The sequence below is a fragment of the Arvicola amphibius genome, chromosome X (genome assembly GCF_903992535.2).
Source record: "Arvicola amphibius chromosome X, mArvAmp1.2, whole genome shotgun sequence".
NCBI classification, from domain to species: domain Eukaryota; kingdom Metazoa; phylum Chordata; class Mammalia; order Rodentia; family Cricetidae; genus Arvicola; species Arvicola amphibius.
In genome coordinates this window covers 91608552-91896909 of record NC_052065.1, presented here as the reverse complement: position 1 = coordinate 91896909, position 288358 = coordinate 91608552, and the positions used below count along the sequence as shown (strand labels likewise).

Below are 288358 nucleotides of genomic sequence, written 5' to 3'. Positions count from 1 at the left end.
AGTCTCAGGAAGCAAACAACTCAAAAGCTTCAGGAAGTCCTTGAAACTGACTAGATGTAATAGGATCCCTTTCTTCCCAGCAGCTTCCTAGAAGAGGAAGAGACCAGCTAAACTGTCTGAAAGAGCATAAGCTGGCTTTGCTGCCTGGAAAAGATACTCTCTAGCCTAGTGAGTTGCCTGCAGATTGGTTCCTGCTGCCACAAGCCATCCCCCATCTTTTGAGACATTCAACCAAGGCAGAGTTCTCTACCTAAAGGGAAAGTCTGGGCGGAGTGAGACAGGGCAATTCCTATATGGCTACCTTTCCCCAGGCACTTTGGGAGTAGCGTGCCTCCATGCTACGTCAGTGGTTGCATGGCTCCTACAATGAACTGAGATATGTGAGCAATGTCAAGTCCTTTACGCATAATGAAATTCTGTGTGAGGAGTCTAAGGGAGAAATCCAAATGAGGCTGTCTTCCCTTATGTGGTAAGAAATCACATGTCTGTCTGATGAGTGGGATCCACAGCGTGATTATAGAGACACCACAAAATAAAGGTAAGGGTTTAGAGCAAATTTTGTGGTCTGAGAGGAACATGTAAGAAATGAGTTCCAACAGGCTAACAAGAGGTTGTGTGGTTGCTGCTATGTATAGTAAACAAATGTAGAAAATGCTGAGATGGCTCCTCAGTGGAAATTTGTTTCAGTAAGAGGGGATGCAATAGAGATGCTGTCTTGCCGTTGTCAGGATACAAGGAAGAGTGTGCACTAGGAGTGAAGGGACAACAGCCCATTCGAGCACATGGCTCTGGCAGGTCTTGCCCTTCTCCATTCCTAAAGCTAGCCACAAAGGTCTATTCCCTTATTTGGCCAATTTCTCTTCCCCAGGCTGACTACCAAGGTCCAACTATCAAAGTATTGAAGTCTAGCAATCAGAAGCCCCCCTTGGCTCACCTAATTAACATGCCAAATAAAAATTAAACACCTCCTTCTAACATGGGGTTTCCCCCTTTACATTCTGTCTCCTCTCTATCCAGAGGCAGCCCTTTGTCCTCCCCCATGCTCCAGGAAAAATACCCTAGCCCCCCCTTTTCCTTGTTCCTTTCCCCTTCTCCCTAGTCCCCTATCTCCTTTACCACCACATCCTAGCCCATTCTAACACAGACTTCCCCTTCTCTTAAAAATTACACCTGCGTAGGGAGCAGGGCCCATTTTATCCTGCCCAGCTAGCTTACATCCAAAATAATCATACAGAAACTATATTCATTTAAACACTGTCTGGCCCATTAGCTTTAACTTCTTATTGGCTAATTCTTACATCTTAATTTAACCCATTTTTCATTAATCTGTGTATTGCCACATAGCTGTGGCTTACCAGCAAGATTCTAACCTGTGTCTGTACCAGGCAGAAGATCCATGGCATTCTGCCACTCTGCCCTTCTTCCCAGCATTCAGTTCTGTCTACTCCATCTACCTAAGTTCTACCCTATCAAAAGGCCAAGGCAGTTTCTTTATTCAACCAATGAAAGCAACACATAAACAGAAGGATGTCCTTCTATACCATTTCCCCCTTTTTGTTTAAACAAAAAAAGAAAGGCTTTTAACACAGTAAAATTACATAAAATAGTTATCAAGCAAGAATTATGGTTATAATATTTATACCTATTTTACTTTTATAACAAAGGAAAACTATAACTATTATTTTTAACTTCATAAAAGACTTTAGAAGGATATAACATTACCTAAGTAAACAGGAAGTGCATTGTAAGCAACTTCCAAAACTCTAGAAATGATAGAGACATCGTGCTGCCTGTACAGTCACCCAAAGTTCTTCTGTACCATTGGGGCATCTTTAGCCTACAGGCCCATAGTATCCAGCGACTTTTTCATGAAGCAGGAAATTTTAAAGACAGTTTAGTCACTTTTTTGTATTCTGTAGAATGTCTCGCAGACTCTCTGTAACAGCAGGAGCAGGTTGCTTGTCATCCCAGCTGCTGAGCTAGCTTAACCCCCAAAATAATCACACAGAAACTGTATTTATTTAAACACTGTCAGGCCCATTATTTCTAACTTTTTATTGGCTACCTCTCACATCTTGATTTAACTCATTTTTAATAATCTGTGTTTACCACGAGGTCATGGCTTACCAGGAAATTTTTCATGTCTGACCTGGCATCTCCATGGTGGCTCTCTCTCTCTCTCTGCCCTTCTTCCAAGCATTCAGAGTTCTGTCTACTTTGCCTACCTAAGTGCTGCCCTATCAAAAGGCCAAGGCAGTTTCTTTATTCAACCAATGAAAGCAACACATAGACAAACAAAACCCTTATACCACACCTGTGCCGTGTGGTGGTGGCGCATGCCTTTAATCCCAGCACTCAGGAGGCAGAGTCAGGGAGATCTCTGAGTTTGAGGCCAGCCTGGTCTACAAGAGCTAGTTCCAGGACAGGCTCCAAAGCTAGAGAAACCCTGTCTTGAAAAAACAAAAATTACACCTGCAAGGTGATTTGCTGCTATTTTTCTGCCTGAGTCAGAAAGTGGCCACTTTAACTTTTCTTTCCACTTAATAAAGAATCTCTCTGTAAAAACAGGCGTTTGGGTGTGGTTTGTGCCTAATCCATGATCCAGGAGGGAGTCCCTGCTGTGCCGGGGGTCCCCTTCAAACATGTGTGTTAAAGAGTCCTTCTTTAGATCCCAAAATTTGGAATCCATAGGAAGTATTGGATAGTAAAGAGGGAAGAAACAAGACAAGAGTGACAATTAAAAAGCTACAGACAAGCAGGGTGGTGGTGGCGCACGCCTTTAATCCCAGCACTTAGGAAGCAGAGGCAGGCAGATCTCTGTGAGTTTGAGGCCAGCCTGGTCTACAAGAGCTAGTTCCAGGACAGGCATCAAAAGCTACAGAGAAACCCTGTCTCGAAAATCCCCCCCCCCAAAAGGCTACAGACAATCCCATTTGAGAACATGCATCCAAAGGTTGAGGAAGAGAGCAATTTAGGAGGGGCCTTGAGATTGGAATGGAGCTTTAGTGGCTTTGGTGAGTCTCATGGTAGGACATAATCACTGTAAAGTAAGACAAGCTTTAACAGACACAAATGACTTAGACCAGGGGGTGACCTAGATCTGTAAGGTGCTGAAACAAACACAACTTCTGGGGAAATAAAAGACCAGCAATAGGGTCAGGTCAGTCTGTGTCACTTGGAGACAAATGTACATAGATTTCTATCCAGCAGGAGTCCCTAGGGAAAAAACTGATAAGACCAAATTCAGTGTGGGTGAGCCTTTGAAAGGCCTTATGGCCTGATCAAGTAATTCACCACACAGGTGGGCATAAAAAAACGGGTGATCTCTACTGCACCTACACTATGGAGAACATAGGTCTTCAGGGACAGTAACCTCCCCAGCCACTTCCCTACTGGAGTGGCTAGGGCACCTGCAGGTGAGGCTCATTCAGGTTTACTGAAGAACTCTGTCTTAGTTAGGGTTTCTATTGCTGTGAAGAAACACCACGACCACAGCAACTTTTATAAAGGAAAACATCTAATTGGGTGGCTTACAGTTTCAGAGGTTTAGTTCATTATCGTCACAGCAGGACATGGTGGCACGTAAGCAGACATGGTGCTAGAGAAGGAGCTGAGAGTCCTACATCTTGCAGGCAACAGGAAGTGAACTGAAACACTGGGCATGACTTGAGCATATGAGACCTCAAAGCCCACCTCCACAGGGACACAGTGATTCCAACAAGGTCATACCTACTCCAAAAGAGTCACATCTTTTAATAGTGCCATGCTCTGTGGCACTTATGGGCACCAATTACATTCAAACTACCATAGGGTCCATGCTGAATTGTGAATTTATTGTTCTTCTATTGATGTTAAAAATATTTAGGCTTGACATAGGCAGTAGGATCTCAAGGCCAGTCTGGTCTACAGAGCAAGTTCCAGGACAGCCAGGGCGGTTACACAGAGAAACCCTGTCTTGAAAAACCAAAACAAAGGGGTGGGTAAAGGAATTAAGCTTGATCAAGGATGGGCAAATTACCTCTCCTGAGTAAATTGTGTACATTTCTCTCCTGGTCCCAGAAATTTTTCACCAAGTGTAGACACGGCCAAGGAGGTGGGCAACTCTTACCCCACTGGCCTTAGTTCAGACTGAGAAGCAAAAACCAGTCCTACCAAGTTTATCAGAGCTAAGGAAAATGCAGAGACCTTATGAGAAGTGTCCCATGATGAGGAAGCCAGATAATTGACACAATGAATAAAATTCATGTTGTATTAGACCTTGCGCTCTCTATTATATAGATATAGACACTATAGTGTCTTCTCGGTTGTTATTACGGCAAGTTTTATGTGAACTTGACACGAACTAAAGTCATCTGAGAGGACAATCCAGCTGAGAAAATGTCTCCAATAAGAAAGACCACGCTCTAAACAAGCCTGAGGGCATTTTCTTAATTTGTAACTGATGGGGGAAGGTTCAACCCATTGTGGGTGGTGCCATCCCTGTGCTACTGGTCCTGGGTTCAGCAAGCAAGGGGAAAAGCAGCACCCCTCCATGGCCTTTGCATCAGCTCCTGCCTCTAGGTTCCTGCCCTGTTTGAGCTCCTATCCTGACTCCCTTCAATGAAAAGTGAAATACTAGCAAAGTAGCCCCTTTCCTCCCCAAACTGCTTTCAGATACGGCATTACGGCATCACATCACAGCAACAGTAACCCTAAGACAGCTGTGACTGCAGTCACCTGACCATCACTTGCTTAGAACAGATCACAATGGGCTTTCCGAGAGCTCCACAGAGGTTATCTTCATAACCTCGCTATTCATTGTGGCATGGTAGTTCAGGGCTTTATGATGCTGCCCTGCTCATCCTCTAAAAAATGTTAGATCCAGACAGCATAATGGTACAAACTCGTCAGTATTTTTGCAGAATTGGACATCCCATTTGAGACACCTAAGAATGTTCCCAAAAGAGAAAGAACACTCAGTTCGCAAGGGGTACAAGGGCCAGGCACAGCTATTGGCTGCACTCCAGAACTAGATGGTAAGACTCTATTACTAAAGACAGCATATTGCTGTGGAACAATCCTTTTCTATACTGTGAATATGCATCACTCTCACTGGTTAATAAAGAGTTAACTGGCCAATATCTAGGCAGGAAAAGGTTAGGCAGGACTTGCAGACAAAAAGAGAGCTCAGGGGAAAAGAGCAGAATTGCAAGTCAGATGCAAAGAGAAACAAGATGAAAATGCCATGCTGAAAAAAGGCACTGCCACGTGGTAGAGCACAGATAAGAAATACAAGCCTATGTGGCTGAGAGCAGGCTGGTGGGATGGAAAAGCCTTCAACAGCATACAGTTTGCTTGTAGGACTTAGAGACATAAAGCTAGAACTAGGCTCCAAGTATCCCCTCACTACAGGCTAGCTCTTATAGTGCCTAAGGTTGCCTGGGAGAATTAAGGCCCAAAGTCCTACCAGTGATTAGCCATGCTTCATGATGGAAGAGCCAGGCAAGATGTGGTAGCTAGTGCAACAGTGGCACAAAAAGTTATAACTAGCACTGGCTTTCTGGTTGGACTTACACCTACTCCACCGAGGGAAATTCACATATGGGACTGGAAACTTAAGACAGAAGCCTGGGGCCCTAGAAGCCATAGGCCCCAGTGGAGAAACAATTGCTATTGCTTTGGTAAATAATTATGATCTAATGACTGAGGGGCTTCCCAACATTTGCATCTCTAACCATTAGTTATTACCGCTGTCAGTGTCTAGTTGGGATAGCATTCTGCTTGCTGTTTTCCTCTTCTGACATTTCCTCACTAGTGTTCTGCAGCAGAAAACAAAATGAAATGCCACCGAGACTATGACCAGCCAAGCTCTGGAAATGGAAGGATAAATAAGAGAACACAGGAATGCAATACCCTACTAGAATTAGAGGAGGCTAGTCAGACTTCTAAGTCACCCAACCAAGGCTCAGAGATAATTGCAGAAGAGGGTCAAAAAGAATTTAAGAGGAAGGGAGTAGAGTAGCAATTTCCTCTGAGATAAAACATTCCATCCTGCAGTGAAGCTGCTTAAGACTTGGGATATTCTAAAAAGAGGCTCATTAAGATTCAGAAAGTAAACAACTCAAAAGCTACAGGAAGTCCCTGGAATTGACTAGATGTACTTTGCTCCCTCCTTCTGGGTGCTTCTATAAACAGTAAGAGCTGCTAAGAAAAATTCTCAGAGCAGCCAAGCTGTCTGAAGAGGCTCAGACCAACTGAGCAGCCCAGAAAAGACACTCTCCTACCCACTGAGCTGCCAGCAAGTTGTGCAGTGCGTTCCAGATTTGCCACTTTTGTAAGCTGTCCTTCATGCTAGGGTGGGCTTTGGCGATTCAGCTGTCTTTGAGTCATTATTGTTCTTATAAGTATATAAGTAACCCATATTCCTATGCAAAACCCCAATAAGACCACGTTGCAGCTCAGAGATATCCTTAACTTTGATCTGCCTTTGCTTTCCTATCTGCAGTGAGCAGACATTTATTCGTGTCTTCCCAGGAATAATGTCATACAACAGTACTCCATCCAAAAGCTGGCTTTCTGCAAACTCTGAATAAGTAAGAAACTCCTTTTATTTTCCTCAATGTTTTGCACCACTCAAATGTATTAGATCATTGTTTGATTTTGTAATATGTTATTCAATTAAAGCAGCAATTCAAAGTGACCTTGAATTGCTCACCTGACCCTTTCCCCTCTAGTTCCAACCAAATTCTTTTTTTTTTTTTTTGTTTTTTTCAAGACAGGGTTTCTCTGTGGCTTTGGTGCCTGTCCTGTAAATAGCTCTTGTAGACCAAGCTGGCCTCAAACTCACAGAGATCTGCTTTCCTTTCCCTCCCAAGTCCTGGGATTAAAGGCATGTGCCACCACTGCCCAGCTCCAAACAAAATTCTTACTCCACCTCCTCCTCCCTCACTTTCCCCATTTTTCTCATGTATACCCCATGTTCCATTTCCAAGTCCATACTATTGTCTGCTGAGAAACTATCACTACAAGACAAGGTTAGTGTAAGACACATATATCGCAGAGCCTTCTCATTCTGCTCTTTTTCAAGGTTCCCAGCCCCTTTACAAAGGGAAATCACTGCAATACATCTTAACTCATAAACTGAGAACAAACAGGTATAAACTTTCTATCCCTTTAAGTTTCTCAATGTCTGGAAACATGTGAAATGATTCTTTACTCTCACAATATGAACAAAGTTGTTTAACTTTATGTAAAACAACACTTTCTGGCTGGGCGGTAGTGGCACACTCCTTTAATCCCAGCACTCGGGAGGCAGAGGCAGGCGGATCTCTGAGTTCAAGGCCAGCCTGGTCTACAAGAGCTAGTTCCAGGACAGGCTCTAGAAACTACAGGGAAACCCTGACTCGAAAAAACAAAAAAAAAAACACTTTCTGCTCCTTTTTTTCATACATGCATGTTAATGAGGTTATGTCAAAATTAATGAGCAATGTGTTAAAAAATAAATGCAAAATTAAGCCGGTTGTGGTGGCGCACGCCGGTAGGATTTGCTGAAGGAGGCAGAGGCAGGAGGATCACGAGTTCGAGGTCAGCCTGAGCTACACATTTTTGCCGGGCGGTGGTGGCGCACGCCTTTAATCCCAGCACTCGGGAGGCAGAGGCAGGTGGATCTCTGTGAGTTCGAGACCAGCCTGGTCTACAAGAGCTAGTTCCAGGACAGGCTCCAAAGCCACAGAGAAACCCTGTCTCGAAAAACCAAAAAAAAAAAAAATTAAGATAGCTACAGGTTGGTTCTCAAGAGGTCCAGGAAGAGATCGATATTATCCTGTGCTGCTTCAGATGCTATTCTAGGTTTATAAAAGGCTGGTCAGCTAGAATTTCTTTCTGGAGTACCAAAGGCACCAAGAGAGCACACACAGTATTCTTCCCGGTGCCATAAATCACAGCAGACACCTCCACACCCTCATTGCTCAGAAGTACCCCAAGGACTCAAAGGCCTGCAGAGCCTTCCAAATATACCAAATAGCTTAACAGAACCAGAAATGGCTGAGCAGGACTCTGAAAGACAAAGCTAGGAACCAAATGGCAATTGCTAACAATGACTCAAAAAGACTACATGCAGCTCAAAGTCTTACTGGATTCAGGCTATCCTACAAGCCATGCTCTTAGATAAGCAAACTCAAAGCACTGAATTAATCGTGAGAATCCCCAGACCAATGGAAAGGCAAACACGGAGGTGAGCTGACTGGGGAAAGCTTACCAAGAGTCGGGTTTCCTCAAGAATCTGGAACAAAATCCAAATTCTCATCTCCTTCACAAAGCAGAATGTGGGAAGACAGGAAAGGTCCTAGAGATAAAGCGACTCCAGCAACTGTAAGGGATGCCTCAATCTTTCCTCTCCACCTGGGTCAGCATGCTGACAAAATAAGCCTTTTCTCCTAGCCATGACTTGCCAAGTTGTCAGCAGACTTGTTAGTGTTGTCCTCTTTAATCGTTGCTGCCACATAAGCCATGGCTATCCCAGTTAGCAACTGCAACTCCACTGCTATCAGCAGCAAGAGCTGCAGCCTGAGGGAATTCTTTCAAAGCTACAAAGGGAAACCATCTAAATCTCAAAAAAAAAAAAAAACCCACAAAGAAACAAAACTCAAGATTCAAAGGCTGAAGTAGACTTCGGCTCCCCAGAGAGGCTGAATAACAAGCAGCTCACCTAGTTCAACTCCTCAGTCTCCCAAGAAGTTCTTGTGCTACTCACTCCTCGCCCCTCCTTAAAAACCCTTCTCCACCAGGGATCCTCCCTACAACTTCCTGTCAGCGGTGGTCACAGCCTTCTGGCTGAAGGTGAATTTTACTTAATCAAACACATCTTTGCATTATTAAACAAATGGTACAGAGCATAAACAAAAGTAATACACCTTAATATTCTACAACAGTTAGGGTAACAGTCCCTCATAAACCAGCATTGGGCACTCAACCTCACCAGACCAATTAAAGAGATATTCACAGTAGAAAGCAGAAAAAAAGATTTGATTAGTATAGTTACACCGGGAAGGGGAACAAAGCGGTACAGTGACCCTCTGTCCCTAGTCCATCTTTGGGATGCTGACACGACACTTTCTGCTCTTAAATGATTGTAGAACTTTTTTCCTCACAGTAAAGCTAGTCAACTACTGGGAAACAAGTAATCCATATAATTCCACTTGCAAAAGGCTTCATAAATAATTTGGGGTTTCCAGTATTTTACAATCAGTCAACTTCGCCATAAAAGCAGCTATGTAATTGAATAGTTGTTTTCCAATAACATTTTATTTATAAAACTAGGCAACTAGTTGGATTTGTTTGGTTCACTGGCTATAAAAAGTCAACAACTTTAGATAGAACTGATTTTTATATAGCCATAAAAAAATCTCGAGCTTGGCAGTAGTGGCACACACCTTTAATCCTGGTACTCACGGAGGCAGAGGCAGGCAGATCTCTGTGAGTTCGAGGCCAGCCTGATCTACAGAGCAAGTTACAGAACTGATGGAGGACTCTCATTGGTTAATAAGAAACTGCCTTGGCTTTTTGATAGGGCAGGATTTAGATAGGTGGAGTAGACAGAACAGGATGCTGGAAAGGAGAGAAGTTAGTCAGATGCCTCAAACAGTCGCCATGACTCTCCTCTCTGAGATGGATACAGGCTAGAATCTTCCCAGTAAGCCACCCCTCGTGGTGCTACACAGATTACTAAAATTGGGTTAATCAAGATGTGAGAATTAGACAATAAGAGGCTGGAACTAATGGGCCAGGCAGTGTTTAAATGAATACAGTTTGTGTGTTGTTATTTCGGGGCATAAGCTAGCCAGGCGGCTGGGAGCAGGGCAGTGGGAATGCGGCCCACTGCTCATCACTACACAGAACAGCAGCCAAAACTACACAGAGAAACCCTGTTGAAAAACCAAAAAGGAAAAAGAAAAAAACAGTGATCCTTCCAACATTTGAATATCTAGTTGAACATGTATAATATAGAAGCCATATTTGTTCAAATTTTGAGCTCCATAAATAGTATCACTAATCAACAATTACTACCCAAGTGAATATGAAATAAAATTGGAAAAGGGTGGGGATGAGGTGGTAGGGGGCTCACAATGATGGAGGAGTGTCTATGTGTTACTTTCATTATTAATAAAGATACTGCCTGGCCCGTGGTAAAGCTAGCCAGGTGGCGGGACACAGCCCCGCCGTTTCCTTCTACAGATTGGCGCTCCAACGTGGTGACTAAATCCACTTAAAAACCTGAGAGGGCTTTAAATAAAGGAGAGAGAGAGTTTAACACAGCTTTTTGCTGTTTGCTAGGACGTGCTGTAGAGAGATTTCCTGTTTCGGCAATAGTGGCAGAGAAAAAGCTGAGTCATTTTAAAACGCGGCTTCCTGGTGCTGTGCTGCCAGTGCAAACTCTGGCTATAAAGCATTTCAGTGGCTTTTATGGGCCTGGATATTTGTGTTCCCGCTTGGGATCAGAAGGAAAATGCTCTGAGACCATGCCAATGGCTCCCTGCTCCCTGCCTGCACCTGAGCAGATGGCGGAATCAGGCTTAGGCGAGCGGGAGAGCATGGCAGATTTCTGCCGCCATACAGAGAGATGTTTTCAGACTGCGCAGTGCTCTGCGTGTCTGATTTGGCTGTAACTTGGATGAAAAGGGTTTCTGTGCTGCACGCTCAGTCTCAGAATTAAACTGCTGAGTGCGGCTCCAATGTGGACTTCTGTGTGCCTGGAACTGTGTGCGGCTCAGGGGCACCAAATGACTGAGGCAGGAGCGGCTCTGGCTCTGCTTCGCCATGCTGAACTGTGCTGATCTCAGGCAGGATCTATTGTAATTACCATGATAACAGCGCAGTTAAGGTTTAGACTTGGCTGGAAACAGGCGGTACCGTATTACCTCTAGATGGCGCAACTTAAGTTTTTAAGAAGTGCTTAACATTTTAAGAAGTGCTCCTGGATAATAAAGAATTACAGATTCACAATAGGACAGATTCAGACAAAAAAGACTTTTAAATGGGTCACAATGTTGGATGACTGTACATAGGCTTGAGAGAGAAAAAAATAAATATATAAAAAATAAAGTTAATGCCTTAAAAAAGGGGTAAATTCTTTAAAGAGACAGAATAAAGTAAGTTATAGAGTAAAAATAAGCCATGTAAAAATGAAAAATTCACAGAGAGTCTGGATTATGTATTTTATTGTGTTTTCTTTAAAATTTTTGACTGTAAAGGAGCTAACTAAATACAGAGAGACATTTCATTATATGGGCTGCCAGGCTAGACCAGAATGGACATCTTAATGGTATGACTTCAGAATTTGGATCTAAGAACATGATGCTTTGGAAAAGAGGGTCTTCTTTTGTTTTCACAGAGGATGACACCCTGTGGATTGCTTCTATCCCAATATGGTATGATAGACCACGCCCTCCTGAAAGGTTGCTGTGAACACCCTCAAAAAATTACTTTGCTCAACTGCCGACTGAGAGGAACCTAGCAGACAGGTTATACCATGAAAGACCTAAATAACAGCGCCCCCACTCAGCAGGAAGCAGTTTGGAGAGAAATAACTGCACCCATTTTCCCGAATATTGTTTATAAATGTTCTTTTACATTTAAAGGGGGATATGATATAGATATGAATAATTTGCATTGGTATGGATTTTGAGGTCAATTTGTTATATGTATATGTATTTCTGATCTTGATTAAGGTATTGTAATTGTGTAGTTCATTTAAAAATGTAATGTATAATTAGGAAATATAGGTTGTTAATGGATAATCATTGATAATAGTTAAGCTTGTAGTCATGTTATTAGATTTTCTAGATATGTAGAGATATATTTCAGTTAGATAGATATTCTTCATATCTCTCAAAGACTGCAGAATATAGCATTTAATGTTTTAATAACTTAGGGTTTTTCATGACAATGAGACACGTCTGCTCCTGGCAGCACCAATCTACTTCGAGAGGAAGATGGGCATCGAAGAGGCTCCTTATGGAGTTTGATAGCCATTTGGGCAAGAAACTGCTCTTGCCTGGACTGTTGCATAAACTGGACATAAAGAACCCGCAGAGAGAGGACTGCTGAACTTGCCTAAAGGTGAGATGTTCCTTTTGGGTTCCTGATTCATGAAAGAGTCTGCGAGACATTCTGCAGGACACAGCAGAAAGTGACTGAACTGTCTTTGGAATTTCCTGCTTCATGGAAAAGTCTGCTGGATACTATGGGCCTGTAGGCCAAAGATGGATGCCCCAACGGTACAGAGGAACTTTGGGTGACTGTCCAGGCAGCGAGTTGTCTCTCATTTCTAGAGTTTGAAAGCTGCATATTTCTTGTTTACTTAGGTATTATTATATCCTTCTGGAGTCTTTGATGGAGTTGAAGAATAAGGTAATTATAGTTTTCCTTAGTTATGATAAAAGATAAAATAGATATAAATATTGTAACTGTAATTCTTGCTTGATAACTCTTGTTACATGTAATTTTATTATGTTAAAGTTAAAGCCTTTCTTTTTTTGTTTAAACAGAAAAAGGGGAAATGATGGAGGAGTGTCTATGTGTTACTTTCATTATTAATAAAGATACTGCCTTGGCCCTTTAAGAGACAGAAAATTAGGTAGGCGGAATAGACAGAACAGAATTGTGGGAAAAAGGAAGCAGAGTTGGGGAGACGCTTCAGGCAGTCTCCATATGCAGTCTCCATGCTTCTCCTCTCCGAGATGGACGCAGGTTAAGATCTCTCCTGGTAAGCCACACCTCGTGGTGCTACACAGATTACTAAATATGGGTTAAAGGAAGATGTGAGAATTAGCCAATAAGAGGCTGAAACTATGGGCCAGGCAGTGTTTTAAAAGAATACAGTTTCCGTGTAATTATTTTGGGTAAAGCTAGCCGGGTGGCGGGACACAGCCCCGCCGTTTCCTTCTACATCACAGGAGTTACTATCACATAATAGAAAAAAGAGCAAAATGTAAACAGAAGTTTCTGTACCACCCAGTTCCAAGTCATTTGGTTCCAAAGAAACACAGAGACTTATATTACTTATAAACTGTCTGGCTTATTAGTTCAGGTTTACTATGAACTAGCTCTTACAACTTAAATTAACCCATAATTCTCATCTATGTTTAGCCATGTGGCTTGGTACCTTTTCTCAGTAAGGCATTCTCATCTTGCTTCTCTCTGCATCTGGGTGGCAACTGACTCTCTGCCTTTCCTCTTCCCAGAATTCTCCTAGTCTGGTGACCCCGCCTATACTTCCTGCCTGGTTACTGGTCAATCAGCGTTTTATTAAACTAATATGAGTGACAAATCTTTACAGGGTACAAGAGCATTATCCCAATATTGGCTGCTGAATGCTTTTACCCATGTCTATAGTGGAAGGGGGAGGCAAAGGGAAATGAAAATGTGTTAGTGCAATAGAAAAAGGTTAGGTTAAAACTGCCAGATGCCTAAGCAGCAACATGGGAAGTTCATAGATGAGGTAAATGAGCCTTGGGGCAGCACATACATGAATATAAATGGGCTAATTGAAGTTGTAAGAGCCGGCTGGAGACAAGCCTAAGCTATAGGCTAAGCATTTATAATTAATAATAAGTCTCTGTGTGGTTATTAGGGAGCAACTGCCAGGACACAGAGAAACTGTCTACATAAACCACTGCCACCAGCTAGAGGCCAAGTGTTTGGATGTAAAAGCTCACAGAGCACATTTCATATTCACACTGCAACAGAGCCTAGCTTGGTAATTGTGAAGAACAAGGCATTACTGAATGTTATTTCAACAAGTTCACACTGTAGCCTACATTCAGATACACAAACACTCAATCCAAATACACACTCATTCCAAATACACAAACAATCCAAATACTTGCACAGAGGTAAGTAAATGTACAAGAAACACACAGATTCACATCCTTAATTGTTTTCTTTTTTTAACTATTACACACCTTTGAAAACACGGCACACACAGTCATCAAGAAGACAGGACAAAATGAGGCTAAAGGTGGAGAGAAGAAAGCAGGGTTTGAAGAGGCAGACGTTAGAACCTCACAGGCAAATGTAGTCTTTCGCGGACAACAGGCCTCTGCTCCCCATAGAAAGCAGCCATAACGAAAATACGAAGGCTTCCCTTTATACTTCTCTCCACTTCAATTACTCACCTTCTCTTCAGACAATGAGCTTGAGGTAGCAGCAGGTCCCATACCTTTTCTTCAGAGTATTCATTCTGAAAAATCAAGACCACCACTGTAAACCAAAACAGAGATGATGACATACTGGCTCTGTACAACCCATTTTTGGTGCCTCTGGTAAAAGAAAAATTCTAAGACTAGAGATTCAAACACTGTAGTCTAAGTTTAGAAACCAAGATGCAAAGTCAGGCATGGTAGTATATGCCTTTAATCCCTGTGCCCAGAGGCAGGCAGATATCTCTGTGTTTGAGGCCAGCCTGATATACAAAGTGAGACCCTATCCCAAGAAACGAGGGAGGAAGGGAGGGAGGGAGAGGAGAAACAGGGAGGGGAAGAAGGGAGAAGGGCATAGGTCTCAGTTTCATTTCTAGCTAGTGGTAAGATTCTTTACCTTTTAGAATTATATTCTTATTTTCATAATGGCTGAGGCAATGTCAGACCAAGTTTCATTTTTACCATTTTAAGAACAATGGCATAGTCTGTTTAGTCAGGGTTCTCCAAAGAAACAACTGATATGCCACTAGAAGTCAAGGCCCAGATTTAGGGTGGGTCTTCTCTCCAAGTGACCCAATCAGAAAAATCTGTCACAGATGAAGGTTCCCTCATGGTCCTGACTTTCTTTCTCATGTTCTCCCTCCTTCTGCTCCTCGTCAGGACCTTGGGAACTCAGTCCGGTGCTCCAATGTGGGGCTCTGTCTCTAGCTCCATCCATCGCCAGATGGACAGAGCCACATATTGGTGCACCGAACTGAGTGCCCAAGGTCCGAATGAGGAGCAGAAGGAGGGAAAACATGAGCAAGGAAGTCTGGACTGCGAGGAGTGCTCCCACCCACTAAGGTGGTGGGGCTGATCTATTCAGAGCTTACCAAACCCAGCTGGACTGGGACTGAAAAAGCATGAGATAAAACCGATCTCCCTGAACATGACGGACAATGAGGGCTGCTGAGAAGCCAAGGACAATGACACGGGATTTGGACCCTACTACAATACTGGCTTTGGGGGGGGGGGCTGGCCTGTTTGGATGCTCACCTTCCTAGACCTGGATCGAGGTGGGAGGAACTTGGACTTCCCACAGGGCAGGGAACCCTTACTGCTCTCTGGACAGGAGAGGGAGGGGAAGTGGAGGAGGGAGGGGGGTAAATGGGAGGCGGGGAGGAAGCAGAAATTTTTAATAAAAAGAAAAAAGAAAAAAATCCGAAAAATCTGTCACAGGTGTGTCCAGTTCCTTGGGTTTTAGCTGATTCCAAATGTAGTCTAGTTGACAAGCAAAATAAGCCACCAAAGAGTCCTAGCTACACACTGCTTTCATAGTAGCTTCTAAAACTCAATTTTCTTTGCAATACAACTTGGTACCTTCTACTATGCTTGGTAATATACTTATTGTTTTCTATCATCTTTCCCAGCTAAATTGAACTATTGGGTCCAACTTTCAGCTCCTGTCATAAGCCTTCCAGTTCTACACACCAAAAGGTGGTGTCTTTTTTCGAAGCAAGGCCAGCTAGTCCACTGGTCCAAGGATGATTAGTAATACATGACACGTAGTCACTGTAGCTTGATCATGGTACTGCCACAAAAAAAAGGCAAAACCACCTCAGTCTGAATCAGAGTTGTCCAACAAAATGCTCCTAACCAGCTGTGTCTCAGTTGGTCTCCAAATCTGTGAGAACAAGCGCTCACCATGCATTCAGAGATGCCGTGGGCTTTGTTAGGCGGCACCATGGCAAGAGCCAACTGATAGTCCTGCCTGAATATAAATGCCCAGAGACCATTTAGAACAGCAGGCACTCATTTAATATTTATTGACTAAACTCAATGACTAGCTTTACAAAAGCTATTCTTTACAAAAGAATGCAGTAACTGGGTCACACTTCTAAAACAAATTAAAATCTTTGATGAGGTTCACCATTATTTTGTTTAAAGCTCCCCAGGTGAGTTTTATATACTGTCAAGGGAGAGAACTGCTAGTCTGGATTTTGTGGGGTTTGCTATGGGAAAGTGTATCAATAAAGCATATAGGTTTTAGAATCCAGCAGATATATTCAAATCCAACTGTTCCATTTACTAAAATGCGTATGTGACAACCATGTTATGAATTAGTATATCTAGGCCTCAAATTCATCATTTAAGTACAGATAACAGTACTTTGCTTGTATGGTTACTACAAAGACTAAATGAGATAATGCATAATGGGTTAAGCATGGTATGTGGCACACAGGAAAGGTTCAAAAATCTTAACCTATAGCTTATTTTTAGGAGTGTATTGCACTTACATGAAATGTGTCTTTGAATTCTTTCAAGTAATAACACCTTGAGTAAATTAAACACTCTCAAGACTCCAGGAATACATGTATAAAATAATAGCCAGGCAAAGTGGCACATGTCTAATCCCAGGATTTGTAGGCGTGGGCAGGTGGATCTCTGTGAGTTAAAGGCCAGCCTGGACTACAGAGTGAGTGCCAGGACAGCCAGGACTACACAGAGAAATCTTGTCCCTAAAAGAAACAATATCTGCATATTTAGTTATAAAAATTAAATAAAATGGCACTCAAACACATAGCATGTGGACAGGTGTCACATAAATGATAAACTTTAGAGAAAAGGGTATGGTGTTTATTATAACTTTGACGAAGAGAGACTACATTTCATTAAAATTTACACATAACAATTTCATTCTTAAGAATGGGATGCTTCCAGCACAGTGTTTTTGCTGTACATCTTCAAGTCCTTTTCCAGCCTCCAGGTCTAATTAATTTCTCCTTGAGACAGGATCAATCCTCAAATTACTGAAAAAACAGTACATGCCTACTGGAGAAATACATCATCCCTCTCTTTCAAAGAAACCTAAATTATGTCCCTTATTTCAGTTATCCTGTGGCTCTTAATTCTTTAGCTCTTTCTGAGATCCTGGCATACAAATTGAAAGGCTTACTCAACATCTCCATTTAGAGATGTTTATACTTCCTTTAGTTGCTATTCATTTCTTTCTTAGCATTTTTTAGTGATCTTTTTATAATAAACAAGGAATCCCAACAGTCCTTGGAATGAGTACTCCATTCTTAAATTTTTTTAAAAAATATTTCATGTGCATTAAGTGTCTTACCTGCATGTAATGTCTGTGCATGCAAGCCTGGTGCCTGTGGGGGTTCAGAACAGGACATCAGATATCCTGGAACTGGATTCACAGACAGCTGGAAGTTGCCCTGTAGGGACTGGGAAATAAACCCAGGGAGCTGTTAGTTCCCTTAGCTACTTCTTGGCCACCTCTTCAGCATATCACCCGTTTCTTTTTTTTGGGGGGGGGGAGTTCAAGACAAGGTTTTTCTGTGTAGCCTTGGCTAGCCTGGAACTCAGGGGTTTGTCTGCCTCTTTCTCCCGAGTGCTGGGATTAAAGGCATGTTTCACTATTGCCCAGCTCCATCCTTAAACTTTGAGTCTTAACTGAAAATACTAGAGACAGAGGTTCTGCTTCCCAAATGCCTGAAGCTCACCAGCTCCCGCCAACCCCTCCCCCACCCGAGACAGGGTTTCTCTGTGTAGCCCTGGCTGTCCTGGAACTCACCCTGTCGACCAGGCTAGCTCAGAGATCTGCCTGCCTCTGCCTCCTGAGTGGGTCCCTGGTTTCTGAAGGCCTTGTTTTCCAAGCATTAGCAATCTGAATTTGAACAACTCCACTATTCTTCCACACATTCTTACTTTGGCTTGCATTATCAAAATCAATTTCTGTGACCTACAATGAAATAATTGTGATGCAAAATGTATACCACAGATTGAATTAAAGTCAAGAGACATCTGGGAATTATGTAGGAAGCATTTATAGCCATAGCTAGTTACTAATCTACACCAGAATAAAGGCTGTGGAATGATCAAAATTCTAGGATAAGAAATATGTATTTCATCAGATCTCAAGGAGAGTAAATGAAATCTTTGTGAAAAATATTAAAAGGTCCAAAAATAAAAGTTACACTATACTGCCTTCTCTGAGCAATTAAATTATAAAATGGTAAAATGTCATATATAAATTTCCACAGGAACAAGATATGAGGACAAGAGCCGGGCGGTGGTGGCGCACGCCTTTAATCCCAGCACTCAGGAGGCAGAGGCAGGCGGATCTCTGTGAGTTCGAGGCCAGCCTGGTCTACAAGAGCTAGTTCCAGGGCAGGCTCTAAAAAAAGCTGTAGAGAAACCCTGTCTCTAAAAAACAAAAACAAACAAACAAACAAACAAAAAAAATGATATGAGGACAACTGGAGCACAGAGTAGGACTAGTATAGTATCCATACACAAACTGACAAATATAAAAAATGACAGGCCTACCTCTCTCTTAGATATACGAAAGTATAGAATACTGATGTGAAAATTGGATAATCACAAGAAAAATACAAGAAAATATTTTAACAGCTGGCAATATGGTTTTTGATGGGGTTTTTTTTGGTTTGGGGTGTGTGTGTGTGTGTGTGTGTGTGTGTGTGTGTGTGTGTGTGTGTGTGTATTTTAGACAGGGTCTTACTATGTAGCCCTGGATAGCCTGCAACTCACCATAAAGTTGGCCTCCAACTCACAGAAATCCACCTGCCTCATGTGTCCTGAATGCTAGGATTAAAAGCATGTGCCACCACATCTGCCAACACCTGGCAATTTGGATAGGCCAGTTCTCAGCATGCCTAGATCCTTTCTGCTAAGATGGTTCATACAGATACACACATTCAGTTAACTGTGAAAATGAAAAGCACCTCCAGACATTCCCAAGTGCCCTCTAGAGAAGTAGTTTATCAGGTGTTGGTGGCACACGCCTTTAATCCCAGCACTCGGGTAGCAGAGGCAGGGGGATCTCTGTGAGTGCCAGACCAGCCTGGTCTACAAGGGAAGTAGTTTTTCTTTAGGTTAAAAAAGTTATAGGCCATCACATTTACAAACACGGTAACAGAATATGCTAAATAAACCAGTAGTCACTCAAATACTGAAGTACATTTACAAGAATGCATCCTAGGTCTCTGGGCCATCCAGTCTATGTGTTCTGGTGCTTCAGGCAGTGTCAGGGGTGGGCTCACTCTCCTGGTATGGGTTTTAGGCTGGACCAGTCATAGTCCGGCTGCTCCTTCAATCTCTAACACAACTGGAGGGGAAAATGTCTATGTAATGAAGCCTAACAATATTCTGTCATACTCATAGATTGGTGCTTGGCCAATTATCATCAGAGAGGCTTCATCCAACAGCTGATGGAAACAGATGCAGACTCAGCCAAACATTAGGCAGAGCTCAGGGAATTCTGCAGAAGAGGGGAGGAAAAGATTGCAGGAGCCAGAGGGGTCAAGGACTCCACAAGAAAACCCACAGGATCAACTCATCTGGGCTCACAGAGACTGAACCAACAACCAGGGAGCTTGCATAGGACTGACCTAGGCCGTCTGTACATATGTTACCACTGTGTAGCTTGGTCTTCTTGAGGGACTCCTAACAGTGAGAACAGGGACTGTCTCCTACTTTTTACTGGCTTTTGGGAACCTATTCCTCATACTTGGTCACCTTGCTCATCCTTAATACAAGGGGAGGAGCTTTGTCTTACTGCAACTTGATATGCCATGTTTTGTTGATATCCACGAGAGACCTGAATAGAAATGGAGGAGTAGTGGCTGGGGGGGGGGGTTAAGTCTTGCTGGGGGGAAGGGACTGAGAGGAGAGGAGGGAGGGTAAACTGCAGCTAGGATGTAAAATAAAAACACATCCTGTACAGAAAGTTAATCCAAGGAACTCAAGGGAGGCTTAACATTTAAGGATCTGTCAACCTACAATAGGACACTGACTCCTTATCTGGAAAACTGGCAACTAAACAGAGTTCAACACAATCCTCTTCCCTAGAGGAAGTGTATTAGGCTGATCAAATTGGGGACAGATACTTTTACAAAGCAATTCTAACCTACAAATGCTGAGAGAATTATAGAATTGGAAAATTATTACTTGGAAACCCTTCATAAAAGGACTGAATTAGTTATTGGATGAGTAGTAAAGCCATTAGGCAAAGTGATAATGGAAAACGCGAGGAAGTGCTCACACCCCAGAACCCCAATCCACTCGTCATTGTACTAAAAGTCAAACAACTGGGCATTATATAAATGAAAGGTCTTAGTCTCAACTATTCTTTTTAAAATAATAATATAGAACCTGAATCTAAAGGCTATTCCCAGTATATGTGAAATTCAAAACCTGACTGACGGGGAAGCCATTAGCCAAACCAAGAACATTGGAAAGTGTCTATGGTACAAATTCCAGACTTCTTCAACAAGCCAATAGCAAGGGATTAAAAGGGATAAGGCACTGTTTGCTATTAGCGTTTAAAAAATTTAAAACAAGGGAGGTGGACAAATGGCTCAGTGGTTAAAGAACACTGACTGTTCTTGCAGAGGACCAAGTTTGATTATCAGCACACACATGGTGGCTCACCAACCACCCATAACTCCAGTTCCGTTCCAGGGGATGTGAAACTCTATGCTGCTCCAACAGGCACATGGTACATGCAGGCAAAACATTCATAAATAAAATTAAAAGAATATAATTTAAAAAAGACTTAAAATGAGTAAGATGGGCAAGAAATAAGAGGCAGGGATGTTAATTAAAACTTGTGTATGTATGAAAATGCCTGATGGAAACCTGAAGTTTTATATAAGAATTAAAAAGTGAAAAAACAAGTCAAAGTAATTGTCCATAATCACTAACACCACATTAAATGATTAAATGCCCATCATAAATTCCTACAGCAGGGCAGGAATACACAGGGTGTATTATTCTGCCTTGGTTTATATTTAGAATTGTCCAAAATACAATGTTAGTATTTTCTATTAAAAAAATAGAAAAGATATAACCTAATATGAAAAATTGACTGTGGCTAGATCCCGATTCCAATCAACCGCAAAGGTAAAGGCATGTTTAGAAGCTGTGGCGATGGCTCAGTGAGAAACATACTTGCCTCACAAAACACCAGGATCTGAATCTAGATCCATCATTTGCCTAAAAGCCAGGCACTGTGGCATTTATCTGTAACCCCAGCGGTGAGGGAGTAGATGAGCAGATGCTTGCGTTTCACTAGCCAGCCAATCTAGTAGAAACAGAATGATCTGGGTTCGGGGAGACTGTCTTAAAAACGACAGGTGGAAACCCAATCTCTGCATGGACACATAGGAACACATACATACACTACATACAATAAATATAACAGTATTGACTGAGTACTGGTGTAATAAAAGTGGAAAAGTGAAAAGGCAGTTGAATAAAAAAAAAGTCCACATTAACTATTGTTTTTCAAAAGCCCCCAAAGAAATAAAAAATTAAAGTCTTTACTTGATAAAGGGTAACTCGCAGAAACCATATCAAACACAATACTTCATGATGAAGTGTTAGAAATATTCTCAGTTAAGGAAGTAAATAAGGATTATGATAGTTCTACAATTTTACAATGGATATCCTGTTGAATGTATTAAGAAAAGTATTTTCTTAAAGAGGATAATGGAATACTATACAACCTTTAACAAATGACCAGTTGTTATGTGTAGCTGCCTGTTCACTCCAGGCTGCCCAGACCTGAAATAATCACACAGAAACTGTATTAATTAAATCACTACTTGGCCTATTAGCTCTAGCTTCTTATTGGCTAGCTCTTTCATCTTAATTTAACCCATTTCTAGTAATCTGTGTATAGCCATGTGGCTGTGGCTTACAAGCAAGGTTCCGTCAGTCTCTCTCTCTCTCTGGTGGGGCAACTTGGCTTCTGACTCCACCCTTTCTCCTGGCATTCAGTTTAGTTTTCCCCACCTAGCTCTGTTCTGCCTTGCTATAGGCCCAAAGCAATTTCTTTATTCATTAACCAATAAAAGCAACACATAAACAGAAGAACTTCCCACATCAAGTTGTAGTGGTGCATGCCATTAATTCAAAGCTAACCTGCTCTAGGTTGTGGGTTCCAGCCAGCCAGGGCTACATACGAAGAAGACCCTGTCTCAAAAAAAAGACATGATCTCTACATTGTATGAAATTCTCAAAGAACTAATAAATAAAAATGTATTTTAAAAAATAACATGATCTCAGACTGGAGAGCACTGAATGTTCTTCCAGAGAACCTAGGTGTTGGGGGCTGCAGATCCCTGGCCCCTTGTCTTTCTTTGCCTGCTGGAGTGAATGGAGTAAACAACTTGTTTTCCTGCGCCTGCAGCTGCTCTGAGCACGAGACCTCATGAGTTCCTGATGGCAGGGGAGTAAATTCTGGTGGGTTTTACACATGAAAATCCCAAGAGCTGGGGCATGGCTATCAGTTAAGGATCCGTATATAAGCTTCCCTGGAGCACAATAAAGTTGGCATTCTTGTTTCAAGGATGACCCGTGTCCCTCTGTCTGTGTGTAGGTGTTTAAATCTTCAGCCCTTTTCCTAGCTGGTGAACCGTTCCGTAGTGCAGGCACTACACCTGGGTTCAATTCCCAGCACCTACATGGCAGCTCACAACTGTCTGTAACGCCAAGATCTGACACCCTCACACATACACATATGCAGGCAAAATACCAGTGCACATAAAATAAAATTAAAAATAACATATCTATATATGGAAGTGGGAATACGATAACTATATATTCAATTTCTAGTTATAAAGTGATATCACTTTATATATTAGTTGTGCTTATATGTTTACATGTATTTTATATGCCTGTTGAGTGTGTACATATATTCATAAACACTAATGTACAAACTGGACATGATTTCTGGATTGTAATTATAATGAATAGATACCTTTACATACTTAAGAAACAGACAAAGCAACGGCTGGTGAACTATGCCCATAATCCCAGCACTTGGGAGGCAGAGATAAAAGGATCAAGAAATCAAGACTAGACGGGGTTAACAAAACCATGTCTCAAAAACACAGGGCCATCGAGACGGCTGCATGTTTTCTGTCGTTTTAGATTACATTTTCCCCTCTCCTCCCTTCAAGGCCTCCCATGTACTTGCCCTTGCTCTCCTTTAAATTCATGGCCTCTTTTTACATTAACTGTTATGTGTGTGCAAGTACACACACACGTATGAAGATGGACAGACATCCCTAAATATAACCTATTCAGTCTTTATAATGAATAATCCTCAGTAACCAGGCTAGAAGGAGAGTTGTCCTCTGACCACTGCAGGCAAACTGCAGTGCGCACACCACACACACATTTCTTTTAAATTCATGTACAAAAATATACGGAGAAAATGGATCGTGTTACTCACCTAATCCCTTAACTAGGAACATTTCTAACTGTCCCTACAACAAAGCCCAAATCCCTCACCACCTAACCCTCTCTAGCCCTCTACAACACTGCTTAAAATGCTCTACTCCTATGAGACACCTTTTGATCCCTCAAGTCCACTATACAGCCAGCTTCAGGTCTGTGTACATGTTTATTTCTATGACCTGGAACACTTCTGCCCACCCATGAGCCACCTCCATCTATCACAAGTCAGCCTTCAATCCTCTCCTCCGTCAATTTTTTTAACGAACTTTGTTTTATTAGCATATGATAGATTGCATTGTATTTTCACACACGTGTATCATTGAACTTTGGTCAGTTATCACTTCTTCGGGGACACCTAGCACTCTAAATAGTCAGTTCCCCTTGTTATAAGCATCTATAGAAACATTTTTACTCTGTGGCCCTGATACAGTCAGGGTCTGCATTGATGTCTGAGTCTCCTGTTGCCACTGGGGGGACCTCAGATGCCCAGGATCTGGGCCCATACGTGGGGTCATGTGGGGGTTTAAGGGCCATGGTGGGAACTAAGTGACCTGCACCACCAACCAGGGGCATGGTGACAACTGGGCCCAAGATGCGGTCAAGGATCATGTTTGCGTCCATGGTCCAACAACAACTGGGGTCTTGTATTGATGTCCATGGCCCATGGTGCCACTAAGGGCCACACAGACATCAGGGGCCTGAGCTGGCACCTATAGCTAGGTTAGTGTCCAAGGGTTGAGCCTCTGCTGTGGACATGCAGATGTGAGTAGCCTGCACTGCCACCCAGAGCCACAGTGTTGTCCAGACCTAGGCTGCTACCAGGTACCATGTCTAGATCCGAGGACCTGCCACAGCCATGGTCTGTATTGTCTGTGTTGATGTCGAGGGCTCCTGTTACCACTGAAAGCAGTGAGGGAAAGAGAGACCTCCGCCTCCCCCACACCTTGCTGTCTGTGGTGGGTGGGAGCTGGCCCTAAGTTCATGAGAATGGGAGAATTGGCACTGCCCCCTCCACCGGCAACAGCACTCAAGAAAGCAGGCCCTGAAGCTCACCTGGCAGCACAATAGAGCTGACCCTGCTGGCGGGGGCACAGGTGAGCTGACCTGGGGGCATGAGAGGAGGACTACACTCCCACCCCAGTGAGGAAAAAAATGTCCTCTCTCCCTTCACCCCATGGTACCTGTAGCAGGTGAGAGAGCTGGACCCAGGGTCACAAGAGTAGAAGGGCCAGTCCCGCCCCTCACCAGCTGCAGCGCGCAGGAGGGGCAGGCATAGTACCTTACCTGGACAGCACACTAGAACTGACTATTGACAGGTGTGCAGTTGAGCCGGCCCTGTGGGCAGGAGAGCTGACCCTGCCCCCTCCCTCGTATGCCATAGGGTGGCAAAGGTAAGGGAAATATGCTCCCCATCCCTTGCCACCTGCGACAGGCATGAGAACAGGTGTTGGCCCTGCCCCTCACCAACTGCAGCAATTGGGAGAGCAGGTCCTATTCCTCACCTGGGCAAAACAGAGCTGGCCCTGGTGGAGTGCAGGTGCGTTGGACCCAAGGGCAGAAAGCAGGAAAACTGGCCCTGCTTCTTGCTGTTTGCTACACTAGGTGAGCTAGCCTAGGCAGTGCTGGATAGAGTTTATCCTAGTGGGCTGATCAACCCAGCTACCACCCAGGCCCAGAACCAGGGCTAAGAGTTGGCCCGGCCCGGCCCAGCCCAGCATCCACCTCATCTATGAACTGCTGGAGCAGGTGAAGGGTCCAGACCTGCAGATCCAAAGCTTCAGGATCTCCAGGACACAGGATATCCAAGAGTTCCAGAGAGGGCTCAGTATCCACAGTGCAGCAGAAGCTAGAGGCCTCAAACCAGACCAACAACTCATTGCGATGAACGCTTACAACTAAAGATGTATGGACTGAAGGGCAAACTGTGTGACTCACTGGGCCACATTACAGCTTTCACGCTGAGATTTTTGTTTTGTTTTGTTTGTTCCATTTTGGTTTTGGTTTTTGTTTGGGTTTCACTTGTAAATTTTGTTTTGGAGGGAGGTTGCAAGGGCAGAGGGGACGGGAGGTGAGTGGGATCAGAATGCATGATTCAAAATCCACAAAAAAATCAATAAAGTTTTTTTAAAAGAAACATGTTTTATCACTCTTAATGTAGTTTGCAATTTTCTATTTATAGTAGTCTTCAAGCTTACAACTGGTCCTACGAACTTTTAAACTCCATAAAATCAGAAAGCTTCTCAGTCTTGTTACTGACATCTAGTAAGAGCTCAGCAAACATTTGTTGGAATTAAAAAAAAAAAAAACCTTTTCCTTCATTAGCCAGGGTGGACCTTGCCTTTGACACTGACTCCATTTTTGCTGCCGTTCTAACCCATCGTCACTGTGAGCAACTGATCTAACGTGCTAAGCTTACTCTCCCAACTTCAACCATCTCTAACCACGGGCCACTTCACCCGTCAGTCCTTGAGGTTTGCCTTGGCAGCAACTGGGTATTGGGGTTGCTTTCAATGTCAACTTGCCACAAATTAGAATCACCTCCGCAGGAAGTGTCACCTGAAGAAGTGTCCTGATGGCCTTAATTGACGTGGGAGGCAATTCCTGGTAGCAGCCTAGATGAAAAGGGTATGGCAGGCGGAAGATGACCCGTCTTCCCCTCTCTTGCCAAGTTAATTTACCCTATTACTGCTGATTCCTTCCCTGGTAAGAGATCCAGAATTTCAAGGTGTGCCAATTAGTTTTCTATCAACTTGACAGAAGCTAGAGTCACCTGAAAAAAAGGAAGCTTAACTGAGAAAATGCCTCCATGAGATCAGGCTGTAGGCAGGTTTGTGGGAATTTTTTTCTGACTGATGGTTGATGTGGGAGAGCTCAGCTCATGGCCCTGGTTACTATACGAAAGCAGGCTGAGCAAGCCATGGGGAGCAAGCCAGTAAGCAGTACTCCTCCATGACCTGGGCATCAGCTCCTGTCTTAGGGATCCTGCCTTGTTTGAGCCCCTGCCCTGACTTCCTTCAATGATAAACTCTGATATGGAAGTTTAAGCAAAATAAACCCTTTCCTACCATGCTGCTTTTGGTCGTGGTATTTTATCACAGCACTAGCGAGCTTAACTGAGACTCCAGGCTTCTGTCATAGACTAAGGACCAGTAGATCTCTAGAAACCTTCCAGGTTTGTGTGTGTGTGTGTGTGTGTGTGTGTGTGTGTGTGTGTGCGCGCCTGGTGGACAGAGGACTACCAGGTTGTCAATACCCTCAATGAGAGAAAGCTACCCCAGGACAACTCCAACTTCTCAGACACACAGCCTCAAGGTCAGGGCAACTACCAGGTTCTCAGCCTCTTGGGTGATGCAGCCATTGTTGCTATTTTAACATAAGCTGACTTAAGAAATTCATAAATGTATATATTCATACTCATCCCACTGGTTCTGTTCCTCTAAAGAACCCTGACTAATAAACACACTGTCCTTACCATCTTCAAGGAGAGAGAGGGGTTGGTCTGATTTTTCTTACTATTTAGCCTTGGCTGGTCAAGAACTCAAGTCTCCTGCCTCAGCCTCCTGAGCGCCGGGATTATAGGCATTCTGTCACACAGCACTGGTTTGTTCTCCCTTTCTGTGAATGTTCAGTGCTGAGGCTGAACCTAGAGCACCACAAATGCTAAACACGGGCTGTACCACTGAGCCATATCCTCAGGCACATTTACCACTGCTTTCTGCTTTTCTCAGACAGGCTCCTCTATGTAGCTCCGGCTGTCCTGGGACTTTCTATGTAGAACAGGAGAGGCTGGCCTGGAACTTAGAGATCCTCCTGCCTCTGCCTCCTAAGTCCTGGGATTAAAGGTGTGCTCCCCATACCTGCCCTTATATTTATCCTTTTCAGTCTAGCACCTATGGTCTAATTACTCTGGGGGACTCGACCTGTATGTATCTCTGCCGTTCCTCACAAAACCCATATGAAATATATACCCCTCCTTGCCCCCTCTATCAAATAAGGAATAGGAGTATTCTGAGAGAAGATTTCATTGGATAGTCATCACCCTCCTGCCTTGGCCTCCTTAGTGTTAGGAGTACTGGCAAGGGAAAGCATTGTGAAGTAACTAAAGTACAGGGAGAGAGTGGGAAACAGGGTGTGATGAGGGAGGGAAGGAAGGAAAGGAAAGAAGGCAATTGCAAATGCAAAGCCTTGGAGGCCAATGGAGCAATCCAAATGAGTTGATGGTGGACCTGAACACTGTAACTCAAAATGAAGTCCCACTTACCTCCAGCGTATGACTTCACACGATTGATTCAGTGGGCGTTGGATGAGGGCAGCACAGCATGATATGCCTAAAAGAAACCAAAAAGAAATCAGCTTACTCTATCATGTTTAATACCCTTGGATACATCTAATTAGACATTTTATAGTTCTGTATAAATACATACACATAGGTATATGTGTGTATTTGCAATAGCCCTTATGGTGGGCTCCACATCTGCACATTCAGCTATTGAGAATTGAAAATTATAAAAACATTTAATTGAAGAAGTATAAACATTTCCTTGTTATTATCACCTAAACAACGCAGTGTAACAATCATTTATACATCCTTTATATCAGTGCTTCTCAACCTGTGGGTTTCAACCCCTTACAAAGGGGTTGCCTGTGAGATATCCTGTATATCAGATATTATATTATGGTTCATAACAGTAGCAAAATTACAATTATGAAGTAGCAATGAAAATAATTTTATGGCTAGGCGTCACTAAAACATTAATTGTATTAAAGGATCACAGCATTAAGAAGGTTGAGAATCACTGTTTTATACTATACTACATACAACTAATCTAGAGATGATTTAAGTATATTTCAAGGCTGGGTATAGTAGCACATATCTTTAAACCTCAGTACTTTGGAGGCAGAGGCAGGCAGATCTCTGTGAGTTTGAGGCCAGTCTGTTCTACACAGTGAGCTCCAGGGTAGCCAAAGACCTTGCTTCAAAAAAAGTATATAATAAAAAAAAAAAGAAAAAAGAAAAAAAGGCTATAGAAACCAAAAAAGAAAGTACATTGTGGGCATGTGTATAGATTATAACCATAAGTTACATTTTATAAGAGACTCAAATAGGCAAGGAGTTTTGTATCCATGGGGGTTTCTGAACGGCATTACCCAAGACACAGAATCTTAAGCTAAATCAGTGTCAACTGATTGTGGAGGCCACAAAATTTTGGTGACAAATACAAGGTTTCTAGATTTACAATGACCAAAATTTAATTCAAAGTTAAATGCTTAATGAATCCAAGGTGCTTCTGGCAATGTTCTCCACCATGCAATTCCACATAGCCTTGGCTCTAAACACGCATGTGCACTTGGACTGAGCATGCTGTCACAAGCAGTAGCAAAGTGTAGACTGCTAGGTATTGGGGACTGGAGTGCTTTACACAATAGTTTAATTAAAAAGATTTTAATATCCAATAATTCATATTCAATACATTCTTCAGTATGTATTGAATACTTTTCCTTTGTATTGTTTTAGGATGTTCCATTTTTAAACTGTTATCTGAGTTGCTGACTTAAATTTCAAAAACAAAATCAATTTTGGGCTTAGGACTAGGACAGAATTTCCAAGAATTTCTGGAAAAGCCCTAAATATATTTGTTGCTTTGAACTAGTTATACAATGCAGAGATCTCAGCACTGCCAATCATAAAATTAAAGTCATCATTCGTCTATGAAAACTATAGATGTTCTATAGCTTGCAATATCATGATTTAGTTCTGTGTATAAAAATAAAGCACATCTGCTTAGTATGCTGATTTCCTTTTGTCTTTAATAGAAAATTATATGTATACCAAAGAATTCTCATAGAATAAATTTCTTTATGATTATCCAGAAATTTTTTGTATTGTATACCTATCTATAAAATTATATACCTGGGGTATCACCAAATTTCATTGGGCAAAAAAAGTGTCAAAAGTGGGAAAAGCATTTTTGGGTTTTAAGTTTTAAGATTTACTTGTTTTATGCGTATGAATGTTTTACTTAGATGTATGTCCGTGCACCACGAGCACATGCAGAACCTGCAGAGGGCAGAAGAGTTGTGAACTACCATGTGGGTGCTGGGAATCAAACCTGGGTCCTCTGCAACAACAGCAAGTGCTCTTAACTGCTGCGTCCCCTCCCATCCTACAAAAAGAAAATGTAGTAAGATCCGATATAAAGGACTTGAGTTTACAAGTTTTTTTTTTTTTTTTTGGTTTTTCGAGACAGGGTTTCTCTGTAGCTTTGAAGCCTATCCTGGAACTAGCTCTTGTAGACCAGGCTGGTCTCGAACTCACAGAGATCCGCCTGCCTCTGCCTCCCGAGTGCTGGGATTAAAGGCGTGCGCCACCACCGTATTTTTTTGTACAAATGAAGATTCTTGGAATCAATTCTCCTAGTATATAAAAGTGCATTCTATGCATACATGCATGTCCATAGATATGCTGCTGTTTATTGAAGACTTCCTATGTGCTAGGCGTTTAGTATAGTCTTATTTACACTTCTAATCACTCCGTGAATGCTCACCCAATTATATAAGTGTCCAAAACGATGCGCGGGAACATTAAGGAGACTGCTTAGGTTCACACTCAGTTACTTCGTGGTAAGGGCGCGGTCAGAGCCCAAGTTCGTGGGTCTCCTAACCATTTATCCAATAGTTTCAACGTTGGCTTCACACTCCCCACACGACCTACACACTGTGTACTTCACCTTGCTCGGCAAGCAACTGACCGATATGCTCCAATACTGACATCCCAGACGAATTAGGGGAAGGACAGTATCTGCTGAAATGGTGTACAGTCAAATTCTGTACTTGAAGTCCTGGGGTGGCTGTAATTTTAAACAGCGGTGCGTGAGAGAAAAATGCCAGAACTCAGGTGGAGGGGTTTTCTTAATTAAGGGAAAGGAAACATAAAAAGGGGGAAGGGGGGAGACCAGCCTCTGGGGACAGGTGCAAAGAAAAAGAGACAGGGGGAGGGGGAAGAGGGAGAAGAGATGAGAGGGGAGAGGGGGAAGAGATGGGAGGTGGGCAGAGCCCTTTTAAAGGGAACGTAGTGAATGTGCACAAGAGGTGCCCTTAGGGGCTGAAGGTGAGAATGCATCCTGTCAGAACCCCCAGGGCAGGCCAGTACAGGTGCCTGAATACTAACAGAGGCTTCCTCTGGTGAGACCACTCTGGGTGGGGGGCCTCATCCCTTTTCACAGTCTTCTCATTCGGAGAGCACCCTGTCCTCAGAGCACACCTACCCTCAAAGCCTTATCAAGTGAAGGACAGTCCCAAATAAAGACTGGATAGCGGGTTTGGGCCCCCACACTTCCATGTCGTCTCTCACAAAATCAAGAGAGACTACAAGAGCAAATATAGTAACACATTTGGCTCTGTCCCTCGCTCTTCTCTCTAAAGTACAGCCAAGGAACTATGAATAGCCACTGCATGAACTCTAAGCATATACGCAAACTGCAGGCATTTGGAGGGGAATAGGAAGTTCCCCCAGATTTACTACAGGTCCCTGTGACGCTTCTGCCCAACTGAGGAAAGAAAGGAAGACAAACAAAAATGTGGGTAAGAACCATGCCTTCCAGCAGGTAGCAAAAAGCCGCACAGATGAGTTACACAGACTTGGGTAGCGTGGGCCCCAACGCCTTCGGCTTTAAATCGGCCTGCTGGGTGGTTCCCGCCCCCGCACGCACGCACGCACGCACGCACGCACGCACGCACGCACGCACGCACGCACGCACGCACGCACGCACGTGGAGCCCCTGCACCTGGATCGCTTGCACTCAGGCAGGCCGGCTTGCAAACATACTGCACGGTGCAAGCAGGCTAGCAAGCACACGCCACGTGCAAAAATGTAAATCCCCTCAAAGACACGCCCACAGAAACTCCACTATAATATCACACACCCCCTGCACAGCCTTCTGCGGTAGATAGCACCAAGGTAACCAGGCGCACAATCCCAACTCTGCAGTTGGGTAAAACATACTTTAGCTTCTCCCCCACCCCCAGGCACCACTTTACACGCACAAGCTCCGTGACAGGGCAAAGAGTCCCTCCATCTTGTACTGTTGGTAAGGCCTTTTCAGGCTTAATGGGACTTTGATTTCCTTAGTGGAGAATTGCGTGGGAAATCGCCAACTTCATTCTAGGACCCAAGGCCAAGAGACTCCAACTAACATTTCTTAGCTTGTTAAACTACTTACTTGTACAAACCTCCCGCTGCAGCTGGTAACAGGATATGCGTTTTGCCTTTAAAGGCCTCTTGCTCTGAGTGCTGGGAGCTACACTTAAATCAGGAATACCTGGGTTTAGTCCCAGCTGGTTGGAATGAAGATTTTTTTTTAAAGTGAGTGGTGGTGGGCTCCCCTTAACAGCGCCTCGCCACAAACACGCTCTTTTGTACCCCTCACACGCTTATATCCCCCATGCCTATGGAGAACCTTTTTTCCTCGCTACCAACAGCAAACTTTTGAGGCTGACCAGACCGACTAGCCCTCCTGCTCCAGGGTCAGTGAGGTCCTGCCTGTGCACGCCAAGCGCATGGAACGGGCCCCCATGGGACTTCTGCCGGGACAGCTGAGTCCCAGGGTTAGTGAGGTGGCACCTCCCCCGTGCAGCCACCCTAGGGACTTAGGGTCGCTAGCCCTTAGGTCTTAAGGGAACTTACTCTATCTTCTGCTCCCTTGAATCCAGGAAAACCGGACCGGCGTTTTTTCAACCTCTCGGGAGAGAGCTCTCACAGGGCTTGCAAAGCCGGTCTCCTCTTTCACTTCCTGCCGGCAGCAAAGGGATTCAGCGAGGGAGTCACGGGCTCAGGGGCGGGGAAGGGAAAGGACTTGGGGAGGAGGCAGTCCAGAGGGAGGTGCCTGGATAGAAAGTTGAGAAGGCCCAGCTGTACCTGGGGAAATTTTGATACAAAAAAAAAAAAAAAAACTATCTGGAAATCCTCCTAATCAACCAGGATTCCAGAAGCAATTGACCTAAGCCATAACCATGTTCTCAGTGTTGGGCCTTAAACTTGATTACCCCATATTACGGGTAGCTACGGCTAAGACCCTTGTGAGCAGTTGGCAAGGCAGGAATCTGCTGAGCTGAGCACAGGACCTTCCTGTTCTATAGAGGCCTTGCTGATCTTCATGGCACATGATTACTGCATGGATTAAATGAGCCACCACATCTCAAAGTGCTTAGCACGGGTCAGGCACATTCTGAGAAAACCATCAGCGAGAGGTCTTGTGATTAGCAAAGTGCTTGTTCTTGATAATTTACCTACCTAGATTATGAGTTGCATGAGGGCTGGGGCTGTTTCTTATATTGTTGCTGAGCTCCAGCGCCTGACACATAGAAACTACCAATACATGATTTATTGAATAGATGAATGAATGAATGAATGACGTGAACAATAACTTAAACTAGTGGCTAGACCAAGACTCTCACCTCTGCCATGTAAGAAATGTCAAAGTTCGCTGGGCGGTGGTGGAGGCAGAGGCAGATGGATCTCTGAGTTCGAGGCCAGCCTGGTGGTCTACAAGAGCTAGTTCCAGGACAGGCTCCAAAGCTACAGAGAGACCCTGTCCTGTCTCAAAAACAAAAAAAAAGAAAAGAAATGTCAGGGGTAAGTAGTACACAGGACAGGTAGGTTGCCCTACCAAATGACCTAGAAAGTGGAAATTTTGGCAATTTCTTATACAGATATGGAAATCTGTCAAACAGCTGATGTGAAATTTAAAATAGAATTATGCTAGTCCAGTATGTATACCTTGTACAGTTAGTAAGTAAAGAAGGGTGGGAGGAAATCTCAAAAGTAACCATGGTTCGAATAGCCATGATGGTGCATAGCTGTAATCCGAGCACTCTGAAAGTCTGAGGCCAGCAGGCCTAGACTTCTAAACTAGCTTGGGCAACGCAGCAAGACTGTCTCAAAACAAACAAGCAAGCAATGTGCAGGAGCTGGAGAGATGGCCTTTAAGAGCACTGACTGCTCTTCCAGAGGACCCAGGTTCAATTCCCAGCAGCCACATGGTAGTTCACAACTGTAACTATAGTTCCAGAGGACCTGACACACTCACAGAGACATACGTGTAGGCAAAACACCAATGCACATAAAAGAAAAAGAAAAAAACATGTCCAAATATGTGGGGAAAATGGGCAGGACTGTTCTACATGAAATAAAATGTGTGGAAGTGTGGAGGCCCAAAAATATGAGCCTATTCCCACATTGAGTCAGAGAGTTGGAACTTACCTCCAGTTCCTTCAGGGTTACAGCACTTCGACCTCAGACAAAAGTCCCACAGAGAATTCTGAGCGCTCAAGTGTAGTGAGGAGCTGCGGGCAGACCTGCTTTTCATCCTGCCTGGCTCCCGCACGGCTAGCTTTACACCCGAAATAACACACAAATTGTATTCATTTAAACACTGCTTGGCCCATTAGTTCCAGCCTCTTATTGTCTAATTCTTACATCTTGATTAACCCACTTCTAATAATCTGTGTAGCACCACGAAGTGGTGGCTTACCGGGAAAGATTCAGTATGTCTGACTTGGTGGCTAGCTTCATGGCGACTGTCTCAGAGAGGAGAGGCATGGTGATTGCCTGAGGCATCTGCCTCACTGCCTTCTTCCCAGCATTCTGTTCTGTCTACTCCACCTACCTAAATCCTGCCCTATCAAAAAGCCAAGGCAGTTTCTTTATTAACCAATGAGAGTCCTCCATCACTCAAGGTTATTGCCAACAGGTGTGCCTAATAACCAGACACCGTGCTCCAGGAATAGAGAAGTAGAACTGTTCCTACCTCAAACAAAAGTCTAAGGATCCAGATAAGTTCCAATTCCCTTAAGGAGATAACTTGGGATTCCATCCAGGGAGTGGTTTGCCTACAGAATGTTTTGGTCTAGGGTGTAAGTGTGACTTGTTTTGTTCTAGCAACAGAATGTTTAACTAGGAATGTAGCCTGTGACCTTCAATTGGTATGTTCATTTTCTTGTCTCATGTTAATGTAGTCTTTTGTCTTACTCTGACCTTTTGGGGTCAGGTGTATTTTAAGCAATTGGGAATTAAATGCCGGCAAATTTCAGAACTCACAGAAATTCCCTCCCAATACTATCCTATATACTATCCTATATGTTTCTCCATTTTATTATTTTCATTCACATCTTCATATTCTTTACTATATTTTCTAAATCCCTACACCCTCTACCCTGGCAAGAGGTATTTTTATCAAAACTGGTCCCTGACATGGAAGATTATTACCCTAAAAAAGAATCTTAGGGTGTTCATAAAGTAACAGTAATACCATCTACCTCTATGTTGAATTAATACTATTCTTGATAACTGTACCCTAATAGCCAGCATTCTTGGTGGTAATGCTGGTTAAACTTATCTAATTATATTTACTAGATTTTAATTAATGGAAATCCATATGCTAAGAAGAGACATTGCAGTTATCTGTATAAAGCCAGACAAGAACAGGGCCATTACCATATGAGTGGCCTGCACTGTCACCTGAAACCATTGTGTCATCCCAGCCTGGGCTGCTGCCTAGGGCCATGTCTGAATCCATGGCCCAGGAGCAGCCAGTGTCTGAACTGATGTCCATGACTCCAGTTACCACTGAAAGCTGTGCAGATGCCAGGGGTCTGGACAACCACCTGAGATCATGTTGGTGTCTCAGGGCCTTATTGCTGCCAGGACCATACTGGTCTGGGTGGTCTGATGTAGGTGGGTCTTCTGTTTTGTGTTGATTTCATTGGTTAATAAAGAAACTGCCTTGGCCCTTAGATAGGTCAGAACATGGGTAGGCGGGGAAGACAGAACAGAATGCTGGGAAGAAGGGAAGTGGATCAGTTGCCATGATTCTCCGACCCAAGACAGACACCATGGAGCCAGCCACCAGGTCAGACATGCTGAATCTTTCCCGGTAATCCACCACCTCGTGGTGCTACACAGATTATTAGAAATGGGTTAATCAAGATGTGAAAGTTAGCCAGTAAGAGGCTAGAGATAATGGGCCAGGCAGTGTTTAAAAGTATACAATTTGTGTGTTGTTATTTTGGGGCATAAGCTAGCCAGGTGGCCGGGATCCGGGTGGGACAAAAAGCAGGCCTGCTTGTCTCATCACTACAGTGGTCTGTGATGACACAGGGCCATGGTGACATCCAGGACCCGAGCTGATGTTAATGATCATGTCTGGATCCATGTTCCTACTGCAGCTAGGGTCTTTGATGATGTCCATGTCCTGTGTTACCACAGGGTGTCATAGGAACCATGTATGTTGAGTGCTGAGCCAACTGAAATGGATTAATTAAAAATGCTGCGGATCCCAGAGTAGCTGCAGTGGCAGAAACGCTGTAGGTCCCCAAGCACAGCAGGCATCAGGCCATATGGCGGCAGGCAGGGGGCAGCGGGTCCCAAGAGCAGACAGTCCTAGGCAGGGATGGTGTACAAGACCACGCCTCAGGCCTCCGAAGGCGGCTGGTCCCAGGAAGGGAGCCACGTGTCAGAGGCAGGCGAGAGACAGAGACATGGATAGGCGTGCCATGCAAAGTGAGGTTGGATATTTATTTAGTGGATTATGGAGGGGGAAAGGAGAAGGGGAGAAGAGCAGAGAGAGAAAGAGAGAAAGAGAGAGAGAGAGAGAGAGAGAGAGAGAGAGAGAGAGAGGAGAGACAGAAGCTGCCTCTCCGAGAGGGAGATAGAAAGGAAAAGACTCAGGCTGCAAACAGAAAGGAAGATCTGCCTGCCTCAGTGGACTGGGGAGGGGGGAGTGGGCAGGGCTTATCTCTTAAAGAGACAGGACAGACCATTACACCAACCCTACTCCTCAGCTGCCCCTGCCCCTGCCCCTTCATGGACACTGAAGCAGGAGAGCTGGCCACACCCCCCATGGGAGAGATGGTCCCAGCACTCCAGAGAGATGGCCGCACCCCTCACCATGGGCATGGGAGAGCTGGCTCTGATGACACAGACTTAGGAGAGCTAGTTCTGCCCCTCAATTGAGGACAGCAGTTTCAGTGGCCCAGACCAACCAGCTCAGTTACCACCCAGACTCACATCCTGGGCCTTGGGTGGCTCACCCTAGCATCTACCCCATCTGTGACCTGCTGGAGTATGTGAGGGGACTGGTCCTGTGCAACAATAACCCCAGGAATTTCATGACTCGGGGTAACAGCAGGATATCTGAGAGGAGTTTTGAAGAGGGTCTAGTGATGATGTGTCAGAGGACTTAAACAAGGCAAATGAGTCATTGAAATGAACATTTTGCAGGTGGGAATGATTGGACAAAAGGGTATCGTGCACTACAGCTCCCAATGCCAGTAGGATGTGAAATTACCTGCCGTGAGTGAGAAGGAAACATGGAACACACAACAAACCCACTTAGGAGTTTGTTGGGGGTGGTGTATGGGCCTGGTGAGGTTGGTGTGCAGAAAGAGAGAGAGAGAGAGAGAGAGAGAGAGAGAGAGAGAGAGAGAGAGAGAGAGAGAGCTGAAGATGGCACATCCAGCTATTAAGGGCTGCCTAGCACATGTTCACAGGGGATGACATGGTTATGTCGATATGCAGATGATGAAGCTCACACATGACTACAGGGGCTCACATAGCTGCATCATATGTAGGTGATGTAACCATGCCACACGTGGGTCACACCTGAGGGCTTGTCCACACGTGTGGCCCTGAAATCTGAAAGTGTCAGCCATGTTGTGTGGCTGAATCACAACATTCCACCCTTTTGTTTATTATAAAAATTTGGGTCATTTGGGGTCTTTAATGGGTGGGAATGGGACAAAAATTTAGGGAGTTTGGGGTCTTTAATGGGTTGGAATGGGACATCATAAGGTCTCTCAAGACTGCTTTTTGCTGATTTTGTGGACATTGGAGAGTTGAGATGCTTGACCACGTCCAGGGGTGGCTGAGTACTTTTGTGTTTTTTTTCCGGGCTCTGTGGAACTGGCTGGATGGCAGCTTGGACCTCACAAAATGATGGAAAATCAGAAAATTATCTCTGGAAAAAATTTAGATCTTGGTGATTAAGGGAGGAGAGTCCCAAGATGAAAGAGAGAAGGGAGTTCTTTTGCGGGGGGTGGAGGAGGGAATTTCCCAGGTGTTTCCGAGACCTGGAATGATAAGGAAAGAATTAAATGATACTTATTCTGGGTGAGCCTGATTCGTTTAGATAGGTCCAATTGGCTCCCTGAAGCTTATGAAAAAATGTTTGAAAAGAAATAAAATTTAGGCATATTAAAATCTTACAATTAAATGTTATAGTGTTGGAATAGATGATGGGGAGAAGGGAGGAAAAGAAGGGGGAATTATTAGACCCTTAATGTTTTACTGAAGCAAATCTTAAGGCACTTGTTCTCTTTAGCATCATGGTATTACCTTAATATCCAGGAGACACTGCTGCAGTCAGTGATAAACCTGTTATGTTAAAGTCTGTTTTGGAGTCTGGGCCTTTGAATGTCCCCAAACTCATTATTGTTTCTTATCACCTGGGCTTTTGACAATCCTTGTACCTCCAGCTCTGTTTAATGATGGTCCCTAATAACAGCTGAGTGGTTAACTGGAAATTCAAGTATGACGTTGGAGATACAGAGAAGTTGGTAAAGCAGATAGGAGAAAGAGGAAGAGGGCGAATATATGGAGTTTTTGGCACAGGAGAGTTGAGTATGGTGATGAAACTTTTATTTTTCTGAAACTGGAGAAAAAGTGGCCAATCTTGGTGTCCTCTGGAACTTGAGGGAGCAGGGCCTTGTTTGAGTTCCCGTATAGGAGGGAGTATCTTCAGCTGGAAGAGTAAAAGGTTTAAGGTGAGACAGGCAGATCCAATGAGAGCTTGGCAGCTGTGGGAGTTTTACCCAGTCAAGGTGAAGCTCCTGTGAAATGTTTTTTTAAAAAAAGTGTTCTGCCTGCATGTATGCTTGCAGGCCAGAAGAGAGCACAGATCTCATTACAGATGGTTGTGAGCCACCATGTGGTTGCTGGGAATTGAATTGGGTAAGGTCCAGCTTCTTTGACAGGTATGCTACAGGTGCATACGAAAGTCCCAGATGATGTCCTAGAACCCCAAGGGCATATCCCTCCTTCTCTGTTATATAGAGGGAGAAAGGACAAGTTAAATCTAGGAGATGAAGGGCTAGGACCTGAATAAGGGCTTGTTGGAGTCTCTGAAAGGGTTTATTAACAGGATGGAGAAGGTGCAGAGAGCTGAGAGCTACCTCATATATAAGTGGTGGGTGAGGAGAGAAAAAGAGGGGATCCAGGAACGCAGGAAGCCAGCTATTCCTAGGAACGATAAAACCTCTTCTTTTGTAGAAGGAACTGCAAAGGACTAAATTAGCTTTTTCCTGTCTAGGGTAATAGCTTTTGGGTTGGGGTAATAGTTAATCCCAATAAATGACATGAGAGGCAGACAGTTGGATTTTAGAAGGTGAAACTCTATAGCCCTTTTTGGAAAGGAAATTTAAAGAAACAGAGATATCAGTTTTGCTGATTTTTAAGGATAGAGTGCAATGTAAAATGTCATCCATATATTGTATGAGTTTAGACTTAGTGAGAGTAGATCAGAAGCTAAAGCCTGACCAAATAGGTGTGGCTGTCTCAGAATCCCTGGGGAAGGGCAGCCCAGGTGAGCTGTGTGGAGAGGTAAGTGTCAGGGTTAGTCCAGGTGAAGGCAAAGATATTTTGAGATTGCGAGATGAGAGGAATAGAGAAAAAAACATCCTTAAGATCTAGAACTAAGAAGTGGGAGGTTCCTGGAGGGATAGTGGAAAGAAGTGTGTAAGGGTTAGGCACTACAGGATAAAGAGGGGCCACTGTGGAGTTAATGAGCCGGAGGTCTTGAAACAGGTAATAGGTTCCATTAGGTTTTTTAACAGCAAGTATAGGAGTGTTAAAGGGAGAAGAGGTGGGGCGAAGTAGCTTTTTTTTTTCTTAGAAGGTCAGAGATAATAGGCTTAAGTTCCCTAAGGCTCTGGAGAGAGGGGGGTACTGAGCTTGGGTAATGTACTTAGTGGTATCTTATAAACTGGATAACAATGGGGGGATGGTGTTTAGCAACTGAGGGGTTTTGAGTGTCCCAGACTTGGGGGTCTATCTGAGAGGCTGGTAGAGGAAAAGATACATTGGAGCTGGGAGGTTGGGAGATTAGAAGGAGGAAGAGAGGAGCTGCTGGTGAATCTGAGGTAAGGTGAATGGAAGGAGCAAACAAGATGGAAGCTCCCACTTTTGCTAAAAGAATCTCTTCCCATAAGAGGTACCAGGCAGGTTGGCATGACTAAAAATGAACAAGTGAGATAAATACCCCTAAAACACAGTTAAGTGGTAGGATCTGCTGAGGTAGATAAGGCTGTTCCCCTACTCCGACAATAGGGAAACTAGAAGGAGAGGTAGGCCCCCAGAATTCCCTCAGTCCCAAGTATGTGGCTCCGGTGTCAAAGAGAAAGGAGATGGGCCATCCTGATATGGTTATGTTTACCTGTGGCTCCCTGTTACAGATGACAGTTGTGGTCAGGTCAAAGGAACCCAGGCAGCTTCACTTGTCCATGGCAAGAACTAGAAGGTCAACTTGAGAATTTTCTAGGTTTGATGTCTATATGCCACGATGTGCACGAGGACAATAGACTGTCCGATGTCCTTCCCTATGGCATTTTGGACAAGGTTTCGTGGGACCAAGATGAGGATTAGGACATGTTCAGGCCCAATGACCAGTTCTACCACATTTGAAACATGAGCCTTGTGGTTCTTGAGCCCTGGGGCAGGCAAGGGAGCAACATGGACAGCACAGATTGGGTGGTCTGTCACCTCTGCCGGTTGGAGGGTCATGGCTAGCATGTGACAGTGGTAGTTGAGGGCTTTGTCATTTCTCGCATGGTACACCTTAAAAGCCAACTCTAAGACTTCAGCCTATGGAGTCAAGGGGCCTTTCTCCAAACATCTAAGTTTAGCCTTAATGTCAGAGTAGCACTGAGAAAAAAATGTGTCATGAGTAACTGTCTGCCTTCAGTGGTTTCTGGATCTAAGTTAGTATATTGTAACAGGGCTTTAGTGAGACATTCCAAAAATGCAGAAGGATTTTCCTTCGGATCTTGGATGACCTCTGAGAGCTTATTATAGTTTATTGCCTTGAGGATAGCTTTACAAAGACCTGCCAGAAGGCAAGTCAAAAACTTGTCCATAGCTAAAATTACACCTGGGGTGTTATAATCCCAGTGTGGTTCCTGCTCAAGGACCACCTCTGCCCCTGGGGGGTGTGTTGCATGTGTTTGCTGAACCTCATCTGCATGTAGTCTGGTCTGCTCCCAAACTTGCCTACTTCAGGAAGTAGGATATTAGATAGGATCATATAGATATCATGAAAGGTGAGATTATGAGGAGTGGCAGTAGCTGCCCAATGAGGTTGAAAAGGCGGGGGTTCATTAGCTGGGTCCAGAGTGGAAGTGGAGTGTTCTTCCAGCTCAGATGGCATAGCCAGGAACATCTGAGCAGGCGAACAACTTGCAAGGACAGAGAGAGGGCTTAGTCTTAGAGCTTAGATAGTAAAAGGCTTGGATATAAGGAAACTCCTTCCATTTGCCTGTGTGCTGACAGTAGTTAGAAAGCTCCTGTAGAATATTGAGATCAAAGGTACCATTAGGTGGCCACTTTAAACTGTTATCTAAATTGTAACAAAGCCATTTTTTGAACAAAGATGGAAAAGTGTGGGAATCTGTAAGTAGGGTATTAAGGCCTGGGGTTTTAGGGCCTCTAAAAGGCATCCCAGTGGGGAGGCTGGATTGATGGTCTTAGATGACTTGCTACCCAGAGCTGAAACCTTGAAAACCTGCAGAAACAGTGACACCACAAGGCTTATAGGGAGATGTCTCCCCTCTATAGGCGGGGTGTGAAACGGTGGCGAACAAAGCAGGGTTTGTAGATAAGCATCCTCTATCTACAGGCCGGGTGTTAAAGCCAGACTGGCTCCAGTCTAGGTGACTGGGAAGCCAGAGAGGCTAGAGACCTAGCGGTCTCTCACAGCAGGAACCACTGACAAGTGGTCCAAAAGAAAAAGAAAAAGAAAAAGAAAAAGAAAAAGAAAAAGAAAAAGAAAAAGAAAAATCTGAGGCGGGCAGGCAACCCTGGGTTATCTAATGACGTTTTTGGCTATGGGAAGCAATCCAGAGATGAAGGTCAGCAAAGAGCTCAACTGTAGCCGTGAAGGCCATGGTTGGAGGCTGTATCCCCATTTCTAGGAACACCAGAAGATTTCTGGGAGCTCAACGGTCAATTCTTTGGATTCAGAGAAATGGTTAAGCTGACCCGAATGGGGAAACTCACCAATTGAAGCTGGTGGTGTGATTAGAGGTCACGCTCAGGCAGATGGAACACATGGTTGTTGTGGAAAAACCCCAGGAGAACTTCACAAGTCTCATGGCACCAGTGAAATTACCTGGCATGAGTGAGAAGGAAATGCAGAACACGCAACAAACCCACTTAGGAGTTTATTGGGGGTTGTACAGGCTTGGTGAGGTCAGTGTTCATAGAGAGAGAGAGAGAGAGAGAGAGAGAGAGAGAGAGAGAGACAGAGAGAGAGAGACAGAGAGAGAGAGAGAGAGAGAGAGAGAGAGAGAGAGAGAGAGAGAGAGAGAGCTGAAGATGGCACGTCCAGCTTTTAAGGGCTACCTAATGCATGCACACAGGAGGATGAGGTGGTTATGTTATACGCAGATGACGGAGCTCACACATGCACACAAGGGCTCATGTAGCTGTGTAATATGTAGGTGATACAACCAAGCTGCATGTGGGTCACGCATGAGGGCTTGTCCATACATGCGTAGCACTGGAACCTGGAAGTCTCAGCTACATTGTGGTTGAATCATAACAGGATGAATGAAGAGGTGATGGAAAGGCAGAGGATTGAGGTAGGGTTTTTTGTTTGTTTTGTTTTTAATTAATCTGGGGGAATTCATTTGGGGGGATGCTTCAGGGTGAGGGTGGATATGGAGGGACTGGGAGGTGAGCAGGATTGGGTGCAGGATGTGAAATTCCCAAAGAATCAAGAACAAATTATGTTATTTTTAAAAGGCCAATTTTAGTGATACATATCTGTAATATCAACACTTGGGGAGAATGATTCAGGAGACTCAGGACTTTGAGCTAAGCCTGGCCTAGATAGTAATATATTACCCAATAAGTAAAATTTATCCATGGGCAGGTAAGATGGCTTAATGGGTAAAGATTCCTATCACCAAGTCTAAGGACCTGACTTCAGTCCCTGGGACTTACATGGTGGAAGGAGAGAACAGACTCCTGCAATTTATTCTCTGAGAGCCACATGTGCTCCATGGCACATGTAGACCAGACACACACACACACACACACACACACACACACACACACACACACACACTATGATAAAAAATTTTGTTTTAAAAAATATTCATGCATAAGCTGGAGAGACTCCTCAGTTAAGAGTATTTGTTGCTCCTCCAGAGGAACAGAGTTCAGTTTCCAATACCCATGTCAGACAGTTCACAATAGCCTGTAACTCTCTAACTCCAGTTCTGGGGCATCTGACACTCCCTTCTGTCCACCACAAGTATCTTTGCACTCATCACACACACACACACACACACACACACACACAGAGAGAGAGAGAGAGAGAGAGAGAGAGAGAGAGAGAGAGAGAGAGAGAGAGAGAGAGAGAGGTGGGGGAGGGAGGGAGGGAGGGAGGGAGGGAAGGAGAGAGGGAGAGAGAGAATAGATAAATATTAAAATATTATTCATGCAATACAATTTATACTTGAAAACTTAAGAACCAGAGGACAGAACATTTGGCCCCTGTGATTCTCTGGCCTTGGTACTGAATCTTTCAGGATTCACTTTTGGTATATTTGGATATTGTTTTAGTTCTCAGTCCATTCCTACCTGCTGTTCTATAGGGATGGGCAATAACAAAAGAGCAGGGGTGAAGATCAACAGAAGGGAAGGGGAGCAAAAATTCCTCATCAGACTCTGATTTTACATCCTTTTGCTTCCTGTGGCTCCCACCTTTATCTCAGGAAAATTAAACCTTTATCAAAGAAAGGCTTTACTCCACCATTCTGGAGTCCTTGCACTATCCAAGTAGGCTCTACAGGCAAATTTGGCCCACAGCCAGTCTGAATCTTAGAAGAATACCTATAATTCTCTTCCCAGAGCACAGTAGAATAGGAGTCTGAGGGAGACTGCTTCAAGACCATATTGCATTTGCCTCCTTATGTCTCCATAGGAAAGCTGTCATCATCAGTTGGTTTCTCTTTGCTTCCAATCATGTGGGTTCTGATGAGACCCAGGGCTTTCTAATCATTTTCTTCAGAATAGATCCTAGAATAGAAAGCCACCCCATAGTGTAAGCAGACTTGACTTCTAAGTAATGGAACATTCTCCAACATACACGAAAGTCCTCAGGCCTTTTGTGGGGGAGAGCATTCTTCCTGGTATTTGGGATAAGGACTACCAGAAACTATACTTTTTAACTGCTGTTTCTTTTCACCAAATCTGAAAAGTCTTCCATTGTATCTTTACCACTGCATCTGTCAGGCCTTGAACTTAGCCTTGCCTTGTGTGTATTTGACAGCTACTTGCTATAAATTTCACATTTCTGGTACATTATAGCATCTTCTTTTATTTCTGAAGAAGCTGAGCTGAACAAACACATGTAAATTATAATGGGCTGTTTCCTGCCAGCTTACTTTGCACGGAAAGTTCCATTTTCTGGGCTTTCTAATCTCACTGGAAAAGTAGCAGATCCCCACTGCAGTGTGATAGGAGGTCAGCTTCACAGACAGCAGAGATTGCATCTATATCCCATCATTTAAAAAAATCCTTTTTGTTCCAAAATGTGTCTACTATAAGCCCCTCAGCACATTACCAGCTGATTGATTGATTGACTGATTATTTACTGTTTTCTTTTTTGCAGGCTGATTTCAAGATCCCTATGTATCTTAAACTCCTGATTCTCCTGCCTCCACCTCCCAAGTACTGAGATGACAGGCATATGCCACCACATCTGGCTTCAGCTGACCCTTTAAAATCTGAAAATTCAGCCGGGCTGTGGTGGCGCACATCTTTTCCCAGCACTCAGGAAGCAGAGGTAGGCACATCTCTGAGTTTGAGGCCAACCTGGTCTACAAGAGCTAGTTCCAGGACTGGCTCCAAAGCTACAGAGAAACCCTGTCTTGAAAAAAACCAAATAAATAGACAGACAGACAGACAGACAGACAGATAAACAAATAAATAAATAAAATCTGAAATTTTCCCTCCTCACCTTGTCAGCCCTGAACTATTTAATGAATTATCTCTAGAGGGTCCTTGTTAATATTTCCCTGGTTTCTGAGAAGAAAGAACATAGTTTACAAGAGCATTAGTTACTTTTTTTCTGTTGTGATAAAAGCAACTGAGGAAAGGGCTTCTTCTGACTCACAGCTTAGAGGTATAGTCAGTCTACTACAGCAAGAAGTCATGTCAGCATAATTTGGAGGCAGTTGGTCCCATTGCATCCACAATGAGAAAGCAGAAAGATAAAAGCTGTCCTACTCTGAGACCGCAGCATACTACAGAATGGTGCTGCCCAGATTTTTGTTGATCTTTCCCACTTCTACTGATCCCATCTAGGAACTTCCATGGTGCAGGAGAATTGTCTGTATTCTGTGAATCATGTTTTAAATAAACACTGATTGGCCAGGCAGGAAGTATAGGTGGGTCAACCAGATAGGAAGTAGAGGTGGGGCAGTGAGAAGAGGAGTATTCTGGGAAGCAGGAAGCTCCCTCAGCAGTTCTGCCCAGACCACCAAAGAAGCACGATGTGAATCTTTCCAGCTGAGAAAGGTACCAAGCCATGTGGCTAGCATAGATAAGAACAATGGGTTAATATAAGTGACAAGAGCTAATAAGTAGCCTGAGCTAATGGGCCAATCAGTTTTATAATTTATGGAGGTCTCTGTGTGATTTTCTCTGGGACTAAACTGCTAGGGGACCGGGCAGGACAAAAAACCCAACAAGCAGGCCCCTCATGTTATACTTCTATAGATATATCCAGATGTTTATGAGTCTAGATCCCATTAATTTGATGGTATTAATACATACAGTAGGGATATAAGTTGCTGACAGTCTTCCATTAGCACATTATTGGTGAGTAATTTATCAATCCTTCTAATTGTTTCCTGAATTTAAAGAGCCCAGTTTTCAATAACAATGTTAAGGAAACCTCATGGGAGTGTTGGGGCAGAAGTCAGGGCCTGATAAAGATTGCATATGTGGTGGTGCTAAAGTTACCAAAAACAAACCTTGAAATAGACAGGGCAGCCTTCTTGTCAGTTTGCTGATAGGGTTGTATTCTAATTTTATTTAACAACATTTTCTGAGAATCTACTATGCACAACTCTGTATAATACATCTTGGTAAGAGCTTCTACTCTCATCTATGTGTGTCTAAGAAATATTTCCTTTCTCAATTACCAATAATTCATAAAATTCAGAGATTTAAAACAATAAGGAGTAATTATTGAATTACACACTCTATTATAAATATTAGCAATAGCATTCATCTTAGTATCTCCCCCACAGTAATGAAAAGAGTGCTAGGAACCTAATGGAGAGTAAATTCTTAAGCATAATTTCTCTATTGATTCCTTAGAAATGCCACATCATGCACCCCATTTCCACCTACCTCCCAGTCCCTCCATATATGCCCTTCACTCCTGCAACCTTCCTCCTCACAAAAGAAAAACTTTACAAATTAAAATCAAACCAAAACAAACAAAACCCACTTTTTCTTTCTTGCCCTCCCCATTCATCTCGGTGGCATTGGGACCTAAGTTGCATTGTGCAGCATGCACTCCTGTCCCATCAGCTTTGCTAGCCAGTGTGCACTGCAATGAGACCGTGGTCTGGTTCAAGGCCTCTGGCACACCATCACCACCGGACCGTCCCCGAAACTCCCCAAGTTATGAAGGTCCTGTGGGTCCAGCTCCTCAGGCAGAGTCTCTCCACATGCTCCAGGAGGTCATAGATGGGGTAGATGTTAGGGTGGGCCAACCCGAGCCCCTGAATGTGGACCTGGGTGACAGTTGAGCTCATCAGAACCTGCTTTGGGGCCAGCCCCTCAGGTGATGGGTGGAGCCAGGTCTCCTAGGCCCACATCAGCAGGGCCAGTTCTCCCTTGCTTGTAGTGAGGGGTGGGGCCATCTCTTCAAAGTGCAAGGGGCCAGCTCTCTGGTGCCCAGGTCATTGTGGCCAGCTCCTCCATGAGAGCCAGAGCCAGCTCTCTTGCTGTAATGTCCAGAGAGGGACAGGGCCAGCTTTCTCAAGGCCAGCAAAGGGCAGGGCTTGCTTGGCCTGGCCCTCAGATGTCATCATGCATGGTTTTGATGCCCCCTGTACTAACATGGGCCACAGACATGGCCCAGCTGCAGTAGGACCATGAACCCGGACATGGCTCCAGGTAGCAGTTCAGGCCCAGGTATCACCACGACCCCTGTGGCTGCTCAAGTTACCCAGATCAGTAGGGCCCCGGGTGCAGCATGGCTCTCAAACACTACCATAGTCTCAGGTGGCTGACCAGACTCCAGGCATCTGTAGGGCCCTTGGTAGTAACAGAAGCCATGGACATCAACTCAGACCCTAGCTGTTATAGGGCCATGGACCCAGAGATACCACTCGGTAGTAGCTCAGACCTGGGCAACACCATGGCGGCAGGTGGCAGCACAGACCACACAGATCAACATGGTCCCAGTGGCAGCATAGCCCTTGGACACCAACATGGCCCCATGTGGCAGCCCAGACTCTGAGCATCCACATGGCCTTCTGTGGTAACAGGAGCCACGGCCATCAAGACAGACCCTGATTGCAGTAAGGCCACACACCCAGACATGGGCTTCATCTGCAGTTCTGACCCAAGCATCACCATGGTACCGGGTAGCAGAGCAGGCCATTCTGTATGTATCTGTATGGGCCTAGGCTGCAACATGACTCTCAACACCAACATGGTTTCGGGTGGCAACCCAGACCCTGGGCATTGGCATGGCCCTTGGTGGAAACAGGAGCCATGTACATCAACACTGACCCTGCTGCAGCAGGGCCATGGAGTAGATGTTTCTTTTTCTTTTTTTGTTTTTCAAAACGTTTCTCTGTGGCTTTGAAGCCTGTCCTGGAACTAGCTCTTGTAGACCAGGCTGGCCTTGAACTCACAGAGATCCGCCTGCCTCTGCCTCCCAAGTGCTGGGATTAAAGGTCTGCACCACCACCGCCCGGCCTGTAAATGTTTCTTAAATGACCAGACCAAACAAGTCACAGTGTATATTCGTATGTTGTGCCCAGCAGTTTTAAGAAGACCACTTTGATCCTCTGTGCAAGGAATTTCGTAGAGAAAGAGCCATTCTCATTAGCTACCATGCCATATATGTTGTTATGTATGGTTCAGCTTCATTGACACTCTGTTTCTGTTCCTAGGTGGGAGACATGAAAGACCCTTTCTTTTTCTGCTACCACACTGAATGAAGCTGACCTTTCCAAAAATCAATCTCTCTCTCTCTCTTTCTCTCTCACGCACACACGTGCTCGCACACACACATGTTATCCAAACCCTAGTTGTAGACAACAACAGCTTCATATTTGGTAGTCATTCAGGCTACTAACAAGCCATTAAACCCATACTATTTCAAGTTCTTGTCTCCTTTGTGTATTAATTTTTTTGCCTTTGAGCTATGCATCCCTGGTCTGACCATTTTCTTCAAGCTATTTCTCTACTTCCCTAGACTGGTTCACTCCATGGTACATGGCCCTTTCGTATCCGTGCAATAGCATCTCTGAATAGGATATGTCGAATCCAGGCCCAAGGAGCCTTTTAACTCTCTCAGGTCCTCCTCCAGGCCAGATGTTTAACAGTAAGTCAGTCATCTTACTTAATTGTGATCATCTTCTGGTCTTACCTAATGGATTCTAGCAGCAGGAGGTTAATTGTTCTTTAATTCTTGCCTTCTGCTGCAATATCTGAAGCTAGATGAATCATGTTTGTGATTCATGAATCATGGACCTTAGATCTTTATTTCTTTAGATGTTTTGACTATAGTCTTCTCCTAAAACCAAAGTCTTCATAATTGGACCTCAAATTTAAAACCTCATAGATCTTTACTTACTGAGATCTCTACCAATTACATGATTATTAGTGCACACACACAACACACACACACACACACACACACACATACACACACACCTCCCTGAGCCACATACCTAGTTCTGGGAACTCATGACCATCTTTTGTTTAGTCTTTTCCCCAATAAACTGCAATGAGAGACATCCAACAACTCATGAATACATATATATTTATTTAATTCATAATATAGCATTTTGGATGGGTTGGGATCTTTAGAGAGGGGTGAGACTGTGTAATCCACAGATGCTCATGTTTCTGTTACTAGGAGAGACACTATTCGTCCAGAGCTCCCAGTACAAACAAGCCTGGGGTAAAGCATTTGATAAAAAATAGTCCAACAATAGTCTAATAAATATTCTAGCCAATAACAATAACACAGCATATTTCTGAAGCTGGCAGACCACACCATAAAAGGCAGTTTTGCCTGACCTGATGGCAATAAGTCTGACCAACTTGTAATGCACAGCCAAATACAGCCCAGTGGCTCTCAGGCTGGAATTGGCTTCAGGAGCTACAAATAATTGTGGGAGTGGTTTATGTCTACCTGCCTCACATTCTCCATTCCTTGAAAGAAAGGAGTTTCAGCATCTGAGCTTACTTAAAAGTCCATCCATGAATTGATCCATCCAGGTAGTCATATACAAATATGTAAACCATGGAAGCTGAGAGGATTCACCTAGAATGCTTGAGCTGAAAAGCATGTAAAAGTGATTTTTGTTGCAATATGAACTTCACTGCATCCAAAGACACACAATGGAATTACATAATAACACAGCCAGATGCAGTTACTCTTACAAGTAGCAAGAACATCAATGTGGCATTAAAATTTCTTCTGTATTCTCAAAACAAGCTTAGCTTTATTTTGTGCTTTCTTCAACAAGACAATAGAAAAAGTGGAAACAAGCATAAATTGCAGACAGAAAATAATTCTCTAGGAGAAAAAGTTCTGAATAGTTAGATCAAGTAAAGCAACAATGACCACGTTTATGGAATCACATTTCCTTATGATGTTAAATGTAGGTCATGTTCTGTTTGTGCAACTGGCTTTAGCTAGAGGTAGCCTCTGGTCCCTGCCATTGCCAGTATTTTATGAAAGTCCTTAAGTTTACTGAAGTAAATATCTGGGACCCATCATAGCCCTCTGAGTGATTCGTCACCACGTTGTTTCTTGGAAGGCATTTCAATTACGTGCCTCAGAAGTTGGGATTTCAGAGTCAGGCTTCATTGCTTACCACAAACCCTATTTAATTTCCCAGTTTATATTTCAGTAGCCTATTTCAGTAGGCTTAACTCTGCCTGTAATGAAAACTTAAATCTACCTTCAAAGAACAATACGGTTCATTGAAGTTCATGAAAACATGAAATGCTATTGGGAAAATGGTACCACATGCTCCAAAGACAATTCTCCATGATAACTGCCAATTTGGAACAATGTTCATTTGTACATTTACAAACTAATATCAATACAAACTAAAGAAGTAACCAACTTGCCCAAGAATAACAAATACCACTAACGTACATTACAGTCAAACAGAGCAATTTTGATTATTCATTTGTTCATTCACACATTCTTTCAACAAACATTAGTCAGGCAACTACTTTGTTCCAGACACTGTGCTGGGTCTTAAAATTACAGGAACAACAAAAGCCACGGTCTTTACCCTCAAGCTATTCCCACTCTAGCCGGGAAGAGAATTATTATACATTAAACTTTTGTGTGAATCAGAATAACCTGAGACGTTTGTCACAAATCTAAGTATTTTTTTATGTTCCCAGATAATGTAATTAAATATATCAGGAGTAAGGGCCAAGCCAAGCATCAATTGTTTCAAGGAACAAATCACAGAGGGTGGTTCTAAAATGGGTCTTCTGAGGATGGCCTTCTGAAAATGACATTCTGAGAAATAGTATCATACAATGTGATTATTGCTGAGAGGGTGTGCTCAGTGTGCCAGGGGAGTGCCCCAGAGGGCCACATATGCCAGTTTGGGAGGACACTAGTTAGCTGAGGGAAAGGTAGTCCCAGGCTGCAGTCTAAAGTAGAATGGGGAATAAAGCTTTGTTCCTAGAACTAAAACTTAAAAGGGCACAAAAACCAAATGACTAGTGTTGGGTATGTTGGTGGCGCACATAGAGGATGCCAGGTGCCGTGCTAGGCAACTGATACACACTACCTTTATAAACCTTCGCACCAGCCTTATAAAATAGAATCATTTTACAGAAGAGGAAACAGGCTCAGACAAGTGCTTTCCTGAGGTCACACTGCTAGTTAACTGGCAGAGAAGCTAGGACTATCTCAATCTCAAGTCTGAGAGCCTTCTAATACCATGAGCTTGTTACCAGCACTGCTGAGCTGTACCGAGGTTGCCCATTCCCTGATGAGCCATAAAGTACATATGATATTTAAAGTCAAAGAAACTGACTTTGCCACTTGACTTGTAAATCTGAGCCTTCCTTTTGTCTGGCCACTGATCTTGCTTTTCATGGTAGATAGCAAACACTCCATAAGTGTTATTAGGTGAGCTTTACAGTGGTATGTTGTCTCGTATGCATAAGAGTGAGTCATTTGGCAGCAAGGACTGAATTTTAGTAATATGTGCACTCTTGCAGTTGTAGTGTGGCATCTAACAGTTCATTGAACAAATTAATAAGAATCTGCCATGTTGGTAGAAAGAGGGGCAAACATTTGACACTGCATCGAGGCTACACACAATCCAGGTAATGGCTACTACTGTCACTTTACGGTCACACAGCCGTAATCACTTTACGACTACCAAGGAGTGGACTTTGCTCCTGGGAGAAGACTCTATTTCTCTGGCATTTCCAATCTCTGCAAAATAATTGATGAAATCACAGGCCATGAAGCTCAATTTCCTTTAACTAGTCTGGTGAAAAGTAGGATGGGATTTGTGCTATTTGTCATGAAGGGGATGCTGAGCGAGTGAATAACGTAAACAAAATCACAAAAGAATGAGTATTGATCCTATCAAGGAAAATAGCATTTCAGGAGTGCTCCATCTGAAAATGCATTTGTATTCATAGAGCTGTTGAACCTGTAACACTATTCTTACTGACCAAGTAAGGCGAGTTCTGAAGAAACCCCATTAAGGAACTCTATTTTTTTTAGCTTAAGTCTAATAACTATGTATTTGAGAGTAACAAAACTATATTTCTTTGAAATATTCTATGACAATTTTTAATAATTCAAATAGATCTCTCTTAAATAATATTAATGAAATTATGCTACATGGCACACTTCTACTGGAGTCAATTTTCAATGCAGCATTCGCATCTCTTATATCATCTTGTCCACAGATCTCTCCTAATCTAACCAAGAGCTCTTCTCACTTCCTGTGTTGTGATCGCATGTGTTTGTACGTGTGACAAGAGGGGAGAAAGGAAGGCTACAAAGGGAGGAAGAGAACAATGTCAGTCTACTGTGATGTTTCATCTCGGGAATAAGAAAGGACAGTATAATTTATTTTCCTTCTCAATATGTTTCTCACTTAAACGAGCAAATGAAGATTTATTGTATATATGTAATAGATAAAATGAACTATGTCATTTTGCTCATAAAATGAATTCAGTCATTTTATATATTATATATACACATGTATGGTATTCTCATAACACCTCGATTGTTAGTTTATTAGCATATACTATGCAATAATTAGACACTGTGCAAATTCTACCTGGTCAAACTAGCCACTGCTAGAAAGGCTAATTCCTTCCAGTATCATTTATACTCCCAGATCCCCAGGAAATTTTCATTCTCCAATGATGACAGAGATAGTCTCTAAAATTCTTCCCCAGCGGCATGAACCCAGACTATTCAGATAATTTGTTCTGAGTAACTCAATACATAAATTCAAACATAAGCTTTAATGCACAAAAATTAAATCTACAATATCTAGTTATTTAGGACGGGTGCTTCCAATGAACTTTATTTTGTATCTCATATGGAACACTAATGGAGGCTTAAGAGGGGAAGAGTGCAGAACTGGAGAGCCAGTGAATTACATGCTCTCTTGACACTTAATGGCAAGCTTTCATCCCGGACACATAGGGGGATTCTTGAGGCCTGCAGTTGCATTCCTGCCGCTCAGGATAATCAATAAAATCTGGGGCAGGCAAGCCAGACAGGATCATTAGGGATTTGTTCCAGATTGTGAACGTTGGACAAACTGGAAGAATGAAGGTCACATCGAAAGTGTGGAGATGGAGAGAGTTAGCCGGGTCATAGAAAGACAGCATGTTGTTGTCATAATCCAAGAGGACACCGAGGCGCTTCAGCTGTGGGGGCACATCCACCAGCATTTCCTTGTTGTTATGCCGCACCACGAAGTTACTATTGCACCGCGAGAAGACCCAGGAGGAGGCATTCTTGCCAATCCACTCATTCTTCGGGGCTGATTTGTAGGCAATACCAATTGCATACCTGAGACCATGGGGGAAGACAGAAAAATACTTAGGAATGATATGAGTTGTGACAGCTGTTCTTTAGGACTTATGAGTGACTGTGTGCTTGTTCGTTTAAAAAATTACATTTGCATACATAATGATAACATCACTGGAGCTTGCAAAGCCAGCAATTACAGTGATACATCATTTCCTGTCGCCTAGCTCACTATATTTCCCATGATTTTATCTTTTTAAAGCCAGCCAAATTTTCTAGGACTGGTTCCTATTGCATACATCTTAACTTTGACTTATTGGTATTTTAGTTGTGCTGTGGAAATGAATCTCCTGGGAACCTAACGGCAGAGAAGATGGGGGGAGGAAAGAAAAAAATATCCACTCACCATGTTGAAGAACCCATGACCACCTCCCAGTAGTGGCAGCCACTGTCAATGAATATATTTCCTGCTGCCCCATAACACCCCGTTCCACTAAATCTCTCCGGGGTATGGCTTTTCTTCAGAGAGCTTTCGTCCTTCTCCATCTGCAACCCATCATTGGAGATCTTCAACTTCTTGTGAGTCATTTTGGGATCTAGTTTAAAGGGTTGGCCTGAAAAAGGTAGAGGAAAGGGGGGGGGTATGATAAAGCATTTAAGAACTGTGCCTTTTCCCTCTGGGATCATCATTAACAGAGGAGCCTCAATATGATGTTGATCCTCGGGTGAGGGCAAGTCAGCTGCAGTTTGGATTATCTTAAGGAAGCAGGCAAGATGACACAATTTGACTATAAGTTCCCCTCCCCTTGCCAAAATAGCCTTCATGCAGGCATTATTTTCCCTCTCTGTGAAAAATGATCGTCTCTCGTATCAGCCTTTTGCTGGAAGCCATATTCCAAGCACATGGGAGCTAGTAAAGTGTTCCCATCATGCATTATGAAATTAAAAGGGACCACGCAAAGTCTCACATCCTCAAATATGGTTGGCGCTTTAGTTATTTCAGTGAGTGGGTTGGGATTTGGGTAGATTTTAAAGAGTGTTGCAAAGGTTGAGGTAGGAAAGTCTCTGTGTTAATGAGGCAATTGCTCAGAAAAGGAAAGAAACCGAGAAGAGCTCAGTAACAGGAGATGATGGTTTTCTTGAAATTGGGGTGTGCATAGAATCTGGCAACTTTGCTACAGTGGCTGCTCCATCCTCGATGAGATGAGAGATCGCATGTGCTTCACTGCAGCAAGTCACAACCATACGACAAAAACACTGTCCCGGGGCCCAGGTCCTGGGTGCGGCAAGAGCGTTAGTATACAATAGGCTTCTGTGGCAGACACCACGTACTAACACAGAGCCACTTTCTTATATCTTTCTCTCTTACTCAGTCTTCCTGCTACTAAGGATAGCTAATAAGAAGGAAGCTGAAGTCAAACAGATTGGAAGAAATGTCCAGTTAAGCTTCTGTTTTCTTGATTAAAAGATTACCAACTTTCTCTTCTTCTTCCTGTCTTAAGGGAAACAGGGCATCAGCAGCTGCACTGGCTACCTGGTGACCTTGTGGATAAACAAAGACATAAAGAAGGAGCTCCAGCCTTCCACGAGATCTCAGAGCTGCTATACTAGCCATGAACAGGCTGCCTTCAAACTTCTTGCAATATAGACAGGCAGTTAAAAAACAGACAGACAAACAAACAAAAATCACTGTTCACTTAAGCTACTGCAAAATGCCTGTTAAACTCCATCAGTTGTGATCAAGAGCATTCCTAACAGATACGGCTTCTCTGTGGTACAGCTTTGTAGACCATCATAAATAGTACTCTTTAAGATGGGAGACAGAGGTGGAAGGGAGATACAAACCCTTCCCTAACTTCTTTCCAAGCCACACACGATTCTCTATATCTTAGTCCACAAACACCTGTGGGCGCCAGCAAATCGCATACACAAAGTACACCAGTGAAGCTCCCCCACCCAGTGGCACTGTTCTCACACATTACTATGGGAGTCTCTCAGGCTAATTGTCCTCCCTGGCCCAGAGAGGAAAATGAGTCTTTCCTTCTAGAATCTCTACAACGTACTGTTCGTTTTCAGTCTGGTGGGTTCGCTGTTCCGGCTGCCCGCTTGATTTATGGCTTTCACAATAAAGATGTAGCGTGTCCCACTCTGGAGGCCATGCACTGTGTAATGGTTCTGTTTAATGTTGGGCACAATCATCCAGCTATCCACTGAATTATACAGGCCTGTGAAGTGGGAGGAAAATGAAGGCATCAATCAATAGGTAAAAAACCTAGGATTAAAGCAACAACAACAAAAAACATTGAGAATCAATCATAACCCACCGATGTGAATTCATTTTGTTTCTTCTGAGCCTTGAAAGATATAATGAGATGAACCAGTACTTATGATTCCATTATTTATTTATTTGCCACACACTTAGACTTGTGCCAGGCTTCTGTCATCTAGCAACCACTGACCAAAGCTAATTTATATAATTTTTTTTTTTGCCAAAGAACACAAGAATGGGCACTATTCCAAATGGTAGAATCCTCACAGTTATGGGCCTTCTGGATCTTTATTAATAAAGTCTGTTTCTGTGCAAACTCAGCCCGGCCTTGCAGGAACAGAAAAGTTCCTGTACAGAGCTCAGCAACATGAAAGCTCTGAGCAGAAAGGACACCTAGGCATGACTTTCCTTCATTTCACAGGGCAAACAAGGATGGAAGGAAAGTGACTCGCCTGTGGTCATAGATGGTGCTCAAAGTAGAACCCTGTGGTCTTTTTCTCCTACACCAGTGATCTGTGCACTGTATCACTGGGTGTGGTGGGGAGGGGGTTGGCGAATGGCCAAATATAGCCTTTGTCCCTGTACAATAGTGAGATTTTCAGAGCTATACTACTCTGCTTTCCCAACTCATCTGCACCCGTCCTTTCCAAAAATTTCTGGACTCCAAAAGAAGTCAAGATGACATGACAAACCAGGGCATAATCTGCTTGCTCTGATAGGACAGGCTTTTAGCTCTTCATGGCTTGATTCCCGTATTCTTCTGGGGTCATGTGGTCCACAATTACATTACTGTCCCAAAGATTTTTTTCTTTCCAAGCATGGAAAAGGGTCTCAAGAATGCTTTTGCTTTTGAAAATAATATTTAGGTTACAAATATTAACTTAAACAGGAGGGAAATATATGTGATTAAAAGCAAGCATTTGGCTAGCTTTCAGGAAAATGAATCTATTCTGTTGATTATTATTTTTTCTTTCTCTCCACTGTTATGTTTCTCAATTGGTATACCATTTTAAAACACAATTCTATTTGAAAATGGAGACGAAAGGACAAGGAAAATGAAGACAAAATTTAGTCATTATAATATGCCTCTAATGAAGGACTTAGTGAGATTAGAAATTAGATATCGTGTTATGACTACTTTACAAGGGATCTGATCAGGAGACTTAAAATTAATTTGAGGTTAGGTAGAAAAGGCCTAAATTAGAACTAGAAAGCAAGACATAAACTGGGCACAGTGGTATACCTGTAATCCCAGCGCCTCAGAAGTAAAGGCAGGAAGATCAATGAGCTAACGGGCAGCCTCAGCTATAGAACAATTTCTAAGCTCAGCCAAGGCCATCTCAAAACATCAAATAAAAACCAAACAGACAAACAAACATCATAATAGGAAACAAAAAGATATACTAGAGAAATAGCCCGACTTGGTTGAGATAGTAAATGACTTATTGAAAAAGGAGAAGGGTTAGAACAAAGCTGTGGCCTAACTGTTATCATTGGACAGTATGAGCAACAAACCACACAACTTTTATCACAAAGAGGATACTACAGGGTCTCCCAAAAGTTTTTTAAAAAGCAGCTACAAGTATTTTTTCACAGTGAAGTACCATGTAGCTATTTTTTAAAAAGAGCAAGGAGGATGGTCTCTACAAGCTGACGGAGAATTATTTCCAGGAAATACAGCCAACTGAAAAACCCTAATTATAAAAGACCATATATATAATATATAGTATTTTCAAGGGAAATAGAAATAATAAATCATATTACATTTTCTTGGATTTACAAAAACAATAACCACAGTAAGTATAACCTAGAAAATAACAAATTTGGCCACTTACAAAGGTAAAAGGGATACCAGAGAAAAGGACAATTCTCTGAGTATACTTTTTAAGCATATTTTCTCTTTTAAGGAACTTTTCATTAAAACTAAATCAATAAATTTTAATTTCAAATTTGAAAAATACATATCAATTCATAAGGTTAAAATTAAATCAATAAAAAAATAGGAAACATGAGATCAAAGGCAAACTGAAACAAGTTAAACCCACTGCATCTTAAAGGAATAATGACCATAAAAAATTACAGTTGAGGGGAGAACTGTTCAAGTGCTCCTCCAGGCAGCTACATCCTCAGCCCCCCGAGCAAATCAATTCTAAAAATATGATAGACACATGACAGGACTGAGCAAGTACACACTGATGCTGTTGAGACCCAAGAGTCTCACCGTGGAGAAAAGAGCATGCAGCATAGGGAATGAGAGAAAGCAAGAAGGAGCTTGTGGTGATGAATGAGAATGGAGCGAACTTGATGTGGCTGCAGGATGTCCGACAATGTCCCCCTCGTTCAAACTTTCCCTCCAGGAGAAGGCAGGAGGTTCATGAGACCCAGGAGGTAAACAAAGCCATCACACCTCTGGGAAAATGACACTTGGAAGATTCTCTAAGGCCCCTCCCCCAGTTTTCCAGAAGGAGTAAACAACTGCTGGGGGAGGAGACTTGGAGCAGCCAAGGTAAGGAGGAGAAACCACTGAACCCCTTGCAAACTGCTGCTGAGAGCTCCAGGGCTGCAAATTTCCTAAACCATGACCCATGTGGCAGTGGGATTTTTGGTGATAAAGTTGCTTTTTTGAGCTATCCCTGCTTTTTCAAGTAACTTTTTACCCATATTCTTATAAGCTATTCCAATAATAACACAGTGGTGCAGCAAGTTGGATTTTTGTCTATTTTGAGTTCCCTTTCTGGGATAGGTAGAGCTCTCTCTCTCTCTCTCTCTCTCTCTCTCTCTCTCTCTCTCTCTCTCTCTCTCTCTCTCTCTCTGTGTGTGTGTGTGTGTGTGTGTGTGTGTGTGTGTGTGTGTGTGTGTGTTCAGCAAAAGCCTCTCACACAACACTGTGTGACTTCTAAAATATTTACAGTTAGCCCTCTTTATCTGTGGGTTTTGCAATCAAGGATTGGATCAACTACAGATTTTTGGGGGGAGGGAGGTTTAAGATAGAGTTTCTCTGTGTAGCCTCTCCTAAAACTCACTCTATAGACCAGGCTGGCCTTGAACTCACAGAGACCTGCTCTGCCTCCCGAGTGCTGGGATTAAAGGTGTGCACCACCACGACCCAGCAGATTTTTAAGGTGTTTTTTTTTTTTTTAAAAAAAAAAAAAAAAAAAGATGAGAAACCCTGTCTCGAAAAACCAAAAAAAGAAAAAAGAAAAAAAAAAAAAGATTTATTTTTATTTTATGAGTGTTGTGTGTGTGTGTGTGTGTGTGTGTGTGTGTGTGTGTGTGCGTGCATCAAGTGTATGCAGTACCCACAGAGACTAGAAGAGAGTGTAAATCCCCTGGAACTGGAGTTACAGACAGTTGTGAGCTTCCATGTGAGTGCTGGAAAATTATGCTAGGTCCTCAGTAGAAACAGCTAGTACTCTTCATCCCTGGGCTGTCTTTCCAGCCCCAACAAACTATAGATTTAAAGATTGGAGACAGGACATTACCATGTAGCCCAGGCTAGCTTGAAATCCCCTATATAGAAATAGACTGTCCTCAAATTCATGATTTCTCAACCTCAGGTATAGCTTCCCTGCATATGCCAAGATGATTGAGGCTAAACACAGTTTTCTAAAGTATATCTGCATAGAATATGTATAGTCTTTTTTCATACTATTCCCTAAACAATAGAATAACTGTTTATAGAATTTATACTTTATGAAGCAATATAGTCTACAAATGATTTAAAGTATATAGGAAGATGGTTATAGATTGTATGCAAACACTACACTATTTTATGTAGGAATTTGAGTCTTGAAAGATTCTGGGATCCTCAACAGGTCATGTAAACCAATCCCACCTGGATACTAACAGGCAATTATTCATACTTCCACATATATATACAGATGTGCACATATGTAGATTATATACATATGTATATGTGGCAGTTTTAATGAGAATGCTTTCCATACACTCAGATGCTTGGATACTCGATCTCTAGTTGGTAGGACTGTGTGGATAGGTTTAGGAGGTGTGACTGGAAGAAATATGTCCCTGAGGTTTTTAAAAGCCATATGCCATTCATAGTTCAGTCTTTCTGCTTCCTGTTTCGGTTCAAGATGTGAGTTATCAGCCTGATGCTCCTGCTGCTATACCCTAACTATGCCTTCATAGGCTCTAGATCGATGACATCATAGACATCTAAGCCACTGGAACCATAAACCCAAAGAAACTCTTCTGGAAGTTGCCTTTGTCATGGTCCTTTATCACAGCAACAGAAGAGTGACAATTTAGTATATGACGTGAGCGTGTGTGTGTGTGTGTGTGTGTGTGTGTGTGTGTGTGTGTGTGTATTACTAAGGTTTTACTTTCTAATATAATTGTCTTACTAAAAGTAACCAGGGCTCCTGGAAAAATAGCTGACTTGAAGGTCTGGACAGCATAAAGTTAAAAAGAGTCATCAGTATTTTTTGTTAGGCCAGAAAGCAAAACAAAATGCTCACAAAAGGAATAGAAGAATATCACACAAACCCTGGGGTTGCCTTGAAGGGCTCTCACTGGCTAAATCCGGGACATTTACATAAGAAAAATGAAGGTACTAAGGAATTCTAAATTATTGATGAAAATGCATCCACAAGTCTCCGCTGATGAATAAATAAAAAAGATGAAACAGAGAGGCTCTTGCTACACAGAAGAATATTGAGTGACAATTTGTGAGTGTGGGACAGAGTGTGCAGCGAGAAGCCAGTCATTTCACAATCATCATATGAAGACTGTATAGGTATCAGTTGATGCCTAGCTGGGGGTAAGAGTGGGCTGAGATGGGTTTGATGAAGAAGCAGGATTTTTTGGGGGGGGGTTAAAGCATCACCATACAGATTGCTTACTGGTAGCATAAAAAACAGAAATACATAATTTTAATGAGTCAGGTAACATAATGGTCAGATAATCAAAATTAGTACCAAGAATGTAATGTAAATGGGCATTGCGTGTATCCAGATATGATATCCTATACTGTTATTATTATATTCTATCATCTACACATTATTCCAGCAAGGAACACATGGCCTGAATATAACTGTGAGGAAGTATCAGATAAATCCAAATTAAGAAACATGTGAGAAGAGACAGACGTGCTATGTAGCCTAGGTGGTCTTGAGCTATAATCCTCCACCTGGAATTACTGATGTGTACTACCACACCTAGAAAATGGGCACTGTTTTAAACAGCAAGGATTATTAAAGACAAAGAAGGACTGAGGAAGCCTGCCAGGCTAAAGAAAGTCCAATATACAATAATTAAATGTAATGTTAAATCCTAGATTATCAAAGTCAATGCTGGGCTTTTTATAGATTAGAATGAATATTATTAAATTAATTATCAAACCTGGAATGCAAATGGAGAGTTATATAAAAGTATTATGTGGTTGTTAAATTTTTTTTTTGAGACAGAATCTCACCATGTATTCCTGGCTAGCCTTGAACTCACAGAGATCCACATACCTCTGATATGAAGTTTCTTAAAGTTGACAGATGTATAAAGGGTTAGGCAACTATGGAGAAGAGGGGTCAGAAATAATGTAAGAGCCAGAAGATAGGGAACAGGGCTGTGACTTGCCATCTTCCTTGCAAGCAAAACTCAGTGAGTGCAACAAGAACTCAGCAGGTGTGGATGCCTGCAGCGAGTCTGCATAAGAATGGGCCTGTCAGAGCTCCTGACTCTTTGTAACAGCGGATCTAGGGGAATTCCCGCCTTCTTCTGGCTTCAGGAACAGCAGGAATGGAGCACACGCATAGGTTCAGGCTAACACTCATATGCACAAAATAAACATAAATAAATAACAAATCCAAAAACAAAACAACAAAAGGATGGGCCTATCACCAGTCAGACGTGTGTGGAGGAAAGGTTCAGGAAGTTATCAGCCTTCGCTGGTAAACTATTTGATACTGACCGATTCAGGGAGAGAGGTCATCACTGCCTTAAGGTATATACCCGCTAATGCCCCCACAGGGTTTAGATGAACAATTCCAATCTAATGGTCAGACAGACGTCTCTTGTTAAACGAAATGGATCGCAAAACAAAACCAAAAGTTAGGATTCTGGGAAAGGCCCTCACCAGGATGAAGGGAGTGGACAGAGATGTGAACTAAATTAGAGGGTGTGAGTAAGAGCAATCGCAATACTCTGCTTACGTGTATGAAATTGTCAAATACAAAAACTATCAAGTGGAAAGAGCATTTCCTTTTGGGAAATGTACATTGAAGAATTTAGGGGGTGAAAAGAAGTGATAGATGCAAATTTACTCTCAAATGGTTAGGGAAATACAGAGATAGTGGGAACAGATGAGGGTAAAATAGCAACAGCATGCCAATACGGGTAAGCAGTACAGGGTGTTCTTTGTGTTAGTATTGCAATTTTTTAATTTTGAAATGATTCCTATTTTGTTTGTGTGCACACACATATGGTATGTGTGCGTGCACGCGCATGTGCATCTGTGTGTGTGTGTGTGTGTGTGTGTGTGTGTGTGTGTGTGTGTATGAGTGTGTGTGTAGGCCAGAAAGGCCAGAAGACAAGCCTGGGTGTCAAGCCTCATGCACTGTCTTTTTTTCTGAGACAGCCTCTCACTGCCTTGGAACTAATCCAGGAGGCTAGGCTGTCTGGCCAGCAAGCCTCAGGGATCTACCCATTTCTACCTCCCTAGCACCGCCATTGCATCTGTGCTACCAGGCTGAGATGTGTTTACAAAGGGGCCGGGAACTGAACTCAGCTGGTCACACGTTACCCCCTGCACTGTCTCCCTCGCTACCATTCCTGAGTTTATGAAGCTAAATATACGATTTTGTGGTTTTCAGTAAGACTTGGTGTGATGGGACCTACAAGTAAATTATGGTAATGAAAGCACAGCCCTTATTTACAGGGAAATGCCAAAATAGGAAAATTTTAGCAACAGGACATGCGTACATGTGTGGTGGAGACGGCTGAATCAGTGGAAAGATAAAGAAATGAAGTTCTAGCTTTGTGGCGATGTGCTCCAGACCGCCTGACCAGACAGAGGTTATGTCCAACTGTCTTTGTAATACAAAAATCACTGAACTGGAACGATAACAGAGTAACCAGGAAGACAAACACCTGTTGGAATTCCCGTTCACCTGAAACCTTATTGTCTGTGATCATGTAAATCTTAGAAGAGGTCGTAGGAGAGCTCAAAACAAAGGGGAAAAGTTAAGAAGGAGGGAGAGCTACCTCTTTTGACATAACTACTCTGGGAGTCTGAGGTAAGAGAATTGCTATAAGCCCCAGGTTAACCAGGGTTCCTGCCTCAAAAAAAAGGAAGGGGAGAGGAGAAGAGAAAGGGGGCAGCAAGGAAGCAAGCAAGTGAGCAAGGAAGAGATTTCTAGATAATGACAATGTGAAAAATGTCTCAAGAGAAAGTAGCTCTCAGCACTAGTGTTCACTCAACAGGGGCAGGCCTGACTGACTGATAGGACTGGAGTGCTGAGTCTTCATTAATAGTTCTTTCGAGTAAAATGGTTGCCCATTGCCTTTAATCCCAGTACCTAGGGGGCAGAGAAAAGGGAATCTCTGAGTTCAAGATCAGCCTTGTCTACACAGTGAGTTCCAGGCCAGCTAGGGCTACAAAGAGAGGACTCATGTAAGAAAATTACTCATTGCCATTTGAATTTTTGCTGCAAAGGTCTTGTGCCTATCCTACTGAACTTTTCTGCCAATGTATGAAAGCACAGATGTCAGGCTGAGAGGAAAATCAAATGTACTGAAAAGTAGAAAACAGATCTAAGAGGATCTGGGCATGATGGGATACAGAGTCAAGGGTAACAAGACAAGATGTAATAGGCATAAATTCAAAGGTGTTGAGTTTGAGTTGAGTGGAGATAGAAATTATCATACATAGGACTCTCGTTAAGTTTATGCTTGGGAACATTCAGTAGTTAATGTGGCTACCAAAAAGGTACAGAACAAGAGGGAACCGACTTATGCAGAAGAAACATACCCCATTGACTGGGGCCACACCTGCGTTGGTAGAGTGTTTGTCCAGTATGAAGAAAAGCCCTAGATTCCTTCTCCAGCTCTACATAAAACCAGATGTGATAGTAAATTCCTATAATCCTAGCACTCAGGCAGTGGTGACAGAAGAGTCAGAAGTTCAAAGTCACTCTCTGCTACACAGTAAATTCAAGGACAGCCTGAACTACAAGAGACCCTGTCTCAGAGGAGAAAAAAAAAGACATAATTCATCTACCCTTTGGGGAAGTCAAACCACGTTTGGAGTACTTATGTTCACTTTGGACACAAAGCACATTTGAAAAGCACTTTAACCGACAGAAGATCACCCATCAAAAGAATGCTTTGCTGAGAAAGGGTCTGAAAAGCACATTGTACTAGGAACATCAAAAGAACCAAAGATGCTGAGTCATAAAAACGTAACGTTAGTAGTTACATATGAGTTACTCCCAGTGCCTGAAGAACTGTTATGTACAAGATGGAATAAGTTTCTTAATGAGGCACAAAATGATTAATTAAGGAACATCAAGCTTGAAGTCTGGCAGTCCCAGGTTCCGATCTTGTCCCCATCGTTTTGGAGTTCTGTGTCCTTGGGAAACTCACTTAACCTGAGAAGCAATATCTTCACATATAAAATTGGAATAAATATAATCTCTTTTAGAATAGCATTTGAGGGCTAAATGAGAGCGTGAGAATGGCAAAGCAGAATGCACACATAGCTTTACTTCTGTCCTTATTATTTACCAAGAGAAACGGGCCTCTTCCAAAAAAGTACTGGAAATAATGTACAGCTGCTCAAAAATCAAATGGACTGTTTTCATGAAAATGAGCAAGCCCCTACTAGCAACATTCAAGCAGAGACATCTACTTGTCTGGTAGAAGGAAAGATTAGAATTCTAAGATGCTCCATTTACAAAGGACTCTGGCTTTGAAACCAGAGGTGACAGTTTTTAGGCTTGTCATTTCTCAGACCTGTTATCCGTTTCTGGGAGATAATTGTTCTTCTCCTATCAGGATGGGAAAGGACAGTTCCTGTCTTTGACACGGGCTTCCAGAACTTACAGAGTGAACTGGAAGAGAAGACTTATAGTAAGGTCTTAGAGCCTGTGACTTCATGATCTGAAGAGATGCCCAGGAACATATGGCTACTGAACCAAGTGCCTTAGACTGGAGCCTCATGAGGCAAGTATTTTTTAATGTTTTATTCCCAAAAATCCCCTTATCTCTCCTCCCTACTTCTGTCACAAAACAGAATTCTGCCCATGAATTGTCGCCAAATAAGAAAAGAAAGCCCATAAGGAGGGTTTATGTGAAGGAAGAGTCTATTCATGTTGGTCTGTGAAGAAGAACATAAACGCAAAGTGCAAAGTCAAAGAAAATATTAATGTGCAGCTTTGCAAATGCAACTGCTTGGATTCAGCTTTGATTCTGCTTTGTTTCCTGTTGTGGGATGTTTGTACACTATGTGAAGATATATTGTTGCGACTGGCTTAGTAAAGAGCTGAACCTGGCAAGAGGTAGAGGCAGGACTTCTGGGCAGAGAGAGAAAGGAGGAAGAGATAAAAAAAAGGCATGGGAGACTCCAGGAGAAGTGGAGAGGAAACAGAAGGTGCAAGATGGAAGTGAGGTAATGCCACATGATAAAATGCGGATTAATAAAATATGGGCTAATTTAAGTTGTAAAAGCTAGTTGCAAACAAGTAAGCTAAAGGCCAAGCTTTCACAATTAATAACAAGTCTCCATGCCATTATTTGGGAGTTGTCTGGCAGGACAGAAAAAGACTCATTACAGTTTCCATTTGCTTCCTCTCCTCCCAGCCTCCTCCCTCCAGTGAACTGAGGGGACCTTTCTGCTCAATGCCTACTAAGTGTCAATCAGTTACGTTCCTGCTGTGCCTGGTCTAGCTCTAGTTCAGCAGACGGCGAAACCATGTTAACAGGTGGGCTGAAGAGCAGCCTCTGGGGCATCTTTAACTATGATCCACGGATACTGTCTGTTGTTTGCTTTTTTTGACACAGGTCTTGACATTGCAATTCTGCTACCTTAACCTCCTTCACGTTGGGATTATCAGCATGAACCACTGATCTGGCTCTGTCATGTTTTTATATTTACTGGAATTATTTGTGGAAGTAGTAAAGAGAAGAATGACAGGGGCATAAAACTGATCTACATGTTCATAGACACAAATAGGTACATTAAAGGAAGTAATGGTCTTTGAACATAATTTGATCATGATAATGAAATGGAAGGAGATGCAGAGAGAGAGAGAGAGGGGGGGGGTTCACACATGTGGAATGGGGTGACTTACAGGAACAAATATTGAACAGCACTTTGGATCAATGGAGTGGTATGGATTTAGAAAAGGCTAAGGATTACATAAACCATTATGACTGATCACAGTGACTACCCAGCAAGAAAATACACAACCGGCTTATCAGCCACCAGTAATGTTTTACAATACCCTGGAGAGCTTACACTGTCTATGAAAGTCTATACTAAACAACCTCACATGTCTTGCAAACACTTGCCTCGTGGCGCACCGGCCAGTCTTGAGCAGCTTACTGCTTCCTTACATTTCCTTATCTCTGGCCACAGGCCCCAACTACACCATGACTTACTGATGAAGTTAGCCTGGCCAGTGAATATGGTGTACTGAAGCTCATAGGAGCTGATGCTGAACTCATCGTCCGAGATCCAGTGGACTGTAATGGTGTCATGGGAGGCGGTACAAAGTTCTTCTCGGATAGATGGTGGGTTTGGGGCTGAAAAAAAACATAAAGAAACTGGTAAGGAAATACCTTGTCTCTTCAGAAGAGGTAGGAATTTTTGTTATTGTATTATTTTTTCCAGTCTTCGGAATTAAGCCCATGCTAGACAAGCACATTACTACTGAGCAACACCCTCAGCTCTGGAGAAAGTGTCTTAATAAACAAACTTTGACAAGAATCATGCTGACTGAAGCTTTGTACTGAGACCTCAAGGCCTCCCCAACCACTCTGGGCAACTATGTAAGACTATAATTGCGATGACTTCCCCACCTTTCTAGAATGCCAGGAAAAGCACGTATGTAGATAGCAAAGCAAAATAGTTTTTTCTTGTTACTTGGATTTCAACCTATTTTTATTTCAAAATAATCTTTTCTGAGACATTTGACAGTATTTAAATGCTAATTATTAAGAATTTCCCAGTGTAAAAATGGGCATTACCATATAGATTTGGTATGAGAAATAATGATACAAAATTAATATGTAGTGTCTGGAATAAAATAGATAACATGTAATAGCCGCATTGACATAGTAACGATATAGCTACAAACAAGGTTATTGTGTGTAGATTTTTCTCAAGAAATGACCGTTGAGTAATCCTGAAAGTAGCCAGCATTCTGAACAAGCTGGTTTCATCCTTTACTTTCTTTGTATTCTTCATGGGTAGTCTTTAGTCTTTATTCCAATCAGCTTAACAAATGTAGGCTGTCACTTCTGACACCAATTTGGTCCATGAAAAATTTGTCTGGAAGACTAATACTGAGCCATAACAGCTCAGGGAAGTAATATGATACTTAATAAGAAACAAATTTGACAAATTTGTTTTGATAAAACTCTTCTTTCTGCTGCTACCTAGGACTGAACCATATGAAATACTGGTCAAGATCTTTGCCAATGAGTCACAGCCCCCCCCCAAGACACCCGCTTTTCTTTTATGTAACATGAACCAAAAAATTTTATTTCTATAAAGGTACATGTGGGCTAAAACTATACCACCCTGAACATACCTGATCTTTTCTGAAAAGATGCATGTGTTATGTAAGGTTTATGTAAAAATTCTCATAGTAAATCTTTTCCTTTTCAGATTATTTTAGACTAAAAGGGTACAGAAAGACAATTAAATAAAATGGAAGGAAAGCACAGTACATTCACACCTGTTAAGTAGTCTAGCCCCTCCAATAGTTTCTTTTCTCTAGAAAAATCTAAAGCAAAGTTTTCAAAAGCATCATTAAAATTGATGTCTGGAATCAGAACTTGAGAAGATGCAGTTGCCATAGCGACCCTGAAAAGAAAAAAAAATACATCAATATACATCAAAATAGGCTTGGAACCTTCATCTAATGTTTGATTTCTGGTTTAACGAGGTAAAAATAAATCACTTGTAAGTGAAAATACCACATTTCTGCCTTTCCAATGGAAACAGTTTCAATTTTAATCGTAAGGAATCAATTAAGAGTTAAACCATATTTATACACATATGTTCACCCCTCAAACACACTCCTCCATTCTGTCTTAATTTTGAGAAATAAATACAGGATTTTTTCCCCTCTGCATCATTTTCCATCTGGCAGACAGCATCAAAGTATTCCTCTGCTGGCTTGCTAAGAGAAGTTTAAGATTGTTTTTCTACATCTTTTTCATGTTAACTTACAGACCAACATGCTGGATTAATGCCTTCCCACTAATACTATTCATTATTTTATCTTTTACAATATTTATATTTCATTATATTATTATGATGTCATAATACTGTGATAATTTTATGCCCCAAACTATCACCTTCTTTCTCACTTGTTTGTTTGTTTATTTATGATAGGGTTTCATGTATCCCAGGATAGTCTTGAACTTGCTACACAGCTAAGAATAACCTTGGACTCCTGATTCTCCTGCTTCTATCTTCTGAGGGTTGGGAAGATGGGTATGTGCCACCATGTTCAATTTAGGACGTGCTGGGGTTCAACCCATGACTTTGTGGTGCCAGGCAAACACTCTGCCAACTGAGTTAAATCCTTGGGCTCATCTCCCCAACTACTTTTAAGAAACCCAGCAATAAGGATCCGATTTTGTACTATTATATATTCTTCTATATTTCCTAAAACAATGTTAGATACATAGTGAATAAAATACATGCTGAACGAGTGACTGAATGACTTACAATGACAATATGATGCTACCGTTTATGGAATGCTTACTATAGAGAGTATATATATTCAAATTATTTATATACTAAGTGCATAAAAATGAAAATTTACATAAATTATCTAATTTTCTCCCTACCACAGTTATGTAGTAGATGTTATTTCCATTTTGTAAGTGAGGAAGCATGCACATTTAAAAGCTAAGTAAGCTGCCAAAATCACACACAATAGTAAAAGTCAAAATTTAATTGAACCCATATCCATTTGATTCTAAACACTGTTTCCATAAGCATTTATTTATTGCTAATTTTATGTGTACATTTTATGTATGTCAGCAATTCTTATGATCTGATGATTAATCAGACTTATCTGAAGGAACTTTTACAAAAATCGTCAGGTTTCAGTTCTGGATCAGATCTTCTGAGTCAGAGGAACTGAAGGTCCTTGTGCATACAAATGGCAAGATAGAAGGAAACAGTCATTATCTTGGAAACACTATGCAGATTCTAGTAGACAGAAGAGGCATGGTGTAGAGGAAAATCAGAACAGAAATTTTTATGCTGAGCCATTTGTAAGGACATGAGGAATTGAGCAAATATATATACTCTGCTGCATATCTACAAACAATACCTCTTGACTATTTCTGAGAATGTAGATGTTTCTGGAATACACTGCCTAACAGTATTAATAAATGAGAGATTAACAATACAAAGACAACTATCCCCAGAAGAAGCTACGTTTTGTTTTATTGTTCTGTATGTGTGTATTTTGTTGTTGGTGGTGGTGTTTTGTTTGTTTTGTTCTGGTTTTTTTTTTTTTTTGAGACAGGGTTTCTCTGTGGATCATCCCTGGCTGTCCTGGAACTAGCTCTGTAGCCCAGGCTGTTCTTGAACCCACAGAGAGCTGCCTGCCTCTGCCTTCCAAGTGCTGGAATTAAAGGCATGCGCCACCACCATGCCTGGCTGGAAGTTACTTTTAAGCCATGACTACGCTGTGAATACTTAACAAAGACTAACTATGTTCCCTCTTGATTAAAGGGTAGAGAATGAGGCAAGATCGTGTAAGGCGTTATATGCTTTGTTTTCAGCTTAAACTTTTAACCTAAGAATAATAGGAGCCACTGGAGCAATTTAGATAGAGGAGTGATATGCATACATCTATGGCTTTTTTCAGAGCTGTGGCCCGAACCCAGGGCCTTGTGCTTGCTAGGTATACACTCTACCACTGAGCTAAATCCCCAGCCCCTACATTTCGTTTCTTTTAAAATTGTTTTTATTGAGTTATATATTTTTCTCTGCTCCCCTCCCTTCCTCCCCTTCTTCAGGCCTTTAATCCCAGCACTTAGGAGGCAGAGGTAGGCGGATCTCTGTGAATTTGAGGCCACCCTGCATTTATGCTTTAAGAACAGTTTTAAAGCTGTAGCGGAGGGAAGTCAATGGGATCTTAAAGTCCCCTAGGAATAAGCAGTAAGTGAAGTATTAATGAGGCAGAATAACAGGGCAGGAAAATTAAGGGGGTGTCTGCTATAAGCCTTCAACTGTTATGGAATCTCACAATAACTTAGCCTATTCACAATAAAAGGCACGTCTTAAGACCCTTGTGTAGCCTGCACAACCCCTGTTTTTGCCTTATCAGGTTGCAATCTTACCCAAGACTCCCACAGAGCCATTCCATTATTTCACTTATCGAAAAGGAGCAAGGGACAGAGGAGAGGTGTTTCTTTTGAAAGACCTCAAGCTATATAATTTCAAAAGACTCTAACATTTTATATTCAGGCACTGCTAAGGCATTCAAGGGGGATGCTTTCTTGAGAAGCCCAAACTCATGCTCTTGGCTGTGCTGTATCCTTTTGCCGAGCACCTTTCTTTCTATTTACACTCAGGTTCAAATCGGTGTGAACGGTCTTCCTCATACACTCCAATTCTGCTCCCAGCTGACTTAGCCCGAGATTCCTTGTCATCACTAGGGTGGCGGTCTCTGAAAAGAACCCCTCAGGCTGCTGCAGGGGACAGTGTAGTGCTGTGTCTCCTGCCAGAGACCACTGTCTGTGACAGGCACAAGAGTGGAAACAGAACTGAAAGGGGATTAGAGAATTTATTTACTAAGCAGTCAAACATTCCTGGCTTCAGTCCTCTAATACTGCACACAGAAACACACACACACACACACACACACACACACACACACACACACACACACCTGCCTGAAAAATTGATTCAAAAACCATGAAAACATGGGACCAGTGTGACGGCCAATGGGTAAAGGTGTCTGTCACCAAGCCTGACTACCTGAGTTTGATCTCCAGAACTCTCATTGTGAAAGGAGAGAATCGACTTTCATAAGTTGTTTTCTGATCTCACACATGTGGATTCACACACATACCCACAAAGAGAGAGACATCAATAAATGAATGGATAATAAATAGATACATACATTAATTAATTAAAAAAATAAACCAACAACACCATGAAAACAAGCCAGATGTGGTGGTGAATACCTGTAATCCCAGCACTCAAGAGGATTTCTAGGATTTGAGGCCAGACTGGACTAGAAAGGGAGTTCTAGGTCAGCCAGGACTACACAAAAATAACAGCAGCAATAATAACAATGCCCTATGGAAACAAACAGCCAAGAAGACTTTACAGGGCAAGCACAAAGCAGGGCATGTTGGCACACACCTGGAATCCCAGAACTCAAGAAGTTGAGGCAGCGAGATCATGAGTCCCAGGCCGGGCTACATGGCAAGATCCTGCCACAGAAAATCCAAATATATGAGAAACTGAAGAAATGTAAATTAAGATGGGACAGCACTTAGATTACAAGCAAGATAATACAGGAACTTTTATGTCTATACTAAACAATGCCTACATGAAGCAAGATGAAAAGACGGAAAATTGGGGGGCATGAGAAAAATGGGGCCTCTCACCCAGAAATCTGAAGCCTCTTTCCAGAAATGAAGAAAGAATTTTAGCACAATTAACAACTGCTTAACTTTCTCCCTTTATAAAAAAACGGAAAATTGGGGGACATGAGAAAAACGGGGCCTCTCACCCAGAAATCTGAAGCCTCTTGCCAGAAATGAAGAAAGAATTTTGGCACAATTAACAACTGCTTAACTTTCTCCCTTCTCAGCTGTAAAGCTGTATTTTTCTCGAATCTCACCAGAAACCCCATTTAGAGAGAAAAGGCATGTACTAAGCCCCTTGTAAGACCACAGTATCTTCTGGCTTTACCCATCAGGTTAGAACTCAGTACAAGGCATCTCCAGAGTCACCGTATACTCTCAGTTCTCAAAAGAGGGAGGCAAAAGGTGCTAAGGTTTCTTAGCTAGCAACCTTTTAAGCTGTAACTTGAGGGCCAACACAAGGGTATATACGGTTAATGCCAAGGCCGTTAATTGTGCGCCTCCCTTGTGGATCCCAAAGCCACAACTTCGGTATGCCTCATTTTCTATGGCTCTTTCTTGAAGAGCCCACACTTATACCCTGTGCATGTCTTATTTTCTGTGACTCCCGTGAGGAGTTCATATCCATACATGGGTATTTCATTCTCTGTAACTCTTAGGGGATGTCTTTGTTCGTGCTCTTAGGTGTGTCTTTGTTTCCATGGCTACCTCTTTCTCCTAAAGAGTGCTTAATGAAATTTCCAACTCTGCTTCAGCATTCTGGCTGGTTTTGAAATTCTTTTCTACACCAAATCCATGAATCCCACTTTGGTCTGGATCGAGGTCTCTGACAGGTTAGAACTCCACAGGCTGCTGAGGATAACAGTGTGGAGCTGTATCTCAGTGCTGATGCGCATATCTTATTGAAACGGAAATAGATAATGTCGGAGGGTAACACTGCATATCAAAACAGTTTATAATGAAATATTTGTTGACACTAGTTCTACTTCATATATATTTTTAAAAGATTTAGTCATCTATTTGTGTGTGTGTGCACATGTGTGCACAAGTGTATGAGACTATGTATACAGGCAGAAACCAGAAGAGGGTGTTGAGTCCTCATCTGTCACTATCCACTTATTCCTGTGAGACTCTTCCCAAACCTAGAGCCCACGTTTTTCATGGATACTGGAAGCCAGACAATTCCAGCAATCTTCCTGGATCTGTACCCCTCAAAGTTGGGGTTACAGGCATGGGTAGGCAGGGAAGTTATCTTGTGTGGGTAGTGGGATCTTTTTTTAAAATGATTTATTTAGTATATATAGTGTTCTGACTGCATATATTCCTGCAGGCCAGAAGAGGGCACCAGACCTCTTTATAGATGGCTGTGAGCCACCATGTGGTTGCTGGGAATTGAACTCAGGACCTCTGGAAGAGCAGCCAGTGCTCTTAAACTCTGAGCCATCTCTCTAGCCCAGATGATGGGCTCTCCAGCCCGGGTGGTGGGATCTTAACTCTAGTTTTCATGAATACATAGAAAGCGCTCTTAACTTTTGAACCATCTCATTGGTCCCCTTAATAAAATTCCTACAAAGCACATAACTGAGATTCATGTAATGATAACCACAAATGCACTCAACATGCCACATATAACTTAATTCTCTAACATCAGAGACTATATTAAGTATTGTAATATATATATGTGTGTGTGTGTGTGTGTGTGTGTGTGTGTGCATGTACATGAAATAACATAAGCCATCCAAAAATAGTTTTTAATGATATGAGAGAAAGTTTGTGCTATCTTATTTCAAGCAGCAGCTCTAATGGAATATATACAGTATTATTTTACATTTGTGAAGTGTGTGTGTGTGTTACAATACTATATTCCTAAATGTTAGTGGTGGCTGGAAGGCTAGGAATATGTTACAAGTGACAATATGGGATGTTGGATCTTTCTGTGGTGTGTGTTTCGGTGTTTATACATTAGCATCTCATTGCAATCTCTCAAAGCCTTGATCATTATATAAGATAATACAGAAAATGTTGGAGAGGTATATATCTCCCAGCTAATATTTCATTTTATGTGGTTAGAGTATATTAATACAATACAATGAATAAGAATAGGGATGAATTTCAGATTCCGTGAGAGACCAGAGAAAAGGATATTTATATTGTGAGGATGATTCTCAAATGGCATCACAGAGATAGCCATCTATTCCATACATTTAAGCCCATGAAAAGATTTACATAGAGATTTGGGTATCATCAACATAGCATTTGATCATAATTAAATGGTAATTGAAACCTTAAAAGCTAGTGGATTTGTAAGGGAAACTGTGTGCCGGGAGAAGAGACTTTCATAATATTGAATCAGCAAGAACAGTAGCGTTAAGGAAATAGATCAAGGAAAAGTTGCTCTCAATGTCAAAAAAGAAAGGAAAAGAAAAAGAAAGAAAAGCAGATAGGTAGTGGGAATTTTTATGAGAGACAAAACAGAGGGATTGCAGGTAAACACGGTCAGTAGGGACACATGCTACTGAGATACCAATAAGATGAAAGGGAACGATGAAACAAAGGAGCATCTCTTATATTTAGCAACAAGGTCTTCTTTTGGTGACCTTGAAACAAACACTTTCAATAATGTTAAGATGGGAGAAAACATTTCAGAGGCCTGCAGAGGAAGGACAGTTAAATATAGTGATTGGAACACATATTTCATCTCTGCTTTCCTAAAGTCCCACTGGAAGGAAAAAGAATTAAAAATGGTCTAAACCCACAAAGACAAAGAGAATCAAACAAATAGATGCCAGCAACTAGGAGATTGTCAACAAATGTTTGGAACTAGAAAGGGACAGATGTGCAGTAACCAGCAACAGACCAGAGAAAGCTGGATTAGGACGCCAACAGCAGCAAGCTGACTTAGTGACACAGAGACGGAAGTTTGCATGAAGAATAGCAAGAGCCACGGATCTACTCAGCATGCCCTTTTCGCAGCCTGGCAGGAGATGTGAGGTTTACTTTGGCAGAGTTTTGACGTTTAAGAAGCGGGGGGGGGGGGGGTTGTGGGATTTCTCAGTCTTATTCCCTGCTTGGCCCCTAGAATGCTGACAGCAGGGTCTATAAGCCCGCCCCACCCCATATACCCTGCCCACTAAAAGCAGGAGGGTGCAGGATTCATTCCAAGGGAAAACAGATCCAAAAGAAACACCTACAGTTACTGACAGCTGAGATCCAACAATAAAACGCTCGCACTCTGTTTTATAATCCTACAGCAAAGTTCACCAAGCAACAAATTGCCCCCGCCCCCTCATAGCTTTCCAACATCTTTCAGAACTGAAACTTAAAAGGGAAGTCAAAAGTTTACCAGGTATTCAGGGAAGTACTGAAAGTAATACGACGGCCCTAGCAGAAGCCTGAAACAATGAATCCCGAAGAATTATCCTTCGCACTGAGTTGTTTTTTTTTTAATGTGTTAGCCTGGGGTATCTAGTTGGGGTGTTAATCCCCTATTATAGGGTACCTTCACTTAAACTTTTTCTATCACTATATATATATATATATATATATATATATATATATATATATATATATATATATATATATTCTTCTGTAGGTTTCCATATGGTATTTTCTTATAGTAGATAGCAATCAATAGAGAGACCCACACACAGTCAACATGCAAAGAATAAGAGACTACATAGTGCTCATCCCATTTAGGACGCCTGTAGCATGTTCCTCTCCTCCAGGCTCATGGATCTTCAAGGAAAAGGAGCATACAAATCTTAGGAGTCAGAGGTATTGAAGGAGTTCAAAGGGGCTGTTTTCCATGGAGTTCCACCCGCAGCTGAGGAGCTATTTGCATTTGATAGCATTTGATAGAGAGGCGGTGTCAGTTTCTTTAATGGTGTAACCCCTAATCTGTCAACCGCATTACAGGGCACGACTCACATCTAAGAGTAGCTGAGTAATACAAACTGTACATGACGGGTTAACAAAAAGAAAGAATGTGAAATTGGGTAGCTAAAGAGGTGGAGGTGAATATGAGAAAAGTTGGGGTAAGAGGGTAATATGCTCAAAATACAATGAATTAATAGAATGTTTTTAAAAGGAAGATCTCTTGTAAATAAAAGTTCAAATGCCGAAAGTTCAATTTTAATAGAATGATGAACAGAAGATTAGGAAAGAATTAATAAATCCATGCCTATATTGTTAGCACTGAGGAGGCTGAGACAGGAGTATTGTTCAGAGTTTGATGACAGTGTACATGACAGAGTAAGTTCCATGTAAAAACAGCTAAAATTGAGACCTTGTCTCAAAGAGACAAAAAATTGTATCCTTGCTCATGTCTGGAATTGTTTCTCCTGCTTATTTCCTGTAACAGTTTTAATGTTTCAGGTCTCACATTAAGATATTTGATCTATTTGGAGCTAATAATTGTGCAGGGTGAGAGGTGGGGGGTCTAGCTTCATTCTTATACAAGTGAATGCTCATTTTTTTCCAATCACCGATTGTTGAAGGGACTACTTTCTCCCCTCCAATATGTATTCTTGGTATCTGTGTAAAAACAAATCAGGTGGCGATAGCTGTGTGAGTTCACATGCAGGTTTCCTATTCTAATTTTATCAACGTAGGTTTCTGTCTTTGAGTCAGGGATAATTTTAATTAGCTATTCTAGTTACTATGACTGTGTAGTACAACTTGACCAGTCACTAAAGAAATAATGTGAATGAAGGATAAATGTGACCTCATGAAATTAAAAACATTATCTAGCAAGGGAAATAGTTGATTGAGTGATGAGACAGCCAACAGAATAGGAAAAAAACCTTTGCTAGCTTTATATCTGTCAGAGGATTAATACCTAGACTATACAAAGAACACATCAAACAGCAATACATCAAACAATGCAATCAATAAATATGTTAATGACATGAATAGATCTCAAAAGATAAAATGTGGGGGCTTGGGTGATAGCTCAGTTGGTCAAGTGATTACTGTGGATGCATGAGGACCTGAGTTCAATCCTCAGAAACCATGTGAAAAATAGCACAATATGGTAGGTTATACTTATAATTTCAGTGTTGGGAAGGCAGATTCGTAGATACTTAGGGCTCATTGTCCAGCTAGCCTATTTGGTGAATTCTAGGCCAGTGAGAGAACATATCTCAAAAGACAAAATGGATGAAGACTGAGTAATGGCACCTAAGGTTGTCCCCTGCTCACCACACGCACACACATACAAATGTGCATGGGAAAACACATGTGCACCTCCATACACACATGCATGCATGCATACACACAGATCAAACCCCAAAATTATTAGCTCCAAATAGATCAACAATCATGAAAAAATGTTCAGCTTCAGTAACCATCAGAGAATGCAAATAAAATAAAACCTGCATTGTGATTACATCTTATCCAAGTCAGAGTGATAATCATTTAAAAAACAATAAATTCTGGCCAGGATATATATACTGCTGCTAGTGGGAATGTAAACTAGTTATGAAAATGAGTATGAAGGTTGTTCAAGAATGATAAATAGATCTACCATATGACCCAGCTACAACATTCCTGGGTATTTACCCCAAAGGCTCCAGGTCAACATATCACAGAGTTTCTTGTACATCAGTGTTTCATAATAGTCTAGTTATGGAACCAACCTAGGTGCCCAACAATAGGATTACGAAGAAAAATATGATATGTATGCACATGTGTGTATGTATGTATTATATATGTATGTATTGTGTATGTAATTATGTATTTGGGGGGCCAAAAAGAAGAATGAAGTTACTTTGTTGTTGGAAAATGAATTCAACTACAGATGTTCACATTAAGCAAATGAAACCAGTCTCAAAATGCATCATAGGCTTTTCTCTCATTTGTAGTTTCTAGATTTATATACAAGATTCATAAAATCAGGTACAAGATGAAAATAGGAGTGAAACTTTCAAGAACAAAAGAGACCAACAGAAGAGAACACTGAGAAAATGGAGGTATTAGGGCTCATGTGTGCGGTAGGAACTCCTTCAGCCAGTAGCCTTTAAGATACCAGTCCACTTGGGTGTGGCCTCTTATACTATAAATGCCAATGTAAAGCTCATGCTTGCATTCTCTCCCCCACCCACTCCCCGCTTCTGGATTTGGTTTCTGTTCCCTATTCATGCAGAGGATTGTGATCTGAGTCTATCCCTAAATAAATAACCCTTTATTACACTCAATTCTAGTATGAGATTATTTTTATAACTTCCATCTTCATCTGGCACCCAACATGGTCAACTACATCCACATAAAACCTGAGAGATCTTGGAAAGTAATTCTAGTCATAAAAGAACAGAGTTGAGCATAGTTTCTTGGTAGCAGCATTTTCTCAGGTGGGCTCTGTTTGCTAGAGGCAAGCGCATCTCATTTAAGAGAGGCTTCCTGACTCAGCTTTAGCTGCAAAAACCTTGCAGTTCTTTTAAGAGGCTCCACCACTGAACACTTAAATCATGTTTATAAATAGCCAATAGCATGCTTCTTGGTAGTGGCAGGAACTTGAAACTCTATGGAGTTGTGGCAATAAACATGGCTCCTTCCAGTACCTCCACCATGAAGCTAGACTCTCAGAAAGCTAAGGAATGAGGTGGATCCGATCATCAAAGCCATGGCTTTAATCCTGGCCATATCACTTAGCAAATTAAAGACTCATGTGGTCAGAAAAAGAGAGATATACAGTAAAGATCAATTCAGATGAAAAAACTTCTAAATGGTTTAGAGTATGTTTAAAAAAATATACATAGGCTTGGGAGAGAAAAAAGAAGGACAGAGTACTTAAAAAAAGAAAGAGAATAGTTGGATATGGTAGCACACACCTTTAATATCAGTACTTGTGAGGCAGAGGTGGGTGGATCTCTGTGAGTGCAAGGACAACCTGGTCTACAGAGTGACTTCCAGGACAGCCAAACATACACAGAGAAACCCTGTCTCAAAAAACCAAAAATTAAAAATAAAAATAAAAGAAATAGAGTTTAAAATAAAGCCATGTAAAGATGGAAACTACACAGAGAATCTGGATACTGTATGTTATGTTGTCTTTGAATTGTTTGACAGCTGAGGAAGGAGCAACAGCTGCTAAAAGACATTTGATTATAAATGCTGCTGGATTAATACAACCTATATGTTTTGGATAATAGGAGAGTGCTGTTTCTGGCAATATGATTTTGCTATATTTTACATTCTAACTACGTACAAGGTGTCATATTTTTGTAAACAAGATTTAACATTTTATGACAATAAGGACTGAGGAAATAGAAAGCAGTTGTCTTCAAAGAGAAGGGAAATACAATGACAACTACGGGGAATATGAGGTAGAAGAAAATTGGGCTTTTTTGAAATTTTGTTTTTAGGCTATGGAGACATGAGTGGGCCTAAAAGTGGATGTGAAACCAACAACTGTGTGGAAAATTGAAGCTATAAAAAAACAAGGATCCACATAGCCAAATCACAAATGAGGAGACAAGTCTTTTATTAGAACCAGAAGGAAGGTGGAGGTAAGGAATATGCACATAACTATGTCTAGAAATTTGATACGAGAAGGTAAACATTATCATTTTATACTTACCATTATCTATGTAATTTGGCAAGCATGTGCAGAAACATAGCAGTGTTGAAATTTAGGGTGAGTACAATAAGATTTGAAATAGCATTATGGAGCTGGATTGAAAAGGAAGCTGACCACAGCAGCACAGAGTCAGTACGGCACGCTCAGTAGTGTGGTGCATACTTGGTTGTGTGATTTTTCTCTACCAAAATTCAGAAAGTCAAATACAGGCATGGGAAAAGGTGGGCTGATTCAGGTTTGGGGCTTTGTCAGGCTGGACGATGGGAAGGAGAATTGGGAAAAGAGAGAGAGTGGCTGAAGTGATAAGCCACAAAGCCCAAATAAGCTTAGAACAAAGTAGAGACAAGAGGTCACTCATAGAAGATAGGAAAGTGTATGTATGAGTCAAGACTTAGGTGTCTCAATAAAGTTGAATTTAAAAAGAGGTTGTGGTTAGAAAATGTGATACTTTAGTTTATGAATGTGTGATTCTGAGTGATGAGGGTGAGATGTGGTTCAGGACACGACGGGATGAAGTGAATCCAAGTTGGGAGTCTCTGGGGAAGGTATCAGAGAAGGTGGATGACTAGGTGGTTAGAGCATTACATGGGTTGGTTGTCTGAGTGAACGGACCAAGATTGATGGCACTACCAATAGGAGGAAGATGGTGATTTTAATAGCCAGTTTTCAGTGAATGAGAGGGAAGTATGTAAAGGAGATCGCATCTGGCCTAATGGTCTACTGTAACCCTTGAAGGATTGGTGGCTGTACTGGACAATGATTTCCTTTAGGAGCACGGACTCTGGGACAATACATAGACTATTAATGATCTAAGAGTTCTCTGACACTCTGGAGCAATGTTCATGACATTAATTTTCAAAGGACCAAATGATTAAACAAAGGCCCAAGAATTACTGTTCTAAGGAATCTGTACAAGAAAAACCAAAATGCAAACATTAAAAACTGTATATACACCTATGCACATACAGACAACAATAAATGAACTCAGTGGTTTGGAAAAAAAGAGAATATATGAAGTAGGGAAGGAAAACAGGGTGGGGGCTAGGAAAGGAATTGGAGTCAAGGAAGTAGGAGCGAATTTGACTTATGTTTTTAAAAGTACATATGCTTAGGAAAGGCACATTCTATCAATGCAATCAGAGTTTCTCTTCCATACACCATAACTATAACAGATTGCTCAAGACCTAGCAGGAAGCTTAAGGCAGTAGGTATCCCTATACTTGGCTGTGTATTAAAAGAGCTGGTGGGGGGCTGGAGAGATCGCTCAGTGGTTAAGAGTACTGACTGTTCTTCCAGAGGACCCGGGTTCAATTCCCAGCACCCACATGGCAGCTCACAACTGTCTGAAGATACAGTTGTAGGGGATCTGACACCTCCACACCAATGCACATAAAATAAAGTTAAATAAACCATAAAAATATTTTTTTAAAAAAAGAGCTGGCAGGCAGCAAAGACAGAGGAAGGGGTCCAGATATCTGCAGGATAATTTATCACTGAGGCTCAATAATTTACCTAGCTGTTAAAAATCTTCAGGTGGCAGCTACTGTACAATGGCTGAAGAGAATTAAGTAACTCTAAGCCAGCCCCTTTTCACAAGAGCAGGCGTTTCAAAAGAATATAAGGAGCATATATACCTTTCAGCGATATTTCTTGCAGATTGCAGAAACCGTGCTTGGTCATTTTCCTTCAGGATATGCTCAGCTTGGTTGATGAGGACTGTTGACCGCTCAAGACACTGGCGGCAATTAGCAACCTGCTGTGCCAATTTTCTCAGTTTCATAACCTTAAAAGATTGGGAAGGGAAAAGAGGAGATACAACATACTGTGCTTAATTAAGAGCAATAAAATAACATGAAGGAGGTCTGCCCCAGTGATTCTAAAAGTAAGGGTTATTACTATCTTATGGCCCCTGTATCAACTGTTCACCTTCTCATCCTGGCTGCTAATTCTCTTGCCCAATCTATAACTTGATTACTTACTTCGCACCTAGGCATTTCTCCGTTGTCTACCTCCTCTTCGTATTAACAGCATTGTTCTGATTGTAAAAGCAATGCATGCTAATTTTTAAAAAATTAAATACAAATATAGAAAGAAATTCTACCACCTAGAGATCACCATTGTTACATTTTATTTTGGTAATATAGTTCTGCATACATTTAATAAAACTCCCTCATTTTTATTTTTGAGAAGCTGTATTTGCAAGCATATATTTCTCTAAGTATCTTTACACCTACTACAATGTATTCTTGGAAACTTCAGTTTATGTTAGCTGGAACTACCCAGCATGGCACAAAGTATTGGTCATCAAATGAGGTACTTTCAACTTTTCCCATTGTACCCACAGCATGGGCTTTCAATCACTATCATTTACCAGCAGGCTAACAAGTCTAAAAACATACAGAGGCTGCATGGAGACTCTCATCTGACCTCTTTAACCCTTACTCTTCAGTTTCCTGCTTAGGAATCTGCAGTTCTTGGACTCTTTTCTCTCCCTTCATCTGTTATATCTAATAAATTAAATGATGCTGTTTTCTCTCTAGCAATTATTATGCTTTTCCTTTACATATGTTCTATCACTAGTCTGCTTTACATCTTCTAGAACTCATACCAGAAATCATTGCATGTCTGCAAATTTGATTTCTTGGCATCAATATCATCATGTTTTGATCTACGATGCACATCTCTACCATATCAGATTGAATCCTCCCTATAGAGTCACAATAGTTTCCCAACACCTTTGTAAGGCCCAAGCAGCCAAGATGGCAGTCACATTTCTTCTGTAATCCCAACCCATGTTTCTACCATTATTTCTTTTTTTAATTATCTTAAAATAAGGGGTTGGAAAGATGGCTTAGTGGTTAAGAACAATGATGACTTTTCCAGAAGACCTGGGTTCTATTCTCAACACCCACATGCTGGCCTACAACTGACCTTAGAGATCAGTGACCCAAGAGATCCAGTGACCTCTTTTGGCCTCCAAGGACACTGCATGCACATAATACATAGACATACATCCAGGCAAAACACCCGTATACACAAAATAAATGTTAAAAATCTAGTTGAAAACATGCTACAGCAAAATGCCTCAATCTTAAGAAAATGATCATCTGTGTGTGTGTGTGTGTGCACATATAACCAACATCCAGGCCAAGGTAGAGAATGTTTGCAGCACCCAGAGCTGCCATCACTTTTTATCAGACTCAGTAAACACTTCTTGGTGTCTCTCCCAATGACCTCATTTCTTCTTGATTTTCTGATTCAATTTCAAACTGCCATCGTCAGGAATGAGCTGAAGTTTTATGAAAGGTCAGGTGCACTTTGGCATCCCTGAAGCACTGGGGTTTACCTTTGTCTCTTTGATTTTGACAGCAATCATTTGCTTCCTCTGCTGGATGATCTCTACCAACTCATCACATTCTTCCATAAGTTTTGCCTCATGCATAGCCGTATTCACCTGCCACGAAAGGCCAAAGTATTAGAAAGGAATCGTTGCTTTGGTCTCCTGCTGGATCTAAAAGGATTGGACTGATATCTAAACATGCCCAACTTCTTCCAGACCTCCCTCAATAAGATCCACTCCAAGAAGAAGGGTAGAGATGATAACATTAACGATGCAAGGGTATTGAAGCACCACAGTTAGGAAGCTCTCCAGGCCTCTGGTAGGTCATGATGGTTAATGGAAGGCTGGGCAGAAGGACAGATGAGATGAGGGCATGTCATTCCCACTGTGCAAATCCCTTTACCCAATCACCTGTCCTCCTGCTGTTCTTTCAAAAAGAAGGATATAAGATGCGTGTGTTTCAAGGGAAGAAGATCCTCTTCCACAGGCACAATAATATTAAGATTACAATGCAACAACGTATTTCTACTGGCTTAAAATGCTTCCCATTTTCCTCGTTCCCTTCTGATTTTAAATATGAGAATGTGCAGATCTATTTTCACACGAAACATATGAATGTGTAGATACTTTTTCACATAGCTGTCATAATGTTTTACTCATATTTCTTGGCTTAGAGAAAAAATTCTATCCAATATCTAAATACTTTTCCTATTTTGAGATACTGTCTACATCAAAATAGCTCTACCGCAAAGTCAAGACGGAGTTGGATCAACAGCCACTATTCATTGTCTTTCTGTGGACAGCTCTCTTCTTCTCTTCCTCTCTATTACTATTGATAATGGATGGAATGAAGTCCAGACGCGGTGCTAAAATGGATGTAGGAGATCATGGGACTCCCCAGATATAATGGGGAAAGAAGAAACAAGTATCTGACTGCTTTGAAGCAATATATATGCCAAACACTACACAGAAAAATAATTCACGTATTAAATTATAATTATAGCTTTTTAATGCAGAAGCTGTTCTTTTCTTTCACTTCACAAATGCAGAAACAAAGGCTTTGAGTGTTTTACTAAATTGGTCCAGATCGCAATGCTAATTAAGTGGCAAAACCCTATTTCAAATTGAGCTCTTTGAAATGAATGCCTGAGCTGGTTGAGAAGGAACATCGGCAGGGGCTGGCAAGCAAGTTTCAGTTTCATTTCTGCTGTACACAGAGCAGTGACACAGAGAAGTACAATTATCCCAAGAGTCTATTCAAGGACCACTTGAGCAGAGCTCTAGAAAGCTGAGAAATAGACAATGATTTCCTTGAGAGCACCAAAACCCAAGGAGTTAGATTGCTGTATTAGCTGGGGAGGAGGGGCTGTTCTGTCAGTCACTTGCTCTCTTCAAAAGATTTTTATACATATTTCAAATTGAGTAAAATATCCCTCCCTGGACCCTGCTATCTCCTCTGTCCATCATCCCTGCTGGATATTTTTAGATGGTTTTATTCATTATTTTAGAATGCCATATAGTGTATTTTGACCATATTCACCCTCAACTACTTCCCCTAACTCCTCCCAGATCCACTCCTACCCTCTTTAGCTTCCTGTCTTCTTTTCAAAACTTAAAAAAAAAAGGAAAATAACCCACAAAGTCCAATTTGGACTGCCCACATAATACTAGGTTGGGACCATCCACTGGAGTGTAGTCAACCTACCAGGGACCACAGCTTTAAAAAAAACACAACTGATTCTTCTTTCCGAGAAGTCTCCAACTGAACAGGGTTCTTTGGTTCTTGCTGGATAGTGCTATATTTCTTTTTTTAAAGGTTTTTAAATTTTATGTGCATGAGTGTTTTATCTTCATGTGTGTGTATGTACCATGTATGTTCCTGATACTTTGGTTTATGATAATCATTATCCCCTTTTCACTACCCATCTTCATTCTGACACCCATTTTTCTTCAATCATTTCAGATTTCTTATTGTTCCTTTAGAATGCCATGAATTTGTATTCCTTATACTTTTTCCTGAGATTATCCTTTTATTTGACAAGGCATATCCTCATTTATTGAATAAACTTACATTTATCTTCCAAGGACAAACTCAGTAATCATCCCTTCTGTAACTTTTTCTCATTGGTAACTGCACAATCAGTTACATTCCCACCTATATTTACATATATTTTCCATATAATTCAGTAATTCTGCTTACTATTTCATATCACTGCAATTGTATTAGAGTGTCTTCGCCAGTTAATTGTAAAGCCTGGAGGCAGAGACTGTGTTTTGTCTATCTCCAGAATAGAGAATGGTATATAGTACACACTATGTCAGTATCTGTTGGAGTGAATGGAATGGTAATTGCCCTCAAAGCATCTTCTACTGCTTGTGTGATAGGTCCAGTTGCTTCTCTGTTCTATATATGATATCTAAAGATTAACTTTTCATTTTCCCTCCATGACTACTCTCCACTTTTGATTGACTATCTTTTATCAATAATGTTATTACAGTTGCTTGGGTTTAGTAACTTTTTTGAAAAAAGTTTTGTATTTTAATTTTGATATTATTATATAATCACATAATTTCCCCCTTCCCTTTCTTCCCTCCTACCTCTCTACCTCTTCCATATACCCATCCTTACTCACCTTCAAATTCATGGCTTCTTTCTTCACTAATTGTTGTTACATGCATATATATATATATATATATATATGATTCTAACTATATATGTATAATACTACCTGTATGTAACTTTTCAAGGTTCACAATTTAGAATTAGATAACCAACCAGTGTGTACTTCCCTGGGGAAGATTATTTCTCCCAATTTTAGCATTCCTTAGCTGCCTTTGTGTAGTGTTGAGGCCTCATGGTCTTTCCCCCATCCACCTTGGCATGTATATTGTTGTCCTTGCTCAGTTCATGTCTAGGAAGTCATGTTGGTGAGACATTATGGGTGCGGCATCTGAGATCACTAAAGAACAGCAAACTTGTCCCTCATAGCCCCATGTAAAATTTTCAACAGTCACAAAGCCCTATTGTCATTTCAATCCTCCTAAAGTTTCTCTAGTATAAAATGAGAATTTGAGTCAAGTTGCAAATACATTGAGTCCTTTATTACCCTTTGCACACTTTTGAAAAAGCCTCTTTAACTAAGCTCTCTGCTCTCAAAGTCGTTGTTATTGCCTGCAGCCCCATAACTCTTCCTTTGCCTTCTTCATCAAACATTTATTAAGCACCTTTTGTGGAATGCATTCTGCTAAGGCCCTGTCTTCAAACAATTAGCAATCTAGATGAGGAAGAATGGGGTATAAGCATGTGTTGATGCATGAGCGAGCGCGCGCGCATGCGCGCGCGCAAGGGAAAGAGAGAGAGAGAGAGAGAGAGAGAGAGAGAGAGAGAGAGAGAGAGAGAGAGAGAGAGAGAGCAAAGTAGCATAAGATAAATGTCAACTGAGCCATGCCAACTCTAAACACAGAAACTGAAAGAAAACACCACGCTCTTAGCGAGCAAGTGGAAAAGATCCCAGAATGAGATGGGATGTGTTAGACATTTAAAAGTTCAAAAGGAAACCAAGCAATAAGGCTTAAATGAGATACCATGTCAAGAACTTTATTCTATATGCAATATGATATTCTTTAAAATATTCTTTTTTAAGAGTTATTTTTTATTTTTATGTATGCATATGTGCCTGTGCCTATATGTACATGCTAGTGAAATACCCACAGAGGCCAGAGAGAAAAGAAAGAGTTGAAGTCACAGTGGTTGTAAGCTGTCTGACATGAATGTTTAAGGACTAAACTCTAGTCTTCTGAAAGAGCAGTAATCTCTACTAACCACTGAGTCATCTCTCCACCAAATATTCATGAGGAGAAGAAAAGTAGGATGATGGATGTCTTCAGTTAACTTTTTTTTTAATAAAGAGGAAGTATCATTTTGGCACACCAACATGGGCCAACTACATTCACCTAAAACCTGAGAAAGCTTAGAAAGGAATTATAGACACAAAAGAACAGAGTTAAGCACGGCTTCTTGGTAGCTGGCATTTTTTTCAGATGGACTCTGTTTGCTGGCAACAAGCAGGAGTGCCGAGGCTCCTTTAAGAAAAGGCTTACTGACTCAGCATAAGAAATGGTGGCTTCCTGGTTCAGGCAGCACAAATTCAGGCTCTTTTAGGAGGCCAAGCACTTGAACGGGGTTTGCGGGCAGCATGCTGAAAATTACTTGGTGGCAGCATGGGCCAACTGGCTCCCACCCAGTAGTTTCAGAAACAGTGAACAGACCTCTGTCATGTTGGTTTGGGTGGGGCCAAAAGGCAAATCAGCCTTAGTCTTTACCATGCTGCTTAGCATTTTAAGGAGCAGTACTGGTCAGAAAAGGATTACAGATATGCAATAAAGAAAAATTCAGATGGAAAAGACCTCTAAATGGGTCACAGTGTTGAATAAATATATGTAGGCTTGGGAGAGAGAAGAAATAGTTATAAAACCAAGTAAATGGTTTGAAAAAAGTAAAGACTTTAAAGAGACAGAGTACAGACAGTCATAGATTAAAGTAGTAAAGAAACATAAGCCAAGTAAATATGGGATATACACAGAGAATCTGAATTATATTTATTACTGTGTTTTATTTGAATTTTTTGACTGTGATTGAGCTAAGTACAGAGAGACATTTTATTGTACAGGCTGCTAAGCTAAACCAACATATATATTTTAAAGGTATCTTGGGTCTAAGGATATGTTGCTTTGGAAAAGAGGTTCTGATTTTGTTTCCACAGAAGATGAGAACCTGTGGATTCCTTCTAGGCTAATGTGGTTTGATGGACCAAGATCCCCTGAAAGGTCTCTGTAAACCCCTAAAATTACTTTGCCCAACAAAAAGCAGGAAGCATTTTGGAGAAAACTATGCCCAAACCCCCAAATATTGTTTATAAAGAGATGAATACTTTGCAATGGTATAGATCTTGGTCTATTGACACAAATTTAAGCTCAATTTTGATATATATATATATGTGTGTGTGTGTGTGTGTGTGTGTGAGAGAGAGAGAGAGAGAGAGAGAGTGTATACTCTTGATTAAGGTATTGTGTATGTGCACCTCATTTAAATGTAATGTATAATTAAGAAAGATAAGTTAATAGATAATCATTTATAGTAGTCAAGCTTCCTGTCATGTTATTTAGGTTTTCTAGATATATAGAAATATATTTCAGTTAGACAGGTATTCTTCAAATCTTTCAGAATATGGCATTTAAAATGTTTTAAAAACATAACTTTTTATGGGTTAAGAAATGGGTTAATTTAAGATATAAGAGCTAGCCAACAAGAAGTGTGAGCTAATAGGCCAAGCAGTATTGTAATAATACAGTTTCTGTGTGATTACTTCAGTTCTGGGTGGCCAGGAATAAACAAGCAGCCTCTACCAACAACCATTAGTTCAGTTGGTCTAATAACAAACTTAAGGATGACTTAGGAAGTTATTGGATGTGAACAGAACATATGTATCAAAGATTAGAAACCATTCCATGATGGTTAATATTCATTGTTAACATGATTGGGTTTAAACTCATCCCTAGTGCAGACAGTACCTCACTATGGTATGGGGCCTTAGATTGAATAAGAAAGAGAAAGTGATCTGACCAGCATTCATCTTTCTGTGCCTCTTGACTGCTCACCCGATGTGGCCATCTGGTTCACATTCCTGCCGCCATTTCTTCTCTGCCACATAGACTATGTCCTTAAACTATCAACCAAAATGAATCCTTCTTTACTTCAATTGCTTTGTCAGGTATTTGGTCACAGTAACAAGACAAGTAACTACTACACTTTCCTTGCTCAAAACTCTCCAATTAACCAACAAGTTCCTTGAGGAGAGATTTTCCACTTTGTGCCTTCCAAAGTACTTGGAACAATGCCGTGTAAAAAATGAACACTTACAGAATATTTGTTGATAGAATTGGCCGAGTGAAATATAAAACAACAAGGAGGCCAAACTTCAGAAAATATTCCATAGTAAATGTATTTTGTTGAAAAAAATTAGGTTGAAGTGTAGAAGCTAGGATGGGAAGGGACTTGGAGCCATTACATCAGGGGAGATTTAAAAAAAAAAAAACAAGAACAACTAGTAGAGCAGAAAGTTGGCTGAAGAGGCAACATTCCAAATCAAAGCTAAAGCAATGACATTAAAATGTTTCCATGTCAAGAAGCAGCCCAGAAGAGCAATGTCTTGAAATGTTTTCTGAACAGGAAAAACTCCAGGGAAAATCTGTCTTCATGATGCGAATAAAACAACTCAAATTACTTGGAAAGCATTTGAAAGCCCAATGTTTTGCTTGCAGTTTTATCTGAATATGCAGCAAGGTTATTTCAGCTATATAGGAACCCTTAGTTGAAAATAACTCAGATTATCTCATTAAATGTCTTTGGTAGATTGGTTAGTATGTTGAAGACTCCAGCTCTTTGAACTTTGCTATTTGTTTTGAGTAAGTGGGCTTGGGTAAGGAATTTTATATAAAGTTTATGCTAGATTTTATGTATAAAAATTCATCTCCCTTAGAAGCCACAGAGACAGCTGAGCTGAGCTAGTGGCAGCTCACAGACTCTGGACTGACAGCTTGGAAACCTGCAAGGGACTGAACTAGACCATCTGCATGTGGATGACAGTTATGTAGCTTGGCCTGTTTGTGGGGCCCCTACCACTGTGTTCAGGACCTGTCCCTGATGCATGAGCTGGCTTTTTGGAAACCTATTCCCCATGCTGGATTGCCTCACCCAGCCTTGATGCAGGAGGAGGAGCTTGGTCTTGCCTCAACTTGATATGCCATGCTTTGTTGATTCCCATGGGAGACCTGCTTCTTTCTGAATGGAGGGGGTGTAGATGGGGGTGTGTGGACAGGAGGTGGAGGAGGGAACAGAAAAGAGAGGAGGGAGGGGAAACTGTGGTTAGTATGTCAAATAACTGAAAAAAAAATTAATAAGAGAAGAAAAAATATGAGACAATTTATTATCATGGAAAGAAAAAATAAGACTAGTGAGCTCAGAGACAAGGACAGAAGCAAGGCCATGCTCATTCTTCATAGAGGAATTTAAGGATTTTTTATTTCTTCATGCTTTAATTTGTCCTTAAACTCATAAATTATTCATAAATTATTTAGGAACAAATGACATTTGTAGTAAATGAACAAAAAAGATGTAGGTATGTTGATAGATATTTGATAGATTGATTTTTCCAAAGATCTGCTAGTTTCACATACTAAATTGTCTTTAATGATCTTGAGAGCATGAAAAGAAATAAAAATATCAATTTGCTTAATTTGAAAAAATCCACCTTAAAGATATCATTGGGGCAATTCTGCCAACCTATTTGTGTGAATCCACCTACTCCAAGAAGACTCTGAGGGGCAGTTTGTGATATTTAAAACAAAGGGTTCCCAACTCACTCTTTCAGAGACTAAGCACTAGGTATACAGGCCATCCTGGCAAGTTCCCAGGCCTTCTTCTTGGTTCTATGCTGTTTTACTTTCCTCTCAATTGCAGCAAGAACTTGGACTTGCATGTTTTTACCAGCTGTACACCACTCATCCTTTTTGAGTAGTGAGGATTAAAACTAAGACCCCATACATGCTAAGCAAACCCTCTACTGCTGAAAATTCCCCAGCTCCGAGACTGATTGTAAAGTGAGGTCTCATCTTGTCAAATGCCCACCCTTCTCTAGTGCAAATTCACAAATTCCTTTGCTGAGAGGATTTTGACTGGGGGAGAGCACTGCAAAGAAACAAATATATGGGGGTGGTTACAAATGTCATGCGTTACAAAGACCCTTTTTAGTGTAAATAGTTATTTTGGCAAGTACTTAAACTCTATATTGGAATGGAGGTGGGCTAGAACCCTAGCTCCTTTCAGAGATGTTGCTCCTTTCCTTACCGCTACTACAGCACACCTGACAAAAGCAACTTAAGGAAAAGCTTGCTTTGCTCACGGCCGAAGGGTACATCATGGCAGGCGAATCCTAGAAGGTAGCGTTTGAGACAGCTACTTGCGTTTCATCCACAGTCAGATGCAAAGGATGGTATGTGTTTAGCTGCCTTTCGCCTTTGCACTCACTCTAAGACTCCACACAGATGCCTTCCACAGTTCAAGGGGATCTTCCCACCATAATGAACTCACTCTAGATCATTCCTCCCAGGCATGCCCAGAGATTTGTCTCCTCGCTGTTCTAAACCCTCTCAACTACAATCAATAAACCATCACAAATGCATTTGACAATTTTAGGGGGGAATCCCTCATATGCTCATTCTCCAAGTGTTTGTTTTATTCCCGTGTTTAAAGTTCATCAGCCTTCTCTCTGTCTTGGTGAGAAATGTCCTCACCCACGCCCTCCCCTCCACTGCCATATTATCTATCAGTCCTATAGAGAGTTGTGCAGGAGTTCAGAAGGTACTGAGATTTCTTGTTCAGCTGGAACAATCCCTATGTATTGGTAAATTATCCCACATACCCAGACTCAAGTGAACCATTTTTTATGTCCGTGTTCTCCGCTTGACAAGTTAGTGCCAACCAAGAAGTCATCTACTTAAACAGATCATCATCTTCCTCCTGGAAATTTCTAAAATTCCAGCATTAAAGATCATTTGGAGAACTTTGTGTTTCAGCAAACTATGAGTGCCTGCCATTTACAAGGAGTGGAATGTAATGATGAAAAACATGACTTCTGCCTTTGAGGAACTCAATGTTTAGTAGAAAGAATGAAGTGTGAAGACAACTAATTCTAATTTAAAGAACACTCAGTATAACGGAGTACAACAAAGCCCTAATGAGAACATACCAGGAAGCATCGGATTCTGCCAGTGGAAAAAGATCATCAAGGACGGTTATGATAGGTTTCCTATCTCTGATCTGGCTTAGGCGAATAAGCAATAGTTGGACTTGAACAAGTGGGGCTAAAGAGAGAGGAGTCCAGGCAAAGAATGGTGTGAATAGAGTAAGCAAAACATTAGGAGGAGCAGTAGAGAATGCGCTCATGGAGCAGACCGGATTGTAGATGCAATGAAGTAAGGCTGGAAGTAGCGATGCAGGGGTTGGAAGACAGTCCTGTGGGTACACTGCTTGTTGCCCAGCATGAGGACCGGAGTTCAGATCGCTAACGTGCCTGCAAAAAGTCAGGTGTAGTGACAAGCACCTGTAACCCCACTGCAGTGGGGGAAAGGACAGAGATCCTGGAGCTCACTGACCAGCATAAAGTCTAGCCAAACAGCAAGTTTCAGGTTCAGCAATGACACCATGATCTCAAAAAGAAGGTGTCAAGGGATTGAATGTGCATTTGAATGTTTTCTTCTGGCCTCCACAAGCACATACAGGCACATGCTCCTGCACACATGTGTACACACACACACACACACACACACACACACACTATTTAACAAGGAGATTTCAAATCAGGCAAAGTGACTTTGCACCTATACTTAATGCTCAAGAGGCAGGAGGTTTCTGAGATCAACGCCACCGTGAAGTACAAAGCAAGACAGTGTTTTATTAAAGAAAAGAAAGAAACGGAGCTGGGGTAATGACTCTGTGGGCACAGTGCTTGCCATGCGAACATGAGTGCTCCAACTAAGATTTCTAGAACACGCATAAATAAAACATGCATGGCAGTGTGCACCTTCACTGCCAGTGTTGAAGAACAACAAGAAAGAAGATGGTGCCTAGAACTTACAGGCCTGCTTGTCCTCCTGAATTGCTACGTTCCAGATTCAGGGAGACACCCTGTCTTAGAAAATAAGGCAGGGAGGAGTAGAAGGAATCATTCGATAGTAGCCTCTTACCTCCACACCTGTACACACATGCACATGTACACACACATGCTTATACACACAAAAAAGAAAAGCCATGAAGGTTGCAGATATACTTTGCAAAGATGTGCTGCTATTTTGACTCAGGACCTTGGTGCTATAACAACACCCGAAGTATTATAAACAGTACAGAGGGGAGAGAAAGCAGGCACGGGAAGTGGGAAAGAAGGCCACAATCTCCGCACCTCCTGCTTTCCCATTACTGTTCTGTCCCACCTTCTCAAACTCCATAACATCAGAGCGAAGAGTCGAGTTGGAAGTCATTCAGTATGCAGTTGCTTTCTGGACGAGAGAGATGAGAAGGAAAAGTGAGAGGTAAATTGGACAGCTGATGAATTACCAAGAAGCTATTAAGAACAGATTTGCCATCTTACAAAGCTGCAAAAAAAATCATTGCTTTTTACAATGATGCTTTCAAGAAAATGCAATGTTTATGAAGCAGACATAGTACTGACGGTGGCAGCATCAAAGCCAAGGTGTTAAGCCAGATCATGCTTTAAGCATATACACAAAGAGGCCCCATCATCAGCACCGGCACCTCCAGCAGACAGCTGCTAGGTTCAAATGAATACAGGGAAAGAAAGAAATCTTTTATGTTGTTTTCAAACCACCACCACATTTCAAAGACACGACTGAAGCTTTAAATAAAAATAACTAAAGGAAGCAGGACTTTCTCCAATATGTCTGCTTTGTTCCTTTAGATTTGGAGGAGGGTGGCCACCTCAAGAACTAAGGAATATATAAGACTATTAATATGATTTTTAGCTCCATGTACTTGGGTGACTACCACCTAGGAAGGGAAGCCAAGGGTTACTTGGGCAGAGTTAAGCAATTAACAGTCTCAGCTCCTAAGCTGTTTTCTCTGGTAAGGCAGGGGCATGAGAGATTAGGACGTGGATGGGGCATGGCTGTTGGAGCCAGACAAGTTGGCAAAGGAAGCTATGCCATGTCTAGTGGTATAAGAATGCTAATGAGTTGGACACCAGTCAGATATTGACTAAGAGACACATTTCCTGTCGGCTTGTGGGATAGGTACACAGTCCTTAACACTTTCTGCTGCTTATCACTCTCTAACTGCTTCGTGTATCTTTAGGTTCTTTACTTCTCCCACTGGCCCTCTGCAGAAGGCATGAGCAGTCATTACTCTTTCTGAAGAAGAAATTAGGAAACACAGAGGCTGTACAACTTGCATAAGGTCATATAGCTAGAGTCAAAACCAGGGTTTTAAACTAGGCAGTCTGTTCCTGTCTATGATTTTAATCACTGTATGTGGGGGAGGGGGTGGGAGGGAGGGAGGGAGGGAAAGAGAGACAGACAGACAAGCAGGCAGGCAGGAGACAGGCAGAGGAAACAGGCTTCTCTTCCTCTTAGTAATTCCTCTCAAGACAACCACATTCTCTAAAATTATTGTTTTGGAATGCTTTGTGTATGTGTTTTCTTAGTTTTGTGGGAAAATACAACAAACACATATGTAGAAACGTGAACGATGTACACATGCATATTTTTTCGTATGTGTCCCATGCTTATTTTACCCTTGTCTAGCTAGCAAAAATCTCGACAGTACAGGGATGGGACAGTTTGCTCCGCATATCTGTCATAAGAATGGCCTTTCTAACATAATTGCACATGGCAATTCTGCACTGGTTTTGGAGAGCTTTTTCCTCCAGGGATCAGACCATCAAATCTTTGTGGCCTTCAGGTTTTCTAGTGTCTCCCTCAATATACCATTTTTATACCAGGCAATTGCTTAGGACATGAAAGAAAAAAGCAGGAAAGGTACAATTTAGGTTTGGCATCTAGCATTTTATGTACACAGTTAAAATTTCTATGTGAAATGACAGAGAGACCTACTTTTTTAAAAAAGGAATACCTTCAGAACCATGGGCAGAATAGCTATGAAATAGGTTGGCAAAACCCCATAGATTTCGACTTCATTGCTTACTAGAGTATGAGCCCTGGAAAGAGGATGGAATCATCCAAAATTGTACTAGTAAAAAAAAATGACAGAACCGGCCTAGAGCTAGGTCTTTGAACTCCTTACCTGGTTGGCGTTCCTTCCCCTCTACTACCTGTCTAGTACACAGCAATTGGCCATAAACCAGTTAGGAGACACCAAAGTCTCTAGCTCATACATCTATGCATTTACCGTACAAATAGGAACATTTATGGAAGTGTGCACACACAACTTACATGAACTATTATAGTAGACCCAAACTGGAAACAACTGAAATATCCCTCGCTAAGAGCAAGGATAAGCAAACAGTGGAATATTCACACAACAGAATACCCTCCCAACTATATCAAATCATAGAAAAAAGCTATTGATACAAGTTGAATGGATCACAGAAACATCATGATGAGTGACACAGAAAATCATAATATTTTGAATACTGTATGATTCCATTTACAAAACATTACAGAAACTACAAAATTATAATGATGAACAGACCAGTGATTGTAAGGAAGGGAGATGTGACTACACTACAAATTGGTAGCACATGGTGTTGACGAAATGACTCAATGGTTAAGAGGATTCATTGGCTGCTCTCGCAAAAGAGCTGAGTTTGGTTCCTAGCACCCACACCCGCTGATTCTTAACAATTTGTAATGTCAGATCCAGAGATTCCAACACTCTCTTTGGACCTCTGTGAGCATCAGACATGCAGGTAGTGCACAGACATACATGCAAACAAAACAACAAACACATAAATAAATAAACACATCTACTTTTTTAAAAGAGGCAGCACAAGTGAGTTTGGAGTGGAGACGATGAAGCAATACTGACCTAATTATGGTGGTGATTATAAGTATATAGATGACAAAATAAACATGCACCCCCAAAATAAAAATGCAAACCAAGGAAGAAAACTCTCTAGAGTCCCCATAAGGATTTTGGCAGATCTGTGGAGGCAACATTTCTGTAGTTTTCTGAAATTCTAACAATTACATATATCTGATAAAATAGTTGGGTCCAATATAGTCTCAGTCTCTTTTTATATCTCTGCCTCCCCCCACAAATCATCCTGTACCCCACTTAATAAGAATATTGGGTTTTTAATTTTATGTCCCCCTCCAAGCTGAATGCAAGCTCCTAAAGATGAGGGCATTGCTTCATTCACTACTGTACCCACAACATGTGCTTAACATATTGTAGGTGAGCTATCAATACCAGTTGAAAGGCTGGGCGGTGGTGACACACGCCTTTAATCCCAGCACTCAGGAGGCAGAGGCAGAGGCAGGCAGATCTCTGAATCTGTTAAAAAAGAATCAATGAATATGGGTGTGCTTGCCCTAAAATCAAGGTATAATGAAAAAGTCTATACAGCTAACTTTCCACATCCATAAGTTCTGTACCTGTGGATTTAATCAACCTCATATTTATAATATCAGAGCCATGCTTTGTTCAAGGGCATGGGAGGCCTGGCCCTTTATGAATGAATACGAAGGAGGAGTAGAACAGAGGGTGGTAGATGGGAAGAGGGGACCAGACGGAGAGGAGGGAGGGTAAACTGCGCTTGGGATGTAAAATAAATGAAAAAAAGTTATTCAAATAAAATAAAAGAATGGACTGAAAAAGGGAAAATATCTGAACAAATTTGATTCTGGATTGAGTATGTAAAGATATTTGATCTTATTCCCAAGCAACAACTATTTATGCAGCATCCACACTGTGCTATTCTAAGTAATCTACAAATATTTAAAGTATAAGGAAGGCTATATTTAGATTGTATGAAAATACTAAACCATGCTATGCCAAGGACTTGAGCATCTGCAAAGTTTGGTATCTGAGCCAATCCTCCATGGATACCGAGGGAGAACTACGCTGCATTCTATTTCTTCTTCATTACGAGACAAATAGTTCTTCCATTTCTTTTTACACAATTGCTCAAATCTGTTTTCTTTCATCTGTTTTTTCATCCCAAACAATAGTTTACCGAAATATGAAAAATTGGAGAAATTTCTGAATAACTACATAGGTCCTAGGAGACCATATATTTTAAAATATTTCCTTTCTTTATGTTGAAAGAAATTACCTGGGTATTGGCTAATCCTGCTGGGGCATTAAAAGTTGTACTTCTACGAGCTAGCCACCAGAGGGAACTATTTACTTATCATTTCTCCACATAACCAGTACCTGATGGGAGCAGATGCAGAGCCCCACAGCCAAACAATAGGCAAAGAAAGAGATCAGGTTGGAGATCTCCATCGGGTCCCTCTCCTCGGAGCTCGGAGAACCCCGCCGAAGATGGGAAGGAGAAATTGTGGGAGCCAGAGGGGTCTAAAAGGACAAGGGACCAAGGTCACAAGTAATCAACTAAGCAGGGCTCACAGGGTCTGTTTTTGTGAAGCGGCAGTCTTGGCGTCTTCGTGGGTCTATGCTAGATCCTCTGCGTGTATCTTATGGGTGTTAGCTTGGGGTTTTTGTGGTACTCCTAACAGTGAGAGTAGGGGCTGCCTCTGACTCTCTTGCCTGCTCTCTTCCTCCTGCTGGGCTGTCTAACCTGGCCCTCAGGTAAGGGTTTGTGCCTGGGGTGGTATCTCATGTTATGTTCAATCGATGTCACTGGGAGACCTGCTCTTTTCTGAGGGGAAATGGGGCGAGGAAGTGGAGCTGGAGGAGAGGGGAGGGGAGTGGGGGCTGGGAAAAGTGAAGGGAAGGGAAGCTACGGTCAGGATGTGTTGTATGAGAGAAGGAATTATAAACGTTTTAAAGCAATATAGGATAGCTTACTCTTAGAGCTTTGTCTGGTGGGAAGAAAAATGAGTACACAGAAGAGCTGAGCTGAAGTATGCTCAGGGTGCTCCTAGGCACAGAGAAGGAAGGCATCTAAACTAGGAAGATGCACTGGGCGTGGGGAATGGCTTCCTGCAGGGAGAAATACACTTGAGCAGAGCCTTATGAGACAAAATGTCAGCCAGAAGAAAAGAAAAACCGTTTACCTCCTGTGGGGACAAGTTCTATGCCCTTTAAGTGCCTGGCCAAAGGTAAATATATGCTTAAGTAGTGTGAAATTGGTGAACAAAACACAAAGCGCAGATGCTAAAAGAACAAACTAGAAACATAAATTAGGGAAACAAAGTCCCTGTAATGATAGGGCTTAGAAGTGATTCTTTGAGAACTAGTGGATTTCAGCTGAGAAAAACCAAAGTTTTTGTTTCAGGTTCAGAACAGGCAGATGATCAGTAGGGGGAAAAAACCGAGCAGAAAAATGAAATTAGCTAAAGCAGAGAGTACATTCTCCCAAGCTCCATGGGTCAGTCAGGTCAGGAGTAAAGAGAGAAGATAGAGAAATACCAGAACAGAGCCCCAAGGACAAGACCCTGAGGAGTCATGTTTGAGCACATCACGGCGACAGGAAGTCTCAGAATAGTCTCTACGTCTGTGACAAAAGACAAACATGCCTTGAGGATATATCTGCAAAGGTCTTAACTGCTTCATATGGCAGGAACACTAGTGCACTTGATGGTGAAGGGTTAGGAAAAAGAGAGAATCAGATCTAGATTACTATATCAGCGATGTCTGTCCATATACACATGCATACATATGTGCACATCGTCCAGAACGTGTTTTAAGTACAAATTTCTAAGGGCAATGTAAAGAAGGGTTCCCTGTAACTCACTGGGTGACAAACTAAAAAACAAAATTCAATTAAAATTGGAAATGGATTTTTAAAAACGTATTGCTAGGAAAGTCTCCTTAACAAGAAGTGGCCTCAGTTTCTTCTCCTCTATAGGGGACAATACTTATACCTAGTCTCAGAGGGTTCGTATATGCTTATGAAATGATGTAACTTAACCATCTTGTACATTTTCTACTGTGTCTCCTTTTCTTTGTCTTGTCTTACCACCGCGCCAAGGATGATGACAGCTGTGGCCCCTACTGCTGTAGAATTTACAGCATCTGCGGAAACAGGCGAGGACTGTTTTATCGTCTGAATCACTTTTATTCAGTTGAAAAATACAATCTGCTTTGCTTCCTGGAACATACTGGGCCATCATGATTTGTTTTTCCCTGAGATTCCTTAGGTCCCTTCTCTTATCTTACTCTTCCTTCTGTATCTACACCTCTCGATCTCATTCTCAAATCAGTGACCTCCAAACTCTAGGACAGGGTTAGCTCTGCCTCTAAAAGTAAGACAGACTCTCTCCCTAATGCCACACTATCATACTTCCTATCACCATTCAGAACAGAAGGTCAATGCCAAAAGGGACTGACTCTCTCCCTACTAGGAACCACACCATCACCTACTTACTGTCATCATTCAGAGCAAAAGGGCTCTGCCAGGAGGGAGGTCAATGACTTATTTCTGACAGAACACCAATTACATTTCATATGGTTAGCTAGAAAGGAATTTGGCTGGCCCAAACTTGTTTTTCTGCTCTGGGCTACCCCATAATTAACACAATCCCCAGGCTCTGAGGCCAAAAGATATTAGCTGGAGTCTAGAAGAAATAGGTGTCAAAGAAGGAAAGGTATCTAATGTATTCTCTTACTTACAAAAAAATTGTAACACTGTAATTGCATTCAGCTTTAGTCTCCTCTATAGTGCTCCTGGAAGGAGAGGATTCCATCTGTTCTGTGCTCTGAGCCTCAAGCAGAGTACATCTCTATATACAGGAGGCTCATTAAAATACTTGGTAACACATCAATGAATGTATACCTTCCCCCATTCAATCTCCATTCTATGTAGCATAGCAGGGAATCTACTTATTAGCTTGCCTGGCATTGGGGTAGGAAGAAAGATTGATTATCAAAATCACAGCAACTCTGGTACCATAAAAGTGTCAATGGAGTCACAGGGTAACATAGGCTTACCCAGGGATCCCAAGGAGTGTTGCCTTGTTGTGTCCATATATATGAATCTGCGTGTATAATGCCCATATTACATACCTCTCTCAACCATCAGTAGGGCAAGGCAAGTCAACCTGTGTTTCCAACCCCAATAGTTGCTAAACGAAAGCCTACCTTATAGAGCTGCTTTCCTACACATCTTTGCCTTAGTGACATCCTTGACCTTATACATCTATATCTATGTAGTGGCAGCGTGGGGAGAATAACGGTGCTGGAGAATCATCATGGAGATATTTCATGTCTGTATTTATCTTCCCAATACTCATGAGGTATATGGAGCAGGTACTAATGTCTGCATTTTATGGATGATATAACCAAGATCCAGAGGGGTAAGGTGAACTATCAAAATCACGTGAGCTAGCAAGTGTTGATTCCAGCACAAGCTGGGCTGCATAACTCTGAAGCAGATATGTATGCTATGTATGTTCCCTTTCTTTCTTTTTTCTTTATCTATCTCTCTCCCTTCCTTCCTTCCTTCCTTCCTTCCTTCCTTCCTTCCTTCCTTCCTTCCTTCCTTCCTTCCTTCCTTCCTTTCTTTCTTTCTTTCTTTCTTTCTTTCTTTCTTTCTTTCTTGAGACAAGGCACCATGTAGTCCAGTGGGAGCTCAAATTCATTGTGTTACTAAGGATTATCCTAAACTTCTGATCTTCTTGCCTCTACCTCCCAAGTACCAGGATCTTATTCAGTGCTAGACATTAAACCCGAGAATTCATGTGCACTAGGCAGGCAATTCTAGCAACGGAGCTACATCCCTGGCTCACCCACGTATCATTGGAGTCATCAAAGTCGTCCTGCCCCTTTCATCATGTTCTTTGTAGCTAAAACTATTATTTGGGAAAACTGCCCCTCTTCCTTTTGAGGGTTTTTCATGTGATTTTTCTCTCTGTTTTATTAGCACTTTTTTTCTAGCCCAGGAGGCAGCAGAGTCAAGTGGAATGAGTTCTGTATTTGAAGTCAAGTGGGCTTCTCTGGATTCTGGTTCTGAAATTTACAAGACCGGTGACCTTGAATAAGTCACTTATCTCTGGGCTTCTGTTTCTGACCTGGAAAACAGAAATAACACTAACTATCTCAAAAGCACTTGTGAAAAGCAAATGAACTAATAGAGATAGGGATCTCACAGTACCTAGTACACAGTAGGAGTTAAATAAATATGGATTTCTTTCTCCGTTTCTCTCACACTCCAACTTGCTCTGCTGGGTTGAAAACAGACAACACTTCTTTTGCCCAAAGCCGAAATTCAGGCTTTGATTCATGATCCTGTCTTACTGTAGTACAGGGCGGCTCACACTTCAGCTTTTGGTTTATCACTTAAAATGGTTGCTCTCATGATCTTTTAAAAATGTGTATGACACATGTTTGTCCATGTTCATATGTGTGTATGCATTCTTGTATGTGTAGAGACATACATGAGGGAGTGTGTTTGTTTGTGTGTGTGTGTGTGTGTGTGTGTGTGCGTGCACACGGATGCGTGCACATGTTAAGTTCTGAAGCTCATACTGGGTGCCTTTCTCGGTTGCTCTCCACGCTTTTTCTTTCTACTGAGACAAGGTCTCTCATTGAACCAAGAGTTTGCCAGTTCTGGTTACTCTAGCTCGCTAGTTTGTCCCAAGGATCCTCTAACTTTGCCTCCTGAGAGCTGTGATTAAAGTTGACTACCATGACTTCTCCCCTTTTATGTGGGTTCTAAACTCGATCCTTCACATTTGTCAGCAAACACTTTAGCCAGTGAACTATCTCTCAGATCGCCACAATCTTTTGGGAGTCATTTGCCATACACCGGGAGCCCATATCTGGTGTATACACATGTGGGGGGAGGTGCGTGCACATACACACACTCATGTGCTTGAAAATGAGCAAGTGTTTTTAAATAATTTACAAGTTTGTTATTATACAGACATTACTTCCATGCTATAAAGCCAGATAAATCAGTCTCCTTCCACTTATAAAGCTAGAGCCAGAAAGACTGGGTTGCCCTCATTTGGGTAGGGAGCCAACTTATGCACATACTCTGACTTGAATAAATGATGAGACTTCATGTCCGTGATTTCTCACCAAGTTCAGATCTCGTGGCCTCAGAGCTGGATTCCAAATCGACTTTTCAGCGAAGGATGGAGCTAAGCCTATCTAGTTTCCCACGGGCCAGTTTAAGACAGTCAGTGCGGTTTATCTTGTACCTAGCTATTTCTCTGTTGTGAAATTCTCCTCAGTGCAGAGTGTCAGACAATGTGCAAAAAGGAAGGTACAATGGGCATAGGAGAAAACTGGGCTAGTAGGAGCAGTGAGAAAGGTGGCGGTGATATAGGACTTGGATTAAAAAAAAAAAAAACGTAAGCTCTGTGGTGTTTGACTGACAAGAGAGTGAGGAAAGCTTTAAAGTGCTTTCCTTACATATTTTGACAGTTTTTAACTCGTTGCAGTGAAAATATTATTGCCACCTTAAATAGTTTCGGTGTGAAATTATCTAAGCGTATTTAAAGCTAGGCAGCATGATGAAACCCCAATGTGTACATTCTTTAGCTTCCGAAGCCATCAACATTTCTCTTGTTCGGTCTGTTCTGTTCCCTCTCTGCTGCAGTATTTCAAAGCAAAAACTATTTCATCCCCCACTACTTCCGTTTACATTTCAAAAAGATGTTTTACTACATAATTATTGACACGATTTCTCAATACCAGAATCTAATGCCTGTTCCATGTTTTAACTTCACTAGTTATATAAAGAAGTACATTTGAAGTTGATTTATTTGAATCTGGTACTTTGTGAAGAAGAATTTGATATTGGTTTTTCAAAGGCCACACATATTTGAATAATCGCCATGTTTTATAGTGAAAAAATAGAAGGCTTCATTTTTAGTACACACCCTTCCCATTATTCTTTTTTAAAAAAAAAATGAGCTGGGCATGGTGGATTGTGCCCTTCATCCCAGCACTTGGGAGGCAATGGCAGAAGGATCAGGAGTTCGGGCTAGCCTTGGCTAAAAGTGAGCTCCAGAAGAGCCTGGGCTGCATGAATCTCTGTCTGGAAATACTAACTGAAACTGAGGCATGGCGGTGTGCACTGGTAATCCTAGCATTCAGTTGGCTGAAGCAGGATGATTTTGAATTAGAAACTAACCTGGGCTACCCAGCCAGATAAAAGACAGTTGTAACTACACAGGCTAGAAATGCTGGAGTCTGCTGCAGGAGAGAGAGTCATGGTGGTAGCACTTATCCTGTCTTTAGTAAAAATGCAGGCCCTTGTAAAATGGTATTTCATTCATTCACACAGCATTGTGAATTTCAGGTCATTGAAAACAAGTTGTGAAGTAAACATGGGACAGAAGACCAGAACGTCTCAGGGTAGAACAGAAAGGGAGATACTTGGAGAACTCAGGGGTGACAAGAATTAGGGAAGACAGTCTAACATGAGGACATTCAACGGTTCAATCCAAACTATTTCTTATTTCGCTGATTTCTTTCTGTATTGAAGCAGCTCAAGTCTGGAAAACTCATCTGTCTTATTTATAATAGGATGCTAGCCCTATGGGATAACATACTTGTCAGTATATACCTTCAAGCGAGTGGTAGTGCTACCCTAGTTTCAACTTTAGCTGGTATCCGATATCTATTATTCTACTAGAGAGTTGATCAAAAGGGCTCTTTTGGTATAAATGACTGAACTTGATCTCACCCTGCAATTGCCTGGTACAGGAAAACATGAAAGAAAGCACCACCTGCACTTGCTGGTATATTTTTGGTATGAGAGGATGAATTGCCTCAATAATCTGAGGTTGTTGACAACACAATTCAATAATTCTAAATTGAAAGTTAGTCATATCGGAAATAAATATCTTAAAAACAGGAAAAAGCCTGCGGCTGTAACTAAGTGAGAGAACATTTGTCTAGGATTCAAGAGGCTCAGGGTTCCATCCCCAGCCTACAAAACAGTAGAAAAAGGATAAAGAGAAATGATAAGGGGAGAGATAGGGCTTCAGTATAAAATAATTGAGTAAAAAATTATTAAGAGGATTGCGGAGATGGCTCAAGAGATAAGAGCGCCTGCTGCATAAGTATGCAGACCTGAGTTTGGAGCCCCAGCACCCATATACAAGCTAGGCTGGGCAATGTACAGCTGTAGCCCCAGCATGGGAAGGCAGGGCAGAGACAGTTGGTTCCCCAGAGCCCAGTGGCCAGCCAGTCTAACTGAGCAATGGCAGGCTCCAGATTCACAATGCGACTTTGACTCAAAGGGATAGAGCAAAGAGAGACAGAGCAGGACACCTGTGTCCCCCTCTGATCTCCAGCCCCACATACATACACTTGCATGTAGACAAGTAAGGAATTTATAGCCTATTGTCTAGGTTTTCATTCTGCAAAAGAGGAATTTAAAAAAAAAGCACAGAAAGATAAATCTTCAAATCCTTAACTACTTGTAAATGAAGAAATAGGCTCTTAAATAACTCTAAAAACATCGAAATTGAAATTGTTAATTCTATAGAAAATAACAAAAGAGCACAGTCTTATTTTAAATTTTATGTTTGTGGATGTTTTGCCTGCACCTGTATTTGTGCACCATGTCTGTTTGGGGCCTGAAGAGGTCAGAAGAAGACATCAAATCCTCTGAAACTGGAGTTACAGGTGGTTGTTGGCTGCCAGGTAAGTGCTGGGAACTGAACCGGATCCGGAAAAGTAGCTGGTGCTCTTAAACACTGAGCCATCACTCTAGCCCCAAGGGTACAGTCTTAACACCAAAGATCTATTGCATACTGTTCTATTTGGATTCAAGGGATTATAAAATGATAACTAAATTAACAATTCAACTCAAAAAAATTAGAAATGGAAATAAAAGTAAATGAATATAGGAAATTCACTTTTAGAGAGGTGACGTTAATGAAATCACTACAGATAATTATAATCATAATTAAAATTAAAAATGGTTCCTCGAAAGGGAAAATAAAACAGGAATCCCGGCACTCCAGAGACAGAGGCATGAAAATCTCTTTGAGTTCAAGGCCAGCCTGGTCTACAAAGAGAATTCTAGGATAGTCATTGCTACATAGTGAGAGCTTGTCTCAAAAATACATGCATACATACATAACTACATACACGAGATGCACTAGTAACAATGGAAAGGGAGAGGGGCCCATAGCTATAGACAATAGATAGTGGGCTGGGAAAGATACAATTGGCCATAATTTATAGCAACTTACTTATTTTTATACTATAAAATTTCCACTATGGTGGGTTTTAAGCCCCAGTGTGTAGCCACTAAGCCCCAATTGCGAAGGAACAACCTAGAACTGGCAAACCAGTTCCAACACATTCCTGGATAAATACTAATATAATTACAAGGGAATATTACATATAAATTTATGACCTATAGTTGAAAAATTATTTAAATACTCCATAATTTTACCAAAGAATAAGTGAAAAATATTGAGACTAATAACTTCACTCAAGATTGAAAAGTTACTTAAAGATCTTTTTTTTAAAAAAAGGCTTCATGTCCAGATGGTTGTAGGGCTGAGTTCTATAGACTCTTGAAAAAATAGATTAGTTCCATATCATTGAATTCATTTAAAACCACAGAGAAAGATATAAAGATCTCAAATGCATCTGGCAAATCTAGTATAATATCACAATACCCAAAGCCAAAAAAGATAATCAGAAATAATAAGACTATAGGTTTATTTCACTTCTAAATATATTAAAAACCCTAAACACATCTAAAGATTAATGTTAATGTGGCAACAAAGGAATAAAATATCATTTTAGAAATAAAAGAATGACTTAACATTAGAATATTTGTCAACATATGGAATTATAGTAACACATTCTAAAATTTAAAAGAATTCAGTAGCCAAATAAAAACTCTAAAGTTAAAAAAATAATAGTTGCTTAAAGATGCTCAAAACAAATAGCCAACATCATACTAGATGGTGACATGCTAAGGCCCTTTCCAGTAAACCCACAGACAAAGTGAGAAAGTCTGACCTCACAGCTCTTGATGTTTGGTTGAGGCAAAAGAAAATGAAGTAAATAGTGTATTTTTGTAAAGATGATAAAAGCATCTTGGATAATCCTTGAGACTACTTTACTATAGATCTAAAATTATCAGTATAGTAAGAAAACACACAAAATCGAAAGCTTTTCTCCACATGCTTTTTAAAAGTGAAAATGGAAAAGTAACACATTCCCAACAGGTCTATAAAACACCTAGGATTCGATTTAACAAAAGGGTACAGTGCTCCTTGGGAAAAAATATTAACGAGACGATTTCAAAAATAAAAACTAAAAAATAGGACATGTATTATCATCAGGTTTCTTGATAAAATATCACATCATAAAATTTATTTCTTCTAAAAATTAATATGTAATTTAATAAGATAATAATTACAACTTAATCTGAATGTGTTTTAGAAATGGATAAAAGTATTTTAAAATTCATATGAAAAAACAAGTATTTAAACCAATAAGAAAACAATGGAAAACAGATACCAGATGTTAAACATGTTTTGTTTTGCTCTGGTTTGTTTGTGACAAGTTTTCCCTATATAGGCCTGACTGGCCTGAATTATATAGCCTAGACTGGTGTTACAGTCATGATGCTCCTGCCTCAGTCTCTTTGGGTGTTATAGTCATGGTGCTCCTGCCTCGGCCTCCCAAGTACAAAGATTACAGGATGTGTGGCACCATGCCCTGTCCAATTGTTAAAGCCACTATAAATCAAAATAATAAAGCATTGAGAGGGGAGTAGAAAATTAAATCAGTGAAACAGAAAACAGTCTAGACAGAATTAAGTTCATATGAAGACTTGATATATGGCTAAGAGCATATCCATTTAATAAGAAAAGGACTTTTTCTATTTTAGCCAATGGCCTTTATGCAGTAACTATCTCTGGAAGTAAATTCAAGACCTCATATATCCCAAAATAAAGTAAAATCTTAATTTAAAATGTGGCAAGAAAGTTTATGGAAGGGCTTAGTATGTAGCTCAGATGGTAGAGGGCTTGTGTAGCTTGCTGGAGGCCATGGGTTCTAGCCCTAGCACCGTATGTATATACTGGGTGTAGCAGCACGCCTGCAATCCTAGCACTTGGGAGACCAAAGTTAAGGGCATCCTTAACTGCATACCCGTCCCAACTACATGAGGACCCTATCTCATATAGAGGGAAGGGGGAGGAGAGAGAGAGAGAGAGAGAGAGAGAGAGAGAGAGAGAGAGAGAGAGAGAGAGAAAAATTAAGTTAGTTGTGGAGAAAATTCCACAAGCTCCTAAATGCTTCTCTCCTAACCAGCGGCCTCCCTTTGGAAAACATTATTCACTCCTATTGTTTTTGGCACATGTGACCTATGAAGAGACTAACTCCCCTTCAAGTTTAATTTCGTGCCCAGCTATAAGCACAGCAATCCTGTCCTCAAATCTCAAGTTCCATCACCTCCGTGCTCACCTGCAGCGAAATCATCATAGCACTTCTACTTCGGAGAGAAAAAAGAAATTTCATCACAGCCCCCAACAAGCATACTTCTTCAACCACTCTACCTTCCTTCTGTCTTACAGAGAAAGAGAAGGGGTGTGTCTTTCTCTAGAAATCCTACCCTCACTTTCTCCTCTTTTGGTATCCTCATTCATTCAATTAATGCTCTTCCCTGTTCCTGCCATTCAATCTCTCTCTCTCTCTCTCTCTCTCTCTCTCTCTCTCTCTCTCTCTCTCTCTCTCTCTCTCCCTCTCTCCCTCTCTCCCCATCTCCCTCTCCCTCTCCCTCCCCCTCTCTGACAATTAGTTAACTTCCACTGGCATTTGAAGACACTTGTTTTTCATATCATTACAAAAACTGAAAACCCACGTACTTCTAGAAATGCTGTCTTCCCGCAGCTTCCATGACACCAGTCTTAGTTTTCTTCCTGATATTCCAACTCCCACACACATCATAAACACCAGTATTCTTAGAACGCTAGCACTATTGCAGACTTGATTTTTGGTGTTTTTATAGTTGGGAATTTTGCCTTGTTTTGGTATGGGTGGTTGGTTTTACTTTTCATTTCTCCTGTGTTAAGGATTGATCTAAGGTTTTCACATACTAGGCAAACAATCCATGACAGAACTACACCTTTTTTTTTTACTTTATTTTGAGACAATGTATCACTAAATTACCCAGGTTGACCTCATGCTTTCAATCCCCCCCCCCCCAACAGTCTGGTAAGTGGCTGGGATTGCAAGTGCATGTCACCATGGCCAGCCTGATCTCATTTATTTCTAAGGCAATTGTCACTATATGCTAGTTCCTTGTCTATTTTTATTGAGGTTTAAATTACATCACATACAATCAATACATTTAAGTCAACAATCCAATGGCTTTGGGTAAGTTTAAAGAATTATGCAACTATTAGCACAATCCAATTTTTAAAAATATTTTTAAAAATTAGGTGTATGTGTGCACGCCTGTGCATGCAGACACTCATGGAAGTCAGAAGAGGGCACTGGATGCCTTGGAGTTGGGGTTACAGGTAATTCTGATACCTGCAACATGATTGCTGGGAATTGAACTCTGGTCCTCTGCAAGAGCAGCAAGTGCTCTTAACTACTGAGCCGTCTGCAGCCCAGCAAATCCAATTTGAGAACAATTCTATTACATTGAAAAAGATCCTTATTTTGCCTTATCTATATTTCCATCCCAAATCTCTCCTAAAATTTGGACTCTTACAGTTAATTACTTACTGGAATTTTTGTTTATCTAAAAATGGGCACTATAAACTGTGTTTCCAAAGTTGAAGTCACCTCCTTCCCATAATATCTAAATCTTCCCTAATGTCCTTAAATGTAACGAATGAGGAGCCACGTGATTAACTCCTCGAAACACTGGCATTCATTGTTCTGAACTGTCTCTTTTCTCTTGTCTGTACATCCAATGAGTCATCACATTCCATACACTTCAATTACCAAGTATAGCTCCAATTCATTCCTTTCTCTGTCCTTTCTAATTATTACCTCACTAAATCTAACAAAACATCTTTGTTAAATTATTCTACCCATTCAAGAAATGTGTACTGAGGGTATCATGTGCCAAGCAGTGTAACACAGCATTCCCCAACTTGTCTGCTCCAGCTTTTATCTCCATGGTACATCCTTCCACAACCCAATACTGTAGTGATATTTCATTTGTGTTTTAATAAATAGAGCTTGTCTGAAGATCAGAACACAAAATAGCCACACTAGTCCACCATACAGGCCAGGCAGTGGTGGCACACACCTTTTAATCCTAGCAGCCACACTAGTTAGCCATAGAGGCAGAGGTGGTGCATACCTTTAATCCCAGCACTAGAGACGAATATAAGGTGGGAGGAGACAGGAACTTGCTCTCTTTCAGTCTGAAGATTTCATAGAGGTAAGAGCTCTCTAGTGGCTTGGCTGCTTGACTTTTCTGATCTTCAGGTTGAACCCCACTATCTTTCTCTGTTTTGTTATTATTTGTGCTACACAATACCAGGATTGAATTCATGGTCTTATGCATGTGAAGCAAGCACTCCATCACTGAGATGTATCCCTATTCCTCCTGCAGAATTCCTAATCAGGTAGTAACACAGAATAACTTAGCCCCCTTCCCCTCACATTAGTTCCATGCTTTAAATAGCTTCATGCTAAACAATAGTTGGCTTCTCGCCGACCTTTGGGGAAATTCCAAACTTCTTAATATGATTTTACAATCCTTTGTGACCAGGTTCCTCCATACACCTCTAGTCTCATCTTTTATTGCTCTCCTTGAGCAAGTCCCTTATCTCATCTGATATTTCTCATATGAAAACTAAGGATAATAAAAGTGCCCATCTCAGAGGTATTTGAGAGGATTAAATGAAATAATACATGGAAAGCACTTAGCACACTACCTAGTGCATATTAAATATTAATACGTGTTATCTACTGGTGATAGGAATAAGAATGTTAGCCTTTCTCCATCCTGCTCTGGCATGCACTCCTGTTTTTAGCGCTCACTGTTGTTTTATATTGTAGGCTCTGCTAACTAGCCTATAAAATCTTTAAAGATGAGCACCACGACTTAAGGTACCAGTTACAATCCCCAATAGTACTTAGCACAATGCAAAACACACAGTGGAGCTTAATGAATGTTTTTTTGATAAAAGTTCATAGAGGGGAAACGTGGTTGAAGTGTTACTGACTCACTGGAAGAGAACTTGATTCCTTTAAATACAAAGGACAAAGTGGTGGCTCAGTCTTGTTATTCCAGCACTTGCAAGGCTAAGGCAGGAGGATTTCTGGGACATTGAGGCCAGCCAGAGATACATTGGGAGCTCCAGGCTAACCTGGATTATGTAGCGAGACCCTGTCTTAAAAAAATAAAAGATCATAAAATTATCAACACCCCCCAGATCCATCCCCCGAGAGCATCATTTGTCTATACCTTCCAGCCTAATGTGTCACTAGGTTAGCATGGAACTTGGCAATACTCATTGTAAGTCAGTGGGCTCTTTTCGGGTGGTTTGCTGCCAATATCCTCTTTTTGACAGAAATGAAGTGTGAACGCATGCAGGTACTTAATTCTATTCTCTGGCAAATAGACAGTATGCAATTTGCTTACTCATCTGTGAAATCAGATGTTTGCTTCTAAAATATCAGCATCAAATCTAGGCTTTCAAAAACAAGGTAAATTCCATCCCATTAGAAAGCCAATCGAATCCTGATTTGGGTTGGAGCTCTTGGCTGGTGACCAAGCAGCAATCAGAAACCCAGAAGAGCCCCCAAAGGGTTTAAAGACGCAGGGCTCTTCAGTTGCTAGAATACCCCACCCTCAGGAACTTGGCAAGAACTTTGTAGTATGTTCAGTAGAAAGTAAATGAACGCCTTGCTTTGTTTCCTCTCCCTTTACACATTTCTTCTCTATATCTACCATTGTTAGCCTTCCCTGCCTAGTCCTGTCACTTCATGTCCTGAGACAGTCATTGTCCTTGGACCTGAGATTTTACTCCTAAGACATCTTTGGATGCTCAGATGTCTCATGCCAAAGTGTGATTACTTATACACCAATTGCATTTGAAGAGCAAAGGGTGGAACAGTGTGGTTCTATGCAACATGGACTCCAATTGGTACAATGAAATCTTCGAGCTAAAATTTTACAGGCTTATGATTATTGCAAAATCATTTGGGGCCTTTGATTTTATGGAGGAGATGGTGAAATTGGCTTGGTATGTGGAAAAGAATGAGGGATTGTGGTGGGGGGCAAGCTCCACACAGGAGAGAAAATATAGTTTAGAAGAAACGAAATACCAAGTTCTCTGCTGTTGTTGTCATTTTTCCTCTTATATGGAGAAGACCCCAAGGAATTGAAACAATGAATTGAAAGAACCCTTTACAGGGAAAAAAATTTACAGAGGTCAAAGCAATACCCATGACCCAGTTTAAACATAAACATCTCAGTGGCCAATTGCCTTCTTTCCACATATATCTTCTTTACCCAAAGCCCTTGTCCCTCTAAAAGCACAAAGGTGAACATGCAGTCATCTGTAAAGTAAGCAGGAGCAGCACCATGCAAAGGTACTGAGACACATGCCCTTAGAGAGATGGCCACAACAGGGACAGCATGCCCAAATACTGTTCACCTGCCATGTGGGCTGAGATGTAGGAATGCCTTTCTGTGCTGAAGAGGTAAGTAGCTAACGTCCTGAGTGTCCATGCACTTTTCAGTTCTCATTCCAGCAAAGAACAAGAGTTCGCCACTGATGCACACACCAAGTGCATTCCCTTTTGCAGAGGAGATCTAACGAAATGCTTTCACTGTGACGGTGTGTTCTCAGAGACTGTTTTCAATGTAGGAAGAACTCTTCTGCCAAACTCTTTGAAATTGTTTAGAAAACTTGTATCTCAAAGACACTCCTTTTACCTTGCGCTGTCACAATGACCAGCCTTTAGAAGAAGGTCATTTTCAGCAAGGAAGCCCAGGTCCTGTAGTAAACTGACTGACTATAGGTGGGACAGTACTAATACCTAGAGCTGACTACAGTATTTTCAGTACACACATGGCCCCAATAGCAGTTTGATCATGAGGCCTCCTTCATTCTCCCTCTCTTTCCTTTCTCAAGACAGGCTCTTAGGATACGGGGGGCCTACCATGGGCTGCCAAAGATTGGTCAAGAAAGGCAAGACTATGTATGTGCATGGGAGACTGAGGCTAAGGAATGCCAAGTCCCTAAACAGACAATCTATTCTTCTAGGGATTCAGAGACTTAGTGAAGAAAAAAGTGGGCTTTTCAGGGCTCTCTCCTTCTACGACTCAGTGACCAGGGAACAAACAACTCTCTAAGCTGCACGGGACAGTGCAGTGAGCCGAAGCTTTGGAGCCGGAGATTTAGAACTGCATCTTGGCTTACTGTGCATGTGACCTTGAGTAAGGCATCTCATTCCTCTGACCCTTGGGCTCATTGTTGAAAAAGAGGATATCACCTACTCTATTACAAGGTTCTCTCAAACACTGAGAACGCAAACAAGAATTCCTCTAGCACAATGCCAAGAATAAATTATTCAAATATGATTCTCCTCTCAGTCCCTGCTAAGCATACCATGAAGCTAGACTTCTCTTGAAAGAAATTTAAAAATCTTGAAAGAGATTTAAAAAAAAAAAAAAGGATGTCTCAACAACTGTGCGTGAATGATAGTTGTTTTCATTTTAGGCCAAAGTAATTTTTCCCTTTAGGTTAAGATGATATAAGAAGAGATAGAGGTATTCAAGGGTACAGACAGGTTGGCTAGGTCTTTAGCTGAATTGCTAGTGTTGTAACAGAAAATGGCTAATCAGGGCAAACTACAAAGAGTTAAGCAAACAGGAAGGGTCTTCTAGTCATTTAGTGAGCAGTGGTATTTTGTTACTGAGTAATGGGAAATAAAGAGGACAGTAAACAAATTGGAAATGGGGCCACAATATGAAGTTTGTCATATCAAAGGAGTATATTAGAACAGAAAGAGAATGTATGCCTATATGGATCATTTTGACAAAGATGGCATGACCACACTTGAAATCTTACCTGTTCAATAGATATGGGAGTGGGGAAATAATATTAATGCGAATTCATCTTATTCTTAAGCCTCATCTGTATCTATACCCTCTAAATATTTCCACTGCAACAGTTAACTTGCTCAAAAATGTTATTTTACTCCAATATTTCAAGAATTGTCACAAAGTAGTTTTGGAGAAGGACTGAATGCATTATGTGTCTGAAAATTATAAAGTGTTTTTCTTTTGTACTATAAAAATAGGTTGTGCCCACACTTCAGATTGCACAATAGATTTAGATTCTCCATCTGTATTAAATGTCAATTGCTATATACTTAATAAGATTGAATGTAATACTCTGAATTAGTCACTGCTGAATAGACCGACGAGGTCCGTATGCACTTATTTTCCATTGTTCATGGAAACTATTTTCTCCACCTATAATTCCACAGTGATTTCAAAATGGGTATTTCATTCTCACAAGGCACTGGTAGCCCTAAGTCCCTCTTCTTGGGAGCTATCAAGTATGCTTTTCTTTTATAAAAATAGTCGCTGAACATTTTCTCTAACAAACACTAAATCCCAAAGAACTCCCTGTCCTTTTCAACTACTGAAGTTGAAAGTGTGTGTTCTTCCCTAAAACTTTCTTTTGCCTTTCCTTAGAGTCAGTAATCTAGAGGAATTTGTACAGGGTAACAGACAAGTTTATTTAAGTATCAATGGAAAGACTCCTTTAGTTATTCTGAGTAGAATGCCAGTGAACTTTCACCTACCAGATAAAAGCTGAAAAGTGTCTGCTCGCTGAGCATAAAATGTTAGTCCACCCTTTTGTCTGGGCTGCGACCCTGGGCTGCCTGGAATCCCTGATCCTGTGCCCTGACATTCCATCTGAACTGAACCTCCACCTGACGATAGATGAAGAAAATGACAGAGCCCCACATTGGAGCACCGGACTGAGCTCCCAAGGTCCTGATGAGGAGCAGAAGGAGAGAGAACATGAGAAAGAAAGTCAGGACCGTGAGGGAACCTCCAGCTGGCGACAGATGGGGAAGGTGACTGAGCCCCACATTGGAGCACTGGACTGAGCTCCCAAGGTCCTGATGAGGAGCAGAAGGAGCGAGAACATGAGGGAGAAAGTCAGGAACGAGAGGGGTGCGTTCACTCATGGAGACGGTGGGACAGAACTAATGGGAGATCACCAACTCCAGTTGGAATGGGACTGATGGATCATGCGACCAAACCCGTCTCTCTGAATGTGGCCAACAGCGGGGGCTGACTGAGAAGCAAAGGACAATGGCTCTGGGCTCTGATTCTTCTGCATGGACGGGCTCTGTGGGAGCCTTCTCAGCTTGGTCGATCACCTTCCTGGACCTGGGGGGAGTTGGGAGGACCTTGGTCTTAGCATAGAGTGGGGAACCCTGATGGCTCCTTGGCCTTGAGAGGGAGGGAGGGGAGGTATGGGTGGAGGGGAGGGGAGGGAAGGGGGAGAAGGAGGGGAGGGAAGGGGGAGAAGGAGGGGAGGGAGGGGGGAGGAGGAGGGAAGGAGATGGAAATTTTTAAATATAAAAAATAAACCATGAAGAAAAAAAAATGTTAGTCCAAACGTTACTTGCAGTTTATTAAAAAGAGCCATGGGACTGAGATACCCAGGTTTTAGGTGTTAGAATTTGATTACTGCTATGTCCTCCCAAGGGAAGCTCTGGCATATACTTGCTGAGCTGGAAATTGATTGTAAGCATTTTGCAATGTCGACCTTCTCCTGTGCCTCACAGACAGTGACAAATACCTCTCTGCACCTCCTAAGGTCAAGGCGAGGAATCTCTAACAACGTGTGTGGCACTCTAAGGTGATTACTACCTACTTCTCTCCCTGCTCCATCTCTCTCTCTCTGCCTCTTCCTTCCACTGTCCACTATGGAGCTTTGACCTTATACCAGGCACAGTCGTGGGTGCTTTATATGAATTACCCTACCTTTCAAGGCATCCATACAAATTGCATAGATGACGAAACTGAGGCTCAGACAAGCTAATCTGTCCTAACATTATGCTGCTGTCAAACTACAGTCATACTACCATAGCATCCTGCAATCCAGAACCTACACAACCATTTCTAGAAGCAAGTTGGAAAACTCAAGGCTTTGAAGCTGGGCAAGATAGTCCTGTGTGGGAAGAGTGACTGGATGCCGTAGGGAAGGGAAGTGGAACATGCATGGATGGAGGAGGTTGATCTACTGATTCCTATTGTTATTGCATAGAAAAAGAACAATGAACAGCTAAAAGATTGCATATGTCTCTGCACACAAAAGGATAATAACTGCCTGCCCATTTCTTCCTTCATTATCACGATCAAGCTTCTTACAGGCTGCATTTCCTAACAGTTTGCTTTCTCCTTGACCTCTCTGAATCTGTCATCCTCTTCTCTGCATACTCCTTTCTCTCTCAAAGGCCGTTAGTGTGTTCTTTGATGTATCTGTAACAGAGGATCCTGTCAAATCTTCCACACAGTGCAGGTTTCTTTTTCCTAGACATTTTGAGTCTCTATCTCTGATGGCTTTTCTCTTCTCTCCTGATACCCCATATTCAGCCAGCTGCTGCTTACCAGGCATTTCCTATCCGAATTTCTAATCCAAGCACAGCAAACCACCAATGTCTAAAAAAGAAATCCTGTATTTCCTCATCCAGTTAAAAGCAATAGATGTGTTCATTCAGTCAAGGAAGAAATAAATCAGTGGATTATCCTAGTACTCCCTTATACACAGTCACTCAGCACCACCAAGTTACATAACTCTACCTTATAGAAACATTTGAATTTTATCACTTCCTCTCTAAGCTTACTGTTAGTTACTCCAGAAGGCCCTTCACTTTTCCCTGTATCAAATGAGATCTGCAGATTCGAGGTGGTATGGCAATAGACTTTCCCAGTATCAGTAAAATTTGTGTAGTCTTTTTGTCTTCAGTTATGACCTGTAACACCTGCTCCATTTACCATCTCAGTCTTGACGATTTTTCTAAGCACAGATTTTTATCAAGCTAGTCATGTGCTTAAAGTCATTCCATAGATCCTTAGACCCCTTAGAATAAAGTCCATCATTTTCTGGGTCTCAGCTATTTCTCCAGACTTGCCTCTTGCAATGGTTCTCAAATCATAGATTTGGTGGAATCAAATTTCTTCTAGTCCCTTCAATATCTCTATGCCGATTACCTCTTTATATTCCTGCATGCAGCCCCTTAAATAATTTATCTCATTTTTGTTGGCAAAAGTTTATTCACTTTCGAGATAACTCCACTTTCATTTCCATTCTGCATTCTTTTCTGAGTCCCCCGAGCACATCTAGATGTTTCTTCCTCCGTGCCAGCCAGCCTGTCATCTTGCATTTGTCTTCATTACAACAAGGATTCCTTCGCATTCGATTTGCCACTTTGTCTGACAGCTTCTCGGCCAAGCTGCAAGTTCCTTGGAGGCAGGGACCATTTTGTATTCATTGTTATACACCCAGAGCATAGAGTACCACTTTTCCCCTGCGAGGTGACATTTTCACCTTCATTAATATCTCTGTTGCCTACCACTTGAGGGTTATTTTTCCTCCTTCGGCATTTAGCTAAAATGCATTTTCTCATTAAAAAAAATTCCCCTGATGGGACTCACTTCACTGTAATTACTCATTCATTTTTATTATGTCCTCGGTGTGTGCGTTCAAATGGTTTAGATTCGATTCTTAATTCTAGCTCAACCACCTTATGTATTTAAGGATCACTGCTGAAACCATGATTGCAGTGCTTCTAAAAATTAATTACCTTTAAAATATCCATTTTCTTTCCACTCAAAGAAATGGTAAGGCTCCTGTTAAACATACTCTTGCCCACCCTAAACCAAGCACCCAAGTAACAGAAACAGAGATGAAGAACACAAAGCCACCTAAACTTTCAAGACCAAAGAGAAGATATCCAAAAGTAATTGGAGCTAAGAACTGGTAAGAGACATCAAGCTTAAATTTCTCGATGCAAGGGAGGCTTTCCTCCCGCTCCACCCAGAGGCTGTCTCTTCATCTCCTTTGTTTCTTCCTCGTGGGCAGGGCAGTGCTGTCCAGCCCTATGAAAGGTTTGAGAAGAGCCAGATGGTATCAACTTGCCCACAGAGCTTCTGAGGTGGATTAGCCCTTGTAGTGTAGCAGCTTGGGAGAGGAGTAAAAGAGAATGGAACCCAAAATATCCAGGAAAGTGCTGTTTGTTTGCTTGTTTGTGTAATGTGCTCAGGGTCTGAAAGCTCTGAACAAAAGTAAACAAAGGGAGAGGGGACTCTGCTACCCTCATTTGTACTCCCTACACTGCACGCTGCTCATCTTTCCTTGCTAGAGGCTCTGCTTTCCCTAGCCAGTCAATAAGTTCCTGGAGATCATCAGCTGCCTGTCACATGCTTCTTTTGTATTCTCTAAACCTTTCAGCACACCGAGTACATAGTGTATGCTCGAGAAACACTGTTGACGCACTGATTACTACGTAGTTAACTATTTTCCTTCCCTGGCAAATTTTCAGGAATGCCTATTATTCACAAAACCGTGGCGTCTTGGAAGCCAAAAGGAAGCAACCATCTGTTGGTATACATTTTTCCTTAGCTATGCGTTATACAGAGATTTCCTTTGGAAAAATAAACAAAGGATGCTTGATGAGCCAGGACAAAGAACTAAATATAGAGTTCAAGTGGCCAGAGTATCAAGGTCAAAGCGTGCCCTTCCTTAGCCAGATTAAAGGAGAGCTATGGGCCTGCACTTACCTCTTTCCTGTATTCTCCAGCCCCAAATGAAATGATTTTCAACCACCTATTTTGGGGATTCTAATAGCTGAGCCTCAAGTGTAAGATGCATACAATTCATCTAATAATCCTGCAGTGATCTTAATGTCTGTCTCTGTAATAATAGGAAGAGTCCAGCTTTGTTTACTTTCTGAGGAGAATAGGGAACAGAGGACAACTAGAATGGGAGGCAGCATTTATGGACTCTTTATGAAAAGTCCTTCTGTGACAAAAACACTCCCAAACAATAAGGAAGGGGAACAGGTTTGGCAGGAATATAACCTATTCCTGTTCTTGCCAAAGCGTTGTAGCTGGCATCTTCCACCACTGCCCAATGCGAAGGGCTTGAATTACACTGTGAATATAGTAGTCATTCTCTACAGACAAATCTAGATGAGATAAAAATGGGGGGGGGGGAGATCCAGACACCATTCAGTGTCTGGCTCTCATAATTAGCATTGTCCTACTATTTATTTCATTGTATAAAGTACTTACAAGTGTTTTTGAACTCTCAAGTCCCTTCTTTACTGCATTATTAATCCTGGGGCTTGTCCTGAAGCCTTTTGGACATACAGGCTCTGTGTTGAACGAGTATAATAGGCAATCTGCATGCACCCTATTATTAAAGGGGAAGGTGGGGGCCTATCTCTAAGCTTTCAGAAAAAAGATGATGTCATAAAGAACAGCCATGGACTCCAGAAACCATCCTGGAGGGGCCCTGTTCAGGACAGGATCTTAAAAAAATATAAAGGTGTTGAGAATTTATACAATGGATTTTAATTACATTCACCCACAAACCCTTTCCCCCAAACTCCTGCCAGACTCACTGCCACCTCATTACCACCCTCCTAACTTCATTCAGGAGAGAATCCTGAACTGAACGGACTATACATTATTAACTCCTAAACTACAGAATCATTTCAACACTCTTATATTGTCTCACTGTTCTTTGTTGGTTCCCAGTTAATGTTTCTATTCCATTATCTGTAGCCCCTGTACAGGTGTAACCACACCAGAGGGTATTTTTACAGTGTGTCAGCCATTCTGTGTGCAGATAGGATGCCTAAGCTATTTTCCTGTACCTAGCATGATGCCATACACTAAAAGCTAGTAGCAAAAGCTGCTCTTTTGTGTAGCCAGAGCAGACAGTGGCTCACATAATGAGATTTAACAAGCATCCCTAAGGGTGCTATTTAAATAGCTGCTTTGCTGGATCGCCATGGGATTTCCACTTACTTTACTTACGCATGGTAGTGCTAGCACTTCTTCCTCAAGGCACAGGTTAACTTCTGAGTTCTAACTTCAGAAAGCTACTTTGGAACTTTGTATCATAGCCCACTTCTTGGGCTATGATATTGCTTCCTGGTAGAAAACACTTGCCTAGCATTTGACCCAGCACCCAAAGAAAGAAAACTCACCTGTTATCCAAAGGCCAGAGTGCATCTTCCCCTACTAACACAATGGTGGATTATTTTATGAGGCCTGCTGCTACCACTTCAAAAGAACAGAGCAAATAATAAAAAGAACTGGTTTCCAGAATGGTCTGTGAAAGGCTGGAAGAGTGCTATGCTTAGGCGAGGCTGGCCAGGATGATAAATTTCTCAGGGATCAGGAAAAAAGATTCTAACATGAAAGAACAATGGGATAAACTACAACTTTGCTTTTTTTTCTTTATTACTTTCTCTGTACTTAGTAGTCTTTTGATTAGAACGAATGCAAGGACAGTATTATTTTTTAATCATATTTTATTCACTATTATCTGTTACTCCCCTGTTAATCATGCAAATTCTAAACTGAGGGATCTCTCATCCAATTTTCTGCTTACAGTCCTCTCCTGACCCCTCGACACTGTAGATTTCTTACACTCTAATCTGACAGCATAATCAGAAGCATTGATAAAAATGGAACACAGAGGTATTCCGATTGGTTGAAAACTACTCAGAAATAATAACTTTCTACTTCGTTTTTTCCCTTCTTGGAAAGAGTGATACAGTCGAGAAAAAGAACAAAATAAAAAGAAAGTAACCATTGACAGAGCCATGACTTGTGAAATCTGGAAAAGAAGCCAAAAGCATGGTGTCAGTTCAACTTGACATTTTATAGGTAAGGATGCTGTCAAGGGTCCTAACCTACTTACCTTCATGCAAGCACTTAGTTCATAGAAGAGTCAAGTCAGGAATTCAGTTTTCCAACACTCCAATGCTCCTTCTCTTTTTCTTTATGCTTCTCCCTATACCCACAACATCCCATTCTATAGTTTCCCATGTGAGTTTAACCAGTACCCCATGGACTCTACATAGATTAGTGCCCAGCAGGGATTATATTACTAGTGTATGTTCGTCATTTAAGTATGTTCACTATACTAGAAGAAGCCAAAAACTTTAAGAATCCCAATCAGTTGGGGGATGTAGGATTACTTATTGCCTTAGGAGATATTCTTTGGTCTTAAACAGGAACCACGGACTGGGATCATGATAAGATTATTTTATCATTTAAAACAAAACAAACTTGATCTCTGATACTTATCTGTCATACAAGTAAGATGAAGAGTGGATTATAAAACTCTATATAGAATCGGGAAAAACATTACCCAATCACTGCCCATGACAAATCCTCTATTTTCTTGGTCTGTATTTAGATTTTAAATATTATTATCAGTTATTCTATAAACCCACACAAAGCAAAATGATAGATGTGGAGTTTTGCATATGCTTTTAAGAGAAAGAAGAAAGAGTAATACCTTTCTTTTATTCTACCGTGCCAAGGAACACTGAACTCCCCTTCTAAGTGCTTTTAATATTCAATGCTGATAATAGTTTTAAGCCTCATACTTATACAGCAGTTCAAAATTCACAGACAATTTAACCATAGACATTATTTGTTGACTACAAAAAGACTAGGTAGAGGGAATGAGAAATAAGTGAGAAGGATAATGAGAGAGGCTAGAGCTAGGCCCAGGGCTGCGGGATGAAGGGAAAATACGCAAGAAAGCAGTGATGATCAGAACGTTGTACTGAATGAACATAGCCCTATCCTAAAGATTCATCATCCCAAAATGACTAGTAATGATTGACATTTTAAGTGATAACATCCATTTTGATGAGAAATCGCTTCCTATATGATTCTCCGTCCCATCAACTGCGTGGAAAGAAGGGAATTACTCTGCATCTGTTGTTCCCCACAAACCATCACCATCTCCTAGTTTTTAAAATCATCCATATCTGTGACCTTTCTTTGAATAAAATTCCTAAAGGCATGAGATCATCTACACTACCAGTCAGTCCTTCGCCCCAAATGACTGAGCAACAGGCTGGCAAAATTGAAGGCCCTCCAAAGACGATCCAATTCAGATCCAACAAAAGAATTACAAATATTACTGTTACATACCTCAACCTGCTGGCAGATCTGTATTAGTTTGGCCATTTGATTTTCTAGTTCGCTGTTGCGCTTAACCAAGTTGGTGAGGTTCATCTCCAGAGTTTGCTGCCATCACAGAGGGTATGAAGCCGGCGGGAAACAGGAGAAAGGGGAAAAAAGAACAATGAACTTGAGAACCAATGTAATATGAAAATCAATAAGCCAAAAGACAGAGTTCCCTGCCTCTTTGGAGGGGGTCACAAAGGTGAGACAGAGCCTCACTCTATAACCCATGTTTGCTTCATACTTACAATGACTCTCCTAGGACTGTAGGCATGTGCTTCTCCATGGATATAGAACCGAAGGCCTCACACATGCTAAGAAAGTGCTGTACTACTGAGCAACACATCACCAGCTCAGTAGATTCATATCTTACAGATTTACCAAGTCTGCTACAGACTAAGAATTGTAAATGTTCCCTGATTGGAGAGGAGGTAGAATTCATGACTTTGTAGGCTAATGTAGGAATTTACTGACATTAAGGCAACCTATAGTTTTTATAATTTTATATTATCTTTAACTTTTCAAACCATTTCTTAGCCATTTCCTTTCGCTCTCTAATCAGGTCCAGTTAACATAAGAAAATAAGGTGGTGATACCACCATTTTATTCATAGACTAAGAAAACTATAATTTGTGTGTGTGTGTGTGTGTGTGTGTGTGTGTGCTGCATGAGAGGTGTGTGTTTGTGTGGGTGCACATGTGTGCAAGGGTACATACATGTGTTGTGTACATGCCTGTGAAGACCATGGGACAACTTGGGATTTTGTTCATCAGGGGCCATCTACCTTGCATTTTAAGAAAGAACACTCATTTGCCGGGTGCTCACCAACCAGGCTAGGCTGGCTAGTCAGGGAACCCCAGAAATCTGCCCGTGTCTGCCTCCCTACCACTGGGGTTACAAGTTCACACCACCCTCCCCAGATTTTCTCCATGGGTCCTGGGGATCACAGCAAGAAGCTGACCAAGTGAATTGTTTCCCTGGCCTCATGGTTGATTGAATGATTGCTTCTTGCCAGACAATTTCGTGTGTATTGGTACTATAGCAATCTCACAAAGAAGGATCTGCTAGCATTTTAATGAGGAAAAAGTGAATGACAGAGTGAGGGCAAAGTGTTTTGTACCTCTAAACTAAGTGTGTAGCAAAAGCTAGGACTGGAATCTGCATTTCTAATCAGTACACGGTGTTGAATCAACATTCTAAAATGTTTTGCATTTTTGTTTTTAACATTATGTACTTGTTGGGAGGCCTCTTCAAGAAAAATATAGTTTGCTTTAAATGTGATCGTCACCAAAATCAAACTTTTTATCTCACAGTTATCTTTCCAATAGACACAAAGAGTTTCAGACACAAAGCCTGATTCTGTCGGAAAGTATCTACTATTTACCCTCACTTACTGGTACACAGCTCTATGGAGGTTCATGTGTGAATCACTTTGCAGATATCTTGAACATAACACAGTTGTACCAGTACTTAAACTCTTAACATATTTCCAGGTGAACAAGCTCCTATCCTCCATCCATTGTGTGAAAACTAAAATATCATGTCTCTCTGTATTGAGCTTGGACGTTCATTCTTCCCTATCTCCAAATTTTAGCTTTGATAGCTGCTTCCCCTCCAGAAGCAGTCTCAGGATACACTACTCTTTTATATACCACCTCAATGCTCCGTCAAATCTGCCCCAAATATAATACCCCAATTTCCTGACCCTCATTCTGGTAGTATTCTTTCCCTGGGTCACGCTCATTGTTTCGTTGCTGTCTCCACGGTTGCTATGATTTATAGCTGTTCAAAGTTCATGCTATTGAAAGAGAGGATGAGAAGGACACTGAAGAGTAAAGGGATGTAGACAAAGAGAGGGTACTCGTATTCTTGGATCTTTTTCTCTCTAGGAAGTAGCTGTGACTCATTAAAAACCTTGCCACCGTTTTCTGAATGTGTCGCAAAGGATATATTCATATAGATGTATGTATAGCCAGGCTGGCTAATCTGATTTCACTTGTTCTCAGATGGAATTTTGAGGACCAGCTTTACTCTTGTTTCCCTTCATGTCAGAATATGATGGCTGAAATGTGAAATAGTCTCCATAGACTCCGGTATTTGAATACTTTGGTGCCGTTTGTAGGGGAATAGGAGGTGCAGTCTTGCTGAAAGAAGTGTATTATTGGGGTGGGATTTGAAAGTTCATAGCCTTGCCCCACTTCCAGTTCATTCTCTTTGCTTCCTACTCCTGTAGTCATGCCCACCGCTTGCTTCCATGCTTCCTCACTGTAATGGACAGTTACCCCTCTGAAACTGTAAACCAAAAGAAGCTCTTTCTTCTGTAAGTTTGCTTTGGTCTTGGTGCTTTATCATAACGACAGAAAAGCCACAGTACATAGATCTTTCTTGGTTTCCTTAGCTTTAGTTCTATGGAAGTCACTTGTGCTAACTCTGCTTTCTTTCTTTATTTCTTGAGAGGTCTCTCTCAGCTTTCTTTTATTCTGCTATTATCTAAATCTGTGTTCTTAATAGGAAGAAGTGGGGAAAAGGACAAGGGAGAGGCAGCAATCACTGAATTAGACATCATCACTAAATACAACAGGTGTCAAAGGGAAAAAGAAGAAATGACAGTTCAGAGATTTATCACAACAAAGACATATTGAGCATCTACTGTGGTCAGGGTGCAGTGATGAATCTTGAAGGATAAGCAGGATTTTAACAGACCGCGATGGTGGAAGATGGGGCGTTTCAGGCATAAGGAATAAGATGAGCAAAAAATCAAAATAAAGCAAGCAGAGTGGCAGCAGACATCTGCAGCCAAAGCTACTCAGATAGTCGAGGCAGGGTGGAGAGCTGAGTCTAGGAGTTTGAACCGCTGTTCAGTTACTATGTACTGAACAACATACTAAGACTCTTTTTCTCAAGAAAAAAAATTATATTGTTCATATATTCAGGGACCAATAAACAGTTTAGTTTGACTAGAACACAGGGTACAAGGATGAAAATGGAGATCAAAGCCCTGTTTTGCTGGGTGTGGTTGTACACACCGTTAGTCTAAGCACTTGGAAAACAAAGAATGGAGATCTCTTTGTGTTCCAGGCTAGCCAGGGCTATAGAGCAAGTTCCAGGACAACCAATGCTACATAATGAGGGCCCATCTGGGGGAGTGGAATAAAGTCCTGCTTTGAGGGTCTTGAATGTACAAATGGGTTTGTACCTATTTGTTTTAGTACTGGGGTTTACACAGGGCTGTTGAATAAGGAAATGACATAATCGTGGCTACATTTAGGATATTAAGCTAGCAGCAATATGGGGAACAGAGCAAAACAGGAAAGCCTGGGAGGCAGGGACAGTGGTTATGAAGATACCACAATATTCAAGGCAGTTGCAAATGCAGGTCTGGGCCAAGCTCAGAGGATAATCAGGAGAAACATATTTCAGGAAAAGATTCATCACTGTCAAACGTGCAAACACCAAGAGAAATGTGAGAATTTATTTTTAAAGGTGGGGGTGGGCTAGATTGGGGAATCAGAAGTCACAAGTAACCTTTGTAAAAGGAGTTTCAGTAGGGCTTTGGAAGTAGATGCTAAAACATTCAGGGTTAGAGTACATCAGCAGGCTGCAAGCCTAGACTCCTCTCCCGAAGTTGGACCATAGAGGGAACAGAATAGATTTCAGTTTGATCAAAGAGTCTAGTGTAAACCAGAAAGGGGAAATTACTAATGGAGCCAACCAGTCAAACATTTCCTCTCGAAGAGTAGTTCACAGTGCCAGATCAATGGAAATCCCACGTATCAAAAATCATTATATTGACCTATTTGATAAATAGCCCATTTGATTGATAAACCCAGAGAAGAAAAAAAATGATTTAAAATTCTGTTTCCCACCGCAATGTCTTTCCATTCAAACATGTGATTCCACCAGGAGAATTTTTTTTAACAAGTACATGAGACCTGTTGTAACACCGGCCTTGAAAATGATATATCATAAATAATTCATACCGCTGAGCAGGATGACGGTCCCTGCTGCGCGCTCCTCATTTATGGCCCTGGACTGAGAGTCATGGCTTGTATAAAGCTATGGAAAACAAAAATTAGGGCTGAACACATAATTTAGGGTCTGGTTAGACTACAGGCCTTGGGTTACCATCACAAAATTATGGCAAATGGTTGGTCTGCTCTGGCCCCCTAGCAATTTGCAGAATCCCAGTCAGTTCTAGCAGCACAGTTCCAGAGCTGACAAGATGACTCGAATTTCAACTTTGCTTCATTAATATGAAAAATGCTTTGAAAAATAAATCTTTGACTAATGAAAACACCATCTGTTGATGTTTATTATATTATGAGACGTAATTGGGGGGGGGGGCACTGAATCTTCACTTACTTCCTATTCATTTGTAAGGAATTAAAGACTCCTTTCAAATTGGAATTGATCCTCAATAATGGACATATGCGAAGAGAAGCAGCGAACTGAAGCCTCTCTCTCCTCACCCTTTCCCAAATGCCCAGTGCTCACAAGTCAAAAAAAAAAAAGTCATTTAGAACTAACATTTCTGGGCCACTCTAGGTCTGAATGACCTGGAGCGATTTGGCCATGTCTATATTGGTCTTATCCATACCATGTCTGAGTAAACAAAGTTGATTTGCGTGTGTGGTGTATGTGTGTGTGTGTGTGTGTGTGTGTGTGCACATACACAAACTCTCTTCATGTCAAGATAAACATGTCTCTTTGTTATTGTAATTGGGTTTTGAAGAATCGCTTTGTTTTGCTCCTTTCTATGTATCCCATTTAATGACTGGGCTAGGTTCCCTCTATCTAAGTCCAGCTAGTACAACTTTCTCCAAACAGTCGAGCCATGACAGAGAGAGAGCCAAAGTGGCAGGGGAGATTGGAATGGAGATATCTGCTGGGAGGAAACAGAGACAGGAGGTTGGCAGAGAGAGCAGGATGAAGTTCCCATTTCCTGCTGCAGGAGGTTACCTCTGAGTCTCTCTGCGCTTCCCTTTTGTGAGGGTGGGAAGCCATTTTAGCTTAGGAAACTCTGAGGCCCTCTTCACCTTCTAATGATGACATTCTAGCTCTCACAAAATTGCATATGTGTCTAAACAGCACAACAAGAAGGGACGATTTGGCTGGCTTCCATAATTGAGGTTGTAAGAGGCCTGTGTTAGCTAAATCGGCAGTCTACACTGATTCCATTTTCACCCGAATTCCATTTCACTTGTTTTGTATAGACTTGGCCTCTTTGTGCTCTTTGTTCCCTTTCCTAAAGAACATGATTTTCTATCCAGGACGCCAGGCACAGGCTACTCTTCTTTCAGACAGCATCCCATTTTTCAAAATACCCTCTCTGACTCACCTAAATAACCACTGCTTTTTTTTTTAAATTCTCACTTCCTTAGACACAGGTTACTTAAGGTAAGATTCTTCTTTCTTATTGACTCCCTCAATAAATTCAGTCATACATTAAACAAGAAGCAGCTCTTCATTAGAGAGCCCTCCTCCAGCTGCCCAGCTCTGGTCCATGGAGGCACGTGTACTCACACACACATGAGCACTTACACACACTGACTTGATGCAGTCTTAAGACCTGGAAAGGGGTCCACATTTTCTGTTCGTTCTATTAAGACATCTAGTATTGCCATCAAAGTCCTGCATTCTATGTAGCTTTCCAAAAGATACAGGGAGAATATTGTCTAATGCTAGGCAACATTAGAACTTTGGGGCTTTGATATGGGAATTGAAGCTTGGGGCAGGGGAGTGGGAGTGAGAAGGAAAACAACCCTAAAGTTAAGATTTTAAAGATAAAGGTAACTTCCATGGATCCCCATGCCATGTAATTCAGTTGTGGAAAGCAAGAAAAGAGTGGGAACAGAGAAGATCGGGGCAAGGAGGAGGAAATGGGGTGGATGAGGAACAAGGACCAAACAAAACTCATCATCATCCGAGGACTAGGAATAAAACTCAATGGTACAGCACTTGCTTCACATGTATGAGGGTCTATGTTCAAACCTCAGTGTAGTAGGGGAAAGTCAATTTACAAAATAATCAATCATCACAACACTCAAGAGGCTGAGGCAGGAAGATCACCATGAGCTCCAGCCAGCAGAGTGAGAACCGCTCTCCACAAGCAAAACAAATATCAGTGCTATGATGCCCAACTTCAGCATCCTTTTTCTTCTTCTTTTCTTTTTTTTTTTTTTTTCATCCTATCCATACATGGTTTTTACCTGCTCTTTCAAAAACCAGAAGCCAGAATGCTGATATGGTTTTCAGGGTATGTTCTACCTTCTTCTTTGTCCCCCCCCCCCCAAGTATTTATCTTAGAAATACTTACTCTGCTTTGGCTTTGGTCTGTCACTTTCTATATCAATTACATATGGCCTTTCAACAACAGAACACACCATCTGGTCGACAAACTGAAGCCCACACCCTTATGCCAGAGTTTCTTCTTTCCTCCGCCATTTATTTGCTGTTGTATAGACATAAGCTATGTCCTACAATGAGATGCAGATGATGTACGAGATGTGTGGTACTCGACTTAAGGTTTGTTAGAAAATGGCCAGGCTCTCAAGCCAGGTGAAATGCATTGTCACCCCCCCCCACACACACACACACGTTTTGTTCAGATGTCTCTGCAAACATTGAGCACAGACCCATCTCGCCACTTCAGTCATGACTAGAAATGTTACTCGAACCATTCTGCATGTTTCCCTTCCTCTTTGGATGCATACCAGAATTAAATATTTAGCTTAAATAGGTAACTTTTACTTAGGCGTTCTAAAAAAAAAGTCTAAATAGACACTCAATAACACTCATCAGAGTGAGCAAAAGCCAACTCTGCTCTCCTAAAAGCCTCGGGATCCCAATCTACTTGCACTGCCCCTCATAACTGCCAATCTTTTGGCTGTAATCTTTTCTTTCTCTTTCATCTGTTCTTCCTTCATATATAATTTCGGCATAAGTGTACTGCGAAAGCCAACCCTTGACCCCCTCTCAGCTCTCTTTCGCACGGCTGTACCTCCATTATGAAGCCAATTAAATCTACTCCTCTAGCCATAATTTCTCAGCCACTGGAAAAACTTGAATTTCAGTTCCTTCTAGAATCCTTGCCCTTTCAACTCTTCTAACATTTCATGAGTTCCACCTGTCAGATATTTAAACACATTCTGTTCTCTTAACCAGAACATCCTCATTGCCTCACTTTGCCCCCAGTCCCCAATAAGGAGGTCCAAAATCAACCAAAGTCTCGCCTACCTCCCCTCCAAGACTCACATAACCTCTCATGCTTGCACTGTCTTATAACTGGTTTTTTAAATTTTTTTTAAAATTCATTTTACATATCAACCATATTCTTATTTGTCTGTCTCTCCTCGTTCCACCAGGGCTGAGATTAAGCGGTGTTTATCACTGCTACATCAGCACCTTTTCTGGTACCTGGCACCTAGTAGGTGGTCAGCAAATGTTTGATGAACGAATGTTGAATAACCCATAATTCCATGTTGCCTCTTCCTAACTTCCTTATTTCTGTCTTCAGTGCCTCCATTTTTTAAGACATCTCCAACTCAAACATCCTTCTTTAACTCTCTCCACCGTCTAAAACCGCTGCGGTCATTCATCCAGCCCTGTCAGTTCTTTCTTCATGGAGTCTTTCCAGTTTTACCCTTTTTTGACTACAGATCATCTCTATTTCTCGGTTCTGAACCTGATGACATCTTTTCCCTGACCTAAATGCCGGCCTTCCAAGCATCTTGTGCAAATTTCTATCATGTCTGTCTTCCCTATTAATCTTGAAGCCCTCCTGCTCCTGCCACAATGTCCAATAAACAAAGTGAGTGGTCAGTGCCTCTTAAGTGAATGAAGGATTCTTTAGCTCAAATACCCAATGCTACAGTTTGTTAATGGTTCTCCTATCTTCAGGTAACACAAAGAACAAAGGTATGATCTCATTGCACCAAATGTTCAGGAACTTAAGAGATATCACCATATTTTCATCTTCCAACATCACTCCTTTAACTTCAACAATTCTTGTTTCCTATTCTCTCCTTACATGTTTTAAGTTTATGTAATAGGTTCCTTTGTCCAATAGTAACAGCCATGATTCTTATCAACCCGAGAGTAATCTGAATCATCCATCATCTTTCGGGTATTCTCAAAGCAGTGTTTTAGCTCAGACACTGGCCACTAAAAGACTTGGGACAAAACACTCTCGAAACAGAAAGGTGAGCACAGAAATAATTGGAATTTCTCTTTGCAAAACTTGCTCTTAAATCAGAGAGACAACAGAAAATATCTTCCAGCACAGGGTCCCATTAATACTACATGAGTGCAGAGCCAGAGAAATCGATGAAATCTTGGAAGGAAAAAACAAGGGTTCAGATGAGCCTTAGAAAGCAGTTTTAGTAGAAATGGAATTAAAATACTCTTACTCAGACACCCACGGAAGCCATTTGCAGAATTATTCTGATTTTTTGGTTTTGTTTTAGAATCATGTTCTCTCCTCTTATTTTGAGACATAATCTTGCTATGTCGTCCTAGCTGGTCCAGAACTCACTATATAGATCTGGCAGACCTCAAACTTGCAGTGATCCTCCCACCTACCGCTCCCAATTGCTGAGATTACAGGCACGTGCTAACATGCCCTTGCCTGTGTTTGTTTTTCTGTGATTTTTTTTTTTGGAGACACATTCTCATGTAGTCTAGGGTGTACTCAAACTCACTATGAGCCAAGAAAGACCTTAAACTCCTGATCCTCTTTTCTACCAATTACTAAGATCGCAGGCATTTAACACCACATATATACATATGATGGTGAAGAAGTCTTGAACAGTTAAGAGACAACAGAGAAGCCAGCTTTATAAACAGCAATAACTTTGTGGTCTTGAGTCGAAGCTTGAAGAAGAGCTAGGCGAAAAATTGCTTGACAGATAGATATAAGCTTATCCATCCACACGCATCCATTACAATCATCCCCACAGCTTGGAGAGCACAAATCCCAACTCAATTTTTTTCTTTTTTTCTTTAAATTTGGTAGAAAATGTATTAAATTGAGTGCTGTTTTGTCCTGTTATATGTAGCTACTGTGATTCTAGTCCCAAGTGAGGAAGCTATAGAAACAACTTTTTCTTCTACCTTCATCTATGGTTACCCACCCTGGCCTCTACTGAAGATTTTTCTAATTGAGCACAGATGTCTGGCTCATTCTTAGAATTTCCCCTAGCCTTGGGATAGATTCTCCTGAGATTCTGCCTAAGGTGTACACAGTAAGTCTGTCTTATACTCATGATCCCCACCTGTCCAACTTATCAGAGATACCACAGACATTCTCTCATAGTTATACAGTGACACATATTTATAGACACTGGTACAATGTCATAGATTCTGCCTAAGGTGTCTATAGAAAGTCTGTCTTATGCTCATGATCCCCACCTGTCCAGCTTATCAGTAGATAGCACAGACATTCTCTCATCTTCACATTTAGTGACACACATTTACAGACACACTGATACAATGCCACAGAGTCATTCTCAGTCTCCAATTCATGCAAGAATGTACACACTCACAGATGATGATGCATACATATTTATGCAAATATACCCTCTTCCCAACCCAGTCTTCTCGTAAAGATATGCATCTTCTCATGTTTATATTCATGCTCATATTGGTTCAGATATAATCTAATGCTCACTGGTACATAGTTATGAGGGTATCTGCCTTAGCCAATAGAAGTGGGTGTCAAGTGGGTGCACAGACAATTGACTGGGGAAAGGTGGCAGTGGAATGAGACTAGGTGAGACTATGATAGAGTGACTGAGTAGGAAAAAAGACAGTAGTCAAGGTGATAAGATTCGAGAATATTTTATTTTTTAACCTTTTAACTCTTACTGTAGCTTTCCTTTGAACATTCTCCAAGTTTTATATCTCCCTTCTCTTTGTCTGAGGATCTTCAGCTCTGTCTCAACCTCTACTCTTGTATATATGTGGTGTGTGTGTGTGTGTGTGTGTGTGTGTGTGTGTGTATTTTACTTTCAAATGAAAGAAGCTTACTCTAATTCCAGGTAATAAACTGTAACAATGAGACTCTTTATATGAAAGTGTAGCTTCATTTAAAAATTATTTGTAGCAATGAATTAGAGGAAATGAAATGAAAAAGAAAATGTGCTTGTTTATCCCTTTCAGGAAATTCCTCTGTTCCCCCCTGGTTTTCATCAGCTATATTTTTGGCAGGCTGTGGGCATGGAAATGTGAAGACATCACTCTCAAAGAGAATTATAATAATCACATCTGATTTATACAGATGTCACCATAGGGTTAGGCAGTTGGAAAATCCAGTAATCAAAATGAATAGGCACATAAAATTAATGACATCTCATGTTTTTGCTCATTCTCTGTACCTGAAAATTGTCAGTAGTCCACAGAAGGCATTTTCAGACTTTCAAGGTATTCCTAATGGCAAGACTGGTTTGTATCTACTAAGAAGAGAACCAAATCAAGCTTTGGGCTCTAGTATACTTCTTACAAAATAATTCTAAAACTGAGCATGCTGGCTCTTACCTATAATGCTAGCACCCAGGAAGCACATTCAGGAAGATTGTGAATTCAAGGTCAGTCTGTGTTACATAACAAAACCTTGCCTCAAAAAACCCAAAATAGAACAAAAAAAAAACCCATCTCATTCTGAAGACATAATTTATTTGGATTTCTTAAGGATATATTATATACATCTGCTGGGTGGACACTAAGGAGGATATTGAAAAAACAAAGACGTTGTATCTGGCCTCAAGGAATTATGATGTCTCTGGAGGATGTTGGAGCAGACCTGTAGGGATTGGCTTGGGCTCTAAAAGAACCAGTAGAGTTCCTGAGCAGGTCAAAAAAAGAACACCGATGAAAGTAGTAAGAAGAAAAAAAGAGGCTGGATGTTCAGTTCACAGGTAAGAAGCTCATCTGAGTAGATGAACCTTGCAAATTTCAGAGTTGTGAGGGGAAAATTTAAATGAGCAGCAACTGATAAAAATCAGATTTTAGAATAGCAAGTTGAAGTCGATTAGTAAAAGAGAGCCACTGAAATTGGCTTCTATATATAAAGCCAACATTAGATAATATAATGATATTAGTCTTTTATAAGGGGAGGAACTGTTATAAATGGAAATTCTGAAATGTGAAGCAATTTTATAAAACTATGGCCTTTATCATGAACTAAGGTACGTGTGTCAGGCCCATGAGTGTTGTTTGAATTAATTAAGCCACTGGTAGTCTTCTAAAGATCATGTGTCCTGAATCGCAACCCTACATGCAGACTAAACAAATAAGAACATAAACCATTATAGAAGTACCCCTCCAAGTCCTCAACTTCATTTTGAGGACATGTTCAAAAATCAAGCTCGCTTCTAGTTACTCTGACCTTTCTTCTATAATGTAATGGTGTGCCTGCTTTTTCTTGAACATTACAGGTCACTAACCCTAGTCAAGGAGGCTATGCAGAAAAAGTAGTTATAAAAGGCCAAACATGAAGCCCCTGAGTCAAAAAGTAAAAATAAACATTGCATTAGTTATTGACGATAAGTCAGGTGTGTTTGTGTGTGTGTGTGTGTGTGTGTGTGTGTGTGTGTGTGTGTGTGTGTGTGTGTGTGTGTGTGTGTATGGGGGTATACACTCTCATCCTTGCCCTTTTAAGACAGTCTCAGGACCAGAGGAATATGCTTAACTCATTTCCCACATAGCCTTTGCCAGCTGCCTGGCTTTCTCCATTCTCCTTAGGAAGAAATCAAGTGAATAATCATAAATGATTTCTAATTTCTAATGGAGACAGAGGGCTTATCTCCAAAATATACAAAGAACTCAAGAAATAGGTCATCAAAAGAGCAAGTAATCCAATAAAAACAAAGTATTACTTATGGCATTAAAAGTCAGGCTTCTCATTTTCAACAAATGGTGCTGGCATAACTGGATAACAACATGTAGAAGAATGAAAATAGACCCATATCTATCGCCATGCACAAAACTCCAGTCCAAATGGATCAAAGACCTCAACATAAAACCAGGAGCACTGAACCTCATAGAAAGTGGGAAGTACACTTGAATGCATTGGCACAAAAGACCACTTCCTAAATATAACCCCAGCAGCACAGACAGTGAGAGAAACAATAAACAGGACCTCCTGAAACTGAGAAACTTCGGTAAAGCAACAAGACAAACGGCAGATCTTCACCAGCTCCACATCGGACAGAGGGCTTATCTCCAAAATATACAGAGACTCAAGAAATTGGTCATCAAAAGAACAAATAATCCAATAAAAAGTGGGGTACAGACCTAAATAGAGAACTCTCAACAGGGGAATCTAAAGTGGCTGAAAGACATTTAATGAAATGCTCAACATCCTTAGTCATCAGAGAAATTCAAATAAAAACAACTCTGAGATTCCTTATTACACCTGTAAGAATAGCCAAGATAAAAAACACTCATGACAACTTATGCTGGAGAGGGTGTGGGGAAAAGGGAACACTTCTGCATTGCTGTTGCAACCTCAAGACCCAGTAATACCACTTTTGAGTATATACCCAAAGGATGCTCAATCGTACCACAAGGACATGTGCTCAGCTATGTTCATAGCAGCATTGATTGTCATAGCCAGAACCTGGAAACAACCTAAATTCACCTCGACCGAAGAATGGATAAAGAAAATGTGCTACATTTACACAATGGAGTACTACACAGCAGAAAAAAATAACGACATCTTGAAATTTGCAGGCAAATGGATGGATCTAGAAAACATCATATTGAGTGAGGTAACCCAGACCCAGAAAGACAAATACAATGTGTACTCACTCATAAGTGGCTTTTAGACATAAAGCAAAGAAAATCAGCCTACAATTCACAATCCCAGAGAACCTAGACAACAATGAGGACCCTAAGAGAGACATAAATGGATCTGATCTACATGGGAAGTAAAAAAAGACAAGATCTCCTGAGTAAATTGGGAGCATGGGGACCAGGGGAGAGGGTAGAAGGGGAGGGGAGAACAAGGGAGGGGAGTGGGGAAATATATAGCCCAATAAAAACAATTTAAAAAAGGAAAAAAGTCAGGCTTCTTCTCTGTTTAATGTGAAGAACTAATATCCTTTCCCACTTGGCACTGGATGGAGTAAATTCTCCAAGTCCCCCTCCCACCAACTCTCCCTCCCTCTCTCCCTCTCTCTCTCTCCCTGACCTTCCGTTCCTCCCTCAGCCTCTCAGCCCCTCTCTTATACCCCCCTCTCTCACACACACACAAACACACGCACACTCACATGCATGTGTGTGCACACACACACCCTTGTGCATGTACACACACACACACACACACACACACACATGCACAGCACCTCCTTCTCCTTTCCAAAGTCCTAGATGTTCCAGACAACATAACAAACCACAGAGTTGGGAATGATTCAGTTGTTTCCAGTCTCTATCCAAAAATGAGCAAAAATAGTTTCCATTTAATTTATAAACAGACTTTTCTGCACATTTCCTAAAAATTAAAGGGAAACTGTCAAAAAATATAGCCACTCTTTCTCCAAAAATTACTGATTAGTCACAGGCTACGGCATCTTTTTATAAATACAGTTGTGTTTCCCCAGCCCTGGATACAGGGACTTGTGCTGCATGTTGCCAAATGCCTGATCAATCACCCCATGTTTTCAGCTATTTTCAAGTAGCCAGTGTTCTGGAGATACAGGCTTCCTCTACCCAGTCTCTTTGTTATCTCAGCAGTACATATGGATGCCGGTATTTCTGCCTGGAATAGTTTTCAAGGCCGATGCCTGATTATGATTCTAACACCTGAAAATATTTGGCAGTGATTGCTCTATCTTCTCCGTATCCTTCACTCTTCTTACAACCACCCCCATCTTTTGCCATTGTGAAGCTGAACATTATGTAATTGTGTGCTTTTCCTGATGCTGTTAATCATGTACCGGGGCCTAGGGAATGCGTAGCTGTTAGAGCATAGGGTTAAGTTTATGTCAGATTTCAGAGGGGAAACAACAGTGTAATAGCAGGCAACTGTGGGGGGAAAAAGATAGTTGACTCTGCCTGGAGACTGGTTTTCAGTTCCAGCCCAATTACTAAACAGGTCTGCTAACCACATCACTTTGTGTAACAGTCTCAGTTTATGAAACTTCAAAGTGTAAGGCTTTGACTAAACTAGGTACATAACCTAACATTTGCTGACTCTAAGAGCTGAAGTCAATAACCTTCCCCTCTGCAGCCCCACACGAATGAAAGTATCACCAGCTAAAATCAAAAGATTGTCATTGACTTTTATACACATTAGGTATGCACTTGCTCTTTCTTATCTTAAAAATTTATTTTTCATTTTACATACTAACCCCAGTCCCCCCCTTCTCTTACCCCTCTCCCTCTTCCCCTCTTCCTTCCCACCTTCCCACCCTCTGTTTGCTCCTCAGAGGGGATAAGACTTTCCTTGGGGACTCAACAAAGTCTGGCATACCAAATTGAGACCACTTGCTCTTAACCAAAAAGCTGACAAGAGGTTATGTATTGGAAACAAATAGTTCTCAAAAGAGGCACAAACCAACACTCTAAATATTTTGTGCAATGAATTACAGATAAGAAAATATATCCTGTTCTGAGTACTGTTGCCCTTATTACTGACACCTATTTTAATATCAATTTGAATAATAGCTGACCATATTATGTCAGAACTGCCATTGCCTTCTTGCTCTCCTTGCATATAATCAGGGCCTTTCTTCTAGCCTGCGGATGTGTATAGGCTCTATTTCAGGGTGCCAATCTTACTATTCATTTAAACATTTTATTTTTGTTAGATTTCATTTTATTTTAAACTGAACACATTATAATTAGGCGTGTGATGACATAATAGTCATTGGAGGAAATAACAATTGTTTTAAAATTTCTAGCAATGTGGAGAATTATACATTTAATTTTAAGAAGACAACCATGTAGTGTACACTACAGGCTTTAGTCCTGCGGAAGTCCTTAGACATTACCAAATCTAAATGTTTTTCATTGAAAATAATTTTTCTACAATATATTCCAATCATAGAAAAATATGGACTGCTTCACCTTAGCCTTTCACCGGGACCATGCTAATCAATCTTCTCTTTTCATTCCAGCTTTAGTATATATGCTGCCAAAGCCAGCTCTAGACCGTCTATTTTGTCTGGAATCTATGGTAAGTGGCTTTCTTCTTGAGAAAAATTACACCACATATCAGGAAGACAATGGGAATAGAACAGTTTCCTAGATCTGACACCGGTGAACATGAAAGTGAGGTAAGAAGACTTTTAAAACTAGGTACTCGGATTTGCAAACAGATATTCTTTAACATGACTTCACAAAACTGCCCACTGGACACACATCAAAGACTCAAATCTTATAAGATGGAGACTGCAAACGACTGTTTTAACCTGAGCCAAAAATACCAAACGTGGGCACAAAATTAAATACTAGGTTGACAATCATTGCTTTTCAGTTTACATTTTTAGTTCGGGCATTTAGTCACACCTCCTGATTTGGTGATACACTGGTATAAGAATTAGTTCTATGTTAACTGATCAATGGCAATTTTTAATGCCAAGTATTATTTCCTTTGCTGTACTGACTAGGCATTTATGCTGTTGTTTTTACAGAGCTGGAAATAGAACTCAGGGACTTGGCACTTGCTCGGCAAGCACTCTACCAAGCCACATCCCCAGCCCTTGCAAACACGTGTACTAATGTTCTCCACCAATCTCTTATCTACATAGAAACACTCAGACACTTCCACCCACACCTCCACAGAGACCCACCCAAACGTATGCAAATTAGCACACATGCTAATTGCAGAACACCTACACAGGTACTCGCATACTGAAAAGAAGAGAGGGAAAGATGATAGCAAAGGTAAGTAATGTGCAATGTGTCCCAGAGGAGAGAGAGACTGCTGTTACCCTGGTCAAGTGGGCAATGGGCTTACTCTCCCAGAACTGCACAGGAACACATAAATGCAAGCAGTCTTGTACAAAAGATAGGTTCCAGTGTAAACTTGCAGGGAGTAGGTTATTCCCCATGAAAACAACTTGAAGTTGACGTACTTATCCTATAGAAAAAGTGACCTAGGTTATTGGGGAACTTGCTAACTATACAACTATGTAGTAAATAAAAAATGCATACTGCTTACCTTTAGTTTCTCAAACCGATCATTCAGGGAAGCGACCTGATGGTCTCGGTGACGACCCACCAGTTTGCATAAGGCACAGATCAATTGGTCATCAGATACACAGTACATGTTCACTTTCTCATTCTCATGGTCCAGACAGGTAATCCCTCGAAGATGTGTGTCTGAAACTGGTTCCACCAGGCGATGGCTGGTGAAGGGTTTCTTGTTGGGGTGTGTGGCCCGAAGGCAGCGGTCACAGTAGGAGACCTCACAGGTGATGCATGTCTTCACAGCATCTCTCGGAGGGTCCTGCTCACAGAATTGGCAAGCAATTCGCTCACTAGACATGGCGGAGCTTGGCCTGTAAGTCCTCTCCCGACGGCTCTCACTTGGAGAATTGGGCCCACTGACTGAAGCCTTCTGGAAGCGATCAATGATGTTCTGCAGGGTCACATTCCTCTTGAGGCCATCAAGGCCCCGGTGATTGAGAGAGATAACATACCTGCATGTAGGACACTGAAACGCAGTAATGGGTTCGATGCATTCGCCGGAGCTGCAGCTGGAGACCAAGATGCGATGGGCACAGCTGAAGCACAGGCTATGCGCACAGGGGAGCAGAAGGGGGTCTTCAAACAACTCGAGGCAGATTGGACAGGTCAATTCAGACTCCAGTGTTTCCATCTTTAATGAAAATAATCCTGCTGAGGCATTAAGAACCGCAGAGGCTGGGCTTTCACCTGCGAGTAATACAAAGTAAGAGTCATTAAGCATTTCCAAAGGAAAAGTGGTTGTAGAATAATTATATTGCAACCAATGGAGACTTTTGGCCTGATAGGCTCCCCAGGGATGTTTAAGCAATAGGAGTTACCGGGAAATTAATCAGGAAGCCTTTCTACACCCCACTCTCCTTCAAACCTTGTTTTAGACACTTGCTGGAGATTTTTTTTTCCCCTTCACTAATAAATAGAAGCAAGTGGCCACCTCTGTGTCTTGGTTTCCTGATTAACATTACCATCTCAGCTCACACAATTGGCATGGATCACTCTCTTCTAAATCCTCCACTGACTTCTCTTTACTGAGACCGTGATGGGTTGGAGGCCCTACAAATTTCTCAATCCCTATTCTCCAATATTGTTCTCTATTTCATGTCAAGGCAAGATATAAGGGCTGCTCCTAGCTTACATCCAGTGGAAGGAAAACAAGGCTATATTTCAAACTAGCTCTCGCCTTCCTGAAATGATTTTATTCTAAGCATACGCATGAAAAAAAAAAAAAAGCGGACGGCTTTGGGGAAAAATGCAGTTTTCAGTGCAGGATAATACATTTTTCTTCCGAGTGTGAACTTGAATTACTTCATATTACCACACATGGAAATTTGTTTCATCCTATTTCTAGTAAACTGAGTCATTAGAGACAAAAGATGAAAGTTTTCCCTTTCTCAAACCTTCACCTTCAAAAACTCTTACATTTCCTCAAGTTGAGTAGAGAAGAATTAGTACCCAACTGCTAATGATGATGGCTTCAGTTTGGGTTTGATGTTCAACACTTTCTCAACAAGCACCTGCCTGTTGCAAAGCTCATCCCCCATGCGTGTTTTCATGCTTACTAACACATGATTAGATGCAAATCAAGACCTAGATGGAAATTGGCAAGTTGAGCAGCCAGAAATCTTCAGATGTGGTAGCCTTCATTTTAGTGTGGACCAGAGAGTACAAGAAATCTCCCAGCTGACAGAACTAACCAGCTTGTCACTTTACGCATTTGCCCACCGGCGTTTCAGAGTTGGACATATAGAGATTGCCATGTGTCCTCAGCATTCTGTTAGCTCTCACTAAGGACATATGTAAACACATTTCACTGACTGAAACTGTGCATTCTATTAATAAGAGAGAGAAGGACATCTTTTGATTTTGAGTAGTCATTCATCTCCCTAGCATTGGACGTCTTCATCAGGACCCCTAAATTTGATTCTTGCACTGGTGTTTGTTCAAATATTGTCATTGATTAGTGATATGCAAGTCGTCTTCTGACAGGAATCACAAGTTCCAGGTACAATTATATCTAGCACTTAAGTACAAGAAATGTAGACACAAAAGATGTTTCTAAATCCTGTTCAATGCACCGGACTAACCAGCTATTTAATGGAACCTCCTACAGTAAACTGTGCTGTAAATGGGAAGGGTTTTCTTTATAAGGCAGACACTCCCAGTTAGTTTAGTAGGTTCAAAGGTTTGTTTAGTTACATTTTTAAAAGGGGACATGTGATATTTTCATTTTACAATTTTCATGTTCTTATAAATATACCCACACACATGTTTGTATAGAAATGTTACAATTGGATGCTTTTAGAGAATAAAGATCACAACTTTCACACAAAAGTAAGACTATTTCCTTAGATAATTTCACCTGTTGCCCCTCAGATGCTCAGATTGAACATGGCCACAAATGGACTTATACTCTCTGACCATTCATGCAAAAAAAATCCCAAACCAAAATACAAAACAAAAAACCACACACAATCTTTTCCTCTTTCAGATTTCCCCAAATGATGAATGGTACCATCCAAGCCCAGAACGTGTTTATTATTTCTGTAGAACATTTTCCTTAACATACCTGTATTTCCAACTAACTCCTTCTTCTCCTGGAGAGCATCGACAATATTTTATTTTTATTCCTAGCATGGTGACTGACACAAAATAGGTATTCAATAATGGCCAGTAAAGTATTACTCAAACCAAAAGTAAGAAGGTACATAATATTTATTGATTATTTCCCTGCGTTCTGAGCACTGTGTTAAGTACTTTGTGAACATTATTCTTTCAGGACCGTGGATATAGTATTATTACTAGCCCCATCACACACTTGGGAAAACGGGCTCATAGTCACCAGTAAGTCAACCAGAAACACAAAGCAAAAGCAGAACCCAGTCTCATGCCAACGTCTGTGCTTCCCCCCCCACACACACCTTTACTCTAATCATCTCACCTCCTTCACTGACGTTATCTTAACTTTTTAAGAGGGTTTCTAAATGCCCTGCTTCCGCTTCTATTTTTGTCTCTCTGTGTCCCTCTGGACCTGCCTGCCTCTCTGACTCCTTCCTCTGGGACTATCTCCATCTGACACTACACTTCTATCCCAGCCCCTTCCAGGGCTTCAGGCAGTCCACAATAGCTGTGTTGAAAACTACCTTGGTTGGTCAGAAGCAATACTGAAAGTCACTTCTACATGTTGACACCTATATAAAGTCAGTTAAAGTGTCACAGTTCCTTGCCTTAAGAGGGTGCTGCAGAAACGCTTCTGTATGGAGAAATGCCTCCTCAATCTCATATGAAACCCTAAAATGTGTTCCAAAATCAATACAACTCTTGAGCCTCACTATGAAATAAAGCTTGGGGAAGCACATTCTGGGGCACAATTGCCTTATATAAGATCAATTTAGAGTTTTAACTAGGGGATTCTGGGCCTCCTATAAAATGTCCACAGAGCGTGTGACTGTCGTATGCATGTATTACCTGAAGAGGATTATTCATAGCTGTCAATGGACTCTCAGAGGTGTCCTTAACGGTAAAGTCTGACATTGAAAACAAACAAACAAACAAATACAACAGAAAGGATAGACAAAGTACAGAAAATTACTTAAATAAGCAATACCTTAAATATCTTGTATTATTTTTACAGAATTGCAACCAGTTACGATGGTTACAGAAGACCACTGACGTTAGACTGAAGCTGACCTCTAACACGTGACCTTCCTGCTTCTGCCTCCCAAGTGATGGGATGGTGGGCATGAACTACCATGCCCGGGACTCCATTCTCCTTCATTTTATTAGGACACAGTAACACCTTTTGCCAATTTGAGGGATTGAATAATTTTTGCAAGTTCCTCAAACATCTCTTTGTGCATTTCTCATTTATTGAGGCTTCTGATTATTACTCCTGTTTCGGCATTTCTGCAACTATCCTCCATTTTCCCTATCCCCCTTACCATCTAAGCATTGCAATACTTATTACCTTTCTCACAGTTTTCTTAAAAAATAAGTACTAGCCCCTTACAAAAAAGCAATTTGCCCAAGGTCATACTTGCTTGCAAATCACACAGCAAATGTTCAAACTTAGGAAAATACAAACCTCTAGAAATAAGCCTATATATTTACAGCAATCGACAATTCAGCAAAGAAAAAAAAATCCCAACAAATAGTTCTGGGATAACTTCATCTCCACATGCACAAGAAGTAAAGTTAGAAACCTACTTTACAACATACAACAATAATTCAAACTAGGCATAGTGGTGTGTGCCTGTAACCCCAGCCCTTGAGAGGTGGGAGGAGAGGATCATAGTGAGTTCAAGGCCACTCGGAACTACATAGTTGAGATCCTGGGCTACAAAAAAAACCCCTCAGTCTACAAGATGAATAAATGAAGATGAATCTATCATCTAAGTATAATAATCAAAAGAGGAAATAAATGTCTTTGAAGAAAAGATTCCTGTAAATCTGAGATGACTTAGATTAAACAACATGATTTTTTAGATCACAACAAAAGCACAAGCAACCAGTACAGATAAATGCTACTTCACCCAAATTTAAAACTTTAGGGCTATAAACACCACCACCAGCAGAATGAAAAGGCAAAGGATCTTCCAAAGAAGATAAACAAATAGGCAGAAAACACATGAAAAGATACCCAACATCATTAGCCATTAGGGAAATGCAAAACAAACAAACACACTAGAATAGCTGTAATAATACAAAGCAAACAAACAAAAAGGGAAAGCAGCGAGTGTCTGCCAGGATGTGAAGAAATTGAAACCCTCATATATATTGTTGGCATGAATGTAAAATGGTGCAGCTGCTTTGGGAAATAGTTTGGCATTTCCTCTGGAGTTAAATGTAAATCTGATCAAGCAATTCCACTCCTAGGTATGTACTGAATAAAATAAAAAACGAGTTCATTCAAAAACTCATACACACCAAAGTTCACAGCAGCAATATTCAGAGTCACCGTGAATGATCAAAACATGGTTTATTCATAATACAGAATTTTATTTGGCTACAAAAACAAATGGCGTATTGATGGATGCTGCAATATGGATACTACTTTAAAATATACTTCCAAATAAAAGAAGCCAGTACAGAAATGTAGTATATTGTGTGATTCCCTTTATATGAAATACCTAGAATTGGGAAACACATAGCAATAGAAAGCATAATAGCAATCAAGGCCTAGAGGAGGGAAGGAGTGGGTGTGACTACAAATACGTATGGACTTTCTGAGATTTTAACAATGGTCTGGAGCTAGATAATAGGATGACTACACTAGTTTGTTTGTCTTTTTTAACTATATTTGAAACCATTAGGCTGCATACTTTAAAATGGTGATGATAGCCGGGCGGTGGTGGCGCACGCCTTTAATCCCAACACTCGGGAGGCAGAGGCAGGCGGATCTCTGTGAGTTCGAGGCCAGCCTGGTCTACAAGAGCTAGTTCCAGGCCAGGCTCTAAAAAAGCTGCAGAGAAACCCTGTCTCGAAAAACCAAACAAAAAAAATAATAAAAATAAAATAAAATGGTGATGATTATGGTATGTGAACCATATCTCAGTTTTTAAAAAGATAGTCAAACTCAGCAAACTGTATAGCTACCTACTATAAAGTATTAAAATATTGCAAATTGTGTGCTTATGTAGTTCCCATAACTCTACTGGGTGGATTGCTTCTAATTTTTTTAGATAGGGTCTCATGTATCTCAGGAGGCTTTGAACTCACTATGTAGCTAACGGTAACCTTGAGCTCCTGATTCTCCTGTTGTACCTGCGTAGTGATGGAACTACAGGCCCGCACCACCACCCCCAGCTTGAATTGCTAACTTCTTTAAGTTGTTTTCCTAGGTTAATGAATCCCTGTCTAGTTCTGGCAATACTCTGAGACATCTACAATCTCCAACAAGTGTCAGAAAATTCTTGAGCCTTAGTTCTTAGTCACTTAAAAATATTGAAATGGCCACTACAAGTAATTAATTCCTACCTACATCACAAAATACTTTTAGTGGAGGAAGGTCTGCAACAAAAACAGACCAGTGAGAAAGGGTTGCAATTTCAGGATGTTTTTGAATCACCAATTTGTTTGGAATTAGAGGGTGCTAAAGACAACAAAATGTGAATCAGATCGAGTAGGACCCAACGATGGGTAATCATAAAGCTTTTCCCAGAAAACACAATTGCTGTTCATAAAATGTATTCATGAAATACATGAAATGGTAGCATCAATTGACATGTTAAAAAATAAATATCCATGTGCTTACAACCTAGAGTTCCCTTCCGAATGATTTAGTTACCGGGATAGAGGCAAATGTACATGGTTTTGGTCTGTCAGCTAGCAAATTGTTCCTGCATAGTTTACCTTCACTTTCTATCCTCTTCAGTTTGATATTTGTTAAGAAATAAGAAGAAGAAAGGGGAAGGATGGGCTACCAACAAAAGTAAACTTAGTGGTAAGGTATGATAAAGCTTTGTGCCTGAAGAGAAACACAAAAAGGGCTTGCCGCTCTCCCTCCCTCCCCTCTCTCTTTCTGTTGAGATAGGGTCTCAATGTTTTGAGTCTAAGTTAAGCTCAAAACAATCTTCTTGCCTCAGCCTTCCAAGTGCTAAAATTACAGTCATGCCTCAAAACTCCTACCTAAAAGGGAAGAGAAAATGCTTCAATGAAAGTGATTAAGAATTCAAAACATAACACATTTTACACTTACAAGATGAAACATTTATTCAAGTATTGCCCTCCAAATCTAGCATTAGCTAGCTCTGATCAAGGGTTATGATCAAGCAGCTGTGATCTGCACTTGACAGAATTCTATTATTTCCAATGCTGTTTGAACATACCTAAATACCTACTTATCCTAACAACTAATATCCTAGGTCGTTGTCATCTTTTAGATCTTCGGGGTAAGGCCCTGGGTTCTCACTCTCTCCCTGGGGAACTAGAGGCTACCTTTCTTCCTAGAAAAGCCATACATGTGAAACTAAGCCTCACCTCTGGGCTGTAGATTGAAAAAAGAGGAGCTAGAGATTTATTTTTCAAAAGTAGTAATGCAAAAAATATCCTTTGGGATATTAGCTTTAACCTTTCAGGACATTAGCATTAACTACCCATGAGATGTTCCTGAAAATACCTTGGAGGACAAACAAATGAGTCCAGGCTTAGTCTGTTTCTTCAAGGGCAAACTGCTGTTCAGGTTGAACTAGAATCACCAGATGATCCTTTAGATGCCTTCTAGATCACATTTATTATAGAGCTAGATCCAGTTATTATAGAGTTCTTTCTATTTACTGTCATGCAAAAGGATGTCTGCATGCTATAAACTAGCTCCTAAAACCATGAATTTTATTTACAAGAGTAACTAAACAGGCTAAGAAGGAAGTAAAGACAGACAAGGTGCATGACTGTCCCTTGGCTAAGCGAATGTGAAATATAGTAGACATATTTACCCTGTGCTGTGTACCTCAAGGAAGATAGAATGAAGGTTTCAGTGAACAACTAAAGGTGGGGGGAATCCCTTGTAAATATCAACTAGTGAAGCCATCTTCTGGAACTGAAAAAGAAAACAACCAAATACAAGAACTTTATGATTAGCGAATGACTCATTCAAGTTCAGAAAAGATAATTTGGCCCCCCGGGAGTGTTGGTACAGGACTGTAATTCCAGCACTTGGGAAGCTGAAGCAAGAGGATCACAAGTTAGTTCAAGGACAGCCTAATCTATATAATGATTTAAAAGCCAGTGTGGGTTACAAAGCAACTGTCAAAAAAATCTAACATAAAAATAGTCAGTATATAGAATTCTCTATATTTTATGTGACAAGGACTCAAATAACAGACAAAATAGATAAATAGATATTAGGTAGGTTGTCAATGACTATAATTAATTATAAGAATAATCTTATATTTATATAGTAGTTTTATAGCTTTAAAAACCATTATTTCAGCCGGGCGGCGGTGGCGCACGCCTTTAATCCCAGCACTCGGGAGGCAGAGGCAGGCGGATCTCTGTGAGTTCGAGACCAGCCTGGTCTACAAGAGCTAGTTCCAGGACAGGCTCCAAAGCTACAGAGAAACCCTGTCTCGAAAAACCAAAAAAAAAAAAAAAAAAACATTATTTCATTCTTACAATAGAGTCTTCTTAAGGTCTTATATCTAAAGAGTACAAGCTTAGTGGTGCTATGTAAAACATTCAAATTCTTCAGACCATAGCTTCTTTACCACTTTAATTAAGAGCATCTGCCATATGCATAGCATAGGCTCTTGTGATGATCCAATGAGGATAAAATAAATTAACCTGTTTTTAAATTACATTTATTTGCATTACACATTCACACGTGATACACCCAGAACACTGTTTTACAAGCTAATAACCTTTGGAAAGTCATCCCAAACACATAATTGACATGAGAGAGGACAATTACACTTCTCATAAAATCCCAGGAAAATCGTGGGTTTAACTGTAGTGTTTGTGATGCTCATAAGTCTTCACATTTAGGCTAGGGTCCTCCTGAGGAAAAAATTATCTCTACTGTTTTCTTTTAGGCTTCCTTCACACACTGAGAGAACTCAGAACTGGAGGTTAATTATTGACTGGTACAGAGACCTGATCCAGTTTCTGCCTAATTAGCATTTTATAGTACATGAATTTAATGCTATTGCCTTCCAATAATTAGCTCCGTAACCTAACACTTTGTATATTTTGTCTAATGTAGTCATCATTAAAACGAATAGAAAACTAGCAAAACCAAAGTCCTAAGTCTGCTGCAAGTACAAAAGATTAATCCAAGTATGATCAAAATATATTGTATAAATATGAAAATTTCAAAGAATAAAAATATTATTTTTAAAATGATTAACTGAAGTAACCAAAAATGGGTTTGCTGAGGTAACTTATGTTTAACAAGAATTATAAGTATGATTCTAACACCATTATCTTAATACAGATTACACTGGCAAAGTTATAAGGTTGGGGAACAAATGAATAACAAACATCTTTACCTATGCTACTAGTACAGATTTTTATCCATTTTAAGACTGAGTTTCCAATCCTCTCTTTTTCAATGACATATTTTAAATACTCAGTGATTTTTAAAGTATTTAGTGGTCTACCAGCATGGACAGTTATTTCTACATAATAAAACTTGTAATGTATGTATGTAGGGAATTCTATTGAATGTTAGGCTTCGATGACTCCAAGTTCTTATCGGTAACAAGGGACAGAAAACAGAGGCCTATTTTAAATCAAGCTTCTACTCTCCGGGGAACCACATGGATCCTAGCAACGCTGAACAAAAGGCCATAGACAAAGTGATAGAGGATTCTGGACTAGAAACCATTTCTCTATCTCTGGATTATACATATATATTACACATTTTGCTTTCCTAAATTAACATTGTCTTCCATGCCTACACATTGTGTTCTTATCAGAGCAAATTGCAAATAGTGGGATTTTAGATTTCAGGAAGAGTTTTCATTATATAATGTGTTTGTTGTCACATCATCTGGTCTCTGTAAGAGGATGATCCAGAGTCAGAGTATACTATTCATCATCAACCAGAGAACTCTGACCTGCAGAAAGAGGTTGAGACAAAGTCCAAGGTCAGGCAACCAGAATGCTATAGAGGGACAAGAACCCACACTTTTCTAACCAATTTATGCTGAACCAAAATCATAGTGTATAGTCTATTTGGGAAAACCTCACATGGAGCAAGTGATGGTGGGATGTTGTCACTTTTTTCCCCCAGAATCCCTCGGCCATGTTTCCTTGAAGCATCTTATGCCATCTAGTAGCCTCATCACTTTATAGGCTTTCTAGGGGGAAATACAGAACCTGAAAGTTTGACTGCCAAAAATGTTATGTGATTACGGTCATGAAGAATAAAAAGATGAAAAAAGCAGCAGACAGAAAAAGCCGCAGAACACGAACCTCTTCAGCCCACAGAAAACTTTGGTAGAGTTTTAGTAATTGAAAATGGATAGAGACACATATACTAACCCTTGAAGGAGAGGAGAGAGGGTACGAGGGACTAGCAGTCTACACAGGGTAGTAATAAAGGAGCATTTTCTTCTCCCGCCTCCACTCATCTGAACTTCTCATTTGACGCTATGACTCAACACACAGAGAAGCGCTTTTCTAGCCTCCTCTGTGCACTACTCAGTGATGAACACAGTATTTGTTAAGGATCCAGAAATAGAGACACTTAGCACAATGCGGACTTTGTCCCAAAATTTCAAAAAGTGACCATATTTAGGGCCAGTGAGATGGCTCAGCAAGAAAGATTGCTGGCCACCGAGACTGACGACCTGAGTCTGATCTGCAGAACCCATGTGGTGGAAAGTAGGAGCTTATTTCCACAAGTTTTCCTCTAACATCCATACTGATGCTATGGCACACATGCATGTTCATATGCACACACATGCGCACAAATAAATAAATGTAACAATTTAAGGGACTATCTTTTAAACCTCTTGAACTGTATCATATCCATTAGGACATGTTACACCTCATATTTTTTATGATACACTGCTTCAAATCAGGACATTCAGCTTAAGAAGGCACTTCATGGACACAAAGCTTTCTTTTGCACAGAAGGCCGAATGAAAACTCAACATTAAATGGAGCTGGAGCACCCTCAAGCCTCTTCTAGCAGCTGAGTCCCAGGCTAACATCTAGAAATTTAACAAGATCTATAAAGATTGAATGATGAACACACAAAGACAGCTATCTCTAAAAACAGCCACCTGAGACATAATTTTGTACCTCATCCCTGTCTTTGCCTTTCAGGGTTCTGCCTTCCTGTTGAGAAAGACAGATTTCAGTTCTAAGGGATCTAACAACCAAACCAGTATTCTTTCCTCTTCACCAAGCCAACGATGTTTGCTAATTGATTTTTTAAAACACACACACACACACACACACACACACACACACACACACCAATCTTCCGGAGTTTCCTTCTCAATTGTTGTGGTGTCAGCAGATTTTAGGGGAGGAGGGAATGGAAAGGTTCACTACTCAGAACACTAGTTGGACGCAATTATGAGACTCCACCAACACTATTTTAAGATCTGCAAGTTGGAGCAAGTTGCCCCATTCTTAGAGGAAGGATTAACCAAACCAATTTTTATCTAAGTCAATTTGCACTGTTCAGATGATCTGTTTGTGAAGCAACCATGTCACTCCTATTTGCAACAGTGCCTCCCAGAAGTGGTCTTGCAAGGTACAACATGCTAAGTAGGAATCCTAGTAGTCAGGAAAGGAAATAGAAGCGAGAGCCCTCCATGGCCCATAACCTCTTCCTACTCTACACACCACTCTCCTCCACCCGGCCCTAGCCATGGAGCTGTAAGAAGAGTTAAGCATAGGTCAAATAAAAGCCCAAAATACTGGGTCAAGTCTGGGGCTTCAACACAGCCAGCAGAGGCCTCTGTAGTTAAAGGTGTTTTTCAAAATATTGACTCACTGCTGCAAGGTGCTAATCATGCTTGTACAGCCAGACCTAAAACTATCTGTGCCACTTTTTATTGGGCTTTAACTAACTACCCCCATGTTGGCTAAAAATGGGTGAGGCTGTGTATTCAAATGAGCCTGACTCAGATTGTTAGGTTAGAGTGCAGCCAATATGATTTATGACTCGACTGAAAATCATCACCATTACTTTCTGTGCTTAATTGTCTATGTTTCCATTCAGTTACACACACATTTGGTGAAACAAATTGACTTAAGGTCCAAACTACAATGATAATTTGAATCCCAAGGGGGCTAATAATGGCAAATTAAGGTTTCTGTAAATTGGTGTTCCCATTTATACCCAGTCAACCCAGTAGCCCAATAAAGGATAAATGAAGTGCTTTCATTGAAAATAATAATGCTGAGGTTTATAGAACTCTTTTATCTTCAAAGGGCCAAGCCAATGCTCACAATACCCAGTACATAATATTATGCCTTTTATGCAAGTGCAGCAACTGTGAAATGTCCAAAGGCCGTAAAGCCAATGCAGCATCACATTTGCAATGGGCTCTCTGATCTTCTTGGCTCCAAGACTTGTGCTTCAACCACATGAATCAAGTTTTGTAAGGAACAATCAAGAGAAATTTAATTCACATTATGAATCTGTATTAAGTTAATTGATTGAGCAGGAATATGCGAAAATAGCAAAGACTGATTTTCCCTCAGGGCAGTGATGACTGGGGAGGAGATAAAAAGGTGTGTGTTGGGGAGGGGGGGATAATCCAGGTATAGCAAAAGCTTCATAAGCAGAAGTGAGGAATACGAACTCTCAAATTTGGCAGCCCCATCTCCTATTTTAATATTGTCAGAGAACTGATTCGATTTCGGAGAGGAAGTAGAATGGAAGTAGAAGTCAGCCCTTATCGTCCAATTTGAGAATCAGATTAATTAATCCATACACAACAGTTGTCTATTATTACAGTCCCCAGTGTTTTCCTTCATAAATACTCCCCCTCGGGGACACACAACTGCCATTCACCAGCCCCACCCTCCAAAATATTCAAAAAAAAAAAGCAAAGTGATTCAAAAGCAAGAAGCTGCGTTTCTGGATGTGCACAGGTTGCTAGCGAAAAGCTGAGAGTGCAGGGACTCTGGTGAGAGAGCTGGGAGGGCGAAGGTGAGGGTAACAGAAAGAAGAGGCATAGAAGTGACATTGGCGAAGGACTGCGGAAGAGTGTGAAAAGTGAGGAGTCCGAGCGTCTCGGGACCCTAATTTCTTGCTCGAAATAGAAATACCTCCAAAATAAATAAATAACGTGCGGCACGTGAAGTGCGAAATAACCTAAGCCAGCTCATCACCAGAAATGTTAGAGTAAACCTGCTCTGCCGCTAGCTACTTAATTCTTCCGAGCCCGAAATGGAAAAGCCTCCCATGTCCCTGCTTCAGCAGTAGTGTGTCCTGTGGACACACTCAAGTTTTCCCTCTCCCCCACAGCGTTGCTTTCACAGCTAGGCCAGAAAGAAGGAACCACCCAGACAGAGACTTGAAGATCGCTTCCCCCAGCGAAAAGGGGGATTAAGTTTCTCCCGGGCTCCCGCCGGCTGGGTGTCCGCAGGCAGCATCCCAGGCTGCTGCGCCAGCACCGCTGAGCAAACCGCCGACCTAGGGGCGCCGCCCGGGCCGAGGACGCCGTGGGTTGCGGGAGCGTGGGAAGGCGGCTGCGCCCTTTCCCAGACTTGCGCCTAGGCGCCAGGAGAGCCGCTCCACTGCTTTCTCCCGGCTCGGCCCGGCCAAGCGGGAGGCCTCGGGCCGTTCCCCCGTCTGGGATCCAGGAGTGCAAACTCCTTCCCACGAGGGCAGTGGCAGGAACCCGGGTCACCACAGTGTGACACACACCCCGGGCCCCCGCTACTGCCGCCTGGAGCCTCGCGGATCCCGTCTGCCCGTCTGCCCCCCAACCCCCCCTTCCCGCCGATTCCGGGTGTTTTCGGCCAGCACCGGCCCCGGGGGCACCTGAAGAGCAGCCGGAGCCGGGGCCGAGCCCTGCGCGGGTGGCGACACTCGACCCCCCCTCCCCCGGGCCGCGGCGAGGGGACACGTTTTACCCATATTGTTCCCGGGTGCCAGCCATCTCCTCTGTGCTCCTGGGAGCGCCGGGTGCTCGCCGGCCTCCGCAGCAAGCTGGCTGGGGCTCCCGCGCGAGCTCCCGGGCCGCTGTCGCTGCCGCCGCCGCCACCACCACTCTAGGCCGCCGCCCGCCTTCGCCGCTGCGGCCGCCGCCGCTGCCGCCGCGCAGCAGCCGGGATCCGCCAGCCCGCGCGCCCCACAGGGGACAGCACGGAGACCGCGACGTTCCCGCGTCTGGGTCTCCCGGGCGAAACTTAAAGAGTTTTCGCCTCTCAGTCCAGAGGCAGCACCATGACACCACCGCAGCACCACACTGTCATTTCCGCCGCCGCAGAGGAAAAAAAAAGGCAATCCCTTCGAAAGGAGGGTGGAGTGGGGGCAAGCGGAGCCGAAGCTGACACCCCAGGGGAGCACTGGGAGGGGCCCGGGCAGAAGGGGCGCTGGGCCACCTTCCTAGGCTCACCTTCCGCCGCCCCCGCCACTCCCAGCTCCCCGAGCCCCTCCTCTGAGGCGCGCTTACATGTTTTCTCCCCTGGCAGGAGTGACCGGAGAAACCTGAGCAAGCAAAGGCAGAGGGTGGGTGGGGTTCAGATTACTACTGTACCTACCAGCTGATTCCAGCAGCCTTTTCTCCAGCGCCCTGTCATCTTGATGGAAGACACAGAGAGAAGGGGCCTGAGCAGGCTTGTATGTGTGTATGTCTGTGTGTGTGTGTGTGTGTGTGTGTGTGTGTGTGTGTGTGTGAGAGAGAGAGAGAGAGAGAGAGAGAGAGGAGAGAGAGAGGAGAGCAGAGAGAGAGAGAGAGAGAGAGAGAGAGAGAGAGAGTCCGTGAGCGGGTACTGTGTGTGAAGTGCAGAGGGAAGATTATGGCCAAACTATTCTTCCACCCACCACCCACTACCTCCACAAACCCTCTGATTAGAGCAAGGAAAAGGCCTTTGCGCCGCCAATGAGAAGAGTCTGCCTGGATCTTCCGCACAGGTCCTACTGGTGAAGCTGCTCTATGCAAAGTTAACTAGAGAGTAAAACAAAAATAGTGGAGGAGACAGAGAAGGGCAGACAATTGAAGGAAACCCAACCCCTTTTTCTTTTTTTACAAAGGGAGAATGGCTATGTTCTATTGGTCTTGGGCACAAGTTGTTCCAGTGGATTAAAGCTACTAAAAGTGTATGGGAGGGGGCAAGGTTTCTTTTGCACCTTCAGATCCTTGACCAACAAGACAAGACAGTCAGTCATTAGCAAGAGGTCAATGAGGCAGATGCTAGCCATCCGGGAATTCAACATCCCTAGTTGGTCCATTTGGAACCCGGGAGCCTCCCGTTGGTCTGGAATCCGCCTACCTATTGACCTACCATTGGCTCAAAGACCACTGCCCCACTTCAGGTGGATGAAAGAAGGAAGCACCTCCAGGAGATACCGTTTTGAGCTCCACTCAAAAAGAGAGACGGGGAAAGCAATCAGAAAACAGCCCTTCTCACAAGAGCCTTCTATTACTGTGCTTGGGAACAAATCCAGAAAAAAAATGAAGGTAGATGGGTGTGTCCCCTCAGGGAACCAATAGCAGCAGTCAGCCAACATCGCTGTCACACAGTGTGCTGGAGAACTCTGGGGTGGAAATGAAAGGAAAAACCCAACCACGCCACCTTAAGGGAAGTACAGTACTGAGAGATGTAAAAGCCAATGTGTCATACCCAAAGCACAGACAACAAAAGCAAATGACAAATGAGACTGTGTAGCACCTAACGCCTACACAGCAGAATACACAATCAACACAGGTGGGAATGGGAGAAAATATTTGAAGCCCGTATATAATAAGGACTTATTATCTCGAATATATAAAGAAGTCCTGTGTTTTAAAATGGGTGAAGGATAAATGGATGCGTATTTCTCAAAAATGGAAAGAATAGCAGATAATAAGATGGTCCACATGACTATCCATCAGAAAAATGCAAAATAAAGTGATGGGGCAGTTCTAAAGATTTGTTGTGTAAAGTCGATAGTATTATACTGTATCCTGCAAAATGGTCAGATGGGTAAATTCCATGCCATGGGACTTTTCACTCGAGGAAACAGTTGATTTTTTTTAAGTTAATGAGTCAGAAGTCTGCTGATTCTGGCGTAACAGGGTGGGCAAATACACCACATAAATGTTAAAACATATGTGCATATTTGGTGTGTGTACATCTCTATATACATTTGTCTGGAGTCAGTCTGCCTGCTGAGAGGCCTGGGCTGTTGGTGAAAAAAAGGTAAGTCCAAAACTGGGTGTTATCTACTACTAGTAGCAAGAAAAGGAAGGAGGTGTTTTGTATACCTGTATGTGTTCCCTGTAAAGATACCCCAGAAACTGATTGTGTTGCTTACCTAAAGGTCAGCCATAGGAGGGAAAAAGTGTCAGTCAGCTTTCGGTGACTGTGATGAAAATCTGAGAAACAATTTAGGAGGAAGTCTTTGTTTTGGATTATTATTTCAGAATTTTCAGTCCCTCGTCACTGGCCCTACTGTTTGGGAGCCTACAGTGAAGCAGAGCGTTATGATGGCAACTATAGGATGAAGTAGGAAGGAGCAAGGAGAGGGAGGAAAAGGAGGGAGGGAAGAGGAGTTCAGAGTCCCAGCGTGCCATTCAAGGGCACACACCCAAGGGCCTACTTCCTAGAACAAGGTCCCACATCCTAGTTTCTGCCATCTCCCAATAGTCCTTTAAGCCACACGTGCATCAATGGACAAAACCATCGACAGGGGATAAAGCTGCCATGATCCAGTTAATTCCCAAAGGCCCGCCTCTGAACATGGATTGGTCCAGGGGGGCCAAAGCCTTCAATGCATAAGCTTTGTGTGGGATGTTTCGGACCCAAACCATGACAGGGAAGCATCCAGTATTGTATGTGCTGTTTCGTCTTTCTCGAGCTTTTTAATTGACGTTTTAGAAGCAATTGAAAAGAGTAAAGATCATAGAGATAGAAAGCAGAATGAAAGTTACTAGGGGTTGGGGGCAGGAGGGAATGAGTTGGTTAAAGCATACATGCTTTCACTCTGGGAGTTTGGAAATTTTCCTAGAAATAATTTGTTTCATAAAAGTACTTAATGCAACTAATTGTACACTAAAAAGTAAAGAGGAAAAGTTGTATGTGATATATATTGTACCACAGGAAACAAATGAAAATAAAGAGGAAGTATACTGGACACGTATAGATCATCGCATTTGTGTAAACAAAACATGTGTCCGCACATGTGTAGACGATCCGAGTAATGCCTTGTGTACAATGTGACCCTAGAACTAATGCTAGTATTTATGGAGATCTTTTGATAACTGGATACTCTGTATTAAGAATCTGTTTTGAGCTGAGCATGGTGGCACACACCTTTAATCCCAGCACTCAGGAGGCTGAGGAAGGCAGATCTCTGTGAATTCAAGGCCAGTTCCAGGACAACCAGAATGGTTACAAAGAAACCCTGTCTCTAAAATCAAAAAAAAAAAAAGAAAAGAAAAGAAAGAAGGAAAATGTTCTTCGATAGCTTAAAACAAAACCAAAAGAGTATATCTATCAAAAAAATGTTGTCACAAATTGAAGAGAGAAATCGGTTGAGCCCTGTGAATTTTCTTCAGTCTCTCTTGGTAAGATATCCACAGAGCAATGGAGACTTTTCTAAAATGTAAAGAAATGGCCACTTACATTAGGAGTCTACCTGAACAAAGCTAGCTCGCTCTTGGCAGAACCGACAGCAAGGGAGATTTGCTTTTAATGGCTTTTCTCATCCTTTAGAAATGATCTCATCCTTTGTATTTTAGCCATCTCCCCTGTACCTGAGATTCCAGTGCTTCAGAAAGCGTCCCCAACTTCTCGGAGCTCTGTACAGAACTCCCTAACCCTGTCTTTCCTCCCAAGGGAATGTTCTGGACCTTTCCTTTCCCTCCTCAAAACTTAACAGCTGCTGGGTCCCTTTCACAAAGGACCTTGCTAAGTGATTAAGGAATTCAATCAACTAACTCAAGCTAAATGTTAATAGCTTCATTTGTCTCTCTATTAGGAGATAATATTTTAATTTTAGCAGAGGCCTTCAATGTATTAATTCAAAGGAATGACTAATGGCTTGTGTGGGTGGGAATGGGGTATGGGAAGATTTCGCTAATCACATCACATAAGCAGCTGCTTTGAAAATATCCCCACTTTCAACGGTTTTATGCAAATTACTCACTGTAAATTTATTAAAGTAAATCTTTTGTATTTGGCAGGAGATGCAAAACTGGCTTGGAGTGTGATGCAATTATTTGTTTATAATTATTTAATGGTTACCTTTGTATATAACATATGTTGATCCTATTAAAATAAATCTGCCCCATAAAAAAGGGTGTCTAACAGATGCAGCCGGAGGTGTTTAATTGAATTAATCTGAAGCAGACTTACCACACCACAGGCCCGCAGTATGAAAGGGACAGCTCATGGGCTATTTTTTTCCAGCTGAGAATGTAAGGGGGAGGGAGTGGCTCCAGATACTTTCTTCAGAGAACAGCACAGAGGCCAGTCTGTTCCAGAAGGAAAAAAATCATAGAAGGGTGATTTTGTTGTACAAGAGCATCATTGCTTCTGCAGAAGGAGACCTTATACTGCTCTCAAAAGAAGCAGCTACTTGTCTGAAATCCAGAGGTTGACCAAAGGCTTTTCTAACCGAGCAGCTCTTAACAGGATGGTGGGAAGAAAAGCACTTTTGGCATAGTCTCGTCAATAGGACACTGTTCTAAAGCTCTAGTGGGGAATGGACTCTGCAGGCTGCTTGCAAGAGAGTGGTTCAAATGTTCCTAATGTGGAGAACTAGCATGCGCCTGGCGCGCTGTATTATTTTATTTATACTCTGCTACTGCTTTCATCAGTTTTATAACTCTTCTGAACTGCTGTAATAAACGTGTATGTTTGCTATCTGCATTACATTGTTCCTGGAGTGTTAATGTGCCATCGGGTCCAAGCCTAACCCTTACTGCTGGCCAGGCCTTCCCAATCGGCAGTGTCAGCTACTTTCTAGCTGGCTTCCACAGCATCGCACCCTTCCTGGTTTTCCTACCATCTCACTATCTGGTCCTTGGGTTCTGTTGTTTCTTTCTGCTGTTTTATTGCTTCTGAAGCCTGTATACCCCAGAGCTCAGGCCTTGGCTCCCCTTTCCATAAATACTCACTCCTATGGGACATCCTCTAGTCCTATGATTTCCGGTGGGATCCATATACTGATGGAGATCCCAGTTGTATCTTCAGTTCATATCTCTCCCTTGGGCTCAAGCTTGCATATTCTTCTGAGAATTTTGCATCTCCACCTGGCTGCCTCATAGGCAATGCTAATAGTGTGACCAAAAATGAACTCTTACTTTCTACCCCTCCTCATTTCTTTTAGTGGCATCATCCAACCATTTAAAATCAGACGGGAGTTGTCATCCTTGACACTTTCTACGACCCGATGCCCAACATGTAACTTAGAATCGAGTCAGATTTTCATTTTCTCACTTCTACTTATATTAATCACTCTGGCCAGTGATCCTTTCAAGATAGAAATATGATCATTTAAAGCCTCATTCCCCGACTAAAACTCTTCAGTCTCTTCTCACTGCCATTAAAAAAAATCAAATTGCAGAAGCTATGCAAGACCTGGCACTAGCTGTTGTGATGGCTGCTCCTGGGTTATCAACTTGACTATATCTGCGATGAATTACAGTCTTGTGATCCGAATCTTGAGGCAGGAAGACAACATGCCTTTGATCTGGATCTTGAGGCAGGATGACATACTTCTTTAATCCAGACCTTGAGGTGAGAAGGCACACCTTTCATCTGGGACATACCTTCTGTTGTTAGCCTGTATCAGGATGCGGAGGAAGGAAGAGGTTGTTTGTCCTTCACCTATTTGCCCTCGCCTAGTCAGCACATCTGTTCCTTCACTGGCATTGGATCCTACATCTTTGGGCTTCCAGTATATACAGAAGACCAACTGAGACACCCAATCTCATGGGACTGAGCAACTCTAGATCTTGGACTTTACATTCACAGCTAGCCATTGTTGACTGCAATCTGTAAACCATTCCAATAAATTCCCATGTATGCATACATACATACATACAGACAGACAGACAGACAGGGAGACAGACAGACAGATGATAGATAGATAGATAGATAGATAGATAGATAGATAGATAGATAGATGGTAGATAGATAGATAGATAGATAGATAGATAGATAGATAGATAGATAGATAGATGATAGATAGATAGAAGATAGATGATAGATAAATAGATAGATAGATAGATAGATAGATAGATAGATAGCTAGATAGATAGATGATAGATCTAGATAGATAGATAGATTAGCTATAGATAGATAGATAGAAGATAGAATTAGATAGATGATAGATAGATAGATAGATAGATAGATAGATAGATAGGCTAGATAGAAGATAGATAGATGATAATAGATAGATAGATAGATAGATAGATGATAGATAGGATAGATAGATAGATAGATGATAGATAGATAGATAGATAGATAGATAGATAGATAGATAGATAGATAGAAGATAGATAGATGATAGATAGATAGATAGATAGATAGATAGATAGATAGATAGATGATAGATAGATAGATAGATAGATGATAGATGATAGATGATAGATAGATAGATAATGATAGATAGAAGATAGATGATAGATGATAGATAGAGATAGATAGATGATAGATAGATAGATAGATAGATAGATAGATAGATAGATAGATGATAGATAGAAGATAGATGATAGAAAGAAAGAAGGTAGGGAGATAACGCAAATCACTTCCATTAAATTCTGTGCCTCTATAGCACCCATAATAACAGCGGCTCTCTTATCCCAGCACTCATCATTGCTCATAACAGTCTAAGCACACTGGCCTTCTGACACCCCTGGAACTATTACACTGCCCTTACACCGGCCCCCCCACTCCCACAAGAACTCCATGTGCTCGTTTCCATCTTCTGCAGGGTTTCTCCCTCCACTCTCCACATGGCTGTCTAGAGTTTTCTCTCAGATTACATAGCACCTAACCAGATAATCCTTTCTGACCACTCTCTCGAAAGTAGCCCTTCTCTTTACCTTCATCATCCTCTAATATTGTACTGCAATCCTTTTCTTTTGGACACTATCATGAAATGAAAAATCACATGTGTTTATTTTGTGCACTCACATACCATGCATAAACACAATATGCATTCCATGAGACTGAGAGTTTTGCCGTGTCCTCTATCACTGGTGTATCTCTAACTCATCAAACAGCACCCGGATCACAGTAAGTACTAATAGTCACCAAATAATATAAGTAAACTGGCAGAAGAGTATGGTCCAGAATGACCTTTGCAACCTGACCTAGACGTACCCCAATTTGCAATACATAATGAGAATTTGGAGAGGCTCTCTTGACAGAACTAATACAGTCATAATAGGCCCATGATGGCAGGCCAGACACATGACTCAGAGCCTCAACTGTCTATATTCTAATTCTTAAACTCGCTCTATAAACTTTAGTGTCCCTTAAGATATTAACTACTATTATGAGAAAAGGGGATTTGATCAAAGATGTGTAGAAAATGCTACAGTCTCTCTTAGAGACTCACAGCACACATTAGCATATTAAGACTCTAAGAAGTTCTGCCAGAAATAAAATCTATTTGTACTTTGTTTAACATTTCCCCCAACATGTTTGACCATGAAACATTTATGGTCTATCCACTTATTAACATCTCACAGTGGGGTGGGACTGTAGCTCACTCTAGAATGCTTGTTTAACTTGTGTAAGGCACTGGATTCCATCTCTAACACCACAGTAAAACAACACCTTACAATGCCCTACAATCTTTAAAGTACAGTTTTAGAAGCACTGTCATAGATATTCAGACAAAGCATGTGTATGCGTACGTGTGTGTGTGTGTGTGTGTGTGTGTGTGTGTGTATCATGGATATTGATCAATGTTAAATTAAGAGTCATAGAAATAAATCCTAATCAAAAATAATATTCTCTTGTGCCGGGTGGTGGTGGCGCATGCCTTTAATCCCAGCACTCGGGAGGCAGAGGCAGGCGGATCTCTGAGTTCGAGGCCAGCCTGGTCTACAAGAGCTAGTTCCAGGACAGGCTCTAGAAACTACCGGGAAACCCTGTCTCGAAAAAACAAAAAAAAAAAACAAAAATATTCTCTTGTGAAATGAATTAAATTGGGATGCAAACTTAAAATAAGACAACAGGAGGTGGGGCAGGCTGGAGAGATGGCTCAGTGGTTAAGAGCACTGGCTGTTGTTCCAGAAGTTCTGAGCTCAATTTCCAGTGCCCACATGGCAGCTCACAACCTTCTATGGGATCTGAGGCCCTTTTCTGACCTGCAGGTGTATGTACAAACAAAACATCAATATACATAAAACAAATAAATCTTTAAAATAAGGCAATTTGGGGGGACAGTGCACCCCGTTAATGCAAACCTATGTGGTGGTTGACACTGTGTCCTGTTAATATAAACCTATGTGGTGGTTTGACTAGAAATGGCCTCCACAGACTCACATGTTTAAATGTTTAGCCCATAGGGAGTAGCACTATTAGGAAGTGTGGCCTTGTTGGAGGAAGGGTGTCACTGTGGGTGTCAGCTTTGTGGTCTCAGCCTGCAAAGTGACTCTCAGTCTCCTGCTGCTGCCTGCAGATCAAGATGTAGAACTCTCAGTTCCTTCGCCAGCACCATGTCTGCCTGTATGCTGTCATGCTTCCCACTATGATAATGATGGATTAAATCTTTGAACTGTAAGCCATTTCCAATTGTTTTCCTTTCTAAGAGTTGCATTGGACACCATGTCTCTTTACAGCAATAGAAACCCTAAGACACTCTAGTAAGAATGAACTGACCTACAGTGAATGAACAGTATTGCTCTACATTAGTTCAAACACTATTGCCTCGTAGCATCATTTCTACATCACTGACAATCTGGAAAAGACTGATGGGGACTATGGAGAGAGTTCAGTTGGTAAGATGCTTGTCATGCAAGTAGGATGTCTTGAATTTGATCCCTGGATGTACACAGAATCTGAACAAAGTGTCACATGCTTCTAATCCCGGTACTAAAAAGGTAGAGACAAGTGGATTCCTGGGTATTCTCTGGCCAGTCAGCCTAGCCTAATTAGGAGCCAAAGGTTCAAATGAGACTCTGTCTCAAAAAATTAAGGTGAATGGTCCAAGAGAACTAGCACCTAAGGTTTATGTAACTCTAGCCTCCATGTGGATATGTGGGTACACCTGTGTATATCCATCTGAACACATGTGAATGTGCATACACACATGAATACACACAGATATCAATAACACACTGTCAGTGATCCTTAGGAATACACAAAAATGGGAAAGTATTACTATCAAATTAAAAGACTAGAGATGAGCAGTTGTTATAAGGGAAAGGTGTGACAAAGTTTGGTGGTACCTGTCTTTAATCCCATTACATGAGAGGAAAGGGCAGGCAGATTTCTGTGAGTTTGAGGCTAGCCTGATCTACACGGCAAGTTGAAGGCCAGCCAGGGCTACATAGTGAGACCCTATCTAACAAAAAGTAGAAGGGAAGGGGAAAGGGGGATTTGCAAGGCAATGGCCAATGGAAATGCACATTGACTTGAAGTCAGACACATTGTTATTGCTCTTACCCATTTCAGTATTTCTTTTGGTTATTTGAGCACTGTACATTTGTTCACGCTAATGGCCTCTACAGTTGCTGTTCCTTCTGCCTAAAGCAGACATAGGCCAATCTTTTTCTGTTGTAGGCAGCTGGAAATATTTCAGGCTTTGTGTGCCATATGATCTCTATCCCAACTACTCACTTCTGCTGTTACTGCAAAAGGAACAATACATAAACAATAAAACTTTACTTTCAGAATGAGAATGTGGATCAGATTTGGACCAAAAAATAAAGTTGTTCAATATGGAGCAAATACAGAAAAAAATCCTTATGAATGATCCTTTTTATTCAAAATTTTACATAAACAGTATTATCTCAAATGACACTATCCAATCTAAAGTATTTGCTTTATGTGCTTTAAAATTTAGCTATTTTAATTATTTCTATTATACCTATCCCAAACGGTATTTTCTTATTTATTGATTTCCCCCAGCTCCCCCACATACCAAAATAATAACTAATATTTATTAAGCCTTTTTGTATATTTGTTACTGTTCTGAACACTTCAGATGCATTAATCCTTTTAATCTTTATAATAACATATTGAAAATAATTCTTAATTGACTTATTTTGTAGATGAGGAAATGAAGCCTGGAACATTAAGTAATTTATTCTCAGTCACATAATTGAGTTGGTGATGGTTCCAGGATTTAGACTCTGGCCCCTAAGTGATGTGGGAGTCCCCTCTGTCTGTTGCTTGTATTGGTTAATGAATAAAGAAACTGCCTTGGCCTGATAGGGCAAAACTTAGGTAGGCAGAGAAGACAGAACTAAATTCTGGGAAGAAGAAAGCAGAGTCAGAGAATTGCCATGGACCCACCGCCGGAGATAGACGTGCTGAGACTTTACTGGTAGGCCACGACCTCGTGGTGATATACAGATTAATGGAAATGGATTAAACTAATATGTAAGAGTTAACCAATAAGAAGTTAGAGCTAATGGGCCAAGAAGTGATTTAATTAATAGAGTTTCTGTGTGCTTATTTTGGGGCTAAGCTAGCTGGGCAGCCAGGACAAACAAGTGGGCCCTCCTTGTAACACCTCAGCAGTGTGCTACATTAAATCTCAATAATAAGCTCTGCATTGTGTGTATCCTATCTTTGTTTAGTGATGTCCTTGAACAGTGTCTAGCATCTGGTTAATAAATATATGTCAACATAATAAAAATTCTAAGCTTATTAAAGGGAGTCAGTATTCAACAAATTTGAAATTTGATTACTTTTTAATGAAGCTACTAGATGAGACAAGAAAAATAAGTACAATGTTGTGTGTGGTAGCTTAAATGATAATAGCCCACATAGGCTCATATCTTTGAGTGCTTAGTCTTCAGTTGGTGGAGCTGTTTGGGAAGAACTAAGAGGCATGGCCTTGTCAGAGGATGTGTGTCTCTGAGGGTTGAATTCGAGGTTTCAAAAGTTCATTCCATTCCCAGTTAGCTCTCTTTCTCTGTCTTCTGACTATGAATCAGGATGTAAACTCTAAACTATTGCTCTGGCACCATGCCTGCCTGCCTGTTGCCATGCTCCATGCCATGATGGTGGTCATGACCTCTAACCCTCTGAAACTGTAAGAAAGCCCAAATAAATTCTTTTTTATGTAAGTTGCCTTGGTAATTGCAATAGGAAAGTAGCTAAGTCATTGTGTTATTTGAATTTTAGCAAATCATTAAACATGATTTTCTATTTCATAAGAGCTTTCCATGTCATTTGATGCTGTTTCTCTTTCCCTTTTTGTTTGGTTTCCATGACATTTTGTGGTTTCCTAAATCGTTCTACACCTTAATAATTTACTTCATCCTTTGTAACACCTTCTCCCTATCAATCATCTCCTCAACTGGGGGTGTTAACTAGAATGCCATCTTCAGCTGAAATGCTTTTAGGTAGTCCCCTCCATTGTCACTGTTTCTATTTTCCTGATAACACCTCAGGCTAATACTTGACCAGATTTTTATTTCAAGCCTGAGAAGTTCCCACAAGCACTTTGTGTTTACATGTCCAAAATGAAATCCTTATTCTTTTTCTTATACCACCTCCTCAATTACTGACATCATCTATTATCGCCACATTAGAAACCTACATGCCGTTTTTGCTCCCACTCTGCTTTTACTCTACCCATATCTAGACACTGAGCCCATCTCAATTTTACTACTTAAAATTTGTTAGCTTATTACTCAACTATAATCAACTCATCTGGTCTCTTTTTCAGTTTTGCATCTATTCTATTCTTAACACCCCTCCCAGAAATATTTTTTTCTCTTTTATTTATTATTTGTGCAGTGTGTGTGAGAGAGTGTGTGTGTGAGGGGGGGATGGGGAATGAGAGCGAGCATACTTGCAGAGGTCAGAGGACAGCTTTCAGAAGTCAGGTCTTCCCCCCCTCCTCTATAGAACTGGAATCAGGTCAATGGACTTTTGGGGTTAGTGCTTTTACCTAGTCGTCTCACTGACCTCAGAATTAGCCTTTCATAACTGAAAGTTTGAGAATCAATTATGATGGCACAGACCTGCAGTATCAGCACTGAGAAGACTAGAACAGGAGGATAGTGAGTTTGAGGCCAGCCTCAAATACATGGTGATCTACACAGCATGACCTTGCTTCAAAAAGAGTAAATATTTTCTCATGTAATGGCACATTGCCTACAAGATAGAGCTCAAGTTACTTTGGGACCTACAAATCTACCCAAACTTGCAATCTACTGTATCACTCACAGCTAATGTTTTAGAAATTACAAAATACTTTCATCATTGTAGCTCTTTATTGTTTTGCTTTGTTTAGATTTGCTTTGGGGGGCAATTTTAAGGAAATTCATACATGAGAACTGAATCTACACATCACACTCACAAATTTATATATATTCTGCTAAGTTCATTTAGTGTTGCTCATGCGTACATGAGTTCAGGGTTGAACACTTGGAATTGGACAACTTAAGCAGGAGCTCCTCCCTCGAAGAAACTGATTTCTCTCAGTAGTCACTGACCACCTAGAACTCTTAATCTAGGGTTGGGACTCTGTGGAATTTCACCTGCCCATGTTGACAAGTCTACTGGTGTTGACATTATGTCATTTTTTGTTTTGTTTTTTTGAGACAAGGTTTCTCTATGCAGCTTTGGAGCCTGTTCTGGAACTCACTCTGTAGACCAGGCTGGCCTCGAACTCACAGAGATCTGCCTGACTCTGCCTCCTGAGTGCTGGGATTAAAGACGTGTGCTACAACTGCCCAGCTCATGTCATTCTTTTTCAGGCAACCATACTATTAAGATTTCATGGGTGCATTTTCCCTGTCATGACTTGGAAACAGTAGGAGGAATACAGGAGTCTCCCAAAACAACATGGGCTCTTACCACTGCCTTTGGTTGCCTTCCAGAACTTGAGGGGAAGACACTATTGCTGAAGACACCACACACTTTGAACACAGGGCATGGAAAAAAATCAATCTGAAACTGACCTGAATTCACTTTCCCTTTGGACTGGTTCCCATAGTATCAGAAGGTTATTTGCAAACTGCTGGCGGAGAGGACTAATTGGTAGTCCTACCCAGCTATAAAGCCTATGAACCACAACAATGACTAGCCTGAGAAGATATCCCCAGTGGTGCAATAGTGGCAGTTTTATCTTGTGGGTAACCAATAACTGCTAATTGAGCTTATAATCCTCTCAATAAGAATGAATCTGTAATGTTAACTTTGTATTGTTAACTGAGCCAGCTACCAGTGGTTAGAAAGGTCACATAAAGAGAATCTGCTACAATGCAGAGAATAAGTAACCATGAGGGGACAATCCTGGATCATATTGTGAGAACGAGAGTACTCACAACTGGTTGCTAAGTAGGTGTGATGTCAAGGTAATATATAATCCAAGAACATGAGAGGCTGAGGCAGGATGTTCATGAGTTTGAAACTAGCATAGACTGATTACACAGAGAGACGTTGTCTCAGAAAAATACAGGTTGCGCTCTTTTCCATCTTCCTCTCGGAGAGGCAGCTTCGCTTCTGCCTCTCTCCCCACTTCTCCACTTCTCCCCTGTCTCTTTCTCCCACTCTCTCCCCCTTCTCCCTTCCCCTTCATAACCCCCTGAATAAATATTCAACCTCACTCTGCAAAAAAAAAAATACAGGTTACTTGCCTGAACTTACTGAAGAAAATTTTAGGAATACTAACTTCGGATTGTACTGTATTATAGTTCTGGGGTTGGACCTGTGGACACATTTATAATGTGGGAGTCCCCTCTGTGTGTTGCTTTTCTTGGTTAATGAATAAAGAAACTTCCTTGGCATGTTGATAGGGCAGAACTCAGGTAGGTGGGGAAGGCAGAACTGAATTCTGGGAGAAGAAAAGAGTCAGAGAGACGCCATGGATCTGCCAGAGACAGATGCTGGGAATTTTACCCGGTAAACCACTGCCACGTGGTGATATATAGATTAACAGAAATGAGTTAAAGTAATATAAGAGTTAGCTAATAAGAAGCTAGAGCTAATGGGCCAAGCAGTGTTTTAATGAATGCAGTTTCTGTGTGGTTATTTCGGGGCTGAGCTAGCCAGGCAGCTGGGATGAACAAGCAGTCTGGCCCTCCTTACTACACATTTATTTACAGATTGATTTAGATGAGTTGAGAATCACTGAAAACAGGGCATATAATAGTTTTTTCGAACCCTTAAATTCTTTAATTCCTGATACATTTTCATGAAAGAAAAATAACCTCCATTATGTATAACTGTGGGAAACTAGCTGGGTAGTGAACAGATAAGTTCACTGAAGACAGGACAGTTATTTAGAAGAGACTTTAAATTTCCAAGAAAATCTAAATTTCAAGAGTGAAAATGCAGTTCAGACAGAATAAGCAGAAATATACAACAATTAATACAGCAATATTATGTAACAGGAGGGCCTACTGGTTGGGGTTTATGTCCTGCCCAGTTCCCACAGCCAGTAAGCCCCTAAAGAAAATCACACAGAGACTCTACATTAGGCTATGAAACTGATTGGCCCATTAGCTTAGGCTTTGTATTAGCTCTTATAACTTATGTTAGCTCATTATTCTAGTCTATGTTAGTCACATGGCTCAGTACCATTTTCAGCGGGGCAGGTCACATCCTGTTTCTTCAGTGATATGGGTGGGTCTGGGAAAAGAGCTTCCTTCTTCCCAGAATACTCCTGTTCTTATTGCCCCACCTCTACTTCTTGTCTGACTACCAGCCAATCAGCGTTTATTTAAAATATAATTGACAGAATATAGAACTGTACCACACCAATCTTATATTTCATTTCAAAGGATTTCAGTGCATACTTATATGATAAAATAAGATATAAGCTTGTAAGTATAAAATGATTTGATTGGTTTTCATTGATATATTACATAATATAATTCAAACTCATTATTTAAGGGTTTAGCTTTCCAATACAAACGAAATCCTTTTCCTGAAGAACCCCATGGTTTAGTAAGGGGAAGACAAAAAGACAATTTAAAAAGCAGCAAAGTAGCCAGCCTGGTCTACAAGAGCTAGTTCCAGGACAGGCTCTAGAAACTACAGGAAAACCCTGTCTCGAAAAAAAAAAAAAGCAGCAAAGTAGAAAGTAGAATAAAGACAAGCTTCTACAGGGCATGTAAAATAGTCATAATAAGTAGTGGAAGGGGGTAATAAGGAAAGATGGGTATAAAAGAAAAGTAACAGTTACTTAGGGGAAGAAAGACATTTGTGAAAGATGGGATAGTAGCTTTGTAATCATCTGTTCTGTCCCTTTAAGAGACAAACCATGCCCACTTCCTTCCCCCATCTGCCTAGGCAAGCTGATCTTCAGCTTCCAGCCTGAGTTCTGAGTTCTCTCTCTCTCTCTCTCTCTCTCTCTCTCTCTCTCTCTCTCTCTCTCTCTCTCTCTCTCTCTCTCTTTCTCTCTCTCAGAGGCAGCTTCTGTCTCTCCCTTCTCCCCACTTCTCTCCTTCCCCCCTCCCTCTCCCTCTGTGCCTCTCTCTGCCTCTCTCTCTTCTCTTTCCCCTTCTCTCCTTCCCTTCCATAACCCACTAAATAAATATCCAACCTCTGTAGTTTTTGGTGCCTGTCCTGGAACTAGCTCTTGTAGAGAAGGCTGGTCTCAAACTCACGGAGATCTGCCTGCCTCTGCCTCCTGAGTGCTGGGATTAAAGGCATGCACCACCACCACCGGAAACTACAGAGAAACCCTGACTCGAAAATCCAAGAAGAAAGAAAGAAAGAAAGAAAGAAAGAAAGAAAGAAAGAAAGAAAGAAAGAAAGAAAGAGAGGGGGGGAGGAGGGGGAGAGGGAGGGAGGGAGGGAGGGAGGAAGAAAGAAAGAAGAAAGAAAGAAAGAAAGAAAGAAAGAAAGAAAGAAAGAAAGATAGATAGATAGATAGATAGATAGATAGATAGATCTAACCTCACTCTGCATGGCATGCCTATCTGTGTGTCTCTTGCCCATGGCATGGCTCCCTGCCTGGAACCAGCTGCCTTCAGAGGCCTGCAGCGTGGTCTCATGGCATGCTCATTTTTCTGTCTCTCCTCGTGGGACTGGCTGCCCCGTAGAGGTCTCTCACTCACCACATGGCTCCCTGCCTGGGACTCATTGCCCCTTGTGGCCTGCTGTAGCCACTCGGGGACCTGCAGCCATCCCTGCCTGGGACTGGCTGCTCTTGGGACCCACTGCCCACTGCAGCCACTCAGGAACCACAGCATTTTACTTAAACCCTAACAAGATCAAAAGCCAAAGGGAATGTGATAACTTCAATGAAGTAATGATATTCTGAGAATATAGACTGAATCTGGTGTAAAATTAATGAAGGAAGAGTCTGCACAATGAATTGGGAACTGAACTGTGGGCAGGAAATCTCAAAACAGCCTAGTTTAAACTCTGTCATGAGGTTATTAGTGTTAACTCTAAAGAAGATACATAATAAAAATGAGCAAATGAAGCAAGGATAAATATAAAATGTTCAATTTGAGGAGAAGGGGAGCAGCAGGAAGTGGAATGGAGATAAAGCCTGTGTTCAAGGAGTTAAACAGCTTAAGAAATGGAATAAAGGAGAGGTGGCCTCAGGGCAAGCTCCCACCCAGCTAAGCTTCCAATTTGTGAGAAGAAATGAAAGAAAACTTAGAGCTGGGTGTGGTGGTGCACACCTTTAATCCCAGCACCCACGAGGCAAAGGCTAGCAGATCTCTGAATTTGAGGCCAACCTGATCTACAGAACAAGTTCCAGAACAACTAAGCTTAAGCAATGAAGGAACTGGATATAAGAAAGCTGGTGAAGATGTAATTGAACAAGGGGGCCATGTTCCCGCCCCAGTAAACAGCAGAATTTAGCAATTTTAGCCACGTGGTCCTGGCTTTAAGAGTAGAAGAAAGAGGTTATGGAATATTCTTCTGTGACTAAGGAAAGCCTCTGAGGCCAGGCTATGTCAGGGGAGTCCCTGAATGTAAGCCAAGAGAGGCCATTGTGTGAAGCTGTGCAGGTGAAGCCTGGAGTGCCTTGGAGACCCCAACATGTTGGAGATGCCAGAGCCATGGGATACCTGCTGAGGAAAACAGCTAACAGGGAGTAGAACCAGCCTAAGAGGAAGAAGTGTGTTACAGTCAACAAAGCTGAAAGGAGTTGGAGTTCTGAGGAGCATTTTGACAGCAGATATAGAAATGCAGAATTTGAAGTTTGGCCAGCTGGTTTTCAATCTTGCTTTGGTGCACTATTTCCTCACTGAGCTCCCTTCTCTCTGTTCTAGAATGGTAAAATATATCCTGTGCCATTATATGTTGGAAGTGTGTGGTATGTTTCTTTTTAAATTTTGATTTTATAGGGTATTACAGTTAAGAGATTTCATAAATCTCAAATGAAACTTTGACCTTTGGACTTTTACACATTGTTGAGACTGTGATAGACTATAGGGACTTTCGAAGTTGGACTAAATGTATTTTGCATTATGATATTGTTACAAGCTTATGGTGGTCATGGAATGGAATGTGGTATCTTGAATGTAATTGCCCCCATAACCTTATAGGGAACGGCATTATTAGGAAGTGTGGCTTTGTTGGAGTAGGTAATGCCTTGTTGGGGAAAGTGTGTCCCTGTGGAGACAGGTTTTGAGGTCTCATACATGTTCAAGCCGTACTCAGTGTCTTAGTTCACTTCCTGTTGCCTTCAGGTCAAGATGTAGAATTCTCAGCTCCTTCTCAAGCATCTGCATACTGCATGTCACACCATGATGATAATGAATGAAACTTCTGAACTGCAAACCACCCCAATTAAATGTTTTCCTTTGTAAGAGTTGCCCTGGTCATGGTGTCTATTCACAGTAATAGAAATCCTAACTAAGGCAGTTTCCTATTGCTGCTAATATAAAGAAACTACAAGCATTGTGGCTGAAAAGAACCCAAACTTGTGCCTAATTCTTCTGAGAATGAGGAATCTAAAATTAGTCTTACCAAGCTAAAGTTAAGGTCTCGAAATGGCTGATTCCTTCTGGAGGTTCTAAGAAACAATACATTTCTTTATCCTTTTCAGTATCTAGAGATGCTCTCTATTCCTTGGTTCATGGATTCTTGCTCTATCTTAAAACCAGTGGCAGTGTTAGAATTTCATTATCACTGTATTTAAGATCACATTCTCTTCAATATCTGCTCTGCTGCCCATTTCTCAGAATGACCCTTCTTAGTACATTAAGTCTACACAAAATAAGCCAGGATAATCTTTCTGTCTCAAGAAATTTAATCATACCTTTAAAGTCTTTTCTCTCATATAAAACAACATATTCAAATTTTCCAATAACGTGAATACAGGCATCTTTGAATTGTGTTATTTTGTTTACTGCACTAAAGAAGTAGAGACTTTCAAAACGGAGGAGATTCAATAGAGTCCAACATAGAAGTCGAAGGAAATCAGGACCAAAGTGGCCTTTAGAATTAGTAGCTATTAAAAAATTGTCATCTCAGAAAGAATTGATAGAACTAGAACTACAGAATAGTAAATTAAAAGACAACTATAGTATGTTGTATGTAATGGGACTCTCATCTTTTATCACTATATGAACCAATATAGAACAGAGAAAGAACACAATGAATCTTATGGTGCTTAATTGGAATTAAAGGATTGGTACAAATCAATAGTTTTTAATATAGATATATATCAATATAGATAACACGATAGAAATACAGAATTATATGTGCATTAATGTTTACACACCTCTACCTATCTGAATGCAAATACATGCATATGTAGACACACATGCACATATATACATATATATACATACATATAAACAAACTATTTTGTGGCTCCTTTCACCAAAAGATAGCACAAACAAATAAGAACAATAGGTAACTTAGCTTCTAAACCTGTAGTAACTCAGAAATCAGAAAAGCAAAAACGGACCATTGAGGGGGAAACTAGGGGAAAAACAGAGTACAAGTGATCTGATCAGAGAAATGGGAAAAATGGGGAAGGGCTCTAATAAGGAAAGAAGGAAGGAGATAAATAAATACAAAAGAATTATGTGGGAGGGTAAAATAATAGTAAGAATGTATTAAAAAGTCAAAGACTCAAACAGTTAACTTTCTACCTAAAAAATAATTATAAGTTGGTACATAAATATATACATGTCATTTAAATGAAATTTTCACATCTAGGGTGATATCACTTGCTCCAAAGAGCTAAAGATCATCTCACAAAAACCTTAAAACCAGGCAGAGAAACACTTGTTTTGAGTTGTTGGTTAAAGTAGTCTAAGAGACTCCCAAAACACTAGGCTAGTGTGATTAGCCTTTGGTTTCCCTTTGAAGGTGGAAAGTAAGTCCCAATCACGGAATACACTATATGTTTTGGACACAAAGTCCTAAGGACCCTCAAGATGAGGGCCTGAAAGCATCCTCATGGAGAACTAGCTTTCATAATACAAAAAGTTGGCATGCAAGCTTCTAAAAGAAGGGAAGCAACCAACAGTCATACTTAGCAATGATACCTGTAAATCACAACAAGGACCAGCATGGCACAGTAACCCTAAGGGTGCATCAGTGGCACACATACCTTGGCAGTAACAAGCAGCTCTCTAATTGGACTTAAGACCCACTTAACAAGAGGAAAATCATGCCCGGTACTGGAAACCTAGCCAAATACCCAAAGCTAGTGAAGTCATGGCTATTAGAGGAGAACCTATGGCCACCACTTTACTAAACCAGAATAATTCCTAACTATATTCTAAATATTTGTCCTTATATACACAGCTAAGTGGAGTCCTTACTCCTCATCAAGGAGACTTCCCAGAGACCAGTACAGAAAACCACAACCAATTGAAATGCAGAGTTCTGGGACCCAGTCCCCACTGACACAATACAACTCTCTTACATAAGTCTCAGAGATCATTGCAGACAGTAAGAGCCAGAGAAACAAGAAGTTCGTTGTGAGACTGCATCTTCTAGGAATATCAGCCTTGAAGTCTCATCAACATGGATGCCTCAATATCACCTGATATGATGATACTTAGCAATACAGCATGCTATTGTGGATGGGGAAAATCTCACAAGACCTCAACTCTACACAAAGATTATAGGCAATTTCAGAATTCTGGGAACTGAAGAAATAGTTTTCCCCCAGGGAAGAAGAGCACATCAATTGTTTCTACAATACCAAATGGCCAGCCCTGAAAACATGTATATACAAGTAACATTATACAGACTAAGAAGATTGTATTTATATATTTAGGAATGTGTGTGTGTGTGTGCATATTCATTTAAAACAACAGTTAAAGAAAAAAAGGCTTTGGTGGTTTGAATAAGAATGGCTCCCATAAATGCAAATCAAAACAACTTTGAGATATCATCTTACACCTGTCAGATTGGCTAAAATCCAAAACACCAATGATAACCTTTGCTGGAGAGGTTGTGGGGTAAGGGGTACACTCATCCATTGCTGGTGGGAATGCACACTTGTGCAACCACTTTGGAAAGCAGTGTGGCGATTTCTCAGGAAATTCAGGATCAACCTACCCCAGGACCCAGCAATTCCACTCTTGGGAATCTACCCAAGAGATGCCCAATCATACTACAAAAGCATTTGCTCAACTATGTTCATAGCAGCATTATTTGTAATAGCCAGATCCTGGAAACAACCTGGATGCCCTTCAGTGGAAGAATGGATGAAGAAACTGTGGAATATATACATGTTAGAATACTACTCAGCGGTAAAAAACAATGACATCTTGAATTTTACATGCAAATGGATGGAAATAGAAAACACTATTCTGAGTGAGGTAACCCAGACCCAAAAAGATGAACATGGGATGTACTCACTCATAATTGGTTTCTAGCCATAATTAAAGGACATCGAGCCTATAATTCGGGATCCTTGAGAAGATAATAAGAAGAACCTCCACCTGGCTATAAATGAAGAAAATGACTGAGCCCCACATTGGAGCACCGGACTGAGCTCCCAAGGTCCTGATGAGGAGCAGAAGGAGCGAGAACATGAAGGAGAAAGTCAGGAACGTGAGGGGTGCGTTCACCCATGGAGACGGTGGGACAGAACTAACGGGAGATCACCAACTCCAGTTGGATTGGGACTGATGGAACATGAGACCAAACCAGACTCTCTGAATGTGGCCGACGGTGGAGGCTGACTGAGAAGCCAAGGACAAAGGCACTGAGCTTTGACTCTTCTGCATGGACAGGCTCTGTGGGAGCCTTCTCAGCTTGGTTGATCACCTTCCTGGACCTGGGGGGAGTTGGGAGGAGCTTGGTCTTAACATAGAGTAGGGAACCCCGATGGCTCCTTGGCCTGAAGAGGGAGGAAGGGGGGGTATGGGTGGAGGGGAGGGGAGGGAAGGGGGAGGAAGAGGGGAGGAGATGGAAATTTTTAAATAAAAAAAATTGCAACTCCAAAAAAAAAAAAAAAAGAATGGCTCCCATATGCTCATATATTTGAATGCTTAGTCATCAGGGAGTGGCACAACTTAGAGAGATTAGGAGGTGTGGCCTTGTTAGGGTAGGCGTGGCCTTATTGAAGGGGATGTACTTTGAGGTCACAGAAGCCCAGGCCAGGTGCAGTGGCACTTCTCTTCCTGCTACCTTCACATTCAGATGTAGAACACTCAGCTACCATTTCTGCCGGCAAGCCACCATGCTCCCTGCCATGAAGATAATGGACTAACCCTCTAAAACTGTAAGCAAGCCCTCAATTAAATGCTTTCTTTTTGTAAGAGTTTCCATGGTTATGGTGTTTCTTCACAGCAATAGAACACTGACTAAGACAGAGCCACAAATTTGAAAGAAAGCAGGGCGGTACATGAGAGGGTTTGGAGGGAGCAAAAGTAAGGGGGAAATAATAGAATTATAATCTCAAAAAGGAAAAAATAAGTATCTAATTCTTGGGCTCTAAAGGCCACTCGCCACTAAAAAGAGCAGGAGTTCTTGGAGAAATGGCTGGTGCTGGGGCCAGGGTTTCACCATAGTAATTGAATCAGAACAACACTAAATGATCTCAGCAGCTGGCATTTATAAATTTACCCTCACATATATGTAACAATTATTGTTAATCATAAACGATCATGAATCTGAGAAGGAGTGGGAGGGATACTGTAAGAATTGAAGTGGAAATGATATAAATAGAACACTCATGCATAAACTCAATAAATAAATAAAATTTAAAAGATCATAATTCAACCAGGAAATAATCACCAGTGAATGTTAAAACTAGTGGATGAAAAGTCTGAAGAGTAATGAAATGTTTGTATTATCTCAAAATATCTTAAGCAAGTGGTCAAACTTAATATGGCCATTAAAGGAACAAACACTCATCACATGGTTACCAAGGTCACAGCACTTCTATGATATTCCTTTGTAAAGTGTATAAAGCACTTCTATGATATTCCTTTGTGAAGTGTATAAAGTTAATGCAATAATGAATAATGGGGAGAATTTGTATACCCACTGTGGTGGTTTGAATAGGTATGGCCCATGTGTCTGAATGCTTGGTCATAGGGAATGGCACTATTAGAAAGCATGGTCTTGTTGGAGTAGGTGTGGCCTTGTTGGAGGAAGTGCGCCAGTGTGGAAGGTGACTTTAAGGTCTCATATATGCTCAAGCTATGCCCAGTGAGACAAATCACTTCCTGTTGCCTGCTGGATCAAGGTGTAGAACTCTCAGTTCCTTTTCCAGCACCATGTCTGCCAGCATGCCACCAAGCTACTTGCCATGATGATAATGGGCTAAACCTCTGAAACTGTAAGCCAGCCCCAATTCAATGCTTTCCTTTGAAAGTTGTAGTCATGGTGTCTCTTCACAGCAATAGTAACCCTAACTAAGACACACATCCTGAGCGCTATTCTACAAAACAGCTGGACTATACTCTTCTGAGTTGTCCATATCGTGAAGCACATCCAGATTAAAGGACACATGGAACTTGAGTACATCTCAACTAAGAGTTTCTTCTTCTTTCAGGTACATTATTGGGACAACAGACAGAGTAAAATCTGAAGTAGACATGTACATTAGCTAATCATTGTTAATTTCCTGATTCTGAGCTACAGCCGGGTTATTTAAGAGAGTATCATTTCTCTACAGAAATACGTTGATGATAGGATTCAAGAATCAGTGCCACTGTTTCAGCAATGCACTATCAGAGCAGAACAGATGTGCACGACTATGGCTAGGTACGTGTACCCTCGTACAGAGGGAGGAAGAGAGGGGGAGCAAGGGGGTTAGAAAGAATGCATGGATATTACAGCACATATTGACATCTGAGAAATCTGGGGAAGAGAAAAGGTGGGTTGTTTTTCCTTCTACTCGGTGCAACTTTTCTGTAAATCTGCAATTACATCAAAATAATTAAGTAAAAGAAATTATTATGAAGTAAAGAGAACAACTCAACTTTAACCAATCTTACTTTTCTTTCTGACTTCTTCCATCGAGCTTGACCGAAGGGATGTTCTGTGGTGGTTCTGGTGGCAGCTAATGTTTGTACTGATGAGAGGGATGCTGGCCTGTCTATAGTCTCCTAGAAAACATTAAATGACAATAGTGTATCAGGCAATATCGACATCAGGAACATCGATGGGGCAGAGCTTGGGTGGGAGAATGGACAGAAAGCATAGAAGTGCTCCTATGAAGGCAAAATGTCTACAGGGTTGATAGGACAGCTTGCACTCCCATTAAGGCAGCCATTCTCAGCCTGTGGGTTGAGGCCCCTTTGGGGGGTCACACAACCCTTTCACAGGGTCACATAAGGCCATCTGCACATCAGAAATTTACATTACGAGTCATAACAGTAGCAAAATTACAGGTATGAAGTAGCACCAAAAATAATTTTATGGTTGGGGGGGGTCAGCACAACATGAATACTGTACTAAGAATTAAATACTCAAGTGCAGTGGTTCTCAGCTTTCTTGATTCTGTCATCTAAAAAGTCTAGGAAGGGGGTCAGTAAAGTGCCCAATTTGAAAAGTGGAATACAATCAAAATAGCTCTTCTAAGGAATGGGAGAAGGGAAAAAGAGTAAATACTGAATTATCTAGTATTGTTTAGGGTACAGCTGAGGCTCAAGGGAGTTAACATCCAGTCATAAAAAACCGACTTGAGCCGGGCGGCGGTGGTGCACGCCTTTAATCCCAGCACTCGGGAGGCAGAGGCAGGCGGATCTCTGTAAGTTCGAGGCCAGCCTGGGCTACAAGAGCTAGTTCCAGGACAGGCTCTAGAAACTACAGGGAAACCCTGTCTCGAAAAACCAAAAAAAAAAAAAAAAAACCGACTTGAAACTGGCTGTACCGGTCAACAGTCAGGCAGTGGACAAGAAGCTGGAGTTGAAGGTCACCTTCATTAGTGAGTTCAAGGCCAGTCTGGGCCACAGGGCACCTTTGCAAAAGAGCAAACCCATTTGTTGACTCATCCTATATATAATGGTTTTCCCTCCTACTCCACAAAGTTTGTACTTCAGTGTTCATGTGGGTGAACAGCAAGATTTCCTGTCCCTTTTCCTGTTTGTCTCCCACGATCTTTATCTTAATTCTAATAACTCAGCCACCTACTTCCATGCTAACACTCTGGACCTTACCGTCATAAAAAATTATACCACTTCTGCCGTTTTGATTTGAAAGTCCCAATCCTCTACCACCCACCACTGCTAATAATACATATCCCCTCACATCATCACAGCTCTCTAAGATCTCAAATCTACTGTTTACTGCTACCGTAAATATTCATCAGCCTGCCTCCTGACTTCATTCCTTTGCCGGTCCTGAATAGGGCTTTCATCCTTACAAATACATACAACTCCCTTGGGCATTCACTCCTCAGTCCACTGGTAAAGCTCTAACCCCAAAAGCACACCATCATTTGCTTTCTTGGAGTCTGACCCGAGCTACTGAAGAGTACAGGAGAATACCATACCACTTAGCTGACAGGTAGGTCTTGCTTCAGAATTATGTGTTTAGATATCACAAAGTTTCTCCCTTGTACTTTGAATCACGGCCTATTAATCTCAAAGAATCTCTTCCTTTATGACTTTTTTCTTTTTCTTTTTCTTTCTTTCTTTTTTTTTTTTTTTTGGTTTTTTCAAGACAGGGTTTCCCTGTGTAACAGTCCTACCTGTCCTGGAACTAGCTCTTGTAGATCAGGCTGGCCTCGAACTCACAGAGATTCACCTGCCTCTGCCTCCTGAGTGCCTCTTTTTCTTTTCTAATATTAATCTTTTCCTCCCCCTTGGACCATTTCCATCAAATTTCATTCATGCCCCCAATACTCCTTAACAACTAAATAGCCTTCCATGACCATATATCCAATTCCAGTCTCTCATACTATTCATCTAGACCACTTCCTCAGAAACATCTCTTATATGGAGTTGTCTACATCTGCTTTCTACACCTCCTGCCTTGTACTCGATTCTCAGTTCACTATAATCAGACCTCCCCAACAAAGTAGCTGTTGTCATCGATACCCTGCCTGTTACCATATCTAACGGGTACTTACATGCCCTCATTTTGCCCATCTTGTCAGCAGTGGGCAGCACTGCTGAGAACTCCTTCCCTGTCAAAATACATGCCCAGGTGCCTTTCTGGACTCTGTACTTTCATGGCTCTTAACTATTCAGTCATTCCTCCTTCTCCTTTGATATCTGATCTTCCTTGTGCCTTCTTCGAAAGCACTGGTATTCGGAAGCAAGCTGTCCTATACCCTATTCTCTTCTCGTTCTCTATTCTTTCAGTGGGGAATTTACGCTCTATTGTGGGGCACAACGCCTTTTATTTTTTCAGCTGTCTAAAAAGATACCTCCCATGCGTCAGTGGTCACTCTCACCATATCTGTTGTCAAATTTGACTCCTTAACCAATTTCAACTCAAAAGTCTCGTCTTTGCAGATACATGCAATTCCCTTACTCATTTATCTGCTTTCGGTGTCATACCTAAGAAACCACTGCCTAATCCAAATTCTTAAAAGTTATATGTATGTTTTCTCCCAATAATTGCAGACTGTTCTTAAGTGTGTATTTTTGATCCATTTTAGACCAATTTTTGTCGATGGTATTAAGTAGGGGTCTAATTCCATTCTTTCAATTCTTTTGCATGAATGTATCCAGCTGTCCATCAGTTTTGAAGAGGCTTTTCTTAGTCAGTGACACATCAGTTCTGCTCAGATGTTCCAGGCAAGATTGGGCAAAACAACAAGATCCTGTCTCAAAAATTTAAAAAAAAAAAATTCTTAATTGGATGGTCTTGCCAAAACCTTGTCACATTTTAGTTATCAGGAACTAGAGAGATGGCTCAGTAGTTAAGAGAATGAGCTGGTCTTCAAGAAGACGCAGAGTTGATTATCAGCACTCACATGGTAACTCACAATGGTCAATAACTCCAGCTCCAGGGGATCTGACATCTTCTGCCTCCATTGGGCACTAGACACACAGGTGTACAGACATACAAGCAGGTAAAACACCCGTACATATAAAATAGAAATAGAAACAACAAATAAATGAAAAAAACCTCACTGTGGGTCATTCCCTTCACTATTACTGTGCTGTTAATTGCCTGAGGGTTTTGTTGATTTGTCCTCATTCTAGGGCCCAACCTGGTGGTATAACCATTCTCTGGGACGATGGCAACAGAAGGCAAAAAACAAGTAGCAAAACATGTGACAGTTCTTCACCCTCCCACTTCTAAATGACACCTTCGCTAAAATTTCAGTTCTCGAACCATGTTGCCCAAACCAGCTTCTGATGGGGTGGAGGAATACCTGTAGGAAGAGACCTTGAATGCAGGTAGTATTCAAACCTCTCATGAAAATCTTAAATGAAACCCCCCCACTTTTACCCCCACAGTCTTACCTGTTCTTGTGTTTTTGTCTAGACTGGTTACTCTGGTATGGTGCACTACTGATCTTTGGACCAGATAATTTTTTACTGTGAGGGGCTGTTCTGTACACTGTAGGGTGTTTTGCAGCACCCTTGGCCTCATACCTATATCAACTTTATATAGTAATTACGTTTTTGCACAACTGCATACACAGACATACACTCATACTCCAAATTATTATGAACAAAATGTCGCCAGTCATTACCAACTGCTCCTGGCAAGCCAGTACAGAGACTTTTGTTGAAAACTAGTGCCTTTCTTTAGGTAATAGTGGTCATCCAGGTATTTTTCATTAGTATAGTCTTGGCTATGATTGCCAGTTTCACAAACCTTGTGTTCCTATAGCTGTGTTTCTTTTTCTTCTTACTTACTGTGATACTCTTTCAAGGGAAATTTCCAATCTAGATATTTGTGTCCTATTTGGAGTAAATTTATATTACATTATTTATAGCTATAATTTCTTCCTATACCTTTTTTCTGCTGTACGTGTGTTCACTGTTAGGTAAATAGTGGGCATCTTGGACCTGATTTGTGTAAATCAGGTACAATTTCCCTCTTGTTGGTGGTCAGTTTAGGGAAACAGGCATAAAACAATCAGAGTTGGTAATCTTTGATAATAGTTATTTATAACTTCAAGATGGGCAGTAACCAATGAGGATCCCAGGGTGACTTAAATAAAGAATTTTTACCTTATTTTTTGAGGGGAGACATGTAATGGGAGCCAGCATGCATACAGTACCTACGGCAAGCTGGGCATGGTGGAACATGCCTTAAATTCCGTCACTTGGGAGAGGCAAACAGATCTCTGTGAGTTTGAGGCTAGTCTGGTCTACATAGTGAATTCCAGGACAGTCAGAACTAAATAGTGAGATCCTGTCTCAAAAAGAGCAAAACAAAAAGCATTTTCTAGAAATAGGTTTCTTACAAACAGAAAAAACAAGGTCTAGGATAACTGGGATACTTTAGATGGAAATAAGAGGGACCAAAAATCTTGTGTCTTTCTTGAGATTATCTAGCTAATGAATTAACAAACCCTGTTGCTCACACTTTGTCTGGATGTCCATTATGTTAATTAATACATTATATTCTATTATTATTATTTAAAATATTTTTTATCATTCATAAACTTTATTATAAAACGTTATAAATAAAAACTCACACACTAAAATTAACTAGACCCAACAATCTGTAGATCTCAGTGAACTTCTATAGAGTTAGAACGGCTATTTAGAATGGAAGCTGTGTAGTTTCACATTGGATTTTACACATTCACTATGGAATATATTTTTACACACTGATTCACCACAAACCCCCAAAATCCATGACAGGGTTAGACCTAGAAAAAACAAGTAACTTTATATCATCTTTTATATGTAGAATCTAGCCATATGTATATATATATATGTATACATATACATATATATGTGTGTATGTGTATATATGTATATGTACATGTACATTTGGGTACCAAATAACATGTAGGTAAGATAGCAAAAAGGCTAAATGTTAGGGGATAAGGAAGGACTGAATGCAGGTAATGGACATGAGTTATAAAAGAAGATATACTTTATTATTTAAAGTTGCATGTGGCAGGATTTTCTGCTGTCATTAGCACTCTGAAAGTAAACTTCCTACATTTCATCTTTAGTTTTGCCCTTCTGTTTGTTTCATTTTTGAGACAGTGTTTCACGTAGCCCTAGATAACCCTGAACGCACTCTATAGTCAAAGCTAACCTTGAACTCCTGACCCTCATGCTTCTTTTCCCATGAGCTGGGATTGCAGTTGTATTACAGTTGTGCATTAGCATGTCTGGAAATTTTTGCATAAAGGAATTAAATCAACCCTTCATGAATTCGAACATATGTATTCAGGGTTCCTGATCTTTCAATTGGAAAGTTGGGTAAAATTATTTTCTTAGTTAGTCCTAACTCTAACTTGTTTGTTTGTTTATTTATTTATTTATTTATTACATTTTAAAATTCATTTTACATACCAAACACAGTTTTCCCTCCCTCCTCTCCTCCCATTTCCTCCTCTCACCTCCTTTATACACCCCCCATCCACTCCTCAGAAAGGGTAAGACCTCCCATGGAAGTCAACAAAACATGGCATATCAAGTTGAGGCAGGACCAAGCTCTTCCCCACTGCATCAAGGCTGGGCAAGGCATCCCAACTAGGGAATATGTTCCAAAAAGTCAGATCATACACCAGGGACAGATCCTGGTACCATTGTTAGGGGCCCCACAAACAAACCAAGCCACACTACCGTCAGCCACATGCAGAGGAACTAGTTTGGTTCCAAGCAGTCTCCCTAGTTGTCAGTCCGGAGTCTGTGAGCTCCCATGAGCTCAGAACAGCTGTTTCTCTGGGTTTCCCCATCATGATCTTGAACACCCCCACACACACTTGCTCATATAATCCCTCCTCCTTCTCTTCAACTGGACTCCTGGAGCCAGGTCCAATGCTTGGCTGTGGATCTCTGCATCTACTTCCATCAGTTACTGGATGAAGATTCTATGTTGACAAGTATGGTAGTCACCAATCTGATTACAGGAGGCCAGTTCAGGCACCCTCTCCACTATTGCTAGGTCTCTTAGGTGGGGTCATCCTTGTGGTTTTCTGGGAGTTTTCCTGGCACCAGGTTTCTCCCTAACCCCATAATGACCCCCTCTATCAAGATATCTCTTTCATTGCTCTCCCTCTCTATCTCTCCCCAAACTCGGTCATCCAGATACCTCATGGCCCATCCCCTCCCCTCTCCCCCACCCCCAGTTTACCCAGGACATATCTCATCTATTTCCCTTCCAGGATGATTCATGCATCCCTCTTAGGGTCCTCCTTGTTAACTAGCTTCTCTGGGGCTGTGGACTGTAGCCTGCCTAACTCAAACTTGTGACCTGAAGAAAAGAAATATCCATGAGAACTTTTAAAAATTGTTATTGTGTGCATGTGGGGTTGTGTGTGCCACACCATTCACTGGCGGGGAGAGGGCAATTCTGTGTAGTTGGCTCTCTCTTTTCCCCTTCACTTGTGTTTCAGATTACAAAACTCAAGTCAGCAGGCTTTCGAGGGAAGGGCTTTTATCTACTGAACCCTCTAACCAGCCTGGAATATCCCTTTTTAAAAGAAATGATTTCTGTGTACTAGGTACTCACTGTTAAAGCACAACTTCATTTCATTTTTAACAACTCTGTGCTTATTGCAATAGGAGAGAGAGAGAGAGAGAGAGAGAGAGAGAGAGAGAGAGAGAGAGAGAGAGAGAGAGAGAGAGAGAGAGAACAACCCTAGAGGCTGGGAAGGTAAAATACTTAAGATCATCCACCAGTAAGTGGTAGACTTGGGAGTCCAACCACAAGAATTTCTTTTAAAGTTGGTACCCTTAAGTGGGGCACATTTTCCTACCTTTCACTTTCCTTTACTCGGGTTGCTAAAAGTAAACTTCTGAATTTCTTTTTTCAAGCAAAGCTGACTACTTCACAGTGGAACTCTCTCTCTCCCACAAGCAAATGTCTCAAGTATGTTCTCCTTTCTGGTTTGGTTTCTAGGATCTCTCAGACACCATGTTTCCTGCCATCCACCCATACTTATCCTCTCTTTGGGGGAGAAAGAGAACCATCTGTCAGGTTTTTCTGGCCAATTTAGCGTACTCTACATTCACCAACAGAGTTTACTGACTTTTTTCAGCATCTCTCTCCAGAAACTTGTTTAAAATAATAAGAAGGTTTTAAAGTTACAGGATTAAAGGATTTTTTTTGAAACCACAAGGTGTTTCTAGATGGGTTCTTTTGGGGGTATCTCTCAAACTCTCCCTCTAGTGGCTTCCCGCATAAATTGTACCTAAGTGTGTCTTCCTAGGTTCAGAAAAGCTTTCGACAAGGTCTTATGAAGGATACTTTTGGCTAAGCTAAGGAACTTTCTCACTGTGTGGCTAGGAGACTCTAGCAGTTCTCACAATGTACTCTTCAAACTCACGCTGAGTACATCAATGGGATAAAGCATAAAAACCACATGATCGTCTCAACAGACTCAGAAAAACCATTTGAAAAAATTCAATACCCTTTTCCTGATGAAAACCTCTCAGCAAACTATAAATAGAACAGAACTTTTCACCATGATTAAGGGCATCTCTGAAAGTCCCACACCTACTATCATCAATAGTGAAGATTGAAAACTTTGCTCTGAGATCAGGGACAAGATGTCTGTGTACAATATTGTATTGGAAATTTCAATCTGGGCAGTTGAGCAAGTTAAATGAAATAAAAAGAATTCAGATTGGAATATAATTGTCTTAGTTTACAAACGACATGTCGTGTGTGTGTGTGTGTGTGTGTGTGTGTGTGTGTGTGTGTGTGTCCCTAAGGAGTCTACAAAAAGGGCTATGAGGATTAATAGGTTAGCAAAACTGCAGAATAGAAAGTCAATACTAATAATTGTATCTTTAAACACTAATGGTAAAAAAATACAAGATAAAATTAAGAAAGCAACTATGATGGGGGCTTTAAATGGGGAGAGGGGAAAGAGGATAGATAATACAGGAGAGGAAGGTAGGTGAAATAAATAACACTAATGATACTTGAAAAAGACATAGGGAGCCATCATTTTATATTTACCTCAAATTACATTTAAGAACAATGCATATATTACACATATATGTAATATACATTTAAATGAAGTTAGATCACTTGGGGTGCTATATACTTCCCCAGGAGCCATAAAATATCTAATAAAAACCCCAGAACTGGGCATGAAAAATTACTTTATGAGTTTTTGCTTAGAGCAGGAGAGTCCCAAAGCAATATAGACTTTTGCTATTGTCCTTGGTTGTCTCCAATAAGTTAAAGGTAAGTCTCTATCGCTGAAGATACCACACATTTTGGACATAGAACTTCAGAGATTTGACCAAAAAAAAAAAACCCTCCTCCCTGAGTATTAGCTTCATGGTACCGGAAGTTGATATGCAAGCTGTTAAAGAGGAAAGCAACCAACAGTTCTAGCCAACTGGGGTGCAAGTGTGTGACAAGGCATTTCCTAGGGAGATACTGCACTTACGTCTACTTAGACAAGAAGTCCATGATGGACCACAGTACTGATACCACCAAAGCTCAACTGGAGTTTCATTAGGGTTATGTATAGGAATGGGTGGGTGAGGGGTTGCTTACAGGAACAGAAACAACCCAAAGATTCAAATGACCCAAGAGCCCACTCCAGCACAGGTGATAGTTCACCAAGGCTGGGAACCTGGAGCACATGGGAAATGGAAGAGGAAGGCAGGGAAAATGGTATAATTACATTTTAACTAATTTTTTTATAAAAAAGCAACTCCGTTCACAATAACATCGTGCTTATCCAAGACCAAATCAGTAGCCTTAAAAACTTTTACATGCAAGCAGCATTACACAGACTCAACAGGCTGTATTTATATGTTTATTCACATGTATGTAGCAATAAAGAAACGGAGACCATAGAGTTTGAGAAGGACCAGGGTTAAGGAAGCATTGAAAGGGTTGGCAGGAGAGGTGGGATGGTGTAATTAGGTTTTAATTAAATAAAAAAACACAATACTTAAAAGAATTTAAAATACTGAGGACAATATCATTCACATTGAACTATAGGTTTGAAGAAATTCCTATAAAAACTTAAGTTTGTTCGGTTTTTTTAGAAGAAATTGACAAGGTGATCTTAAGATTTATGTGAAATGGAATGGAATCACAAAATATTAGAAGAAAATGTTGGAGGATTCATAGTTCCTCATTACAAACTTACTACGAGATATAATTAACAACCCAGAAGTAATTCATATTTGTAGACAACTGACCTTTTAATTGACTTTTGAATTATATTCATTCATTTTACTTTATGGATTGTTCCAGCCCTAGCCTAGAGTATTTTTAAGTCACTGGTGTTTTTAAGATTGTGACAGAGACCATGCAGCAACAGAAAGCATAATGTTGTCAGCCATATTGATAGGAAGAAGAGCACACACAGCAGGGCAAACAGGAGCATTACGCAAGCGAATTCTTCCTTCATGAAGGGAGAAAATCAATAGACATTATTTCAAATTAAAATAAGCAGTCATGTTATTTAGAGGTAAGGATAAACTCTCCTACTCAAAAATTATTTAAAGATTTAAATTATTGTGTGTGGGGGGCATCAGATAGAGAAAGAAGTGAGGCCGAAAGATTTCTTCACTCATCATATTTTCTTCTGGACATTTTATGGTCCAAATTAGTGTTTTTGTGTTCTCTTGATGACTACTGAAAATTTCCATTTATTCAACTTTATTTTACACAGGCTCTTAAAAAGGGATCATTTTGGGTCCCAGAAATACAGGCATAGAGTTCAAGTGAAGGTTTCCTAAAAGGAAGTTGTGCTTTGGAGGGCAAATCTTACCTACCGAATTCATTCCTGAAAAACATTTCGCTTTTGACCATTTGATGTTCTAACTGGTAGACTGGCAACTTGTTTCAAAATTAAGATAACAACAAAGGTATTTCATTTTTGTTCATCGTTTAATAGCTTTTCAGAAAGAAAAGGACATCAAAAGAATTTCTGCCCGGTGAGGAATGTAATTTCGAGTTGTTGAAGGATGGACTATTTGTAGACTCAGTTCTGTAATAGACCTTTTGAGAAGAGTATACTGCAAAAAGATTTCTCTGGTGGATTCTTTTCTTACTGTGGTTGCAAACTTGATTGCAAAGCATCCTCTACCAATGCCAAAATCTTTGTGAAACCCATTCACCTCTCCTCTAAATTGGCACAGTCTACCTTCTCTAACACTGAAATTCCAGTCTGTACGATGACATGGCTGTCTAGGCAGGTCTAGATAAGGAACTGCAGGGCATTTTTCAGCATGTTATGTGTGGTATTCTGTGAAACAGAAAAGATTTGGCGTTTTTTTTTCTAATTAGTATTTTATCCAATCCATAAATACATTCTTTTTGCTTCCATAATCATTGCTATTGTATTTTTCTTTGGGGGGACAGTGTTACTTCATTGTAGCCCTAGTTGGCCTGGGACTCACTAAGTCCAACCAGGCCTCCAACCTACATTCCTCTAGTCTCAGCTTTTTGAGTACTGGAAGTACTCAAAAACATGGGTCCCTGTACCCAGTTGCTCATAACTGCACTCGTTAGCCTCCAGTCTATTAAAGAGATCATATATCTACTCTTTGATCATATAGAGGGTAAGCTTGCCCATACTCTGTGTAGAGATTTCTTTCAGATTGCGCCCCTGCTCATTGTTATCTCCATGGAATGTCCACTGTTCCCTGAGCTCCCCACAGTCCTCAAGTCACCGAATCCCACTGATGTGGAATAGGTGGCAAGCAGACATTGTCTCTCAAGCTGCTTGGGAAACAGTAGCGTGACCACCAAAACTTTAAGTTAAGTTTAAAATGCAGAAAGAAACTACAGGAAAGGGGAAAGTACACACTTGGGAATATTTAAGAGATTTGTGTCCAACTGCAAGGACGACCTCAGTTGTACTAAAAAGAAAAAAAAAACATGATCATAAGATCTGATTTTTGAAGTTTTTCTGGGAACAAAAAAAAATGCCTTGGCATTTGATTTTGGTTGACTCAGATTTTATTTCCTATTTCACAGAGGACACTTTTTCCCCTGTGGTTAGGATGGAACCCAAAGCTTCGCACATACTTGGCAAGTGCTTTACCGCTGATCCTCAGAACACTTTCATAACAGTGTGCACTTGGGAAAATATGGCATAAAACTGCTAAATGTACCAAATGCTCTCAGAGAATGAGCCCTACTATGCCTAATCAAGAGTAGGTATCAGGGGAGAGATGGCTCCGCGGTTAAGAGCACTGGTCCTGAGTTCAGTTCCCAACAACCACACTGTGGCTCACAACCATTTGCAATGAGATCTGGCAAAACACTGTAGACATAATAGATAAATAAAATCTTTAAAAAAAAAAGAGTAGGTATCAGGGCCTTCAAGATGACTAAGTGGATAAAGGCATCTTCCCCTAAGCCAGATGACTTTAGAGAAAAATAACTCCTTGAAAGTTCCTCTGACTTCCACACACTCATCTTGAGACACATGTACTCCACACATATGTGCACATACACACAAAAAATAAAGCAATAAAAATATAAATAAAACACATTTAAAGAGTAGGTTATCAGATAAATCACATGTGATCAGTATGAAAGTACAAATCTGTGGGCCCTCTGGCAGTGGGATCAGGATTTATCCCTAGTGCACGAACTGGCTTTTTGGGGCCCATTCCCTATGGAGGGACACCTTTCTCAACCTAGATATGGGGGGAGGGCCTTGGTTCTGCCTCAACTTGATAAGGTAGACTTACTTGACTCCTGATGGGAGGCCTTACCCTCTCTGAGGAGTGGATGGAGGTTGGGTTGCGGGGAAGGGAGGAGCAGGAGGAGGGGGAAACTGGGATTAGTATGTAAAACAAGAAAAAAAAGATTGCTTTTTGAATAAAGAAAGTTCAAATACTTTTTGGTCATATCCTAATAATTTACAGTTCCCATCTATAATATGAAGATCAATGTATTGTGTTTTAGGTTACACAGAGTCCCTATATATGTTATCCTTTTCCCTTTCCTATTTTGTAGTGGTTCCCAAATTCTTGCATGAAAGAAACGCTTGTTGAACTCGATTGAAATGCAGATTCATGCAGCCTGCTCTTAAGATAGTCTCAGCAGATTTATAGTTTGAAGTCTACAACATGGGGATCAATATATTATATTGTTAAGTTACACAAAGGATCCCTATATACTAGATATCAAGTAGTCAAGGAGCTCCATAAAAATGAGAACACTCTGGTATTTTAAATTTGACCTGAATTAAGATAAGATTTTATTAGCAATAATTCTACTTGTCATCTTAGACTTTAGAGACAGTTTTGTCTAATTACTTTAATATTCAAAGTCTATTTTAGAAAACTTCATAGAGAATTTTAAATAATTCTCCTTTTCAAAAAATTTCTAACAAGAGCAAAAGCCACTAAAATGACTTCCTTGGAGCTGGTGACACATGCCTGTAATATCAGCCCATGGGAAGCAGAGGCAGTAGAAGCGCAAGTTCGAGACCAGCCTGAGTTATATAGTCAAACTGTATTTCAAGCAAACAAAGATTCAATTGTTGATAGCCACACTTTTCAGAAAAGGCATTATCTCCTGTCCCTTCTCACTTTCAGTGACCCCAGGCTTGAAAAGTAAGTTAAAGCTACACATGAAACAGGTAAGCTAGGCCTACCTGAAAAAGCATCCAATGAGGGAGTCTTGGGCCCACGAGTTGATGTTACGCTCAAGCTGGAGAATATACAGATAATATGTAGAAGATCCATATATTTATTTTTGGAAAGTGCATGTCATATTTTTGTGTGTGACATGATAGTATTTCTTTGAATTGCATTTAAAAAAAACTGAAGATTCATATTCTTGTGCTGTACCTGAAGATTCTGTTTATTATAATTTTTATATTTTGTGTAGGTTTTAATAAGACATCAAAGAAAAATTCTACAGTGAAAGAAATGCATGGAGAATGAAATGTAAGTGTGCATTGTTGTAGCAACTCTGATTGTAGATGTGGAGAGGGACACAGGAATTGACGCTGTAATGTGCACCTCTCCTTGATCCAGTTGCAAGTGGTCCAAGAAACACAGTTCGAGAAAGTTTGCTGAGGTGCAGCACTCCCTTAACAAATACTAAATAAACACTCTATTTTCTAGGCATTTGTGATAGCCATCATGAGTACAATAATGAAAAGACTCAATGAATGGAAGTCTTTTAGCAGGCATCTCAAGTACCTACATGATATGACTTGCACACACAGTAGACATGCAATAAATATCTGTTGAATGAAGAAGTGAGTAGATGAATGAATGAGTTCTCAGATGAGGTCAGACAAGAACAACATAATACAGACTGACTAATACTATTTTAGAGATATTTATGAAAGAAAAGAGAAAGAAGGTAGCGTTTATTTGGGATGTATTTTGTGGCAGGCACTATGACAACCTTCTACTGTGTCATCCTGGAGGAGAAGCAGTTAACTCAGCTCAGGGACAATAGAGAATATGTTTAGAAGAAAAACTGAACGCACTGACTCTCAGAGGACCCAGAATGTGTGTGAGGAGTCAGAGGAATTGGCTTTTAGCCCTTAGAGGAATGTAGGAATTTGGAAGATTAGCCAGGCAGAGGAAATAGATCAAAACACAGATACATAGTATAGACTTTTTAAATTACTGTGATGAGATATCAACTTTTAAAATGAAGCACTTAATTTAGGGGCTCACAGTCTCAGAGGCTAGTAGAGTCCATGACCATCACGGAAGCGTGGTCACAAGCAGGCAGGAGTGGTGCTGAAGCAGTAACTGAGACAACAGCTAGAGGTGAGGGAAGAGGGGCAGGAGAGGGAGGGAGAGAGTTAGTTAAGTGGAATTGATATGGGTCTTTGAAACTTCAAAGCCCACCCTCAGTGGCACACTTCCTTCAACAAAGCCATACCTCTTAATCCCTCCCAAACAGCACTACAAACTGGACACAAAGCATTCAAACATATGAGCCTATGGGGGCATTCTCATTTAAACCACCACACAACAATAGAATAATTTATATATTTAATTTAAATTTAATTAGTTTAAATGTGATGCCCTGCCATTTTAGATGTCATTTGGTAAAGCAGTAGAAACCCATTAAATAAGAGTGTGTGTGTGTGTGTGTGTGTGTGTGTGTGTGTGTGTGTGTGTATGACAGATTATCAGTGATGTCTGGAAATATGGCTCTGGAAATTTATTTCTTTGAGTCATTGATAAATGGCCCTGTGAAAAAACAAATATCCCTTTTATATTTTATTTCCTTTCACTATTGCTGTTCCTAGATTAGAAAATCAGATCATGTGGTAGATACAAATTTCATTTCACCCAGACATTGGACATAGTTTCCAACAGTTTCCTTTCAGATGAGATGGGTCAAATGTAAGTTGGATACTTGAGCTGTTTGTCAAGATAATTCTGTAACTAGTTGAACCACTGTAGTTAGTCAAAGAAATAAAAGAATGATTTGGTCAGACTGGAAAGCAAGTTCTAGTAGAAAATCAAAAGCCTCTTTGCTCATCTTCTTGAGCTAAGTGATAATTTTGGACCACTGTAATAAGAGCTTTAAAGGTGCTTAGAGAACTCCAAAGATGGAATGCCCACCTTGAGAAGTAATGAGCACTAGACACCAAGGGATTCAAGCCAACCATAGAGAGCTTTTTATCTGGTAACCAAAGAGTAGACGAGGCCCTTTTAATTAGTGTGTCATTTCAAATCAAGCATGAACTTGCAGAATAAAAAAAATCAAAACTCACAGATGAACACGATGAAGCATGCCTAAGATCCTTGTCCTAAGGAGGCTGAAGAAAGAGGATTGCTAGGACTCTAAGGACATCCCGGCTACTAGACCGTCCCAGGTTATAGAGAAGTCCTACCACAGACAAGCAAATAAAAGAGACTTCAGTTCACATTTCAGCTTCACAATTTTCTGAGAATAGAGCCATTAGCAGGGTGTGAAATAAAATAGTGTTAGTTTCCTCGGCTGTAAGTGAGAGGTCAAAATAATTCACTGCAGCAAATACTTTAACCACCTTCATGTAAAAACACAAAACACAAGGCTGAGAACATTGTTGGTATTTAGCAAATGGGTCATCTTGTACCTATTATTTTTGTTCAGTGACTCAGATGACATGCAAATACATCTCAGGTCTACCTATGACATAAATATGGGACAGACTTTAAATTGAACTGATTTATCTTAGATCACCTCTCCACCAATTTTAAAGGCCCATGAGATGGATCACCAGGTCTGGTGATCTGAGTTCAATCCCCAGGCCCCCAATTGTAGAGAAAATCAACTCCTAAAAGTTGTTCTCTGACCTCCACATGTACATACACTGTGTTACTTACCATCATCACTCAAAATAAGCAAATAAAATTATGAGATTGTACCATACTCAAACTGACAAATTGATGGATAATACTTAACAAGAACACATGTAGGGTATCATTTCTAGAAGGAACATATAATTAAAGGACAGAGTATAAACTAACTGATAGGATCACAGCTTCATAGAAGCTCTGTTTTAGAAACAAAACATTCAATAATTTATTTGTTTCCACTCATTTCTTCATTTATATAATAAATATTTGTCAAACATTCTACTGGATTCTGGGTGAGCCATAAAAGTAATATGTCTGGGGTGGAGAGATGGGTATGTGGTTAAGAGTACTGACTACTCTCCCAAAGGGCCCATGTTTGATTTCCTGTACCTATATGGCAGCCCCACTGCCTTCCATAACTCCAGTCCCAGAGGACCTGAGGAGGCCTCTCCTGGCCTCCTTAGGCACTGCATGCATGGTGTACAGACATTCATGCAGGCAAAATATTCATATACATAAAAACAAATTTTTAAAAATTGAAAGCAATAAATATGCTTCCTCTTTTCTCAAGGAGCTCACCCTCTGGGGCAATAATACAGTGTGAGTATTCTCTTTCCAGATGCATGTGGGAGTTTAGAGGAAGTACCCTGAACGGAGTACAGAAGTTGAACATTGAGGGTTAAGGGGGAGACAACTTTCTACAGGACACGACTCCTGAGCCTTTACAACTCCTTTTTTCCTTTCTTATTTGTCCTTTGAGAATTTGATACAGTATGTTTCATCATATTTTCCCATCTTCCAACTTCTCCAAGATCCCTATGTCCTTTATCCACCCAACTTGCTGTACTTTCTCTCTCTTTACAACAAAAACAGAAACAAAAGTCACTAAAATAAAAAAACCATGGAGTCCAGTCTGGGCTGGCCATCTCCTCCTGAGCATCGCACCTTCACTGGCGTGTGGTTGACCTACAGTATCACTCCACTGGAGAACTAATTTTGACATCTCCCAGCGGTTATCAATTGCAAATAGCTTCTGAGTTAGGAGCAGAACTCTGTGCCCACTTCCCCTCCTTCATGTTGGGAATTTTGTCTAACTTGAGTGTGTGCAGGTCTTGCATGCTGCCAGAGTTTCTGTGAGCTCATATGTGCATCTGCCCTGCTGTGTCTGGAAAAGTGTCTAAAATCTCTGGCTCTTAGAGTAATCTTTCTGCCCCTCTTTCCACAAAGATCCCTGACCCTTGATGGGAGAGCAGTGGGATCAAGACACTCCCGTCAGGGCTGAGTACTCCAAGCTCTCACTTATGGGTCTTTGTGTTAATTACCACTAACTGCAAGACAAAGGTTCTCTGCTGAGGTTGAGTGAGACCCTGATGACCTTCACTGGCGTTAGGGGTCATTTTGTTGCTATGTTCATTTAGAAGAATAACATCAGCAGGTTTTCTCCTGGGCTCATGTCTTATCTAGTCTCAGGCTCTTGGCCACTTTAGCAGTGTCCTGGAAGGGTTCCAGCTTATGGAATACTCCTTTAAAATAGTTGGTTGTTGACATAATATTCATGCCATTATTGCACCACTGTGCTTATCTTGCAGGCAGATTGATATTATATCTCATGGGGTTCATAACTGACTGAGATTGATGATTACATGTCTCCTCTGGTGGCGTACAGAGTACTTTCCAGCACCACGAACACTAGTCAGCAGGGGTAAAGCTTCTAGTTGGGCACCAGCTCGATTTCTCCATATTCAGTGACATAAGTAAGTAATATCTTAACAATACGGCCTTACCACCAGTTTGTGAAGGGTAACCAATAGCCTCAGCAAGCCTGTGATGTTTGGACGGGTCTGTGGGGCTCCGTTAGACAGTGTCTCAAAAAGATGCAACCCATTCACAGCATCTGGAATTCTATTTGGTAGCATATGTTATCTAGTTAGGGTATTGTCTCTCCCATTACATGGTGGCTCATTTAAATTCCTTTTATATATGTATATATTTAGGAAACTTCTACAGTAGTAGGTTTCCATATGGCTTTTAAAAAGACCTTTAGTGTTATTTTTACTTATCCCTCTCCATATCCCCTCTTCTATCCTGCCTCTCATCCTACACCCCCTTTAATCCTCCTGTTCTAGTTACTTTTTAATCCCCTTATAGCACTGTATTCTTTATATCCTTCCTTGAAACATCTTCTGGTCCCCTCTGTGTATATTATAAAAAAAACACACATATCTGAAGCTTAAAAGATACCCTCTATATAAAGGAAAAGGCATGCAATATTTGTCTTTTTGATCTGGGTTACTTTTCTCAAGATGATTTTTTTCTAGTTGCATCCACTAATCCACAAATTTCCCAACTTCACTTTTCTTAACATCGGAATAATATTCTATAGTGTGAATGTATCACATTTTCATTAGCTATTCATCAACTCATAGACATCTTAGCTGTTTACAATTTCTGGATATTATGAATAGACCAGCAACGAACATGAATGAGCAAGTATCTCTGTAATAGGGTATAGAGTCCTTTGGGAATATGCCCAAGAGTGGTGTAGCTGGATCTTATGGTAAACTGATTTCCAGCTTTTTGAGGAACCTCCACACTGATTTACATAGTGACTGTACCAGTTTGCACTCTAACCAGCAATGAGTAAGTGTTCTCCTTTCCTCACATCCTCACCAGTGTGTTTTACTGACCTTGACTATTCCTGCTGAGGTAAGATGAAATCTCAGAGTTGTTTCAATTTGAATTTCTCTGATGGCTAAGGATGTTGTATATTTTTAAATATTTCTCAGCCATTTGTGTTTTGTTTTTTGAACACCCTCTGTTAGTTCTGTGCCCACATTTTTTAAATATTTATTTATTATGTATACAATAATCTGTCTGTGTGTATGTCTGCAGGCCAGAGAGAGCAACAGACCTCATTACAGATGGTTGTGAGCCACCATGTGGTTGCTGGGAATTGAACTCAAGACCTTTGGAAGAGCAAGCAATGCTCTTAACCACTGTGCCATCTCTCCAGCCCCATGTGTGCCCACATTTTTAATTGGGTTACTTGTATTCTTGGTGTGTGAGTGTGTGTGTGTGTGTGTGTGTGTGTGTGTGTGTGTGTGTAAGTTCTTTGTATATTCAATTGTTGGTCATAATGCCTGTGCTACTGAGATCCTGTTCAGAAAGTCCTTTCTTGTGCCAATGAGTTCAAGCATATTCCCCATTTTCTCTTTCATTAGATTCAATGTATCAGATCTTATTTTAAAGATCCACTTGGAGTTGAGTTATCTAATTTGACCAGCACCATTTGTTGAAGATTCTGTCTTTTCTCCAGTGTGCATTTTTGTTCCTTTGTCAAAAATCAGGTGTCCATAGTGTGAGGACTTATGTCTGGGTCTTCAATTTGACTTCATTGATCGACGTGCCTGTTTTTATGCTAACACCATGCTGCTTTAATTACTATAGCTCGGTACTACAACTTTAAATCTGGGATTCTGATACTTCCAGCAGTACCTTTATTATTCAGTAGTCTTTTCACAACCCTGGTTGTGTTGAAATTTTGACAGGATTGCATTGAATATGCAGATTGCTTTTGATGGGTTGGTCATTTACAGAATATTAATCCTACCAATCCTTGTGCATGGAAGGTCTTGCCACCTTCTAATATCTTCTTCAGTGTCTTAATTTTTTTTTTTTTTTTTGGTTTTTCGAGACAGGGTTTCTCTGTGGCTTTGGAGCCTGTCCTGGAACTAGCTCTTGTAGACCAGGCTGGTCTCGAACTCACAGAGATCCGCCTGCCTCTGCCTCCCGAGTGCTGGGATTAAAGGCGTGCGCCACCACCGCCCGGCCCAGTGTCTTAAATTTTTATTATGTAAGTCTTTCACTTGCTTGGTAAGACTTATTTCAAGATATGTTTGAGGCTATTGTGAAAGGTATTGTTTACCTTATTTCCTTCCTGGTCAATTTGTCATGTGTAATAAGAAGGCTACTAATTTTTGTGTGTTAATTTTATTGTGTTCTGCTACTTTGATGAAAATATTAATCAACAGTAGGACTTTCCTGATGGATTCTTTAGGTACATACACACACACACACACACACCATGAAAATAAAGATACTTTGACATCTTCCTTCCTATTTGTATCTGCTTGTTCTCTTTCAGTTGTCTTATTGCTCTAAGATATCAAGTACTATAGTTAATAGGTATGGAGAAAAGTATACATCCTGTCTTATTCCTGATTTAATGAAAATGCTTTCAGTTTTTCTCCATTTAGTATAATATTGGCTATAGGCTTGCTGTAAACCGTCTTTGTTATATGGATAGGTGGGGCTGGCAAGCAGAAAGAATAAATAGGAGAAAAAGAGAAGAGGGAGGAGAAAAGGAGAAGGAGGGAGGATGCTAGGGGCCAGCCACCCTGCTACACAATCAGTCATAGAGTAAAAAGGAAAGAAAAGTATATAGAATAGCAAAAGGTAAATGTCCAGAGGCAAAAGGTAGACAGGATAATTTAAGTTAAGGAAAGCTGGCTAGAAATAAATTAAGCTAAGGCTGTGCATTTATAAGTAAGAATAAGTCTGAGTATTTATTTGGGAGCTGAGTGGTGATCCCCCAAGGAGCAAAGTGTAGAAAGAAAAAAATAACTACATTTTCTTCTATGGGATTGTTTTAAAATACTTTCTATGCTTTTAACCTGGGTTTATTCTCCTTTCTCTCTACTACCGATGTGTTTGGTCTTTTCATAGTGTCCCAAGTTTCCTGGATGTTTTGTTCCTAGGTTCCTAGAGTTAGGGGTACCATATGGAGTTCGGGAGGATGGGCTAGAGTGGAGACAACATATCTAAGGGTACAGTAGGGAGACCAGATGGAGGAGGGTGAAGAAGGTCCCCACAAAGTGTGACCTGATTCTTTTCTAAAGTCGTATTTATTTTTAAATAAATTTGTAGTATGAAATGCACAAAAGGTTTAGCAAAGTAATTCTTTCACTTATTCTTGCGACCGATCCACTCCGCTCTTTGCAGAGGAAAATCAGTTAGTAGCGTCTTGTGACATACCCAGGATCCAATTTTAAGAATAGAATAAGGGTTTGACTGGAAGACAAGGAATGATCTTAGAAAGAAGAGTGTATGCAGAGGCGGAGAGACATGATGGTATGTTCAGGGTGACATTAATTGACAAAGAAGATAAAAAAAATAGTAAGGAAAGGGATTGGAAAAAGGCCAGGTTGTAAAAGAAATTGTGGGGCATGTGAAGCATCTTGGACTCTTATAGTGCGGAGGCATGGTAAGGCTTTAATTAGAAGTGGTGGGACTTCATCTACATTAGAAACAACACATTCATGGAACCAATGTGATTAAGAGAGTAGATGAAGAGAAGGGAAAACAGTTATTTAAATAATTCAGAAAAGACATGATGGGGTGACAGGTCAGTTAATGATATAGTACCACAAATAAGAGGTGTATCTGATACTTAGAGGATAGACTTATTAAGTCATGGTGACTGGCTGAAGGAATTATCAGGACTTTAAAATTTTAGGACTGGACAAGTGTGAAGATAGAGGTGAGTCACCAAATTGATGGCAGTAAAATGGATAAGAAGGATGAGTAGAAAAGCAGGAGGAGTGGGCTTGTGTACAAACGATGACGTTAAGACACACAGTATTGTCTGTAGGTATCTGTGAGATAGGCTGTGATCTACATGGTTGGTATCAATTGAGTATATATGGTTTGAAGCTCAATGAGATGCAGAGAGGGATTTCAGCTCAATAAAGCAATCAGAGTAGATAAGGTAGGTGATTGATTGGAATGATATAGATTGAGAAAGGCTGACCTCTAAGGGATGCAGAGAAGGAGTCCACAAAGTAGCATGAGAGGAATGAGGAGACTCAGGAGAGAAATATCATCAGAAAACCTTAAGGAGGAGGCAGGTCCAAGGGAGGCAGGAAGCTAGCAGTAGGCTAAGAGTGATCAGTCACAGTCCATGCAGCAGAGTCTTTCATTTCCTCTTTGGGTTTGGCAAAGAGGAGGCTATTAGTTTTATTTTTTTTAACAGGAGCGGTAATGATGTTGTTCTGCAAGCAGAAAAGCAAGGTGGGAAGGTGAGGTATTTTGTTTCGGTTTGGTTTGGTTTGGTTTTCCAGGACAGGGTTTCTCTGTGTAGCAGTCCTGCTTATCCTGGGACTTGCTTTATAGACTCAAACTCACATTAATCCATGTGCCTCTGACTCTCAAATACTAGGATTAAAAGTGTGTGCCCCCACTTCCCACTCGAGATGGAGTTTTTAAAGGAGGTGAGGAAACGGAGCAAGCTTCTGCACTAAGAAAAGCATCCATTTGTAGGAGCCAGAGTGGACAGGGACACCATAAGAAAACCCACAGAATCAATTAACCTGAGCTCACAGGGCCCCACAGACACTGAACTTTCAACTAGGGAGCATATATGGGGCTGACCTAGGCCTGCTGCGTATATGTTACAGTTGTGTAGCTTGCTCTTTGTGTGGGAATTCTGTTAGTGGGAGCAAAGGCAGTCTCTGACTCTTTTACCAGCTTTTGGGAACCTTTTCTTCCCACTAGGCTGCCTCATCTAGCTTTAATGTGAGGGGAGGTGCCTAGTCTTACTGCAACTTGAAATGTCATGGTTGGTTGATATCCATAGGAGGCCTGCCCTTTTCTGAAGAGAAACCAAGGAGGAGTGGTTTGGGGGGTGGGGAAAGGGGAAGTGGGTGAAACTTTGAGTAGAGGGGAGGGGAAACTGTGGTGAGGATGTGAAAAAATAATTAAAATAATATTTCTCAAAAAAAATAAATTACGAAAAGATAAAAGCATCCATGACTATGGAAGAAAAGATTCAAGGCAAGGAGATATAGTTGGAGGAGAGTTGTGTTTGTTTCTTTTTAAAGGAGTAAAAGTTAAGCATATTTAGGGGACCAACAATGTGGCTCAGGTGGTAAAGGTGTTTGCTGCCAAGCCTGATGATCTGAGTTCCATACCTGGTAACCCACACAGTAGAAGAAGAGAGCCAGCTTCTTCCAAGCATGTGTGTGTGTGTGTGTGTGTGTGTGTGTGTGTGTGTGTGTGTGTGTGCGTGTGCACGTACACGCACACACACACACACACACACACACACACACACAAAATCAATCAATGCATATATGTTATAAAGACCTTAATTGGGTCAGGTGTGTAGTGGGTTACAGGAAATAAAAAGAATGTGAATGTACCTAAATGCTAATGGAAAGACTCTAGTAAAAGGGGTAGTTCAAGAAACAGACAGGAAAGAGCCTATAGTGGCTCATAACCATCTGTACCTTCAGTTCCAGAAGATCAGATGCTCTCTTTTGGCCTAATTGGGTACTACATGCCCAGGGTGCACAGAGGCACATGCAGGCAAAACACCCATGCAAACAAAATAAAATACATCAACCCTCTATTTAAAAATCCCTGTATATATTCTTTTTAAAAGAAAGAAAATTGTTTCCAGGGAAGTGAGAGGCCATGGGTTTAAAAGCATTTAGGTGGATGGATTACATTTGAACTAGAGAATTAAGGACTTTTCTTTGTTTCAAGATAAAAAGGTTTTTCAGGAGAATGGAAGGCGTGGAGATGAAATTGTATGACAGTGTAAGGGGAAAACAGGAAAGTCAACGGTTCATCTAATTGCCTACATGTTCATAATATAATAAGAAGTGCTCTCTTCTGCTTAGAATAAAGTAAAGCACGGAAATTGGCTAGAGAATTGAAGTGGGGGCAGAGATAGTTGAAAGCATGAAGGTTGGCTCTGTATAGTAACCATAGCTGTATTTAAAGTTAGCTCTGTATAGTAACCATAGCTGTGTTGAAAGGAAAGCTGGAAGTGGGAGAAGTAGATAACAGTTGAAAGGATCCGAAAAGAGAGGCCATACTGTCTACTGACCTTGCGGGATAAGAAGGAGCTTCTAAATATTGATCATTTAGGGAGGCTGGTTTCTTGGTAGATGTTAGGAATCCGACTAAAGTTGATGCCTAATGAATATGATATTTAAGCTCATGTGATCATAAAACTTTATCTGAAGATCACAGGAAGTGACAGTTCCAATGGACCTAGCATTGGACAAAACACAGCACCACATGCATTCCGGAAGGCTTTATTTTTTTACAGTGGATATTTACAACACATGGTGTAGCCAGAGGACAGCCAACAAATCCCCCAAGGAGTGATAGAGCACTTGCCTAGCGTGTGAAAGGCTCTGGGTTTGATCAGAAGTACTGCAGAGATATAGAGACAGAGAGATTACGAGGGTTGGGGGGAGGGCTAGAGGGAGCCATGAACTGATGTAGGAAATGAGTGTGCCTGGTTACAGAAGGATGGGACAGCTATTGTGAGACACTTGACAAGCTATTCCTGTTCCATATAGTAGAAATGAGATTACTGCATAAAAGTTAGAAGAAGATTGCCATTCTTTTCTAGTCGTCATGAAATGCGAACTTGTCTCCTGTTCTTAGTAGACACGAAATAAACAGCTACCTTCTTCTGGATTTTAGAAAGGCTACCCTCCAAGACTAACCTCCTGAGAATTTAACAAGAAGAGAGAGAAGTTGTTCAGGGCCACAGACCCTCAAGTGGATTTGTAGACATTTCTGATGGATTCTTTCCGCCCTAAACTGTATAGCTAGAATCGAGTAGAAGGCCCTCTCTCTGACTCATGCTACTGGGGAAGCATTAGTCACTGACTCTAAAAATAGAAGGGAGCTTGAAAAATAGTTCAAAAACGATCACATTCAAAATTCGAAAGGGAGGAAGGTGGCCAGACAAACCAAATAACCTTCCAGGAAACAAAATTTACTGGAATGACTTCTGGAATTGCTGAGAGGGCTCTGCAAAGAATCTTTCCAGTGACTGCCTTAGACTAATACTTGGTATTGTTTCAACTATGTGAAAAGAATACAGATTTGAACTCTTTAAAAGGCTATGCTGTTTCCTGCTGCAGATGAAGGCAGAGGCTCTGAGAAAGGAAATTTGAAAGAGGTTTACCTTTAGAAGACTGCTAGGGGGGAAGGGCTGAAGGGTGCTGTGTGCACCTGTTGAGGCCTGAATCCCTGTGGCCGGCCATTTAGCTTGTGCTAAGAAAAACCAGCGCCCCAACTGAAGCGACTTGGAGCTCACAATGGGAGAATATGCTTATATATATTTAACACCGGTATTTAAATGAACAGTTAAACATAAGCTGAAACAGACTGGCAGATCAGAGCAGAGACAGTGGCCTTGAGCAGCTTGCAGGAGAATAGAGAATAAGCGACTGTAGTGTAGAAGGTTATTTCAAGAAACCTAAGTAGGAAGCAGATATTAATGGATGTTTGTCATTCATACTATACGGCCTTGCTCTTCAAAGTGTTGTCCTTGGACCCAGAGGCACATCATCAGCGGCATGTTTGTTAGAAAGGCAAGATCTCAGGCTCCTTCCCAGACCTACTGAACAGTCATCTGCCTTTTCATAAACATCAGGCAATTTGCATGCACAGGACCGATTGAGAAGTACTGTTGTGTGGAGCTTCTCGGTTAATGCATTTGAAAACATAGATCATTGTATGCTTTTCTTCATAATGTTGTGAAGATGAAATGGGGGGAGCTAGGTCAGCTGCCTACTAGTACAATGCCTGGCATGCAGTAGGTGCTCGCTGCATAGTAGCCATTATTGTTTAAAAAAAAAAAACCACCACTCTCTGTTAGAAATAGAAAAGAACTAGGCTATGGTCCTATACAGCCTGTCAGAATCCTTGTCTTTCTGGATATCTTTGGGAACTCTGTCTGCCTCCTTGACCACAAAACCAGCAGTCAAGCTAAAATATTTCTTGTTCCATTTGGGCTGTCTTCTGAGTCTTGCAGAATTAGCAAGATTTCCTACTTTTTCATTGCAAATGGCCCATGTTTCTAGTGTATTGGAGCTTTAAAAACATTCTTCTGTGGGCTGGCCTGGAAATGTAATTCCATTTATCACATTTTTTTTCTTCTGTGGAAAAATGCATGCCACCTTCCAAACAATTGGTTTCAGGATGAACTTAGAGAACTTAGCCTGCCTATAGGGTAGAAACATGCTAATGGCTAAAGTGGTCACAGAGGATTATATAAACCAAATCTAGAATTTCAAAGATGCCTGGGAGGCAAATAAGAAATACTACAAGGAGGGCTAAAGAGACATCTCAATTGGCAAAGTGCTTACTGGGCAAGCATGAGTCTGTGTTTGATATACAACATTCATATAAATAGCCAGTTGTAGTAACAGGTGCTTGTAATCACAACACTGCGAAGACAGAGAGAGGTGGATCTTTGGGGCCAGCCAGCCTAGCTTACTCTGTAAGCCCCAGGTCCCAGAGAGTCATCCTGTCTCAAAAATCAAGGTGGGCTCTCACCATACTCTCTCTTTCTCCATTCCTCTCCTGATCTGTCCTGATTCCCCCGCCCCGTTCCCATCACCTCTTGCCCTGAGTTCACCTGCAAAATCTATTCTATTTCCCCTTCCCAAGGAGATCCAAGCATCCCCGCTTGAGCTCTCCTTGTTACTTAGCCTCTCTGCAGCTGTGGATAGTAGATTATTCTTTACTACGGAGCTAATGTCCACTTATGAGTCAGTACATACCATGTTTGTCTTTCTGGGTCTGGGTTACCTCACTTAAGATGATTTTTTTTCTAGTTTCATCCATTTGCCTTCAAATTTCCTGGTGTCCTTGTTTTCTACAGCTGAGTAGTACTCCATTGTGTAAATGCTCCATATTTTCTTCATCCCTTCTTCAGTTTAAGGACATCTAGGTTGTTTCCAAGTTCTGGATATTACAAATAAAGCTTCTACGAACATAGTTGAGCAGTTGTTGTGGTAAGATGGAACATCCTTTGGATATATGCCCAAGAGTGTTATAGATGGGTCTTCAGGTAGATCGATTCCCAATTTTAAGTGATAATAGGGAGCCTGCATGGGTCTGCACTAGGTCCTCTGCATATGTGTTATGGTTGTGTAGCTTGGTGTTCTTGTGGGACTCCTAACAATGGAAGTGGGGGATTCTCTGACTCTTGCCTAAGCTTAGAACCCTTTTCCTCCTACGGGGTTGCCTCATCCAACCTTGATATGAGGGTTTGTACCTAGTCTTATTGTAACTTGGTATGCTGTGTTCTGTTGATACCCTGGGAGACCTGCTCTTTTCTGAAGGGAAACAAAGGAGGAGTGAATGTGGGGGAAGCGGGGAGGTGGGGGGACTGGGAGGAGTCGAGAGAAGGGAAACATCGGAATGGGATGTAATGCATTAGAGAAGAATAAATAATAAGTAAATAAATCAAGGTGAGTGACTCCTGTGGAACGACCTTTGACCTCCACATGATTACTCACACAGAGATGTTCCCTGACACATTAGAATAGGCACACATGCACAAACACGCATACACAAAAACACACTACTAAAAGAAGTGGAAAATAAGGCAAACAAATCAATCTGAGTTCACAGTATCAAGATTCAGAGAGCTAATAGGAATGGAGCCATGGCTGAGAATGGATATTTTTAAGAACAGCAGCAACGACAAAGCATTTTTTACTATATTGGCTAAGGTACCACTAATTAGTAGCTTAGGATTTATTAACAGTACTAGAGGCTTTGTAAGTAAACCTCCGAAATAGTCACCCTCTTCCCACCATACAATTAGCACCTGCTATGGGCAGTTGCCCCCAATCCTATTTACCTCCATACTCTGGCATCCAGCCTTCGAGTTAATTCAACTTCTTTTTTTCCTTATCCTGTCTCTTTATGACACAGGGAAAAACCACTGCAGTTTTTCCATTCAAAAGGAAGAAGACTCTTATATTGGGTAAAATGAGCTGGCCAGTAAAAATGTGGTCCCAGAACGACGAGAAATGGAAAGCTAGTAATGAAAGGCCATGGAAGAGCGAAGGAGTTGCGTCGCTTCTCACCAAAATTGGTAGCAGTAAAATGAATCGTATCCAAAGGAGCTCTGGGTTAATGTGGCAGTAAGCTAGCAGTGTCTGATGACCACTATTTATGGATGTCCATTAAAGTAGCCACGAAGTTCTAGGAAGATGCTAAGATTTGTACCAGCTTAAGAAACATGGGTAAAGTAACCAACATAGTGAGGACGGAATTTCTGCCAGCTGTTAGAGGGAGATGGGGTTGGAGTGAAGAACACAGTTCTGGCCTACTGAGACTCTACCATCTGATCAGAACATCAAAAAAAAGTACTCAAGAAAAATGAAAAAGGCTTTTGATCCACTTCTATCGATCAGCTTTCCTCAGCTTTGCGGTGCCAAAATTGTGCTGCGTCATGTCTTTTTTTTTTTAGATTTATTTATTAGGTATACAACATTCCTTCCATGTATGCTTGCATGCCAGAAGAGGGCACTAGATCTCATTATAGATGGCTGTGAGCCACCATGTGGTTGCTGGGAATTGAACTCAGGACCTCTGGAAGAGCAGTCAGTGCTCTTAACCACTGTGCCATCTCTCCAGTCCCCGTCATGTCTTTACTATACAGAAAATATTCTTGAAGGCAAGCAGAGTTCTGATCCACTTCTTCCATCATCAGCTCCTCTCTTTTCTATATGCAGTTTTAGAAACTGCTACCTGAGCATTCCATATGGCTGGTATCAATGGTGTGGGCCAGAAGTTGTTGTCAGGAAAAGCTCTAACAGTAAGCATCATGTCTGAAATAACATGACATGATAAACTGCACAGTCAGACAAGCCAGAAGATCAAAGAGAAAATGCCATCTCAATCCAGGAGAACCTAAAAAGAGCAATACTGTTAACGGCCACCATTTGGTGTATAATTGTCATACTCTCGATAATGAATTAAATACTTTACACACTATACATGATCCTATTTATTTCTCATATCAATTAGAAGTTATCATGAAATTTGTTTCAAATTCTCAGGTAGTTATCATGATGTCTACCCTCTTTAACACTTACTATGCTCTGGGCACTGTTTTATACACCTACTAGCTCATGCATGTTTAAGAGGGATTATAAAATGGACTGGAAATCCAAGAATAGTTGATAAATAGCTGTAATTCCAATTACTTGGGAGGTTGGAAAAGAAGGATTTCAAGTTCAAGACCAGTTTGGACAACTTAATGAGGTTCCATCTAAAAAACAGAAGGCTGCCAATAATTAATAAATGGCACGGAATTGAAAAGTTTCTGTACTGCAAAGCAAACTATTGGCAGGGTGAACAGACATTCTATAGAGCAGGAGAAAATCTTTGCAAGATACATCAGGATAATATCTATAATAAATGAAGAATGGCAAAAATTGCACACATAGGCACTCTCTCTCAAACACATCCACCAATCAACAAATGGGCTAATGAAATAAACAGGCAGTTTTCGAAAGAAGAAATGCACACAGTGGACAATAAGTTTTTTTTATTAACGTGTTCAACATCCTTAGACACCAGGGAAATACACATTAAAATTACTTTCAAATTCCATTTCACCCAGTCAGAATGGTTATTGCCCCCCCCACACACACACACACAAGCAAAAACACATGCTGGTGAGGATGTGGGCAAAGAAGAACCTTTATTCATTGCTGGTGGTGATATAACCTAGTACAGCCACTATCAAAATCTATGGCGGGTTCCCCAAAACTTAAAAATAGATCATATGACCCAGCTATAGCACTCGAGCATGTACCCAAAGGACTCTATCCTACCACGGCGATTCTTGCACATCCATGTTTACTGCTGCATTACTCACAACAGCAAGGCAATAGAACTAGCATACGTGTCTATCAAGAGAAGACTGAATAATGAAAATGTGGTATTTAAACACGGCAATTTATTCCATTGTAAAGAAAAACATCATCACCAAAACATACAGAGAAATCACGCATGCTCTCTCTCTCTCATATGTGCATACTAATTTCTAATGTTTGTATGCATGTAAATAAGTGGGGAATGAGCATGAGTATAGACTATGAACGTAGAAGGACGACTGCGAGAAAGGAAAATGAAGCATTGAGGAAGCATGGACCGGAAGGGATACAAGTGACTTAAAGGCACAAGGAGAGGAGTGGAGGACTCACAGTGGGTTAGGAGGAGAAAGCACTGAAGAGAGTCGACAAAAAAGTTCTGTTTGAAAATGCCTTAATTAGCTAGGCTGTGATGGTGCACTCCATTAATCCCACACTTGGGAGGCAAAGGCAGGCAGATCTCTGAATTTGAGTACAGGCTGGTTTACAGAGCGAGTTCCAGGACAGCCAGAGCCACACAGACAAACCCTGTCTCAAAAACCAAACACGAAAAGAAAAAGAAAGTGCCATAATTAAACCTAATGTTGTACATGTACATGCTAATTAAAATCTTAGAAAGAAAAATCAGAGGATACAATACTTGCACCTGGCTTGGAGTACCGGGTTGAGGATATAGCTAAGTTGGTATTCGCTTAGGGTACATGAAACTCTGAGCTCAGTGTCCAGCACCACATAAAAGTAGGTGTGGTAAGGCACAGCTGTGTAATACTCTGGAGATGGGAGACAGCAGGATAAGGAGTTCAAGGTCATCTCCAGCTACCTAGTGAGTTGGAGACCGTCTGAGTGATGGGAGAGTCTCTTGGGAGAGGGGAGAGGAAGGAAAGAAGAAAAATAGATTGAAAACTACTTTAATCTTCCCAATTCATTACTTGATGTTCAATTCAATCTGTCCCTTCCAGAAAGCCTTCCTTGAATCTTCCTATGTAAATTAGGTATGCCCACATCGTGTCCCTCCTATCAACACCTGTGTGTCTTTCTTTCACAACTTTTATTATATGTCTGCTGTGAATGGCTCTTTACTTGCTTTTGTTCCCACCCTGAAAACACACAAACACACTAGACTATAAGCTACAGCTGAGAAAATACATACATACATACATACATGCAGACACACACATTAGGACGCAAGAATAGATAACCTCTGCAAAACAGATCTATAGAGAGTATGATAGATATGTTAATTTGCTTCATTGAAGAAAATAATTTCACATTTTGTATGCATAACAAAACAACATCATTTGGTATCCTACACATGCATTTTTGTCAACTGTAACAAAATAAAGCATAGAAAAATAAATAAAAGCAACTAGGAAAAGGGAAAAGTGCACAAAAAGGGTTTACTTATTCCCGTCTTACAGCCTCAGAATTGCGAGTTCTGAACCCACAGGGGACACAGACGTCCTAAGTGTCTAAGTGTGGGTGGGAGTTGCTTTCTCCAAGCGGCTGCCTCTGATGCCCTGCACTTGTGTCCCTGCGATCTCCATCATGAAAAGGATGTGCACACTCCCAGGTACCCACCCCGTACTTCATAAAAGGCAGAAGCCTCGGGTATTAGAGCTAAAGATCAGGGGTGACCCAAGTGTTCTGACATACTGGTGGGGACTCAGCAAGGGGGCTTTGTCATCAAAGTATTTGCTTCTTCACAATGTCTGGAGACAAAAAGAGCTGAGAGCAGAGGCACTGGGATGTCAACAATAGCTGCCCGGGGTGGGAGTCAACGTTCTCTGCGCTATTAAGTTTGTGTGGTGAAAATGCAGATATAGGAAAGGAAAGCTGAGAGAAAACTTGCTCTTGAATGGCAAGGTTGTGGGTGAGCTGTGAGAATTCATCATCCCATCCTACGCCACCAGTTTTCTGAAATCATCTTGTATTGCCGTTACAATAAAAACATTTCTTTTCTACAGGCAAACCATGGTAACTCTGGCAAATGAGAAACCTGGGAAAGCTCCCTCCTTTCATTCCTTTCCCCAGGACACCCATTTTCTCCTCTAGAGGTGAGTGCTGTCAGCACTTTCGTTGCAAGCCTTCCACCGATGATCTATGTTAACTTAAGCAACAGAAAAACGTGCGCGCATTCTGAGCGGTGCAAACCTTACCTGTGACTGAAGGCGGACAAACCAACTTAGAGTAGTTAAAGGAGATCCAGCTTGCTGGCTATGAGGGAAGATGAATGCTGAGATGTGACTTCTCTCAAGTCTGCCGTTCTGAGAAGACAAAAATGAGGGAAGGGAAAAGAAAGAGGAATATTTATAAAAAAAAAAAAAAGAGGAGAAATTCTTAAGGACAAGTACTTGATACCACTATTACACTCTGACTACTGTTAATACCTCTACGTTATGATTTTAAACATGTATAATGGTGGCCATTTGCTTCACTTGATGAGGAAAGGGAAAGCAATCCTCAATGGAAAACGAGAAACCTGACACACGTGCATATTTACACACTTTTTCATACAGTTCCCTCACACCTATACACACCCATAGGCAAATGTAATTCTCCCCACACACAATATCAACAAATGTATATCAGAAATAGGTGAAATATATCCACCATTGCAATAATGCAACTATTCTGTATATATTGAATTTTACCATTCTTATATATTTTTTCATGTGTTATTTATTTTGCTGTGTGTGTGAGAGAGAAAGAGTAAGGGAGACAGAGAGGGGGGAGAAAGAGAGAGGGAGGGAGAGAGAGGGAGGGAGAGAGAGATGTATGAAACTCACATGTTTGCATGTAAGTCAACTTCAACAGACACTCCTCTTGCACGCCCCTTGTCTGAGGCAGGGTCCTGTGTTTCAGCACTGCATGTGCTAGGCTAGCTAACTTGTGGGCTCCTGGGGCTTCTTTCTAGTGTGCAACTTAGTTAGGGTTCTTCTTGATGTGATTTTTTTAAAAAGCAACTTGAGGTTTATACGAAATCAAAGAACATTGAGCCTATAGTTCGCCATTCTACAGAAGCTAAGTAATAAGGTGAACCCAAAGGAAAACATATATAGATCCCCCTGGAAATTGAAAGCAGACAAGATCGCCAGACAAAAGTTGGGAGCATGGGGGTGGGAGTGGGGTGTGGGGAATGGGAGAAGGGGAGAGAGAAGGGAGAAGGGGAGGATTGGGGAGAGCTTGGGGGAGTGGGATGGTTGAAATGGAGGAAGGATGGATATGGGAGCAGAGAAGAAGATATCTTAATTAAGGGAGCCATTTTGGGGTTGGCAAGAGGCTTGGCTCTAGTGGGGTTCCCAGGTGTCCACAGGGATGTCCCCAGCTAGGACCCTGGGCAGTGGAGGACAGGGTGCCTGAAGTGGCCTTGTCCCATAGTCAGACTGATGACTATCTTGAATATCACCATAGAACCTTCGTCTGGTGACAGATGGAGATAGAGACAGAGACCCACATCGGAGCACTGGACTGAGCTCCCAAGGTCCAGTTGAAGAGTGGAAGGAGGGAGAATATGAGCAAGGAAGTCAGGACAACGAGGGGTTGGTCCACGGTGTGCCTGATCTAATGGGAGCTCACCAAAGCTAGCTGGGTTGGGACTGACGGAGCATGGGATCAAACTGGACCCTCTGAATGTGGCTGACAATTGGAGCAGACTGAGAAACCAATGATAATGGCACTGGGATTTGTCTCTACTTCACATACTGACTTTTTGGGATCCTATTCTATTTGGATGCACACCTTCCTAGGCCTGGATGGAGGGGGGAGGGTCTTGGACTTCCCACAGGGCAGGGAACCTTGCCCTCTTTTAGGACTGGAGGGGAAGAAGGGAAAGTGAGTGGGGAAGCGGGAGGGAAGTAGGAGGAGGGGAGGAAGTGGAAATTTTAAAAGGTATTATTTATAAAGTAATAAAAAAATAATCTGCTGAAAAAAAAACAACTTGAGGAGGAAAGAGTTTATCTAGCACTTCCAGGTAGCACTCCATCAGGAAGCAAAGTCAGAGCAGGGACTCAATGTGAGAACCTGGAGGCAAGAATGGAAACAGAAACCATGAAAAAATTCTGCTCAAAAAAAATGATGACATCTTGAAATTTGCAGGCAAATGCATGGAGCTAGAAAACATCATATTGAGTGAGGTGACTAGACCTAGAAAGACAAATATCATATGTAATCACTCATAAGTGGTTTTTAAACATAAAGCAAAGAAAATCAGCCTACAAATCACAATCCCAGAGACAACAATGAGGACCCTAAGAGACACATACATAAATGGATCTAATCTACATGGGAAGTAGAAAAAGACAAGATCTCCTGAGTAAATTAGGAGCATGGGGACCATGGGAGAGGGTTGAAGGGGAGGGGAGATGAAGGGAGGGAAGCACAGAAAAATGTAGAGCTCAATAAAATCAATTCAAAAAGCAAAAAAAAAAAAAAAGAATTCTGCTTACTGGCTTGTTCCATTTGTTTTCTTACAACCTGCGATTCTTTAAATGAGTCAGCCTCCCATAGCCTCCCATATTTGAATGCTTGGTCCCCAGATGGTAGAACTGTTTGGGAAGGATTAGGAAATGTGACCTAATTGGAAGACGTGTGTCACTGGGGTGGGCTTTGAGGTTTCAGAAGCCCTACCACTGACAGTTCTCTCTCTCTCTTTCTCTCTCTCTCTCTCTCTCTCTCTCTCTCTCTCTCTCTCTCTCTCTCTCTCTCTCTCTCCTCTCTCTCTCTCCCTTTTCTCTCTCTCTCTTCTCATTGTGTGATGTTTTACTCTTTTGGTATATGGGGGCCTGCCACACAACTCCCAAATAAATCACACATGGAGGCTTATTCTTAGTTATGAATGCCCGGCCTTAGCTTGGCTTGTTTCTTGCCAGCTTTTCTTAAATTATCCCGTCTACCATTTGCCTCTGGGCTTTTCTTTTTCTCTTCTTTTGTATACCTTTCTTTACTTCTTACTCCATGAGTGGCTGGGTGGTTAGCCCCTGATGTCTTCCTTCCTTCATTCTCTCCTTGCTCCTTGCTCTCCTCGTTCTTGGTTCTCCCTCTATGTATCCTCTCTGCCTGCCAGCCACACCTCCTCTGGGCAGACTGTCAACATTATAGTGAATGAGCACAAAATGGTGAAATAGAAGAGAGAGGGGGGCAGAAGGGTTCATGGACTGGGGAGAGAGGTGGATCTGAAGAGATGAGGGTGGTGAGGAGCAAGCTGAGTCCAAGGTGCCAAGGTGATGTCCAGGCCAGTGGCCAGGTCTTGGTCCAAGGCCCTGAAACAGCCCAAAGGGGGCTGTATTGATACCTGTGGCTCCTGTCACCACTGAAGGCCATGCAGAGGCGTGTAGTCTTGGCCGCTAGCTGGGGCCATGGTGGTATCTGAGGGCCATATTGCCATAGGGACAATCTGAATGGCCTGTGCTGCCTGGTGACATCTTGGCCTGGGCTGCTACTAAGGACCATGTCTGGTTCCGTGGTCCTACAACAGCCAGGGTCTGTACCGATGTCCCTATCCCATGTTATCACAAAAGGCCCAATGGATACCCAGGGTCTAGGCCACAACCTGTGGCCATGTAGTTTCTGAGGGCCATGCTACCACAAGGGCCATGCTGATCTAAGTGGCCTGTGCTGTCACCTGGGTCATGTCTGGGTCTATAACCCCATAGCAGCCAGGGTCTAAGTTGATGTCCATGTCTCCTGTTACCACTGAGGGCTGTGTGGATGACTGGGGTCTGGTCAGCCACCTGAGACCATGTCGGTGTTCCAGGATCCTGCTGCTGTCCAAGCCATACTGATCTGAGTAGCCCATGGTAATGTCAGCACTCCAGTCAATGCCAAGGGCCATGCCCCTGCAGCTGCAGCTGGGGTCTGTGATGGTGTCCGTGGGCCATGTTAGCATAGGGACTCACTGGAACCGTGCTGTGTTGAGTCAGTCTCTCCCTCCATTGGCCCTGGGATGGCTATCCCTGCCCCTCGCTGGGTACTGCAGCAGTAGAGTTGGGTGGCACCCTAGAGCTGACCCTGTGGTCAGGACACAGGCAAGCTGACCTGCCCACCCCCTCATCGGTCATGTGGTGGCATGGCTGAGAGAAAGATGCTGTCCACCCCTTGCCTACCTGTGGCAGGTGAGAGAGCTGGCCCCAGGGATCACGGGACTGAGAGAACTAACCCTGCCTCACACCAGCTGCAGCACACAGAAGAGCAGGCCCTAAACCCTGGCTGGGCAGCACACTAGAGCTGACCCTGTTGGCCTGAGCTCAAGTGAACCAGCCCTGAAGGCATGAGAGCAGGAGAGCTGACCCCACTCTCCACCCCCCACATTTCCCCTACAACAATCAAGAGACAGGGCCTTCCACCTGGACAAACACAGTCGAGCTGGCCCTAGCGGTGTGAGTGTGGGGGACCGGGATCTGAGGGCCCAAGAGCAAGAGAACTGTCCTGCTCGCTCTTTGCTGTAGGTTGCATTGCACCAGCGAGCTAGTCAAGACAGTGCTGGAGAGCTCGCCCAGGTAGTGACAACGAGGGAGAGAGGCAGAGGGCTGGCCAACTCAGCTTCCCGCCCCTCTCCACTCCAGACCCCAACATCCACCTTATCCATGAACTGCTGGAGCATGTAAAGGAGCCGAACCTGCAGATCCAAAGCTGCAGGATCTCCACAACACAGAACATCCAAGAGGTGCCCAGTGAGAGCCCAGTATCGAAGGTGTAGCAGAAACCAGAGGCTTCGAGCCAGACCAGTGACTCAGAGCAATCAACACTTGCAAGTAAAGATACATGGATAAAGGGTAAGCTGTGTGACTCACAGGGCCACACGACAGCTTCCATGACGGGTTCTGTTTTGTTTGTTTTTGTTTTTGTTTCTGTATTTTTTCTTTAAATTTGGTTTTGTTCCCGGGGGAGGTTGTAAGGGCAGAGGGAGGATGCAAGAGGCTGGGGAGATGAGTAGGATCTGAACGCGTGATTTAAAATCCACAAAGAATCAATAAAAGTTAGAAAAAAAAGAAGTTCCTTATTTTCACTTTTTTTTTAAAAATTGATTTTGGCGATTTCCTTCATGTATAATACAAGGTATTGTTTGGCCTGCATTATGCCTGTGGACCACATGTGTGCAGCATCCTCGGAGCCCAGAAGAGGGCATCAGATCCCCTGGGACTGGAATTACAGCCTTGCTGGTGTTGGGAATCAAACCCTTGTCCTCTCGAATAGCAGCCATGCTCTTACCCACTGAGCCATGTCTCCAGCATCCCGGTTACTCTCTCGTTGCTCTGTGCAGGGCCTTTCCTCTCAGCACACACACGTATGTTGTACCTTGTAAATTTTTTTTACATAGAAAATGTATAGAACAGGGATTTTTAGAAATCTCCAGAGAAAATGTACTTAGGTGAAAAAAAAATATTAAATCTTCACCTTCATCAGTCTCCAACTTAAATTTATATTTTTTCAACTACAAAGGCAAAGAACAAGTCATAGTACTACCAGTGTGTAGGTAGGAATCAATAGAAATCAATTTGTAATTGTAATTTGTGTATGTACATCCATGTATGTGTTGTATATGTGTGTATGACTGTGTGTGTGCACGCGTGCGTGCGCGTGTATGCGTGTGTGTGTGTGTGTGTGTGTGTGTGTGTGTGTGTGAAGAGGTCAGAAGTTGTTTTCGAGATCACTTACTACCTTATCCCTGGAAACAGAGTTTCCTCACAGAACACGTGCCGAGAATGGCTGACCAGAGGCTCTGAAGAGAACCATTGGCACCCCCACACACAGACACCTGGATGCTCGCCTCCAGACTCCACTCACCTTCGGCCTAGGCTTCCAGTCTTGTGGTACTATGCCTGTTTTCTTTAAACATGGGCACTACTGTCTTATTATTATTGTAGTTGTTGCTCTTTCATATATTACATCTCAACTGCAGTTCCCCCCCACTCCGTTCTATCTCTGTCACAGTGGCTGCACCTTCATCTACTATTTCGGCCAGCAACTGGGACCCTGCAGTTACAGGCCTGCTTCTCTCCTGGCCACTCAGGCCTGGCGAGAATCACCCCCGCCACAGGCACGGGCTCTGCTGCTGCAGCTAAAGGTAGCTTTAACTAAATCTCTATTGTTCTACTTAGAAAGAAAACTCAGGACTCAAAGGCTAGGGTGAACCCCTGCTAGCTCAGAGAGGTTGAGTAACACCAAGCTAACCTTCTCTCCTTGCTGCCATCTCCCAAAAGCCTGTTCTTCCACTCCATCAAATCAGACAAAACACTCAAAACCCCTTCCTACTACTTCCGGTGTGTCATTTTATCTCTTCCAGATGCCCTCTGATGCTCTATGATTACTTTCTGCCAACTAGTTGCTCACTCAGCCTCCTGAGCCAAGGTTAATTTCATTTAATTAATGCAAATGCTAACTCAGGGTCCATAGTGTGGCTGAGTATCCTCCAACACTTCTCTCCTCCCAGTCTCTCCCCTTACCTCCCCTCTCCCCTAAATCCGCCCTCCCTCTGCCTCCCCTCAGAAAAGAGCAGACCTCCAGGGACATCAGCCAAACACAGCATATGCTACAGTAAGATCAAGCACATAGCATCACATCAAGGCTGGATGAGAGAACCCGGTAGGAGGAAAACGGTCCTACAAGCAGGCAAAAGACTTGGCAACCACCTGGCTCCCACTGGTAGGAATCCTACAAGAACACCGAGTTATTCAGCCATAACACATATGCAGAGGACCTAAGTCAGACCCCTATATCTCACTGATTTCTGTGAGCCCCCATGAGTTCCGGGCAATTGATTCTGTGGGCCATGATCTCCTGGTGTTCCTCACCCCTCTGGTTCCTCTAATCCTTCCTCCCACTCCTCCACAGGTCTCCCCTAGCTCCACCTAATGTTTGGCTATGGAACTCTACATCTGCTTCCATTGGTTTCTGGATGAAGTCTCTCTGGTCTCTTTGATGATGATTCTGCTAAGGTCCAGTCCCAGAACACTCCGCAAGCAGGACAAGCTGTAGGTCAAAGGTTTTGTGAAGGCTTAGTGTCCCAATCCCTCCACTGGAAGCCTTACTTGGTTTCAAAAAATGACCGGTTCACGCTTGATATCCACCCCTCTCTTACTAAGAGTAGATCCCACGGATTTTCCCTTGCACTAGGTTTTCATGTCACCCCTGAAATGCCGCCCCAATTCCAATCGTTTCTTCCAGTATTTCCTCCCTTACCTCCCCGCAACTTGATCCCTCCCGTTCCCAACCCCACCTGCCCTCAGTCCCCACAAAATGTACTTTAATTTTATGTGGGTGTTGGAGAGCTGATCTCAGATTCTCATGTAGCAGGCACATTACTGACTGGGACATCTCTCCTGCCCCAGAAATAATTAACAGTTTTATGTCACATTACAGCTATTGTGGGTATCTTTAAATATATTAGCAGCCATTATACTGATGTTATTATGGTTATCAAAGCTGCATCTAGAATGTTGCTTTTACTATATTAACAAGCACTTACATAATTTTCTATTTTGTATATTTTGAAATCTTCACTTCAGTACAATCGATTTTCTTTGTAACCCTGCGTGTTTTCTTCTGTGTTATATAAGAACACTGTTTTGAGAAGAGGTTCATGAGCTTCCCTATACTGTCATAAGGATGTGTGGCACCAAACAGAAAAAAAGGGGGGCTGTGAACCTGATCTAGATTTACCATTCCCAGCTTTTACAAATGTGTGATACAAAAGCGTGTGAGAGGTTTAATGAATCTGATTCCCTCTTTGAGGAGAAGTTAACAATCCTGAGTATTGATAATATGAAATGAACTTGCCTACAGCCCCCTTGGGTATATTGATTTGAACTTAACTAGACTATACGTGCTGAAAGGGTGTGTACTTATAATCCAGGTGTGCTTTATCTTGTCCCCTGTGGCTCAGTTTCCTGATCTATTAAATGAGACTGATGGTAGCATCTAACTCAGAAGGTTGTTGGGAAAATTAATTTGTATGGTAGCATATAAAGGACATAATGCCTGGCTCATGATTTCAGCTATTATAATATTATACTAGGGTCACCAATTTCCTTCGTGGTACTCCACAGTATAAATAAAAATCTTTCAATATATTAGTCAGGAAATTATTGGATGCATATGTGCTTCTGTGAATGGTAAATCATCTTAAAACAGACGTTCCACTTTGTAAATATTTGATAAGCATTCATTTTAAAAGTGGATAAGAACACAAGCTCTGAAGTTAAGAAATTATAAGTTCAAACCCTGACTCCATCATATACTCCTTGTATAGCCTGAGAGTTTCTTTAACATATCCAAGTTCACCTGACCACCAAAATCAAACCTACCTACTTCACAGGATTGTTGTGACAAATGTGTGTGTGTGTGTGTGTGTCTGTGCGCGCACACGCATGTGATATGCACATTTGGGGCACATAGTAAGGATGCAATAAAAAATAGTTATCTCTTTTCTTAATAATTATCTAAAGCAAGGTAAATCCATGAAGTGGATGGGTTTGGTGCTGGCTGGTGTTTAGCCAAGGTCTTTTATGTAGCCCAAATCACCCTGAGTGTTGGGATTATAGGTATAAGTCACCACACTAAGCTCAGAGCAAAATTCTTTGTAATGCTTAACACTGGGTCCCTAAGACATGAGCTCTGAGTCCCTTTCCAACTCTCAGCTTCTCTTTCCCAGTTCATTCTCTAGTAACACAAAGCTCGTTTGCAATTCACACAGGATCCAAACACACCCACTATTCTCACTCACAGGCCTCTCTCCACTAGTCCCTGATTTTCAATGATTCTACTCACAAATTCTCTGTTTTATGGTGGTGAAAAAAATCAATGTATATTCTCTACTTCAAACTTAGGATTTGAATGATGGGCAGCTCCCAGTAAGCCACAAGACTAGGAAGGTAATATGGACTACTGCTTGCTAAGGTATGTTGCTCAGTGAACTAAGTGTAGCAACTCCATTTTTTTTTAATTTAGGACATTTTCGGTTCAGGATGGATTCACTGAAGCATATCTTTACTATAATTCAACCAAGGAACATGTGTACATTGCCCATTCACCCCAAAGTAAGCTCTCCTCCACCTTCTCAAGGACATACAGTTGCCTTTCCCCGAAGCACCAAGTGCCTATCATTTACCTCTTGTAGGGGTAGGCTTTGGTTTTCTTTTCTTTCTTTTTTTAAGGTGCTGATGATTGAACCTAAAGCCTTATGCACGTTACACAAATAACTCCACCACTGAGCTATATCCTCAACCCTTAACACATGCTTGTGCCCACATATGAGAGAGAGAGAGAGAGAGAGAGAGAGAGAGAGAGAGAGAGAGAGAGAGAGAGAGAGAAAGAGAGAGAGAGAGAGAGACCAAGTTGTCCAAGCTGGCCGCCTTGAACTTGTAATCCTCCTGCCTTAGCCTCCACAAAAACTGGTGTTTCACGCCAGTGCCACCAGACTCAGCTAGACTTGTAGTATTTTGTCTGTCTGTAAATCTGGTTTTTCAGCTGGACCAGGAATTTGTGTGGGGAGCTTTGATGTGATCTTATTTATCTCTGAATTTTTATTAATGCTGTACCTGGCGCAGGACAAGCACACAGTAAATGGCTGTTGAGTGACTCTATCCAAGAAGTAGGTGTTTCTTCTACTCCCTTTTTTGCTTCACCCAAAAGGGCCACCATTTTTGTCTGCTAGTGCCCTCAGATGCCTGATCTCTGAATTTATGCAAAAGCATTTTATTGGAATCTCTCAACCCACCTGTATGTCAGTAAAGCAAGACTTGAGACAGGAGAGTCAAGGGGGCCCTGTCCTGTAGGCTTTCCCTCACAGAGGTATGCAGTCTGTCAACACAAGCTGGACTTGCTTGCTGAAGTTGCACACACACACAAATGCCAACGCTCTGAACTCTATCTCTGTACTATCTAGATTGGTCTGTATCTGAACTCTATTTGCTCTTGATCAGCCTTGATATGGTTTGCAAAGCTGTACTGAATTCTTAACAATACTCCTTGAGAACAAGGACTCCAACAGGGAAATGTCAAGGGGACAAAAATCTTGAATTTAATGGTGCCAAGTGCTGAGAAGGAAATAGTTCCACCAGGGCCTCATCCCAAGGTTATACACAAAGATAAGAAGGTTCAGGCAAACAGAGAAGCAAAAGGCCTAGCTGTTCCCAGAATGCAGATAAACATTTGTGGAACTAATATATTTTATTATAACATTTAACATAAAATAATTATAAACAAGAAGGAAAATAATAAACACTGTAATTAAAAAACAATTCAGTAGACTATAAGTCTACACAATGCAGATGAAATTTTATATTCTACTACCTCCTCTGGCTTTTATCCAAGAGCATTTAAAAAAAAAGAGAAGAAAGAAGGAAATGCAGTAAAATGACATGACAGGCTTTTAAGTGAAAAGAAAATAGCTGTTTCTTAATCTATGAGGATGCAGGGCTATCCTCTCAGTTAAACTGCTCTCTGGGATAGCTACCACGGCCTCTTTCATCCTAGGCCTCGCGATTCTCTCCGGAACCAGAAATATAAGAAGGTTTGGGTTTTCTCGTCACTATAGCACCGAGTAGTGCCTTCCCCAATTACTCACACTTTGGACCCCATGGAAGAGCCAGGAGGACTTTGCCGCACTTTGCTCCTAATTGATAACAGGTCTGGCTTGAGGCTTGATTTTATATGGGGTGGGTTTGGGGTTTTTTGTTGTTGTTTGGTTTGGTTTGCTTTGGTTTTTTGTTGTTGTTTGGTTTGGCTTGGTTTGGTTTTTTGCTTGTTTGTTGTTTTTGACAGTCTCACTGTTTTGTTCAGGCAGGCCCGGAACAAACGAGCCTCCTGCTTCTGCTTTGCGAGTAGTCGGGACCTTAGATGCGCTCCACCACGGTAGGCTAGAAATGTATTTAAGTCAAGTCTAGCAGGGTTCAGGCAACTGGAACTTCACTTTTACTGAAACAGAGAGACTTTTGCCTCGACTTGGCGTCCCAGTGGACTCTTCCACCAGGAGGCTCCTGTAGTGTCTCCTCACAGCGCTGAACCTTAGGCACCCAGAGAACATAGTTCAGGTTTTGGGCAGAAGATGGCAGTATATACTGCTCTATTTCAAATGCCCGGGGTTCATGAATGAAGAGAATGAAGGGGGTGGGGGCGGGGGTGCGTTGTAAGGGAGTTGGACTGAATAGAAATTTGAGTTTTATACAAAAAATGGATAATGTGGATTTTTAAAAAAATTTCCCAAGAATCAATAATTGCTCAGTCTTCCACCATCAACATATTCTAAGTTCCCAGACACCCTAAAAGCCGTCCTGTTTGATCAGCTCGCGCGTCCCTGAAGCGCACGTCGACAGCAGGGGCTTGAACCCAGGGCACCAGAGTGACCCCTATATGTGCCCTCTTGCTATACCTCCGCTCGAGGTTTATTCTCCCAGATCCCTCCGCCGCCATTACGGGACGCATCACTCCTCTCTGACTGTGCGTGCGGGCGGCCGTGCAGAAGTCTCTGCAAGAGCGAAGGCGACAGATCACCTGAAGCAGCAGGTAGCGGGGGGTGGGGGGGCTCGGAAAAGCGGGAGAACAAGTTGGGGGGAGGGTAAAAAAACCAGGAAAGATGAGTGAGGAGAAAGAGGGAGTGCTGACACGGGGGGGCGAAGTGGGGTGAGACGGGGAAATAAAATGAAGGAAATAAGAGGGGAGGGGGTCGAAGCAGGATCAGAGAAAAAGAGAGGGGCAGCCAGAAATAAGAGGGGCGAAAAGAAATACGAGAAAAAGGAAGGGGAAATGGGGAGCGAAATGGAAGAAACGGGTAAAGAAACTTGGAGAGACGTTAAATGACAGACATAGCGGAAAGAGCGGGAGAAGAAACGGGCGAGTTGAGCGGCGGCGGCGGCGGCGGCGGCGGTGAGGGAGCAGGGAAGGCCCTGGGGAAGCTCGCGGCCGCCGCGACAGCGGTACCTAGGGGAGATGGCGTCGAGTGAGGCGCGGGCGGCGGGACGGAGCACCGGAGGGGGTGTCGAGTGAGGTGAGACGGGTACCGAGAGCCCGGGTGTGTTTTTGGCGAGTTTGGAGTCGGGGCATTTGCTTAGACACTCGTGCTGTTTTTCTGGAACTTTCCAGGAGTCGCTCGCCGAGGAGGCCAGGGCTCTTAGCTCTCCCTCTGCACTTCTCCGCTGCCGGGCGGAGCGGCGCGGCGGCCGTTTAAAGGCCCTGTCACCTCAGGCCTTGAGCTCCTCTGGCCGTCCTGTCAGGGGAGCCCCGGGAAGCGGCGGGACGGGCACCATTGGCCCTCCGGGCGAGCGGGAGACCTGCGCGGCCGGGGCGGCTTGCTCCCCCCACCCCCTTCTCTCCCTCTCTCGCGGGGGAGAGCGGCGCGCGCGCGCTCCTGGAGGTCTGGACGTTTAAGGCGCTGAGTGCCGAGCCACCTAGCGCCAAGCGGCTGAGCCAGCGTTGAAGCGGGCTCCTCCACAGGAGCGCGGGCGGGCGACGGTGCGAGCGACCGCGTGGGCGTGAAGGGGACGGGGAGGTGGGGGGGAGGGGTCGGCCCCCTCAAGGCGGCGGCGGCGGCGGACCGTCCTCCGCCTGCCCCTAGGGGCTCATTTACGTGCTGTCACGCCCCGGTGCGGACCCCCGGGCTCTGGCGGCTCGCTCGCCCGCACGCTCGCTCGGGGCTCCTGCCGCCGCTGCTCGGTCAGCGGAGCCCGCGAGCCTGAGGCCGGAGGCTGGGAGGGCGCGCCGCGGCTCTCCCGTTCCACACGCCCTTCCTGCCAGCGACAGGTCCGCCCGGAGCCACGCTCGCACTTGGGAAACTTAGGACTGCGCCGGGGGGCCCGCCTGTGGCACCTCCGGGGAAGGAGGGTAGAGGTGGCGGCGGGGGGCGGGAGGGGGGGTAAGAGCGGGGAGGGGAGCGGCCCTGGTTTTCAGACCAAGGGAAGGAGGAGGAGGAGGAAGTGAGCCCAAGGGATCCGCTGGGGAGCTGTTTGTCCAGCTGTTTCTCTTCGCACCCTGAGCGCTCCAGCCAGAAGGGGGCCCGCGCCGAAGGTGGCCCGGCTTTTTTTAGGCGCTAATTTCCAACTCTCCTCACAGCTTGTCATTCCCAGGCACCCTGGCGTCCCAAAAGGCCAGCTCGGCGGGCGCGCACCTGCCAGACGCCCCTGACCTCGCCGCCGAGCAGGCAGCCCCCAAGCCTGCAAAGAAGATGGCCCAGTCCAAGCTCGACTGCCGCTCACCTGTCGGTCTCGACTGCTGCAACTGCTGCCTGGACCTGGCCAACCGGAGCGATGTTCAGAACGGCAGCCCCGGGGACAAGAACCCGGGCAGCCCCACCGTGAGCAACTTTCGGCAGCTGCAGGAGAAGCTGATCTTCGAGAACCTCAACGCGGACAAGCTCGACAGCATAATGCGGCAGGATTCCCTGGAGCCCGTGCTGCGGGACCCCTGCTACCTGATCAACGAGGGCATCTGCAACCGCAACATCGACCAGACCATGCTCTCCATTCTGCTCTTCTTCCACAGGTGGGTAGCCGGCCCGAACGCCTGGGAACACGATCCTGCTGACACCGGCCTCTGCTGGATCTTGGCCTCCTGACGAGGGGGCCAACCAGGAAGTTCCCGAGGGGCACTGGGTGGGTGGGGGAGCGGCAGACCGTGGTTGATCCTTTTGGCTAGCTTAGAGCCCCGCGGAGCTCAGGGAATTTTAGCAGGTGCAAGCGCATTTTGAATGGTGCCTGGAAAGGCTCGCAAATTCTAGGGCCCGGAAAATGGGGTGACACCATATGGGTTGGAAGTAGTTGTAGATGCCCCCTCTTGGAATTTCTGTAGTCCGTCAGACTGCCTTGAGGTTCTCTTGAAATTTGAGTTCCACCCTACTCAATGGAACTGAAACTGGGCGGCAGTGACAATGAGGACAAGCGGAACATAATGAACAAATTAGGCTTCTGATGGGGGAAGACCAAGAATGAGGGATGGGAAAAATAGAAACTTGTGAGAACTTTTGAGATTCGGGATGGGGAGGACTGGCCCACTCCGTAGGTTATAGCCTTCCATTTTGTATGCAAGTGAAAAGCAAACCAGAAAAAGCGGTTTAGGATTATTACTTTAAGAACTTCAAGACTCCTGTATGGCAAGAGGATGGATGAATCCACATCCATGTAGACGTGTTGTCTGAGTGTGTATCAGATTTTCTAGAAAGCCTGAAGGAAAGAATGGGAGAAGGGAGGAGATAAACACAATGGGAATGTCCAGGGTATCTGCTATCCCCAACAACGAGATACTTTGGTATTAATAACTTAAGACTCAGATAATTTAGAGGCGGGAACTTCAGGAAACCCTTCTATAGGTGTAGTGTTCTTAGAGATATTGTGTGTATATGTGTGTGTTTATGTGTGCATGCATGCGTGCACACTGGGGTGGATTTTTATTGTTGCTCAATGACACAGGTTATGTAAGAGTGACATTCCCTGCTGGGGGAGACCTAGGTGGTAGTACAAGTTATGCTTCTATCTTTTTCTATGAGCCAGAGCAAGTTCTCTTACCTCCCTGCTCTCTGTATGGCACTTTCTATCTTTGGGCAAATGATGTGCCCAAAGTGATGAAATGCCCAAAGAAATGCTGAATACTCATGCATTACTTGCATGGCAGTAAAACTCAAATGTGATATCTTAAAAGCTACCAAGAAATGCAGGAGGCACTCCTGTCGACCGCTGAGAATGTGTTTACCTCCTTTGTCCCAATACACATCCACTATCTCCTCACTCCAGCCACAGTGGTTCCTGGTGAGGATAAGCAAGGCTACTTGTCTTAATGTTGTTATTATATCAAGTTGTTTCTCTGAGGGATTTTCAATGCCACTGAATAATTTTCTTACTTATTTCACATTAGGCATCAGATTATTTCATGGTCTAAAATAAAGCCAAGCTATAGACAGAATATATTTCAAGAGAATCTTCATTTCTCATGAAATACTACTACAAGTGTATTTAGCCCACAGACACTGAAATCCTGTAGAGCACAATGCTTAACTGGCTCATCATGGTGGTAATGATCTGCTTGCTGGCATAGCTCAGTTAGAGAGTGGGGGAGAAACCTGGAGACAGCACTTGCATTTGCTTCAACTGGCAATGCAAGGGCTCTTCTAGGTCTTTGGTGAATTGAGAGGGTGATTTCTGTTTAGGAAAAAAAAGAGGCCTTAGGAGGGTCTGACCTGGGTGAGTGAAGTGTGAGGCTCACATTTGCCAAGATTTGCAGGGTTTTTGTGTCACACCTCTGTAGTGTCCCGATTCCCTGGGTTTCTTGAAAGACCTCCTTTGTCACCCACTAACAACAGTTTTGGGTACTTAGTTCTTGGCAAAACCTGAAAATGCTACTAAATAGGAATATTAAAGGCACTGTATAAGAGAAAAGAACAAAGTAGGGGGATATGCACCTGACCACAATGCCTTCTGGGACCAGAGCAACTCAGTGTTCTATGCTGCTATCTCAGAAAAAGCCAGAAGGCTACCAGGCTTTTTTTTTTTTTTTTTTTTTTTTAAGCTCAGTAGTGAGTGACAGAATCCTTTGGTAAGAACCTAATAATTATGGCAGGATAAATCACTCTCTTTCCTTAATGACTGGTATTGGAGATCAGATCCTAGATTCAGTCGAGGCTTTGCACAGAATGGCGTGTTCTTTGCAAACTAGAAGAACATTGTTGCTGGTTATGGGTCTTCTCCAATGTCTAGGCTGGACAGTCTTCTATATGAATATTTCCTTTCTTGATTCATTTGATTCCCTGGGTTTCTACCTGTGTAATTCAGCCACAATTTTTACTCCTGTTCCAGTTCACAATAAGACATTTCAGGTCTCTGTTTGAGTGTGTTTTCCATTATCATTTTTCAAGGCAACAACTCCTACCGGAGATTCTGTCTCTTACCTTGTAGCCTATTCTGCTGTTTCAAGGCCTCCAACATTCTTTGGAAGAAGACTTGGCACATTCTTAATTTATATCTGGTTCATTGGTATTGGTCTGTCCTAGTTCCAAGTTTAGGACTGGATTTTCTTAGAACAAAGAGTGTAAGCAATTTGAGGGTAGGGCTGTGTTTTACTTGCTTGGTTTCTCCTTGGTTTCTCCTTATGCAGCCAGTATTCATTAAAGGTGTTTTTGTTTTGTTCTGTTCTGGTGATTATGAATAACTACTTAATTGTTGGTGTACTCTGAGGTAAAGATTTCACAACTTTAACCTTTTTAAAAAAGGTTTTTAAAATCTTTATTGATGATGTGTTTGTGTGTGTGTGCAGGTACCCATGGAAGCCAAAAGAGAGTATCAGAACCCCTGAAGCTGGAGTTACAGGTGGTTGTGAACTGCCTGATGTGGGTGTTAGGAACCAAACTCATTTCCTCTGCAAGAGCACCGAGCACTCTTAACCACTGAACCATCTCTCCAGCCCCACAACTAATCATGTGCTAGAAAATCCTTATTAGTGTTGAAATGTGGATTTTTTTTCTTTTTTAGTTTTAATCACATGTGGTAGCTAATAGTTTGGTAGAAGTTCTGATGGAGTGTTTGTACTTACAGAAATCAGTTAGGATGTGTATGCAGCCGTTTGGTATATAAATGGTACCTCTAGACTATTAGGGAGAAGAAATGTATTTTAAACACCACCCCCTAAATCTTTTGTAATGTAATTAATAACTATAAAGGATTAATAGCTAACAATTATTGTTCATTTATAATACATTATAATACCAAGAATAGCATCTGCATAATCTCATTTAGTATTTATACCAACCCAACAAAACTGATATTATTAGCACCAATTTTCACTTTTATAAGAAGGAAACTGATGCTTGGAAATTTTAAGTTGTCCTGTCTCACAGTGAAGAGCAATACCAAAACTCCAACTGATATCATGGATTCTGGAGTCTACTGAATGTCTAAAAAACCTAACTAACAGCCGGGCGGTGGTGGCGCATGCCTTTAATCCCAGCACTCGGGAGGCAGAGGCAGGCGGATCTCTGTGAGTTCGAGGCCAGCCTGGTCTACAAGAGCTAGTTCCAGGACAGGCTCTAAAGCTTCAGAGAAACCCTGTCTCGAAAAACCAAAAAAAGAAACCTAACTAACTAGCTAACTAACACTAAAGAGGTGCTTAGAACACTTAAATTGTTTCTATGAGGCAAAGAAAAAATGTTATTCCAGAATTTTTCCGAGTGATCAAAATGTCCAATTATTCTACTCTTACACAGTACTCTGATGATCAAACTTGGACAGTCTCAGGGAAAGTGTGATGATTGGTCACTATTATTAGACTTCACTTTATCATTTGTCTGTGCTTCTGAATACTAGAAAGTTTAGGAGAAAGATAGTGTACACTGGACAATTAGCTGAATTTTCCAGTTTATATGCAGTATTTAAAACAAACAGACAGACATAAACCTTCTTAAATGAAAATTTTAAATGAATTTAATTACCTAACTTGCAAGGTGTAGCTAACTGACATGGTAACTGGGAATATTCTGCTCTATGGTTGCTGTTTTTATAACCGCAGATTTATTTCTAAGATTTTTTTTTTGACAGAGTCTCACACTACAGCCCAAGATGGCTTGGAACTCATAATGATCTTGGCTGTCATGGAACTCAGCATAGCCCAGGTTTGTCTTGAACTAAATACAATCCTTCTGACTCTACCTCTCAAGTCCTGGGATTATAGGTATGAGCCACCATACCCGTCCAAAATCAACCATATATTGCCCTTGGTCCCAGAGCATACCTGCTCAGTGTCATCCCAAATGCCCTAAATCTTAATTCCCTTCAGCTCCAAAATTCCTAGGATTCTATCTATAAGCTGACCTGCTACCAACTGGTTCTAATACACAAATCTCAGGAAATAATATTAAATATTTCTGATTACTTGATGTGTGCTAATTCATTTAATATTCTTTGTTGAGCTGTTTGTTAGGTACTAGCATGGAGGAAGAGTTAGATATAGACATCAGGTTTTTTTTCAAGAAATATTTCATACTATTTAAGATTCAAGTCTGTCCTTGAATCTGAACCATCTGTAACTCCTCTCCTATAGCATCAGTGGTATGTAGACCACACCGTGAGAAACCCTGAACTAGAGATTGCAACCCATTGTCAATTAATTTACCATTTGATTTCAAGGACGGGATTCTTTGTCATAGAGAGGTTTTGAGTTTCAATGTGGTTAAGCCTGTCATTCTTTGCTTTTGTGATTTTTGCTTTTGGTATCAGGCTTTGAAAGTCCTTCCTTGGCCTAAGATAATTTAACATAACTATTTCCCAAGTGTCTAGTAGTCTGACACAAAATAGGCACTCTAGGATTAAGGGACATCCTCCATTAAAAACACAAATGCATTTGCAAACTTAACATTAAGGATTTGGATACCTTATGAGAACCCTACCATATAAGAAATTGTCATTTTGCCAAGGCACAGATGTGAATTGCATGTACTGGCAGGCTGGTACATGGAAGCTAGTCCATATGCTGCTGAGAGAGCTCAGTGCCCTACTACCACTATTACATGAGTATCTCTGTGCCATATATATTGTGTGCATACCCATATATTTTATGTGTTTAGTGATGCAATATTTGCAATGTAAATTTTGCCATTTTCACCACTTTATTCACTAAGTAGTAACATACTCAGTCTCTCCTCTCCCCCATCCCCAATAACCTGGCACTTTCTGTCTCTATAGATTTGCTTGTTCTTGTTATTCCATATAAGTGGAAGTGTGCAGTGTATGATCCTTTGTGTATGGCTTCTTTCACTCTCATGATGTTTTCAAGATTCATCTACGCTGTAACATGTAACAGTACTTCACTTCTTTTCATGACTGAATAATATTCCATTTTATTGCTATAACACATTTTGTTTATGCATTCATCTGTTTTATAGATGCATTTCTACTTTGTGTGGCCATTATGAGGAATTCTGCTATTAATATTTTACAAGTACATGCTACAGTAGCTGGTATTTGGGGTATTTGCAGTTGTTTGGGATATATACCTGGGAAAGTCATTGTTCACTGATTTTCATCAAAAATTTTGACCATGTATTCATAATTATTATCTGTCATTTACTTCTTTGCATCATTTCTGAGAAAAGGGTGACAGCTTGTAGGAAGTAGATTTTAATGTGAATGAGATATGGAAAAGCCAAGTTTAGAAAATAGAAGGAAGTGGATAAAGGGTACAGAATTCATGGAAGGCCAGGCTGGGTGGGCTGTTAGTGTAGGGCACTGAGAAGCAAGAGCGCACAAGAAGTCTGCCTAGAAGGTTCAGCTCTTAAAGAGGGTCAGAATGAGGCATTAATTTTATCTTCTTGTCAGTTTAGCCCAGAGAGGACCTATGTGAGTCCATACCTTAGGAAATAACTTTTTCCAGGGTGACCTTATTTTCCCTCTCTAAGTGAAGTTAACACCCTTGCTTATATTTGTACTTCCAGATAAACTGACAGGCTCTCAATTCCAGGTAGTGTTGGCTTCTTTCCAGATTCACTCCAGAAGGCCAAGACATCTAGATAAATGGAGAGAGATGTGTCTGGCCAAGGTTTCCGGGGTCTCTGGGCCCCCTTAATTATGGAGCACCACAGAATACTAGCCCCCAACCACTTCTTAAGAGGAATGAGATTGGCTGTGTCTGTACATGATGGTAGCCACTACACTGTGTTTGCTCATCATTAGCCTGCTCCTACCTGAACTTTCTCCTCTTATGTAAGGCATCCCTCAAGATAACTGCAAAGCTGTAATCTGCCATGGCTGACTGAGTTTACATAACAAATTGGTTGGTGTCATGCAATAGTCTTTTGAGCCCTTGAGAAACCAGTGTGCTGAAAGAGGCCAAAGCTTGGGCTCATTTGTAGGGGTACTTTGTGTGCTCAGTGTACTCAAGGGAGAGCATTCCATGACCACAAGGGTCAGAAAGATGAAATTTCCTTTTCAGATGAAGAGAGTAATGATGACTCAGGACATACTGTGCTGTCCCAATGCCTGCAATAATGGGGCAAGAGTAAGGGCTTCATTTTATGCCAGAACTTTGGCAGACAAGGCCGTCCATGGAATCACCTAGGTTAATGGGAGCCCTCTGTAGGACTAAAGGCTAAACCCCACCTTTAGCAAACTTCACCCAGTGAGGGGTCAGCCAGGGGGAAAAATAGCTTCTGGAAGTTACTGTCTTCCATGCTGAAATCCAGCTTAATCGAGGAGTTGGAATAGAGATAAACTAGGAGCAGAAAGCAAGCTTATTCAAATGCTGTGCTAGGAAGAAGATGATTTTATCAGCAAGTAAGTTCATTTGTACCTTCTGGCTAGGAATCTTCCCCAAAGTAGCTACTGAACTTTTAGAAACATTGTAAGAGGTGTGAGGTCCCAACCAACACAAGAGAAGGAATGAGAAGGTTCCCAATGTGCAGACACTAGTCCAAGAGAAAACAAAGACTGCAGGCAGGTTCAGTCAGTGATGACCAAAGCATGTTATTGCCTTCCTTTCTTGAGAGTAACATTTCTTAGATAGACCAAGCCTGAAATCAGTTCCCTGCCTATGGACGTATCACAGTGACCTTTCTCAAAGGAAGAATTTACTCACAAAATAGCTCTAAGTATTCAACCTACTTTCTTTTGTCTTCTCGTCAGAGGAGATGAAGATCAGCTGCTTACAATGCAGGGGTCTGATAGGGATTCCTGCCTCTCTGAGCTGTGTACTTCTCTGAGTTGTGTCCACCAAAAATTGGGTCCAACTATCCCCGAGGAAAGAGTGAGAAGTGAGAGAAGTGGATCCAGTGGCTGCATTCTAGCTTAGCCCCTTTGCACCTCTCCTACACTACTGTTTAGCCTCACTTTCCAAACTAGGCTGGGCCTGTGCCAGCCTCAGGGCCCTGACTCATATCTCATGCAGTGCCTTATGTAATAGTGCCAGGTTACTGAGCCATCAAGCTTCTGCTTGCTCAGTGGTGGGCTTCCCTCAAGGCCAGGCACTCAGAAGCCTGCTTCAGGTTTAAATGGAGCTCATACTTTCCAAGGAAAAGCTTGCTATTCCCTATGTGAGGTAAACAGTTGTCTCAGAGGTAAATGCCAGACTTCAAGGTGTGAATAGCTTTAGTTCCACACTTAGAAGTAGATGTAAGCAGACAGGCAAGCTGGAAAGGATTTGGTGTGACTGAAGTCATTTGCAAGGGGTACCGCTACTTTTTCCTAATAGTGCACTACTAAAGGAATGATGTGTTAAGGGGCTTCAAAACAGGTCTCAGAAATCCCCTTTCCTTTTTTTATCTGATTATCAGGTCAGGAACGTTTCTGGATCCCTAATTTGATAGACATTTGGCAGAAAGGTGTACCTGAAGCTAGAAGAACCATGTAAATAAAAGCACTTCACATGCTAATTCCCAGTCCATTTCCCATGAATTCTCATAGTTCTCAGGTCTCCCTAAATTCACCATGATTTTTAGGTTGGTTCATCTTGTTTTGCTTGGGGGTTTTCTTTTTGCCTATTTAGAAAATTACATTACGGTAAGCTTAGTACAACTGAGCCCTAGTAAAATTAGGGTTGCTAGATTCTGACATTCTTCTCTAATAAACAACTCAATATACAATACACCTATCCCTATCAATCTAATATTCTGTTGACTCCAAGTTTGTGACTAAGTCAGTAGCTCATCCTCTTCTCCTCCCTTGTGTTTGCCCCAGCCTGTTCCACTATGTTGCCACCAGGTAAGTGGCTTGCAGGCTGAGGTTAATTGAGGAGACTGACTGCTCTCTAGTCCAAGAAAAAGAGAGAAAAGCAGGGAAACAAGTTTTTAAAAAGTGACTTAGAAAATACTAACAGGCATAATCTGCATCCAGAGATCGTACTCATGAGTTCTTGGACAAGCCCATGACCATTATCTCAGGGCTCAAGAGATCTGGGCATTCCAAGTTCTGAAGACACATTACAGCCAGAAGCAAGGAAAACTGTAAACCCCTACCACGATATTTGCACTTGTCACTCCTCCCTCTCCCCTGCTTCATAGTCGTAGAGGAAAAAGGAAAGGGATGAAAAAGAAAAAGGGAAGCATAAGAACTACTCAGTTTTAAGAGTACTTAATCTGCCTACTCTGGTGCACAGAGAAATGAGTAATGGCAGCATCTCTTTCAACCTTGTACTGAGCCACCAAACACTTCAATTAATCAGTCCATCATTTATTGACCAAAGGTCTGATACTTATTGAGCTCTGACTGCGGATTTATTGAATGCCTACCTTTCCTGCAAGTCCCTGTAAAGGACACAGGGCTATCAGACGCCAAGGCCAGTGTCTGAAAAATTGAAAGTGTGGCCCTGGGGAGTAGAGCAGTTGCCACCAAGGACTGGGAACAAAGAAGTGTTGCAGGCTGAGGGCTTTTTAAAAACTGAGTTGAGGTTATGCTCCTTGAGAGAAAGGTCTTACACACTTAGTGGAGCTTGGCTTGTGCCAAAGCAAACTAGGAAGGGAGAGTCTCTTTATGGCGGCAGCTTCCAGCAGAGCCTTAACGAATGGGTTGGCTTTGGCAGGTGTTTAGTAGTTGGCTGGCTGGCTGCAAGACTTTCTGGTTAGGAGAGGAGAGGAGAAGCTTGCCAGCCCCGCAGGGATCCTGGTAGGAAGGGGCTGGCCTGGAGTGAGAAAACTTTTTATTCTTCCTGGGCTGGAACCCAGAGTTACCAAGCTTTAGGAACAGGAGAGAAAGGCTTACTTTAGCACTGTCCCTCACTATTCTTTTTGACTCAGGACAAGCTGGACTCTGGTATCCTTTACTCGAGACTTTGGACTATCCCTCCATAGAGGGAGGCATCTAGAGAATGGGAGCAGGAAGATACCTCTGTCTTATGACTACTGGAACCAAGAAGGTTGAACATAGGTATACAGTAGAGGATAAGCCCCTGAAGAACCTGGGATGTAGCTTCATATCTGGATCTCAGCTTCCATCTCTACAAGGACTCTTTAGAAGAAATAAAAACAGAAGCAGAGTAGTATCAGGGTGCTACTGTGTGTGTGTGTGTGTGTGTGTGTGTGTGTGTGTGTGTGTGTAAAATTGTCTCATGTCTTTCTCGGAAAAAGACTAGTAGCCCTCTAGGGTGTCATTTTAGGCTTGTTTACACCACAGAAAACTCTTTCTTAGCTGGGTGGTAGTGGTGGTGGCGCACGCCTTTAATACCAGTACTCAGGAGTCAGAGGCAGGTGGATCTCTGTGAGTTCGAGGCCAGCCTGGTCTACAAGAGCTAGTTCCAGGACAGGCTCCAAAGCTAGAGAAACCCTGTCTCGAAAAACCCTCTAAAGCTCTCTAAATGAAGGTCTTTAGGTAGGCTTGAGAAAGGTGGGAAGCCTCAAGTTGGCAGGAAAGGAGAGGGAGCTAGATTAACAAAAGAACCTGCCTCAGGTCAACTGATCAAGGAAGGTATTGCTCAAGGTCAGTATTCCATCTTTATTTCCTAGTGCTCTCTACCCCAGTCAATGTCCTGGATACCTGTGCCCACCATCCTTTCTTACAAGTGGTCTGAAGAATTCACACTTAAGTTCATGAATTGATTCACTCAACAAGAAGTGAATATTCTAGGTTCAATGTCACTGAGGGTACAATGGGAAATACAAAAGGCAAAAGGCATGCATGATCTTATCTCAGAGAGTCTGGCAGAAACCAGATGATGATGGTAATGAATATATGAATTCTGAACTACCAAGAGAGAAGAATATAGCAAAGAGACTTCCTAAGGAATCTAAGGAATGGCAACTGTGCTAAAGAAATGAATATTCAGTATTGAAATTCTAATTATCAGCCAGGCAGTGGTGAGATACACCTTTAATCCCAACAGTCTGGAGGCAGAAGCAGGCAGATCTCTGTGAGTTCAAGGCCAGTCTGGTCTCCAGAGCAAGTTCCCAGGACAGGCTTCAAAACTACACAGAGAAACCCTGTCTTAAAAAAACAAACAAACAAACAAAAAACAAGAAAGAAAGAAATTCTAATTATCAGACACAGGTCAAAGGAAGACATGTCCAGAAAAAAAAGGATTTCTTGGAACCCTTCAAGTAATACCATGCAGATAGTTTTCACACCCGTAGACATATGTCTAGGCCATGAGTAGATAGCAGGTCCAAAGCAGAAGGAATAACAACATTCTGACAAGTGGAAGAGATAAGTTTAAAGCCCGTGAGGCAACTAGCATTTAATGTCATCCTTTGCTAAAAATAGTCCCTGACAGTATGGAAATGTGTAAAGGCTAGTCCTGGGGACCATGATAAAATGGGTATAGCCTGTGGGGAGGAAAATTTGGTTTTGTAAATTATTTACTGAACAGCAGCAACAGAAACAAACAAAAAAACAGACAAAAACACAATTGAGGGGATGCTTTTTGTTTTTCTCCTTTGAGATCCTTCTGAACTATGAATGATTCTTATTTTAAGACGCAACTGGGCACAGCACTGCAGGTCTCTAAACTCCTTTCTAGGGTCCATGGTAGTGTCAGATATTTGTCTAAGCTGAAAAAGATAACCTGGATATAGAAGAGAAGGGTACTACACCACTGAGGTGGGCACGGAAATTGATCATAGGTCCCCATGTAGCTTTCCTTTGAGAGACGTGGCTTCACAAAGAAAAAGCAGGTGACAGTTGAAAGCCAAATGGGATCAAAGGAAAATTGAATTGTGAAGGGTCAGGAGTAGGCTATAAGACTTTCAGAGCCAACAAGAGGTAAACCTAGGACTGGAGGTACCTGTTTGTCAAAACTAAGGAACTAAGATCACTGGTTTAAAGAGGAGTTTAAGTGTCAGAAAGTAGTAATCAAGAGACAGAAGGTTTTCAAATAAAAGAAAAATGACAGCTCAGCTATATTGACTAGCTGTTTCCCAACCACATTAGGGACAGAATAAGAGAAAACATGCCTATACTATAGCATGAATAACTGAGATTAGATAGCAGAGATAACTTCCTGACTATAGGCATCCAGAGAAGCTAGACAGAATTACCAAAAAGTATTATTTATGACTTTAAGGTATGGGACAGGTGTAATGCTATCAATAGCTGGATAAAAGCGAGAATGTTGATTTAATAAAGGCTATGGCAGAAGGGGATAGACAGTTCGGGAAAGCAAATAGGTAAGGAACAAGAACCTGGTCTACAAGAGCTAGTTCCAGGACAGGCTCCAAAGCCACAGAGAAACTAAAAAAAAAAAAAAAAAAAAAAGCACGTGATGCAAGATAAAAAAAAATGTGTGACAATTTTATAATAAGAATGCTATTGTGGGGCTAGAGTGATGGTTTGGCCATTAAACGCTTGTACTACTGCCTGGTGGTGGTGCCGCACTCACTTGGGAGGCAGAGGCAGATGGATCTCTAAGTTCGACGCCAGCCTGGTCTACAAGAGCAAGTTCCAGGACAGGCTCCAAAGCTACAGAGAAACCCTGTCTCAAAAAAAAAAAAAAAACAAAAACAAAAAACGTTTGTCCTGCTTTTGTTCTCACTCAATTCAGTTCCCTGAACCACGTCCCATGTTGAACAGCTTACAATGTCCTGTATCTCCAGTTTCAGGGGGATATGATACCTCTGGGCTCCACAGGCTCCAGCACTCACACACATAATTAAAAGTAGTAAAAATAAATCTTTGAAAGAGTATCAATTAAATTTCCATTAGAGGCGAATCATTACAGCTAGCATATGTTCTTGTATGACAGAGTGGTGTGTGGAAATGAACTTTGTGAGGAACTGTTAAGACTCCTTCCAGAATCCTCCAACTTTCTTGTCTCTTAGCTAAATTAGTATCAATGGGGTGCTCCCATCCCTTACACTTAACGATTTGGGAGTTCACTCTGTTCTGGAGACAGTGGAATAAGATTACCTATCCCAAGTGCTTATGGAAAGAAGGACTTTGTCCTCATGCACATGACAAAGATTAGATGCAGAGGACAGATTTCCTGCCCCAGGAAGCTTAAAATTTAGTAGTATGGACAGATATGAAATAATAATTGCACAAATGAAAATATTGATTCACTTATCACAGAAAAGGAACAGGAAGCTGGTGAGCACAGCATAAGAGGGGCTTCACTTGGGACTAGAGAATCTGCAAAAGAAAATCCCTTCTTAAGACCTTAGGAATTGCCAGTGACCCACAGTGAGTATATTTTGCCCAAAATCAGTAGCAAGAAAATTTTAAAAATGAACCTAATCACCATTAATGCCCTCAAAAGTAGATGTTGAATCTCCTACAACTCACTGAAGTCTTGTCAAACAAAAGTAGCCCACCCCAAGTAAATTTTCTCACTCCCGAGATCACATAGCCTTGATTAAGGGAGAATGATTCTCTGTGTGTCACAGTGGCCTATCAATTAAAAAATCTGTGTCTTGAAGACTTTGAAGAGTTCACTACCTGCCAGATGAACAGGATGGAGGTCAATGAAGTGAATAAAGGACTAACATGAGAAAGTTATACCAAAGAGCTGCTCATGGTGGCACATGCATATAATCCCAGCACTTGGGAGGTAGAAGCCTGAAGATCAGGAGTTCAAGGTCATGTTCCTCTACTTGTGTAGCAGATTCAAGGCCAGCTTGGATTACGTGAGACACTGTCTCAAAAAAAAAAGAAAGGAAATTTATTTGAAACTACCCTCCAGTACACACACTAGAAATAGTCACATCTCCAAAAATGCCCTCATTTTACTCTTTAAATGTGAAAAGATTTGCTAAGATTGCCTTATTTGGGCTACAGGTTAGGTTCAGTGCTGAAGAACAAGTAGCTAGGTTACAGAAAGATAGTACCCCATTTCACTGTTCCTTTATCTCTCTTCTCGGGAAACTGATTAGTTCTGGCCCTTCTGAGCAATTGGTAGACTACTCAACCTTCAAAAGTGGACTACCAAGTGGCTCAGAGGTCATCAAGCATTGTGTATTCATGAGATAGGGCCTTTCCTTTCAATGGACAATCACCTAACATACTGTGAGTTTGTCAGTTTTTCCAGCAAACCTTGGTGTCATCATTTAGAAATTAGTGACAATACGATTAAAAAAATTGAGAGGGTACTCCAAGAAGGCATCTGTATTCCAGTATTCTTTCATTAGTATTAGAGACATCTTATGTGGTACAAAAACAAAACATCTGTCTATCCTTGCCTCCCGTTCTCCCTAAACCCTTCTCTGCCCGACTCCTCCCCATCTGCTGTCAGTCACAAATCTTCTCCTGCCCAGAACCACAACTGAAATCCAATCCAGTAATCTTTCCCTGTAACAAGGCTAGCTCTCTCTGCCTTCATTCACCTTTAGGTAAAAAGAACTAAGAATACTTTGGTTTCCCTCCTGCTGGTGGTGGTGTGCGGTTGGGGGTGGGTGAGCCATGGCTTTGACATTTAAAGCAGAAATTTAAACATACATAAGCACAGGGGTGCCTTTCTACCATTACTTAGCCAATTTATGAAGTTGAGAGCACTGTGGGGCTTGGGATGGCATCTTTGAGACCCATACTTCCTTCCCAAGATTGACTATTATCTGCTGTACCTTGAACAGAACATAGAGGCTTAGAATTGTAAATACTTTCTCAATAATCTGCTCTGAACCCTCCCAACACCAAGGAGAAAACTGAGGCCCCAAGTGGGGTGGAGTGGGTACCCGCCCCAAACTGAACAGCCAATTAGTGAACAGCTGGATAAAGAAATCATGTCTCCTGATTCTCTGATCCAATGATCTTCCAACTTTTCATCTCTAGATGGCTGTACACATACCATCCCAGTAGGTACACAACATCTCCATGCCAGAAGACCAGCTTCAGGCCCATTAAATGCCAAAAACGTGTTTTTAAAATTTGATTTTATTTAATGGAATTGACCAGTGGTTTGGGTGTTAGGGAGCCCCAGCCCTAGAATCCTACTTCTCTTCAGACTGGGGTTGCATGCCACAGCCACAGTCATGCAAAGGGGACAAAAAAGCTTGCTGTTCGGGTTGGAAAAGAAATCAGTTGCTGAAACATTGGTCTTTTTGAAAGTTCCAACCACAGGGGCTGGCTGGCAGAGCCTCTGTCTGGGTTTCCCGGGAGGATCCGGCCCTCCCCTTTAGTCTGGGAGTTAGTTTAGGAAACTGGCCCAGCCTCCGCAGAAGATCCTGAGGGCAGCACTTGCCTCAGGAGCTCCAGTCTTTCCTCAGAGCCCAAGAGCCCCCAGAGGCACTCAGGACTCAGGGCAAGGAGCATCTTTCTGCCTCCGCAGCAGAGCCAGCCTAGGCTGGCCCTGAGGTTCCTTGAGCACTTTTACTTTGGAGTCTGTGAAAGAGTTTCCAATTGCTCCCGCCCTAGCCAGGAAACTACAGGGAAAGAGAGAAGGGGGAGAAAGGACAAGAGGAGACAGAGAAAAAACAACTCTAGCCAGGCAACCAAAGTTTCCCTGTGCAACTGGGAAATGAAGGTGGAAAGGCTGGAGGAACCCCAGCTCATGGAGGAGCCCCAGCTCGGGGAGGACCCAGAGCCTGGGGAGGAGGCACAGTTCCTGGATGAGTTACAGCTCGATGTGGTAGAGAGTGGGTCAGATTTGGATCCAGAAGATCTGGGTTCGAGTCCAGACTTTGCCACCAATCTGATGCTTGAGCTTGAGTAAGTAACTCCCTGCCCTTCTATGGGCTGCTTTCCCTCATTATACAATGGGGAGGGAGAGATAAGATGGTCTCTAGGGTCTCTTCCAGTTTAGATATTTGGGAAGAATATGTCTGTAAATTTGTCTATGTGTAGGGTTGGATTGCAGAAAAAGTTGAATCAGCTGTTGCATACCTTAATGTCAGAATGATGTTTAAGGGGCACAAGAGAGTCACATGAGTAAGATGAATAAAAAAGGTGGTGAATATGGGAGTTATGACCCCCAAAATAAGGCTTACCATAATGTCAGCTTTGATTTAAAAAAAAAAAAACTCAAAGAGATTAGGCTTGGAGCAAGCGTATAAGTAATGAGAAAAAGGGCATTTGGGGTCTTGTTATGTATAGTTGCTAATACATCCCTCAACCAAATGTCTCCCCATAGCATCATCTATCCTATAATGCAGCTATAGAACCCAAATTGTGTTTATTGTGTTTTTCATATGTAGCTTTGGAGGAATTCTCAATTGAACAGAAGGGAAGTAACATCAGATATCTGTTCACATCCAGAATTCCTAGCAAACCATAACTCCCACTAGACTTACTGCTGCATGACTTAAAGCAGACCCTTTAGCAAATCTGAAGATATAGATAGATAGATAGATAGATAGATAGATAGATAGATAGATAGATAGTTCCCCCATTCATAATATGTAGATGAGCTGCCAAACCCTCGTCTGCTTTATGTGTGCTAGTGTTTGGGACATGGTACTATATTCAGATTCATTCAATACTGGCCATTTTTCCATGGGTTATATGGTAAGTGTCTACAGACCATAGGAGGGGACATTTATCTAGCAACCAAAGAGCTCCTCATCATGAGAGGCATGATACCTTGAAGTTTCTCATGTGGCAAATTATTTACATTGTCATCTGTTGTCCTATGCCTATCAGCATCTATACTGCTGGGGAAACTGCAGTGGAGACAATAAGTAGAAAGGGAGCCTCCCTCAACTTGCCCAGATACTTGCCCACATCCCTAGAACCATTAATCACGCATTCTTTGCCCTCACTGTCACCTTTACACTTGCCCATAATTCTGTCTGTCTCAACTGAATTCATTTCTTCAATTATTTCTTGGCTGATTTCTGGCCACTTGGATTAATCTTAATAAATTTCTAAGATTGAAAAGATCTTCATATTTTCACAGAACAAAGGTTTTTTTTTAATAATTGCAAAATGTAAAATCCTTTCTGGCAACTTAGGGACTGTAAGAAGGAGAAGAAAAGAAAGGGAAGAGATTTTACTGAGGAGAGGAGAAATGACTTTAAGGGAGAGAAAGGGGATAAAGAAAATTGGGGCTAAATAGAGGAGGTAAATTGTATTATCACTTTCCCTAAGGAGAGATTATACTTCTAAAGTCACAAATAAGAATCTACATGTGTCTTTAATGTTTGTAGAACTTTGGTCATCAATTTGACAGTTTTTCTTTGCCAAAAGAATTTCATACTCCTTCCATGGTTGGAGACACCACAAGGGTGGTACATTTAGGCAGCTCTGGGAGGTAGGGGAACCAGGTGGCCAGAGCTCCCAGTCTCCCATAGAGCAGCTCTTCTTCTCTAAGGACCTTGCATCCAGAGACCTTGAAAGATTTTATCTTAGAGTAGGGAGTAGGCAAGGGATGGAGGGTGATTATTGTTTACCAACCACAAAGAGGTTTGTAAACCACTGAAGGACCTTAACTCTCCAACCAAACAAGAATTTCTTACAAATAAATTATCCATAAGAGGTGGAGACACTGCCTGGACTTAGGCAACTAGCACAAGCACAAGCCATTTCTCTTGTCGATCAAACCTGCTTGTTAGACTCCCTATCTGTTTAATACAAATCAAATCAGCATACATTCTTCTTGAAACAGAACAGTTTGGCCTTCCAGTAGCATTCCTGCTGTGGGCCTCCTTTGTTTCTTTACCACCCGGGTAGCAGGCTAGTGGCCAGAGGTGTTTTTGGCTGCAGTGTTCAACTAGGGGCATCTTGTGCTTCATGGGACCTCTATAAGTACAAGATATGGCTCATGGGTGGGCAGGCTAGCCACTGATGTGGGCTTGAGGCACTCCAGCCCACACAGCCCCTGGGGCTAAGGTGGAGGAAGTCCACTCCACAGAATGTACTGGTTTAGTTAAGTGAAGTCTAGTGTGGCATTCTGTGCAGGGGAAATAGCTCGAGGGAAGGAACACTTGACCAGGAATAAGGGCCCTGTGTTCTGTAGCAAACTCCAGCTTTGGCCGAGGCTGTCACCTGAAAGGAGAAAAATAATAACTGGCTCTGAGAGGAAGGAGGGAGGGAGCCAGGCTCAGGATGGTATCCTGGCCATTTGGGGCAGTCGAAAGCCCCACCAGCTTTACATTTGGAGAAAGAAATAAAGCAGTGCTTGTTGGCTATGGGAACCATCTGTGTGCATGATACAGAAAGCACTGTTTCTCCAACTGTGGCAAACATACACTGGTGGTGTGCAAGATGATTTTAGGTGGTATAAGGACTAACTGTTTTTTTTTCTATTTTTATAGCTATTTATTGATTTAACATGTATTGGGGTAAATCGGCTAGCACATACACTCTGATTTCAGAATTATTTCTAAGGGTGAGGCATTTTTAAAAGGCTCATCTGCTTAAAGTTAATTTTGAGAAAATTTCTTGACAGTAGACAATTAAGTCAAGGACATGGAACTACCACACTGTCTTTAACAGACACATGGCAAGAAAATCCAGGGGAAAACAAGAGTCATACAATAAGGCCTGAGGTTTTCTTTTTCATGTGAACCTGGCTGGAAATCATCCTCTGAAAACCTTATTCCAAACACAAGATCAACCTGCTATTTTTATATCTTTGGTGTCCTTCTCTGCCCCATGACACTCAGCACTCCTTATTAGGTCTTTCACTCCTAGTGAGCACTGTCTTGACCACACTTTGGTAAACATCGACTAATAAGTGTTAGAGAGCTTGTGGGGCTGTCCCCATCTGCCTCCATTGGCTTCCTCTCAGCATTGGCCATTGCTTCATTCAAATCCAAGGTAGGTATCTTCCAGGAAACAAGGCGAGAGATTAGTCTTTCTTTGAATGTTCAAGATGAGAGGAGGACAAGAGCTGTCACTGAGGTAATTTTGCATGGATTTGTACTGATCTTTGGACAGATTAGAAAAAGATTTTGTGAGAAATGTGTATAAAATCAAACTGAACAAGAGAATTCTCACTTCTGCTGGGATTCTATAATGGGCTCTATGTAACATATGTTTAGTTCTCTTCCTCCTTCCATTAATCTGAGACAGATAGCATGATGCTTACAGAACCTGATGTTTAATCCTACTTTCTCCTAGAGTCCTGCCTGGCAGATTATGAGGGTGAGCCCCAAGCAGAAGCAATAAAAGTTGTGAGCTTGGCATATATTTCCTTGTGGCTAGGTTATATTCAGGAGAATTGTATGTCTTTCCCATGTGTCTGATCTCTTGAACTAGCTCAAGTATAGTTGACTGATCTTCAACTCAAAGAATTTTCTTTGGTCATACATTCTAATGGCTAACTAGCCGTGCTCTGAAATTATTACCCCTGCCCCCATGCTCCCAAATTTTGTCAGCCGATCTTGTCTGCTTCCAATTTCCAGGTGGATATATATATATATATATATATATATACATATATATATGTATATTTTTTCCTTTGGATTTACCTTATTACTTAGCTTCTCTAGGATCATGAACTATAGGCTCAATGTCCTTTGTTTATGGCTAGTATCCTTTGTTTATGGCTAGTCCTTTGTTTATGGCTAATGAGTACTCACTACATGAGTACATACTATATTCATCTTTTAGAGTTTTGGGTTATCTCACTCAGGATAGTGTTTTCTAATTCCATCCATTTGCATGCAAAATTCAAGATATCATTTTTTTAAACCACTGATGTGTAGATGTGCCACACTTTCTTTATCAATTCTTCCGTTGAGGGGCATCTCTAGTCAGACTGATGATTATCTTTTTTTAAATTTTTTTATGATGTATTTATCTTTATTTTATATGCATTGGTGTGAAGGTGTCAGATCCCCTGTAACTGGATTTTCAGACAGTTGTGAGCTGCCATGTGGGTGCTGGGAATTGAACCCGGGTCCTCTGGAAGAGCAGTCAGTGCTCTTAACCGCTGAGCCATTTCTCCAGCCCCACTGATGATTATCTTAAATATCACCATACAACCTTCATCTAACAACAGATGGAAACAGAGACAGAGACCCACATCAGAGCACTGGACTGAGCTCCCAAGATCCAGTTGAAGAATGGAAGGAGGGAGAATATGAACAAGGAAGTCAAGACCATGAGGGTTCACCCACTGAGACAATGTGCCTGAGCTAATGGGAGCTCACCAACTCCAACTGGACTGGGAATGAACAAGCAATGGCACTGGGATTTGTCTCTACCACATGTACTAGCTTTTTGGGATCCTATTCTCTTTGAATGTATACCTTGCTCAACCTGAATGTAGTGAGAAGGGCCTTTGACTTCCCACAGGCCTGGGTGCCTTGCCCTCTCTTATGATTGGAAGGGGATGGGGCAAGGGTGTGTAGAGGGAGTGGGAGGGAAGTGGGAGGAGGGGAGGAAGTGGGAATTTGGATTAGTATTTTTTTAAATAATAATAATAATAATAACCCAAACTCATCCACTCTAGTTTGTGCTGCTACCCATATATACTGCCAGGTTGGGGGTCACCTACTGAAGTGTGGTCCACCTACCAGGAGCCACTAAGTTAAAAAAGACTGACCCTTCTAATCCCAGAAAACATCAACTGTTAATGGATACTCAGTTAGGAGTAGGAAGTAATGAACCCCTCCCACTCTATGCTAAAATGTTGACTGACTTGATCTTGTGCCAGTCTTGTGCAGGCAACCACAGCTGCTGTGTGTGGTGATATTTTGTTTGTTCTATAACAAATAAAGCTTCCCTGAGGATCAGAGAAGCAGAGCAGCCAACCACTGGTTCTTACCTCTGTGAAATCCTCAGACCGAATGGGGTATCCTGTCTCTATAAGTCCTCAGACTGAATGCTTTCTGAGCTCTTGTCTCCTCCAGCCTTATATTCCTCTCTCCACCCAACCATATATATCTTCCTGTCTCCAGGACAGGAAGTGTTGGGATTAGAGGTGTTTGGCTCCCTAGTGCTAGAATTAAAGGTGTGAGCCACCACTGCCTGGCTCTGTTTTTCTTTGAGACTGGATCAATCTTTTGTGTAGCCCAAGCTGGCCTTGAACTTATAGAGTCTGCCTCTGCCTCCTGAGTGCTGGGATTTGAAGGGGCGTGGTCAATCGGCAATTATGATTAACCGGACTAGCTTTAATATATAATATTCAGCTTTAATAAAGGAAAGAAAAGGGAACTTACAAAAGCCAAGGTTCCAGCGAGGAGCTCAGGAAAACAAAGAGACCAAGACAACAAACACGGATCTTTTAAAGGTATTTTTAGCCCCGGAGGGGTCATGCCCCTCAGACAAGGGATTGGTCAGCTTCCCCAACAAGGATTAAAGGTGTGTGCCACCACTACCTGGCCTCTGTAGCTAACTACTGGCTTTCTCCACACTCTGATCTTCAGGCAAGCTTTCTTTCTTAAAGCACAAACAAAATATCACCACAGCTGTGAATTCTTCAATGCAGTAGTCCTGTCGTGTTCAGATGACACAGTTTGAGTCTAGTCATCTCTGACATCTGGCTCTTGCAGTCTTTCTGTCCCCCTCTTCCAACCATGATCCCTAAACCTTAGAGAGGGAGTGTTATATGCATGTCCCATTTGTGGCTGAGCACTCCACTGAATCTTATTTTCTGCACTTTGACCAGTTACGAGGTTCCGTGTTTGCCACCATTCACTGCACAAAGAAACACTGATGAAGTCTGAGAGCTGCACTAATCTACAGGTAGAGAAAGACTAATTTAGATGGCAGTTTGATATGTCCACTTAGCCATATAATAGTAATGGGTTCTGGTCTGGGGACAGACGGTGATACAGTAGAGCAGAGAATATCCAGATGGGTCATTTTCCGTTTGTCTTGGAGCCTGTCCCTACAGCTCTGCCATACTTCCTCCTGGGAAAAAAAGTAATGGGTTCTCCCCTGGAGCCTATGAGCTCCCAAACATGAGTTCTTAGCCAGATTTATAGTATGAAATCTATTTTTTAATTTATTTATTAAAAATTTCCACCTCCTCCCATTTCCCTCCTACTCCCTCCTACTCCCCCTCCCCCTCCCTCTCCAGTCCTAAGAGCAGTCAGGGTTTCCTACCCTGTGGGAAGTCCAAGGTCCTCCCCCCTCCATCCAGGTCTAGGAAGGTGAGCATCCAAACAGACAAGTCTCCCACAAGGCCAGTCTATGCAGTAGAATCAAAACTTAGTACTGAACTAAACAGAAACTAAAGAACTGATCTCCTGAAATCTATTTTTAATAAAAAAAATTATCTGGGTAATGGTGGCACATGCCTTTAATCTTGGCACTCTGGAGGCAGAGACAGGTATGGAGTTCAAGGCCTGCCTAGTCTACAAAGTGGATTCCAGGACAGCCAGGGCTGTTGTATAGATAAACCCTGTCTTGAAAATCCTAAAATAGATAGATAGATAGATAGATAGATAGATAGATAGATAGATAGATAGATAGATAGATAGATTTGAACAAACTCGTTTTTCTCCACCTTTCATATAGTTTCCAAATTATCCAATAGAAATTTCATTCTATCTTTTAAAAGGGCTTAAAGTTATAGCGTGAATGACTTTACTTTTAGCTAGTCACCCCAATCCAACTTTGATCAATGACTTACATTTATAGGATGCAGGTTTGGAAAGAATCAAAAGTAACTGGACTGTGGAAGGCCCAGTTCCTTCCCTAAGCCCTTTAGCTAGCTGTTCTTCTGGAAACTGGGGTTGTGTCAGATTTTATTGGTAGCTTAATGGTCACAGAATAGAGAAGGAAAATGACCTCAAAAAGTCTACATATTGCTTTCACATTCAGATCATCCACAATCATGCTATTTCCTTTAATAATGCTAAATTATGTAATAGCAATTTATTGTAACCTCTGCCTTTAGCTACTCACCGGTATGGTCCCATTTTGTATATAAGTAGAGCCACATCTGTAATATCCCTGTTTTTTTCATTTTGTGAATTATTCATAGCAATTCCAAAATCTCAGGTGGCCCACTTGCATACTGTCTAGCTAGTTTCTGGGAACTTAGGAGTGCTTTGACACCAGACCATACAGAGTATAAATTAAGGAGAATTTTAGAAAAACATATTACCTACTCACATTTGGATTCCATACTGAAGCACAGTTGAATTTCCCATGGCAGGATCACTAAGGTAGGATGTGTGGCAAAGGATTAATATGGAAGAAAAGCATGTATAGCAAACTTTAAAGGTGCACTATGAGTCACATATATTTTAGTAGTTGTGCCATTCTACTTATTTGAACTGATGTGAAAATGAGTTTGCATCCTTGGAGTGCATAAAAACCAAAAGAACCTGGATGTAAGGAGAAACTAAGCTGAGACCACTATTTGCCACAAAGTAGATAGACCACCAAGAAACACTTGAGAGTTGATTTTCTGGCACACAGAAATAATATCTGTTTGTCTTTGGAATGTGTTATATGACCATTTACCCCATGGATTTTTCCAGAAAGATCTAAGGGAACTACCTATTGGGACTTAATTTGTCGTGGGGAGATAGAACTAAGTGCTTCTCAGGAAATTGATAACCCCTTCACCATCCTCTTCATAGCCCAGTGGCTATATCTCAGTGCCTGACCTGTTCATTTGACCTGTGTGAATTTGCAAAAGGTAGTGTAATCCATCTGAGGAAAATCACTTCAGAGACAGGAAGGGGCATGGCAGCCTCTTTGGCCAAGGATTTATGTATCTGTCATGGGAGGGAAGTGTGAGCTGAGAAATGACTCCCAGAAGTGCAAGAATTGGCGAGGGAAACACTGCTACCTTTAGCAGTCAGTGGTCCATTCATTGGGAATTAGTGGTATTTCAGATAGCCAGCATTATTGACTCTTTCTCTCTTTTCTCTCTTCCTTCCTGGAGTCCATTCTCCCTGCTCTCTCCTTTACTTTCTGCTTTCTTCTCCTCTTGCTCAGCACACACTGAAGAAAGCAACTGAACTGGCTGAGTGAACCCTGCCAGTGGCCATGCAGTGGGTGAAGAAAGGATAGTAAGGTCTTGGACTGCTTTTTGTGTGGCAATTAGAGGATGTGAGGACAGACACAAGATGCTTGGGTCAGTCACAGCAGGCTTGCAGCTGGTGCCATGTCACCATGGCTGGCACTAATGGCAACTAATGGGGTCCTGACAATCCCCACAGCCTACAGAAACAAGCCAGTCGCTCAGTTGGACTCTATCTAGTCTTAATTCTTGCTGTCTTTGTGAATTGGTTTCTGCATTTTCACCAGCCATGCATATCATTGCTTTGGGCTCTCTGCTGAGCCTGGGACTAAGTCTTTGCTTTACATATCTTCCCCTGCTGTGAGCCTGCCAGACTGGCTCCCTTGGCAACCTCATTAGGCATTAGTGGTGTCCATGGGAATCTAAGCTGGGCAGCAGGACTCATCTTTAGTGCTCTTATCCTCCCTGATGGCTTGTAACATCCCCAATGCAAAGGAGTCCCAACTGAAAAGTTGTATTCAGCTATCTTGGGAAACATCCACTATGCCTACAGCTCAGCCCAGCACTTGCTAAAACAGACTAGAGAAATCCCAGACCTCTAGGTGCAGCTATTTGTTTAACTCTTCCTTATGCTTTCTTTCCTAATGACTGTTGGCATTTCCTTCTCTCAAGAAGCATGAGGTGAGCCTTGACAAGCCTTGAATCTCAGTAAGGAAAATAAGTACCACTCAGACTCCAGACCTACTTCCTTCTCTGCAGCACATGTTCCCTATACTATGTGGGAAGAGATGAAGGAACATATTATGAGGGAAAATTCCTCAGCGTTAAAAGAGATTTCGCCTCTTTGATGCTATATAGAAAACATTTTCACTCTCTTGTAGACCAGGCTGGCCTAGAACTTACAGAGATCTGCCTGCCTCTGCCTCCTGAGTGCTGGGATTAAAAGTGTGAGCCACCACTGCCTGGCAGAAAACATTTTCACTCTCAAAAATCAGCAAATGATGTGGGATTTGTAACACCATCCCTTCCCCCCATTTTTCCTTCTAGCAAATTATCATACAATCAGCAGCTGTTCAGAGTTGTCAACAATAGGATTATATCTTATGTTATAGAACTTCTCTGATCTCCTGGCCTCTTCATCATCCATGGCTTTCAACATCTTGCTGTCTGCCAAAATTCATGTGATATATTGATGCCAGGTAAACTGTAAACAGCAAACATGCTGTCCTATGCAGGTCCCAGTTCTATTAAGCCTAGCCCTTCAAAGGGAGTAAGCCAAGTAAGCAATGCAGGTTCAGTGGGGGGGGGGGGGGGGGGGGGCAGGTAAACTGAGCTTTTGGGGACATTTTCCGATCTATATCCTCTCAAACTATGCAGGAAGTCACCCTCCCCATTTGTGTGTGAGGCCATCCCTGGCCATGGTCTTACATAGCCATAGTGGTTTGCTATAGCAGAAGAAGCTGGGAAAATCTTGACTTAGGTAAACTCCTCACTTAAGCCTGCAAAATTCTGCTTCAGTCTCTAGTCCATCTTCCCACCAGTCAGGCAGGCACTTATAAGAGATGCAGACAAGAAACTGCAACTCTTCTTCCCAGTGTACCTGTCTTGGTTGACTTTTTAAATATCTGAGACTGCAAGTTTGAGGCAGTTACTTAAAATGACAAACCCATCTTTGTTTGAGGGAGGAGCTCTTACCACTTCCTTATAAAAAGGGTTATAGTCCTTCAGAAGGGTCTGCTACAAAGCTATTTTTGGCTCATTTGCTCTTCTTTCCTCTGAGTTCTGTTCCCTTTTAAGCCCCTCAGGAGAGCCTCTCTCTCTCTCTCTCCACCTCCTTCTCAATGTCTGTGCTCACAGAGCTTACGCAGGGGAAGTAACCTCTAGCCAAGTGAGTCTCTCATCCAACTCATTTTCCGAGATAGTCCCACTGGTTCTTCTACAAGAGCAGGGACAAAGATTGTCTGGGTCAACATAATGACCTCTTCCCCTCCGCCCAAGCGCACCGGAATTCCAAATGTTCTTGTTTCCTTCAAGCTCAAATGGTTTTTGCTGCTGATCCTTTGCTCTGGGTTACCCATTTCCTGCTCAACCCTGGCACAGCAAATGTGTCTCTGTAGCAGCTACCTCAGGGTAATTTGAGAAGCAGCTCTAGGCCACCACATGTGGAAAAGGAATCAGGGGAAGACACATGTGGAATAAGAATCTCCTAGAGAAAGATGCTGGGCCTTTGCAAACAGCTTTAATAATGTAGAAATGCCAGCACCGGATGTTTCTAGAATGCCAGCATAATTTACTCTAAGGTGATTTTTTAATGGTTATTATATCCTTCCCTAGGTTTAGTGATTTCACCAAAATCTCTGACACTCTTCCATCTGCCTTAGGGAATCAGCCACTACCGGTCTTCTGACTGTGTGAACATCTTGGGCACACACACATACCCCTATTCTTCTTAGAGCCTCTAACTTGTTCCTGCAGTATCTGATCAGTTTCTGCCTAGTCAGTCAGATATGCCCTGTTGCTGAGCCTGTTTGGGTGGGGAGGGTGGGAAAATGGAGCAAGCATTCTAGGAGGAAGCTGTTCTCAGTTTCCCTACCCCCACTTTCCGTCTCTAAATTTGTTCTGTGTCTCCTGTTTCTGGGCCCCCATCCTGTTTTGACCCAATTTCTTTGCCTATAACACTGGGTTTGCAGTTTTGTTCAATATATTACTTTGGTGCTTCCACCATTCCTCTTTGGCTCAGTTCCTAGGGCTGGTTGCAGATATCTGCCTGCCTGAACACTGAGCCCACCTAAAGATATTCTCTTGGTCTTTTCGTCCTCACCAAGGCAGGCTTTTGTTCATTTGTGGTTCCACAAGTTGGAAGCTGCGCCTTCAGTAGACTTATTCTAGAAAACAGATATGCAGCTCTTATTCACCTGGGCTCTTGCTTTTTTAAAAAAAAAAATCCATTTGGGGGTCTACATTGTTAATAGACTTTTTGCATGGATTTCCAAAGCAGTAGTTCTATTCTCTAGAATGATTGAAAATTTATGATTGGGATGTAGAAAAAGCTGCTGACTAAACTCAGCTCTACCTTCTGTAGCATTCTCTCACCCATCTTCCCTGTGTCCTGTCCTCCAACTCCTACAATACTCAGCCTGAAGGCCTGGAAGAACCACATGTGAATCAACGGTTCCTGCTCTACACTGGCAATTCGCAGGTTTGCAGGAGTACTCTTTTGGAACCTGAGGCATAGGGATCCACTGGAGGGATCTCAGGGACAAGTTAGTGTAACCATTGAGGCCACTTACCCCTCCCCCTAGCTCCAATCCAAGTAGCCCTGCTTTTGTCTATTTTATATGACTTTGCATGTGAGTCTATGTTTGAAAGAAGAGGTTCACTTTTTTAAATTACTGATGTAGGCCTTTCTTCATTTCAAACTTAACCTATGCCTTGCCTTCCCTCTGAGTCTGATCTCTGCTAGCAGACGGTGAAAGGGATGTAGTACTAATCAAATAATGGTTCCTAAGATGTGATCAGTGGCTCAGGCTTGCTAGAAATGCCAGTTCCTTCACCCAGTTAAAGTGCTTCCCACTTCATGTAACTGCCTCCCCACCCATCATTAATAATAATCTCTAATATTTGCATAGTACTTGACAATTTCCAAAGTACTTTCACAGACTTTATCTTATTTGATACTCTAGAAGGCCTATGAGTGCTGCCAGGGTAGGAGCTATTATTTATATTTTACAGACTGGGAGGCTTGAGATATTTAATCGACTGACCTCACTGAAGAGCTTGCTGAAGGGAACTAGTCAGGATGAGATGAAGGGCTAGATAAAGGGAACAAGAGTTGGAACAAGGATTATGAAAGGAGTGGTAAAGAAGAGAGATGAGGCAGAAGGGATGAAAAATCAACAGTACTCCAGATCCACCATCCCTGCTTGGGAATCAAAAGCAGTGTAGAACTTTGGGATTGGCCCATGTTAGGAGGCAGAGACATCCCTTTTTCATGATGGTGGCTCCCAGGGCTAGTGAGCCATTGTCTCACCTTGTCTCAGTTCTGCTCCAAAAAGCTGATTTTGTCACATGACTTTCTTGAAACTCCTGGAGCCATAGTCAAGTCCAAGAACTGGACAGGTCCATCCACTCATTTTTCCAGGAGAGGAAACAGAATCCCAGAGACAAAAAAAAAATGTTACTCAAAGTCACACAAAGAAGGTGAGCAAAATATGTTGAAGTGTGTGTGTGTGTGTGTGTGTGTGTGTGTGTGTGTGTGTGTGTGTGTGTGTCTGTGTGTAAGAGTATGAAAAAGGACTGTGAACTGTGCTGGGAATACTTGTCTGGTGAATTGCTGTAGCCTGGACCTTGTACACATATGCACTGCCTAGGGTTAAAGCCATTTATAGGACCTGGGGTATGGCAGGGTGTGAGAAAGACAGGGTTCAGGGTTTCTCTCCCAAGGGGATTCACCCATATAAACTGCTCCAGGTAATTAAGATCCCAGAAGAATTGGCAGCTGCTTGCTGAACAAATTAGGCTCTGCCTTTATGGACATGTTCTGTGCTGGAGATCAGAGGGCCCTCCCTGATGTTTGGTTCATTAGTCATTGTTCCCTGTCAGAGCAAGCACTCAGAAAATTGGATGTCTGGCAACAGTCTGTATTCAGAAATTCAATAGCAGGAGCGGCAACAGCAACAGCCGAGTGTCTGGGACAGTGATCCATGCACAGTAGGTGCTTGAAAAATGCTTGTTAGCTAACTAATGAACTAAGTAAGGAAAGCCTTTAGTCTTCTGTGCTATTCAGAATGAAACAGTGTCAATAACAGATCTGATTGCTTTTCAGCAGAAGCACAGTTGAACTTTTTAACAGACAGACTGATGGAACTTGGAGAGGGGGGACTCAATGGAGTCTTGATTTCCTATGCTGACTACACTTTATGGATCACAGTGCCCACCACTTAGATGTTGTACTACATTATCTGGGTTGAATAAACTCACTGATCCCTCTAGACTAGCTTGTGATTTTCTTCTATTTGAATCCAAACGCATTTTTCCTAGTTCTAGGCTTCTTGGCCAGATCAGACTATGCTTGGCAGAGAACAAAATAAGGCCTGAGTGCATGTATGAGGAGAGAGAAGTGAGCAATCTCCAAGTGACATATAGGGCCAAAGAGATTTAAAATCAGTTCTTCCTTCATCACTGGCTTGCCATAGGCCAGGCCTGCCAGGCTAGTTTTGTCAGGCAGTTTGATATTGTTCTTAAATGTCAGGGAAAGATTTCTGTTTTTGTTTTGTTTTGTTTTATACTAAATGTTCCTAGTTCAAAATACCCAGGATTCCTTGCAAAGGTCAGCTAGCATAGCAGGACCAAGAGAATCTTAGAAGCTTTTGGCAGTCTCTAAAGGTTACCACTGGTATCTTGTCTATAGGCCAAGGGAGTGAACTCTATGAGGGATTTCAAATGTCCTTGATGGACTTTTCCACCATGCTAATAAACTATCAGGAAAAATACTTATTCATTTCACCTAGCATCAAGTCATTGTTTTAAATATTATTCATCAAAGAAGAAAGCACTAAGAATTTAACACAGACTCTTTTAGACTTCGTCGGGGAAGAGGATTTGTGTGTGTGTGCACGCAAGCATGCGTGTGTGTGCTTGTGTGTGTATATGTGATTGTGAGGATTTGAGTTTGTGGGAGTGGCTTTGGTAGTAATTTAGATGTATATAAAGAGTCTGTTTATACCATATGCAAAAAAGGTGCAGAATAACAGGTGATGGGTTTATTTCAGCTGGAAGGTTAGTACCTGGTAAGATTGATGTTCCTATGTGTGTGACTTCTGTAACTCTACCTGAGTCTCTTTTTTAATATGGAACTCAAGAGTCATGGTGACAAGGGCATATGTGAAGAAGGTATGTGTGTCTTCCTATGTGGGTATATGCATAAGCCGTGTGTGTGTGTGTGTGTGTGTGTGTGTGTGTGTGTGTGTGCGCGCGCGCTCAGTGAGGTTGTGTATGTCTGCTGAACAATCATCAAGTCTTCTGCTTTGAAGAGAACTACCCTGGCTCCTCTTCCTTTTTCTCTAACGCACCTCTAGGCCTCCTTTCTCTGCTTTTTTCTTAGGGAAATGTTTCCTATCATGAAGTTTCTCCCTCCCACATTTCTGTTTTTACCCCTAGTCTTCTAACTAAGTGGGGGTGAGTCAACCAGTAAGAAAGCATTCAATGATTGAGAAACAAGCTCCAAGCCAATGAAATGTCTGCCTAAAGATTGTTCTTGGATCAATTGAAATCCTGTGGGTCACCCTTGGACCGACTAACATTGTCAAGAAATGTAATATAGATATTCAATCCTTGAGTTTTGGTGAATTAGTTAAAACCTTGTTTTTAGTTCTATTGAGAAGGAAAATCATTTATTATCTTTAGTCTGACCCGTACTTTCAAGAGAACTCTCCATTCCATGAAAATAAAGGCTGAGGTAGGCAATTCACACATACTTGTGAAATCTAAGCACATTATCTCACCAGTGGCTATAACTGTAATAAACTAGAGTGACCTGGGTTTAAATAAATAAATGTTTGGAGCTAGCAATTGAAGTGCAAACATGACCCTAATTAATGGTTTGGTTAATAGAGAGTAGTTCTGTCTTTAGAGATAGTAAAATCTGCCTTTAGTTATAACATGGGTCTTTAGACTACTCTTAGATTTTTCATGTTTGAAACTAAAAATGTCTATCCATTTAATCTGTTTTACTCTCCTGCTTCTGAAGCAGGCTATAAGTAAAACTCAGCTCTCCTTTGAAGATTGTTTTAGGAAAAGCATTCCTAAATACTCAGCTTTCATATATATCGTCATCAAAACTAGTCTCATATATTAATTCAAAAAAGAGTATATCTTATTAAGTTTTAGTATATCTTAATTTCAAATGGTTTCCTATCTGTAACTCACTCTACAGCCAATACAGTTACATGGGTAGATTCAAAGGAACTACAACTTCTAGAAAGTAAAGCTAAAACTCTGTTGTCCAAGAGATAGATGCAACAAAGTAGAATATGGTAGGGAGTGGAATATCCACCAGGTCCTGCGCTTAAACGCTGCCTGGTGTGAAGTGCTTTACCCTAGTCCCAATTGCTTACTTGTTATTTCATGAAGATGACATGGGGAGGGGCTGGTTAAGTCAACTGAAATGCTGGCTTGCCGTGTCAAGAATAGCTCATTCTTTGCTGCAAGGGATACATCCAGCTGCAGATTTCTGTCATCGCTGGACACACTTACAGATGAATTCAGAAATTATACTGGCCTCCCCAGTTGTTGACGAGTCGAACAATCACTATTGAGACCATCCTCTAATCCATATCACTGTACTGGGTGCCACAAGAGAAGGGGGAGGGGAGAAAACTACAGAAGGCTTGCCTCCCACCTTTTAGGAGCTTTAGATTAGTTTGGGAAGATAAGATTCACAGAGAAACCTCTCAGGAACAATAACAAGAATATATTTGTCCATGGATACAAAATAGTACAAACCAAAATGATGTCTCTGGCACCAGGTGAAATTAGGTGACAGTTACTATCTACAGTCTTGATGAAGATCATCATGTATGTAAGACTGTTCTGGTGCATGTGTACCATTGAACCTCCTATAGGGTATGTTCCATGTATGTGTTTAAGTGTTCAGAGTAGTAGGCATGATTATCTTCCATGCTGAGTTCTTTATTTTTACAGAACTTCTAGGAGATATCTAGATTACCTTACTTCAGATGTAATGTGTACTATTTTCCACTGGTCACAATGAAGGAATGGCTACTTAGAAGACCAGAAAGTTGGTCATAACATAGAGGTCAGGGCAGGGAATGAGCTCTGCTTCAGTCCCTGCTCGTAGCTTGAGCACATATCTGTTTGATTATAGTGTTGGCCTAGGCACACTGGAGTCAACATTATGAACCTTTCTGTCTGCCTATAATCTGACCACAGAACTTGCTCAAAGTTTAGAGAATTCCCAACAACTCATCACCCTGGAGCTAGGAGGTAGTTCCACCTACCTTCTTCCTCTTCTAGGCTCCATTTCAGATAGACACATGGGCTTCAACTAGAGTATATGGAAGGTAGGAATGCACAAATTGGGCCTGAATACCCAAAAAACACTTAAATGTTACATAACTTGATTTGTTCCACATTGCCCCTACCCAGCCAATGAAAAAAAAAAAAAAAAAAAAACAGGTCTGGCCACCTACCTCCTTCCAGAGCATGAGCCCTGGATAGAAAGAATAGTCTAAAAAGGATGAAAAAGAAGGAAGTTTGTTACCATTCAGGTTTGATTTTTGAGTCCCAAATATGCTTCTCATCTGACCCAACAGTGTTACCAAGCATGCCAATTGACAAACAAAGGGGTCTAGAATACCCCAGCCTCACAATACCATTCTGGCTAGCTTCAGTTCACATTAAGTTGCACTGTCCACTTAAGATTTATAGATGGGTCTAGTGCTTCTGGGTCCTGATATTCCTGCTTATTCTTGAGTTGGTATATCTTCTTCCAGCTTTTCTGATAACTAGCAGAAATCTCATTGCCACTGTGGGCCTCAGTGTCCCCATATGGACGATGCAAATGCTGGACCACATTATCCCTAAGGTGGCCTTCTGGCTCTGACGTCTGTCCTGTTTGTTTACATGTCCTCTTGGTTTTCATGAAGTTAACATTTCAGGGAGGGGCAAGGGATATTTGAGAACCTCCAGTTTGGAAGCTGGGGCAAAGTTCCCAGGCAGGGTTTATTTTATGTCATGTTTGCTTCTTCCTAACTGGTTTTCCCCATTTCCAAGGACCAAGGGCCACTCTGGATGCAGATGGGTGAGACAGGGCAGCAGGTCCACCAGGTCAGTGGCTCAGGGCTACTCTGGGAGCACGGGCTGGTAAAAAAAAATACTATTACCTGTGCTGGGATCAGCTGCCAGAGCAGAGCCCCTTATCTCAGAATCATTGCCACTGACCTGTGAGGTGACCTGAAATCCCTGATGGCCAGGCAGACAGCATTGTGGAGTCAGCCATATTTGGGAACAGGAGCGGTTTTAGGGTTCCTGAGAAGTGAGGATTTCTCTAGAAGATATGAAGGTCCCAGAATGATCCCAGGATGGGATCAGATTCATGACAAGAGTTTGGGAAAGTTGCATGGAGGCCCTGAGGGAACCAAACTATGGGCCTGGGGAAGAGTGCTGCCAGTAGACTATAAATGAGAACAGGCGGGGGCTATGCAACATTATACACTTTGTTTTCTCCAAGGGACCTTGAATTCAGGCCTTCCAGCCCGGGTTTTCATTTTGGGGAGCTGAGGAGAAGAGGAAAGAAAGGCCTTCATAAAGCTGGACTGAGTGTTGAAGGAAGGGAAGATCATGTAGTGACACTAGGATTGCCTCTATTTCATAGTCCTTTTGAGGGAAGCATTAGTAAACTGGAAAGAAACTAGGCAGGGAGAACAGTGATAATGTGCCACACAGAAAGCAGTGTTGTGTACAACAAATAAGCACAACCTTCCAGACAAATACAGTCTTATTTACAAACACTTTCCTACTATATATACACATGCACACACTTAAATACATATGCCAATAAATATATACAGAGGCCTCAGTGCATACTCATCCCAGACCCTGAACATGCTTCCATCACACCAATTTTCTGTGAAGATGCCAACGACCCAGGCAACATCAACTGCAGGTAGAGTTTCACTTTGGACAGGTGTGAGGGAAGGACAAGCTCCTTGGGAGGGAAGGAACATTTTCTAATACTTGGGGGCAAAGTAAGGAAGAAAGAAAAAAAAACAAGGAAAGGCTGAAGTCCTCCCACAGGCAGGCTCGTGCTCTGGGTGTGCTTTCACAGGCCAGAAACTACAGAACTAGGAGTACTGCCAAGTGCTTTATCAAAGGAAACAGCCTGCCCAACAGCTGGAGATGGGCTTCTGCCAGCTGTGTGTGCCTCTTCGTCTCCTTCTTTCCATTCTTTTCCTATCTCCATCTATCCATCTTTTACAGCCTTGCACTTTGCATTGGGAAAGGCCATATACAAACATCCTTGGACCATAGAGAAATCTTCATGCTAAGTAACTAAGCAGATCACAACTGCAGCTGGTCTGGAAGAGGCTGTCTTGAGAGGGAATGCGTTACTCAAAAGCTGGTCTCCAGGAATTAAGCAATGGGTGTGCACCATAGGAGCTCTTTACTACACCTAGAGTCTTGGGGAGATACAATCCAGTGCCTCCCTGTCAACTCACAGTGGGAGGTAGGTGCCTAGCCAGAGAGTGTGCTGGCAGCAACAGGGTGTTTTCCAGCAACCTCAGCAACTTTATCATCTATATTAATTAATTAGTTAATTACTGGGATTCACTTCTTTGAACTTAGGCTTCCAATTGAGAAAAGAAACAACAATGTTGGGCAGAAGGAGAGCTCAGAAGAAAGGTGTTCTTTTTCTGGAAGTGGCAGAACACCTGTGGCTTTGCTTCTTTTCCCAGCCTGCATCCTCTTCAGGTTTCTGATTTTTTCAGCTGAAGTGGCCAGCACCAAAAGTTATACATTAGATGCATATGTGGAAACAACTTCATGAAAATGAAATCTACTGGGGCTGCTAAGTTCAAAGTTAGTACTGATCTCTGTGCATTCAAGGTAACAGCCACATCTTCAGGGAGGCCCCGAGTATTCATTCTATTCTCTCATCACACAACAAGCACCTCTTGCCTCAGTTGACCCTGGGAATGGCTCAAGAAAAACCTGATACCCACCCTAGAAATTTGGAAACACCTCAAGAGCAAGATCCCTGTTACATATCTCTAGTGTCCCCAGTGGTTGCCTACTTAAGCAACTGATGACCTAAACAGTGGAGAAATTCACTTTAAAGCTTGGATCTAATTCAGTGGGAATCGATAACTTGGTCTCTGTGCATTGCCTGAAGTTACCATGTTGGGCTTCTTTGTTCTTTAGCTGAATTTTACTGAGTACTGATGAACATAGATGATCTTACCTCTGGCATCTCATAGGTGTTCTGCTGCCCATCATCCCTGTCTTTCACTTAACATTGTGGTTCTTCTACCTGGGCCAAGATCTTGACTCTTGCTCTCAGTCTTCACTTCCTCCTTCCATGAAGCGTCTTCTACAAATGAGAGCACTCTTATGCTCAATCACAAATGGCTCTAAAGCATGAACATGCACTTTAGGGCTAGACCTGAATCCTTAGTCTCTTCCCAGCTTTGAGTTAGTTCTTCACTAGCTCACTTCTCTGAGCCTCAGCTTTCCTCTATGTGAAAATGGTACCGATAATACTAACCCCATGACTTTGGGGAAGTCTGATTGTGCTTACATGTATATTGTGTGTGAAGTGCTTTGGGCATTATTCAGCAGAAAGTAAGCACTCAATAATCGTTAGCTGCTGATTTCTTTATTACTGTTCCTCAATATTTCTGTGATGGCAAAGGGTGTTTGTCCCACACAGATGGGCTGATAGAACTGACTTTATGAAAAACCAGAGACCCTGGCAGAGACACTCTGAAGACCTTTCAGCAATTCCGTTTGTTCGGCCCTACAATCTTGAATGGAGAAAGGAGTAAACAAGAGTCTAAAGCACAGTTCAACACCTGCCTGATTATGTATATCCCAAGTAATTTCCCCTTGGGTCACATAGACTAGTTCCTGAGTTAGGGGCAAAATATCGTCTTGGAAGTTAGGCCTTCCATGCAGCATCTCTAATCTGACTTCTTTTTTCCCCTCATTTGGGGTCACATCTGTTTCATCTTTCCATCCTGCCCTATGTGCTAATAATACACACCCCTTGCCACATATTTCCCAGCATGTTCTCAAGCTTAAATACATCTAAAAGTACCAGACTAGGACTCTAAAGGACTACTACCTCTATCACAGCCTGATTATTACTATCTCCTTGAGGGTGTGTAGTGAGTGTGTGTACACAACCTCGGAGTGCCAATTCCTCTGCATGGTAAACTTTATGACAGCAAGATTTCTTGTCCAAACCCAACTATAAATTGTTCAACATGCTATTAGCAGTGGTTTCTATAGTGTTGGACAGTCAGAAGGAGGCTGACATAGCACGGACATGATTTGTCATCTAGTTCTTCACAAATGGATGTTTGAAGGGCTTGACTCCTTCAATTACCTCAAAGAGTACTTCCAATGGTTGGCACCAGAAGTGTCTCAGCTGTGGGGAGCAAGTGGCAAGATGCGAGAGAGTTTAGGTCTGCCTTGGCTACCACTGATTTCTTGTTTCCTCGTCTTTCCTAGTTTGAGAGCATTTGTTGCTGTCTGAAGAGCTGGGCAGTGCCAACACCACAATAAGCAGCTTGTCCAGTACACACAAGCTCTTTGGACCCTGAAATGTCAGCTGGCCAACTGGCTCACAGCTAGACCCTGCTGCGTGCTGTTTGCATCCGGCCCCAACAATGCAACTCAGCACTTGTAGAGCCATGTGTCATAGCAACAAGGCTGGGAGTAGGGTACCCACAGGGACCTGGCCCTGGCTCTGGGAAGCTAATCTCAGGGACCACACTTAGGGCCCCAGATAAAAATAACTTCCTTAAATATCCAGATCTGCCTGTCTTAGACTAGCAATGTGGCTGGTCCTTCTCCATCCTATCCCAGGCATGACTCCATGGCATGGTAGCAGCCAGACAAATTCCCTATGCCCCATAGGGCTGGACTGCTGACTGGTGTTGGACAGAATTATCTCACCCAGTGAAAGCTTATAGGATATGGGATATGTGCCTCCAGGGGGTGCAAACTGAGCATAAAGGGCAGGAGAGGCAACAGTGGGGTCTGGTGGCAACAGTGCTAGGCCAGGATCCAGAAAGCCTGGGCTGTGCTCCCAGTCTTTGCCATCAACTCCCTTGGTGTCCTTGAGCAAGATCACCCAGAGGGCAGGGTTGGAGGAATAGGCACAGGGCCAAGGCCTTGCCTAAGAGAAGATGAGCTACAAAATCTTGTTCATACATCTGAGAGGTAGAGATTGGGTATTTAATCAGGAAGTTTTATCCGGCTACCTCATTACCTTTAAGTATCTTGGATGAATTTTGACCACTAACACAGCCAGGCTCAGGTGCCAGAGGATATATCAGAAAAGATAGAGTAATTTCTTTCCAATTGCTTGTTCTTAGGTTTTCTTTGGAAGTCAACAGAGATCCATGCTGTCAGAACTTAGGGCCTAGGGTACAGTTGTTCTTTAGCTTTGCAAATCTTTGATATTGTCCTAACTTCTGTAGCTCACAACCACACAGAACAGCTTCTCTGGGACAAGAGTTTATATAAAAGTAGTATCTCTGGCCTCACCACTTCAGCTGCCTCTGTCCCAAAACTCAGGTATCCATCCATAGCAAGGCACATACTTAGTCTCAGGGACCATTTTGCATCTCATCTCGAGTTTCCTCTCATGTAACAGATGCTGTTTGTCAAGTCCTGTGGGTGTTCAGCAGTGATGAACTCATGGGGTGCTCTAGTATTCAATTGCACAAAACACAGTTGACAGAAGCTACCAGTGTCTGACACTCAGTCAGTGCTCAACACATATTTGTCAAGTGAATACAGTCTAAAATGTATTATACTCTCATATAGAAAGGTTTCATCTATTGCTACACATACCAGGCAGACAGGCTTCTTTCCATGGCAGGACCAGTTCAGGGGGAAGGTCAGGAAGAAGAATCCTGCCAGAAAATAATATGTAGGCACCCACCCTCTGTATATATAGAGAAAAAAGTAGAATATGCCTATGGTATGGTGGGGAGAATGTCTCGGCAAAGAACTCACTGCAGTCTGAGAGACTGTAACACTTCGCATCACAGGAAGGCTACCATGGTGGTGTCTAACTGGATTTGGGACTCTCTTAGTGATTCGAAGTCCCAGTGTGACAAAGCTACATCAAAGCTGAGATTTTAGCATCTCTTCTAGTGCTTTTGGGAAACTCATTATTACTATTTCCAACCAGATGCAGTGGCCAGGAAGTGCCTTAGAGTTAGGAACCACTTCTTGGGGGGATAAGGAAGGTTTAGATTAAGATCTTAACAGTTCCTAATAACTCATCGTAGCCCTGGTCTTCATTGCTGAAAGAACTCTGAAATTTTGTATTTTGGAATTTTCAGCTTCTTATGCCAGATTTCTGTGCTGTCCATACCTCCACACATGATCGGTGAGAAAGATTGACCCAAAAGGAAAAAGAAAAAACAAAACAGAAGAAAGGTCTCCAGGTCCTTTGACATTAAGTGCTATTGGTTTTGCAAGATTTTTCCACTGGGAGGACAGTGAACTGATCTCATTTTGCAGCCAGCTTAGGCCTTGACACCACTGTCTAGGCCATAAACTGAGAATCACAGAGGCTGTGCCTTTATTTCAACACAGTTGATAGTCACCACTCTCTGCAAGGCCAAGCTGGGCCTCCCTTGGTGGGATATAGTATGTGTGTGATTCCAGGCATTCCCTACTCCTTCCTGTTTCCCCAGAGATGTCATATGAACCTAGACCCACACGCTCTAAGCTCTTATCAGTGAAAGGAGGCTTTTCTAGGGTGAAGGAACAGGAAAAATGATGTTGAGGCAGCAGAAGGATGTCTGAAAGAGCACAGGGCTTGTTGAATTGGTGACTGGGATTTGTGTCCCTACTGTACCACACAATTATCCATCTGAATTTAGGCAGATAGCTTCTCCTCTTCTTGTCTGTTTCTTGTTCATTTGTTTGTTTTGTTTGGTTGGTTTTGCTTTTTGTTTTTTTAATCTGTTAATGAATAGGTAAAGAGATTATTCTTATTTCTAAAATCCTATAGGCTTGTGAAAAGAAAATACAGCATCAGGAAAGGAAAAAAGTATGAAAAGGAAAGAAAGGGATTCAGATTGAACAATTCTAGGACAGTACAAAAAGAGGGAAACTGGGGAAGAAAGAGAGGTGTTATGGTGGAGTGGGAGTGGTCCTGAATGGAAATTCCATGGATTCTGTTCTCAGTTATATCACTAATGAGCTATATATATGACAATAGGCAAGTCATGTCACAGTTTTGTATTTTGTATCTCATGCCTGTGGTCCTCTACTACCAGGCCATTTTGTTATTAAGGCAAAAAAATAGATATATTCATACAAACATTTAAGAAATAAAATCAGTGCTCAGTGGTGTGCGTTTAGAGATGGGAGACACTGTTGATGATGGATGGCAGGCTAACATCTGACCCATAGGGCAAGGGAAACAGAAAAGAACTGTGGCTCTAGAATCAGGCAGACCTGGATAGAGGCTTTTTTTTTTTTATCTAGCTGTGAGACCCTGAGCAAGTCATTTTCTCTACCTAATTTAAATTACTTTACCATTAATGGAGAAAATTTATCTAGTTGACCTTGAAGGCTCCTTTAATCTCTCTGAATATGTAAAAAAAGCATAATAAAGAGAAGCCAGAATATGCCAAGTAAGTCAAAGGCAAGCATTGTGCATTTAAGAAAGTGGCCAGCCACTGTGGATCATCATTTATGTCAGAAGTTTTTTTTAAAAATGGCATTTTCAATGCAAAAGTTGGAGGAGGGGATGACAAGGCAAGGTCATCTCAAAAGAATTGTTGGAAAAGATATTATTACTACATGTTTAGTGAGAAAAGACTTGGTTGGAAGACATTCTGGTAAGGAGCCACCACCTGGCATAGAGATCTGAAATGGGTTCCAGAATAAGATGTTGAAGAGGGTGGTGAGTGCTACAGCAGACTCACCAAAAAAAATGAACCTCAAATGGAAAGTAGGAGAGGTGGAACACTTTCAAATTGGCAGGCTTTCTTCCATGGCAGGGTGAGGGAGTGCAGAACTTAATTAAGGGCTCTTCATCAAGTATTTTACACTCTTGGATTTTATTCTCCTTATTCATTTATTTATTTATTTGGTTGGTTAGTTGATTTTGGTTTTGGTTTTTTGAGACAGGGTCTCATATAGCCCATGTTGGCCTTGAAATCAGCTATGTAGCTAAAGATGATCCTAAATTTCTTTCTGATTCTTCCGCTTCCACATCTCATTTATGCAGTGCTAGTGGTTGAAGCCAGGGCTTCATGCTTGGTAGGCAAGCACTCCACAAGTGAGCTATATCATCAGTCCACTCATAGATTTTATCCCAATAAAGACAAAGTCTATGTGGATATTGATTCAACCTACCAAGAACCCTGTAACAATTTCATGGCAGAACCAGGAGCAAAAGTTGTTAAGTATTCTTGTTATTCCTATTCCATTATCTGGGTTTTCTTAAACAAACCCCAAGCTGAAATGTTAGCCTATTAGAGAAAAAAAAGCAGTAAAGAAAAACCAATTCTGGATAACTGTTCTCTTAAGGCCTTAAAAGGCAAATATACAAAGGCTGGAACTTGATGGAGTTGTTTGTTTGTTTGTTTTTGTTTGTTTGCAAAACCTGAGCCTAGCACAGGAAATAAGGGCTACATGAGGGGGAAGAATATGAGTCTACAGTTAACTGGATCTTCAAACCTAAGCTGTCTCTGTAATCTTATGCTAGTTACAGCCTCTCTGGGTTTCTGCTTCCTTATCTATCATCTATAATGGTTTTTCATTGGGTTATTATAAATAAATGAAATAACGCATGAAAATCACTTAGCATAATGTGAAGGTACATTATAAGCTTTCAGTAGTAGTAGCTATAATCATCATCATTATCATCATCCTTTTATGATTACTACTACTACCATTACTGGCAGTAAATATGACAGTGTAGTACCTGCCTCACCAATATCCCACTAATCTCATCTCTTGCTTTCTTTAAAGTTCTGTTCTGTCATACAGGTCCAATAGTCAAGCCCTGTTTTCAGGACCACCTTCTTAATTACCTTATGACACCAGCATTCCCAGGCAGCTTCTCCAGAGTGTTCTACCTCCTCCCAACCTGCCTGTCCATGTAAGCCCCAGAAGTTCAAAGTTGGGAGACAGGTGTCAGGGGACAATCAAATGAGGCCATGCGTTGCCATTCTGTCATCAGTTTTCTGGCAAGGCCTACCAAGGTGACCTTTTGCTTCAAATTTCCTCCTTTTGGGGAGAGGAGGGTTGAAATGCAGCCTAAAGGGAGCACAGATAAAAGCAAGGGCTTTGTCCTCATAAGGGAGGAAAAGAGTGGGAGTAACCCTCTCGATTATTTTCTAATCCAATTATTTTCCATTGCAGACCCATCATCTTGGATAGGAACAGAACTGTCATGTCTCTGTTCTGCTGTGATGAGACTCATTCCCCTACCAACCCCTAGGTCAAAACGCAGGAGCTCTTAATGCTAGGTGAGAGGTCTAGGTTGCTTCAGATGAGAAAGATTTGTGAGTGTGATCATACAGAGGATCATACAGAGGTAGCTGATTACTTGTGCTGAGGAAACTGGAGTGTGCTCATACTTTATCAGCCTCTCAGATCCCTGGAGGAAAGGTAAGGTCACCAGAGAAACTCAGCTACACTAGAGGAGAGAACTGAAATCACATTGTAGCATGCAGGTCCTGGAAATTAAGTAAACTGCTGCATTCTCTGGGCTGAGAAGTGAAGGGGAAGATAGATGGGGAGAACAGACAGGCAGGAATGTAATGGTGAAGAATGTAGTTGTCCATGGCTGGCAAGATTTCAGGGGAACCAAAGCAGACTCCACCAAAATGTCTCCCCCAGCCTATGTAACCAAACAATGATGTGTTTCTTGAGCACATGCTGGGTGTTCCCCATTGTGCTAAGCCTTTGTAGCTAATTTTCCAGACTAGTCTAGTCATTACCTCCTAGAGTCCCTTCCTCTTTAATGCTTTGAAGGAGAAAGCCTTAGATCAGTGCTAGAAAAGCAGGGGCACAGACAAAGTGGAGAGGTAGAGAGCATGGGAAGAGGCTCTTGCTTGGTGGAGGAAGGCTTGAAGGAACACGATAGGTGGTAAAGTGGATGAGGGTTGGGCAGGAGATGATCTTAAATAGGGTCCAGGCCCTGGAAGAGAGAGAAAAGTTAGGAGAGAGGGAAGGAAACAGGCCTAGATGTGTGGGTATGTTTTTGGTGTTTTGTTTATTTGTTTGTTTGTTTAAGATACTATCATGGCTCATGGGCAAGAGGAAGCAGCAGCAGAATATCTGATACTCATCCAAAGCCTTGCCCTTTACAAAAAGTCTCTGTGTCGCTTGTTGGCTGATTGGTTGGTATTCTCTCTGTGTGTCTCTGCCTCTGTCTCTGTCTCTCTTTTGCTTGAAGATACCTTAATTTCAATCCTCTAGATGCTACTTCTTCTTGGATTTAAACTGTAGCCCATCAGAAATGAAAGAGGCTACTGAAGGCTAGAGTAGGGAAGCCTAGGAGAATGTCTCAGCACCTCAGGATCTGGGAAAGTTCCTAAGAATGGGCTTGAGCCATGGTTCCTGTGGAGTAGGGCAGGGGGTATATTGGGAGGGAAGGAACCCAGCGGTAGCTGGCAAGCCTCCACTCATTTGCATAAGCAGTGGAGGAGGAGTTGTGTCTGAGTAAATGCAGGCAATACGGGAGGGAGCAAACCTGTCCAAAAGCAAGGCTGGTCTCAGATAGTTCTAAAGGGGGACTGCACCAACCAGCTACGTCCTTGAAAAGAGGTTTGGGGAAGATGTTCATGTAGCCTTTGTGTGGGGAAAGGAAAAAAACTTGGCAGTGGCTAGAGAAGGAAGCAGATTGGCCTAAGAAGCTGGAATTATGGAGGGGCCGAGTCGGGGAGCTATTCAGGGAGCTGGCCTGGAGCCACGGGCCAGTCCCAAGGGGGTGAGCAGAGGCTTGAGAGCTCTGGGACCCAGTCCAACTCCTGACCTTGAGTCACCATGCTACTCTGCACTTTTCCTACCTCAGCCCAGACACCCAACAGGTCTCTGTTATTTTGGCTTCCCGTTTTACAGAAAACTATATAGAAGTTACTTCCCTGGGCTTCTCCTCCCGACTGACCCCAACCTCCCTACAACCCTCATACCCCACCCCTTCCACCTGGTCCAGCATCCTGTGAACTTCTTGGTCTTCTAGAAGTGCATTCTTGCTCCTTTGATTTCCAGAAACTTTCCCTGCACGGTACAGACTATTCGTGAACCAAATGGTACAGACATAACCTAGTAATGTAAGCAAGGGCCTGACCATCTCACCTGGTTTGGGGCCTCTTGATTCAAAAGTTTATGCAGAAAAATCACTGCATCTAAGACCATGGCAGAAAGTGTTGAGCTGGTGTCAAATATAAAAGTCACTTTTATTGTTTATTCAATCACTCTGTTTGTTGAGCATATACTGTGTGCCAGTGCTGTTATGGGTACTGAGATATATGGATCTCAGTCTACATAGGCATGTCATTTATGAAAGAAGCACCAAAACTTTATAAAATTGCAGCCCTGGCCCACTCATCTTATAGTTTAAGGAAATTTGGACCTGAAATTGTTATTGGACTTTTTTCAAAGTTGTTTTGGTAGCAAGAGACAACCAGGCCCAAACTCAGCTTTTCCTCACTACTATTCTAGCATTACTTGTACTATGTTCTGGAAAGAATATAATGCAACTGTAGGGGAATAGTTGTATTTATCCCTATACATATACTCATATTTACCTGCTGTGAGAGTATAGCATGGCCCTCTTGGCAATACTGAAACATAGTTGATATGCAGTCTCCTTCACCATTGTCACCCTCACCTAAAATTATACTTTGGACTTACCTCTTTTGATTAAAGCACCTGTGATATGACCAGGGAAAACACAAACAAATTTCTTTAATTTGTCCTTTAGGGCTAGCCTAAATGCTAGGTACACGTGGTTTATGGAAGGTAGACCTGGAGTTTTCCCGAAAGCAGAAGTGCTGTGGAGAGGCCATGCCCAGCCACCTCTGAAACTCCCAGGCAGTAGGAGAACAAGGACACAGGTCGCCTGAGGATAAAAGCAAGAGGAAGGTACCCGAAAAAGGAAACAGGAAGGTTCTAAAACACAGGCTCCTAAGCCCGGGGCGGGGGACACCAGTCCTGCAAAGACACTGTGATGGGTGACAGTTTGTTTCAAAGTACATGTTTACCTTTGCTCTTTCCTTATACTGCTTTATACTCAGTCTTTTGTTCCTTCTACCTGGCCTCCTGGGTGATTTGCACCTGTTTGTCACTGAAATGCAATTATTCCATCCTAGCATCCTAGAGGGCCCACTTGTCCTGGGATTCCCTCCTGATCTTGATAAGGACCACTTCCCAATTCCCATGCTGCTGTGATGAGAGGAATTACCCAAGAAAAGACATTGGATATAAGTTACAGTCACTGTCAAGTATACAACTGTACCTGGAACACTCCTCAAAGGGAAAAAAAGATACAAAGGTCTGGAGGCATAACAATTCAGTGATATAGTGCTTTACTGCAAACAAGCAATGCACAGTTAGAGACAAGCCAGTACTTTGGAATAGAATACAAAAGATTCTTATCTGGCCTATGCCACTAGTGCACTGCAGTTCCGGGAAAGTCATTTAATGGTTTAACATTTCTGATTCTCATTCATACAATAGGCCTCATATCATATAGTAACCGAGCTACTAAGACTATTGACAAGATTCAAAATGCTGAGGGGATAAACCAAAACCAAAAGTAGATACTGCTCTTAGGATAGGTAATCAGGACTTGAGAGCTGCTGCTTTTATAGTTTAGACCAGATGATGCTTTGGAGGTCTCTCATTAGGCCAAGGCCTCACAGATCTTTCCCCCACAGTTTCCTTATATCCATTTTGCTTTAAACAAGGCCTACCTACAGGGCATCCCTTTGCTGGTGATTCAAGAGGAGAAACATTCCACTCACCTATTTTAAGCTGTTCTACATTTTCTACCCCTGAGGTAGATGTGTTTATACAGGGAAGGACAGTCCCAGTCAAAACAAGATGAAAATACACTGCTGGCTGGGAGCCCCAGGCTAACTGGTTTCAGGTCCTCTCCCAGCTGTCAGCACCTCACAACAGGGCCCTAGGGGCTGGACGACACCCAGACTACCTTCTTGCCTCCTTCATGAGGGCCATCTGAGTCTGGTGTCTTCTGAGTTATCTCCAAGTTGGCCTCAAAGACCATAAAGTTTATTGCCTTCACAGGTGCCCATCACACATACTTGATTTCTTGACAGCTAGTCTTGAATATCTTGGCTCACTTCCGCATGTCCTAGGCTACCAGGTAAGCAGTATTCTTTCCAATTCAGACCAAGCTAAGATCATCACCTTCCTTGGGAAAAAAAGCCTAAAGGGTTTTCTCTCTGAAAGGCTTTTCATTTTTAACAGAATGCATGGAGATTTCAAAAGCAAGGGTGACATTGACAGAGAATTGCCTTTATCTTAGTGGATGTTAGGATATTTTTATCTAGATGGGTTTTGTCTCTCCCTCCCATGCCATCATTCAAGTTATACCACTGTCACTCAGGCCTGCTAGCAGCCCTAAATCCCTCTTTGATATTAGTGCCAGTTGAGATTTGGCTGCCCTGCTCCTGGACTTTTATTACCCTCTACTGCTCCCTGTGGATGACCTGTTCCCAACCGACTCAGCCCCTTTAGCTAAAGATGGAAACTGACCAGAGAATCAAGAGTACATACTCAGGCAAACTGTCCCTTTTTACTTAAGTGGTTGGACTTTGCTTACAAGTTATCAGTGGCCACTTGCTCAGTTAAACTGTATTTCGGTTTGCAAGGAATGTTTGATTTTCAAGAGCCTTTCATGTATTAACTGTAGAGTTACTCTCAGACAATGAGTATTCCAAAGCTTAAGTGTTAACAAAAGGCTAATACATTAATTTGTCTATAGTTCTTTCTTGTGAAACTATTAGCAAAATTCTAATTTTGAATTTCTATGCAATTAGAATAGGCATTTGGAACTTAAGATGTGGGCTTTGCATTACATTTTGTACTTTCATTACTAAATATATTTTATGCACTTATACACCAACAGAAACAAACAAATCCACGACAGAATTAGAACTAGGAAAACAACTTTATATCCTCTTTCATGACTTGGATATCTTTCATAATAAACATTGCCTACATTCAGTCATTCCTCACTTCCTTCCTTTTAGTTTTTCTTGTTCTCTTTTCTTCATGTTACATTGTTCTCACTTATACATTTGTTTACGTGTATACTTATATTATTGTCTAGGTTCTGCATGTGAGAGAGAACATGTGATTTTTTTCTTTCTGAGATTGTGTGACTTGGTTAATATTGTGCATTCTAATTTATGTATTGATGCCATTTTCATATCAATTCCTCAACTACCTTCCTCCACATAATTGGTGTAAATAACTTCTGAAGCCATTAGAACAAAATTATGAACTGGACAAAAATTTTGAAAGAGTACTGGAAGTTTTGCATAATTAAAAAGCCATTTTTCTAACCATATCATGTAGTATATCACATTAACATGTTCCCTTTTCATTCTCCAACAAATTAAGGAATGTGAGCGCCTAAAGCTTTTCAATAAACTCTAAAAATATAATACATACACACATATTATTTATGTCATATATATAAATCTTCTAGAGTATTTTTGTTCTGCTAAAAATAAAGTGAAATTATTCATTTCCAGACCTTAAGGTGTCCATAATATATACACCTTGTGAGGCATTATATGAAAGGAAGAACATAGTTCCATTTTTATGGATGAGAATCTAACAACATACGGTGTTTAGAAGTCATCTATGGTGTCTTCCAGCTGACCAGTAGGCGACGTGGGAAAAATACTCTGGTCTCCTGACATAATTTTCTTCTTGCTTGACAAGGTTTATTTAGGATGGATGTTAGATATCTCTCAAGAAGAGTACATTAGGAATACCTCTTCACTCTTCTGTCATTACCATCTGTCTGAGGGACCTGTATCTGCAGGTGGGCCAAATCCTTATTATAACTGCCTAGAGAGGACTCACTGGTAACATAACAGAAGTCAAAGGAGTATCTTTAAAAATCCCTTCTTCGCCATAGAGGTAAACTGCCTATACTTGGCTATTCCTCAGTTTTTTTTCATATTTACTTTAGTTCTCTTGCAACTCTGTCAACAAACCCTACAGTATTATTAGTTTCAACAAATAACAGGACTACAGAACTATTGACCAGGATTCATTAGGTTGCTGTTAGAGCTCTATCCCAGGATAGTGAAGTTAGTGTTCATCTTATTTTCAAGGTGTATGAGTTTTGGCAGGAAGCTTTTCCTGTCAGGCCCACAAACTCTGTTGCCTGTAGGTCTTAAAGGCTTCTTATACTCATAAAACCTTCACTCATCATGACCCAGGCGCTTCTGTCTTTCATTATTGACACAAAGGTACCTATAAGTTGTTGTTTTGGGGTTTTTTTTTTTAATCTATGCTGGCACTTTGAACTTTTCATTTCTGTGCTTTATCTTTACAGTATTCTTGTGGCCTTTAAAAGAAGTCTGTACTTGTTAAAGTGACTTCACTATTTCACATGCCTGCTTTCAGGAAGGACTGAGAGCTGTGTATCTCCGAGAACAGCTACAAGTTCATTGTCTTTGGTTTAATTGATTCCGTACCTATGGTTAGTCAGAACAGCATGTTGGCAGGAACATGTGGCAAAGGCTACTTACCTAATGGTGGACAGAGAACAGTGAAAGAAAGGGATGGGGAATGGGTATAATCTTCCAAGAGCAGTCTAACATTAAACTCCTTCTTTCCAGGTAGACCCCAACTCCTGAAATAGTGCCACCAGTTTGGGACCAAACATTCAACATATGAAATTTCATATTCAAACCATAATAACTGGTGTTTTAGGCTGGCACTAAAATTTTCCAGGTTTTTGACCCAAAGTGTATCTCTTTTTTTAATTTTATTTACTTTTTAATATTTACTTATTATGTTTACAATATTCTGTCTGTGTGTATGCCTGCAGGCCAGAAGAGGGCACCAGACCCCATTACAGATGGTTGTGAGCTACCATGTGGTTGCTGGGAATTGAACTCAGGACCTTTGGAAGAGCAGGCAATGCTCTTAACCTCTGAGCCATCTCTCCAGCCCCAGTATCTCTCTTTTAAAGTCTCACCTATAACACTGTCTCAAGGAACAACAGAAAAGAAAAAGGTTAAAAAGATCATTCTGTTCCTGACAGGAAACCAGAAGTCCAGGTATTGGGGAAAAGCATAGCCTTTGCTTATTTCTAAGCCCCAGAATATAGCAGTATAAAATAAAGATGAAAATGAAATACAATGCCCAACTACAGGTCACAAATCAGATGCATATCACAGAGAGCAGTGAATTCCCCTCCTGTTATCCCTTGAGAGAGGGGAATTGGTAAGCAGTGGAGGCAGCCTCCTGACCAAGGACATAATCATAGCATAGGGTGATAGAGATGGTAGAAGTAGTTAAGTTTCAGCCTTGGATCAGGGTAGGGATGGGCATGTGTGCAGCAAATAGTCCCCAACTAGGCATTTGTAGTCAGCCCTAGCAAGTTACTGATAGGGAATGAGTTACATCCCTCTGGCAAACCTAGGAAACAACCCAACCTACATTTGACTAGTTAAATGACAAGCGTGGACCTTCAGTAAAGCTAACTTCTATAAATGGAGTTAAGGTCTGTTCATTGACTACAATGTTCAGAAAAGTCAGACCCTTCCTATTCTCTGGCCTGACTTCTCTCTTCCCTGTTGTGATATCCCATTTACAAACCTCTCGAGCTTCACAGACAGAATTCTCAAAACAGCTGTGAAGTACCTTAGAAATAATCTATTTCTCATAACAGAAGCAAAGTTTTCCAATGTTTATATATAAATCAAAGTATTTCAGAAAGGCTGGCCATGGCGGCACACACCTGTAATCCCAACACTGAGGAGGCTGAAGCAGGACGATTTCTGCAAGTTCAAGGTTAATATGGACTACAAAGCAGGATCCAGGCCAGTCAAAACTGTATAGCAAGAAGCTGTCTCAACACCTCTCCTCCCCCCAAAAAAAGACATTAAACAAAAACAAAGTAGGTTTGAAATTATCCCCCTAATAATAACTCTCTTGTGGTCTTATCAAGTTTCTAAGAATGAGAAACATGGAAAATTAGGTAACTGGCCTAGAATATGCTGAACTACATCATACAAAATAGAACTCAGTATCTATGTATGGTACCACAGGAGCTATTTAGATAGGCCTTTTCTTGGCTCATACCTTTAAGCCATGATTCGAGCTCTGACTTGATTTAAAGTGCCCTGTCTTGCTATATTGCCATATACTGTGTCCCTATTACCTTACTGAGAGTAATAGAGAAGCTGGCAATCAAGGAGAAAGCGAGATGAGACCCCTCTTTGCCTGCCTATCTCTAGGAATCAGACTTTGTGAAAGGCTAGAGAAGGAGGTGTTTGCATAATGTGTCTGTGTGTGTGTGTGTGTGTGCGCACGCGTACGCATGCTTTGTGCTTCTCTTTCTTTCTGATAAGATGTGTGAATTCTTTGTCAGCAGCCCTTAAAAGCAGTTCCTCAGACTAGTGTAGAAGAGATGTATCCAAATGACCTAAAAACTAACCTTCCCTTCTCCTGACTAGCTAGAGGTAAAGCCTGAGAAGCTCACTGGAGTGTCCCATCACTTTCCCTCCACGGCCACTATCAAGATTTATTTTCTGTGAGTCTAAATTGTGTTCAAACTTAGATTGGCCACTGACTTCAGAAAGTGCTTTGATAATTTACTTCATACTGAAGCACTTTAACTATTAATGGCTGCCACTGGCACCTCTTTAGGGTTGCTTTCCATTGGCAATAAAACTTTTCTAGTTCCTCAAAGTGTAACTCCAGAAGATGTCACTGAAACCCAGAATCATGATGGTGATGGTGGTCTTTATAGGCACCACAGCTGAAATTCTGGAAAACAACTAAGATGAAGTTCTTCTCCTCTGTCCTTCAAATCACATTCAGAAGTAGCCGGTCACAAAAGACTATGCCAGGATTGGCCCTAATTAGAACTGTCCTCTGGAAGAACCTGTAGGAGTCATTTCTTAGGCATCTCATATGATTGATTGTGCACAAATGTCACCTGTGTTTATTTCTCCTTTATTTAAAAGACTCCATTATAATGAATGTATGATTGACAAACTTTGAAAATATAGTCCTGGAAGTGCCAAGGATTTCCTCTTCCCAGAGTGCAGTTAAATGTTTAAAGCTGGTTTCTCTAGTGACCATCTGAATGTCACTCCAAGTTTCTTCTAAGATCCTGTCACCTCTGACTTCTATACAACACATAGCCAGCTCAGAATGACAGAATAGAGGCCGTGACTTTTGACACTGACTTAAACTCTAGAGTTTACATTGTCTTGTCATATCATCATCTTACTATCCCTTTGAGGACGTAAGGAAGCTGGGAAAAGCAAAGGAAGAGCAGAGGGATGAAGGGAGAAGGAATGAACTTCTTTCCCTGACTATCTCCTGGAATTGGACTGTGTTAAAAGTTGAGGAAGGTGTTTGCATTGTGAGGGATTATGAGTGAGTGAGTGTGTGTGTGTGTGTGTGTGTGTGTGTGTGTGTGTGTGTGTGTTTTCTCTTTCTTCCTGAGAAGGTGTGTGTATCCCTTGTCAGCATTTCTTAAACCTGTTGAAAGGCCTTCCTTAAGCACTCCCATCACTCCTGTAAGTGTTCTCTGGCACTATTCCCATGGTTGGGGGGCCCTGCCCATGGAATAATCCCACCTATTTTTCTGCTTTCTGTTTTAAGAGAAGTGTACCCCTATTTCTCAACCAATTTCTGAATCCCCACTGTGGCCTCCCACTCTCTAAACTGCCTTCTCACCACCCAGGAAACCCCAGGGTAGGGTGTGGACAGACCAGACCCTTTGAAATCTGTAGCACCTCTCTCCACAAGTTATAGAGTCCCACAAAAGAGACCCAAGAATCCACCCTCAAGTGACTGTTTGGTGAATAGCTCTGCTGTGATGTAAAGGGGCTTTACTAAGCACAATGTAAGACCCATTGTAGATTCAGGAACCAAAATCCCTAAAGAAGCTGGCATTATTAGCCATTCTTATATTCCTTAGAGAACTTATATCACTTCAAAGGTCACCTATTTTATTGTGGGTCACACAGTGAAGCCAGGTGTTCCACCTTAGAGCCTATGCCTTCTTCACAAATCCCTTGCCTGCTAGCTCTGCCTCCCTGACAAGGTCTTCTCCTTATTAGCAAGCCCCTTGTCTGTTGTCTCTGCCACCCTAACAGAGTCCTCTTGGTTTTTGTCTCCTAAGCATTTCTAGTAGCCTTAAGTTCTTGATGTACCAATCAAAGTGACCTTGGCAACTGCTAGAAAAAAAAATATTTGGAATTTTGGCTTTCAAGATGGCTTCACAGAGCAAAGTGAGTAAGAAGGCCCTGCCAGTGTGTCCTTGGTCATATTATACTCTTATTTTCCCAGCCTCTGTAAGGCTATAGTGCACCAAGATTTTCAGAGAGAAGTTATTTGCCTTCATTAATATGTCTCTTGGCTTGGGGATGGGTGTGCAAACAACCCCAGTATCTGCTTCATAAAGGATATGGAATGAGATTAAGACTGAGTTGGCCAAGGGAGAAAGGTCAGGAACATGGCAGCGAGAAGTGAACCCCCCTTGCATTACAAACCCTTCTTGGCACTGTCAGTCACAGTGTCAGAGAAAACAGAGCCTACAAAAACATCATATTCTGTGGCGGCTATATTATCAGCTTCGGGTAGGCAGTAGGCAAAGAGAGGAGAGGATGGGAATAAAAAAACTTTACTCTTCACTTTGAAATTATGCCCAGAGGTAGAAATGGTATGGTCCCCATGAACTCCAAGCTATACTCCTGTGCCAAACCCTTGTTTATTGTTTTGTTTTGTTTTGTTTTCTTTACATAAACTTTTCATCAAGGTCTAACAGTAGGGAGAAATTCTAAACTTGCCACAAACTTCAGATATTCTAGAAGGAATCATAATTGATATATTACCAGTTTGCTTTTTACCTAAGTTAATTTTACAAACCTCTTTTTTAGGAAATTTATAGATAGTTATTGGTAAGGGTGAAAATGTGAAGAAGGCTTGGAAAAATTATGGAGGTTGATTGTGCCAGCAGCCACGAGGTATAAAGGGAAAGGAGACAGGCATAAATACTGACACAAGGTTCATGAAATTCGAGATCCACTGAGGTTAAACTACATTCCTGAAAAGTCATCAATATTTCCAGTCCTGTTGAGACTCCAATATAAGACCTCCCCACAGTTAGCCTTCAAAGTCAGGGTAATGAAGGTGGTTTGAGGAGAGCAATGTTTACTCATGTTAATGAGGGCGGGGGGGGGGGGGGGGGGGAGAATGCCTATTGAAATTCTGCCTCCTATCCCTAGTGTCACTCAGATATTGTTTGTGAAGCTCACACGGGACCCTGTCCAGGAGGGAGCTGAAAGGCACAATTCATTGTTCTTGCCATCATCCAGTGCCAGGGTGTGCCCCAAATCATTTGCTAGAGCTGCTTCTCCAAGGGAGTATCCATCTTTCTACCAGGATTCTACTTGTCCCCCACACCCGCAACACCATTGCATTCTGTATTTGCATCTACATCCTCCCCACTTTCCTGCCCAACAAAATTAAGGCTCTGGGTCCTGGCTATGCAAGGCAATTCACATGATCTACAGAGAACAAGACACTTTCACTGTCACCGTCTTTTCTTCTTGCTTCTCTCCTTCTGAACATTGGGGATTTTCCATGAAGTCAAAATAACTATGTAAGTGGCAGTGACCTTCCTGTCTATAGTCTCCCACATTGGAGTGGAACCAGAGGGGAAGAGAGAAGATAAGAAAGAAACAAGGACAGATTATACCATGGCATTTCAGCCTCCTTATTCCCCCAGCCTCTTCAGAAAATGGGACAAGTAAGTAACCAGAACTAGACAGAGCCTAGATAGAAGGGGGCTCTGGTGGAGTAGTTACTGGGGAGGGATTTTTTTGACCTATCCCATTAGCACTGTACTAATGCTCAGGCATTCAATATCCTTTTTGTATTTCCCTTTCTAATTTCTAACCCAATGTTTGTTTTGTGGCTGGTCCCACACCTCTCGCATCATGTCCTTTTCCGCTTCTCCTGACATAGGACCCTGTGTTTTGCTGGCAATATTGCTGAATCCTTGGGTGGAACATTCCCTGTAGAAAATACGGAAGACTTGCCTATAAATAGTTTCCTTCTGGCTGTGTGGTACACAATGCTTCAAGTGTGACAAAAAGGGAAGTAAGATGTTCCCCCTCACTACCTCCTCCAACCTGCCACACCCACCCAAGCCTGATCTCCACCCTTCGCACCATGCTGAGATCCCATGTGAGGTTTATGCTGCTAGGATTTTTCCCAGTTACCTATCTACTGTCCTGTGGGAACCCCAAGTAACAGGAACTCTTGTCTGGATGACTTTGGCTTTTAAAGTAGAACAGACCAATGGGAATGTGAACATATTCTTCTAGCTCAAACAGTAAACTACCTACCATGGCCTCCTGAAATGGGGAAAATTGATCCATCCTCATTACCTTTAGGAGGTCACCCCTGAGGGAGGTAGGGCCAGCTATGTCTGCTTCCTTGCAAAGTACTGTGGCGTTAGGGCTAAAAGTGAAGCCAGTGAAGGGCCTAGCTCATCAGCAGGGACTGCTGGCATGCTGGCTTCAGATCTAGGCTATATTTATAAGTTGTGGGATATAAGAAGAGGCTTAGAAATATTTCTGAATGTTGATGTTGTTGGGCTGTTGAAGCCTTGAGTTGCTCGTTCCTGTGTGGAGTCCACGTGTGCAGGACAGAAGTATTAGACTAGATAATGGATATAATGTACTCTGCAATCTTTCACCCACTCCAAGGGTTGGTGCAACTGTTTTAAACAGAAGAGTTTTCTGGTATGCTGAAGGTTAACCATAAAACTAACTGTTTAGGTTCAACCCCCTTCCCCAATCTTCCTTGTCCTTATTAGAAGATCTTTGTATAGAGGCATTTACATAAGTTCTTTTTTTCTTTATAAATTATAAATTATAGTAATTCTCTGGAAACTGAGATAAAGATTACTTTTCACATACAGAACTATGGACGTATAGCAGAAGAGAGATTGGTCTAAGTGTGGGCTAAATCCACAGGATAGTGGGTCAGTCAGAAAAACGAAGTTCTTGGTATAAATTTGCCCTTTCCCTTCCCTCTCCTCCCCTCCCCTCCCCTCCCTTCCTCTCCCTTTTCTTTCCTTTCCTTTTACAAGGGTTCACTCACTCCATAGCCCTGACTAACCTGGAACTCACTACGTACACCAGATTGGCCTTGAACTCACAGAAATCTGCCTGCCTCTGTCTCTGCCTCTTGATATTAAAAGCATGCCACAATGCCCAACTAAGCTTGTTTACTTAATGACCTCATTCTAAAGACAGTACAGCAAGAATAAGAAAAAATGGAGAGATTTAACTAAGGATGTCAGTAAGAGGGGGGCAAAAATTTGAGGTTTGAATAGATTGTGATTGTTATTCTAAAACCACACACTTTATTTGGAATAGAGTGTGCTCTGGAACTATATATTCATTCCTTTATGGAACCACCAGTAGCTCCTATTTCTTAGACTGACATGACTTTGAAGACTTCTCAATTGCGTTTTGAACTGATCTAAATGAACATGGCCCTTTCCTTTTTTTTCAGTTTAATCAGTTTATTTTATTTTTTTATTTGCAATATTTTTTGGCCAATAACTTAAATGTATTTCTGCCTAACTCTTATATCCTAAACTAACCCATCTCCATTAATCTGTGTATCGCCATGTGGCTGTGGCTTACTGGGTAAAGTTCCATCTGGCGGGCCCTGGAGGGTGTCTGTCTCTGGCGGGGCTACACAGCTTCTCCCTGACTCCGCCTACTCTCTCTTTAGATCTCTTTCAGCCTGGCTTTACTGTTAAGCTATTGGCCGAAAGCAGTTTCTTTATTCATTAACCAGCAAAAGCAACATGGCCCTTTTCTAAAGCTCTTAGGGACAGTTTGATTATTTTTCCATCTCCAAGTGTCAGAAAAGCTGACTATGCTTAAAACTCAAAGTTGGCCTTAGCGCCTCTTGTATGTCACCAAAGTTGCTAGCATCCTACAGGCATTTTCTCTTCACCCTTTCTTTCCTCCTTACCCTTCTCTGACTCCTCCAACTCATCCCTCCAACTTCAGTAATCTCTGCTCTTTCAGTAAACCTACTTCCTGAACAATAATTATCCATTAGCTGGTATAGTCAAACAAGCAAACTTAGTTTCTTGGTCAGTAGATTTGTGCTAGAGTCCTAACTCTGCAATGTATTCTCCATTTTGGGCAAGGTACCAGACCCTCAGTTTTTTCATTTGTAAATGATAGTGATATTGCCTAAAATGCAGGGTTTATGGTATAGCCAGCACAGTGTCAGCTCATAGCTAGTGCTATGGTAGCTATTATAGTCAGTGAATCTCAAACTCAGGTTGTTTTTTATTTGAAGTATAATTAATGAGCAATTCAATTCAACCTTGTTAGCAACCCCTATTTCCTCTTTTCTCTTCTTTCCTCAAAGTACCTGAAATTCTCTGTCACTGTTTCTAAATGAAGAAATCTTCATCAAAATGGTTGTTTTAGTTCTTCATTTTCCTGGTGGTATTTTGCCCCTGCCAACCTGTCTTATCCCTACCTCCCACTGTTTTCTCACCATCTTCTTTGTAGTCTTGGGGTGGGTGAGTAGCAGTAGTTTAGGAAAAATTTACAAAGCAATAAAAAAAAATCAAGTCAGAAGTTTTTTCAGACCAAGAAAGCTCTAGGTGGCAGAGAGAAGATTAATAAATCAGGAAACTCCAAGAGCAGCTAAGCTGCTAATTTAAAAGGTTTTTCTCCTCAGATAATGTTCTTAATGACCTATAAATACTACCTATACTTTGTTCTGTCTGCTGCACACCACTTAGTGCAAACACCACATTCGGAGAGTCTGAAGTTAACAATGTCTTGAGGTTGGCATTTTCTCCCACCTAAAATGGGGCTATGCAAAAAGTTTGCTTAGAGAGTTTATTGGTCAGCTCTTTGCTTTTTTTTTTTTTTTTGGTTTTTTGAGACAGGGTCTCTCTGTAGCTTTTGAGCCTGTCCTGGAACTAGCTCTTGTAGAACAGGCTGGACTCGAACTCACAGAGATCCACCTGCCTCTGCTTCCCAAGTGCTGGGATTAAAGGCGGGCACCACCACCGCCTGGCGCTTGGTCAGCTCTTTGCAACTGCAGTGGACATTGAATATTTTACCATTGAAATCTACCAGTGAAGCCCCATTTCATAGTTGAAAACAGTGACTGTTCAGTGACATAAATGCACTAAAAGCCAGGAGGAAATCAAGGTCTTCAGATTGGGCTTGGCTGGGGCCTTAGCCAGAGTGTCAGTACCAGGTACCTGTCTAAGAAATATCCTGAAGCAAATAATTACCTCCTTTGCTGATAAGAGGTCCCAGTACTTTTCCAATAGAATGATTGCCCTGGGTTGTTTCATTGGACCATAGCTTGTGGAGCACTGATTTATGTGTACTTGCCTTAACATCATGCTATACATATACATAACTATTGTATATGTTGGTGGAACCTAATGTTCCTCTTGTCCTGGGTTGGTGTAAACAGTATTGGTGATTGCATCACTTATTCCTTTCTCTGCCCGTGTTGTTTCCTATCCTTGCAGTTCTAATTTTATCCACCAGGTGGCCTCTCTTAGGCAGGAGTAGGAAGAACCTCGTCTTAGATGCCACCTCCTTTTTTAATCTTTTTCTTTCCTTCCTTCCTTTCTTTTTAATGCCCAAAAGAATGAAAATACGTTTTGATGCAAACATGTGTAATTTTATTAGACAACAGAAACCTCTTTCCTTATGGCATCATTAAGTACTCTTCAATGGTGTGTATATATAGTTGGACCCATTACTACTAGACACTTAGGTCCACAAAACAGCTTAGTTTCCTGTATTCTGAAGTAAACAGAAGTTGGCAAATAAAAGTGAATTTATTTATAGTTTGGCCAAATTTCCCCCAGGGATAGAGTTTCTCTTTGGATTCCGTGTATCATTCATCATTTCATATTTTATAGGAATGATAAAACAAAAATTAAAAAAACAGGAAATATGCACAGGTAGATGTAACTGTTATCAGGACTTTGAGATTTCAGGAGGAGGCAAGTTCCCCTTGGTGTCAGTGCTTCAGGGTTCTCGCTTGGGAGCACCTGGAGAAATTCTAAATCTTCCTTTCCTCAGAGATCTGTTGACATTGGAGCTATTTTTCCTGAGGCAATTTATGTGTAGCTTTGGTTTGTAGTTTTCTTCTTCAGCTTGCTGTTTATAAGAAAGTTTTTTTGGAAATATTTTTGTTTCTGAGCCTAGCCTTTAATGGCTGAGTCATCCCTCCAGCCCTTAAAAAATGTTTTAAAAAATAGTTAGCCAAGAATGTTGGTGCAGTCTACAATCACAGCATGTAGGAGAATTATGATTGGAGGTCAGCTTGAGCTACATAGATAGCCCCTGCCTGTAAGTAAGTAAGTAAGTAAAAAAAATAAAAATAGGGCTGGAGAGATGACTCAGCAGCAAGAGCGCTGGCTACTCTTCCAGAGGACCCAGTCGATTGCCAGTACCACATGGTTGTTCACAATCTTCTGTAACTCCAGGCCCAGAGGATCCAATGCCCTCTTCTGGCCTCCTCAGACAGACACCAGGCACTCATGTGGTGCACAGACATACATACCAGCAAAACACTCATACATATAAAATAAAATAAATAGGGACATGAGCTCTCAGGTAATAGTGGTGAATGTATTTTCTTTTCAAAGTAGGGTGTAGAGACCAAAGAGAAAAGGATTGGCATCTGTGGTCACTCCATTGCCAACTGCACTGCTCTGTCTTCTTTCCACATCCTCTGTCACCCACCTACTGCTCCCTAGTGTGTGTCTATCTCATCAGCTCTTGAACCCTCTTTCCCCATACACACGCACTCACAGATTTGTGCACACCTGTGAGTGTATTACATGCACACCACCCATTATTCCCATACTTGTACTTCTCAAGGAAGAGATGAGTTGAGCGGGTCCTGGAGTTTGGACCAGGCTGGGTAAGCATATGGCTGCATTGCTGAGTGAGTGAACATACACATGGAAAATCTGTGTCCAAGGAAAGACGCAGTCAGCTGGAGAAAGTGAGACTCCTAATGGTGGGGGGTAGGCATCAGAGAGTGACAGGAGAGCATTGCAAAGCCAGTTAGAGCACATGGATTGGCACCCAGAAAGCTTTTAAATGCAGTACCGCCCTCTACTGAATGCTTTCTACCTACTGTTCATTTCTCTAGAAATGAGCTCCAGTTTGGTTTTTACCAGCCTCCAAAGTCCTCTTTGGAGATGCCAATTGGCACAAGAAAGTGCTGAACTGTTTACACTCCCTGACTAAGGTTCACCGAGGGGGATGTGGTTTAACTGGGCCACAAAGCCCAGTACAGGACTCATTTGCATGGCCCTGACGCCATGTGACGCAGCGGGCTCCTCCTATATAAAGAAGCAGGAGCCGAAATTATCTCTGAGTCTGGGTTGGGCTGGCAGCTGTGAGTTTGTGACACACTTGGTGACTTCCCTCGAGCCACTTCCCTTCAACTCCAGCCTGAAGTGCCTGACTTGCTCAGGTTCTGCCCGGCAGCCTTCCTTCTACTCCTAGCTCCAGGGCAGAACTGCGGCGCCAGAGCCTATCCTATAGCAGCGCGCCAGCAGTCACCCAAACCAGCCACAGCTCCCCCGGCAACTCGAATCATGAACACCGAAATGTATCAGACCCCCATGGAGGTGGCGGTCTATCAGCTGCACAATTTCTCCATCTCCTTCTTCTCTTCTCTGCTTGGAGGGGATGTGGTTTCCGTTAAGCTGGATAACAGGTAACCACTTGCTCTAGCTCGCGCGCTGAATCGAACCGCGGAGCCCACTGGGCTGGGCTCCGAGGTGGATCACAGAGCTAGCTAGCCTTGCTTTGGTCCCTGTTTCCCTGCGGTGTAGCATCCTGGGAAGGGGCGGGAGTAGGGGACGCAGGAGGGGGGGGGTCACCTCCGCACTGGGATCCGCCGGCGGAGCGTCCCTGCGGCTGCCGCGCGGTGGTGAGAACCAGCTGCTGCCGCCGCTAAGGTAGAGGCGGCGAACTAGGCAGGGCTGGGGCAGGCTGTGCACCGTCTGAGTCGGAAGCTTCTAAATCGAGAAGGAATTCCTAGCTAGGTTCGGAGATTGGTAGGTTTGCCCGGGACCTTTGGGGCCCCACCGCGGGGGGCTTTCCTTGGACGCGCGCTCTATTGTTTGCAAATAGCCTGAAAGCAGGCCGCTCAGGCCCGGGCGCCTCAGAACCGCATGGAGCTCCAATCCTTTGGAACTCAGGGCGGCGCCCAAGCAAGGTTAGCGGGGTTAGAGAAGTGCAGTTTCCTGCAGGGGCTGGAGAGAGACCTTAAGTGCCTGGAATTCAGGCCAGGGAGGCAGGAGAGAAGACCCTAGGCAGATGGAGTACTTCAGCCACAAATGCCTTGGACTTAGAGTGAGTAATGGGTGGCTTTGCTTTTTGTCTTGGCAGTGCCTCCGGAGCCAGCGTGGTGGCCCTAGACAACAAGATTGAGCAGGCCATGGTGAGTGGCATCACTGCGTCATTACCGTCCCCTGACTTATTTGTAGCTTATGTAACTCTGGACAGTTCTGAGGGGGTGGATGCAAAAGCTTTTAGCCAGGAACCTAAGGAAAATAACTGCCAGCTTCCTATCCTCATTGGAGACCTTAGGGGACAATTAGCGGGATGCCTTTTAGGACATTCCCAGTCTGCCCTTGGTACACTACCTCCCTTTTGACTCCTCCTCCATCCCAGGGCTTTGCAGCAGCCTCTGGCTCCCTCCTGAATGGTGCAAGGTGAGAATTGCAACTCTTGGATTTGTCTGTTTCCTGCAGTTGGCAGGGGCCAGAGCTCATTGGATGCAGTTGCACTGCAGTGCCTCTGCAGATCCTGGGCTGGGGTCAGGAGTTAGGAGGAAACAGAAAGCAAAGCACCCCACCCTTTTGCTGGTCTGCTTCTTAATAGGTAGAGGTCACACTCCTCCAAACAGCCAAAATACTGCAGAGACTTGGGACTTCTTCCAGTGATAAGCTCCTCAACTGCGCTGTGGAGCTTAATGGCACAGTTCCCTATCCCTCAGTAAATTCAAAGGGTACGGAAAGCTCTGCCTCTCCCCAGAGTAAGGTTTATGTGTCCTACTTGAGTTTTCAAGACAAGGGTGACTCGATGTGCTGGGTTATGTGCAGGGGAGAAAATGCCAAAATAGATGGCATTTTTAGGAGATAACAATTTCATATTATTGGCAGATGTTTATAAAACAGACCAAGAATATGGGGTGCACTGTAGGCTTCCCCCAGATTTTTGCCATCAGCAAGATAAACAGAGGTCTTAACCTAGTTAGACTTGAAAATCATTAGTAATTTGGAGAGTCTGGAACAAAGTTGGGCTCCCAACCCTGGCATGGCCCAAATCCTGCAACTGTCCTAAACAAGAGTCTTAAGTGTATAAGAGAATAGGGCACAAAGAAGTGAGCTCGAGGCACAATGTGCTGTGTGAGGGTTGCATGATGGTGGCATAAAGACCAGTGCAGCGGATGGATAGCAGGTGACAGTGCAGCGGATGGATAGCAGGTGACAGTGCAGCGGATGGATAGCAGGCTGACAGTGCTGCGGAGGGGCCATGGTGGCTAACAAATAGCTTTGTTCCATGACAGGATCTAGTGAAGAATCATCTGATGTATGCTGTGAGAGAGGAGGTGGAGATCCTAAAGGAGCAGATCCGTGAGCTGGTGGAGAAGAACTCCCAGCTGGAGCGTGAGAACACCCTCCTGAAGACCCTGGCAAGCCCAGAGCAGTTGGAAAAGTTCCAGTCCAGGCTGAGCCCTGAAGAGCCAGCACCCAAAGCTCCAGAAACCCCAGAAGCTGAAGCCCCTGGTGGTTCTGCGGTGTAAGTGGCTCTGTCCTCAGGGTGGGCAGAGCCACAACTTGTTCTACCTAGTTCTTTCCAGTTTGTTTTTTGGCTCCCCAAGCGTCATCTCATGTGGAGAACTTTACACCTAACATAGCTGGTGCCAAGAGATGTCCCAAGGACATGGCCATCTGGGTCCACTCCAGTGACAGACCCCTGACAAAGAGCAGGTCCCTGGAGGCTGAGTTGCATGAGGCCTAGTAACCCCAAGCCAGTGAGCCTCTCATGCTACCGGGCCCAGGGGCTTTCCAGGGCCTGGGCAACTTAGTTACAGCTGGCAAAGGAGAAAGTAGTTTGAGATGTAATGCCAGTGTGCTCCAGAAAGTATAAGGGGTCTGTTTTTCATTTCCATGGACATCTTCCACAGCTTCATCTGACAATGACTGTTCCTATGAAGAAGCCACTTGTGTTTTAAGCAGAGGCAACCTCTCTCTTCTCCTCTGTCTTGCCCAGGCAGGGGCAGAGATGGGAGAGATTGAGCCAAGTCAGCCTTCTGTTGGTTAATATGGTATATTGCATGGCTTTGTGCACAGCCCAGTGTGGGATTACAGCTTTGGGATGACCGCTTACAAAGTTCTGTTTGGTTAGTGTTGGCATAGTTTTTCTATATAGCCATAAATGCATATATACACCCATAGGGCTAGATCTATATCTTAGTGTAGTGATGTATACCTATACACATACACCTATATGTTGAAGGGCCTAATCAGCTTTGGGAGTACTGACTGGTCCCTTATCTCTTAAAGCTAATTTTTTGACTGTGCTAATTTACCAAATTGATCCATTTTGTCCTTTAATTAAGACTCAAGATACAAGGGAGGGAGAGGGGGACCAGCCTCACAATGCGGCCACAGATGCCTTGCTGCTGCATCCCTCCCCCATCTGTCCACTGAAGACACTGAAGTCCTCATTTGAATGCCAAACCCACCATTCATTGGTGCTGACTACATAGAATGGGGTTGAGAGAAGATCAGTTTGGACTTCACTTTTTTGTTTGAGTTTTTTTTTAATTGTTTTTGTTTTTGTTGTTGGTTTTGTTTTGTTGTTGTTGCTGTTGTTTTTTTTGGGGGGGTGGGTTTTTTGTTTTTTTGTTTTCTTCTTGTAAGGAACTTCGGGATGAATTAAAGGATGGAGTCCTGTGGTGGATAAGAGAAGTAAATGGTTTTAATCCCTTGGGGGCCTGAGAGATGTACCCAGGAAGTTTGTGTAAGGAGGTTCTGTGACAGTGGACACTTTCCACTTTCTGACACCTTATCCTGCTGTATGTCTTCAGGATTTGGATTTTTCAGATGTAGCCTGAAATTTCAATAAACTTTGCTCTTTTTTTTCTAAAAATAAACTTGGTGTCTGACTGTATACATAGACTGGGTGGGCATTTGATAGAGGCAAAATGTTTTTGCTAGTCTGTCCAATATTTGCTGAACACCCAGGACGGGCTGCTGCCTCCCTGATGGTGTGTCATTTACATAGTCTCTTATACCTCTCTGTCCACATAGGGAAGCTGAGACTCAGCAAGTTTAAGTAACTTGTCCAAAATCCCACAGCCCCTATGAAAATTTGGACACAACTTAGCCTTCCTACTTGGTCTAAATGACTATTAACACCCAACTTTTAGCTTGAGGGGAAATTTGGAAAAATACCCCCTAAGAATCCCCCCAAAGAAACAAGAAAGGTATGCTTCTGAAGGATCAAGAGAGGAGCCTAGTTAACATAGGTGAGCCTGCCTCTTCCTGCTTCTAATAATCCATTCAGAATCCTTGACCTTGACAAAGTAGAAGCGTTGTGTTGAGAAAAAGGAGACTGTGCGAGGGGGCAAAACTACATTCTTTTAGTCTGCTTTCCCCACCCCGCCCAAAGAAAGATGTGTTCAATTCCTGCTTCTCCACTAGTCCTGAGAGTTCTCTCGCAGCATCAAGCAGTGGTGCGGGCCAAGTCTATTTCAGCTTCCCTCTGCACCTCTTAGGGGATACTTACTAGTGCCCTTCTCTGTCCACATTTCTCTGCAGTTTGTCTAATGAAGGACATTTAGTTTCTCTTCTGCTGCACCCTCAAATGGACTTAATTCTAGACCAGTTCTGAGCCTACTGGGTTCTTAAGAGAGCCACCCTTATGTCAGTTATTTCATTTAATCTGGGCTTCCTGTAGAACACAGCTATTTTTTGGACACATGCATTTAAACAGAATTTCACTTTTCTTAAGTCATAATAAGCCTCAAGATGACGAAAATGACTTGGCCCAATTGCTACCCAAATTAACTTAAAATGACATGCTTCCTTCTCTGTCAGATTCATACATATTAGCCTGTTCTTTTCCAATTGTCAAAACTTTCCTAACATCACACATCTCGGCTTGCTGGCCTCTTGAGCCCCAATTTCCCTATCTAATCTCAATCTTGCTACTCAGGATGCCAAATTCATTGTGTGCACCTGTCAGTTTGGTCATGCTGTGCAGAATGCACAGCTAATGGCATAGATACAAACTGAGGGCTACGGGCACATCCGCTCTCAAGCAGCCATCCCTCCTCTGACCTAGCTTTCTTAATCCTCATTCCCAAATCCTTTCACCCCTTCCCTGTAAAACAAACTGAGGGGCTTTGGGAACTATTCAGTACACCTACAGACTTTACACCCCTGCTTTCTAGCTGAAAAGTAACAGATGACGAAAGGAAAGTTTGATCCACGGTGTTATAAAGATTGGGGGTGGAGGCAGGTGGGTGAAGTGACTGTGGTGGTGCGCTGTTATAATCTCAGCACCTGAGATTTGGAGGCAGGCAGATAAGACGGTCAAGGACATTTGGGGCTGCAGGAGACTTTGTCTCAAAAAGGGGAGGGGGACACTAGGAGAGGAAGCCGTCTGAGGGGAGGGGGAATGAAGAGGGGCAGAAAGTAGCCCAGCAAACCCCTTGGTCAACAAGCACTTTCTGTACAAGAAAGTGGAAAAAACTTGTCCCACAATCACTTAGTGGTAAAGAGAACAACTTTGTTCCCTAGGCAACCGCGCCTAAACAGAGACAAACAACTGCAGCCTCTGAGGCCGCAGCAGTGAGCAGACCAGATAAGAGGAACTTTAGGTGTTTGTTATTCACACACAGCAGCAACTCCTTTATTGTTGCTCCACAGAAAACCACCTAGGGTGGAGAAAGGCAGGAAAAAACATTGCTCATGGGCTTTCACGGCTTTTGAAGTTCTAGGTTCAGCAGGTTGCACCAGACCCAGAAACGAAAAAAAAGCAAGGAGAGCTGAAGCAGTAAACCTTGAGTTCTGGGCATGCCAACTTGCTGGGTGACCTCTGATCTACTGTCGCCTCGATCCTCCTGAAGGCAAAACTCTTTCCTGCCCTTAGAACAAGGCAGTTATGGTTTAGTTCCATTAAACAGACCAGAAAACTGAGAGGCAGAGGGCTCTGTGTGGCTCGCAGAGTTCCCATGGGCCTCAGGAGAGAGCAGCTTCCCCTAGACATGTCAAAAATACTCTCAGACCACCCTCAAATCCATACTGGTTGAACTGGGCATCTTTACTGAGAGGAAGAGGGGAAGGAGATGATGAGGGAGAAAGCAAAGAACAAAATTATTGAGTTCAATATGACTTTTTTGTTTTGGGGGGTTTTTTTGAGATGTTTTTCTCTGTGTATCTGTGGCTGTCCTGGACTTGCTCTGTAGACCAGGCTGGCCTTGAACTCACAGAGATCCATCTGTCTCTGCCTCCCCAGTGCTGGGATTAAAGGTGTGCCACCATGTCCAGCATTTCAATGTAGCTTTTAAAAGAACTGCTTATATTTATCCATGAAAGCAAAGACATTCATTTGAACACTAAAACAGTAGTAATGCATTGCTATCTAGCCAAGTTTAACTATCCACGAACACCCACACCCACAGTGGGACTAGATTAACATAAAGAGGCTGCCTTGGCTACAAAGAGCAAGGTTCCCGGGTTCGGGACCAGCACAGAGGAAACTACTTGGGAGGGAGGCCTCCTGGAGAGCCAGTGAAGACTGAGCAGGGGAAGAGGCAGGGCTGCTTGCACCTGGTGTATAGAAAGAAAAATAGGAGAAAGCACCAGGAAACAAAGTGTAGGGCCCGCTGGCTCTGGAGACGTTTTGAAGTTGTACTAACATCATTGTGTTTATTCTGGAAACCCTTGCTTTCAAATCTTACCTTTTCTCCTCCTAGCAGGCCAATTACAGGTTGAGAGACAACCCAGTCCCTGGGAAAGGGCTGCAGGGAAACCCAGTCAGATCCAAACACCGAGCATTTAAATATCCCCACCCCTGGATCAGTCAAGGCCTTACCAGGGACTCTTTATCAGTTCAATATTCCAAGAAGAAATGGTTTCTAGAAAAGAGCAGGCTGAAAGAGGCAAAGATCACAATCATATCATCAGTTACATGACAGTTTATGTCACATACCATTATAATCCATTTTATTGACTTTTTAAGTCATCTCCACAAACCTATGAAGTATGTCCTATCCCTGTTTAGACACAGTATAGCCCAGTGGTAAAGAGCACAGCCAGTACAAATAAGGCCCTGGACTTAATCTCCAGCCAAAAGCCACCAATAATAAACATTCTCATTTTACCAATGAGAAAATGAGAATGCTAAGTAAGGTACAGAGAACTTAGGCCCTTTGGCCAAAGTCATAGAGCTAGTGCAAGGCAAACCGTGTGTATGGAGGAGGTGAGATGGATGCCTGAACAAATGGGATGAACAGCCTCATAGTTTTCTTGATTTCTCCCGTGTAGTGTAATGTTTCCCGATCCAGCAATGGCTACAAGACCAGTGAGGTGGGGAAGGATGGGAGTGAACCGAGAAGAAGGAAAGGCTGGCTAGGCTGGCCAAGAGCCAATGCCTTTAGATAGCATCTAAGAGCCCTCAGGGCAGCCTCTGAGCAGGGAAAGGGTGTGAGGCAAGAATTATTTGTACTGGATGGGTTGTGGCAGCTGGGGAGGCTGGAACAGACAGGGGCTAATGGGAGGCCAGCTGCTGTTCTAATCCAGCTGTGCAGTGATGAGGGCCAGCCCAGGGTGAGAACAGAGGTCACCAAAAGGAAAGGACAAAGCCATTACAAGGCAGTTCTTTTTTCTCAAGTGTGGTCTGCAATCCACTCCATCAATTTGACCCAGAAGCGCAAATTGCAGACCCCAGCTCCACACAGGCTGTAGAGCCTCCATATTTCCCAAGTCCATGTTGCTAGGGAGCCTCCACTATGGGAAACTTTGAGGATCTTCTGCTATGACCTAGTAGCAAAATGAGTCAGGAAGAGGCAATAACAAAGTAGTCTAGGTCAAAGATGACTTGGATATTGGGATGATTTTATATACAGGGTTTTTCTGTGTAGCCTTGGCCATCCTAGAACTTGCTCTGTAGACCGGGCTGGCCTCCAACTCACAGAGATCCACCTGCCTCTACCTCCACAGTACGGGGATTAAAGGCGTGCGCCACCACCGCCATGCGACTTCAATCATTTTGTTTTTTACTATATAACTCAAGATGACCAAGAAATCAAGATGTGCTGCCTCCATTTTCTGAATGCTAAGATCACAGATAGGCAACACTAAATTCAAAGTTAACCAATTAAAAATTATTTATTCATTTTTATGTGTATGGATATTGTGCCTGCATGTATGTCTGTGTACCACATGCATCCCTTGTCCCCAGGGAGGCTAAAAGAGGGCATTGGATTCCATGAAACTGGAGTTACAGACAACTGTGAATTGAACCTGGGTCCTCTGGAAGAGCAGCCAGTATTCTCTCTGGCCTAGTAACCACTTTTCTTTTTAGATGAGGATTTTCCTGGGCTCAAGTATTCTCCTGCCTCAGATTCTAAAGTAGCTGAGACTACATGTTTGAGCCACCAAGTATTATTTCATTTTAACTAATTTGGAAGATACCGGCCATTAAGATTGGCATGCAACCATGACCAACCCATCCCCAGAATGTAGTCAATATCCTTAGTTGATACTGTGTCCCAAGGAAGCATGCGCTCTGCCTTACTCCCAGCCCCACTGTGAAAGGGTGGCATCTGGTAGATCTGAAAGGCTTTTCAGAAAGAAGGTGCAATTTAATTTACATTTCCGGCTGAGCTATGAATATTTGCATATGGAAAGATTCTCTGTTAACTGTGTGGAGAGAGAACTGTGAAGGCCAGGGCTGGAGCACATGACTTGTCCATGTCCGCGTGTCATCAGAAATGAAATGCTGAAGTCACGTGAATAGACATAAGCCACCACCCCAGGGAGAAATGGCTGCAGAGAGAGACAAATGGAAAGCAGAAAGCCCAGGAGGGAGCCAGACCGGCTGGGACACAAGAGCTGGGGAAAACCGTTTGCTGACCCGCTCTTACTTTTACTCTTTGGTCCATTCTTTCTGATGTTTCTTCTTCAGGTGCCATCTCGTAAAATTGAACACAACCCTAAAAGGCACTTTGAAGAAGCCTGAAGCAACTGAGATATTCCGGGAAGAGGCACCCAGGAGTTCCAAACTGCCGTCCTTCCTTGTCTTTTCACAGCCAACTATATCACGGGTGGCCTGGCACCGGCTTCTCTGGACCTCGGTTTCACAAGCTGAAAACAAAGTGCCTCCATGGCATCTTTTCTAAGCCACTGCCCAGAAAGCCCAGAGACAGAGGAGCTCTCTGACTGTAAGATTCGCACGGATTACCTCTGCGCTCCAGGGGACTCAGTTTCCCCTCCAGCCTCTACTTTCTATTTTTCATCATATCAAGCTTTTACCAAGTTACTCAGTTAAAATATCTTGTTTTGTTTTGTTTTGTTTTGTTGGTTTTTCGAGACAGGGTTTCCCTGTAGTTTCTAGAACCTGTCCTGGAACTAGCTCTTGTAGACCAGGCTGGCCTCAAACTCAGAGATCCGCCTGCCTCTGCCTCCCAAGTGCTGGGATTAAAGGCGTGCGCCACCACCGCCCGGCTCAGTTAGAGCTCTATGCAACCCTCCGGATACTACGTGTCATCCTTTCTTTTGCCTTTCCTTCCTTCTCCCTCTCTCCCTCTCTCCCTCTCTCCTCTCTCTCTCTCTCTCTCTCTCTCTCTCTCTCTCTCTCTCTCTCTCTCTCTCTCTCTCTCTCTCTCTCTCTCGTGTGTGTGTGTGTGTTTTGGTTTTTGGTTATTTTTTTTTTACCTAGTGTTATATAACAGAGGACAATCTTGAAATCCTGATCCTCCTGTCTCTACCTTGAGAATGCTGGAATTATAGGTGTGGTTCATCATGCCTGGTTTTTGTTGTACTGGGGATCAAACCCAAGGTTCCATGCGTGCTAGGGCTACTTCCCTAGCTCCTCACTGTATTTTTCTAACAGCAGACATGTCAACCCTCTGAGCCATTGTTAATGCCCAGAGATGCCTTGGCACAGTGGTTAGATTAACTTTGTACTCGAATTGACTAAGTCCTAAACTACAAGGATCAGTAAAGACAATTTTGGGGAAAGTTCAGGATTAAATATATTTTAAAGAACTACACATTACCAAACAGGGTGGTGCACAAGGGTAATCCTAGGGCTTGGGGACTGAGAGGGGAGGACAATCTATGAAAATCAAGCAAGGGTTACAAAGGAGGCTCTAAACTAGCCTGGGTTATACGACCAGACTCTGTCTCAAACCCAAACAACAAGTAACAAAAAGACTCCCGTTACGTTACGTTGGCTTAGCCTCTGCCTCCTGAGTGCTAGGATTAAAGGCGTGTGCCCCCACACCCAGCTATTCTCAGGGTCTTAAATACCGTTACCTTGTCTTGTGGCTCCAAAAATCTCTCCATCTAGTTTCAAGGTTTGCCCTGAGCTTTTGGGCACAGGTTTTCAAAGTTTTCCTTCTCAGTGGCTTTCCTGTTTCATACAGACATTGCTATCTCTAAGATCAAAATCAAGTCTTGACTGTCACCTCCACAGCTGTGGATCCCCAACTACACAACTGTTCAAGTCTCCATCTTAGTTTCAATACTCATGTAAATGTATATATGAAGGGGGAGGGGGGAGGGAGGCGGGAGAGAAATCCCTTTTCTCTAGAACCATAGCCTAAACTACCCTCACACAGCTTCACACAGCCTCACACTGTGGGGTTTCCTGCTTCCATGTTCGACCCTGTCCATCCACAGCTCTACTGAGCAGCTACAGTGAGCAGCCTTAATGCCAAACCAAACCATGGAGTCCCCTTGCCTTAAGCCTATCAATGGCTTATCATCATACTTAGACTAAAGTCCAAACTCCTTCCCAGGGCACACAGTCGCTGCATGATCTAGCCTCTGCTGACCTCTCTAGCCTCTGCCACTTGGCTGCTCTGGCCAAACTCCATCTGCACAGAACTCTCTCCTTCCCCTACTCCTCACCCTACACTTTGGGTATGTGCTTCTCTGTGAAGAACCATGAACCACCCAGCTGCCCATCAGCTTACTCTGCTAATCACAAACTTACTTGGTCCTGTCTCTTGGCGCTCTCTCTCTCTCTCTCTCTCTCTCTCTCTCTCTCTCTCTCTCTCTCTCTCTCTCTCTCTCTCTCTCATGTTTGTTCACTACTCTCTCCAAAGAAATATCCCCCAATGGCACTTATCCCGATTGCATGATTTACAGTTTTGTTTGTGCTTTATGACTCTGGATGCTTCCCAAGATCAGGGAAACATCTTCAGAGCACAACACAGTATCTGACACATGCCAATCAATAAAAAATTTCTAGACATTTTGGATGCTGTAGCCAGTGATGGAAGGTTGGGCCAGAAGCTTTTTTATTAAACTCTACATTTTTCTCTGCTCCCCTCCCTGCGTCTCCCCTCCCCTTCAACCCTCTCCCAAGGTCCCCATGCTCCCAATTTACTCAGGAGATCTTGTCTTTTTATACTTTCTACTTCCCATGTAGATTATATCTATGTAAGTCTCTCTTAGTGTCCTCACTGTTGTCTAGGTTCTCTGGGATTGTGGGCTGCTTTTGTTCACTTTATGTTTAAAAACCACCTGAGTGAGTACATGTGATAATTGTCTTTCTGGGTCTGGGTTACCTCACTCAAAATAATGTTTTCTAGCTCCATTCATTTTCCTGCAAAATTCAAGATTTTTTTTCCTGCTGTGTAGTACTCCATTGTGTAAATGTACCACATTTTCCTTATCCATTCTTTGGCCAAGGGGCATTTAGGTTGTTTCCAGGTTCTGGCTATGACAAATAATGCTGCTGTGAGCATAGTTGAGCACATGTCCTTGTGGCACAATTGAGCATCCTTTGGATATATACCCCAACGTGGTATTACTGGGTCTTGAGGAAGGTTGTTTCTCTGTCAACAACTTTTCATTGAGCTGGTTCTGTGTGTCTATCAGGCAGCAGACTCAGCACTGGGAATATGATGTTGTAAACCTAGGAGATATGATGCCGGCTTCTAAATGGGTTGAGACTGTAGAGGTCCCCACTGTTATCCTTTTAAGATACTCTAAAGGTCTGCTTTTTCCCCATCTCCAGGTTTTAACCTAGACAACTTCTGGTAACTGTCTGAAGGTGTTGGTCAATCCATGTCTCTCTTCAAGAGATACTAGTCACCATAGTTACTATTACTAGGGTTGGCTCTGCCTGTTGACAAAAACACCAGCCGCAATTGCTTTTAAATGATAGTTAACGCCGGGCGGTGGTGGCGCATGCCTTTAATCCCAGCACTCGGGAGGCAGAGGCAGGCGGATCTCTGTGAGTTCGAGGCCAGCCTGGTCTACAAGAGCTAGTTCCAGGACAGGCTCTAAAAAAAAAAAGCTGCAGAGAAACCCTGTCTCGAAAAACAAAAACAAAAACAAAAAACAACAACAACAACAACAACAACAAAAAAAGATAGTTAACTTATCTCTCTCAGAAGAAGTCTGAAGATAGGCAGCCTAGGTGGGTGGATACAACATTTCTATAAAGCTACCAGTGACTCAAAGTCCTCCCAAGTTGCTACTCACCACAGATAGCTAATTGTTTCATTGTCCAGAAGGGCTGTTTGTGTGCTGGCAAATCTATCCACACCAAACGCCTCAGAAAGGACAAGGAAAACTGTTCCTGGCTTCTAAGAACTCTTCCCAGGAATGATGCACGCTTTTGCCTCCATTTCTCTGGCCAGAACGTGACCTGCCGACCCCTATTTATAAGAGAGGTTTCCTTTAACTGATTACACTATGACCACTGAACAAATTCACATTTGCACCAGAGAACACAGACACTGGAGAGGCAGCAAGCAGGTGTCTAGATACACCCAGACATAATGAGGGAAGAGAGAAGAAAAGAGGAAGAGAACAGAAAAGAGCTTCACAGAAAGGTCTGGAACCACTAATTCCACTAACTCCACATTAGTGGGCCATGGCTGGCTGTGAGGCATGACTGCATGCCTGAGTAACAGAGTCAGCAGTGCAGACTCCTGGGAGGAGTGTTGTCTTTCCTGCTGGGGAATAGGCTTCCAAGAATGGCTAATATGGGGGGGGGATTGGAAGTTTATCAGAGGAACCAGGGAGCCCAGGCTATCCTAGTAAATGTCTTTCTAGAGCCATCTTGACAACAGTCAGCTCTTGCACAGCGATGG

At 42.0% G+C, this 288358-nt stretch overlaps 3 protein-coding genes and 1 non-coding gene across 13 annotated transcripts in view; 2 read left to right on the top strand and 2 right to left on the bottom strand.

The window, feature by feature from the left end:
• The window catches only part of Vsig1 (V-set and immunoglobulin domain containing 1), a 197463-nt gene extending 165219 nt beyond the window's left edge, over positions 1-32244 (bottom strand). Inside the window, 4 exon segments of the mRNA XM_038317312.1 lie at positions 14154-14218; positions 17284-17392; positions 27697-27763; positions 32119-32244. The gene's annotated coding sequence lies outside the window, so the exon portion shown is untranslated.
• A 16523-nt stretch (positions 32245-48767) lies between these two features.
• Positions 48768-150340, bottom strand: Mid2 (midline 2). Of its 4 annotated transcripts, none has more exons than XM_038316752.1 (10): positions 150229-150340; positions 136034-136749; positions 119839-119934; positions 82007-82114; positions 80295-80443; positions 67196-67323; positions 65805-66038; positions 55075-55236; positions 53418-53625; positions 48768-53053 (listed from the first exon to the last, which is right to left on the bottom strand). In XM_038316752.1, exons 2-10 carry the CDS (start codon positions 136691-136693, stop codon positions 52651-52653), a joined length of 2148 nt encoding a protein of 715 aa, XP_038172680.1. In that variant the 5' UTR covers positions 136694-136749; positions 150229-150340; the 3' UTR covers positions 48768-52650. The 4 variants fall into 4 exon arrangements, with proteins under 4 accessions (XP_038172680.1, XP_038172681.1, XP_038172679.1 ...); XM_038316753.1 differs by lacking the exon at positions 150229-150340 and adding an exon at positions 150141-150162; XM_038316751.1 differs by lacking the exon at positions 150229-150340 and adding an exon at positions 149599-149828.
• Positions 150341-160101: 9761 nt separating this feature from the next.
• Positions 160102-279169, top strand: Tsc22d3 (TSC22 domain family member 3). 7 transcript variants are annotated; one of them, XM_038317357.1, is made up of 12 exons: positions 160108-160180; positions 204226-204315; positions 208822-209031; positions 209935-210069; positions 210191-210323; positions 210746-210901; positions 211091-211230; positions 213206-213294; positions 214733-215761; positions 217304-217732; positions 276394-276445; positions 277577-279169. In XM_038317357.1, the coding sequence occupies exons 10-12, from the start codon at positions 217416-217418 to the stop codon at positions 277811-277813; spliced, it is 606 nt and encodes a 201-aa protein (XP_038173285.1). In that variant the 5' UTR covers positions 160108-160180; positions 204226-204315; positions 208822-209031; positions 209935-210069; positions 210191-210323; positions 210746-210901; positions 211091-211230; positions 213206-213294; positions 214733-215761; positions 217304-217415; the 3' UTR covers positions 277814-279169. The 7 variants fall into 7 exon arrangements, with proteins under 7 accessions (XP_038173284.1, XP_038173285.1, XP_038173286.1 ...); XM_038317356.1 differs by lacking the exon at positions 213206-213294 and having other exon boundaries at positions 160102-160180; XM_038317358.1 differs by lacking the exons at positions 160108-160180; positions 204226-204315; positions 208822-209031; ... (4 more) ...; positions 213206-213294; positions 214733-215761 and adding an exon at positions 215938-216242.
• On the top strand, positions 238745-238871 carry LOC119805637. Its single transcript, XR_005283951.1, has one exon. It is a non-coding gene; the product is annotated as a small nucleolar RNA SNORA55 (small nucleolar RNA).
• Positions 279170-288358: the final 9189 nt, after the last annotated feature.

Coding starts and splice junctions, on each gene's coding strand:
- Mid2 (XM_038316751.1), bottom strand. Junction 80,444..82,006: donor TCAAAATCAAAGAGACAAAG/GTAAACCCCAGT, acceptor CAATCTTTTAAG/GTTATGAAACTGAGAAAATT. Junction 53,054..53,417: donor GTCATGGGTTCTTCAACATG/GTGAGTGGATAT, acceptor CCATGGTCTCAG/GTATGCAATTGGTATTGCCT.
- Tsc22d3 (XM_038317356.1), top strand. CDS start 217,416: ATGGCCCAGTCCAAGCTCGACTGCCGCTCACCTGTCGGTCTCGACTGC. Junction 217,733..276,393: donor ATTCTGCTCTTCTTCCACAG/GTGGGTAGCCGG, acceptor TTGTCTTGGCAG/TGCCTCCGGAGCCAGCGTGG. Junction 276,446..277,576: donor ACAAGATTGAGCAGGCCATG/GTGAGTGGCATC, acceptor GTTCCATGACAG/GATCTAGTGAAGAATCATCT.